This window comes from Macaca nemestrina, chromosome 3, assembly GCF_043159975.1.
Source record: "Macaca nemestrina isolate mMacNem1 chromosome 3, mMacNem.hap1, whole genome shotgun sequence".
Lineage (NCBI taxonomy): Eukaryota > Metazoa > Chordata > Mammalia > Primates > Cercopithecidae > Macaca > Macaca nemestrina.
The window spans coordinates 6,064,576-6,314,560 of NC_092127.1; the positions used below are offsets into that span (position 1 = coordinate 6,064,576).

At 42.8% G+C, this 249,985-nt stretch overlaps 1 protein-coding gene and 2 long non-coding RNA genes across 12 annotated transcripts; 1 reads left to right on the plus strand and 2 right to left on the minus strand.

The window, feature by feature from the left end:
- Nucleotides 1-564: 564 nt before the first annotated feature.
- LOC105466590 (uncharacterized) lies at nt 565-9,576 on the plus strand. The gene is made up of 3 exons (XR_978294.3): nt 565-592; nt 1,869-1,911; nt 9,548-9,576. It is a non-coding gene; the product is annotated as an uncharacterized lncRNA (long non-coding RNA).
- Nucleotides 9,577-11,424: 1,848 nt separating this feature from the next.
- Nucleotides 11,425-129,301, minus strand: LOC105466588 (storkhead box 2). Of its 9 annotated transcripts, XR_011620767.1 has the most exons (6): nt 128,474-129,301; nt 33,197-33,349; nt 23,505-25,770; nt 23,295-23,343; nt 21,560-21,672; nt 17,807-17,896 (listed from the first exon to the last, which is right to left on the minus strand). XR_011620767.1 is itself a non-coding variant. In XM_071092786.1 (5 exons), exons 1-4 carry the CDS (start codon nt 128,637-128,639, stop codon nt 23,337-23,339), a joined length of 2,592 nt encoding a protein of 863 aa, XP_070948887.1. In that variant the 5' UTR covers nt 128,640-129,301; the 3' UTR covers nt 11,425-17,896; nt 23,295-23,336. The 9 variants fall into 9 exon arrangements, 8 of the variants coding, with proteins under 8 accessions (XP_070948887.1, XP_011713955.1, XP_011713952.1 ...); XM_071092786.1 differs by lacking the exon at nt 21,560-21,672 and having other exon boundaries at nt 11,425-17,896; XM_011715653.3 differs by lacking the exons at nt 21,560-21,672; nt 23,295-23,343; nt 128,474-129,301 and adding exons at nt 46,346-46,481; nt 46,827-55,008 and having other exon boundaries at nt 11,425-17,896.
- A 55,233-nt stretch (nt 129,302-184,534) lies between these two features.
- On the minus strand, nt 184,535-197,216 carry LOC105466587 (uncharacterized). Of its 2 annotated transcripts, XR_011620766.1 has the most exons (3): nt 196,712-197,216; nt 187,499-192,977; nt 184,535-185,643 (listed from the first exon to the last, which is right to left on the minus strand). It is a non-coding gene; the product is annotated as an uncharacterized lncRNA (long non-coding RNA). The 2 variants fall into 2 exon arrangements; XR_011620765.1 differs by having other exon boundaries at nt 187,499-197,216.
- Between the last annotated feature and the right edge of the window lie 52,769 nt (nt 197,217-249,985).

Sequence of the window (249,985 nt, forward strand, 5' to 3'; positions counted from 1 at the left end):
AAATCCAAATAGAGGCCCAGGAACAAGAAGAAAAGGAGCCTTAAAATCTTTAAGGAACATTGATCATTCAAGGAGTGGACACAGGGCCTTAGAAGGGAGAGCCAAAATAAATAAGAGAAAAATCAGAAAGGTGTGATTTTGAGGTTCATGTTCTAATGCTGTTATTTAACCATGCCAAAACACATATAAAACACAGTAAGATCATGACATCTTTACACTCACGTCTGTGGTGTAGTGGCTGGGCCCAAAAACTACAAGTATTTCAGAAGTCTTAAAAATACAGTTGGCTTTTTCTCTACCCAAGTGCAGGCACATTATTTTGTGAAGAACACTTTGAAACTCACCAGTATAACTGTAAGTGGGTGGCTGTCAGGGTTAGGGCTGAGTCAACATAAGAAGGAAAGCCAGTTTGTCAGCATCCGACCAGCATACCCACTACAGCCAGCCACTGCCGGCTCTGTGAGGTCACAGGACTGAAAGGCATTCCTGACTTCGGGGACTCTGAAATCCAGCTGGGGACACACAACATGTCCATGGGGAAAAGTAAAGAACACAAGAGTGCTAAAATGACTGAAGGGGCCAGAAAGCTGAGGTGGGAGGATGGCCGCAGCCCAGGAGTTTGAGGCTGCAGTGAGCTGTGACCATGCCAGTGCACTCCTGCCTGGGCCACAGAGCAAGACTCTGCCTCTACAAAAAGAAAGAAAAAGAATGAGGAAGGAAGGAAGGAAGGAAGGAAGGAAGGAAGGAAGGAAGGAAGGAAGGAAGGAAGGAAGGGAGGGAGGGAGGGAGGGAGGGAGGGAGGGAGGGAGGGAGGGAGGAAGAGAGAGAGAGAAAGAGAGAAGGAGAGAAGGAGAGGAGAGAGAAAGAGAGAGAGGGAGGAAGGGAGGAAGGAAGGAAGGAAAGGAGGGAGGGAGGGAGGGAAGAAGAGAGAGAGAAAGAGAGAAAGAGAGGAGAGAAGGAGAGGAGAGAGAGAGAAAGGGAGGGAGGGAGGGAGGAAGGAAGGAAGGAAGGGAGGGAGGGAAGAAGAGAGAGAGAGAAAGAGAGAAGGAGAGAAGGAGAGGAGGAGAAAGAGAGAGAGGGAGGGAGGAAGGAAGGAAGGAAAGGAGGGAGGGAGGGAGGGAAGAAGAGAGAGAGAAAGAGACGAGAGAAGGATAGGAGAGAGAGAAAGAGAGGGAGGGAGGGAGGCAGGAAGGAAGGAAGGAAGGAAGGAAGGAAAGGAGGGAGGGAAGAAGAGAGAGAGAAAGAGAGAAGGAGAGAAGGAGAGGAGAGAGAGAGAGAGAGAGAGAGGGAGGGAGGGAAGGAGGGAGGGAGGAAGGAAAGACAAGACAACACTAGACTAGACTGGAGGGGGAATGAGCCAAGACAGAGGGCTCCTACTGAAGTAGGAATTAGTCATTGAGAGCTGGGGGTGGGAGTAGCGGCTCCATTTGCAGACAAGGCATGAAACAATAACATGTGACAAACTTCTACCATGTCACATTCCAATGCTCATCTTTCATGTTCTATAGCAAAACTGTGTTGGAAAAATTATATTTGTGATGTTAATCCCTTTCCCCCTCATATACACATAGAATATTTATGACGCTAAACATTACTTTGAGAGGAAGATTCATTATAGGTACTCTGTCTTGCAACTGTTATCTTTGTTGCTCGTGAGTTTAAGCCCTTGTTATCCATGCCTGGAATATTCTCCAAATCCCTTTGCCCTTACCAATATCCCACCCTACTTTAAAGGTCCAGCTTAAACTCTAGTAATAAAATATTGCAAAGTGAGCTCTGTCTCCCCCGAACCTGCACAACAGCACAATTGTGGTTTTACACCCTACCTGACATGCATCATTTTCATGGCTCTTGTTTAACCCTCACAGAAATCACCGTGAGGCAGGGAAGGCGGGATCCATCCCTATTAGGGTAAGTCAATAACACCGAGCTTCGGAGGTCAGAGGAGGGTGTTGGCTGCCGAATCCTAGACCTGGTGAGTAGGCGGAATGGCTCTGGAACCCTTCCCCACAGTATCCCCAGCACGTTGCAGCATGGACACATCACTGCTCTTCTGTGTGCAGGGGTGACCTTCCCTTCTGAATCCCCTAGAAGGCAATGATCATGTCTTTTACTTTGTGTCGCTAGAACTTCCGGGATGCTCAGAAGCAAAGAGGAAAGTGCTGAATACTTGCTGCATAAACTATCCACTGTAGCAACATTCATATCCCAACATCAGAATACAGCAACATTCATATCCCAACATCAGAACACAGCAACATTCATATCCAATCAGAACACAGCAACATTCATATCCAATCAGAACACAGCAACATTCATATCCAATCAGAATACAGCAACATTCATATCCAATCAGAATACAGCAACATTCATATCCAATCAGAATACAGCAACATTCATATCCAATTAGAATACAGCAACATTCATATCCCAACATCAGAATACAGCAACATTCATATCCAAACATCAGAATACAGCAACATTCATAACCAAACATCAGAATACAGCAACATTCATATCCAAACATCAGAATACAGCAACATTCATATCCCAACATCAGAATACAGCAACATTCATATCCCAACATCAGAATACAGCAACATTCATATCCAAACATCAGAATACAGCAACATTCATATCCAAACATCAGAATACAGCAACATTCATATCCAAACATCAGAATACAGCAACATTCATATCCAAACATCAGAATACAGCAACATTCATATCCAAACATCAGAATACAGCAACATTCATATCCCAGCATCAGAATACAGCAACATTCATATCCCAGCATCAGAATACAGCAACATTCATATCCAAACATCAGAATACAGCAACATTCATATCCAAACATCAGAATACAGCAACATTCATATCCAAACATCAGAATACAGCAACATTCATATCCAAACATCAGAATACAGCAACATTCATATCCAAACATCAGAATACAGCAACATTCATATCCAAACATCAGAATACAGCAACATTCATATCCAAACATCAGAATACAGCAACATTCATATCCCAGCATCAGAATACAGCAACATTCATATCCCAACATCAGAATACAGCAACATTCATATCCAAACATCAGAATACAACAACATTCATATCCCAACATCAGAATGCATGCAGCACACTTGTGTGTCATCTTTCTATTGATTTGGGTTCCTTCCTCAAACAGTGTATTATTAATTTCTGAATCTGGAAAAGCAGCATTCAAGGCACTATCAAATTTAAACCTCACTTATTCATATACCTTTGCAAAAACCTAGTTTATAACAAGAAGACCCCAAATTTTTAAAAAAGCATTCTCCGAAATGAACTACCTTTTGGGGGTATCTTTTTTTTTTTTTTTTGAGACAGAGTCTTGCTCTGTGGCCCAGGCTGGAGTGCAGTGGCCAGATCTCAGCTCACTGCAAGCTCCACCTCCCAGGTTCATGCCATTCTCCTGCCTCAGCCTCCCGAGTAGCTGGGACTACAGGCGCCCGCCACCTCGCCCGGCTAGTTTTTTGTATTTTTTAGTAGAGACAGGGTTTCACTGTGTTAGCCAGGATGGTCTCGATCTCCTGACCTCGTGATCCACCCATCTCGGCCTCCCAAAGTGCTGGGATTACAGGCTTGAGCCACCACGCCCGGCCGGGGGTATCATTTTTTAAGTCTGTGATTTAGATACATTTTTTTTTTTTTTACAAATTATGATAAAGATTAATTAAGTACAACATTAATTAACAAGCCCTAGATATCTGGACCTATAGGAAGTATCTGAAGATTCTCGCTTGGATATTGAAGGGAAATGAGTTAGTTGTGACAAACCATTTGGGAAGAATGTCTAAATACTCCAGTAAGGATTAAGGAGAATAAGCCAGGCACAGTGGCACATGCCTGTAGTCTCAGCTACTTGGCAGGTCAAATCAGGAGGATTGCTTGAGCCCAGGAGTTCAAGCCCAGCCTGGGCAACATAGCAAGACCTCATCTCTATTTAAAAAAAAAAAAAAGTCAAGCACCAGCTTACACTGACTACAAATAATTCATTTGTCTTTGCTACATGATGGCTTTTACTCTGTGCCTCGAGGAAGAAATGACATTTAATCTTCACTCCTGAAAGTTTTCCTCACTTAATCCTACTTCAGAGTAAGAAATTCTGGGCCGGGCGCAGTGGCTCACACCTGCAATCCCAGCACTTCGGGAGGCTGAGGCAGGGGGATCACCTGAGGTCGGGAGTTCAAAACCAGCCTGACCAAGATCTCTATTAAAAATACAAAATTAGTCAAGCATGGTGGTGCACGCCTGTAATCCCAGCTACTCAGGAGCCTGAGGCGGGAGAATCACTTGAACCGGGGAGGCGGAGCTTGCAGTGAGCTGAGATCATGCCACTGCACTCCAGCCTGGGCGACAGAGCGAGACTCCGTCTCAAAAAAATAAAAATTAAAAAAAAAAAATAAAAAAGAAATAAAAAAGAAATTCTGGATTGCACTTTATTGAGACCAGAACAATATTTTTGCTCTGGCTAGTAGGAAGAACATTGATTTACAGCTCGAAAAAATTAATAAGGCTTTTTATACTCATGAGAAATCTGTAAGCTTCAAAATTCAGCCTCAGTCAGAGTGAAGTGGCCAGAAGATGCTGTGGAGAAAGGAAGCACTCGCCAGCCAGAAGACAGATGAGCTCGAGAGTGTCGAAAGAGGGGAGGCATGGGAGTCACAATTTGTGACTTTCTGTTTATTGTCTTTATTTTATTTTATTTTATTTTATTTTATTTTTTAAAGACAGAGTCTTGCTCTGTTGCCCAGACTGGAGTGCAGTGATGTGATCTTAGTTCACTGCAACCTCTGCCTCTCAGGTTAAAGTGATTCTCCTGCCTCAGCCTCCCAAGTGGCTGGGATTACAGGCATGTGCCACCACACCTGGCTAAATTTTGTATTTTTAGTGAAGACAGGGTTTTACCATGTTGGACAGGTTGGTCTCGAACTCCTGACCTCAAGTGATCTGCCCGCCTTGGCCTCCCAAAGTACTGGGATTACAGGCACGAGGCACCACACCCCAGCCCCTTCTGTTTATTGTATTCTTAAACATTTCAGTTTTCCATAAATAGTTTTCTGAGTTTGGAATAATATGTGCTTACTGTAGAAAAATTGGGACATACAGATGACTAAAATTAAGATGAGTATTTTCATAGAGGCAGGACTTTCAAGAAGTATGGATTTGGAAGCCCCTGTTCAATTTACCTGTAAGGTTACATCTCCCAGTGGGAACTTGACTTTGTAGTCATTCAGTTCACCCTGGGCTGCAACCCAGCCCGAGTTATCTGAACCTTGGTGCAACTTCATTTTAGCAATTCCCCTCAAATACACCAACTCCAAACACCTCAGGTAAACCAGAGGCTTGGGAGATTTCTGGTATTACATCAGTCAACCAGAACAAGACAAGCAGAGTTGCTGGCTTTTTTTTTTTTTTTTAACTAGCTTGAATATTTGGGAGTAATAGCAAGTAGTTTGTTAGTATTATATTATAGTAGACATCCCTAGTGAGGCTTTACAAATAGCCACATTATGACTACAAAATGAGTTAGCAACAGTTGGGGAAACTGCTCTAGGAAGATACGAAAAAATTATCAAGAAATCAAACTCATGGACTTGTTCTCAAAGTGTGCGGGACAGGGGGAGAGAAAAGAGAACATTAAAATGAAAAATTAGCTGCAAGCAAAATCCCACAGATGCAAAGAGAAGGCGCAGGAGGTGGGGGAAGAAATGACAAGCAACCCCAAGGAAGCCATGTGGCTGGGCTGGGCTGGGGGTTGCGGGGGAAGCCATGTGGCTGGGCTGGGGGTTGGGGGGAAGAAAACTTAAATCAGGACAGAGAAAATAAATTTTTTGTTACATTTTTATGGAAAGTTTGCACAAACAACAGTCAGCTGTCTTTAGATTTAAGATATGGTTAAAAGGAAACACATTGTGAGCATGGCCATACCTACTCCAACCACTTTGGGGAAGACCCTCCCCCTTGTCTGCTGCCCCACAGAGCACCTGACCTCAGTCTCGTATTTTCCCCACAAATGAACTGCCCGTTCCGTTCCACTGTGCAAGGTTTGGCTTCTCCTGAGCTGCCTGCTCGGTGGCTTTTCCCACCTCTTTTAACTTCCCGCCCACTTGGCGCTGCACACGCAGATTGAGGGCTGCCATGGAGAAACACAGCGGCTCCGTCACAGCCCGAGAGCAAAGGGCCAGGGTTCTGCAGCACAGGTGCTTGCAACAGGACGGGCTGGAAGCTTCCCGCTCAGCTTCTCATCTTACAACAACTTCTTGACATTCCAAAAGTCAAAGCTCAGTTCCTGCTCCTGGTGTTCTTTGGTTTCGGTTTGTGTTGAGGTTTTTTGGTGATAAGGTAGGTGCATGGAAGCAAAAAGGATGCAGTTGCTGGGAGCACATTCCCAAGAGGTTTCTTAGTGAGAAGCAGCCCTGACCACAGCACACAGCATTTTTGAAATCCTGCTTGAAGCCATCACACCCAGCCCATTTCTTGCTGAAGATTTCAAAGCTCATAAGGGCCACCTAGAAACAATGACCAGCAGAGGCTCCCCCAGCCAGGAAATCAAGGAAATAATATTAAAGTGGTATCAATTGTTTAGCCGAGGGCATGGTCTTGGGCAGAGTCTGTCTATAAGGCAAAACACGAGAACATAGGATTGGAAATGATGAATGCTCTACTGTAAGGGAGGAAAAGAAGCCATCTTCTCAGGGCATGGAAGCAGAGAAGGGTACTCAGAGAAGGCCTTGTGAAAGAGACAGCATTTGATCTGGACCTTGAAATTAAATAAAAATTTAAATCTTCAGAGATTAGAAGTCGGGAGAAGGAAGTAGCGGTTCACCAGACATTCAGTCTGTATACTAAGTCAACATCGCTTCTTTCCAAGTCCTAACAGTGCAGCATAAGGAAGAACACATCTTAAATAAAATTAATAGTGCCCCTCTTCCCTCTGGACCTTACATTCTTTAGAACAATCCTACTCGGGCCAAATAAGCTCACTAACATGTTTATAATCTTCACCGCACTGTCACATGAAGTAAGCCACCTACTAGAGTAAGCCGAGAAACACTTTCACTTGTTTCTGTATTTCCGTATGTATCAAATCAGTTTTAGAAAATGCAGTGGATGACCTACTATATGTATACTGCAATTAAGCAATCCGGCAAAGGGATGGCAGGTGTAAGAGCCGGGTTTCTCACTGTCGGAGTGGGAACTTACAGATAAGCAAGAAAGGAGGCTTGAATGATCCATGTCAATGCATTAGAGTTGGGGACATCAGCATGACACCTAGCTTAATAGAAGTAGAGGTGGTTACATTTAGCAACATCTATTGATATGTGTATGTGGACAGGTGAGCATACACACATATACCTCCTTGCTCTGTCAGCTGAGAAGACGTAGAAGTAATGTCTCCCCAGGAGTAATGCACACCGCCAGCACCCAGATGGTGGTTTCTAATACCATTCTCCAATAAAAGACACCAGTGTTCTTTAGAGAAATGACTCATTCCAAGACTGGGACAGGAAATATACACCATAAGCCTACAGCTTCTTATAGTGCCAGAGAGTTAAGAAGGTGCTCAAAAACATGTGAACAAACCACAATGATGAGGGTACATCAAAGAGGTACAAGAGCCAACTTAAAGAGCTCTCAGTGCAAAAGCTGGAAAAGTTTGAGCAATAAAATCAAGTGGTAATAGACTCTCACCCAAAGTATAACATAAATATCCGAACCTATACTGCTAAGAATGATTGAATAAATAAATAAGTGTCAAAGAAGAGACAAATCTTCTATACAAAAGAATTACAACTTATTTAGATACTCTGCCCTTAAGGAAGTAGAGCTTAACTCTCCACTCCTTAAGTGGCACATGGTGACTTTCTTCCAAACAGAACAGTATGGAAATGGAGGAAAAACAGTAACTTCACAGTGAAGACAGCTGACAACCACTACCTCCAGCCAGATGATCAAGGTTAACATCAACAGTGGTAATAAGTCATAACGAATAGGATGGACCCTTGATATGATATGATGAGAATCGAACTTTATCTCTGTGGTCCTCCTCCCCAAAACACATAACTCTGGCCTACTCATGACAAAAGTATAAGTCATACTCAAACTGAGGACATTGTACAAAACACCAGACACATACTCCTCAAAACTGCCGAGGACATCAAATACAAAGAGAGTTTCAGAAATTGTCACCGACCGAGGAAGACCAAGGAGGCAGGACAACTGATTGTAGTATAGTATCGTGGTTGGGCTCCTGGGACAAGAACAACAAAAAATGACAGTGGGACAAACAGAAAATTTGAATAAAAGGTGAACTTTACTTAACAATAATGTAACAATATTGGTTCATTAATTGTGACTAAGGTACTGTATTAATGTGAAATGATAATAACAAGGGAAATTGGATATAGGGTATCCAAGAACTCTCTGTACTATCTTTGTAATAATTCTAGAAATCTAAAAATGTTATAAAAGGTTTATTTTTAAAATGCACTGGAAGTGCTTTACTCAAAAACTCTCTACAAAAATGCTGACTGCTAAAGTCCCGAGGCAAGAAAGTGCTGGCCCTTCCACCAGCTGGGCTAGAGCAAAAGTCAATTGTGAAAGACACCTTCGACTATGCTCATTTGTCTGGCTTCTTGGGGGCCATCTGGAGCCCCAGTCCACCTAATTAAGTCCCCTTCAAATTAAGAGACGAGACACGGAAGGGAGAGAAGTGTAGAAATGACCATTTCTGCTTCCAAGCTCACTGTTCTATTCCAGAGAATCTTAACACTTTCCCAGACTGAATATTGGTCCTTTGACATTCAACACAGATGTCCTCTCATGAACTGCCTTCAAATAACACATGAAGGAAACAAGAGGGGCAAAAGCTGTCTTCTCCAATGCACTTAAGCTTTGTTAGTTATCTGTCTCATTTATTTTAGCAACAGTAACAAACAATGTGAAGCTGCACTGTGTCAACGGGTCTGCTGATTACTACCCCACTGAGCTGTTACCAACTTTAAAGGGGGTGTTTGGCCGGGCGCGGTGGCTCACGTCTGTAATCCCAGCATTTTGGACGGAGGCCGAGGCAGGTGGATCATCTGAGGTCAGGAGTTCAAGACCAGCCTGGCCAACATGGTGAAACCCCGGCCCTACTAAAAATAATCAGCTGGGCGTGGTGGCAGGTGCCTCTAATCCCAGCTCTCAATGAAAGTTTTTGAACCTGGGAGGCAGAGGCTGCAGTGAGCCAAGATCGTGCCACTGCACTCCAGCCTGGGCAACAGAGCGAGACTCTGTCAAAAAAAAAAAAAAAAAGGAGGTGTTTTTCAGGGGAAAAAAACTTTTCCCACAATAAATCATATATTGTATAGTAAAGAATGGTAGGCACTGGCTTGAAGCATAGATAGAAGAAGGTTACAAAATAATTTCCCAAGATAAGTTCTTAAAAGGGAGTCACATGGACATCACAAAATATCCTTTTGCATGATATGTCCTTTTGTTTCATTGTCATTTTCAGACTATAAGAATACAGGCACCTTTGGTCTAATGCGATATCCATCCATCCATCCATCCATCCATCCATCCATCCATCCATGCATATCTGCAAGTTACCATTTATCAGGCCTCTGATGACTCAGCTGGTGGCAGATATCTACAGAAGTGTTGGAGAACCAAAGGCTCTTAGTGCAAAGGTGAGTGGAAATGAGATTGAGGGATGGTAGTGGTCTGTGGATACAAGGAGGGAAAGACAATATAAATATAAAATTTAAAATACTAGTGATCAATTGTAGTTATCAATAACAGAGAGCAAGAGTGAGTCCAAATATTAATAGCATAACAACAAACAAATGAAAATCACTGCTATTATGCAAAGTGAAGAGTAGTAAAGTAAAATAAACTCAAGGTAATGGAAAATAAAAATAATGCATGGAACTTTACACTAAAGGATGAGAAGCAAGGAAAACGCGAAGGAAAGTGACCTGGGAGGAATTTATTTGATGGAATTCAGGAGCTGCAGTTAAGCAGCCTATTTGGCCTCTCTTGAGCACAGGTGCCTTGGTTTTTCTTGAAATTCCTGTATGGAGCAATGTACTGTGAAAATGTATTAATCACATATGATTAACTATTTGCTTGACAGGAAAGTTCTGGAGCCACTGAGTGTGAAGGTCAGGGGTGGGGTGGGGGACCAAGATCCAAGTTCTAAATCCAAGAACTCCCACAGTAGGGATAAGATTTTACAGTTAAATGAAGTATTAAGGTCAGGTGAATAACTTCTTTTGATTACTCAGTGGTTCTCGATTTCACGGCCAACACCAGGGAAGGAGGCAAGTATTGAGTACTCTGCTTGAATTTTCTCTGAGGGGGAGAAAACCCACCACTCTAAATGCTAAAAATAAGTTAAAACCGTACCATTTCCTTTGGAAAGACAACATGTTTATGAACCGTGACCATTCTCTCCAAGGAATCAGAATCCTGCCTTCCGCCTTCTCCTTAAGTCCCCACGTTTCCTCGGTTCACTAGATAGTTCTGAAAGGAACACACAGTTACCTTTCCTTGACCACAGCTGCTTTTGGTCCTAGAGTAAAACTCACAATATACTCCCAGTATTCCTGCTCTTCCTAACTTCATGCCTGAAAAAGGAAATGTCTGTATTGAGACAGTTTAAAATATATAGACAAACTTACGCAACAAAATACAACTTGTTCTTCAAAGCAGTCACCTTGCGGTCTCCAGACACGTATCCAAAGACACTGTCATTGTTCACAACAATTTTTGGAAGTCTCCTTTGGATATTGCCTTTATAAGAAAATCAGGCTCGACTTTATGGCTCATTGTTTTTGACTGAGAACACTATTTCCTAGCTTCATCATTAATGGGGCAGCAAATCGCTTTGGTTTGAAAAAGCCCATTCTCTGCGGGCAAAGATTTGCTACAGTGAAGAGACGCAGAAGAATGTATGACAGCTGAAGGCAATTAAACACGGGGGATTCCGAACCTGTGCAAGTGACTCACTGGTACATGTGAGCAGCCTCCTCGTGTTTACCGGGAAGAGGATTCCATCCGCTTAGGAACAAAAGCTGAGATATGGGTGCTAATGAAAAAGAAACCCCAGACCTAATCACATCACTTTATCATTTCATATAGAAAATGTAGTTATACGCATCTCTCTCGCTCTGTTTTAAATCCAATTACCTAAAAATGTGATTTTTCCCCCAACTTTCATGGAAAAAGAATTTTGATCAGATATTTTCATTTTTAGTTGTTTTAACTCAGAAGCTCTAATAATATTGTGTAATCAAAAATGTTATAAAATCCTATTAATCGAAGATAAATAAATGAACCTCACCTTAAAATATTTTCTCTCGAGCACCAAAAAAAAATCCACTTAAGACATATAACCAAATGTTATTTAATATCTTAAAAAGTAACACAATCCAAAATGGATATTTCACACAACACTACATAAACAACATGAACACAGTATCACCATAGGGAGGGACTTTCAAATATAGACTTACAAAAATCCCTGTCCTTTTTTTTCTTTTAAGTTATTATACTAAGCATGACAAGTAATCATCATTTACAGTATGGTACACGGACACGATAAAAACCATGTTACAAATGTGCTGTTATAAATCAGTAACATTAGGGAAGACATTTCATGAACTGTAATTATTTCATATGAAATACTATACAATATAAACAGAACATCCATCTTGGATGACCTTTACAGCAACCAGAGACCAAGTAATTTAAAATTTTTTTTCAGTGCAAACACATTTTATTCAAGGCAGTCTTGGCTGCAAAACTCCTTTCTAACATACAGTAAATCCCACTTGCACGTCTTAATTCATTTACCCTAATGCAATAGTCACATTCAGTCACTCAGAGAAAGATACCTGCAGAATTATGATCCCTTTAAACTTGATGTTTAAATTTAATTCTCTTCTAGAACGTAGTATCTGTGTCAACTGCTCTAAGGACTTTAATTTGTAGCTGTCAATACTTGCATGAAGGTGACCCTGGGGCAGCTCTATTCCTCACCCAGCAAGTGTGCACCATACTGCACAGTGCTCTGCCCTTCCAATGTGGAAACCGTGACGGCATGTCAGTATCTAGGTGGGAGAATGGAAAGGAGGACCTCGGAGGAAAGGAAGCGGAGGAGCTGCTGCGTGTGTACTTCATGATTAGTTTCCTGGAACTTCAGAGGACAGATATTGGAGGAGATCTCAGGTCTCACATTTGGTACCTCTTCTTGGTGGGAGCAAGGGAACAGGTTCACTAAGATCAGCCTTGGGACAGGGAGGCAGGTAACTGTACATGGACCAGTCAAGCTTCTAACCTTACATTTCCAGCCTTCCAGAATCATCGCTGCCTGACTTGAAACACCCCCTTTCCTCCTTGGCATGGTGTGTGTGTGTGTGTGTGTGTGTGTGTGTCCACATTTGAAGCCAACAATGATTACAGCCCTATAACCGATCATGTACAATCGTAAGAAAGTTTAGTGCCCCTTGAGTCTTGTAGAATTCTGAATCTTGTGAATCATCAACTGTAAGTCATAGAACTGTAAAATCACAGGATTGTGTGTTAGGGGAGCCATCACTGGGAATCTCCTTGTGGGCTGCTGCTGCAAAAGACGCAGAGTATTAACTCAATAGGAAGGTGCCGATGTCTGTGTGAAACACACAATGGGGATGTAATGATGAATGTTTTCATATATGGAATTTATGAAACATCTCCTGAATAAAAATCTGTGGGAGAATATTGGATGGATCCTTAATACCATAAGACCTTCTGGGAGAGGAATGGGGCGACAGCTGATTCTTTTATCTCACTTGGCAAAGCTCAGACTGATAGTAATCTCTTTCCTGCCCACATTTTACTAACCCAAAGCAAAACAGTGTTTTCCGTGCCTTTTGCATTTCATATTTCCTGTGTTCTAGCTCCCCCAAGCCCTAAACATGTGTAGAAATGTCAATCACTACCAGAAGAGCCCTGGAGGATGTTGACAATGGGCAGGACGGTCCTGGGGGAGACCGGGGAAAGAAGAGATGGCTCCTGCTTGGGCCACTGAGGTCTGGCAGCACGTGGCTAGTTGTGACTGGCCTGTGGTGATGGAGGAGATCCCTGTCAAAGATCATCTATCTCCTAATTTGAGAAAACACTTAGAACTGGAAAAGCTCCCTCAGAAATCCAGCTCCTCCAAAGTAGGGCTCGATAGACTGTACTGAATTTCTATGGTGCTAAGGAGCACTGTGAAGAGTACTTGATAAAGTTTTTAATTAAAGTTTCTGTTTCAGCACCTTCCACTGCCAGGAGCAGTCGTGTTCCTGAATGATTTAGCACGGGAACTGTAGAAACCCAGTATGAAACTGTAAACAAGGGTGTGTGTCCAGATCTGCTTCTGACTGCAATGGCATTTGGGTGGATCTGTCAATCACCGGCTTCATCCATCGATACCAGAAACGTGTGCTGAGGTGGAAAATTCCAAACACCCTGAACTTTTTTTTTTTTTGAATGAAAATGGACAAAAGTGTCAAGTTGTATTTGTTTTCTTTGACTTTATTAGCACACATCAGAAAAATAGCATTGTATTTAGTGATTTCTCATGATGGTCTATCAGACAGATAGAAAACAGATCATTGATAGCTGCCACTGTGTTTCTGGGGAATCTCAAGTCACTCCTTTTGTTTTATTCATTTCAAGTATGGGTATTACAAAGATGACCTGTCTTGTGAATTGTTTGTGAATCTGAATGCCTTGGAAGCACTTTGAGATCCCAAAGTGAATCGTGAAAAGTCATTATGTTGTTGGTTTTTAAATCAAGCTCCAAATACTGCCCATGTTATAAATGGCGAGACTTTCAAAAAATGATCACTATTGTATTGTGAGCAATATGCTTGTAATTTAAGTTAAAAACTTTATTTTCAAGTACACTTGGTGGTGATAAGTGGTTTATCCTGGGTAGAATTTTGCAAAGCTGCGCCAACCTAAAAAAGGAACAATGCTTCTGCTTCCGCTGAACAGGTTTCTTCTCCCCATGGTGACTGCAATGTAATTTAAATTTACATTTTAGAAATGCTGGTTGGGCTATGAAAAAGAGGGACCTGGGAACAGCTGGTGTTCAGATCATTGTTATTCCAGATTAACTGTGAATTGACGCTTCCTGAACCCGACCTTCACAACATCAGAGAAGCAGTAACTTGTTATTTTTATCCAGCTAGTCTCCATTCGCCTCTTCTATTTGCTTTCTCTATTTGATGGCACCCCCCCGTTCATATGTTTATTATGGTCCCCTGAGATGTGCAAAATATATATAATGGAATACAAATTATTTAACAGAAGTTGTGGAATTCACAGCACAGCTCTTTTAATTAAAGTGGAGTTTGGGCTCGACATGGTAGCATGCGAGTGAAGGCAGAGCCCGAAGTGCTTCAAGCTTGGCAGTCCACATTGCTTGTGTGTCTTCTGTTACTGAAAACTTAGACTTCAAATCAGATTTCCAAAGGAGTAAATAGCTCTCTCAATTACGTTCACCCATTGGCTCTTCGCCAGAGAACTTTTAACAGGAATGGGTGGGGGGGCGGGGGTGGGCAAAAGAATTTTTAAACTTCTGTTCATTCCTAACAAAATCGACTGCGCTTTCGTGGGGGAAGAGAGGAGAAGACAGGATTACATCTGAAAGCCAAACAAGGGCGTAAGAGAAAGCCATGGCGATGGAAAGTCATGAGTCCACAGAGGCAATCACTGACACACACAGCACGCCATGCCCTAATGTTGAAGGAAGTGTTCAACTGTGCGCTTCTGAACGATACACTTTAACACACGGCTGCCATTTCATCAAATTTATGGAGGTAGTTATATGTAAAAATAAAAATTACCATAAAGTAATATGTTGTATCATAATAATACATAAGTGTGCAAAATGCCGACAGATGTGTTGACCCTTTCACAGAGATTCAACCAGATTCGGTTTTGTAAACCTTTCAGTTGCTAAACCCTAAGACTGGATAAGCAGTCGTGTAACACAAAGCTATGATTTTACAGGAGGAAAAGGATACTGGCAACGCCTGGCGAGGATCCCACTGTTCTGGGACCGAGCGCCTCACCGTGACCTCGGATGACATTTGCAATGTGCTGCCGGCAGCCACTCCTCCCCTGTTCAAGAATCTCAATCAGATTCAGGCAAGAATATTTTTATATGCAACATCTGCTTACATGGTATCACCTTTAAAGTCCATCATTTCTACACTAATGGCTGCTGGTCTAAGGGAGTTTTTAAAACATTATGTACCCCATAGCATCAGGCAAATAGTGTACATATTTATTTGAATAATGTCTTCTGTAAACCTATATCTCATGAAATATCAATAAATTCCTATGTTAAAGCTTCTCTTAAAGGTAATGCTTTCCTTTCCTGTTCACACAGCATTCGATTATTTCAATGGCTACTTTCAGAGGATCAGCTAGAGGCTGATGTGTTGTTTCAATGGTTATATTATTTATGAACTGAGAGTAGAAGAAAAATTTGAGAGCAGGTTTTTTGGAAAAAATGAATTTAGACAAAAATTTAGTAACCGTATGATATATAACTCCCCAAGGGAACCGACTATGTAGTCTATTAGATACATGATCATTCCTTCTGGACATATTTAAGCAATAAGACAAACAATGCGTCGAGGCATGCCTTGGAGGAAATAAGGCATGAGACTGAAAGCCAACTGGCTTAAGCATTTCAATGGTATGGGAGTTTACTAAGAAACGTGCTGAAGTTTCACTATAGTAAGCACAAAAAAGGAATTTATACCAAACTCAAGGAGTTCAGTTTGACCCAATGCAACTTCCAAATAACTGAAAAACTAGGAGGGAGCATTTAAAGGTTTCAAGAATGAGTCCAACTGAGTATAGGACTGGATTCTTTAAACAGATTGCTAGTGATTAAACCTAATACAAAAACAGATGTGTCTCACAAATCATATGCCAATTACTGAAATCGGAGGTGAAAACATTCTAGATTTATTTTGGGATATATATATATATTTTACGGTGTATGGCTCCCAGCAGCACATGCCACTGAACTAAATAAAACTTTATGTGAGAACACTTACTTGTGTCCTATGTAACCCTTTTGCAAAGAATATTCCATTACTACAGATCTGTTCCACTGTTCTCAGAAAATAAAACATGGGAATGTTGGAATGTCTCTTTGCTATAAGATGAAATTATTGGTCATCCCTTTGCTGCTGGGTCTTCTTTGTGTTCAACATGACATTGGAAACCAAAGCAAAATGTTAGTTAACAAACCATTTTGAAATAAGTTGGGCTAATTAACTACACATCCACCTAAAAACGCCTCCTGAAATTGGTTACAAAGTATCTGTAAACATTACTCTGGCATAGTTCATGTATGCATAATTGTTATTCTGATAAATTTTAGGGGAGTACAAATTAGGATTATACCACACTAGCAGAATGAGCACATTCTGTTGTTTATTACATGGGCACATGTATATTTCTAATCAAAAATTATTTTAAAAGTTTTCTCTATAGATATCTTCCCAGGAATAAAAGGCCTGAAGTTCAACTCTCCCTAAATTTGCTCTTTCCTATAACCACTAAAAATTATCTCCCTCAGCCTAATTTAGGCATTCTATCTAAAACTACATAAAATAGATTTATGTCCTTCCATTAGAAAGAATAACATCCTCAGGCCATACTCTTCATTTGTATCACAAAGAACATTTTGCTTTTAAACAAACTAATTATTGTATCTATTTGAGTAAGATAGGGTCATCCTAAGTATCACGAGGAGGAAATTCTCTTCCTTCAATATTTGAGTAATACCTTTTACAAGTCCACATCACCTCTCCCATCACCTAGTGCTGTGCCCCAGCCAGATTGGAAATTCCTTTCCTTTGTCCACTTCAGATTCAAAGGCCTATATTCCTGTTTGTGATCATGGAAGGTTAAAAAATCAGACAAGCATCTGTTACACTGGAAAACAAAATCCTGAAAACATTCACTCCCAGCGATTTCCATTGCGACCCCTTCTCACACACTTCCACGGGCTCCTGCAAAATAGTGTCACGAAAACTCACAGTGAAAAATGACTGGTGCATAAACAATTCACACACAAAGGGCCAGGGTCCCTTCTAGTTAGTTTGGCATCTATTTCCCTCAGGGTGGACCCTTGCATTTGACATTTCGTGGTGACTTAGTTTTTTTGTTTTTTTTGTTTTTTTGTTTTTTGTTTTTTTGTTTTTTTTGGAAGTGTCAAGGATCAGTTCTGTGGCACCGTTTAACCACAGACTGGGAGCAACACGCATCTGTGGCATTTTAAAATGGAATTGGCAACTGCATGACATTGAAAATGCATATTACACTTACAGTGTCTAGACTTTCCTATGTGTGCTCAGATACAATTAGTGAAGCAAAAGTATACATATCACCCCTACTGTTATTCAGTTGCTACAGAGCCATAAATGTGAAAAGCAATACTCTGAAATATTTTTTTTTGTTTTTTTGCCCTAGCCCTACTTAGCAGCACAGTTTAAGTAAACACAAAAACTGTGGTTGAGATGCTTGTCTTTCCAAAGATGTAAACATCAGTCCCAGTGTCGTAAACTTTGCTGTATCGAATGAGACAGAAGATCTGAGGCAGAAGGACTATCACACACTAGTAACAGAAGCTTGCAAGCAGTTGGAAGGTTTCTGTAGCTTCTCAGCTTCATTTGTCGGCGGGTCCGCGCTCGCTCGGAAGTTGAAGGCTGGACCAGCTCCACCATGCGCCGGGCTCAAAGCAGGGTTCTGACGACGGTTACTTTCAACAATGCTTGATGTGTTGGAAGCCAGGCTCTCCCGAGTACTAAAAGAGTAAAAAGGGTTTGTTTTGTTTTGTTTGGAACATAAATAATTATAAATTGAGCCCCAGAGGAAGAGCAAATGATGTCGTTAATGGATTTCCTCTGTTGGTTCATAATGTCATATCAATATACATTTCGACTGATTATTCACATCTGCCTCTCCACCACAGGCTCCAGAAGCTTCCACAGACATATAATAATCAGCAGCACACTCAGTGAATAAAGGGTTTTTAAACAGCTAAACGCACTTTGAAATGTCTTCTCCTTCTTTTCACACTCAAGGAAACGACTTCAAAATTTGAGGTGATAGCTAGCTCTCGCAGTGGTTTTTAAAATGGATACTCATAAATACACCTAAGTCATGATTTCATTTCAGGCTGGAAATTCACTGGCATAGCCGCTCCTGAACACACTCGATAATTTTACCCTAAAGATTCCATTTTCGTTCTGGATTAGATTTTGACTTTGGGGGACTCTAAGCATGCCCTTTTTGGGGGGACCCTGAGCATTTGCTGCACAGATGAGAATAAAATTCATTTTAAATGTTTTATTCCACTGTTTCAAAATTTAACACGTTAGTTAAAATACATTATATTTTTGATAAAGGACTGTAGATTTTTTTTTCCCATTGATTTGTTAAGTTTCCATTCATTTCTGCCTCACTTCGGCAGGACTGTTTTTGTTTGGATTTTTGGGTTTTTTTGGTTTTTTTTTTTTTTTTTTTTTTTTTGGAGACAAGGTTTTGCTCTGTCCCCCAGGCCGGAGTGCAGAGGTGTGATCTCAGCTCACTGCAACTTCCACCTCCCTGGCTCAAGCAATCCATCTACCTCAGTCGCCCGAATAGCTGGGACCACAGACATGTGCCACCATACCCGGCCAATTTTTGTGTTTTTAGTAGAGACTGGGTTTTGCCATGCTGCCCAGGCTGGTCTCCAACTCCTGAGTGCAAGCAATCCGCCTGCCGTGGCCTCCCAAAATGCTGGGATTATAGGTGAAATATTGTCCTTTAAAATAATTCGTATAGAATAGATGTGATTTAAAAGTTGTATTATTTTGCTCTCTCTTTTACTTTTTCTAAGTTAGAAACATTTGAATCTATTTCATTGCTTTAAGATATTTAGAACATTTAAGATTTCAAATGCACAGGGCAATGGCAGAAATCAGATGACTGGCCCAGATTGGGAAGAACTGAGTAGGTTTCGTGTTCCAGAACCTCAATGTGGCTACAAGAACTCTATCAGCTACAGAGACTGAGGACGCCAGAACATTCTCAAAACATCCACTGCAAGAGGCAGAGTCAACGCTTAGGAAATATTCTCTGAGCGTTGGTCCCTACATCTGACTTAAGCCTGCTAGAGCTAGTTAACAGGTCAAACTACGACAGCGGAGATGTCCTCTCCTCTCTTTCATTCCCGTCCTAGGCCGATAGCAATTTTGTCTGAATCCTGTGCTCTGATAGCGCTTTCCAAGAGGTTATTTAAGCCTAACTCCTTGTGGCTTTGAGTTTGCTTCTCACCAAGAAGCCAAGAGTTAATTGTTTAAAAGGCAGTTTGTTCACCGCCAACCAAAAACAAACAAACAAACAAAAACCCTGGAATTTTCTTGAATGTCAAGGGTGCCTCCAGAAAGGTAATCCACTTATAGAGAGAAGTCAAGTTTTTCATAATGCTTATGGTAAATCTGAGCAAACCTAAAGGACACTCCAAAATGTCATCACTAAAAGGGAAAGCGCTAGACTTGTCTACATGACATGTCCCCCAGGAAAATTCACCAGTGGCTTTGCCAGAGCCACCACTGAGGCATGCAGCAGGCGGAGGAAGGAGGAGGGGCAGGAAAGATGCAAAACCCCGAAGATTTCAAGACACATTCCTTTGGTTTCATTCTTAATCACTAAAGCAACTTTTTACAGTATCTGACTTCCTCATCTCTAAAATAGAGAGTTATGATGGGATTTACCTACTCCTAGGGTGACTGTGAAGAAGAAATAAGCATCGAGGAAAAATCTGTACACTAATAAGGTAGAAAATGTGGATTATTTCTGTTACACACCTAGCATATAATGAAATAAATAGTGACTGTGGGTTTGCTTCAGAATCCATGTATTACAAATGACATATTTTCTATGGGAAAATACATTTTAAGGTTCAAAGGATTCACTCTTAAACCAGGTTTCGAGGGGTGGGCTCAACATTTATTGAGTGCCTGCTGTATACCAGACACCGTAAACACATATTACAATAGATCATCTGAGCTGGGGTCTGTCTCTACGATAAGATCCCTTTGCCCACCTTCAATCATAGCCAACATGTTAATAGTGGTGAATATGTACAGTACTTCATCTTCTCCAAAGAATGTATTTCATTATTGTTGCAATAATGATTACAGTCTGTGACGTTCACACTGAGGGCTCCGGATATGCTGATGAAAAAGTTAAAGGAGATGGAATGTTAGCAGTAAAAATATTCCTCAAATTCCAAAGTTGGGTTTTTTTTTTAAAGAGAGCTAATGGAGTGCAACCTTAAAAATAGGATTTCAGGATTTTATAGGGAGGAGAAATGGACCAAGTGGCTGTGTTGTTCGTCCTTCTGTGCGCATGTGTTCCCCTGGCCCCAGGCGTCTACAGCACACGTTCATGCGATACATTAAGCAGATATACCCCTGGCAGCCTTTGGTCTCTTGATTTTCATATTGTGTTCATCAACCAGCTTTAGGCCTCACATTTGGAATTGCAGGCTTTTCATGTCAAGACTTTTCAGTTTCAATATTAGATCTCATAGCATAGTTCAAGTTTCTACCCTTTTTCCATCCACATCCCCTTTAATTTCCAACGAAAGGGACTAAAGAATTTTGGAAATGTGGCTGAACATGACTTCTGAGCCAGCACTGAAACCCTGGGGTGTGGAGAAAAATCACCTTTTGGGGTCTTTTTGTTTGTTTGTTTGGTTGGTTGGTTGCGGCTTATTTACTGAAAGATTTTAATAAATGGCCTGTCAGGGCCGGGCACGGTGGCTCATGCCTATAATCCTAGCACTTTGGGAGGCCAAGGCAGAAGGATCTACAAAAATTTTTTTTTCAAATGACCAGGCATGGTGTCACACACCTATAGTCCCAGCTACTCAGAAGGCTGAACTAGGAGAACTGCTTGAGCCCAGGAGTTCCAGGAGGCAGAGAGCTACAATCACCACGGCACTCCAGCCTGGGCAACACAGTGAGACCCTGTCTCTAAAAAAAAAGTAATAAAGATTCCCATGTCTCACAGCAAGGGTAAGGTATGAGCATGATAATGCTATCTGTCTAAAACAGTCCCCAGACTGGAAAGTAAAGTCTCTAGAAGTCAAACACTTTCCTTTGCAGAACATACTCCTGGATCAGCGAGACAACTCCGTGACTTCATTATGGTGTGTAGAAAATAGTTTGTCACCTAGCTTCTAATCGAAGGGTAGTAAATACGAAAGGGATAAATTTAGCAATTGTCTGTAGATTCTCTACTAAGTACATAAAATATACAGGTGATACATGTTTTCATGTAGAGAAAATTCTACTTAATATTAGTTGGCAGACGTGGCTATTGTGCGAAGGTTGTCTCTTTAGAACAAGCTTTACCTTCTGTCATGACAAAGCATTTAACTTTAAGTACACAATGAAACAACTGAAAATCAACTTACTTCAAGAAATAATCCCAGTCATAAATTCTATATTCTGCACCCCAAGTTTAGAGATAGTAAAATATTTTCTGTAGAGATACTGGTTCAACCATTTCATGAATATCTCTGTTTACCTTCAAACAAACAAAAAACTTTCAATGTTATGCAATGGAAGGTTTTCTAGCTAGAACCCACTAAACTACTCCCAATGTCTCCTTAGCAACTATCTCCTTAGTATGGCAGCTTCCTGTCTGTGGAAGTCCAGGGGCCCAGAGGGAAAGGAGAAAGGTTTAAAACCAGCGTGTGAAAAGCAGGTAGGAGGCAGAGACTACATAATGAGAAACAGAAGAACAGAAAGACACAAGCAAAGACACCACACCTGCCACCAGCAACTGTTCTGAACTTCTACCACGGATTACAGACCTTCTGTTTTGCTAATCCGGTATCCACTACTAGGAACTCAAGAGGAAAAAGGAGTAGAACAGGAAAATGAAGGAAAAAAGGATAGTTAAAATAAATCGGAAAATTAATATCTGATTTGAGATAAAAAATTATTTAGCAAAAATGATTTCTTAGAAAAGCCATCTAGTAGACTAGTGGTTTTCAGGCTGAGGCCCGTGGCTCCCTGAGGTCTCAGAGGCTCCTCGAGGGATGGGGAGAGGGACTGGGGCCCACAGTCTCCACTATCACCAAGGCCATCTCTCAGCTCTGTGCAGACATTAAACTTCCACACACGTGTTAACTTGGAAGAAAGGCTCCATGACCAAAATAATAGTAATAATAATAATAATAATAATAATGAACCAGCCCTTTAATAAATCACAAAGGCCTAGTATGGGATGAAGGAATTAATGATTCCCAGTTCCAGCTGTGTGATGCTCACTTCCAAAATTATCCAGGGATATAGTGAAATGATCACAACAGAATTAATTTTAATTCTTAATAATTAAAATAAATATATGAAGTACATAATCCTATCTGAATCCGTGTTAAAATTATAAGTATTGCAAAATCTTGGGAATCACAGCTGATGAGAAATGTCAATCTCTCAGTAGTATTTCTGCATCTCAGAGTCACCAATCTGGAGTAGAAGTTAGAAGGAGAATTAGGTCCCATGTTGCTCTTTGAGGAGAAGAAAGAGTTAAGGAGAAAAAAGGAAGTTGCACAGACTCTTGTTTGCTTTCTGAATCCCTGCACAACTCTAGAGCTTTGGCCATGACCACTGGGCACCACTAACTCTCAACTGTCAACCCTTTGCTGAACTAACACCTACTACCAAGAAGGAACTACAATTAGACTGCCCAAAGGGGCTCCGTCAATTCTGCGGAGGAGAAATAAACATGGCACGTGCTTTGATCTAACAGAGCACAGGCCCCTGCCCTCGCTGTGAGGGAAGAAATATTCCATTTCTTGGCGGCGAAAGGAAGATGTGTGAGCCAGAGGGACAGGCTGCACAGAACACTGGGATCCAAATGGTAACAAGCTTCTAGATCCATTGGAGAGGTTTTGAGATCTGCTATTATATTTTCACCAGAGGGATCCCTATCCTAGCATCAACCAATTTACTCCCAACCCCTATCTTCCTCCCCGGCCCCCAGACTATTTATTCGACTCAAAAAGTTACTATTTTTGAAGGACTTAAAAAACATCCTTCTCTTAGCATGGGTGGCAATATGAACGTAGCAGAAAAAGTACTGGAAATGTTGGTTTTAGTTAGATCAGACTGATGCAAGTTTGAGGGGAGGAGCCAACCCACCAGTCCAGATTGGTGATCTCTGCAGGTGCAGAAACATTTTTTTCAATTCCTGAAAAAGAAGTCAGAAACAGATTGTTAACAATACGAACCATACAACTCTTATCCCTCATCCACAGAACTGAGACTATGAAATCAGGAACTTGTCGAGTTACGTGCAGAAAGCCCCAGGCCCCGCTAGGTGCATACGTGCCCAGAGACACCTCTCCCTACCGTGGGGAGTTGAATCCACTGTCCACTGTGATGCTGCTGCTGTCCATGCTGTCCAGCCGGGCTGAATGGGTGGCTCTCTGGTTGCTGCTGCTGTCGGTTTCTTTTGGGGCGAGAAGAGTGAGGTTCTTTTCAAATTTCCTCTGCAAGTCTCTTTCCTTCTCCCTCTCGAGGAGCCACTGCATGGTGCCTACGTCCTCTCTATTTTTCTCCTCCTCCGTGTTCTTGTTTGCCCCTTCCTCAGACTCATCATCATCAGAGACGTTGTAATAGTCAAAAGAGGTTTCCTGGTTCCCTCCTGACTCCTGCTGACGTTGGGAAGCAGGCGTGGCTTGTGCCGCCGAGGTCCCCAAGGACGGTTCCAGTTTCTCACATCGGCCTGGCAATGTGTCAGCAGGTGTCTTCGGGTGAGATTTGAGGAGGGACAGGCTGGATTTGTGATAGCTGTTTACAGACAAGGTGCTGTGAAGAGGTTTGAACAGGGTGTCTTTGCTAAATATCTCTTTCCTCTTGTCCAAGCTGCTGGGCTCGGCACCATGGTGCTGGACGAGGCGTCCGTTGGCGATCCCTTCAGCCACTCCTCCCGAAGCAGCTGGGCCCCCACCCGGCCCTTTTGGTGACTCCTCCTTGTGTCCTACAGGCTCCCTGGAGGAGTGGGGGACCTGCCTATCAGATGGGGAGAGCTTTTTCACCCCCTCTGCCAAAGTCAGAGTGTCATGGTCCTCCTTGTTCTTTCCCAGAGGTGATGGTGCCGTAAGCACTGTCTCACTAGAGGTGTTGCACTGGAAATAGTCATCTGTGGCTGTTTTTGTTGGACAAGAGTTGAGTTCGCCATAGGACGGCAAACTCTCAGGTGGTTTGCCTGGCTCCAAAAGGCTACAAGCGCTGGAGGGTTCCTTGCTGCCACTGACTATCTCTGGAATACACACCTCTTTATAGCTTGTGGACGCCATGTGAGCCCTTTGGTGACCGACAGTCTGTGCAGGCCTCAAAGTACTGTCATCAACGTAGGATTGGCTGGGGGTCTGGTCGTCTTGGCTGCAGCCTTCAGCCAGGTCTTCCGGCGTCCCTAGAGAAGAAGCACCCAGAGGGCCTTTGGAGTTATCCATCGACCTGGATCTCTCCTTGGCTTTGTTGGATCTCTCATTCCTGGACCTCCGGTCCTGGGTATGGCTGTGGCTTCGGTGCACTTTTGAGTGGGAGCTTCCCCTAGAAGGTTCAGGAAAAGGCATCTCAGTTCTCCTTTTGGCCAATTCACCGGACACATCCCATTCTGGTGTCATGGGGAAGTGGGACTCGAGCACGTTGGTGTTGCTGTGCATGATGAAGTTATCTCCTTTGTGTTCAATGATGAAGCAGCCCTCCCTGGGCACCCTGGAAAGAGGGTCACAGAAGTCATACTCTCTTTCACCTGGGATATCCAGATGTGAACCGTCGGAGGGGTCTCCTTTAGACACTCGCGTCTTGCTGTGAGACCGAGACTTTCCATGGGACTTCCGATGAGTCCTACTCTTTTTACTCCGTCCGCTGTGATGGGCAGAGGACCCGGCTTTACTCCTCTGGGCCTTTTCTTCTTCCAGTTTCTTCATGAGGGCGGTGTGCCGCATGACATTTTCCACGGTCAGGTCTGGGTTAATGCGCCTAATGATTTCCATCTCCACTTCCCGGGGGATCGTAGCTGGCGTGTCCTCGTCTCGCAGGGGCCACTCTTCAGGAGGAAACTGGGCAGAAAAATTGGCCAGCTGTTTGGTCTTGTCTTTTTTAAAACTTAGCCGGAATAACTTTAGCCCGAATTTTTTTGACTGCTTTTCACTGTCTTTAGGTTTTGAGAGAGTTTCTGTCTTGTAGGAAAAATTTACAGTACTTTTGCTCTTTTCAGTGGGTGGCACCTGGCACAGAGAAGGGGGGCAGTAAGGGTCTTTGCAGTCCTTGGCAGACTTCCTCTGCAGGGTGGGTGCATGCGTGCTGTGCACGTCTTCTCTGCAGCAGTGGCAAGAGTCGCAGTGGTTTCGGGGCAATGTCCTTTCCCTGACACAGCCTGAGGCAGAGGGCGTGATGGTCCCGGGTTGCGGAGAGGTGCACTGAGACCGGTCAGGTATCCTCTCGTCCAAATGGTACCATTTACTGTTAGTTCTTATGAGGGAAGGAGTTATGAAATAGGTCTGCGGGGTCACGATGAAGTAGCCATCTGGAGTTGGGTAGATTTTCCTCTCCCGTACCAGTGTGTTCAGCGTGTGCCGCAGAATTTCTTGGCTTGGGGTTGGAACACCTGAAACAAAACAAAACAAAACAAAACAACGACAAAAAAATCCACTTGTGAGAATCAAGACAGAACATGTTGATTCCTGATTTCCAGGATTCTATTCATTCTGCCAAGATGCCAAGTACCATGACATGGCTAGGAGGCACTATTCAGACAAAGGTGTTCATTAAGTTCAGTGCAAATCCTCGCCTTCTTGGATAACTCCTAAATTACTACCCACAGAATGAGCAGATATAAAAGCTGTGAAGACAGAGATGGAAGTTAGGTGGAGACAGATTGCTACTGTTGTTACCTGTTGTTTGAAAGACAGAATATTTTAAATGAGAGAAAAATGAAAAATGTTTTCCATAATATGATATAAAAGCAACTAGAGAAGCAGAGTGAAAGTATCTACCTTGACATTAAAAAACACATCTAACATATGTGGAGGCTACCACAGAGGAGTTACTGTATGTGCTCATTGTTAAAGATTTTACTTAATAAACTTAGTTTTGTGAATTATATAAAAGGGCAGCTAGACTTGACTACTGTTTATGATGTACCCTCTAATTTTGGAGTCATCGCCTTCCATTTGGAAGCTGACTGCAGCACGGGTAAAATTCATGTAAGAATGTTCTCCTTTTTGGCATCAGTCAGTAAGATGAAGGTGGTTTTTCTAATTTCTAACCAAAGCGCCCTAATAAATACACGAGTGAAGGCTTTGACACTCTATATCTGTTTGTCCAAAATTGCCATATTGGCTAGAATAGAAACACCAGATAAAAATGATGAAAGCTTCTTTGTATGACTGATCATTGTTTTCAAAGGGTTTTTGTGCATATTTATGCCTCATCTACCTTAAGAGACAGAATTAAGAGTATAAATTCTTTTTTTTTTTTTTTTTGAGACGGAGTCTCGCTCTGTCGCCCAGGCTGGAGTGCAGTGGCGCTATCTCGGCTCACTGCAAGCTCCGCCTCCCGGGTTTACGCCATTCTCCTGCCTCAGCCTCCCGAGTAGCTGGGACTACAGGCGCCCGCCACCTCGCCCGGCTAATTTTTTTTTTTTGTATTTTTAGTAGAGACGGGGTTTCATTGTGTTAGCCAGGATGGTCTCGATCTCCTGACCTCGTGATCCGCCCGGCTCCAGCCCACTTACTTCATTTCTTGGGTATTCTTCATTTCTCAGTGCCAGGCACATAAAGGGTGATAATACTTAGAAGATTGATCTGAAATCGGTCAGGTTGAATCATATGAAACTGCCACTATGTAACCATCTGACTCACAAAAATAGCAGCTTCATGTGGTTCAGCCTAACACGAATAAGGCAGTGGAAGGTGGAGACCAAAAGGCTGGGGCCAGGCTGCTGGACTGAAACCCTTGCCCTGTCATTGCTAGCTGGCGTCACTGGTTGAATTACGCACTCCCCATCCCAATTTGTATGTTGAAATCCTAACCCCTAACACCCTTTTAAAAATGACCTTATTTGAAGAAAGGGTCTTTAGAGTCAAGTTAAAATGAGGTCATTAGAGCGGTCTCTCATCTAATACGACTGATGTCCTTCTTCTGACAAGGGGAAAGCTGGAGACAGAAAGGCACAGAGGGAAGACACTGAGGAGACACAGAGAAGGTGGCCATCCATAAGCGGAGGACAGGGGGCTCACAGCTCTCAGGACAACCACGTCTGCTGAGATCGTGATTCTGGACTTCTGGCCTCCAGAACTGTAGGACAATAAACATTGGTTGTTTGACCCACCTGCACTTTGTGACAGCAGTCCCAGCAAATGAAGACAGCTGGCACCACCTGAGGCAGCTCAGCCTCTCTGAGCCTTCATTTACTGTCATCACAAGGTGGATAGCAATAGTACCTGTAGCCACAGGGCTGAGGTGAAAGGAGTTTAGTGTGTGTGGAGCAGGGCACAGCACACAGGGAGTGCTCAATAAATATCAGCTGGGAGTTAGTCTCCCCTTCGGGTCGGGACGCACGGAAAACCAGATTGCCTTCAAACAACGATGTGCACCAACCTAGAACACCTGGGTGAGCTGAGCTGCTTCAACTCCCCAAGTCCTTCCAAAGTAGGAAATCAAGGTATTAGAAATGGCCTGGAATTCTCAAGGGGAGAAAATCCATGAATGCGAGGTAACATACACACCCATTTGTGTGACCATCTTCAGAAGGCATCCTTAGTGACCAAGGCAGAAAAGGTAGCATTGTTCATAGATAACGTATTAATATCATTATTTAATTTTTGAGTTGCATGGTTTCCTTTTAGTCTAATACTTTACTTCTGGTAAGCTAACATTAGTTTTTATACAAATGATTTTAAGACCAATAATAACAAAATTTGTTTTTGAATTTTATAATACTTTCTGTGCAAAATAGAAATGAATTTTTTTCTTTCTTTTTTTTTTTTTCTTTGAGACAGGGTCTCACCCTTGCGCAGGCTGGAGTGTAGTGAAAAGATCTCAGCTCACTGCAGCCTCAACTTCCCCAGGCTCAGGTGATCCTCCCACCTCAGCCTCTCGAGTAGCTGGGATGACAGACACACACCAAAACACCCAAGTAATTTTTATATTTTTTGTAGAGATGGGGTTTCTCCATGTTGCCCAGGCTGGTCTCGAACTCCTGGGGTCAAGCAATCTTACCGCCTCTGCCTCCCAAAGTGCCTTCCACTGAATAACTTCAGGGGACACCACTGACACAGTATATACCTTCTGAGATGAGGGCACACCTCTGCACCGCAGTCTCACGAATGATGCCCACTGTCATTGTTTGGCACAGTAATCAAGATAGCAAGCCCATGTTTAAAACTGACCACATCTTAAATGGTAGCATACTTTCAGTCAACAATATGACAAACTTCCTCAAACACTCAGAAGTTTCATTTATAAGTATTCATGACTGACCAGTTTACCATGGCTCCTAATAAGGGAAAGCTGAGGTATGTGTGATAAAAATAGCTATTACTATAAAGCAAAGGTTTAATTTTATTATAGAATTTGCTGACTGTAGGTCTTCCAAATGATGATCTTAGGAAACTCTTAAAGCTATTAATATACAGAATCATGACTACAATGCAATCATCTTTACTTACAATTAAAAACAAGTTCTCTGGTGGTTCTCAAATGAAAGAATAAAAAGAAAAATAGAGAAAAAAATAGAGAAACAATTTTCTATTTCCATAGAGTATTTGTGCTTAAATTTTCTTAGGTCTTGGGTTTCCAGGTATATCAATCAAATAATGTTTAATTTGATAATGCACACTAGAAACATTCTTTGCCCCCGTCCAATCCATTTTCCATGCTATGACCTGAGAGTTTTCAGACTTAACTGAAAGTTGCTTATGTTTATGATTATCGTTTTATTATTAAGCCCTAGTATACTGACTGATCATCTATGAAATTCAGGGTTCTACCAGAAATCTGTAGGGTTGACCTGAGAAAGTGATGGTTGTGATGGATATTTAACATTTGCATACTCCACTACTTCCAAATTCGACTCTGAAAGTTTATCATGAATTCAGATGTTGAGGGCTTAAAGAACAAAAATACACTTTACATCCTAACAGGCCTGAACCTGACCTCTTCCACACCTTTACATTTTTCAAAGCAAAAATAACTATTTAAAAACACTGCACGACGCTGTGATCTACTTGGATCTACGTATTGCGCTTTTTTTTTTTTTTTTTGAGATAACATCTCACTCTGTCACCCGAGCTAGAGAGAAGTGGCACAATCTCGGCTCGCTGCAACCTCTGCCTCTCAGGTTCAAGTGATTATTGTACCTCAGCCACCCGAGTAGCTGGGATTACAGGCACGTGCCACCACGCCCGGCTAATTTTTGTATTTTCAGTAGAGATGAGTTTCGCCATGTTGGCCAGGTTGGTCTGGAACTCCTGGCCTCAAGTGATCTGCCCACCTCAGCCTCCCAAAGTGCTGGGATTACAGGTGGGAGCCACCACAATCAGCCTCTGTGTAATGCTTTAGTCCTGTAAATCTGACAAACTGTCAGAACAGAGAGCACGTGGACCTGTTCTGTATGATGAGCACTTTTAAGTGAAACCCTTTAATGAGCCTCGTTAGATTATTCTTGTTTGGGAAGAACACTGGCTGAGGAAGAATTCGATAAGAGCTGACATAAGGAGACGAATGGGAGACAGAACACAGGATATGTAATATTAATATTCTCCAGCAATCTCTAAAGTCAAGTTCAGCTCCATACCTAGCCTTATAGGTCTATCTCTATGTCCCTGAAGACCAGCCTTCCTCCCAGAAAGATTCAGTAGTAACAGCTTAACAGGTACCAGACCAATTTAAAGGATCATTCTGGATGAATGGATGTGTAGTTATTTAGAAATATGAGAAGCAAGTATTATTCTTTATAAACCTTTTAAAAATATTCTTGATTCTGTAATGGAAACTGATAGATAAAAGTTGTTGAGTTGGTTTTCAAGAATTCAGCCAACTTTTTTTCACTTTTATAGAAAAGTGATAAAAAGGTTTAAGTTTTGATGTATCAGAAATTTTTACTAGAAGACTTTTCACTAAACTTTCTTTAGAATATGGATACCCAAAACAAGAAAAGAAGCCAAATTCTAGACTATACTTTTGATTCATAAAATATACATTAAATATGAGATTCAAATATTTTAATAATACTTTGGCTCAAAAACTTTATTTTTCAGTAGTAAGATATAAAAGAACTACTTTATTCTTGTCTTTAAAAAACAAAAAATATAAATACGATCTTTAAATCCCTCCAGAGTTTTAGCACTGTCATGAAAATATGATTTTCAAGTAGAATTTAAAGGGTTGGGTTTTCTAAAATATTTTCTTCTGCTATAGCTTAAGTGATAGCAAAAGACAGACCAAAAAAAAAAAGCAAAGGAAGGAAGGAAAGGAAAGGAGAAAGGGAGCTAAGAAGAAAGGAAACAAGGCAGGCAGGCAGGAAACAAACTTTGATATTTTATGAAATACAGATTAAAATCTGGAGCTATTGTTGAACATAACTTTAAATAGTTACCACCATGCCCTAGCCCAGGGGTCAGCATACTTTTTCTGTAAAGAACCACGTAGAAAATATGTTAGGCTTTTAGCCATACGACCTCCATTGCCACTACTCAACTCTGCCACTATTGCATAAGGAGCCAAAGATCATTCATGAGCAAATGGGCACGGCTGTGTTCCAATAAAACTTTATTTACAAAAACAGGTGGTGGGCCACACTAGGCCTGCAGGTTAGCAAACTCCTGTGCTAGACTCGGGTTTGTATGGTGTCCCTGCAAACTTCTGAGGCTGACAAATGAGTCATCAGTGTCACACAGAAGAAAAGGCTCCTCTGTCTGTCTGAAAACCAGGGCTTTGGGATTTAAGTTCCCTTGCCATAAAAGCTAGCAAAACAGTTATTCTTTCAAGTACAAATGACCTATGGATTACTCCACAAAGCATTCCAAGTTAGTGATATTGTTATCAGCTGCTTGGCAGTGAGGAGCATCTTACTATTACACACTGGCTCTGTGTTCTTTCTATTCTTTATAGCCCAGAAATGGGTGGTATATAAGCAACTTTAGAAACGCCGTGTGATTTCTCATGAAGCTAAATAAAAATACAAGGATTTAAAAAGCTGCTGGGTTGTTCAATGTCAGAAGTGGCTACGCACTCACAGGGCAGAAAGCAGGTCCTTCCTCCAAGACCGTCGTGTTTGCCAACACTATCTGTCCCCACTTAGGTGGCTCTCACCTGGGATTCTGTTTCTCTCACTACTGAAAGGAAAGGGGTTTGCCTAGGACTTCACAAAAAGAGACAGGCAATCAGATAGTGAAGACGATTCAGAGATACTAAAATGCTAGAAAGCTTAAAATAATTTGTATGTTGCAAGGGTGGGTTCATGTTAGAGAATTAACAAAAAGAGATAGGCAATCAGATAGTGAAGACGATTCAGAGATACTAAAATGCTAGAAAGCTTAAAATAATTTGTATGTTGCAAGGGTGGGTTCATGTTAGAGATTTTGAACCATATACATATTATCAAACATAGTAATTAGAATATTGAAAAAGGAGGAAATATCACAAGGAGAGGGAGAAAACGTTTCTCTGGGACACAAGGAAAAGCAGGGAAACCAATGTGGTAGATAAGATCTCTACTTAGCTTAGAACTAGTCCTCCCGTTCTCCTCCCATGTGTGGAGTGCACTTCCCCACACCTTCACTTTCAGTTTAGCAGGTTTGCTTTGGTCACTGCAATGTTAATGGGGCTGCCATGAACAAAGCTTGAAGAGCCTTCATGCAATGGGCTTGTGCTCTGGTGCCTCTGACATCCCACGAGTGAAAGAGATCTCCATTTGCCTCCTTTTCTAAATAGGATGGGTACAGATGGAGCAAAACTACCCTGCTGGACCCCACCTAGATCAGCTGACTCCTGGGGAACCCACAGAGGCATGAGTGAAATTTATGCTTGTTGCCATAGGCCTTTGATGTTCTGTAGTTGTTTGTTACCCAGAATTTTTGTAGCAAAAGCTAACTGATACAATTAACAGCTTATATTTACTAAGATCTCTTCTAAGTTGAATGAAAAATATATCAAACGTTCCCTTTTAATATAATCTCTATTTCAATCTAGAAACAGGCTGAGTCCACACCAAGTTGGTAAACTGGTAGCCTGATAATGTATTTCATTTGACTTGCACGTTGCTGGCACACAAATGTTAAAACGTATACACACATACAATTGTCAATATTTAGGAAATGTAGAGATTTCCCATAAGACCAAATTTCCAGATTCTCTTGAAACATAAGACTGGCAGCTCTGGCAGGATCTCCACTGGGGGTGGGGTGACAATCCACTGGCTCTCTTGAGAGACGGTCCTGCATTCTGCAGCGTGTCACCCTTCCTAACGCCCTCCAGCACCGAAAGCATCCAATGCCACTCACACAACGGCTGGGCTGTTGCCTCCTTTTTATAATATTTAAGAAAAAAGTAAATATTTTATTTTTTAAACATGAAATCCTAATTTATCAAATATTCTTTTCTTAAAACTCATCAAGCCATGACACAAATAGGTAAGATATGTTAATTTTTGACATGACCCTTTCTGCAGTTTAACTCCCCAGGACTAAAGTTTTCAGTTGTTGAACCCTCACATTCATGTATTTAAAGATTAGATTGTAAAGAATGACTGGAGTCCAGGTCATTTTTGCCAGATTCTTCATGAATTCTGAATTAATTTCTTCCTCTTGGTGCCAATTTAAAAAGTATTGCAGCTGAAGCAGTTAAGTTATTTTTTTTATGTCATGCAGGTGCCTGAATTTTTAATGACAGAAGGAAGGAAAGCTTCTGGTCAGTTTTGGGGAAGAGTTTTTTCCTATTATCTTTAAACATGGGAAGAACAGTCCATGTGAAGTCCTAGAGTGACCAGAGCACACCGCCACCTGGCACACGCTCCGCTCCCGCCTCGTTACCTGGGAAACACGTGGTCAGGTGCTCCATCAGTGCTTCTTGGGTGACAGGTTTTCTTGCCGAGTTCATGGCTGAGATGGCCAAGCAGAGGATTTCCCCGAGTGGAATAAACTGAGACTGACTGATGGGAGACATACTGATTGGTGATACATCACCTGCGGAAAGACAGTTTTCAAGTGAGCGGTTCATTAAAAGAGCCGGTCGTCTGTCAGACACACACCTTCACCCGTCCACACCCCTCCCACCTTCATGCACCCACCCAGCCCTGGTCTGATGAACACAGTCAGCTCCAAACACAGAACTGCTTGCCAATTCCACTCTGAACACAGAAGCCACAGCCAATCCCACTCAGGTAGAAAGACTTTCACACGCAGTGGAAGCTCCTACTGCCTCAACAAATAAAACCACCCTTTAACATCTGAGATCTCATTTAAATAGTCCTACTACGGAAAGTCTTGCCACAACAGGCTTTTATTTCCGTTTTTATTAACTTGGAGCTGATTTATTTAATAACTGCCAGTCATATCCCGACAAATTGCATTTGTGTAACTTGATGATTCATTCATTCAAACACTGAACGCCTTTATGCATCTGCTGGGGGCACAGGAGCTACAGAGAGTGAGTGCGTGCCTCTCCCCAAACACCTCTGCCCTCAGTTTCTATTTAAGTGGAGGAGACAGACAAGCAGATCAAAGTTCCCAACGTTGTGTGGCAGGCTCACAAGAGAACAGAACAACACCTGGGCGCTGCGAGAGGGAGGATAATGGCGCACGGGGAGGTGAGGGTGGGGCTCAGAAGCAGGAAGTTCCAAGGTTCCACCAAGGAGGTGTAATCTGAACCCAGTGCTCAAGAGTAGGCGTGTCCCTGCGGGGCTGGGACCTATAAGCACATGTTCTCTGGGGCACAGAAGAGAAGGGGGACAGGTAGGTAGGGACGACCATGAACAAAGAGCTGAGTGTCCAAGCTCTGCATTCTATGAGGGGTGGTGAGCCGTGGAAGGCCAAAGGCAGGTGTGGATTTCAGAAAGATGACTGTGGTGGTCGTGGGGATGATGGCCTGGGAGGGGTGGGAGAAGGCAGATTACAATTCCCTCAGAGACTGTGGCCTGCTGCACGCTAAAAGGGCCTGTGGAGGCAGGAGAGGCTGAAGATCCCTTATCGGAGGGGTGATGGACGGTGACTCTTGAGATGTCAACCTACAATGCAAATATCGGTCTTCATTTCTCGTCTTTATGCCACAGTGCAGTGATTTTCCAGTGATGCTCCAAGGATGCCTAGAATTTCCTGGAATATTTCTAGTACAGAGGTGCCCCCAGCAGAAGCAGAGGCTGGGAGAGTAGGAAAGTCAACTTCTGTCACCTGAGTGCCACCTGTTTTATACCTGGGGTTCTCCAAGGTTGCACTTGAAAAGATGTCCTACACAAAGAGGATGCAAATTATCAACATGGTAGAACAGAGAAGGGCTCACGGGGTCTGTTAAGTTTCTAATCTGATTTCCTAAATGTACGTACATAATCTCTCCTTTTTTGTTTCTGAAGCACGTAATAAGCTACCATGGCTGACGAAAACCGAGACTCGGGTGAGCCTGTGGCATCAAGTAACACCCTCCCCGACAAGGTGTCTGGCTGCTCTGGCGTGGACCAGCCTCCTCACTGTCAGGTACTTAAAGCCGTGCCCAGCCATAGTCCCCAGTTTGCAGGAGGAGTGCAGAGTCCCTGCTGCTCTGATGGGCTAGACGAGAAATGGTTTGCTAGACGAAATCAGGCACCCGGGCCTGGGATGAAGATCAGCATGTGTGGGGAGAGTCCAGCAGGTGCCTCGGACAAAGCAGCAGGACTCCAGAGCCCAAGGCCCAGGCCTCACCCCCTTCCCAAACCCAGCGCAGTTCAATGCCCCCCTTCCCTGGACCACATGGGGCTCCCATCAGCTCTACTGTAGCTCCACTCTCTGCAAGCTGGATATGAGAAGGATAAGATATTGTCCCAGTGGCCAGAGGGAGATAGGAGCACCCACTTCCAGAAAAGAAGGAAGAGAGAAAAATCAGCAGAAGCCAGGAACTGACCTAGCTCAGAAGCCACACATTTCTGGGGCCTATGGGTCACAGGCATCAAAAAGAGACGCCCTCGGAAAAATCCTTGTGATATTTTGTGGGGCAGTAGCAGGCGAGAGTGAGTGTGAACTTGGGCCCATTTTGGGGGATGTGAGTTTCACTCATTGGCTTGTGAACCTCAATTCATATTGGTGACTCAAAAATGACAGAATGATGTGGGCTAGGACCACCTCAGTGGGCAAGTTTGCAACTGCCTAGAACAATGTATTTAAATCTTAAAGAAAAGACTTGTTATATCCTTTTTTACCCCCCAAAAAAGCTGTCTTTGTTTGTTTTGTTTTGTTTTGTTGTTTTGAGACAGGGTCTGGCTCTGTGGCTCGGGCTGGAGTGAAATGGCACAATCATAGCTCACTGCAACCTTGAACTCAAGAGATCCTCCCACCTCAGCCTTCCAAATAGCTAGGACTACAGTCTGGCCACCTCTTAAAGAGCTGGCACTACAGGTGTGAGCCACCATGCCCAGCCCAAACAAAGTCTTATTCTAAAACCTAATGTGGGTTGGGCGTGATGGCTCACACCTATAATCCCAACATTTCTAGCAGTCAAGGCAGGCTGATTGTTTGAGCCCAGGAGTTTGAGACCAGCCTGGGCAACATGACGAGACCCCATCTCTACAAAAAATACAAAAATTAGCTGGGCATGGTGGCACATGCCTGTGGTCCCAGCTGCTTGGGAGGCTAAGGTGGGAAGATCACTTGAGCCCGGGAGGTCGAGGCTACAGTGAACTGAGATTGCGCCACTGCACTCCAGCCTGGCCGACAGAGCAAGACCCCGTCTCCAAATCAGTAAATACATAAGAAATATGTAAAGATTGGCTGAGTGCTGGTGCGAGCTGCAGCGGAGGTGGGAGTTGGAAGTTCACCTGTTTGGCCCCGCCCTCCCCACAGCAGGCCCTACAGCTCAGGCACAGACAGTCTGAGACACTGGCCTGTGGTTCCTTCTCTCTCACTCCACCTCCACTGGATAGGACAGGGGCACTGAGGCCGGCTTTCTTACAGAGGTGATAAGTTAGCCCCTGAAAGTCACCCGGGATGATTTTAAAAGTCAGATGAAAAGGAAGATAGGATCAGCAGGCAAAGAGGGAGAGGATCAATGCAGATTCCAGAACCTCTGGACTTGGGTATCACTTGAGAGGTTAATACCTTCTAATGTGTGCCTATTATATAACTAAGAACATCTCAGAAGATGAAAGATACTAAAATACTAACTATGATCCCCAAAATGCAGGTCGGACTATTGCCAGATTTTTGTATAGGTCATAAGAAGAAACTCGAACTCTCTGTAAAAAAGAAATGACTATTAGCAAAATTAACTGCTTAAGCTTAGGTCATGATTGTCCTTACAGATTTAGTGGAAACAATTTGTTTGGTTTCACTGCCATATTCTCGGTTAATTTCTTTTCATTCATTGCAGCCAACTCCAAGAGGCAGCATGTTTTAAGTGTGTCTGAATGGCATTTGCTTTGGAAAAGCTCAGTTTCACTATAATAATGAATATGGGCAATAACTTTTAACTCAGAATATAGAACAAAATGGAATTTGGATGTTCTAAATAACTGTCGCCACCTCATCTCATTTTTGTGTTGCACTAAGATATATTACTTTCAACTCCTTTCCCATCCCCGAGCCCATCAGCAATGCTGTCTAGACCCTAATGCTGCCTGGTCTGTCCCCTGGATTCTATCCCTGGAGCTCCCTCGAACTGCCATCATCTCTCACCTGGTCCATCATAACTTGATGATGTTCAGCCTTCCCTCCTGCCTCCAACACTCCCCTCTCCACAGAGCAGCCAAGGTCCTCTTAGGAAAACAAAAAGCACACCACTTCCCTGCATAAAATCCTCCAGGGACTGCCTACTGCACTTAGAAGAAAAGCTGAATTCTTTGGTAGGCCTACAAGGGCCCGCATGGTCTGAACCTGTCCACCCAATGCTAGGACCACTCCCCACCTCCATCCTTACTTGCCACTCACAACCTCCTCTATTCTTTGAGCATGTCAGGCATTTCCTCAACTCGAGGTCTTTGTATTTTTTTGTGCCCTTGGCCTGGGATGCTCCTTGGGTTGACCTTTCAAGACTGGCTTTTCATGCTTTAGGTCTCAATTCAAATGGCACCTCATCAGAAAGCCCTAACCTGACTGGTCTACTGCCGTTCCAACACAGCCGAGTTTATTGTCTTCTCTCCCTGCATGTGTGCATGTGGGTTTGGTTCACTGGTTTGCTGTCTCACCCACTCGAATGTAAGCTCTGTGACAGAAGGCAACGTGAATGCCACATTCCCAGCACCTAGAATGATGCGGTGCTTACCCAACAAATATTTGTTGAATGAATGAATATCCATTTTTAACATTATAATCCAAGGAATTTCTTAGCAATCTTAAAAGATTGTAATTTTATTAATATTTTTGCTAAATAATAGCAAACAAAAAGAGAATAAATTTAGCCATGCAATTTCTAAGACTCCCCCAATTAACTGCATGAGCAATAGTCCTCCAAACACAGCAGTTACTATAGAAAAATAACTTTATAATACAACTATTATATAGCAATAAGAAATTAAAAATTAAGAAAAACGAGTACATTTTTTAAAAGAATAATTATATATTAAGTGAAGTTTAGAACATGCATTTAAGATCTGTATTAAAGGAATCACCAGTGTCTCTCAACACAACATAAACATTATTCAAGTTTACCATAATCTTCTGTGGATCTTATATAAACCTGCTTAATGAGCCAACTAGTCATATTTAAGACCAACATGGCACATGTATATATATATAACAAACCTGCACGTTGTGCACATGTACCCTAGAACTTAAAGTATTAAAAAAAAAAAAAAGATATGCTACCAGAAAATTCTTCCAATTACTGGACCACATTTATTTCTTCAAAGAAGAAAAAACAGAATGTAAGTACTGCTAAAATATTGTTGGTCATGATAATCTACATAATCTACAGAAACTACCATATTTTGCATGAAACGTGAATTATAACTTACTTGTCTATAATTTATAGGATGGATTTTTCTGTCTTCAGAATTAGTTCAGAACACATTCATAACAACAACTCATCTTAAAGCACACTGGCACTTTGTCAGCTACAAAATTCTTTCTAAACTGCTATAATTCTGTCCTATTGTTCTAAAAAAGAAGGAGTAGATAGGTTTTAGTTCAGCTTTATTTTCTTACGAACATCCATTTAAGTACAGTCCTCAGAGGACTTTTGTCAAATCTAGGCTATTTCAGATAAAACCAAACTCGGTGTCCTGGACAAAGGAAGCATTCCATAGATTTTTAAGTGAGCTTAAAATGTGAAAAGACATGAAAGGATTACAATTGTAAGTAAACTTCTGTTTTAAGAGCATTTAACATTTAAAATGCATGAGTGAAAACGTGGACACTGCTTTCATGTGAGGTCACCGTCAGCTGACTGGCATGAAGAGAAACAGTAGCCGGGTGGATGATGAGGGGCGTGGAAGATGGACCCCCTCCAGGAGAGGCGGAATAGCCCAGGCAGCGCGGGAGGCAGCATACTGAGCCCAGGCAGCGCGGGAGGCAGCATACTGAGACCAGGCAGCGCGGGAGGCAGCATACTGAGACCAGGCAGCATGCGGAGCTGAGCCTGGGGAGCTGCGGCAGGTTCAGGCTCCCCTGGGGCAGGCTGGTGGTGAGATACAGAGAAAAATAGACCAACCAGATCCTGGTTGACAAGAAGGCTTAGATCTTATTCTTGATGTTGATGGGGCACTGCTCATGTTTTCATACAGACAAAAACACATGATATGCTTGTATGAGAAAATCACTCTTGTGCAACTGAGGAGAAAGAGCTAGTGACTCCTAAAACCACTCGCGCAACGGACAACAGGCAGAGGTCCTGCAGATGCCAACCTGCTCTTTGATTGTCTACAGCTAGTCACCCCTACCTCAGGAAATAGCTTTATCAAGCGCATCCATTTTCACTATTTAAATCCCTCTGTCTACTTTCCCCGTCCAACTTTTGGCCCATTACTTTAGTTGGAGTTATTTCAAAAAAAACTCTCTCTCACATAATTCATTCTTTCAAGAAATATCCGAATTCCTATTATACATCAAATACCTTTAAGCACTCAAGTTCTAAAACTGTTCTTATCTCGGTTCTATTTGTGCAAAAATAATAATAATAATAAAAAAGACTGTAATGAAGCCCTGTCCTTTATAAATGGCATTTTCACTTTTTGCAGTCATTAACTGAGGTTCCAGGAACTCCTCAGCCTGTGCACATGCAGGAGGCCAGCACCGCTCCTGGGATGTGACTTTCACAACAGTTTATACTCTCTCCTTCCTGGGTGACATCCGTAGCTTTCCAAAAGATACCTGCTCCAGAAGCCAACATAAAACTATGTCATCCCATCTTAAAGCACCCATCCTCATACAACTGTGTAAGAAAAGGAAAGCCAGAATTTCCCCAGGTGAACTGCATCACAGCAAACAGCCTGGAAAGTACTAGCCTCCATCCTCTATCTTAGCTTTCTTTAAATAATTTTTTTTTCAAGCACCAACATTCCGTAAGAATTATCTTGTTTTCCTTTTAAGGTGCTATTTTTCATTGCAAATGTGAATGTAATCTATTCTCTGGGTTGAAGAGTTATCTTTGACATTAATGAAGTTCTTGTACCAAAACAACTCACTTACAAATGCGGTTCTGAAACTGTACTAGTTTATAATTGGGAAATTCCCACTATACAAAAAGCATTTGAGAGATATTTTGATAAGTATCCAGTCTCTTAAAACAAAATACAATTATCCGCTCTGTGCCTGTTTCCTCATCTGTAAAATGAGAGTTTGGATGAAATGATTTCAAAGGTTCCTTCAGGCTCCTAAATCCTATGATCCTATATCAATGCAGCAGAATTCTGGCATAAAAGCATCATATAGTACGGGTGTCTAGCTCTGTTTCCATCATGCTGGGGAAACTATTTTAACACTCATCGGATCTGAAAAAGTTAGGCTTTAATTTTCAAAGAAATGGCTCCATATACTGGCTAGTAATTTTTTTTTCCTTACAATAAAGGCTTCATCATTTTCTCTTTCTAAATTCAAAGTCTTGCTCAGCTTTGTTCCTCAGAACTAATGTGTGCCCCTTCTGTTCTCTGTACTGCCAAAATTAACACTCAAGTTAAAATTATAGATGCCAATAAAATCACCACAAGTAGTGGATATTGTGATTCCTCATAAAAATAGTCAAACATGCCTGTAAAATGCACTATGGGCATGGCGACAACACAACTCTATTCCTCTCAACAAACTCTTCAGATTCATTTGCCAGGTGTTATCTTATATGCCCTTGGGTTTGGGGAAATCACCTGCTTTCTGAGGTTACAGTTAAGTGAACAACTTCTCCGTGCAGCGCCTCAGACAAATCTTGTGTTTTACAATTTAATTCAATTTATTAACCCCAATTTTATGTATTAATGCTGTTTGGTTCTTTTAACAGAAGGCCTACTACAATATTTTTTAAAAAGCTCTTCTAAAAAAAAAAAAACACACACACATACTTCTTTTCTATGCGCTCTCTGGAAGACCACAGCACCCATATGGTGGGGCAGAGTAGACGGCTCCCGTTACCTCACATGCTCCTGCGTTTTAAGCAGCTTTCCTTTGAAACCAGATTACTATTCTTGACTTTCCAATGTTTGTATTTAACATTCAGAAGAAAACTGGCAATGAAAAGGCACTTTTACCAGTTTACTGTAGGTTTGTTTCAAATGCCACTGATTTCAAAAGTTGAAGGCTGAGCCTGTTGGCAATAGTCAACGAAGGAAACAGCATAGAAAAGGAATTTTAGAATATTTAGAGATTCTATAACAACTTTTTAAATGTTTCCTAATGCTTTACTTCAACACCTAATGGGTATCTTAAAGCAGGTCCAATTCCTAAGCTATTATTTGAGTAAATCATTTTAATCAAAAGACAGCATAAACAGAAGACACCCATCAATCATACTGAAATACAGGTGTCCATTAGCTATTACTTACTAAGAAACTTCTAATGGGAGTAGAGTTAAACAACAGTAACCATGGTGGCTAAGGGCACCAAAAAGAATGAGTTAACGTCCCCCACATCACCCAAGCCTTTGTGCTGATCAGTCTGTCTAATGCCACTAGGTGAAGTGACGAATTAATTGGCTCATTGGTCTACAGAGGAAACTCATGATCTTCCCAGTCCGCAACCTTTTGTGAGTCATATTAGCTATTGCTCTTGTTACTCAGATTTGACTAGAGGTAAAAAGGTTATCACAGAATAAGCAGAGACAGACAAGGCAGAAAGGGTAGAGAGTCAGGCAGAAAGGGGCCATCCATGGGAAGGGGTGGGTGAGAGCGCCCTGGCCAAGAGCCACCTTCCCCATCGCCAGAGGTGATTCCTGACATCTCTGATAGGAACAACTAAAACTTTTATTGGACCATTTAGCTATTTGCAAGAGATGCGTAGCAGAAAAGGTAGGATAGAAATATGAGCCCTGGGACCAATCAGAGGCTTCCATAATTAATGCCTTTGCTAAGGCTCCCCACTATAACCCATCAACTGCGTCCAGGGTGGTATATGTTAGGCACATGGAATAAACCTAGCCGAATGCTTTTACACGGTAGGTCCTCAAACGCATGTAGAATCAAAAGGTCCTACATACATAGACAAGAAGAGGCAAGGCCCTGCTACCTTACGAGATGTTTTCCAACACCAGCTGCCACTTGTGCTCCAGTCCTTCAACCAGAATGAAGTTAAAGCCATTTAGCAACAGGGATAAAATGATGATGAAGTACCAGTCCTAGATGACAACAATTAGCAAGATCTCCCAGATGTCCTGAAATTCTGCAAAGCACCTGACCAACAAGAGCACCTGAGTAATATGACGTCTTCCTTTTCCTTAAGTGCATCACATAGGACAGAACATGAATTCCTATTTTAAGCCACCCTGTACTTCTCTTCCATGTTCATTCTGCAGCATAACCTGGCCTAACACTAGACATTAGATGCTCCAATTTCCACTGATGATATTTCCCAGCTTCAGCTTATAAATCAGTCTAACAACTCTAGGTCACACATTCACTTTCCCTCCTTTTAAGTGAGAATCACCAGAGCTGTTTCTCAGTCTTTGTATTCTCTGCTTCATCAGTTTAGGGATGACAACAGTAGTGGGACTGATTTCTGTAAAATATAATTGTAATAGGACAGGAAGGCCTAATTAAATAAACTACAAATATGGACAGGTTGACAGTTCCCATATTACAACAAAATTATACTGATTGACTGCCACCAACCCCCCTAAAACTGAACACCCTCCTACCCCTTCCAACTGCGATGGAGGTCATTATGAAAGGCCTATGTAAGAATTCAGAGGCATGAAAGAAAGGATGGAGGATCAGATCAGATACACAGAGGAAACTTCCAAGTCCATGTACAATTAAGTAACTTTTCTCTCTTCAGTTCAGCATTACAAGATGGTGATAAAGGCCATGAGCTTTGTAGTCAAAAGTCTAGGTTCAGAGCCCAGTTCTGCTCCTCATTGGTTGTGTGATTTGGGGCAAATTATTTAATTTTTTGAGTTTCAATTTCTTCTTTTGTAAAGTATACATACTGATGTTTACCTCGTAGACTCACTGAGAGGATTAAATGAGATAATGGATGTTGAGTGCTTACCCTGTCCCCGAGACCTAATACATATTTAATAAATAGTAACTAGTATTAAAAATACCTTCCCTGGTTGGGCACGGTGGCTCACGCTTGTAATCCCAGCACTTTGGGGGGCCGAGGTGGGTGGATCATCTCAGTTCAGGAGTTCAAGACCAGCCTGGCCAACATGGAGAAACCCCATCTCTATTAAAAATACAAAAATTAGCCAGGCGTGGTGGCAGATGCCTGTAATCCCAGCTACTCGGGAGGCTGAGGCAGGAGAATCACTTGAACCCGGGAGGCGGAGGTTGCAGTGAGCCAAGATCATGCCACTGTACTCCAGCCTGGGCGACAAGGAAAGACTCCATCAAAAAAAAAAAAAAAATCTTCCCCAAGCCCATCTAGATTTATCCAGTTTACTCATTTACCATGTTTGATTTTCTACCAAGGGAAAATTTGTTTGGTCCTAAAAATAGCCTTTTTAAAAACACTAAAATGTCTTCGGGAAGGTTAAGAGTGCAGAATTCTTTCTTACACTAGTATGAAGTAGTTTAATCAGATCACTTTAATCAGATATGTAGAATACATAGCATTTGGGATGCATCTCCAGGCTGAGAGTGCAAACATGCATCACACTAGGGACTTTGGAGAGAAAAAGGCACTAGGAGATGGGAAAGAGTGTGGATAGAGAGTTACAAGGATATCAAAGGATGTTGACCTATTTCAAAACTTAGGTTGGGCCAATCCATTACCTAAGAAAGGGAGAGGAAACTCAGCACTTAAATAAGTGCTTTTAGTACTAAAAATCAGTGACACTAGAAGTTGAATAATTTCTGATATGACTTGAATTATTAGTAACCATTCTGGCTCTCTTCTAAGGAAAATGTCCTGTAGGAGTCAAAAAAGTGACTTTCACATGAACTTCCCGAATTTCGCATACTCCTTGTAACTTAAGGATGGCTTGTCCAATACAATTCAAGTAAACCATGATCAGTGTCCATATTTAAGGGCCTCACATGCTCACTTGTCCTTAACGGTAACAGTCCTTTACAAGCAGAGTAAGGCAGCTTTCCCGGCTGTGACACTGCCTCAAGGTAAGAACCATCACAACTTCTAGAGTGGTATGCATGACTCCTGAGGTCCGCCTTAGCCTGAATATACCCTGTGAAGACGAAGATTCTTAAAATTAGCAAAACCAGATCATTCTAACCCTCTATGACTAAAAAAAAAAAAAAAAAAAAAAAAATTCCTGCTTTTTAAACTTTCCCTCTTCCTATTCAACTATTTTTTGAAAGGTTTCCATGTGTAGGGAACTGCTAGGAGATGTAGAGAGCAGAAAAAAGCATAAATCTTGATCTCTGCCTTCAGTGAGATTACAATTTAGGTGGGAATACAAGATATACAATGTGAAATCTATAAACAATCATGAAATATATACACTGCTGTTCAAAACCCTTAGAAGAGCTATAGCAAGAAAACACATGAATGACTAGAAAATTAACTCTATAATGGGAGTTTCGAGGATTTAGAAATGACCTCTTGTTGGGATGATTAGGAGAACTTTCCAGGGGAGAGAGATTTCGAACAGGTCTTTGAGGATGGGTAGAATTGATGGGTGTGAGGACATGATGGAACTGTATTTGCAACATACCGCGCTTGTGTTTTTTCTGACCAAACATCCTTTAAACCTGACTCAGCATCCTCGACGTTGCTCTGAAGATATAAACTGCTATGCAGAAAGAAGAGAGCTCTGACAATGAAGAAAGGAAAGATGCTTTCTTTTCTTCTGTGAGAGGGTGAGCTATGGGATGGATGTGACTGTGAAGAGAAAGATGTTCGAGGGGTCTTGAATATCTGCCTTTAAAAATGTTCTAAAAATTCTTACCAATTACATACAGGATTCACCACTCTCAGAAATATCTTTAACAGTACTGAAACCAACCATGTGATGAGGTGGTAAAGCCATGCTTTCAGATGTGCCAAGTCTCATTTTGGAAATGAAGCATGTAATGTACCTTTGAGGACCAAAATTTACCATTTTGTTGTCATGTTTTTTTAAAAAGCTTTTGTGTGAAAAGTCCATGGATGTTGTAAGAAAACAGCTCTGTCATAATCTGAATCCTGAAGCAGACTATGATGAAATATGCTTACTTCCTTAGTAGTTAATAGCAGCTTCAATATGATGTGAGTCTTGGAAACAGTCCCTGGGTACATAAATCAGGCTTTCTTGGATTTTAGTGCATTGCATGTAGGTTAACAGGCCAAACAGTACACAAAATTTCAGGCACTGTATATTAATTGGTAAGAAAAAATGTCAAGGCCGGGCACAGTGGCTCATGCCTATAATCCCAGCACTTTGGGAGGCCAAGGCAGGCAGATCAACAGAGGTCGGGAGTTCGAGACCAGCCTGACCAACATGGAGAAAACCCATCCCTACTAAAAATACAAAATTAGCCGGGCGTGATGGTGCATGCCTGTAATCCCAGCTACTCAGGAGGCTGAGGCAGGAGAATCGCTTGAACCCGGGAAGCAGAGGTTGCAGTGAGCCGAGATTGCACCATTGCACTCCAGCCTGGCCAACAAGAGCAAAACTCTGTCTCAAAAAATAAAACCAAACCAAACCAAAAAAAAAAAAAAAATCCCCAGAAAAAATGTCAAATACTATTTACTGAATGTCTCCCTCAGAGCAGCAAGCGAGACAGATATATAGCTGAGGGAAATCTGGAGCAGTCTGATTATTTCCTATTGGCAAATCCTGCTGCTGTGGACTTCTCGTCCCCGTGAGCAGCTCTGGGATGACCCGTGCTGGTGAGGTCATGTGTGGTGAGCAGCCCACAGTGGGAGGACCTGGACTGCCTAAGATTGAGGCTGGGGGAAGAGTGCAACAGCAAGACTTTTCAGAGGACCGTGCACCCTCTTCACAGGTGGTGCCAACATTTCACCATATTCCTTTGCACACAACAACTCTTGAAATAAAAGCAGGGGAAACCTACCTGACCCTTTCTGGACTGGCTCCATCCCCCAGGTAGCGTTGACGCTAAAGCCTGGTGCATGCTAGGGGGTTGCATCCAAGCACAAGAAGGAGCCAGTAACAGAAACGGACGTCCTAGAATCTGGAATAAGAAGAAAGAGTAAACTTTCAAGTCATAGTATCCTAAATGAGCATTTCAGATTGGCTACTGAGGGCCTGTGGAACACGACAGGAATCTGGTACTTTACCTTCGTAGATCTACTTTTTAAAAACGAGTTCCAGAACTCTCAGCTCTTCTTACAATTCAGGGCTTGAGGTACTGGTACAAGTTCAGTTCAAAAGCTGGCAAAAGGCACCTTAAAAAGGCTTTGTGAATGTACTTTGCTGGTAACGTTTTGAGGAGGGGAAAAAAAAGGAATCCTCTTTACCATTCTTTTATCTTATTTGCACGGAACAGCTGGAATCCTGTTCCATGCCTATCCCATACATCACAGCCACTTGCTGAGCCAACATCCCACTGCAATGCCTCGGAATCTGCAGTGTCACTCCTCTTCCGCTTGTTCTCTGCAAAGTGAAGTCACAGGGATGGATCAGCCAACCTGACTTCTCACTGCCCTGCCCAGAATCCTTTGTGAACTGAAATGAGTCATCGCTCCAAGAAAAGCTACAGCCTCTGTTTGTCTGTGCAGGCTCCTTTGTCTGTGCAGTGCGGAGACGCGAGGTCGGAATGTACCCCAGGCGAGGGGTGGCGAGGGGCACATTCTCCTCTCTAGGGGCCCAGGTCCCCTCCCATGCATTAGCACCAACTCATATTTTTTAATCATGAAAAAGGTAAAAAGGGCACATACCTCCAGATGCTTGAAGAGAGCACACACACACATTAAAATTGATCTGGCGTCATATACTCACCAGTCCGTAATCAGAGACCTGCCACATTTTCCTATTTTTGTGTTAAGGCTGGCTTTGCATTGTGACGAAGGACGCATCTCCCTTCTGTGTGTAACAGGCGGTTCTACTGCACACTGTATCAAAGTTTAGCTGCAGTGAGCTATTTGTCATAAATTCCAGTCGCCGTGCAAGTCTTTGCAAGCCTGGGTCTCTTTATTCCCGACACACAGCCGTCAGGCTCGCGGTCCGGGCAGCGGCAGAGCTCGCCCAGCACCAGCCAGCGCGGCTTCTGCCGCTGCGAGGAGGGCGGCGTTGGGAATGAGGTCACTATGTCAGGAACTCGCTCTCAGCAGGAGCCTCTCCTGCGCTTACAACACAACTCCAATCGCACCGAGAAGCAGGATTCATGGGATTTGGGGGGTGGCTGTGTCCTCCGTCTTTTCTTAAAAATGCCTACCGCTAAGATCAGCAAGGTGAAAATGAACCATGTATCTGCATAAAAATGTCGTTTTCATTGCACTATGGGTGCCACGCTCACCTGTGGACATGCATTTACACACCGACACACACACACAGGGGAACTTATGCCAGCAGAGAAAACATTGTCTTTATTTAGAGTGCGAGAAGCAACACGTAAACATCTCAGGAGGAAAACGGGGGCGGCACTTGAGAGAGAGGACAGAATGGAAGGAGTAGAGCAGCCACATAAAAGCCAGAGAAAAATGGAGTCAGAGAGGCTAAGGAAACGAATCCCACGGCAGTGGAAGTGCTACTGCCAAACTCTCCCAAACGCAGTAACATCAAAACAGGCACATCTTGCTGCCTCCACTCAGGATCCAGGTAACCAAAAAATTATCCCATTCTCAGAAGCCCACAGAGGTGCGTGGCAGATGACTGTGCAGCAAATTCTCCCACATCCTCATGAATCCAGCAGGTCAGCTACCAGGGGCACAAAATGTAGGGTGCCAGCAAAGACGGGAAATGCACTGAAGCTCTTGGTAAGGCACCCCTGAAACTCAGAGTTACAGGGGTCCCCATGTGGGTCTCCAGGCTAAAATCCTGGAAGCATCCTATTCTCTCCTGACTCCGGTGATTCAGCCTGTCCTCCAAAACCTACACCCACAGAGCTCAGGCTCTGGCAAAGGCCCCGCTGCGAGTTGAGTCCAAATCAGCGTCTCTTCTCACCCCGGCACAGTGACACCCATTCTGTCCTTGGTAGGCTACAAAATGTGTAACCCTCTTGTGCGCCATCACCCATCTGACAGCTACAAACACTAACCAGGTCCCCGTGCCCAGATCAGCTCTTCTCTAGTTGCCTAGAGTCTGGGACATTTGGCAGGCACGCAGACTATATATTCATCTACTGATCCACTGAGATGCTTGCTTTGAATGTTATTAAATAAAACGTCTTCCATGCCCTCAACCGCCTGACGCTTTTCACATCCTCTGCCCTCCTGGGGTCCCCCCTTTGCTCTGGTCTGGTGTATCAATTTCCCTCTGATGATGTGGCATCCTCCTGCTGAGTTCTCCCTGTGGCACTATGTCCTCCCTGTCCTGGACTATCTGTCACCCTGTGACCCCCTTGAGAATGTGTTCCACACCAACTGCTACTGCTGCACTTTTTAACAGCCTCATCAATTTTACCTTGTATGCTTGATCAGAAGCATATAAGGACATAATAGGCCATATATAGATGAAAACATACATGTTTGGATATTAGAAATTATGACTACATTTTTATTATATGTTCTCATCCGTTTTCTTCAAGTATTTGTTTTTTTTTCTCTCCACTTATTTAACCAAATACGGTCTTGATTTTCCTTTCTAGTGTATGATTTTCTCTCCTCTTTGATAAGCCAGTAGCTCCTCATCCATGCCACAGACAGAGCCTAGGGCCCAGCACCAGGGCCTCCAACCAAAGTCACTCACCTTTTGTCAAACTTCTTTAAGGGTGGCTGTGTTGTTGTTCATAAATCCACCCAAATGCACTTAATCCAGCCTATTCCTGTGGGGCTTGGTCTGATCACTGTGAGGTCAGACAGCGTGCCTAATAAGCACACGCACTTTAAGAATGCGATGATGGACGCGCAGAACAAATGTATTACAAAATTCAGATCTAAATAGACATATCTGTAGTCCTAGCAATGTAAGAGCCTCCTGGGAAGCCCTGGGTCACTGCACCACTTCCTGACAGTTAAAGACACAAGTTTCTTCTATAATCTACGAAAGGTTAAATATGTGGAGAAAGAAAAAAAAATCCAAATACTCGAAGAAAAGGGATGAGAATGCACAAATAAAAATGTAGTCATAATTTCTAATATCCAAGCATGCATGTTTTCATCTATATATGGGCCTAGTATGTCTGTATTTAGAAACTCACATAATCTTCAGAAGGACTCTGGAAGTTAAGTACTGGGGTGATCCCCACCTAAAGAGGGGAACTGTCTTCCTGAAGCTTGTAGAGCTGGTAAACAGCAGAGACAGGATTTGAACCCAAGGCAGCTGGCTCTCGAGTCTGTTCTTTCAGCCACTGAAAGTCAATTTTACCTTCTACCCTTTTATGTATGCTGTTCTACAGACTTTCTACATCATCTTCAACAACCATTGCTGTTGAAAGTCTGTTCTTTCAACAACACGTGCTACCTCTTGATTATTAGAATAAAAAAGCCACTGTAAACAAAAAATGTTAAAACCTATATCGCAATTTTTAAATTTAAACTGAAGCCAATCTGCTTACTTGGCACATGGACCAATGAGGTAAGTTCACAGGTGGGATCTCCCGTAGGAATTGCCTCTGCTGGGATCTATGACCCCTGACGACTGCCCCCCCAGCAGACTTTTATTGAAGGACCATGGGGAAAAGTATACACGGTCAGGCAAAACCACCACAAGCTCATCTTGCTGCCCTACGGAGAGTACGATGGGTTTCATAATGGGCACCATTGGCCTCCACTGAGAAATAAAGACAAGAAAGGTCTGCTGATGCTTTAGATCTTGGTGTCTGACGGCAAGATGAGCTCAAGAATCACACGCAGCCATCATTAGCAGTCCTCCTCCTTGCCCCGTGCCTCTTGCATCTTTGAGTAACAGCTTCGGTGTTACAGTAAAGATTTACAAACATCACACAGAGAACCGCAGAGGTGATTTGCTCAGTTGATGAGGTGTGGGCAGAGGTTGTGCTTGGCACTTGCCTGCGTCCTTGGCAGTAGATTAAATAGTAGCGCCACATAGTGACACACGGAGGATCTTAATAAATGCTTGATGACTAATGGTCTCACATGCTCTTAGAGCTGCTCCACTTGAAAAAGCAGAGAGCAATAAATATCATTAAAACAATTAAAAATATTTATCAGGTGACTAATTGCAAAGTCCTATGGTCAGTTTGGGAATTTAAATCTTTAAGGTCTTGTACATATGCAGTATAGGAACCTTGGTGCACACTCTCTCATGGACAAATGACATGGTGTCTGCCCTCAAGAAGCTTAAGATATACTTGAGGAGGTAAGATACTCACATATAAAAACTGCAAAAATACAAGGCAGTGTATTTCAAAGGGGAGGAACAAGTAACCAGTGCCCCCAAGAATTCTGAAGAAAAGAACCAGGGTCAAAACAGTCAGCAATGGCTTCCAGGGAAAGGCAAACTTGTTCTAGAATCTGGACAGGTGAAAGAAAAGAGAAAGCGCAGCCCATATGTCATAACATAAGCTCCGTGAGCAGGGATGTTTTTTGCATGTTTTGCGTTTGCAGCTATATCCCTGAAAGTGCCTAGCCAACAGCAGACCCTAAATCTATGCTGAAGGAAGGAGAGGACTGACCTGCAGACAGGAAGCATGGACAAGGTGTGGAGGTGTGGATGCAGGGGAGGTGGGGTTCATAAGGCAGGCGGGCCTGCCTGGGGCTGAGGGTTCATTACTGGGAAGCAGAGGAAGAGGAGGTAAGAGAGGTGGTCCAAGGTCAGATTCAGAATGTGGCACACGGTGGCTCCTGCCTGTAATCCCAGCACTTTGGGAGGCAGGAAGATCACTTGAGGGCAGGAGTTCAAGGCTGCAGTGAGCTATGATTGCACCACTGCACTTCAGGCCTGGGAAAGACAGCAAGATCCTGTCTCTAAAAATTAATTAATCAAAAAAAAATTTAAAGAACAGTCTTTAATGGATAGGAAAATGGCCCATTTTATATTTGCAATGAATTTCACTTGGCATTTGCTAGATGGCCCTTAGTAAGTTTCCTCCCAAAGAAGCATGACACCTTCATTCTCCAAAAACATTTATAAGTTCATGGCGGCTCCCAGGAGGGAAGCGATGCTGACAATATGGTCACACGCGGCTTCCCCCAGGGACTTCTTGGCCTCCTATCACAGCTCAGAAGTCTGTGGTGTCAAGATTCTCTCCCCTTTTCAAGACTGCACCAATCAGGGAGAAAACAATCCTAGTCTGTGACAATATTCCACTAAACCTCCTTTTGAGTCAAAACACACTTATAAAATACAGCACGTGAGATCCTAGCGTATGGCTGAGGTCAGAGTAACGATGAATGGGTACCACTCCTATATTCATTGTTCAACATCAGCATCTGTGTCATTCAAGGCAAAGAGGGAAAGAGGGCCAGGAGAATAAAGAAAGATGGTTATTTCTGATATGAGAAAAGCACCATCAAGGAAGCATGGAGGGAACTGAGAGGTGCTTCAGGAAGGAAGAGGCACTGAGGCGGCCCCGCAGGATGGGCGAGTAAAGGGGTGAGAAGAGGAAAGATGAGAGTGGCTTTCCAGGCAGCAAGGCAGGATGAACAGAGATGATGTGGTTAGACAGTCTAAGATGTTTTGGAGAGTGGCTGGTGGTAGAATCAGCATGGCTAGGTTGAAGGGATTCTATGAAGGAGATTGGTAGCAACGAGGCCAAAGAGTCAGTCAGGCAGGGATAAAGATAACATTAAATACATGGAGAATGGCATTAAAGGTTTCTACAAGGGAGATGTTCCTCATGCTGAATGTTTAGGTTATGCAGGCAACAGGGTATAGGATTCATGCAAAGGAAAAGATAATTACTGAGGCAAGGTAAAAGCCTACTGTGAGAGAGTGGACAAGATGGAGAGTGCTCAACCAGGGAACGGAGAGGAGCAGAGAGAGGTGCTTATAAAAATTATAGATAACTTCCCTGTTTCACAAAAGTACTATCCGACATTTCCAACATGAAATCCTGGAATTCTATCAGAAATGCATTTCTAGGAGTTTTACAACGCACCTAACACTACCTCCTCAGCATCTATCGAAAAGACTATCTGTGCTCTAGCAGTAGCCTGACATTTGGAATAGTGCCCAGGGTAGAATATTAGCGCAAACTGAGAAATAAAGGGAAGAGGAGAAATTCTCTAAACAAAAACCCCTGGGCACCAATAACAGATTAGACTTTCTTAGTTGCATAAAATTGATTTAAAAAAAAAGACACAAATTAAAAACTCAACAAAAGCAGTTTGGAAAACAGAAAGTTCCTACATTTTCAGGGCCTTTATAGTCCAGGATTGACTACGTTTAAGTGCATATTTGTAATGGTGGAAGAAACCATTTCAATTAAATTGGGTAAGATTTCCTTGCACTGCATATGCAAGAAAACTAAATATTTAAAAAAATACACTTGGTGTTCTTACAAGTATTAGGGAGCATCACTATGAACATGAAGTGAAGAACATTGCTATTCTGTTACTTAAATTCTCAAAAGTCTTTGGATCAGTCAATTCTCATAGGATTGGGAACACTGAATGAGTGCAGGTGAGAGCTGGAGGAGACACGGAAAGACATCTAGTACACCATTACTTGATCGAATATAATCCTAGAGCCCAAAGTGGGAAGGTGACTTGCCCAGGTTGCAAAGATTTACTGGCAAAACCAGAACCAGCACTGAGGTCCCCTGATTCTCAGTGCTGGTGTCCCTCCGTTACTCCACAACACCTCCTTGTAAAATATAGTAAAAGAAAAGTCGACTCTAAGGCTTTTCCAGATGCACTTTGTGTTGTGTTGTGTTTTGTTTGAGACGGAGTCTCGCTCTGTTGCCCAAGCTGGGGTGCAGTGGCACAATCTCAGCTCACTGCAACCTCTCTACCTCCTGGGTTCAAGTGATTCTCCTGCCTCAGACTCCCAAAGTGCTGGGATTACAGACGTGAGCCACTGCGCCCGGCCCCAGGTGCACTTTGGATAAAAAATTATACATTAAGTGTGCAGATATCCAATGTTTTCCATACCACATTATGGTATAAACTATTTTTCTGCCCTAAGTTTGTCTAATCAATATCCAGAGAAGACACGTAAGGAAAAGATGAAAGTAAAATGAGGGAAAACTGAGGAGCTTATGATTTTTCAGTTAAAAAGCCAGACTCTAAATTGCTGTTTTAACATTAAACAATAAGAAAACGATGAGACAGCACAGAAAAATGAAATGTTGCCCTTCTCCATTACAATATGATTACATAGCATTTGGATTTATGGTCTATTTCTTTCCAACCTACTGGGTTAAAACACGCCTGAGTATATCTCAGACGTTTCTATCTAGTATCTGTATTTACACTGCAGAGGATAATGGTGGAGGCCCACAGAAGCCCCCAATATGCAGAGGAAGAACAGTTAGATTCTACTGTGAAGACGCCCTGAAATTCACACAGTATATGCATTCTACTCTGATAGACCCCTGATTGTCCTAATAACAAAAGTTTAAAACTTTGTTTACAATGAACACCATTCAATATTACTTTCCAAAATGTACAAGTGAACTGACCCCTTAGGGAGACCATCCACATTTATCTGGAGGTTGTATAAACCTGCCAGAGTATGGCCCCAATCCCTTGGGACAAATATGCCCCCAATTTGAGAAACAACAACTACATCTAAAAATACACCCTAAAAATGGCATTTTCCAATTAGTTTTCAAAACTATCATCAGTATTTCTGTTGCTTTAAACATACACCACCAAGGAGTCCTAGAGCTCTTTTAGCTGGAATTAGTTAGAAGGTCAAAGAGCTGAGAAACTGAGTTACTTTGTCACTGGGTTATTTAATTAGAACTAAGTTATCCTCTCTGTGGGTTGCATTCCTTCTCTGCAAGATGGAATCAGGAAAGAAATATGAAGGTTGCAAAGACTGCCATAATTTTGCAAAGCAGACATAGCAACAGAATCAACCTCTGACCTCAAGGTGCTTCCAATTAAGTGAGGAATGAAAAGTAAACATACATGAAAAGAAAGTATCACAATACTTCTAAAAAAAAAAAACTATGAATAAGAGGGAAAAAAATCACTCCAAACTAAGTCCAGACAGAGTGTAAAGTAAAGAAATACCGGCCAAACATCCTCATCACAAAGCTGAACTCGGCACGACCAGGCTGAATTTGTACTTCTCACAGTCCCCAATGGAACCAGCTGGAAGGGGCAAGCCACAATGGAACACCAGTTCAGGGGGGTTTGCAGGGGCCTTCCCAGGGCTGCTTTCCTGACGCCTCCGCATCCGGGGACAGGCTCCTAATGTCCACCTCTGTCCCTACTGACAAGGATGACAACAGGATCCGGACTGTTGTGTTCACCTGGTGAAAGTATAGTTACTTTCAGCACCCAAAAACAACCCAATATTCGCTGGCTTAAAAATAAATGTTATTTGGGCTTTGGTCTCCCCTATACCTTTCATATCACAATCACAAACTTCTACACTCCCACTAACATCTTTAATGTACATGAGCCTCATCCTCAGTATCACCTCCCTATATCACCTCATGGAAGCTGGATCATGCATTTTTGTTTATAAAGCTAGAAAATGTCATAAAATCCTGATGTCAAAAAGTAAAAACTCATCATAATTTATCTCTCTGAATGAATAAAAATAACATAATTTGTTTTCTAAGATCACAGTGATTATAGAGTCATCAATATTTGTGCTGTCAAATCGAGTAGCTACTAGGTGTGTGTGGCTCTTTAATTATAAGTTAACTTAAATTAAATAAAATTAAAATATTAGTTCCTCAGGAATAACACTGGCCAAACATTCTCATCACAAAGGTGAACTCGGCATGACCAGGTCTAAAATATTAGTTCCCGAGGAACTAACATAAGACCTGAAATATAAGACCTAATAATACATTTAGAATCTGGATTTTTAACTAAAAAATCATAAGCTCTCAGTTTTTCTCCTATTACTTTCATCTTTTCCTTCCTTGTCTTCTTAGAACATTGATTATAAGAACTTAGGGCAGAAAAAGTTTATGCCACAGTGTGGTATCGAACTTTCTGAGGAACTCATATTTAATTTTATTTAAATTAACCGAAAATTAGGAACTAATATTGTTAGCTCCTAATATTTAAAATAATAATAAAATATTATTACAAGTGCTCAATAGCTACATGTAACTAGTATTTACGATGCTGGACGGAGCAGATAGACAACATTTTCATCATCTCAGAAAGTTATACTGGACAGTACTGATCTGGTTAATCAATAGGCAATCAGAAGAATATCGGTGATATGGTTTGGATTGGTGTCCCTGCACAAATCTCATGTCAAATTGTAATTAATTCCCAATGTTGGAGGTGGGGCCTGGTGGGAGGTGACTGGAGCATAGGCGCGGAGTTCTCATGAATGAGTTAACACCATCTCTTCGGAACTGTTCTTGTGATAGTGTGTGAGTGAGTTATTGTGAGATCTGGTTGTTTAACAGTGTGTAGCACCTACCCCCTGCACCCCCAACCTTTTTGTTTCTCCTGCTCTGGCCATGGAGACACGGCGACATGCTGGCTCCCCCTTCGCCTTCTGCCGTGACTGTAAGTTCCCTGAGGCCTCACCAGAACCAGATCCTGCCGTGCTTCCTCTACAGCCCGCAGAGTCACAAGCCAATTAAATCTCTCTTCTTTATAAATTACCCAGTCTCAGGTATTTCTTTACAGCAATGCGAGAACAGAATAATAAAATTGGGTACCATTCACTTTTGCCAAGAAAATTCATATTTTTAATATAATTTTAAAAATTAACATATACAAAATTGAGGCCTCTTTTGATGTACAAATTCTGTAAGTTTTAACACATGTGTAGATTTGCCTCCTTGCCATTGCTCGGGATAGAATCAGATATGGAATTGCTCTATCACCCCAAAGAACTCCTTTGTGTTGTGCCTTACACACTTCCAATCCCTGGAAACCACCGTTATATTATTTTTCCTTATCATTTTGCCATTTCTAGAGTGTCATATAAATGGAATCATATAGCAGGTAACTTTTGGAGACTGGCTTCTTTCACTGAGCCTAATGTTAAAATGTATCCACTCTGTTGCATGTACTAGAAATGGGATTGCTGGATCATATGGTAAGGATATGTTTAACTTCATCAGAAACTACTGAAGTAGGATTGCTTTGGCTATTCAGGCTCTTTTTTAGTTCCTGGAGGCATCACATTACCTGACTGCAAATTATACTACAAGGCTATAGTAACCAAAATAGCATGGTACTAGTACAAAAATAGACACATAAATCAAAGGAACAGAATAGAGAACCAAGGAATAAAGCCATATAACTACAACCAACTAATCTTTGACAACATTGACAAAAATATACAACACTGGGGAAAGGACACCCTATTCAGTCAATGGTGCTGGGAAAATTGGAAAGCCAATATGTAGAAGAATAGAACTGGACTCCTATCTCACTCCATATACAAAAATTAAATCAAGATGAATTAAAGATTTAAATAGAAGACCTGAAACTATTAAAATCCTAGAAGAAAACCTAGGAAAAACTCTTCTGGACATTGGTCAAAGCAAAGAATTTATGACTAAGTCCTCAAAAGGAAATGCAACAAAAAACAAAAACAGACCAATGGGACTTAACTAAAAAGCTTTTGCACAGCAAAAGAAATAATCAACAGGGTAAACAGACATCCTACACAATGGGAGAAAATATTTGCAAACTATGCATCCAATGGAGGGCTAACAGCCAGAACCTACAAGGAACTCAAATAACTCAACAAGAAAGAAACAAGTAACCCCATTAAAAAATGGACAAAGGACATGAACAGACATTTTTCAAAAAAACAGGCAAGAGACCAACAAACATATGAAAAACATCACTGATCAACAGATGTTGTGAGGATGTGGTGAAAAGGAAATGCTTATACACTGTCTGTGGGAATGTAAATTAGTACAACCTCTATGGAAAAGAGTATGGCAATTTCTCAAAGAACTAAATATAGAACTACCTTTGATCCAGCAATCCCACTACTGGGTGTCTACCCAAAGGAAAAGAAATTATTTTACCAAAAAGACACCTGCACTTGGATGTTTACTGCAGCACTACTCATAAGAGGAAAGATATGGAATCAACCTAAGTGTTCATTAACAGATAACTGGACTAAAAATGTGATACACACACACACACACACACACCACACAAACACACACACCACACACACACACACACACCCACACACACACGAAATGGAATGCTACTCAGCCATAAAAAAGAATTAAATCATGTCTTTTGCAGCAACATGGATAGAACTGGAGGCCATTATCCTAAGTGAACTTACTCAGAAAGTCAAAAACTGTACTTACAGTACAGTTATAAGTGGGAGCTAAACAACAAGTGCATAGGGACATGTGGAGTGGAACAACAGACATTAAAGACTCTGAAAGGTAGGAGGGTAGGAGGGGAGTGAGGGATCAAATATTACCTGTTATACTGCCTATTGGATACAATGTACACTGTTTGGGTGATGGTTACACTAAAAGCCCAGACTTTACCACTACACAATATATCCATTTAATATAACTACATTGATATCCCCAAATCTATAAAAATAAAAATAAATTTTAAGAAACTACTGAACTATTTTCCAGACTGGCTATACAATCTTGCATCTAGCTGGCAACGCCATTCTAGGAACTTTTTCTGTAAGTTTCTTGGGATTATCTATATGGTCAATCAAGTTGTTTGCAAATAGGCAGTTTTATTGCAGCTTGTAGGCCTTTCATTTCTTTTTCTTACCTTATTCCAATGGATAAAAACTTCAGTATTGTGTTCAACACGAATGGTAAATGTGAACATCCTTGCCCTGTTTCCAGTCTTAAAGGGAGGGTATTAGGTCTTTCACCACCAAGCATGATGTTAGCTACAGGTTTCTTTTTCTTCAACTTTTATTTTAGATACGGGGGTATATGTGCAAGTTTGTTACATGAGTATATTGTATGACGCTGAGGTTTGGGGTATGAGTGATCCTGTCATCCAAGTAGTGAGCATAGTACTCCATAGGTAGTTTTCAATCCATGTCTTCTTCCCTCCCTCCCCATCTAGTAGTCTGCAGTGTCTATTGTTATCATAGCTGCAGATTTTTGTGGACGTTCTTTATCAGGTCAAGGAAGTTTCCTTTTAATCCTACATAGATTGTTGAGAGTTTTTATCATGAATGTATGTTGAATTTTGTCAACTGCTTTTTCTGAATCTGTTAATATTATCATGTGATTTTTTTTCTTCCTTAGTATGTTAATATGGTACATTACATTGACTTTTTTTTTTTCTGAGACATAGTCTCACTCAACTGCCTAGGCTGGAGTGCAGTGGCGCAACCTAGGCTTGCTACAACCTCCACCTCCCGAGTTCAAACAATTCTCCTGCCTCAGCCTCCTGTGTAGCTGGCACTACAGGCGCATGCCACCATGCTAAGCTAATTTTTGTATTTTTTAGTAGAGATGGAGTTTCACCATGTTGGCCAGGATGTTCTTGATCTCTTGACCTTGTGATCTGCCTGCCTTGGCCTCCCAAAGTGCTGGGATTACAGGTGTGAGCCACTGTGCCCAGCCCTACATTGACTGATTTTCAAATGCTGAATTAGCCTTACATTCCAAGGCTAAATCCACTTGGTCATGATTTGTTATTCTTTTTATATATTGTCTAATTCTATGTACTAATATTAATATTTCGTGAAGGATTTCTGCATCTATGTTCCTAAGAGACATTGGTCTGTAGTTTTCTTTTACTGCACTAACTTTCTTTGGTTTGGTAACCAGGATAATGCTGGCTTCACAAAACAAGTTGGGAAGTGTTGCCTCCTCTTTGATTTTTTGAAAAAGATCTTATAGAATTGATATCATTTCTTCCATAAAGGTTTGGTAGAGAATTCTACCAGTGAAACCATTCAGACCTGGAATTTTTTAGGTTTTGATTTTTGAGCTTTTGGTAAAGATTTAATTATAAATTGAATGTATTGAGATATCACCCCAAATGTATTGAGATTTTGGGGTGAGTTTTGGTAACCTCTTCTTTCTAGGATTTGGTCCATTTCATCTATATTGTTGAATTTATGTGCACAGAGCTGTTGATGGTATTTACTTATTATATTTTTGTGGGGACTATAGTGATATGCCCTCTTTCATGCCTTACATTGGTAATTTATGTCATATTTCCTTGTCAATCCGGCTAGAGGTTTATCAGCTCTCGATATACTTAAAAAACCAGATGTTTAATTTTATTGGTTTTCTCCACTATTGTTGTTTTCAAATTCATTGATATCTACTCTTTATAAAATTTCCTTCTTTCTGCTTGCTTTAGACTTGTTTTGCTCTCTTCTTTTTCTAGTTTCTTTAGGTGGAAGCTTAGATTGCTCACTGCAGTTCTTTTTTTCTTTTCTAATACGAGGGTTTAATCCTCCATATTTCCCTCTAAGTCCTGCTTTAGCCACTTCATATGAATTACGATATATTGCATTTTCAATTTTGTTCACTTCAAAATATTTTCTGCTTTCTCTGAGACTTTGATTCACAGATCACTTAGAAGTATGTTGTTTAATTTCCTAGCATTTAGAGATTTATCAATTATCTTTCTTTTGTTGATTTCTAGTTAAATCTCCTTATGATAAGATAACTACTTTTGATTATTTCAATTCTTTTAATAATTTTTAGGTTTGTTTTATGTCTCTGGCTATCATCTATTTTTGTGAATGCTCTCTGAGGATTTTAAAGGGATGTATATTCTGCTATTTGAGGGAGGAACACTTTGTAAATGTCAATTAGCAAGTCTGATGGTATTGTTCAATTTTTCCATATCCTTACTGCTATTCTATCTACTTGTTCTTGCAATTATTGGGGGAGCTGTGTTGAAGCCCCTAACTATAATTATCCATTTTTCCTTTCAGTTCTATTCTGTTCCATGTACTTTGAAACTTTGTTATTAGGTACATATACTTTTTTAATGCTTTCTATGTCATCATGGTGAACTTACCCATTTTTCTTTATGTAATGTTCTTCTTTATCCCTGGTAATTTTTCTTGCTCTACAGTCTACTATTTCTGATATTAATATGGCCCCTCCAGCTTCCTTATGATTAGTGTATATCTCTTTACTTTTTACTTTTAAGACATTCATTATATTTAAAAGGTATTACCTGTAGATAGCATATCCATTCTGACAATCTCTGTCATTTAATTTGTATGTTTAGACCATTTATATTTAATGTAATTATACATTGGAATTTAAGTCTACCCTTTATTATTTATTTTAGGTTTCTTCCTTCATTTTGTTCCTGTTTTTCCTTTCCTACTTTTATTTGAATTATTTGAATATTTTCAGTGCTCTATTTTTATTTATCTATTGAGTTTTTACTATATTCTTTTGTATGGTGTCTTTAGCTGTTGCTCTACACATTTCAATATATATACTTACCTTTTCACAGTCTACTTAGAATTAATATTTTACTACTTCAAGTGGTAAATCTTACCACCATTTTAGTCCCTTTAACCTCTTCTCTTTACGTTACAATTGTCATATGTGTTACATCTATATACAATGAAACTCTACCCATGCTATAATATTTGCTTTCCATTATTATACTTTAATTTATTTATTTATTTATTTTGAGACGGAGTTTCACTCTGTTGCCAGGCTGGCGTGCAGTGGCACGATCTCAGCTCACTGCCACCTCTGCCTCCTGGGTTCAAGCAATTCTGCTGCGTCAGCCTCCTGAGTAGCTGGGACTACAGGCACATGCCACCGTGTCCAGCTAATTTTTGTATTTTTAGTAGAGACGGGGTTTCCCCATGTTGGCCAGGATGGTCTTGATCTCTTCACCTCATGATCTGCCCACCTCAGCCTCCCAAAGTGCTGGGATTACAGGCATGAGCCACCGCACCCAGCCTATTATACATATTTTAAAGAAGTGAAGAGAATAATTATATTTACTCAGATATTACTACTGTTGCTTTTCTTTTTCTCTTGGTGTTTCAAGTTTTCCTCTAGTATAATTTTCTGTCTATCAGCATTTCTTTTAGAGCAAGTCTTCTGGCAGTGAATTACTGCTTTCTTTTATTTGAGAATATCTTTTTTTTAACCTTTGTATATAAAGAATATGTTCACTGGTTATTTTAAAAATAGTATTCCACTTTATTTTGGCCTTTGTGGTTTCTAACAGAAAATCTTCAGTCATTCAACTCGTTCTATTATATGTTATGTATCATTGGTATGTCTAAACATACCAATTAAATCTGCAGTAATTCAACTTGTTCTATTATATGTCATGTAGCATTTTTCCCTATTTGCTTTCAATATTTTTCTCTCTTTAGTTTTCAACAGTTTATGATGTGTCAGGGTATGCATTTCTTTGATTTTAGCCTGTTTAGGTTTGTTCAACTTCTTAAATTTAAAAGCTTACATCTTTGACCAAATTTAGTTGCCAACCATTATTTCTTCAAATCACACCCTTTTAGGAACTTTGATTACACAAATGTTGGACATTTTTAGTATGGTCTCACACATCCCTGAAGCTCTGTTTACTTTTTTTTTTTCAATTTTTTTTCTCTGTTGTTGAGATTGAATAATTTCTATTGATTTATCTTCAAGTCCACTGCCTCTTCTCTATTATCTTTATTGTTATTGAGCCCACCCATGAATTTTTATTTTTGATTATTATGTATTTCAAATATATTCTAAAATTACCACTCGGTTCTGCATTATATAATCTATTCCTGCACTTCTGGGGCCATGATTAGAATAATTGATTTAAATCTTTGATAATTCCAACATCTGTGACACCTCAGTATTTGCAACCGTTAATTGTTCTTTCACATACAAATTGAGATTATCCTAGTTCTTCATATGCTGGCTAATTTTCAGTAATGTTGATTATTATATTATGAGAGTCCGAGTCTTTAAATCCTAAGGAAAATGTTGAATTTTTTTTTAAGCACATGATCAACATTGTTAAGTTCAGGCTGCAATTTCCAAACTACCTTCTGTCAGCTGAATGTCACTTCAGTGCAGAAAGCCTTTGCAATGCTATTTGGATCTGTCTTACATGTATACCATGCAGTGGTCACCCTGGGACCTGTATGATCTAGTTCATATTTCAGCTCTCATAGCATTTGTAGTGCTGCTTAGAGTCAGATCCAAACATGCACAGCTCAGAAGAGAGTACAGGAGTACACACAATATTTTATGCAATAGCTCTCTTGATCCTCTCTGTGATCTCCCCCGTACCTTCCAGTACCCTAGGGCCCCTTTTCATGGTCCTTCTGCTAGAACGCTGGGGTTTAGTTGCCTTGCTCAGCCACATACTTCTAGCACAACTGCATTTCAGTGTGGTGTCAAATGGCAGAAGGACAGAGAGGGAAGAAAAGCAATGGGAATTCGCCCCATGCTCTTAGGACCATGGTTCCCTTCATCAGAAAGAAGGATATCCTCCTCTCCCAGCATGCACAGTTTTGGATGTCTGCCCAGCCCTACGCTGCTGTGCAGAACTGGCCATGGGCTGGGAAGGGAGAGAATGAAGACGGTGGCTTCTTCCACTCACTCTGAAGTTAGCACTCCCCTTTCTTGCTTCTCAGGTCAGGAAGCAAGGGCTTCCCTTGAAGATCTTTCTGTCCATACCAGTGTGACCTACCGGATTTTGGGCTACCTCGGAGTCTATGTCATGTGATACAGTTTAGTGGAACTTCAAATTCTGATCTCTTCCCCACCGTGCCTGCTGTGCCATGCATTCTGTCCATGGTCTCAGCTACATGCTGACTCTTGCTCAGAAGCAGAATCCATAACTACTTTTTATTCTTTGAAATAGCACTGTTAGCAGGAGAAGCAAATATGTTCACTTTGGACTTTGTTTTCATTTTATAAAGACTTACTTTTATTTTAGGACTGTTGCCATTGAGTTTTTTTTAAGTTTTATTTTAGCCTCAGAAAATATCATTTCACTTCATCCACTCTCACATACCAGACACTTAGCCTTTTCCCACCTCTGTGATAATGGTGGACAGATATGGGTAACTCAAAGTTAGCTTCCTTTTTGTGGTTCTGGCCTCTTTGGCCAACTATATTCTTTAGAGTTACTAATGAGAAGCCAAACTGATTGACATGAGTGCCATCCTCTCTTTCCCCAAGTCCACCCTCTGGCCAGAGGTACTAATGAGCTTTGTCATCAGTGTTAGGTGGATCAGGAGACAGGAGGCACCCACATGGCCCACAGACCAGATCATTAGCGTCAAATGTAATTACTGAGTTCATTGTTTCCCTTTCTGACCCTCTCCTATCCACGTCACACACACCAATAGTGATGGGTTCTTTCAAAAATTCACCTTAGCCCTGGCTGAGGGCACTACAACAGAGAAGAGAAACAGGTATGGCCTGAGACTTTGCCTCAATAATGCTCAGTCCTCCTACTTTTACTTCAAACTGTTGGTATTTGTGGTCCTTAGAAGAGTATCACTCAAGTTTGTATACTAGATGAACATGATTGGCTTCTACACTCAACACAAAAGTTCTACCAAAAAACTCCTCAAACGTTACATCTTGACAGTTACACTACCATGCACAAATAACCTGACCCCAAAATTCTAATGGCCTTCTCACTGGGGGATATGACCCCAGCGGTTATACTAAAAAGAGCTCCAAGAAGGCAATGTTCATATCATATATATTAGTATGTCATAGTGAGGGCAGTTTACTGATAATAGGACAGCCTGTTGAACAGAAATATTGAGTATTTGGCAGGATGAATGGACAAGGTATATTTATAATTCTACTCAATTAGAGAGTGAAGTCTGAAAGTCAATATGTGCAGTATGAGCAGATTTGCAAGAAAAGGTTTATGGGTAATGGATAAACTTTCTTACTCAACCCAAACGAGGATTTTAATTTCTGGCAGCAGCACTTTGACGAGGGAGCCAGTGGGGACAGGGACGAAGGTAGCTCAGCCCAAAGTGCTCCATGGAGATGCCTCCTGCTGACAGCGGGAGCCACCCGAACATTCTCCTTGTGTGTATGTGGTGGCTGCCCTTCCTCCTGTGTGATTCCTTGTGACACTTAACAGTTCATCCAGGCAAGGGTCCAGTCGGGGGCAGTGATGTGGCCTGGGCCACAGAACGGGGCCCCAGGGGCTCCTCCTCAGTGAGTGGCAAACCGTGCAAACCATGCTTCATCTGATTGGCACAGTGGCACTCCCTCTGGGGCACCCAACCCAACTGAGAAAACAATGCTCACCGTCCAGCTTGTGGCTGGGCCATCACTTAGACTGAATTATCAGCATGGACATGGCTGATAGACTTCAGAGAACGAAGGCTACCACAGATGTCAATGATACCACATTTGACACCACTGTTTGACTGAAGCCATGAGAAATTGTAAAGCAAACAAAAGCTGATTTCTAACTCAACCTAGGAACAGAAAATTCAGTTGGAACTACACACACGTACATACACACAGACACATACACACACACACACACACGTACATGTAGTTATAGACTGAGATTGAGAAACCTAGCAAGACAGTATAAAGCATTTTCTCGTGTCTGGCCCAAGGGCAACGCAGCACAGTCTCTATGGAGAGGGGAATGGCTGATGGATCAGCTCCTTTATGCTTTGTTCAGATCTGTGGCCCTAAAGCAATAGTTTCCCCAACACAAGATATGTAAATTTAACACCTAAAACCTGCAACTATGGCCGGGTGTGGTGGCTCACACCTGGAATCTCAGCACTTTGGGAGATTGAGGTGAGAGGATCTCTTGAGTCCAGGAATTCAAGGCCAGCCCGAGCAACATAATGAGATCCCATCTCTACAGAAAACTCTTAAAAATGAGCCAGGCATGGTGGTGCATGTCTGGAGTTCCAGCTACTCAGGAGGCTGAGGTGGAAGGATGACTTGAGCCCAGGAGTTGAAGGTTGCAGTCGGCTATGATTGCGCCAGTGCACTCCAGCTTGGGTGACACAGTAAGATCCTGTCTCAATAAAAACCCTGCAACCCTGAAAATGGTAAGTTCAAAGTTAGCAGGTTATGAATAAGCAGAAATCTAGCGGGGTATGGTAGCTCACACCTATAATCTCAGGGCTTTGGGAAGCTGAGGTGGGAGGGTGGCTTGAGCCTGGGAGTTCAAGACCAGCTTGGGCAACAAAGCAAACCCTGTTGCTGTATTTTAAAAAATAATTTTAAATACAAAACAGGCTAATTTTTAAAAGTGTTTCCAAATATGTGGCTGGGCAATTATTTAGATGGAATTATCAGCATGGACATTGCTGATAGACTTCAGAGAACGAAGGCTACCACAGATGTCAATGATACCGCATTTGACACCACTGTTTGAAGCCAAACATATTCTATATTTAGAATTAATTAATAATTATTTAATAATTTAGAATTAATAATTCTATATTTAGAATTAATATAAATTCATTCTAAATTTACAAAAGCTATCAATAAAAGTTGTCTGTAAGCTCTTTTATAATAAAAACCCATGGTGCATTTTCTTCCTTCCACATTTTACTTTTATCCCATCCCTGCTGGTAAGTCACTGCCGTAACAAGCTCTTACTGTCTGTTCACGTAACACGTACGCTGATGAAGCGGACTACATTCTTAATCATCTGTTCAGATTAGCAGATTTTTCTGTTAACTTTCAAAAATCCACATGCCTGCCACATTCATATTTTGCGATAAAGGAGTCAATTCTCATAGGAACAGCAAAACTGGCCTCTTTAAAATTCCACACCTCATAAAAGGCTTGTTTTAAGAACAATTGATGAAGAAAGACAGCATTCCCAATGTGATACCATATCCTATTACTTTACACTAGAATCTGAAATATTCTTGCCTATACAGCTTAAAGTCACATGTACTTTTCAGGCAGTGCCAGGGCAAAAAAGAAAAAGGAAGTCATATGTACTTAATTATTGAAAGTCTTTAAAATATCCTTCTTGTGTTATACCATTTACTTTCTATCCTTTCTATCCACCCTCCCTTCCTCCCGCCAAACCCCTGCCATCCACTCCCCTGCAACCCAACCTACCCTCAGAAAAGAAAAAAACATCCCCTGGCAACAAAGATCCTTTTGATAACTTGGCTTGGGCCACAAAGTGGTCCGGAAAAAGGGTTGGTCTTTTCAGCCCTGCGTTTGTAGCAGCGAAGGTGGCAGGATTTCTGTCTCCCAAGCTGTCCTGGGCTGGTCACCTGGGAGCAGGTAGACAACAGCTGGACCAGTACTTTGTAATTCTGGCCAGATTCTGTAGGTCTGTGCTTGTGCTTGTGTGGACAATTATTTTAACAGTCTACAATGAAAATAAAGAAAGATAAGACCACAAAGAAAGTTTCTCATAAAGATAACTAAACTTGATCAAAAATTGTCTTTAATTATGCTCTTCTTCGTGTGTGTGTGTATGTAGATACATGTATGTGTGCATGTTAAATGTCTTCTTTTTTAATGCAGTAATGGTGATAAGAGATGACAGATTTTTTTTTTAAAAGCACTTGCTTGCCAGAACTAAAAGCTGGCGACCTATAGTGATCCACACAAATTTTATTGACGTGTTCTTTGAACGTGAAGTCCAAAAGTGTGAGAACCCTTGGATTAGATTTCAGACAGATGGGAGGGAAAAGGGCACAGGGATTTATCATCCTAACACACATCCTGAGGCCATTCCCCAACTCCATTTGTGATGTTCAGAGTTTGGGAAGCAAAGTGCTACCCACCCTGATATCTTTTGCTTAATAAAAAGCATTAACACTTGCATCTGAACTCATGTCAGTTTCAGTTATTTTCTTAGTGTGTACCAATCCAGAGTTCAGCTGGATCCCCTCATGGGTTTTCCTTAAGTTTTGTCTTCCTCATTTTGTCTTATGCTCCGAAAAAAATAGTAGACTGTCATAATTCATTCCCCAAGCTTTGCATTCATAAACTGTTATTTTATGTTTCTCAGTTTTAATATTTTCATATTCTTGCGGCACTACATTTTTCACAACCCAAAGTTGATGATCTTTTTCATCCAATACAGGATTATCACTACTTCCCTTCCTACTATCACCATTTTCATGACATCCTACAATCCAACTATGTCTGATTGCAGGAAACTCAAAACAACCAGAGCATAGAGCATGCAACAAGTTACCTAAGTTAGGTACATCTCAGGTCCCAAACATCCAACTGTCAGGTGTGAGCACTACACTTGGGTGGCCCGTGTATGCTGCCGTGCCTTCCTACCCTTCCTTCACTCTTCCTTAAAGACACCAAACACCATCATGTTCCCCTTTCTTCCTCTTGTACCACTCACTTTCTTGATAATAAACATTCTCACTTGTATGCACACCCCATCATCTTTAACTGCTTTCCTCTCACTTCTTTTTTTTTCTTTCTTGAGACGGAATTTCGCTCTTGTTGCCCGGGCTGGAGTGCAATGGCACCATCTCGGCTCACTGCAACCTCTGCCTGCTGGTTCCAGGCAATTCTCCTGCCTCACTCAGCCTCCGGAGCAGCTGGGATTACAGGCACACGCCATCACACCCGGCTAATTTTGTATTTTTAGTAGAGATGGGGTTTCTCCATGTTGGTCAGGCTGGTCTCGAACTCCCAACATCAGGTGATCCGCCTGCCTCAGCCTCCCAAAGTGCTGGGATTACAGGCTTGAGCCACTGTGCCCAGTCCCTCTCACTTCTAATGCCTACCCCTCCCACCTCCTACTAATAACAACTACACCTTACTGTCAATATGTACGAAGGGGCTTTCTACATGTCATGACACTTTGTTCTCATAAGAACCTTACGAAACAAATACTATTATCTCCATTTGATGAATGAAATCAGGGAGAGCTAGGTAACTTGCCCACGGTCACAGTTTTAATGACAGATTATATAATAGCTAAGACATTGATTGAGTTCTATCAAGGAAAAAAAAAAAGCAAAATTTGACAAAGTAAAGAACACTTTTCTGCTCCCAAAAATACTTAAAATATTAAGTCACACTTTCCACACAGGTCCTAGGTCATCCCTTCTAATTACAACCATTTAAGTGCTCATACTAAAGACGAGTGAAAACGACTTTAAATTGCGCGCCTCCTCGTTGAGTGCTCAGTACCTCCTACTTCCCACAGTCACCTGCCGCATTTTGGTCTCATGAAGGTTACGGTGAATGTGTGGCGTGGCCTGAGTCATCGCCACCACTGGGAACGGCTCCTGGGGGAGGCGCCACCGGGAGGGTGACTGTGATGAAATGGAAATTCAGTGGACTCAAGAGACCCATCTGTCCATTAAATGCAAAACTGACTTAGGGCACCGTGGTTCTTTCCAGCTTTGGTTTTTTGGTTCCAAACAGTTGCCGTATCCATCTTTTTGGGAAACTGTGTGTAAATTATTAAAACCAAATCCAGATTCTAAATTCACATCTAGGGTCTGAGTTTCCTCTTCTTATAACTGTTTCCTCTGCTGGCCTCTAAAAGAGAGCTCTCGAAGGCTCCATCCTCACCCACCTCCTCTCTTCTCCCGCTACGTGGCCCACAGGGGCAGGCCCACCCCGTCTCAGGTGTAACCACTCTCAGCCATGCAGAGCTGAAGGGGTCAAAACTCCCTCCCTGGTCCCAAAACTCTCCCTGACTGCCTGACCCACCTGTCTTTCTCAATCTGTCTCTCCCTCCCTCCCTGCCACCTTCTCTCTTTACCTATCAGATGATTCCACCTAGATACCTCTGGTGCTTCAAACTCAACACACCCAAAACTGAACGTGTACTCTATCCCGTAAATCCTGCCCCTTCTTGTATCTCCTGGTTTGGACCGTAGCACCACCACCGGGGCAGCCGCGTGACACATGAGTGTGAGATACCTGTCCTTTCTTCCCTAACCACCCCCTTCCCTCATAACGGAAGCAGTCAGCAGAGCCACTCTACTCACTGTCTGGATGTCTCTAAATCCATTTCTTCCTTTCACTTTAGGTTTTCACCGGCACTACTGGAAACCACCCTCCTCACCCCTGCCACTGGTTTCCTCTGTCACCCTAAGCATAAGTCCCAGAATGAGCTTCCCGTCTAATGCTCCTCTCTTACTCCTTTTCCAATGATAAACTCCTAATGATCTCAATATGTTGATATCAATTACATCCCTATTTTTGAGCTGATAAAACTAAGGACATTACATAAGGACAGATGATGAAATTGTCTAATCGTATCATAAAGATATTCTTCTAGAATCACTTATCAGAGTTGAAGAACAAACCATTTTATCTTATCCCTTCAGGAAAGATATCCCATTAAGGCAAACAGAATTTGGTCATTTTAGCAATTAAATGCAAGCAGGAGGCAAAGAATGCTAACATTTATCGCACACCTACTGCACGGCCAGTACTCCAAGTTAGACACTTCATATAGGTTCACAATTAATATAACCTGTGATGTGGGTGTAATCCTCATCTAAAGGATTAAAGCTAATTTGTTCTATGTCTCCCAGCAAGGAAATGGTACCTCCAGGATACAAATGTGGTTCCAATATCCCGAACCTACACACTTGTCACCATTCCACATGCCCTGTCACCAAGAAAATGCCGGACTTGCTGGTGCCATGAGTGGCTAAAAGATTCGTAAACACGGCATAACTGCTCTTATTTAAATTCAACCACAATATTTCCTTTTTATTCAAATTTCAGATTTTAAGACTATAAGATTTTTATGCTGATTGAAAGAAGAAACGGGTAAATACGAGAAGCACTATTTGGTGATAAGAAAATTCAACAGATAATATGTCTAAGATTTCATAAAACCCTTTCATTTCCTGTTTCTGAGGTCAAGGGTAACTTTTCATAACGTTCCAACATAAAAACTCACCAATTTGGCTGGGTGCAGTGGCTCATGCCTGTAATCCCAGCATTTTGGGAGGCCAAGGTGGGCGAATCACCTAGGGTCGGGAGTTCAAGACCAGCCTGGTCAATATGGTGAAACCCCATCTCTACTAAAAATACAAAAAATTAGCTAGGCATGGTGGCATGCACCTGTAATCCCAGCTACTTGGGAGACTGAGGTGGGAGAATTGCTTGAACCTGGGAGGCGGGGGTTGCAGTAAGCCAAGATTGCACCACTGCTGGGTGTGACAGAGCAATACTTTGTCTCAAAAAACAAAACAAAACAAAACAAAAACAACTCACCAATTTTTTACACCTATTTTATACTTAGCCCCAGTACGGGTACTCTGGGGACAAAAGGAAGACCAAGACACAGTACAATCAGAGTATAATCCATCTACAAGTAACACTTTCAACTCAAGATAAACAGGTACTGAGATAAAGACAGCATTTCTCTCCCAGTGCTGTTGGCATCATGCATTACATACAACCTCACCATGGACTCAATCTAAATAACATGAGCTCCAAATAAAAAAGGATTTGACATATTACAATCACACAATGTGTAAAATGCACCATTGGGGAAGTGATTCTAGGTCATAAAGATCTGAAAATCAGTCCTTTCTCAACACAACATTTGAATATTAATTAGCACACCATCAGAAGAACTGAAGTGGCTTGCAAAGTTTATTCTCTGAAGCACATAATCTCCCTTGTGCCGTTAATTCATTTAGGAAACCCTTTTCACATAAATGGAACAGAAGTACATTTTAGGCTAGTCTCGATTTCAATTATCAGCATTCAGCTTTGTAAAGAAAGCTGGTTTGGTTTCATTTTTGTCATATTAGAAATAATATAACATTTTTAGGCCGGGTGTGGTGGCTTACGCCTGTAATCCCAGCACTGTGGGAGGCCGAGGCGGGCGGATTACCTGAGGTCAGGAGTTTGAAAGCAGCCTGGCCAACATGGTGAAACCACGTCTCTACTAAAATACAAAAATTAGCCGGGTGTGGTGGCAGGCACCTTTATAATCCCAGTTACTCAGGAGACTGAGGCATGAGAATCGTTTGAACCCGGGAGGCAGAGGTCACAGTGAGCAGAGATTGCACCAGTCTGGGTGATAGTGCAAGACTCCATCTCAAAAAAAAAAAAAAAGAAAAGAAAAAATATAACATTTTTAAGTAGATGAAAGCAACATTCAACATGTTGTTTCCTACTATAATTTGTGTCATTTAAAAATTATTTTAATGGCACTTTATTAATGAAGTTAAGTATTATACAAATACGACTTTTTGACGTCATAATAAAACCCGTAACAATAGAGACTACATGTTTCTTAGTTGGGGGTAACAAATACTCTCTCCTTCTCATGTTTCCATGTGACGGAACCACCTGATCAGTAAAGAGCCAGGTGTATCCACTGGTCCATCCCACTCATCTACACCTGGGGGACACTGACTTTTGTGACTGGTAAGTGTGGGAGAAGGATCAATGTAGAGAGATTAAGTGACCAAAAGTTTCCCCAATGAGTGTAGAAGAATTAAGATTTTGTCTGATTTTGAAGCCTTAATACTCTTGATATTCTACCTTCCAGAGACCCTGATTTTATTCTTCTAAAGTTTGCCTATCTTCAAAAGAACTTTTGCTTCTACTGCTTAATAACCCCCCTTTTATAAATGTAGTGAGCTTGATATTTGTTTGTAAACAGTGAATTTCTAAAGAAAAGTATTTTTAAATTTCTTGAACCCACGAAATTATCTAAAAGCACACTGTTTTTCTCTAGACTTCCCTAACGGCCATATTTTTTAAAACTTCACAGACCATCAGTATTACCAATCCCAATTATTTCTAAGCAAAGTCTTGCTAAGCTACTAGCTGCACTGGATGATATCAGTGATGAAAGAGAAATGCTACAATACTGCATCTGCCATTAATCTCTAAGCATCAGGCTTCACATCAATCACAAGTCATTTATTGTGGAACCTGTCACAGGATATAATGATTCACACTAGTTTGAACTTGCCATTGCTCCTCTTCAAGGGGGCTTTCAAAAAAGGAAAAAGCTCATGAAACAGTAAATTAAACAGAATATCTCTTTACCTTTCAATTCTACTTAATCTTTAACATATTAATTTTGCATTTGTTAGACGCTCTAAAATGACTTAATGGAGATTTTGCCGTATCATAATCTGACCACAGAGACATACTAAATCACCTAAATATAAAAGATTAGAATTTTGCCACTTAAGAACAACAATTACTATATAGTTATACAAAATAAAGGTGTCTTCCTATGACGATTAATAAATATGGTTTCTATGTTTTAAAGTAAGGGAAGCTTTATAGCCTGCAAGTGAACAAAGGTGACAAATCCTGCTTATAACAATGGAACTGCATTACAGAGGGTCCAATCTTATGCAAACCGAGTCATTAATGAACCTAAACACGGTTTAAATTAGAAAAGCATGCTTGAGATTTGAAACCACACAATTAACCCATCCCCCAGAGAAATGAAGGTAACAGAACAATCAAATGTTTATAGAGAAAAAGTGCCTGTTTTATCAACAGGTGGATTTCTCTTCATGGGGTCACTGCACCCTGCTTTGTTTTAGACAAAGGACTCCAGCCCACTTCAAAGGCCTCTCCAATTGTGGTCTCAGCACAATCTGAGCTTTGGCATTTGTGCCATGAGATAGATTCAACATCTTGGTAAAAGTCACACCCAAGATCCTTTTTGTGCTCCAAATATTTTGAACCAATTATTTAAAAACCTAGCTATACTATCGCATTTATTTATCTTTGGTAAAGTCTTTCTTTACAAAGCCATACAAACAGAAACCATATAGAGGAGTAGAAATAAGCCAAGCATACTACCTACTATCAGTGTACACTATCAGGGTGATAGGCACACTAAAAGCCCAGACTTCACCACTGTGCAATATAGGCATGTAACACAAAGTAGATTTAGGGGTACTGCACTTGTACCTCTAAATCTAAAAAATTTTAAAATGAATATATAAAAGAATAAAGCAAGTGTGATGCGCTGCAAAGCTGGCTACAGATTCTTGCTAGCTGGCCTTGTATTTGGTGAATGGAGGTAGCTGGGCTGACGATCATCCAGCTTCCTCACATGCCGGTGGCCTGACCTCACATAAAGCAAGGTGGCTGGCAGAGTTCACCGTTCTGTGCAGCAGCAGCAGCAGCAGCAGCAGCAGCAGCAGCAGCAGCAGCAACCATCACTTGTCGTTCGAGGTGTTTTTATTCTTTGTTTATCCATTTAAAGGCTTATAAATTTTTATGAACTGTTTGCGAGGTAAATACATTGGGGTGGCAATATGACAGCTCGATGAGCTCTGTCCAAAAGCTCGCTCACATGCTTCCCATTTGTGACACGATGAACCAGACAGCCCAACTCAACTACGGTATGTGTACCCCCTAGCAACACATACCTTAGTTGGAGACACTGCCCTAACCTTTCCAGGGCATTGGGTTACTATTTATGAATGTGATAAAACATTCTCTAACCAACCGACAAAACCCTGGAGAGCATCCAAGTCGCTGTGTCAGGGGTAGGGCTGAGGGGTGTAGCTCATGTGTCTCTGTCACATCAGCACCTTGATGTATTTGTTTCACAAACCACCATAAACATTTCCAGATCTTTACATCTGTAAACACAGCTTCCCTTTACAGCTTTAAGTTGAAACTGTCAGAGCATTATTCAGCAGATAATTCTGGAGCAGTCAGATATTATGTTCAATTAATGAAAGACTATAATATCAATATTAGGATATAAACCAGCCAATTTCAAGGAATCTAAAAATGAACTAAACCTCCTAACCAAGCAAATCCGACACTCTTTACAACCCCCTATATGCCCCTTACGACTCATCATAGATAAAAGACTTTAAAAAGTAATCAATGCCAAAATATTCTCTAGAAATGAACAAGTTTGCTTACCCAATGTAAATGCACTTTAATATATCATTTATCCACCAATAGGTATTGTCACTGATGCCAGCAATCAAATGAAATGTTGACTCTGAGCAGAATGACTAATATGGAGGGTTATCTCTTTTTTTAGAATACGCTTGAGATTCTATATGCAGCATACACACGTGTTATCTATAATATACACATGCACATATCAAAGATTGAATAAAGGCAGCTGTAAAACTTCCTAACATGTTACAGTCGGTAATTAACGCAAATCGGAATGAAAACACTCTAGACTGCAGTCTTTTGGAGGCAGGAGCTCATGATCCCCAAAGATTCAGAAGCATTACCTCATTGCAGCCTTGAGACAAGCTGAGCATTCACTCTAGGTCTTACCCAGCATGCACCGGTTCACACAAAGACAACAGAGGCGTGACCAATCACATTGTGGCTAGCAGGCACTGTTTCAAAGCCCTCTCCCAATATTACCCATTGACATGCTTGCTGGCAGCCTGCTGAACTTGTCGTCATGACAACACATCCCAGCTGCTCGCGGAGGCTTGTTATATTACTTTTCCTTTTCACCACTCACTTAGCTAATTAAAAATTTAGAACTATGTTTTGCATGTTGGATGCAAACGGAAACAATGCAGGTTCCTTTTTTCTTTTCTAGTCTCTATTTTTTTTTTTCAATGGAGCTTTTAAAAATGCTGGGAAAAGCAAATTGAAGGACACTCCCATGAAGTCCCAATATAACCAATCAATAGAGAGACTGCATGTAGCTCCAGCCAGATGGAATTTGTCACTAAACCTAATCTGCAGCAAAGCAAAACCAAATCATGAATGTTCTTCCTGTTCTGAAATCCAGAAGCCAATTCAGCATAGATATTTATGTTGAAATATTCACGTTATTCTTGGTGAAAATGTTCTTTCGATATTTTTATTTAACAGGATGCTGATGTAAAGCAGCCCTACCCATAATTCCACAATGCAAGCAGAGTAAATAAATAAATAAAGCACAGAGAGAAGATCCTGTAAAAACTGCCAATATGGCAAGTGTTAAAGGAGGTTCCTGGTAAAAAGCATGCCTACGAACCTGACACATGTTTTAGATTTCATCACCAAAATGCACCACTGCGGGGGAAGGGCAGGAACGGCAGCCTTGCAGTTGAAAAACCATGGACGAAAATGCCAGCTTTTGTTTACCAAAGCATGAGAAATAAATTAAACCTCTCAAACTGTTTCGAAGGTGATGGCTGCCTCATGTATATCACCTTTTTGAAAACCCCCTTCCACCCTGAGTTCGACCTTCATAACTAGAGTTGACACCAAAGGCATTCTTAGAATTCTAAGGTAAAAATTTCTCTTCAGATTTCAGATTTCCACGTAACACATTTAACAGAGTAGAAAGAAAATGAAAATTTGAAGTTATGTTCATTGTAAACAAGCAGAGATAGGAGACATCAAAGTGACATAGAAAATCCAAGTGTTACAGCTAAGGGGAGAGGTCTGCACTAATTTCAATGAAATGAGAACACCGAGACATCAAAAACATGCTGAGAGAGCTGGCGTGCCTTCTGCCTCTTCCCAGGTTAGTCTTCTAATTTTTTTCAGTCTGAAAGAATCCAGGACTATCTGATTTGTAGCATTCAGTCCTCAAGCACAGTGCAAATGCATCCACAGAGAGCCTGGCCTATTCTCTCCAGAACTGCCCACATCCCTGAATTTTCAGGTCTATCGTCAATACCACCGAAAAGAAGTCCCACCCACTGAGAGAGTTAGGAAGAGAAACTTCAAGTAAACCACGCAGAGTTCTAATTGCCAGTGAGAGATACGGGAGGAATGCAGGCCTGGGACACTGAGGCAGACATCATGAGCAAAGCTACTTGGGGTGTTAAAGGTAAATATTGTTTATTCCCTGTCACCTTACCTCAAGTAACCAACAGATGGAAGATCTAAGATGGGGTTTCCAGTTAAACATGGTAGACTGCAAACAGTGCCTCCCAACTCTCACCAAAATGACAGTAGGCGGAATAAAAAAGAAGAGAATGAGAGGGAACATGAAAGCAGAGGAAGCCATCAAATAATTCTGGAAGCTGGAAAAGCAGATGGATGAGAAGTAGCTGAATTACGAGAGTGAAGAAAGTGTAAATGTATATATAAGAGGAAAAGCCAACCACAGACGGTGGGATGGGTATGGTACTTCTAAAATGATTGTGTATATATGGTGTGACTGAGAAAATTAACCACGAGGGGAGACGAAGAGCCCAGCGCTATCTTTGTGAACTCCTGCTTTTATATGTGTATTTCTCCTAGCTCTGTCCCCTGAAAAGCTCGGGAAGCAACGCCACCCCAGTGGCAAAGAGCTCCCACAGCATTCACAATCTGGGGGTTCTAAATACCAATCTACCATTCACCCCTGAAAGAAAACAGGGTGTCTTATTCACGATCTGGGGTTCTAAATACCAATCTACCATTCACCCCTGAAAGAAAACAGGGTGTCTTATTCACGATCTGGGGTTCTAAATGCCATTCAACCATTCACCCCCGAAAGAAACCAGGGTGTCTTATTCATGATCTGGGGTTCTAAATACCATTCAACCATTCACCCCTGAAAGAAACCAGGGTGTCTTATTCACGATCTGGGGTTCTAAATGCCATTCAACCATTCACCCCTGAAAGAAACCAGGGTGTCTTATTCACGATCTGGGGTTCTAAATGCCGTTCAACCATTCACCCCTGAAAGAAACCCGGTGCCTTATTCACAATCTGGGGTTCTAAATACCAATCTACCATCCTCCCTGAAAGAAATCAGGGTGCCTTAGAGAAATAATTGATCATCACGAATAGGTCCAAGGCAGGAAAAACATAGGTGAACATGCAACATCATTTAGTTTCAGAAAAGGCTTCAAAACTGATAAGGACACCTCAAAAGACACAGGGACAAGATTGAAAGGATTTCTGTGGTCAAATCGGGAACCAGTTCAGCATAAAATAGCATGCCTGCAAAAGATTATAACCCACTGAATCAAAAGAAATCCGTGAGTCCATTACGGCACAAAAACAAACAAAAAATTATACAGTGCTTAGAAAAGTACAGTGCTTATTTTCATTCAACAAATGAACATCAATTCATAACTTTAGAAGAAACTATCGAATTCAAATATCACATTTGTAACCACCACTGCAATAAGTGATTAAAGCAAGAATTACTGATGCATGATAAAACTACAGGGTCAAAGGCTGTTGGAAAACAAGCTATTCATACTGTCTCAAAATATCAACAGATTATTTTTCATTACAAAAAGAAAAAGACAATTGAGAAATCAGGCTGCCACCACCATAACCAAATGATAAAACTTAGTATCATCAATGAGATAAAAAGCCACCATGTGCCTCCCAATGTTATGTACTGAAAAGAACACTACACAACTTATAGTATTCTTAAAAAAAAAAAGCTTAATCTAAATCTAACCATGGAGAGATAACTGGACTTCAAACTGAGGAATAGTCTGCAAAACAATTGGCTTGTAATGCTAGAAAAAGTCAGTTTCATAAAATGCAAAAGGAGCCTGGAAAACTCTGACATTAAAAGAAACTGAAGAAATGCAACTCAGTATAACATGTGATCCTTAGAGTTTGGAATTTAAATAAAAGAATTTTAAAAAACTGTTATAGAGGATATTATTAGGACAACTGAAAAAAATTGAATGTTAACTGCACACTAGAAATAGTATCATATCAATGATCAGCTTTCTGAAGTCGGTAATTCTAGTCTCATTATCTATAAGAGAATGTCCTTGCTCTTGGGAAATGTACCCCTGAAACATTTAGGAAATGCAACTCTAAAACATTGGTGCCACGATGCTTGCAACTACTCTCGAAAGTACAGAAAATACATATTAGAGAGAGAGAGAGAGAGATCGATCGATCGATCAAATGTGGCAAAATGTTAACAATTAGTAAATGTAAGAGAATAGTAGACTAGTGTTCCTTTCATGTACTTTGTAACTTTTGTGTCAAAAGAAATAAATTAAAAGCTGGTGGGAGGAAAGAAGGCTGCAAAGTCTCTAAAATTCAGGTATTGTTAAAGGCGAGGTGTAAAACACCACTGAAAGCAGAACTACTGTTTGCAAAACTTTATAAGGAGCATTTAGACACTCAGCCCTATTCCTTTATCTAATACAGTTACCTCTCAACCTAGGCAGACGACAGCAATTTATATACTGGAGAGGTTAAACCACAGGTTGTTAACTAGGGACACCAAGCACAGCTGAGAGGAGAAATCAGCTACTGAACGAAACAGGGTTATGTGAAAAATCATACACTTTACTCTCCCTCTAGACTGCTGTCACAGTCTAGAGGCTGGTAGACTCTTCTAGGGAAACGGGTGCAAGAGAAAAGCCCAACCATTGCCCTCTACAGATCACTCCGCAGGCAGGTCCACGGGGGATAAGCCCACTTCCCACAGAACTTCCAAGCAACACTTTAGTGCCTGCAGAGATCAAAACAAAGCAAAAACTAGAAAAGAAACTTTAAAGAAGTGGATACAAAGCACAGAACAGAAAAATCCTCTCCCAAACTCCTAAAATTAATATTCCCAGGAAGCCACTAGAGATGTGGCCCAGCAAAATAGGGAAATAAACCCAGGAACAGGAAGAACTGGGGCCTAGAAGACAGAGGATCCAACACAGGAGTGGTGAAAAGAAAACCCCCAGATATCAGCTGTCAGCCAGCCTTAAAAGTTAGCAGTCCCGATCAGAGGAGGAGGACACAGCCCTCTCAAAGCGAAGTCTCCAAGAACAGGGAAGAATAGCTAGATTGCCTGAGATACCAAAGTACTTGGAAAAAAAAAAAAATTACCGGTGAGAATCTGGCACATCTGATGGAGCACTGGGGAAAAAGTTAAAGACATACTTTTTTAAATCTATGCAATTTTTAAAACAGGCAATCATTAACTGCAGACAAAATGAATGGCTGCGTAAGGGAAGTAAGTGTATCCATAGCACAATACTTGGCCCTTCAAAGAATAGAAGTTACATAGTCATCATAATACCAACACTGATTATTGATTTACCTGTAAGTTCTTGTATAACTACGTGGGGGAGATAAAGGGAGGCGAGGTGAGTATATAAGGAAGCTAAATTTCACTCAGTCTACCAGGAAGATAAAAGATAAAATCCAAAGTAATAAACCAAGATAAAGCATTACAAGCACATTTAGAAATTAGATACATGCCAAGGAAACAACTAGAAGAGTCTGAAGAGATAACCTCTGGGAATCAGAATCAAGGACTGCTTGGGGGGGCCAGGCGTGGTAGTTCAAGCCTGTAATCCCAGCCTTTTGGGAGACCAGTCTGGCCCACATGGTGAAACTCTGTCTCTACTAAACAAAAATCAGCTGGGTATGGTGATGCACGCCTGTAATCCCAGCTACTTGGGAGGCTGAGGCAGAAGAATCACTTGAACCAGGCAGGCAGAGGTTGCACTGAGCCGAGATCATGCCACTGCACTCCCGCCTGGCAACAGAGCGAGACTTCATCTCTAAATAAATAAATAAAGATTGGTGGGGAAGGGATCAGGTGGTTGTTATTTTTCATTATACTAGCCAGTAGTGTGGGTGATGTGTGTGTGCATTTTTGACTTCTTAAATTACGTAATTACCTTTGTAAAAGCAAAAATTAATTATAAAAACAAAACTGGGCTGGGCGTGGTGGCTCACGCCTGTAATCCCAGCACTTTGGGAGGTCGAGGTGGGTGGATCAGTAGGTCATGAGTTGGAGACTAGCCTGGCCAACGTGGTGAAACCCCATCTCTACTAAAAATACAAAAAATTAGCCAGGCGTGGTGGTGGGCGCCCAGCTACTCAGGAGGCTGAGGCAAGAGAATCGCTTGAACCTGGAAAGTGGAGATTGCAGTGAGCCGAGATCATTCCACTGCACTCCAGCCTGGGCGGCAGAGCGAGACTGTGTCTCAAAAAACAAAACAAAAACAAACAAACAAAAAACTAATGAACAGCACAGGCTTGGTAGGGCAGAAATCAACCCGCCAGTGAGACCTTTTTGAGTACCTCCCACGGGCTCTGCAACATGACAAGAAGCGCTCCACAGTGCTGTGGATATTCTTTTAGTTTCTTTTTCCATGTTATTTTTAAAGAAGCATTAATTACAAAAATTAGTTTTTATCAAGGACTAATAAGAAATTCACCGGAATGATGACAGAAGGGGTGTTATCAACATGAAACCACCTTCAGTGAGAATTAGAGGCCCACAATCTTAGCTCTGCAAGAGTAAAGCAAATTTCACTCACTCATTTAGCAAACATCTATTAAGAACCACTTTCCGGCTCCCTCACACACCAGCTGTGGGATTCTGGGCAAGTTTTGAACTGCCTACTGTCTATAAAATAGGTGTAAGGTCGGGTGTGGTGGCTCATGCTTGTAATCCCAGCACTTTGGGAGGCTGAGGCAGGTGGATCACTTGAGGTCAGGAGTTCAAGACCAGTCTGGGCAACATGGTGAAATCCCATCTCTACTAAAAATACAAAAATTAGCTGGGCATGGTGGTGCACGCCTATAATCCTAGCTACTCGGAGGCAGGAGAATTGTTTGAACTTGGGAGGTGGAGGTTGCAGTGAGCCCAGATCCTGCCACTGTACTCCAGGCTGGGCGATACAGCCAGACTCAGTCTCAAAAAAAAAAAAAAAAAAAAATCAGTGAGAATAATCATGTATACCTCATCAACAGTGTGTGGCACAGAAAAAATGCTCAAGCAAGTTAACTGTTACCTACTATGAAGGGCCCAATCTTGCCACTGGGTACAACAGGAACAAGGGGCACCCCTGCCTGCAGAACCTCTAGTGGGAGGGGAAGGTGGCGATAAATAGGCCATGACAATGCAAAATGGTAAAGGGGCAACAGGGTGTGGGGTTAGGAGGTATGCTCCCAATATCATCCTTGCCTTCACGACCCATGTACCACCCCCGTGTGAAAAATCTGCCTTTCCCAAGGAAATCCCATAAAACGCTAGTCCCAGAACACACTTCTTTTAAAAAACAGTTTCATGGTAAAATCCATCTGGGAAACACCACACGTTTCTTTTTTTTTAACTGTACTTTAAGTTCTGGGATACATGTGCAGAACGTGCAGGTTTGTTATACAGGTATACATGTACCATGGTGGTTTGCTGCACCCATCAACTCATCATCTACATTAGGTATTTCTCCTAATGCTATCCCTCCCCCAGCCTCCAACCCCCTGACAGGCCCTGGTGTGTGACGTTCCCCTCCCTGTGTCCATGTGTTCTCATTGTCCAACTCCCACTTATGAATGAGAACATGTGGTGTTTGGTTTTCTGTTCCTGTGTTAGTTTGCTGAGAAAGATGGTTTCCAGCTTCATCCATGTCCCTGCAAAGGAAATGAACTCATCCATTTTTATGGCTGCATAGTATTCCATGGGGAAACACTACACTTTATACCTACATTGGGATAGTCACTACTCATATGAGCATATGTAGGACCCTAAGCAGTCCTACAGTAAAGAAAATGGTGCAACTTTGTTTAATCCAGCATTTCCCAAACTAATGTAACATGCACCTCCTTTTTTACTCAAGAGGCCCAAGTATCACAAAATTGGTGCTCCACAATCACGTCCTGGGGGTCACTGCCATTGATTTTAAGGCTGTCAAGATGGAGAAACTTTTATTCCGTTCTTCCTACTTCATAGCTTTTCAAATTCCTTTTTGATTTACCCCCGATTATTTGGACAATTTTTAAAGCCTCAAATGTTTACAGTGAAAGTATTATTCAGGCCGGGCGTGGTGGCTCATGCCTGTAATCCCAGCACTTTGGGAGGCCGAGGCGGGCGGATCACAAGGTCGAGACCATCCTGGCTAACATGGTGAAACCCCATTTCTACTAAAAATACAAAAAATTTGCCGGGCATGGTGGTGGGCGCCTGTAGTCCCAGCTACCGAGAGGTTGAGGCAGGAGAATGGTGTGAACCCCAGAGGCGGAGGTTGCAGTGAGCAGAGATCGCGCCACTGCACTCCAGCCTGGGTGACAGAGCGAGATTCCGTCTCAAAAAAAAAAAAGAAAGTACTATTCAATAGGAAACTCCCCTAACTAAACTACTCTTGTGAAAAGGAATCTAATATATATTTGTGAGATCTGTATATTCTTTTGACAGTAATCACATAGTTGAGTTCAAATAATTCAGAATGAAGAAAAGGCTTCAATAACATTTTTAGAACAAAAGTAAAATCAGTGATGGATTCTTTTATTTTTTTCTTTAGAAGAATACTATGTGAATCCTGGATAATTTGTGAAATGAGATGTGTTATGGTTTTTAAAGTACGTAGAACAAACCAACACCATAAAAAAGTAGCATGTGCGTTCTGCAACAGTTTCCCTGTTTTGAAATATGCGTGATGGGGATTATTTTACATTCACTTGCTTCTCTTGCCTTTTGAGAAAACTCACAAATACATTCTTTCTGTGCCAAAGTTTTCTGAGAAAGAGAGTCTGGAAGTCCAATGTTGTTTATCTCACTTCAAACAAAACTGCTTTAATGTGGGGAAACTACAAAGGGCTAGAGGGAGAGCATCGGAGGGTGAAGAGTCGCTCATCCACTTTTATTTATTTATTTGTTTATTTATTTATTTATTTATTTATTTCGAGACAGAGTCTCTCTCTGTCGCCCAGGCCAGAATGCAGTGGTGCAATCTTGGCTCACTGCAACCTTCTGTCTCCTGGGTTCAAGAGATTCTCCTGCCTTAGCCTCCCGAGTAGTTGGAACTACAGGCATGCGCCACCACACCCGGCTAATTTTCTTGTATTTTTTTAGTAGAGATGGGGTTTCACCATGTTGCCCAGGCTAGTCTCGAACTCCTGACCTTGTGATCTGCCTGCCTTGGCCTCCCAAAGTGCTGGGATTACAGGCATAAGCCACCGCACCCAACCACTCATCTACTTTCAGAAAACTGGATAAGAGACTGTCTTCCTTGCTGAGAGCGGTGGCCCACGCCTGTAATCCCAACACTTTGGGAGGCTGAGGCGGGTGGATCACCTGAGGTCGGAAGTTCAAGACCATCCTAACCAACATGGTGAAACCCCGTCTCTACGGAAAACACAAAAATAGCCTGGCATGGTGGCGCACGCCTGTAATCCCAGCTGCTTGAGAGGCTGAACCCTCAAGGGTTGAACCCAGGAGGTGGAGGTTCCAGTGAGCCGAGATTGTGCCATTGTACTCCAGCCTGGGCAACAAGAACAAAACTCCATCCCAAAAAAGAAAAAAAAAAAAAAAGAGAGAGAGAGAGAGACTGTCGTTCTCTAAATCATGGATGAAAATATCTATGAATAGGCAGCAACATGGACTTCCCTTCCTCTCTCTAGTCTTGCTCCTCTTCCCACCTCTGTCACCCCAAATCCTTTCCCCACACTGCAGGAAGAATGAGCTTCTAAAGTGCCTCCAGGTGATGGTGTCACTCCCAAGCAAAGCCTTTGCGCTACTCTCCTTCTTCTACAAACTAGGGACTTCATGACGCAGGTTGTGAGTGCTTTCTGCTCTGACCCCAGTGAACATCCCTAACTCCATCTCTTAGCAGCTGCTCCCTCCTACCAGTCTATGCTCCCACAAAACTGTGAGCTCCCGAGACCTCCCCCTGCAGGCTCTCTGCAGGCTGTTCTCTGGCTGCAGTGAGGCTGCCCCTTTCCTTGTCTGGAGTCCCCAGCACGCTGTGAGTTCCGTGGGCTCCCTGGCCTCACGCCCTATTGCATGCCCAACCATCCTGCTCCATGTCATTCCAGCTCCTCTGTACGGTGATCTTTGACAAACTCGGCCTGCTCATGCCACTTCCCCCATGAAGGCCTTCCAGTGGCTTCCTGGGGCACTGTCTCTTCTTTCCATCCTGCCTCCCCCGATCCCTCCAGGAGCTCCAGCCACACTGGCTCCCCACTACTTTCTGCTGCCCTTCGCCTTCACACTCCCTGCCCCAGGAGCATCCTGCCCAGGCCAGGTCCCCTTTTTCTGAACCTCCTAGCAGCCTGTTTTATTTCCTTCTTGTCTGAGTCTGAGTCTGTCTCTCTCTCTCTCCCACTAAACTATAGGTCCATGAAGGCGGAGACCGTTTCAACTTTGCTCACTAGCTAACATCCTTGAATAATCCCCCACACCTAGACCACAGCCAGGCACACAATAAGCCTCTGTGAACATGTGCTGAACATATGAACGAATGAATGAATGACCAAAGTGTCTTAATCTATCCAGAGAAATAAAAACTAAAGAATTTCAGCTTTAGCTGTCCCTTCTCTGAAATAGCAACGTAATTTAATAAAAGTGTAATGCAGTTAGCAGATTAATCAAATGCAGTTAGCAAATTAATAAAAATGGTGTACAATGGTGAGAAGAACATGCCTAAAATGAAAACTTTATGACTTTTAATTCACGGTATTAACTGTCAGTAGGAGCCCTCAAACCTCAGGGGGACACGGTGAGGAAAGTGGGGAAGAGATGACATGGCTAGAGAAGGGATACAAATGCAGACTGAATGGAGCACCCACACATCTAAGCACAAAATGGGACGCAGGACTTGGCTAAATGTCTAAATGGATAAAACCACCAGCCTGAAACAACAAGCACTCAAAAAAATATGACTTAAAAATATAAAAATATCTTGCAAAAATCTAAAGTGTATCGGCATGGAAATTAAGAAAGTTTTGGTTTGTTTGTTTTTGATATGGAGTCTTGCCCTGTCACCCAGGCTGGAGTACAATGGCACGATCTGGGCTCACTGCAACCTCCACCTCCCACATTCAAGCGATTCTCCTGCCTCAGCCTCCCGAGTAGCTGGGATTACAGGCACCCGCCACCAAGCCCAGCTAATTTTTGTATTTTTAGGAGAGATGGGGTTTCACCATGTTGGCCAGGCTGGTCTCAAACTCCTGACCTTGTGATCCGCCCACTTCAGTCTCCCTAAGTGCTGGGATTACAGGCGTGAGCCATCACGCCCGGCCTAAATTAAGAAAGTAGAGCGAATTACAAATCCAAACTATTATGATTTTAAGGGCAGTTTCTTAAAATTAAAGACAAAGAAAAAGAGAAAAAATGCTACCTTTGAATTTCCATGTTTAAAGAATTAATAAGGTGATTGATTGAAAATTAGCCAGTGTATTTGTTTTGTAATTTGGTTCCTGAGTGTTTACGATGTGAGATCATTTCTGAGATCTCTTCTCCTATTGTTTCTTCCTCTTCCTTTTGTGCCTAATCTTGGTTTGACTGGTGGTTGTGAACACTGCTTTCCCCACCTATTATACCAATAGCTTCGATTTCTCCATGAGAAGACTCAAAAAAAATACGAAAACTGTTAATGCCCCTACTGTGTAGACCTCTGCTTAGTGGATATCACTTATTATTTTTCTTATGGTCCTCTAGGAATTAGCATCCTTGTTTCAGCAATGGATAGATTAGAGCCAAGAGAAGGAAAGATGTAAGATTTGCCGAGCACGCTCTAAGTATCAGAGACAGTATTTTACATGTTCTCTCATTTAATAATAATAGCAACCTGGTAAGTTAGGTCTCATTATTGCGATTTTAAGAATAAAGCAGCCCGGTGCAGTGACTCACGACTGTAATCCCAGCACTTTGGGAGGCTGAGGCGGGCGAATCACCTGAGGTCAGGAGTTTGAGACCAGCCTGACCAACATGCTGAAACCCCGTCTCTACTAAAAGTACAAAAATTAGCCAGGCATGGTGGTGGGCGCCTGTAATCCCAGCTACTCGGGAGGTTGAGGCAGGAGAATCGCTTGAACCCGGGAGACAGAGGTTGCAGTGAGCCAAGATCGCGGCTCTGCACTACAGCCTAAACTCCGTCTCAAAAAAAAAAAAAAAAAAAAAAAGAATACGGCATTAACAAGTTAACAGCCTGTCCAAAGACTGCATAGTCATTAGAGAAAGAGCCCCAGGAACATCTGTATCCCTGCCTGGTGATTATTCCCCAAACTAGGTGTCGAATTGACTAATAGAAATATGGAGCTATTGGAAAACACTCCACCTGCCAATTTTAAGATGCTATGTATCAGTTTAAGGACAAATAATAAATGCGCAACCTAAAAATGATTTCTCTATTGGCTTCTACTTTTTGAAAGGAAATAAGCCTCCACATACTTGTCAAACATCTCTACTTACTCTTTTTTTTTTTTTTTTTTTTTTTGAGAAAGAGTTTTGCTCTTGTTGACCAGACTGGAATACAATGGCATGATCTCGGCTCACTGCAACCTCCGACTGCCAGGTTCAAGTGATTTACCTCCCTCAGCCTCCCGACTAGCTGGGATTACAGGTGTATGCCACCACGCCCGGCTAATTTTTGTATTTTTAGTAGAGACAGGGTTTCACCATGTTGGCCAGGCTAGTCTTGAACTCCTGACCTCAGGTGATCTGCCCAACTCAGCTTCCCAAAGTGCTAGGATTACAGGCGTGAGCCACTGCACCTAGCCTCTACTTACTCTTAAATGTAAGTTTGCTACCATGGAGCCTTGTTGTAATCACTTAGGATAGCACAGAATCAAGCAAAAAGCCAACTGGTTCTAATAACACGTGCTAACTGCAGTAATATTAGTCTGTACAAAATTGTATTGAGACACAGAGGAGGCGCCGCTCCACTCTGCTTGGAGGAACCCTGACGAACACAACAGAGAAGATGGCAAGGAAGGAGTCTTCAGGAAGGAGGAAGGGGAGATGTGTTCCCAGCAGAGAAAACAGCCTCTGGAACACAAAACAGAGTGAACGTTTATTTAGGACGGAGCAATAAGGCAATCATTACTTTATCTAATCTTCCCAGCAAGCCAATGATGTAGTGCTACTATTGTTTGCTTTTTACAGATAGGGAAACAGAAGCACAAAGAAATTAAATAAGGTATATAGCTAGTGGAAAAGTGAAGTTCTGTGTGGAACCAAAAGGCCAACACAACAAGTCATATTTTGAGATGTGGATTGCATGAGAAGCAAAAGACAGCCCCACCCCACAAACTAGACAGCTAATAAAGCAGCGAATGCCACGGCCAACAATTAAATACTACACTTAGCCCTCTGCGAGCTCCTATCCAACCAACCAATGATCAAAACTATGCAGAAAAAAAAAAATCACAACTAACAAAAATAATACAAATTTTTAAAATACAGTATAATGACTACTTACAGAGCATTTACATTGTATGAGGTATTATAAGCACAGCTAGAAGTAATTTAAAGTATACAGGAGGATGTGCATGAGTTCACTGAAAATACAGTTGTTTCTTGCTGTCCTACGGAGCTGGTTCCAGGACCCTTCCAGGATACCAAATCCATGCATGATCAAATCTCTGATATAAAATGGTGTGGTGTTTGCATAGAACTTACCCACATCCTACATATATTTTAAATCATCTTTAGATTATTTACCACACATAATACAATGTAAATACTATGTAAATAGTTGTAGGCAGGGCACGGTGGCTCATGCCTGTAATCCCAGTACTTTGGGAGGCCGAGGCGGGTGGATCACAAGGTCAGGAGTTTGAGACCAGCCTTACCAACATGGTGAATCCCCGTCTCTACTAAAAATACAAAAATTAGATGGGCGTGATGGCACACACCTGTAGTCCCAGCTAGTCAGGAGGGTGAAGGAGAAGAATTGCTTGAACCTGGGAGGCAGAGGTTGCAGTGAGTTAAGATCGCACCACTGCAGTCTAGCCTGGGTGACAGAGCAAGATTCCATCACAAAACAAACAAACAAACAAAAACCTATGTAAATAGTTGTTATATTATTTAGGGAATAATGACAAGGAAAAAAGTCTGTACGTCTTCAGCACAAATGCCTTTTTTTCCAAATATTTTTGATCTACAGTTGGCTGAGTCCAAGGATGCAGGACCCATAGATATGGAGGACATTTTACACTAGGGATTTGAGCATCCTCGGATTTTAGTATCCATGGGGGCATAGCCCAACCCCCCTCATGGACACTGAGGCATGACTGTACTTATTATTAAGTTCTTGCTATGTGCTTGGCTCTTGTCACAGGCATAAGCTCATTTAATCCTCCTGACAACAGTCACTTTGCAAGTGAGGAAACTAAGAAAAGGCATGTAATTTGCCTGAAGTCGCACAGCAAATAAACGCTTGAAATGAAGTCAGTCTTCCTAGAAAGCCCATCATTTTAACCATTATGCTATCCTGCTATTTTATTAAACCCTGAGAGGTCATCTGAATTAAAAAGTGTGACGTTGAATTCAGCCAACGCGTTGTATTTATGCGTTTTAGAGCAAGACCTGTTAGACCTAGGAAACATTATTGCTTTCTTTCCAAAATCATTTACCCTGAGTGCCTATTGACATAGAAAGTATTTTAAATTGTTCCCTTTAGAAACTGTAGTCCTAAGGGAGCTATGTACTACATTCACAATGGTTTTATTCAGATTTAGAACATTAAGCATTTCATGACTAAAGTTTTCTAAAGAGCTTAAAGAAATATATTCTAAAGGAGGATACGATGGCTACAGCTCTTTGCAAGGAGAGAGGAAATGATGCGTCCCAGCAAAACAAACGGAAGGTAAAGAACACATGGACTAGGACAAGAGAGCATTCCCAGCGTCTTAGACCCTGAATCGCAAGGGTCCTTCAGTCTTCTTTCGTGGCGTGCTCAGCGATGGGAAACGACTTCGCTGTACCCATGGTAAACGGATTTCCTCAGCCCTTTGCAACATCGTAATCCCTCAACAAAAGGAACTTTCTTTGTTTTCACACAACTTTTTCCTTTTCTCCATAGAATTGCTATGGGTTCCGTTTTTAAATGCAGGCTTACAGGCATTCATAGTAACTGGTACCCAGCAAAACCGTCTTGAGCACAACTATCTTTTGCTCAAAATACAGATGTAACCTAGAAATGATCTAGAAAATCTAAAGACAAAATGACTTATGGCTATAAAGCTCATTAAGCCATTCTAATCAATAAATAATCAATTAAGTCACTTTGTTTTTGCTCTCTCACCAAGGAATGGGTATGCTGTCACGACCCTCTCCCCCGTGTACCCTCATGTTAAAATCAGATTTTTCTTGTGTCTCCTCCACTTCCACCCCCAAATTCTGCAACTGAAATTCTCCTACGTTCCCTTTTTGAAGAAATTTTTAAAATACCAAAGAGCTCAGAGATGTATAAAATACACACCTGCCTTGCCACCACCTAAAACTGACAATTGATGAAATTTTGTCATAATCTTTTCTACAGAAAAAAATGAAACCTTGAAGGTAAGGTGATACACTCACAGACTCCATACCCAGAGGCACTCTTGTGAACCTCACCATCAATCCCCCCAGCACATTTAAACACTTTTATATATGTAAATGAATGCACAACAATATTTGGTATTTTTAGATGCATAATAAAAGACTTTAAAAAATGGTATTATATTGTGTATCATTCTGTAAACTGTGTCTTTTTTGTTGATGTGCCCTAGACATGGTAGACACTAGATAAAATTTGTCGAATGAATAAAAGATAAGCTTATAATAGGCAAGGCCCATATTTCCCAAATAAATACATTCTCCAAACATTCTTTTAGTTGTCATATTGAGGTGCTCAAATGCAAACAGAGAATATATACTTAAATAACTTTCTCACCATTTTATTTCATTTTATTTTACTTTATTTTATTTTATTTTATTTTATTTTATTTTATTTTGAGACGGAGTCTTTGTCACCTAGGCTGGGGTGCAGTGGCGCGATCTCGGCTCACTGCAACCTCCGCCTCTTGGGTTCCAACAATTCTCCTGGCTCAGCCTCCCAAGTAGCTGGGATTACAGGCACATGCCACCACGCTTGGCTAACTTTCATAGTTTTAGTAAAGATGGTGTTTCAGCACGTTGGCCAGGCAGGTTCGAACTCTTGACCTCATGATCCACCCATCTTGGCCTCCCAAAGTGCTGGGATTACAGGCATGAGCCACCATGCCCGGCTCTCACCCGTATATTTTAAATGCATGCTCAGTAAACATCTGATGAGTAATGACAGGGTCTTAATGTAGTGTATTATGCACTTGAGTTTGGAAGACTCACATGTCAGCACCACGTGAACTATTGCAGTTAAGCAGTGGTGCTCAAAGTAAGACATGTTTCCCAGGACATGGAGGAGGAGGGCAGCCCTGGCTTTAATTAAGCCCAGCAGGGCCAAGACACTCGCTGAGCAAAAGGGATGAAAGGATAGTAACTACTATTTTACCCTGACTTATATTGTCAGCTACTCTGTAAAGTGTCCCCAACTTCCTAGAAAGAATGCGTTCTCTTCTCTCTATCTATACTCAGAACATTGATGCAACCGGAATGTATTCTCTTTCATTTGTACGCCTGTCTTCTGCACTGAGTCATGGGTTTTGCCAGAGCAGGACTGACTTTGAGACATCTTTGAATCCACAGCGCCTCGCACAGTGCTGAGTGGTGGCCACAGCAGAGTGGCATCCCCTGGGGAGATTTCTTTTTTTGTTTTTTGGATTGTTTTTGTTTTTGTTTTTGTTTTTTTGAGACAAAGTCTCGCACTGTCGCCCAGGCTGGAGTGCAGTGGCACGATCTCAGCTCATTGCAACCTCCGCCTCCCGAATTCAAGTGATCCTTCTGCCTCAGCCTCCCGAGTAGCTGGGACTACAGGTGCACACAACCATGCCCGGTTAATTTTTGTATTTTTAGTAGAGACGGGGTTTCACTGTATTGGCCAGGCTGGTCTCGATCTCCTGACCTCATGATTTGCCCGCCTCGGCCTGAGATTTCTTTTTTTTTTTTTAATATCTTTTTTTAAAAATTTATTTATTATTATTATCATACTTTAAGTTCTAGGGTACATGTGCATAACGTGCAGGTTTGTTACATATGTATACTTGTGCCATGTTGCTGTGCTGCACCCATCAACTTGTCAGCACCCATCAACTCGTCATTTACATCAGGTATAACTCCCAATGCAATCCCTCCCCCCTCCCCCCTCCCCCCTCCCCATGATAGGCCCCAGTGTGTGATGTTCCTCTTCCCGAGTCCAAGTGATCTCATTGTTCAGTTCCCACCTATGAGTGAGAACATGCGGTGTTTGGTATTCTGTTCTTGTGATAGTTTGCTAAGATTGATGGTTTCCAGCTGCATCCATGTCCCTACAAAGGACACAAACTCATCCTTTTTTATGGCTGCATAGTATTCCATGGTGTATGTGTGCCACGTTTTCTTAATCCAGTCTGTCACTGATGGACATTTGGGTTGATTCCAAGTCTTTGCTATTGTGAATAGTGCTGCAATAAACATATGTGTGCATGTGTCTTTATAGCAGCATGATTTATAATCCTTTGGGTATAAACCCAGTAATGGGATGGCTGGGTCATATGGTACATCTAGTTCTAGATCCTTGAGGAATTGTCATACTGTTTTCCATAATGGTTGAACTAGTTTACAATCCCACCAACAGTGTAAAAGTGTTCATATTTCTCCACATCCTCTCCAGCACCTGTTGTTTCCTGACTTTTTAATGATCGCCATTCTAACTGGTGTGAGATGACAAACAACCCCATCAAAAAGTGGGCAAAGGATATGAACACACATTTCTCAAAAGAAGACATTCATACAGCCAACAGACACATGAAAAAATGCTCATCATCACTGGCCATCAGAGAAATGCAAATCAAAACCACAATGAGATTTCTTTTTTTAATCATAAAACTCAAGAACGATTATGCATTTCTATTTCTCCTCGTATGTTTGAAATTCTTGATCACTTTATTTCTCTATATTTTATTTTAAAAACATTTTAAAATGGAAAGTTCCAAATACATTCAAAAGTTAGCAGAACAGTATCCTAAAACCTCCATGTACCTATCACTCAGCTTCAAGAATTAACTCATTTTGTTTCCCTGTGGAAAATGAAACTGGAAATCATAGATGATACATAATAGGTATGATTTATTCTAGAAAAACTATGCAAACTCATAGTCCTTGCCTCTACATGAAAAAGGTGTTTTCAGTTAAAATAAAATATTTTAGATTTTTAACAGATAATTTCCTGCTAAGTTCCCTGCTAATAATTCCCTGTTAAGTTTATTCACTGGACAACCAGCTGCCAGAAGAGAGTATTCCCGGATTGCCAAGTTGCAAACACAGGGTCACTGTCCCATAATAGCCTATCCCCAAAATTAATGATAGTTAAATGACTAAATATATTTAATTATGAAAGGTCAGTGTTCTCTTCCAGCCTAAACTTTTATCTGAATTAATAAATCTTGTAAAATCTGTAATCTCAAGGTTTCTTTTCTATCCCCATTCTGAACGCTGACTGCATCCCAGATTCAGTCTTCTAGAAAAGTTGAAACTCACCACTGCCAGAGTTGGAATTCAAAGCCCCAGCAATTAGATGAACTGATAAGAAATTATTATGTCGCAATACAAAAACAAAGGCCATTTACTTCACAAAATGAAAACATCCGACAAGACAGTAATAAAGACTTCTTATCTCAGGGCTGTAAGAATTGGTTTCAAACCATTAAAAAAGACTTTTTTTAAAGCACATTACATAGAAAATCTTTATAAACATGGCCTGTCTCCATTCTCCTAGGACCCTATACCAGCTTTGCAGTTCCTGTCTGCCATTTGTTTTCTCAGGCTGAAACAGTCGTTAGCCCATATTTTAAAAACAAGAGCTCTTCTCTCTCTTTTTGTAGTGCCTAAAAAGTTTAAGGCCGGGCGCGGTGGCTCAGCCTGTAATCCCAGCACTTTGGGAGGCCAAGGCGGGCGGATCACAAGGTCAGGAGATCAAGACCATCCTGGCTAACGCGGTGAAACCCTGTCTCTACTAAAAATACAAAAAAACTAGCCGGGCGTGGTGGCGGCACCTGTAGTCCCAGCTACTCGGGAGGCTGAGGCAGGAGAATGGCGTGAACCCAGGGGGTGGAGCTTGCAGTGAGCCAAGATCGCGCCCCTGCACTCCAGCCTCGGCGAAAGAGCGAGACTCCGTCTCAAAAAAAAAAAAAAAAAAATCAGTTTACAAATGTAAATTATGCAATATGGAATGACTTTTTTTTTTTTTTTAAGAAAAGAAGAGCTGGAGGACTACAGGATTTTGTATACAGATTATGAAAATGAAATGCGGATGAGCTTAGGACAATCAGAAGCCTCTTAGTGATCCCTCAGTACCAGATGAAACCCAGATCCAACAACCAGCAGTCTGGTCCCATGCGGTGAGGCATGAGTGTTCGTCCAACTTTTGTTTTTGTTTTTTTAACCTCGGTTTTGTCTAAAAAAAAAAAACAAAAAAAAAAACCCTAGAAGCCTGGCGCATACACACACACACACACACATATAAATACAAATGTGTAAGATAATTTATAAATGTCTAAACTCAGAGGAAACAAGCTGGTTGGTCAATCAACAGTAAATTGGATTGTACCTTTGTTGAAATGTCTGCTCTCAGTGTCAGTTTATTTAACTGTTGGCTGCTGATCTCAGAGCTGTTAACATTAAAATTACATTGATTGAGCCAAAACCAAAGATGCCTTTGCTGTTTACACATCAGGCATGAAGGCTAATTACTTACTAATCCTTGAGAGTTTTAAATGCTTCTGAGGTACTAAATACCCCTGAGGACCATCCATATTTTTTAATGGGTTGAGGACAGGCCCTTCAACACATGTGCCCTCTAATAGCTGAAGAGGAGTTGTAGGGTGCCAGGCATGACGAAGTGATAAATGTCAACAAGAGTGTCAGTGTTGTCTGTCGTCCTGGAGAATCTCAGATTCTCTCTAACCAAAGTGTACACTAAAATATTCACAACATATTGATTTATATTTCATCTCTGTGTTTCTTCCAGTGGAGCTTTCTAATGCACAACACATAAACTTAACAATACCAACATTAGCTCCATCTACCAATTGCTAATGACTAACTTTGTGCCAGGCACTGTGCTAAGTACTTTAAGCACATAATATGGTATCCCCGTTGTTTATCATCATACGGCCCGTATACTTATTAGGTATATACCCCCATATCGTGCATGAATATTGGGGTGCTCAAGAAAAGAATTTTCTTGAGATGGAGTCTTGTTCTGTTGCCCAGGCTGGAGTGCAGTGGCACAATCTCAGCTCACTGCAGCCTCTGCCTCCCAGGTTCAAGTGATTCTCCTGCCTCAGCCTCCCGAGTAGCTGGGATTACAGGCACCCACCACTGCACCTGGCTAATTTTTGTATTTTTAGTAAAGACAGAGTTTTGCCATGTTTCCCAGGCTGGTCTCAAACTCCTGACCTCAGGCGATCCGCCTGCCTTGGCCCCCCAAAGTGCTAGGATTATAGGTGTGAGCCACGATGCCTGGCCACAAAATATTTTTTGAATGAATGAAAGAACTGAAGAGTAGGAGAACCAAAAGGATGAGTAAGAATGAATATTATGAACAAATACATATGACTCAAAGACTCCATCAGCACATGGAATCCATAATTCAGTCCACTCATCTTACGAGTAACTGATTTGGTTCTTGCAAAGATAAACTAAAGATGACCTAATGTGTTTTTACTAACTTCATCATCCTTATCTCTGGTGCACACAAAAGCAGCTAGATCTGAGCTTGTTTCATTAAAAGTGGTTGGTTGGCCACACCACAGATCCAAAGCATACGTTACAGCAAGCTTTGTCTCTCCTGAATGTTTCATTTTCGTGTCAGCCTGAATGAAAAGTGGTTTATTTGACATGGCATTCATCAACAAATATTTATTGGACAATTATTTTATGAAGGAATTGTAAAATAAAACTTTAAAATAGTAAAATAAAGAGGTTGCAAATTTAGAAGAAACAGTAGATTTAGAAAAAACGATCACACATAAAATATTTAGTACGATTAGGACCACGAAGTTTTTAAAGAAAAAGGAAGTCAGGCTTTCAAATCTTGCTGATTAGGGGGTCAATTTTGTACAACCAAATTAGAAAATAAAACTTGACCTCTGTCAAACATCATGTGATCAATCAACCTGGGTTATCTTTGAGTTTCAAATTAGAACATGCTGTGTTCCCTTTGATGACAACATCCTTGTGAAGCTGGTTTTTTGGTGGCTGCCAAGATAAAAAGCAGTACTGTGCAAAAATCAGCGTGGAGCAGGAAGAGGAGTGGCCATGCCCCAGTCATTCCCAGGTTTGAGAAGTCCTGCAGTTTGCAGCATGTACCTATATCCCCGGAGTAACGGGACTTATTTAAGAATAAAATACCACTTTTCATATTGCTATGAAGTTGCTAGGACATAAATACCTGCTTAGTCGTTTGGGTCTCACTAATGAGTAACCAGAACAACTAGGTGCTTCTTTTGCCCCAGCAGTTTTGTGGAAAAATTCGTGAGGTACGAAAGATACCATGAACCAATGTCAGGGAACCTGGGTGTCTTGATTTCAGAAATAATAAAAATGCTGGATGGGTGCAGGGGCTCACGCCTGTAATCCCAGCACTTTGGGAGGTCGAGGCAGGCAAATCACCTGAGGTCAGGAGTTTGAGGCTGGCCTGTCCAGCATGGCGAAACCCCATCTCTACTAAAAATACAAAACTTAGCTGGGTGTGGTGGTGGGCGCCTGTAATCCCAACTACTCAGGAGGCTGAGGCAGGAGAATCGCTTGAACCCGCGAGGTGGAGGCTGCAGTGAGCCGAGATCGCGCCATTGCACTCTAGCCTGGGTGACAGAGCGAGACTCCATTAAAAAAAAAAAAAATGCTATCTTTAAATAAGAAAACACCATAATTATGATCACTCCTGATGTACCTATCACACTGGTCAGAATTTTTAGGAACTTTATATAACTTCACCATTATGTCATCTTGCAGATGAGGAAACTGAGCCGCAGAGAAGTTAAGAAACACATCCCAGCTCACAGAGTCGGGAGAATGCTAGAGCCTGAAATCAAGCCTGGGACTGTCCAACCCAAAGGTGTCACTCTTCATTTTACCACAGTCCCTCTCCCTCCAGCAACCACTGGAGCACATTATAAACAACACTCAATAAATAGTGATTCTGAAACAAACAAACAAAAAAAAAAATCTGTTACCATCTGTAGTAGCTGAGTGGTGGCCCCTGAAAGGGTACATCTAAGTCCTAAACCCCAGAACCTGTGAATCGGGCTTGACTTAAGAAAGGGTCTTTGCAGATATGATTAAGTTAAGGAGCTCGAGATGAGAAGATCATCCTGGATTTCTCAGGTGGGCCCTAAATCCAACAACAGGTGTTTTCATAGAGAAGAAGACAGGAGGACACGGAGAAGACGAAAAAGCTTTGTGAGGACAGAGGCAGACACTGGAGAGATGCAGCCGCAGACTAAGGAGGACTTGGAGGCACTAGAGGCTGGAAGGGACAGGGAAGGAATCTCCCCTAGATCCAACACGTTGATTTCAGCCTTCAGGCTCCAGAACTGTGAGAGAATACACTTCTGGGATTGTAAGCCACCCACTGCGTGCTGCTCTGCTATGGCAGCCCCAGGAAATAATATGCCATCCTTGGTTCCAAGTCACCAAATGATTAAGATTGTTACAAATCACTTAAACATCCAAATTATCTGGTTAGTTACCAATAGCTTTTACAAGTCCAAAATCTGAAAACAGTCTTCTATTCCCTACGAACCAAGGAGCTGACTCTTTTGATAGATCTTATTAACGGCCTGCATTTTTAAAATCATTCATTTAATAAAATATTTTTTATTTTACTTTATAAAGTTTTTGAGTTCATTAGCAGGCTATTAAAAGATGAGCATTCTTAATCAGAGCTGATGAAATGAAGCAACTGACACTACAAGTACAAGGCTGGAAAAAATTCAAAAATGCATCTCAAAACAATCATCCTGAAATTAGGCAGAACGTTGTCTCCAAGGTAATGGTGAGCTTTGAAAATCAAAGTTGTCACACAGGAGCACTGGCATTTGAAAGAGTAAACTTTGGGAATAAAACAGATTTTTTTTTTTTTTTTTGGAAACAGAGTCTTGCTCTGTTGCCCAGGTTGGAGTGCAATGGCACCATCTTGGCTCACTGCAACCTCCACCTCCTGGGTTTGAGTAATTCTCCTGCCTCAGCCTCCTGAGTAGCTGGGATTACAGGCGTGCACCACCATGCCCAGCTAATTTTTGTATTTTTAGTAGAGACGGGGTTTCATCATGTTGGCCAGGCTGGTCTCGAACTCCTGACTTGAGGTAATCTGCCCCCTTTGGCCTCCCAAAGTGCTGGGATTACAAGTGTGAGCCACCACACTCAGCCATCAATAAAGTTTTTTAAAGTGACAAATGAGCTTGCTTCTTGCATGTTAATTTACTAACACAAACTGGATGATGGCAACGCTACTCACAAGGAATAATGTGTATCTAAAATGCTTTCATGTTTTGTTTTAATAACAGTTATGTAGAGGAACCAGTCTCACAAAAGGTATGTTAATGAGAATGGAAGAAGATTTTAAAGTAATTTCAGCAAGTTCAGAATTATTTTGTTTTGTTTCTTGAGACAGGGTCTCATTCTGCTGCCCAGGATGGAGTGCAGTGCCGCAATCATAGCTCACTGCAGCCTCCACCATCTAGGCTCAAGCGATCCTCCCACCTCAGCCTCCCAAGTAGCTGGGACCTCAGGCACACACCCCCACATCCAGCTAATTTTCTGATTTTTTTGTAGAGAAGGGGTTTTGCCATGTTGCCCAGGATGGTCTTGAACTCCTGGGCTCAAGCCATCTGCCTACCTTGGCCTCCAAAAGCACTGGGATTTATAAGCATGAGCACCCAGCCAGCTCAGGATTTTTTAACTTTTACTCAAAATAAAGTCAGAGATACTATATTTTCAAAATTCATCTTTAATCAATTCCAATTTTTTTTTCGGTCAAGTTAGTTAATTGTACATCATCTACTGATGAAATCAATGGTTTCCATACTTCTGGATCATAGAAGCTAACCTTAAAATGCCACACATTGTGAACAAGGTCCTGAGCGTGACTGTTCTGCAGCTCACACCACACCTGAATGACGTCAATGAGACGAGTTCACCGATCATGAGTTTGGATGTTGGTGAAATATCAAACTGCTATTAGTGTTTCAATGCCTACTCTCAATGTCTAAATATATGTCCTTGTGGACCTGTCTGCCAACCCCACTCTGAGTAGCTCTAAAACAAACGCTGACCTCCCTAAGCAAGTGCCAAGGCCAAAGAGAGGGTCCTGCGGCTTCCTGAGCGTCGGAAATAAAGGAAGGAGACACGTCTTCTTTCCACTGGAAATTCTCTCCTTCGGGATAGATGAAGAATTGATTACAGCCTTTCAGGAAAGCTGTGTCTAAACAGGAAATTGCCATGAACCAAGAGAATTCTGGATAATAAATTTTTTAAATGACAGGTTATCTCAGCTGAAGTATCACGTACATTAAAGAGCCTCAATGTGTTTTGAATTTTGCTTGCATGTTACTAAGCTTTCTCTTAGGTAGGCCGTGACTCACAGGAAAGGAAAGGTACAATGAATGTACCTCACCAAAGGGTGCTTTATCTGTACATCAAAGACATGCACACACTGCCCTGAGTGCATACAACTATATGCACGTGTGAATTCAAGATACCGTCATTATTATTTCCCTCCTTATTTACGACGCCCATTTCAAAGTTTACTAAAATGAGTAAGATAATGTCTCTATAATGAAAACTCATAATGTGCAAAAGTCTCCATGCTCTGGCCACCAAATTAGATCTCCAAATATTTTAAGAACTGTTTATTCCTACAAATCCCTTGTTTCATTAATCAGAATGAAAGTGAGGCGACATATCATTTGCAAGACATAGACGTGGTTACAACAGATAGGACTGATGAAGTTTTGAAATAAGACAAACTGTCACTCAGCACACAGTTGTTCATGGAATACCTCTAAGAACACAGGCAGGCTAATAGTTCTAAATATTCAACAGTTCCACGCACCAATACCTCTCCTTTAAGTAAACTTCTTTGTGATTAAATTCTCAGTGTCTTTAAAAGTTCTTAGTTTCTTAAAATCTAGGTTTTTCATTTCTTCAGACACTGTTCTGCCTACAGACTACTCATGTATAACCACAATTCAGTGCTTTGGTCAATATTTTCCAATTTTGAGCAACTTTGGTATACCAAAAAAAAAAAAAAAAGACACTATTAGGCCTTACAATAAAGTAAAAGATACTGTCGTCAATAAACTCAAGATCCACTGTGAAAAAAAAAAGAAGAAAATATGCAAAAACCTTACAGGAGAAATAAAAATTGATATCCATCAATCACAGCCCTACAAACAAAGACAAGCCGTGCTGAAGCAATTACCCTGAGTAGATTCAGGTGGGCCAGGCTGGGCTACGCGCGGCTACAGCTTCCTCAGCACAGATGAGAGCGAAGGTTTCACACGGACGGCAAAGAAACTCCAGATGGAAGGAACAGCGTTTGCCAAGGCTTGGAGGAAGACTGCAGAAGTACTCACATTTAAATTCTATTAGTAGTTAGTTACTCTTAGGAAGTTGGATTAGGGGTGGTGAAGATTTCGTGTTGAAATTTATTTATATGTCCCTTGTTTGAAGTTCCTGCAGGAAAGCATTTCTTTTGCCATTTAAAGAAGTAACCCTTTTTCTCCCAGGAATGTTGTGAAATACAAAATCTAAATCTGAAATGCATACGGTTCATTTCAACAGAAAAATTAAGGATGCTTCAGGGTATATAAAGTACTGTGTATCAGGTTTTTCACCTTAAAAATTAAGAACTAAACATTTCACTTTGTTATCACTCTTACATCCCCCCTCTTGAAATGCAAACACCATCACTAGAAAGCTCTGCATGAGAAGAGGGAGCAGAGGAAACTAGCAGTTTCTGAGTACTCTTTAGTCCCAGGCACAATGTCAGTTACTTTAATGCACTACCGTCCCATTAATATTAATTCTCATAACAACCCTATAAATTAGGAGTAAGTACTTGTTTCTACAGGTGAAGAAAGACTCAGAGTTTAGAAGCATTTTTCCAAGATCATACAGCTACGTGGGGGCTACATTTCATACAGCACTAGGACTCAAAGTTCAGTTCAATTTCCCCGCACTCCCAAACTGCTGGGCCCCTGGGCCTTGCCTCTGGTCTTCAGCCCTGGCCTGCTGTCCCTCTCACTTCAGTTTCCCTCCGACTCTTTCTGGAATAAGCAGATAGACTTATTCACCCTCACAATTCTCCAGGGCGTTAGCCCCAAAATGCTGCCTTCCAGGCCTAAGGGAAAGACAAACCTAAACGCGAACTTCCAGTTGTTGCTGTTTCTTTTCCACCTTCCCCCTTTTCTGGTCAACAGGGTGATACCCGCTGAGGAGCTTTTAGGGATGTATGAGGCAGTTTTGCTTGAGAGGGTACCTCTGGTATTTACCAGATGAGGTTCCAGGGCACGTGTGGGGTGGAGCCCAGAATGCACGCTCCTGAGCGGCCTTCCCACTGCCCTGCGGGACCTCCATGCTGGGGAGCATCTGTGTGTAATTACCTGCACTTAGAACATCACTCCATTCTACATAAAAACACCAAACTCTTTCCCCAGCTTTAATAAAAGCTGAGTTTTCCAGGATTACAACTGGAGATGGAACAAACTAAACTTTGTTTTGTTTGAAATATTGCCCTGAGTTGATTCTTGTTTCAGAAAATTGTGTCGCCAGTGGCAATGGTGATGACTGTGTCTGAGGCACCCACGCAACCCCAGGTGTCAGACTGCTTGTGCGCTCACAGCGATTCCCCTAAGAGGCAAAGAAGCCGGCAGCTTCCTGCATTTTCTAGTGAAGACCTATCCAAGCATGTACATATGAAAATATACCTAATTTTACTATACGTTACATTCTTCTTATTTCTCATTTATTTTACAATTAAGAAGCATATTGATTTTTTGAAATTATGTGTGTAGATAAATTATATTTCAGGATAAGAAAAGAAGCATTACCAAAGTATTTGTTGTTGCTGTTTTAAAAGGAGGCTCGTTGAGGCTAACAAGGCCAAGAACTGCTGCTCTAAATCAAGCAATTGTTGAGTGAAAGATTTTGGATATTTGTTTTAATTAACTCTGTCACTAATTGCTGTACAACTGAATAAGTCAGTAAAGGAGACAAGAATTAAAGACAGGCTATATAGAAATAAAGATAAAATAAACTTAGGCTATCTAAAATTTCTGAAGGCCTTTATATACTTAGACCCAAGTGCTTGAGTAATTCTCCATTTCCCGATTTAAGACAAAGGGCTTGGGCCAAGGCATTCAGGAGAGACAGATATTTTTCAATTAAACACAACATTTACATCTTTATTTTATTTTTATTTATTTTTTAGTTTTTCGAGAGGGAGTCTTGCTCTATTGCCCAGGCAGTAGTGCAGGGGTGCGATCTCAGCTCATTGCAATCTCTGCCTCCTGGGTTCAAGCGATTCTCCTGCCTCAGCCTCCCAGGTAGCTGGGACTACAGGTGCCACCACCACGCCCAGCTAATTTTTGTATTTTTAGTAGAGATGGAGTTTCGCCATGTTGGCCAGGCTGGTCTCAAACTCCTGACCTCAGGTGATCCACCCGTCTCAGCCTCCCAAAGTGCTAGGATTACAAGCATAACCCACTGCGCCTGGCCAATATTTACATTTTTAAATAGATAGAATCAAGTTTGAATTTCTTAATTCTGCCAGCACATCTTAATTCTTAAACACCCCACCTTCTGCTTACTTTCCTATTTTTATTTTCTATGTCCATTTTTCCACTATTTAATTTTTTTAATCACATGATAGCTATGTATCTCCCTAACACATCTTAAATACTTTTGCAGGGAGGCAGGATGAAGCTGAGTATAAATAATAAAATGCTCTTTCAAACAGGAGATACTACAATTCTAATTATCACATAAATGTAATTATTAGCAATACCCAAGTTAGGCACAATGTACCATGTCTTAATACTTCTGGGTTTTGGCCAGGTGCAGTGGCTCACACCTGTAATCCTAGTACTTTGGGAGGATGAGGCGGGTGGATCACCTGAGGTCAGGAGTTTGAAGCCAGCCCAGCCAACATGGTGAAACCCTGTCTCTACTAAAAATACGAAAGTTAGCCGGGTGTGGTGGCGGGCACCTGTAATCCTAGCTACTCAGGAGGCTAAGGCTGGAGAATCCCTTGAACCCAGGAGGTGGAGGCTGCAGTGAGCTGAGATCATGCCATTGCACTCCAGCCTGGGCAACAAGAGTGAAACTCTGCCTCAAAACAACAACAATAATAACAACAATTGGGATTTTTGTATAGCTTTTTATGCAAATGCTTTAATTTCAATAAGAATTAGACAGGCTTAGGAAAAGCCATTCCCAATTATGTCTTTGGCTAAATTTATAGTATTAAAGTAAATCGCTATCACTTAAAATACATTGGGGAAAGGCATAGTATTTGTGTCTGTCCACAAACTCCAATAAATGTTGTATGTGAGCCAGATAATCTGCTTCAGAAATTATCCAGGAGCTTAAGGAGAAATTTCGCTATTGACGCACATTAAAAATGTAAACATTGGCTAATACAAATATTAACTAATAAACTATTCAGAAAGCAATGTCATATTTATATATTTTTCTTTGTCATTTAGCATGTGAATCTGCCTCTCAACAACTCCGTATGTATTCTAAGGAAAAATGGAAAAATACAGGCAAGCTCTGGAGAATAAGTGCCTTATAAATACTAGGTATTTTTGAAGTAGTATTCTGCAAAAGGCTATAAATATTGTTCAAATGAGGAGCTGTCATGTAGGACATTTCTTTAGTTCTAAAGCTGCAGAAACACCCACATCTTCCACAGTTCTGACAGGGAGTTGGGAAACAATGTTGTTGTAGGAAGCCGGGTTCCCCATTTCCTAGCCAAATTTAAGCTGCTTCAACAAGAGCAGCCATGCTACTTTTCACTAGGCTCAAAACAGTAACTAATTATTCAAGACTGGCATGAGCCCTTAAGTGAATCACAGCAAATCTAGGCGCTCAAGATCTTCACAGGGATTAAAAGCCCTCAGTAACATAACAACATTGGTATGTTCAGGCTGATGTTGAGGTTAACACAGAAAGGAAAAAAATGCCTACCAAACATTTCTGCTGTATAATTAATATATTGTATCAATACATTAATATATATACTGATACATTAATGTATATACTGATACATGCATATACTGTATGTATATACTGATATAATTAATATATTATATCAATATATCGCATCGATACCTCAAACTCAATATATCTAAAATGGAACTCATCAATGTCCCCAACCCCATACCTGCTCCTCCTCATGCATTTCCATCCAAGCAAATGGCACCTCTCCCTTACTCAGCAACTGGGTATCGCCTTGACTCCTCCTTCCTGCTCATCTGCTACATCCTCACAGTCACGGACACCTGTCAGTCAGCTGAGTCTCCAAAGCACGTCTCAGCTCTGCCCACGACTCAGCTTCTCCACCATCATCACCTGCTCCACGCTGTCTCCTTCCCAGGTCTGGATCCCTGAAACGGCCCTTCCCTGGTCTCCACGCCTCCCTTCTTGCCCGCTCCAATCCTTCTCTGCCTTCCACAATGCAAGTTGTTATTCTATTGCTCGCTAGATTAAACACTCTCTACAGTTTCTCGTTTATTGCCTCTTAAGAGCATGCAAATTCCTCACCCCCATGAGTAGGGTAACCATACATTCCCATTTGCCTGGGATGGTTGCAGCTTATGCCTGCTCTTCTTGTGCAATTATTAATAGTGCCCTCTTTCACTGGCCCAAGCGTTGCAGTTTATAAGGTCATCCAACCTACAAGGCACCTCCTGACTCGCCTTACCCTACAGACTCACATTCAGCTTGCACCACACTACCTTTACGGTACAGCGAACTCCTTTCAGTCCCTTTCTTTCACAATAGTCTGTATAATCTAAGTGAACAGGAGACTTGTGTCTTTCACTGTTCCTAGACACTTCGCAACTAATATATTGATTGCATATAGACACTAGATAACTCTGAATAAATCAATAGAAGAGAGTACCAGGAATATGGTAGCTCCATAATTTTTTTTTTGGTGGGGGGAGGCAGGGGGAAGGAATCTTACTCTGTCGCCCAGGCTGGAGTACAGTGGCACGATCTTGGCTCACTGCAACCTCCACCTCCTGGGTTCAAGCTATTCTCCTGCCTCAGCCACCCAAGTAGCTGAGACTACAGGCATGTGCCACCATACCCAGCTAATTTTTGTATTTTTAGTAAAGACGGGGTTTCACCATGTTGGCCATCCTGGTCTTGAACTCCTGACCTCAGGTGATCTGCCTGCCTCGGCCTCCCAAAGTGCTGGGATTACAGGTGTGAGCCACCATGCCCAACCAGTAGCTCCATAATTAATATATTATAGTAGATGATAAATAAAGATCTTTTGAGAAATTAAAAGGAAAAATTACTCAACAAGCTAGGATTTGGGTTTAACACAATCATCTCAACAAGAACAAACACGACAGTTTCTAGATGAATATTTTTAAGAATTATTTTGATACTAACAAAGACACTTTCGTTGTCCCCCAATAGAAATTTCTATTTTAACCAGTATGGCTTATGTTCAGCCTCTTTGATTTGAAGATATCTGCGGAAACCACATATGATCCTGGGACTATCATACAAGAAAAAAAGAAAATTTGTAGATCTAGATCAGTATTTGAACTGATATTGAAGTTATTCATAAATAGACTTAAAACATCCAAAAAATATGACCTCTTCCTCCAAAACAGAGGGAAATAAATATAGCTTCATATTATTCTTTAAGCTTTAGAGCAGAATATTGAAGACTAACTTCCTTCTTGAAAACAAAAGTTATGGCTGGAGCAGTGGCTCACACCTGTAATCCCAACACTTTGGGAGGCTAAGGCAGGAGGATGGCTTGAACAAAAGAGTTGGAGATGAGCCTGGGCAACATAATGAGACTCTGTCTCTAGGAAAAATACAAAAAAAAAAAAAAAAAGGCATGGTGGCACACACCTGTAGTCCCCACTACTTGGGAGGCTGAGGCGGGAGTATCACTTGAGCCCAGGAGTGAGCCATGATCATGCCACTGCACTCCAGACTGGGTGGCAGAGTAAGATCCTGTCTCAATAAAAAATAATAACTAAAAATAAAAATCTTAGCTGGGCTTGGTGGCACATGTCTGCAGCTCCAGCTCCTCTGGAGGCTGAGCTGGGGGGATCACTTGAGCCCAAGAGTTTGAGACTGTAGGAAGCCATGACTGTACCAGTGCACTCCAGCCTGGATGACAGAGTAAGACCCTGTCTTAAAAAAAAAAAAAAAAAAAGGCCGGGCACGGTGGCTCACGCCTGTAATCCCAGCACTTTGGGAGGCCGAGGCGGGCGGATCACGAGGTCAGGAGATCAAGACCATCCTGGCTAACACGGTGAAACCCCGTCTCTACTAAAAATACAAAAAAAAATTAGCCGGGTGTGGTGGCGGCGCCTGTGGTCCCAGCTACTCGGGAGGCTGAGGCAGGAGAATGGCGTGGACCCGGGAGGCGGAGCTTACAGTAAGCCGAGATGGTGCCACTGCACTCCAGCCTGGGCGACAGAGCGAGACTCCATCTCAAAGAAACAAAACAAAACAAAAAAAGTTGTATAGCTAGGATAATTGGTTGTAATATTTTCTTGCTGTACAAAATTATTCACAGAGCAGTGAACATAACACCAACAAAACAGTAGTTGTAGCTCAGAAATACATTTGACTGGAAGCTTGTCGGTGTTGTGGCCTTTCAACATTCAATGCTGCTAAATGGTCCTTTTTTTTTTTTTTTTTTTTTTTTTTTTTGGTTTTATGTGGGAATGGCAGTGAGAAGTGAGTTATGAATCCCCGGCAAGGGCCTCTTTGTTCATCTGGTTTTAATGTTTGCAGAAGGCTCAGAAGAACCGGTGTGATCCATGGCCAGAGATTCCATCACTTTCTCAGTCTCACTTAAGGTATCTGAAATATACCCAATAATCAATTGATTATTGTTATAAATTATGTCCCCAAACTACACTCAGGTATGGCGATGACCCAACATAGTACACATAATGTCATAGAAAGAGAAAATGCATACTACTTCCAAACCACCAGACCTAGACCATTCTTTTCCTTGGATTCCTAATGCATTTACCTAAATCTTCACTGGATTATTCAAAGGAAGGCCAATATCACCACACAATCAAAAACAGCATAAAATATCTGATTTAATGATAGCTGTGTACTTGATATTCGGGGCACAGCTCTGAACACTTTTGGTCTCATCCTGTATACGCTGCAGCAAAGAAACCAGCCGTGAGTAATGGAGAGGCCCCAAGACTTCAGCAAATCTCCATGTTTTTTTTATCATGACTAGATCCCATGTAATTTTCCCAATAACTAGAAATTTTAAGTTACTGCCTTATATCTTTAAATATTGTGTGTATAAAAATTAAGATGGCAAGTGAAACATACTCATCTGAGGAATTCTCCAGATGCTTCCAGGAGTTACGTTTTCGGGGCTTGGGTTATATCACAGATCTGAACCATTACCAAGTTTTGCATTTCATACTTTATCCAAAGCTTCTTTTCCTTTGAGTAAGAGCTATGACTTCCTCAGACATCGTCATTTTCTCTTAATTCTTATCACCAGCAGCTGTGGTTGGTTGGTGTTCTTCTCAGGACTATTTCCAAAAAGAAACCAAGTTTTTTTGTTGTTTTTTGTTTGTTTGTTTTTGTTTTTGTTTTTTCCTGAGATGGAGTCTCGCTCTGTCACCAGGCTGGAGAGTGCAGTGGTGTGATCTCGGCTCACTGCAACCTCCGCCTCCCAAGATACCAGGTTTTTAATCCCCTCTCCTGTCTCAGAACTTTGAGAACAGGCCCATGGAGCCACACTGGGTTGGCAAGAGTGCCAGGCTCGGCCAGCTCACTGGGTTAACGATTCAGGTCCACGCTCACAGGACACGGGATTAAAATCTGTGCCTCAGCAAAACCACAAGCTTGTCCTAGACCTCCATCCTGATCGCCCATTAATAATTGAAATATCTGATAAATCCTTGAACCCCAAAGCTCTCCTCTGTTATTCTCTTCACCGTATTCTCCAGCTGAAAGATAAATTTCTCAAGAATCTTGAAGGGGGCAGAACCCAAGCTCCTGCAGACACTGATGTAGGCTTTCGTGTTTGTGTGGGTTTTTTTGTTATTTCATTTTGCTTTAAACCCAACAGTTTATCTTCTGCATAGAAAGGAGGCCACTGGGGCTGTAAGCATTCCGTGGGCAGCTCTGGGAAGGTGCAGAGATGAACAGGAGGGTACACCAGATACAAAATGTCCCCCATGAGGGCTCCTTATCCTCACCGATGTGAAAGACACAAATGCACTTAAAACAGATGACCTAAACTGAACACCAGTCTGTTGGGGAAAAACGCTGCCACAAAGCCAATAAACAAACACTGCAAAACGGAACCACTGAAATAATACGCCAGGGATCCTTAGCACCCCTGTTCTCTTCCGGAAAGATTCTGCAGTTGTATGCTCTCTGTTGAGTAGCCTGACCATCATGCTGGTCCTATCACAGCCTCTGCAAGACCATCCGACCACAGCAAGGAGGGGCGCAGAGCCAGGTTTGTTTCCGGGCCACTTGGTGGGATGCCTGTGTGCCCTGCTGATGCCTGTGTGCCCTGCTCACTTACCTGCAAGTGGAAAAACAGGGTAAGTCTGTTCTCCTAAGCAAGAAGAGAGAGCAGACTGATAGTGGCTCCTTACAGATGTACAGCCCTGGGTAAGACCCGGAAAGGGCAAAACAAGGCAATTATTAGAATGTCACACCAGCACTCACACACCCTCCTACCTCGTATCAAAAACATCAGTTGGCAACCTCCTAACCATTAAGTCCTAATGGGTCCTTCTAGCTCAGTAACATGTGCACTGAAAAAGGACCATGTCTATCCTGCAAAGCCCATCTATTTCAAACACACTATTTAAAACAGCTCCTATAGGTCAGGAGAGATCGTAATTACCAGCAGTTAAGTCTCTCCTACCTCAAAAAAAAAAAAAAAAAAGACCCAGAAAGTTCTCAGAAATAAATGACCCCTTTTTAGAGGTCCAGAGCTGCTTCTTGCTAAACTGACAACAAGCTTATTAATAACAATAACTGTTAACTGTTCCTGAGCACATAACATTAAACTAAAGATTGCTATCCTCAAGGTTTTACACTGATGAAGGCATCTGATCCTCAAACAATCCCATGAAGCAGGTGCTGCTATTGTCCCATTTCACACATAAGACACAGAGGCCAGGCATGGGGGCCAGGCTACACAGCTGCTTCTGTGCAGAGCCTGTGCCCAAACTCGGCCAGCCTTCTCCCACATCCGGGCCTCAAGCCACTATCTGGCATTGGCTCCGCTTCCAGAAAACCAACTCAAAAGTCTACATGTGTGCAAAGAATCAATAACTGACTAGAAAAGCAATCAGAGTCAATGAGGAAATAATACTCATCATGATGTGTTGTTTTGATCCTCCCAAACGCTGCCATTTTTGCACCAATAGCACTTTTTTCCTTCTGTTAAGAGTAGCAGTTGACACTTTACTCTTTGCCCAGTTTCCATCTCCTCACTTTTTTACAGATCTGGTTAAAAAACACTATTTATGGCCAGGCCTGGTGGCTCACACCTGTAATCCCAGCACTTTGGGAGGCCAAGGCGGGCAAATCACCTGAGGTCAGGAGTTCGAGACCAGCCTGGCCAATGTGGCAAAACCCCATCTCTACTAAAAATACAAAAATTAGCCAGGCGTGGTGGCGCATGCCTGTAGTCCCAGCTACTTGGGAGGCTGAGCCAGGAGGATTGCTTGAACCCGGGAGGCGGAGGTTTCAGTGAGCCGATATTGTACCACTGCACTCCTGCCTGGGTGACAGAGCAAGACTCTGTCTCAAAAGGAAAACAAACAAACAAATAAAAAAAAAACACTTTTTGCTTCACTCTAATTATACATTGGAGGGTGAAGTACTAAAGGTTCGTCCTAAGAAAAGTTAGCAGATCCAGATTTGAATCCTTGCGCTGCCATTAATTAGCTAGTAATGTTCAACCACAAATTCCTTATCAGTAAATTGATATAATAATAATACCAACCTCAGAGAATTGGTTGTTGTATTAAATGAAAGAATATCACTGACTACTATTAGGGCCTCAATAAGTGGAAAACATTATCAGGAATTCTAAAATATTCTTTAGGGAAAACAACATGTTTCTTATTTATTTCTTCTTGGATATTTACTTATTTATCATTTTGAGTGTTTATCTTGAATGTTTTATATTTTTTATTTTTATTATTCCCTTATTTTCTTAATTTTTAAAATCTGTACTTTTTAATTTATCGTCAATGTTTTATTTCTTTATCTTGAATATTTATTTGTGTATTTTTCCTCTTGAATTTTAACACATCTGTTCTCATATAGGTGGTGGAAATACAGATTTCTTTTATAAAAAGAAAAAGACTCACATGTCATTAAGGATGCAGAATTACTTGGTTCTGCCATGTAATAAAATTTCATTTTGATTTAAAATCTACCATTTTGGAGTTTGGAGATGATGGGATAGGGCCAGGTTAAAGGTTACCTTTCCTTTAGCTAGGAGAAATAACTGGCATCAATAAAATTTCAGGGCACCATATCAACGATTCAAGAAGAAAAAAAAAAAACCCTGTTTTCAAATACTAAAAGGAGCAATCTCTTAGTAGAACCAATGATATGCTAATTATAAATAATTTATCCATTCATTAGATAGCCTAAGGACATGAAAGTAATAAGACTGCATTCCATTAAACATTCTATAAAATTTAAATCTTTCACTTATTTAGACAGGTCTTCCTCCCAATTATCCCAAATTAGTGCAATTCTAGTCCTAGTTATATATATTACATTGTCCTGTGGAACATTATATACACAGCAAGTCACATCTGACAAAAGCTTAATTAGGTGATCAATTTTTCTTGACTAGAGCTTAAGAAGAGCTCAAGTATCCTTCAGAAATAATTCTTCATGATAATAGACTTCACTTGGAATTATTCTTCAAGCAACTTTGCAAGTGTGTTTGGGGCCGGGGAAGGTGGCTCATGCCTGTAATCCCAGCACTTTAGGAGGCCAGGTGGGAGGATCGCTTGAGCCCAGGAGTTCAAGACCAGCCTAGGCAACAGAGCAAGACCCCAACTCTACCAAAAAATAAGTGAGTTTGAAATGACAGTTTGTGATCAAGATTCAAATTTTCACCCATTGTACTTCTTTCAATTTGGATTCCTTTTTTGAGTATTGAGACTACCATCATTAGAGAAGCATTCAGAAGATTAAGAAGTATCATACACCAAACCTGTGCTTCCACCTTCTCATATACCAACCTGTGCTTTCACTAGGAACAAACCCCCAAAGGAGACATCCCATCAGCACTGACTTCATTCGAAGGTTACAGCATGGGGAGAAAAAGAAACTTCAACTTCCTCATTACTCTAGATCCTTCTACTTGGCAAAGTGATAAACCTAGAAAAATCCAAATGTTTGATATTCCTACTTTTGCACTCAGATTATAGAGCACTACATATAAAAATCACTGCGTCATACAAATTAAGGCCACCACAAATTCATGGTATCCAGTCTCAGCAGGCCTGCCTAAGACTCTCTAAGGGAGGTCTACGCATGTACCTTCTGATGCCAGCACAGCTATCTTAACTCTGGTATCTTGCCCATGACCTCCTCTAACTCTTGCAGCCAACTTCCTGCTTCAAGGTGGAGACAGGCACCACCAGGCATGGAATTCCTCAACATTCTGGCCCTGACACCCTTGAGAGCCTATCTCTATCCACTGCCTGCCTATCAGTTTCTTCCTCTAGGCCCTACAATCCATTTTCCACCCTGAGACAGGGCAATCTCTCTCTCTCATGCAAATCCCAACATGTCACTCCCCTACTTCAAGTCTGTCTGGGACTCATTAAGCTCAGAATAACCTGACAGCTCCTCAGCTTGAAATATAAGGTCCTCCTGGGTCCCAGCCTCTCCTCTCTCTCGCCTTGTCTCTATCATCTGCTGGCCTCTAGAAGGAGAGCACTGCCTGGGAGACTCCTCCTGTCTCCAGCCTCTCTTGTCCTTTCCTGCTGGGCTGCCTGCCCCTCCAAGGGCAGACAGGGGCTCCTGTGCCTCCTCAGAAGTCCTTTCCCATCTCCTAGTCTCTGTGGGATCCAGCGCCCCTTCCTCAGGCCCCCATCATCACCCTCATCCCACTGTCACGCAGTGGTTTCCTGTGTATCTCCAGCCAACTGTGTGGGCCTTCGAGGCAAACATGGATCCTGACTCTCTAATAAAACAAGCACACATGTCAAGGCCCTGACACGAACAGGCAACGCTGGTTTGCTGAAGGTGTGAGGAAGCAGTGAGGATCTGAAGGAAGGAGCTGAGAGGCTCCCTGTCCTGGACAGGCAATTCCAAATCAGTGGCTACCAAACCTAACTGTACATCAGAATCACCTCAAGAGCTTTTAAAACATAAAGTTCTGGGCCCCATCCCAAGCTACAAATACTTGGGGAATGAGGCCAAGATGTGTATCTGCTTAACAAGCTCCCCAGATGATTCTGCAGAAGGAACCAACTCAATGCTCCTCCACAGATGGTGTCTAGGAACCACAGTCTACAGAGTGTTCCTACCTTCCGGAGGGTACATCTAGAATACAAGACAGAGTCAACTCAATGCTGCCCCTGCTGAATGCAGCCTGACAACTCCATGCCACACCCCTCACAGCCCCGGGTAAGGACTCATCCGACACCTCACTTTCTGCAGCTCACCCCCAAGGATATTCTAAGCTCTTCACTACATTTTAAGCAACTTGGGAAGGGCCCATATGGTTACATCCCACAGCACTACCTCATAACACACACTGCAAACAGGGATAAAACTTGAAGAATTACAAGTTGACTTTGCCTGTATTTAAATATTTCCCTCACTTGGAAAAAAAAAAAATAAGAAAACAGTATTCAAATAAAAGCACAGTAAACTAGAAGCAGTTTTGTTGATCAGCTCTGCCTTTGTCTTCCATGTTGGTTACTAATCAGGTGACAGCGGCCTTCTAAGAAAGACTCCAGCCGATCCTGTTTCTCTGTGCAGCAGACCACACAGAGATTACTCCAGCTTTCTTCTAACTTCTCAGAGAAGACAGATCATGCACAGCACGGAGCTATGAGTATACTTCGTAACATACATGACTAAGAACACACATCCATTAGGATGGCTACTATCAAGGAAAAAAAAAAACAGAAAATAACAAGTGTTGTCAGGGATGTGGAGAAATTAGAACCTTTGTACACTGTTGGTGGGTATGCAAAATGGTGCAACCACTGTGAAAAATGGTTTGGTGGTTCCTCAAACTAACTTAAACAGAATTACCACGTGAGCCAGCAATGCTGCTTCTGGGTATGTACATAAAGGAACTGAAGGCAGGGACTTGCCAGTTCTTTGCACACCTGTGTGCACAGCAGCATTCTTCACAAGAGCAAAAGAGTGGGAACTCAAATGTCCATCAACAGATGAATGAATAAACAAAACATGGTACATGTGGGCAATGGAATACAATTCTGCTTTAACAAGAAGATTCTAACACACGCTACAACATGGATGAACCTTGGTGATATGCTAAGTGAAATAAACCAGTCACAAAAGGACAGATATTTTATGATTCTACTTAGATGAGGTGGGGTAATCAATTTCACAGAGACAGACAGTAGAATGGTAGTTGCAGGGGATCGGGGTAGGGAGGACTGGGAGTTAGTGTGTAATAGGTACACAGTTTCAGTTCTGCAAGATGAAAACAGTTCCCAGGATACACCCTGATGTTGGCCTCACAATAATGTGAACGTACTTAATACCACTGCGTTCACTAATGTGAACGTACTTAATACCACTGAAGTTAAGTTGGTAACTTTTGTGCCGGGTGTGGTGGCTCACACCTGTAATCCCAGCACTTTGGGAGGCCGAGGTGGGTGGATCACAAGGTCAGGAGTTCAAGATCAGCCTGGCCAACATAGTGAAACCCCGCCTCTACTAAAAATACAAAAATTAGCCAGTCATGGTGGCAGGCACCTGTCATCCCAGCTACTCGGAGGCTGAGGCAGAGAATTGCTTGAACCCGAGAGGTGGAGGCTGCAGTGAGCCGAGATCATGCCACTGCACTCTAGCCTGGGCGACAGAGAGAGACTTTGTCTCAAAAAAAAAAAAAAAAAGATGGTATGTGTTTTTTTACCACAATTTGAAAAAGTAAGTTTAAAAAAATGCATGACTAAAAATGAATCTAAACAGTTAAAATAATATTTGCACCTTAGGAACAAACCGTTCATCTTCTCAAAGCACCAGGGAATAGCGAATTTGTGGAAAGTCATCTAGCTCAGATCAATGCAATTTCTGTACATTTAATGTGCTGTATATCATTAACCCTTTGCTTTAAAGAGGTAGTTTACTAGTCAGATCTCTCCCAGCATATCATTAGAAGGAGGAAGACAATAAGAAGTAGACATGCAGATAATTAAGAAATTCTTATCTTAGGAAACTGAATACAAGTGAATTTGACCTTTTTCATATTATGAGTTTATCTTTTGGTATCTTGATTCTAAATTTAAAAATACAGAGAAACTATAAATCATATTTTTAGTTAAAAGCTTACAACTTTGTGTTACATTTCTTCAGTATAGTATACACAGAATTTAAGTGTTAGCTAGTTAGCTAGCCATGAAACAGGGGTAAGTGTTAATAAAAGATATAATTTTTAACTATTATATACTGTTTAAAAGTAATTTTGGTCTTTTAAAAATATGTACCGTAAGTCATAAAGCTTTGTGGCTGCTCTTAAATGTTCTAAAGATCTGGGGTTTCCTTTATCTGTATTATTTTAAATCTTATACATTCCAAGGATTATGTAGGTGCTAGATTTTGAAAGTCCTCCTACTAACAGAACTGAACGAAGCTTATGTTTTCATATTACCCACATTCACTGTGTTGCCATGGGTTACCGAACCCATCCTCCTGGACCACTGAAATGCTGGAGGAAATTGTTAACAGATTTTCTCAGAGTGACCCTCCTACAGGGAGTCACAAGGACGCCTTTTTTTGTTTTCCCCAAAATTGAAGATTTTTTAATATACATCTAATGTATTCTAAACCAGTTCACTGATTCTTATCAAAGATACAGTTGGTTCACCCAAATTTTAACCATCTATCCTTTTTAATCATATTCAACATTTCTAGTTTATTAATTTGTTTCTTGATTACCTTGAACTGAATTGTATCTTACACCATGCAAACCCATGGAACTTCCTCTTTGCCCCCAGTTCCGTCACTTTAAATTATTGTGCCAGGTACTGTCAAATTGTTCCATTATTTGGATCCTAGCCTACTGCTATCCTCAGAATAATGTTCAGTCAAACTCTTACAACAACAGATGGCAGAAATTAGACTGTGCTAAACCAAATGCTTCTTCAGCAATTTTTCATAACTAAAAAAGTCAAGAAAAATACAAGAGAAAATGAGTGAGCAAAAGAAAATGATTTGCAAATGAATGAAATTATGTTTATGTTTGAGACTTCTTTTCATTTGAAGTTTCAAATTTTGTTGTGAGGTACCTTTGCACTAAATGAGTTACGACCTAGGAGTTGTTCGATCCCAACTATCTCATCTTCTCCAAGACTCAGGGATGTTCACTGCATGATTGACAGCTCATGATAACACTAAGCCAATTAAGATGACTAAGGAGCTCACGAGCGCATTACAATGGCATTTGAAACCCACTATAAGGTGCTAAAAAGAGGAAGAGGAAGAAATAGCAGCAGGGAAACACTCAGCAAATGCCCCAGCCCGCCCCTTGCCAGATCTTAGGAGGCTTTATTGTTCTTTGGGTAAGGCAAGATAATTCTCAGAAGAAACTCGGCTGGCTGAGAAGAGATTATTTTTAAATAACATACACAAATATTTAGGGTTAGACTTGTTAGAATATGCAAGGAGCCCTAAAATCTGCTCTCTCATTATGCACAGGCTTCTACAGTGGGGTCCACTTAGAGGAAGTGCAAAATGAACCACTGGGGGGAATGAAATAATATTAAATACTTTATTTAAAAATAAGTAGGCTGGGTGTGGTGACTCACACCTGTAATCCCAGCACTTTGGGAGACCAAGGCAGGCAGATCACTTGAGGTCAGGAGTTCAAGACCAGCCTGGCCAACATGGTGAAACTCCGTCTCTACTAAAAATACAAAAATTAGCCGGGTGTGGTGGCGGGCACCTTTAATCCCAGCTATTCAGGAGGCTGAGGCAGGAGAATTGCTTGAACCCAGGAGGTGGAGGTTGCAGTGAGCCGAGATGGCGCCACTGCACTCCAGCCTGCGTGACAGAGCAAGACCCTGTCTCAAACTAAAAATAAAAATAAATAAAAATAAGAAGTTATTTTACTAACATTGAACACGATTAAAAGTATACATATGAGAGTATGTGTGTGTGTGTGTGTGTGAGAAATCTGTTTTCTCAGATTTTTTACATTTGTGTTGCTAAAATAGTAATCGGTGGCATCCTTGCAGGAATGCTGTGAGGACTAAATAAGGTAACACACAGGTACCAACGTACCAAGTACATGCTCAATAAACAATGGTTTCTGCCCAGGTCCAGTGGCTCATGTCTATAATCTGAGCACGTTGGGAGGCCAAGGCAGGAGGACTCCTTGACCCCAGGAGTTTGAAACCAGCCTGGGTAACATGGCAAGACCCAGTCTACAAAAAATTTAAAAATAGCCAGGTATGGTGGTACACAACTGTAGTCCCAGCTACCTGGGAGGCCGAGGTGGGAGGATTGCTTGATCCCAGGAGGTAGAGGTTGCAGTGAGCTACGATAGTACCACTGCACTCCAGCCTGGGTGACAAAGTGAGACCATCTTAAAAAACAATCCCAACAACAACAATGATTTCCTTTGTTAGGGGAAAGGGAATTGAGGGTATAGAGGCTCCTTTTTCATACTGACATTTCAGGAGCACACCAGAACTCCACTATCTTTGAGGAAGCATGCTGTCAGACTGTGCTTATGTCCCAGGCCTGAGCCACTGCCGAGCTTCACACACACCTCCCGGGGGGCCTGACTCCACGACCGCAGAACCTTAAACCCCACCTCTAACAGGCCCACAGCACCAATCCCAGCCCGAGCACACTCCACCACGCTGCCTTGCAGAGGAAGCCTTGCACGCATATGGCTGCATCTCACAATGGAAACCTCCATTTCTGGCCCTTAGGCCAGGATGGTACACTACTATTTACTATGCCTCTGGCATCCCAAACAAACATTCTGTGTAATTCTCCAAGTGCTTAAATCACCCACATCAAGCAGGGTACACCATATGGAAAAACAAGATCTGCATGCTCCAGAAGCTATGCTTTGACTAAAGAAAGCCAATACTTGTGGAATGTTAAGTAGAAGAGGCTTTCCAAGTTCAATTAGTTGGGCATAACCAGAGAAAACAAGTTACTTAGTACCGTTTCCGTTCTTTAGTTATTTTTCCCTTGATTTGAAGGAAGGGAAAGGATGTGTTGCAAATGAATAAGTAACATGGAAACTCAGGGCTACATGCAGCAAAAGTGGACAGCTTTGAGCTCCCAGATCCTGGCTGGTGCAGAGGTTCACAGGAGGTGGGTGCAGAGGGAAAACCCACTCCGCTCCTCCAGCTCAGGCTGTCATCCCGGAGCCCCGGGCCTGGCTGCCAAACCATCTGCTTGTAGCAGATGAAAAATTCACACATGTGAAAAGTGGACCTCCAATTCTAGCACCCTCCTTTTATTTCCTATGCAACCCAGAGGCCATGCTGACCTGAGATTCCACTGGGCCCATCACTACTTTTATAAACTCACCAAAGGAGGAACATGCACTTGGTTGGCAGGAGAGAGCCTACTGGCTTTACTTTCAAAATTGGCCTTGAAACATGTCCCTTCATTTCACAGCTTTCCTGTCTCAGTTGTGCTCTGTGAGACTGGTTTTTATCGCATATGCAAACACATCAACACGCAGCTGAACTCGCAGCTCAGAACGGGAGTTTTCTCCTTTACCTTCAACTGAAAAGTCTAAATAAGAATCTCAGAGTAAGCTATGTCTGATTATATGGGACACAATTTCCCTGATTTTAAGTAGAGCCAAGTTCTCTTAGAGTTATATTCCACGGGAACATTGACTGCCGACTGCGCGGTGATTCTCTGCCATTTTCCCTTAGTTGGAAGTTCAAGGACAAATGAGCCCACTTAGATAAATGAATAATTCTGTAGATTTCCTTAGCAGAGCACATACCAAAATCAGTAAGAAACGGAATATTTGATTTCTGATAAATGAGTACCAAATATTAGGCGAAGAATCCCATTTAAAGCTGCTTTTAACTCTGCGCGGCACTACACAAGTTGCCCGCTAGTTCTCTTCTTCTGCATCCTCAGGTGTAAAACACTTAGAAACCAGTCAATCCTGTATAGTTATGTTCCAAAAGAAATAATCATATAGTAGCAAAGATGTACTAGGTTCTTATGGTGCGTCAGGCACTATGTTAATTATTTTGATTGCATTTGCACATTTAATCCACATAACAACTATAAATTAGATACTATTTTATCCTCATCTTAAAGATAAGAAAACAGAGGATAGACTGATAACATAGATTGTTAGGATTCCACAGCCAGCAAGTGGGTGCCAGCACCAGTGTACGAATGTCTGATTTCAAAGCCCTAAATCACAGTGCTGCCTTACTGAATAAAGGCATTTGATGAACACAGACAGAAGCCACTCTCACAAATAAGGAAAAATCCACTTGACACTATTGCCATCTTCACTGTTCTGCTCTTTGGGACTTGTTCACTCTCTGGCTAAACAGTCTTTTTAAAAGCACTGTTAAAAAGTTATCCACATCTGCCCATTGTCTGCATTATAAACCGCCAGTTTGCAAATATGGGGAAAATATGTCCAAATACTTCTTTCAGTTATTTGAAAACTAATGGAAATGAAAATCTCAATGAGTTCACTAGGTTAACAGAATGCCCCGTTCTAATCACAAGCTCTAGCACGTAATCTAAATGGAAGTTTTCTCTTAGACGTTTGGTGAGTTCAGAAGACGTTGTTTTATAATTTCACCAAAGATCCATGCCGGAATTCTTAAAAATCCTATGACCGAAGCTCATATCTCTACAACCCGGTGGTTATAGCTAAACTACCCCAGTTTCCTTTAGTTTGCTCCTCTGGGCCCCTGTGAGTGGGTCAAGATTACTGATCCACCACAATCACCCCGGTGGCTTCTTCGCATCAACCCCTGGGGCACCAAGCATGCATATGGTTAGAGAAAGACGCGAAATATAGAGTCCACTGAAGCCACTGGGAATGCCAGCAAGACCATGTGTCGCCGTATCTATACATTTAAACTGCTGTGTACCTGCTACCCATCTGGCACTCGCTAGACACTGGGAGCACAAAACCAAGTCAGACCCAAGCCACGGCCTGAAAGCGTTTCCAGTCTAGATGGAGGGTGAGGCAAGAAAATGGCAGATGTATCGGTTATTCAGAGGTGTGTGCAAGAAGTGCTGCCGGAGCACGGAGAAGGAGCAGCTCAGTCACACCCCATCAGGTTTCCTCAAGGAACTAAGTTCTAAACACTAGGAGGAAGCAAATAGGAAGTAGAGGGAAGAGGGTGTTATTGGAAAGGGGAAAACAAAAGGGCTCTGGAAAGGTCACCATAGGAAGACGACATGGTTGCAAAGTAAAACTCAACTGTACTTTTTTGTGTAGCTTATGTGCAAGCCACTCTTTATATCAATATTTTGAAGTGACAACGATTGAGATCCCGTTGTGATTCTATATAGGTGTCTGATGCAATTCTCAGTTTTATACTGCAGAAACCAATGCTGGCTCTTTTAATATTAGGTTGGTGGAAAAGTCATTGCAGTTTTGGCCATTACTTTTAATGGCAAAATCAGTCATAGGGATATCATGCTTCCATTGTACCAAGCTTAGTTCTAAGTGCTTTACACGTATTAATTCACCCAAAGCCCAATGAGTAGGTACCATTATTATTCCCATGTTGCAGGTAAGGAAGCTGAGGTCCTCAGAAAATCAGTAGTTTCTCCAAGTTTACCTGGCTAGTGATGGTAACATTGAACTATGAAGCCAAGCCACGTGGTCCACATCTCTGCTCTAAATCACCAGCTACACAGCCTCTCAGGAAAGAGAACACAGTAAAATACACTGAGTAACTTAAGGATCCCAGGGAGAGCTGGAGACCCAGGCTTGAAGCATGCAGCCAGAGCCGCTTCAATAAGGACACCTCTGCAGCCACCACCAAGCACGAACCTGCAGCTGGCACCGCTAGCAAGGTCCCATGGGGCACCGCCTGCCGGCTGCCACCTCTGGCCTCCGAATGCCATCATGCTACACCACCACATCCAGGGACTCTGTCTCACAGTCCCCATCATCTTACCTTACTAGCACCAGATTAGAAGTCATAAGAAGGGAATATCCAATGGGTGAAACCCAGGTCTCTGGCCCCTGCCCTCCACGTAAGGAAGGCCAGGAAAGTAACTACACAGCAATTTCAGCATCTTCACAGAGAATGCGGGCGCTGCCTTCCACCAAGGCTCAGGTGGCGGACTAGTGTCGTGCGGCTGCTGGAACTAGCACCGCACAGTGGGCGGATTAAAGCAACAGAAATATGTGCCCTCCCAGCTCTGATGCTAGAAGCGGAAACCCCAGGTGTCAGTAGGATTGTTTCCTTCCCGGACCCTGAGGGTGAAGCAATCCCATGCCTCTCTCCCAGCCTCTGGTGGTGGCTGGCGGTCCCGGGCCTTCCCTCATTTGTAGACACATCACTCCCACCTCTGCCGCTCTCGTCACATGGTATTCTCCCTGTGTCTGTGTCTCTTTTCTTCTTCTTACAAGAACACCAGTCATATGGATTTAGGGCTCACCTATTCCAGTACTGCTGCATCTTAACTCGGTTACAGCCACAGTGACCTGATTTCCAAATAAGGGCACATTCACAGGTACCAGGGGTTAGGACTTGAACATATCTTTTGGGCAGACACATTTGACGTGTAACAATGGGGAGTGACACAGACACTGAAAAGAGGTTCAGATACTGGGCAGCCAAAAAGAAAAAAAAAAGGACAAATACCCCATGCACCTCAGTCACTATGGCGGCCTTCAATTTCTCTAATAACGAGACAATTTCAAAGCAAAAGTTGGATATGCCAAAAAGCAATAAATGGCATATTAGCTCTCTTAGGGGAACCGACCAGACAGGAATCTGTAGGGGTGAGAAGGCAGTGTTAATTGCAGAGGATGGCTCCTCCCTCTGAAACTACGGCCATCAGACGGATAAGGCCAGGCAATAGTCCTGCTACCCCTACTGCCCACAGGCATCTGCCAAATCTCTCTCTTTTATCTTCAAAAAGAGAAAACTTGGCCTGGAGGGGCCATCACGGATTAAAGTAGAAAGATAAATGGAGACTTTGACTGTGTGTATGAGTTACCTAAGCCATAATTTTTCAGCGGGATATGTATATGACAGATGTTTGAAATATACATTATTTACATAGCTGGCCTAGTCTTTTGTGCTGCTACTTGCAGAGTTCTCTTTTCAGATCTGACTATAGATATCAAAAACATATCCCTTCTATCAACAATGCAGTGGCTTCTGAATAAATGAGAACACTAATAAAACAAATCCAAGAATTCAAGGGCACTTTACTTTTAGGAATAGGAAAGCAGACAATCTCCAAGCAATCCTAGCCTCGAGTTTCCAGGCTTCAGAAACCCAAGGAGAACTCTGAGTTAACAGAATCCAACTGAACCTCCTTCTGCTGGAAATAAAAATCGGTCATCTGCTCCCCTCCAAGAAGGGGAACAGAAAGCACAGACAGCCAAGCTATTCTCATGTTCACAACGAACACTGCCGCACACATGACCTCCAACCTATATGCCTTTATTGTTCACCTGTATACCTGAAAGCCCTCTGTGGTTGGAGTATCAAACCACTAGCCCAAAATGGAACTCATTCTCCACTCACTGTCTGCAGGTTCCTGGTCGTTTACTGTATTCTTCCAACAACAACAAAATCTGTTGCACCTTTTTTATTTTTATTTTTATTTTTGAGACAGGGTCTCCTTCTGTCACCCAGGCTGGAGTGTAGTGGCACAATCTCGGCTCACTGTGGCCTCAACCTCCCCAGGCTCAGGTGATCCTCCCGCTCAGCCTCTCGAGTAGCTGGGACTACAGGCACATGCCATCAAGTGTGGCTAATTTTTGTATCTTTTGTAGACGGGGTTTCGCCATGTTCACCTTTATTTTTCTTTCACCTCTTAAACCCAACCACGTACAAAGAACAGCCAGTTCCTTTGTTCTCCCAGATTCTCCCTTTCCTCTTCGTAACCCTTTCCACCTTCTGCCATCCCTCCTCCCTTGGCCTACTCAGGTTTTCCACTATATGGTGTGAGTACCACTCGGGCACATGGGTTCATTTCGGGTAGTATCTAGTTGAATATTTTTTACTGAAATAATTAAACGTCCATTTTAATAGGGATTAGGAAAAAATATAATTATCAAGGGAAACCCATAATTTCATAGGAAATGCAAAATTTTATCTTTAATTCACTTAAATACAAAAGTAGATCAAGTTAAAGAGAAGTATTAAATAGGTAGCAATGTAGGTGGTATGCAGACATATTTTTAACATCTTGAGGGTGGTGTGCTAATAATGCCTAGCAGTGCTGGGACACACAGTTTTTTTGTTTGTTTGTTTTGCTTCCCCCACCCCACTGACAAAGTCTTGCTCTGTCACCCAGGCTGGAGTACAGTGATGCGATCTCGGCTTACTGCAACCTCCACCTCCAGGGTTCAAGGGATTATCCTGCCTCAGCCTCCCGAGTAGCTGGGATTACAGGCGCACACCACCACCACACCCAGCTAATTTTTGTATTCTTAGTACAGACGGGGTTTCACTGTGTTAGCCAGGCTGGTCTCGAACTCATGACCCTATGATCCGCCTGCCTTGGCCTCCCAAAGTGCTGGGATTATAGGCGCGCGTGAACCACTGCGCCTGGCCCAGGACACACTGTTCTGTGGTCGTTGGCTTACTGCTTGATCACCACATCAACCCCCAAACACCTCCCCTCTGGTCTCCCCGGCTGCAAACATTCAAAACATGCATCTACCCAGGAAGCCACTATCTGACACCTCTTTAAAAAGGTTCCTTTCGTCATTTCTCTCCCCAAATCACAAATGTGTTACCTACCCCACAAACTCTGAATCCACCCAAATTTCAAGATCCCACACATTATTTCTAGTAACATCCCAGAGTTACAGTAAGACAAATTTCACACATCCATTTTCATTTCCAGCTTCATGCCTTAGTTTGTATTGCTTCCTCAACCTCCCCCAAATCCTTCTCCTTCTCCATCTCTTCAAATCAACCCACTTCTTCAAGACCCAAGTAAGTCCTCCCTCCAGGCAGCCTTTTCTAAGCAACGTCCTTCTGTTCTCGGAACTCCAGTTCCACTTGTAGCAACCACATCAACCAACTCAACTTGACTCTTGATTGTATCCTATTATTTAGTACTTTCTAATCATCCACTCATAGCTTGCTGGTCCTGGTTCTACCAATCACAATGGAAGATCTTTTCAAAAGTAGGATCTTAGAATACATACTTGTAACTTCTGCAGTTACAAGAAGGTGACTCATATTAGGACTTCAAGACTTCATTCAACTTTCTAAGAAGTCATATTTTAGTCACTCATCCCATACACATTTTCTGTGTGCCTGATACATGCCAAGCTCTGTGGTTGCTGGCAAAATAGAGATGTGAATAAGGCAGGTACTATCAGTGAGGATTTCACCACCCAGACTGGAGACGCACATGGATTGTAAACTCGTGGTGTGGCACAATGTGACCGTGTTGCTGTAACACAAGTACAAAACAAACATCATGGGAGCAATTCACTCTGGAAAGGATCTGAGAGACGATGCAAGAGAAGGGGGCATAGGAGCTGGTTCTGGAAGGCTAAAGAGGATTCTATCAGAACTGTAAGGATGGAGGACGCCTTCTGGGCAAAGTCACATAAACTACAACAGGTACACAAGGTGACAGGCACTGCCGCAGGTAAAGAGTTCCCAGAGCCCAGAGCGCAGGGTGAGATGAACAGGGGGGAAAGAGAAGAAGAGGTGGAAAAAGTGAGGGAGGTTATACTGTGATGTGCCCTGGTCTACGATTTCATCCACAGGCGTGATGGATGGGAACACTGGGAAGGGAAGCAACACGAGCAATTTTGCTTTAGGAGAGATTTTAAAATAACAAAACCAAAACAAAACCATCAAAGCCCTCGGGGGACATCAGGAGGATGGAAGGAACTGGAAGAGAGGTATGTTTGGAAGATAGTATAATAGAACAGAAAAAGAGTTCAGCAAGAGAGATGGAAGAGGAAGAGACAGGTTTTAGAAATATTTAAGTGGAAGAACAAATAGAATTTTCTGATTGACTGGTTGTGCATTATGATGTTAAAAAAGACCAGCCCTTTCCTACTTCAGGAAAAGTTTACTCCCTACTTAAAAAATCACCCATGTCCTTTCTTTCTTGTGTTACTGTGGATAAGGTCAATTTGGAGTAGACTGTATCTATACTCTCACCAACTAGAAGAACCTCTACTTTATACCTTATAGATTAGGCATCACACACTATAACTGATTTACAAAAGCATGTCCTAAATTCAAAAGTTAGCACAGTACCCACTGGCAAGGGTCCAAGCAGATTGTGCTTTTAGTTATAACCTGCATTCAGCCTAAGCAATCGTGTACCAAAGAGTATACCATTGTCTGAATTGTCCTAAGTCTCCGGGGGGTAGGGAATTTAAGGCCAGAATTGCTCTGGAGGTGCAGAAGTGCTAAGGTTTTTATACAATATACTCATATTCCTTTCTTTCAAATAAAAACATTGGAAAGAATGTAAAAGATATTGAAATACCAAGAGAGGTGACCTTTTGTAAGCCCACTCACGTTCTCCTGGGAAATAAAGAATAAAGTCATTCACCACCAAGTGTAATATTCCTCACTTCCACTCGCCTGATGAAAGGAGTCAACATAGGTAGTTTCAAATTAAAACACAGTTGGAGCGACTAGGCTGAAAATGGATCTCCGCAAAGAGGGAAAGGGACGTGACGGGATGCTGTTTATTAAAACTTGCATATGATTACAACTTACCAGGTCTTAATTTACTTCCTCCTCCCTCATTACTCTGGTCACCAGGGCGAGTCCTAAAATGCATACATTTCATGTAACATTTCAGGATGATGGGAAATAGGATTGTACGGCAAAATGAGCACTATTCCCACATGCGGGAGGCACCTGACTCCAAAAAGTGGAAGAGGGCCGAGCTTTTGTGTAACGATTCATGTGTAAGTGCTCAGAAGTCTTGCACTTGCTCATTACAGAGCCACTGCGGAGCCGAATTCTGTAATGGCAGCACGGAAGTGGAGGACTCCTACAGATGGAGGGAGGGGATGGAGGGAGGTCATATTACTCGCCAGGGACACAGCTGGTTTGTGGCAGGCCCAGATTAGAACCTCCAGTGTCCATCCTCCACTCCCAGAAAACCCTCATGTCTCTTAAAATAACAGAACATAAGGAACTGGAACACACAGTCAAATGTGCCCCAGAATTAGTTTCTATAAACCAAAAACTAATAAACTAATGAAGGTGATGAGCTGGCCATTCTTCCCCAGCAGACAGAACTGCTTTCCAATTTCTTGCAATGTCAGTTTAGGGCTTTTGTTTTGTCTTTCTTTTCAAAGCCTTTAAAATCACAGTATTCAAAACGCACACTTTACTCCTTAAAGATGTTATCAAAACGATAAGCATCAGACTAAAATGGGTCAGGACTTCACTTTCTCATTCATAAACAAAGCTTTTAAGGATCGTGTGCTGTAGAACCTGTATAGTGAAAAAATTACTTTCCATGCTTGATCAATAAGAATGTCCCCCAAAGCTTTGATGGTATTATATATGGAATATAAAGAGGTGCCCATCCCCAGGGCTGGGGGAAGGGGTAGTGAAGGAAACGAAAAGTTAGCAGCATCATTCTTGTGAAGAGATTACAGTTCACATAATTCTAACAGAGAAAGCTCTAACAACTTCATCAACCACAGGTTTGGGGCCTTGAAAATCATTTCACAGAGACAAATGAGCATGTTTTCATATATAAAGTACTAAGTGTTCGTCATACAGATTTGCTCCTCTGTGAGGAGTTTCACTTTTATCTCTAGTTCATGAATATCGTAACTTCTAGTTTTAGAAAACGCACAAGAATCATCCCACATCCATTTGGTCCAACCCCTTTTCTTCTTAAGATAATGCCATGCACTTTTTATTATTCATCTTGATTTGAACAAAAGACAAGATCTTCCCCTTTCTGCCCAGAAACCACCACTGGGAAATTAATATTCAAGATGAACAATGAAGTCATCTCATGGCCTGTGAACTTACTGGTTGCTAGGAAGCTCATGAATTCTTAGGATTTCTTCAGATTTGGTAGCATGAGTTGGGAGCTTAAACAGTCCCATAAGGCATAGTCTTCGAGACTTAAAGTTTCAGAATTCCCTAACTGTCCTTTTGCAAGACCTCTCTAGTTTATAGGTGCCCGCTCTAACCTCTTGAGCTTAAGTGTAGTTTTTCCTGAAGGTATTGGAAAGGCCAAGGCTAAATGTCAAGCCTATTGCTATAAATCACATTTCACACTGGTAATTACTTATTCGTGGAGCAAAGACTGTTTGAAATGGTGCTGTCTCATTAGAAAGCTATTACAGAAGCCTACAATTTTGCTTGAAGCACCTACTGCGTGATATGGGACGCTAGACCAAAAGGAAAATTATTAATATCTATTTCTTGAAATTCCCAAGGCTCTCTCATGTCCTGAAGCTTAAAACTAAGTGATTGTTTCCCACAATTTTCAGGAATATTTGTTGAGGGAGGGGGTCTAAAAATAGTCTCTTAACTGAAGTTATTTTAAGTCATTTAGTACATTTCTGAAAGGCTTATCTTGTCCTTAGAACCCAAGTAATTTCCCCACAACAAAAACCTTTTTACTAAAAATCAAGTATGAGGATACCAGTAGTAATTAAACCAAATGGCTGGACAAACAGAAAGTAGAAATATGAAAGGCCTCATGTGTTTCTAAGAGGTTTCATTTTCTATTCAGTATTTTATGTGACAAAGGTTCCGTTTGTATCCAAAGTCACTAACTTGATAAAAGTGGATCTCCTTTACATTTCCTAAAAGGACGAGAATGTCTTATAAATCATTTCCAAGTGTTTCAATATATCATCTATTTCTATCAACACCCACATTTTGAAAGGAGCCATATTTGTAAAGGAAATACATGAAGATACACATCCTTCCCAACCCAACCCCCAAAAGAGTTGCACATGAGAAAGACTCCACCTCCTCTCCCAGTGTTCATTGTAGGTGTTTGTCTTCATGTTTACTATTTCCTCCCATAGCAGCAACACCTGCTTCTTATTCCATGTATCAACTAATATTTAAAATAAAGAATAAACGACAAGCCTCCCTCCCTGGGCAAGAACCATATTATATCCAACCGTACAACCCCATGAGAATCCAGCAAGGCACTGTGCTCTTCGGGGGCACTCTAGAAAAACGCTGAATGAATGATGGAACTTTTCTTCCATCTTTTGGTCTTCAGATTTCTCAGCAGTAACCTAACATTGAATCTGAACAGAAAACTGCCAACCTGAAACAGGTTATCCTTCATTATCACCATAGGACCATCTTACCATTTGCGGATCAAGAAATGAAATAAGGGAATCAAATACAATTAAAAGCTTCTTCCTCAAGCCCTCAAAAATGCCTCACAGCACCTGCAATAGCAGACAAGTTCTTTTGCAAAGAATGAAAATGTGATAATGAGGTAATGCCAAGATAGATTAAAAAAAAAGAAAAAAAAAAACTGGCTCCCTGGAAATGTGCCTGAATCATGAAACACAGTGTTGCAGGTTTGTTGAAGAAATGATGGCCACCAGCCCTCCTATAGCTTCACACTTGGTGTCAGGACAGGTTCCTTAGGAGGCATAAGGGGAACTGTGAAGTGTGGAATGAAGACATTCAAACCCTAAGTACATGAAACCCAGGATTATCTGAACACTCAGGGCAGACATGGGTTTATGTACATACGTGTTTTGAGGTTAGGTTTGGATTTAGGTGTGTTTCAAAATTTACTGCCACAAGTCTGAGGAATATAGCAACCACAGCAGCGACTGAAATGACTGAAGCAGAAACTGTAGTTGTCACTTTCTTTACGAATTTGGCTTTTCACGAAAGGGAAAATCAAGGAGCTTTATTGCCAAAATAGTACAACATCCTTATGTCGCCTGATTTTGCAATAAAAAAGATGGTTCTTTTATTTAGGCTTTACGTTCGTGGAAATGCGGTCACAAGGCATTTTTGAAGCATGAGATGCTGACCCCAGTTAAAAAGGACTTGCTGTTTTAGGAGAAAGAGAGTAAAGCTAGACTCTAAGTACCAACCACAAGCTTAAAATGATCTTCCCAGTTAAGACAGGGCTCAGAGTGATTTGGTACAGTATGCGGTTTGAAAGAAAATCTCGGTTCTTCCATTACAGTGTGCTCAGAAGAAAATCAAAATTTTTCTCTGAATGAAAAATAAATAAAAACCGATGCCTTACACATCATTACATACAAGTGGTTAACGAGAAGTAAGGAGAAGGCAACGGAAGCTTTCCAGGCTTTTCCTCCTTCAGCACTTCCCTCAAGAATTTCATCCCTGGGTTCCCAAATCAAACCAAAGCCATTCCGTTGTATTTCCAAAAAAAGAACTGGCTCCTTCAGGAAGGCTTTTCACAGCACTGCATTTTAAGCGGAAATCTTTTCTGAAGCCTCCCTTTTCCATTTACCGTTTTGTTTGTCCTTCCTGTCTGACACGCAAATACATGATACAGCCTCCATTCTTTCCATACAGCCTAATTCAAAGCAATGTATGTTAAATCCACACAGAATCATGTGAGCATTCAATCCGCATCCACACCATTACCCCCACAGAACGCATTCAGTGAGCTCCAACACAGTTCTCTGCGTGCAAATCAGACGAGCCTGGGATGTCTGCAGGACTCTCCCCTGACTCAGCCCATCCAGAGCTGCGCATGGAACCTGTTCCTTTTGGAGAACAGGGGGCTGCTGGAAATACCCACTCAGATAACCGGCCACCACGCAGGAGCCAGCAAGCCTGGCACTGCAGGCAACCCTGGGCGCAGGATCCTCCACAAAGCTCGAGGAGGCTGCAGCGCGGGGGCTTGCAGTCATTTATCTCCCTGCAGCCAAAACGCCCGGCTCGTCCCCCCTCCCTCGTTTTACCTAACTAATAGCTCTCCAACCCCATATTGAGAGGGCCTGCTGTGGATCTTGCGGAGGTACAAAATGGTGGATGGGAGCTAATTTTTTCCTGCTTTCCCCATAACTTATCGCATCCATCACTGCCCGTCCTCTCCTCCAAGCACCCGGGCCGCGGGATACCGAGCACATCCCGCGGCCCCGGCGCGGGGGCAGAAACGCGGTCACCAACCAACCTGATGTCATGTAGCCCCGCGAAGCCTGGGGCGCGAAGGCCGCGGGGAAGCGCTTGTGCAGGCGGTAGTCCTTCTCGCTGCGGGACCTCATGCGGTCCGAGGCCCGGTCCGAGAAATCCGAGCTAGGCCAGGCTCGCCGCAAGGTTGTGCTCCGGGTCTTCTTCATGGTGGGGAGGGCGACCTGCCGCCCCGATCCTCGGGGCCTCAGCGCCGGGGCGCACCGCGCTCCTTCATCCGTCTACGGCGGGCACGACCCGGGCGGACTCTGCGCACATTTTCCCAGCCCCTCCTCGTCGGCGTCTACACCGCCAGCGGCGGGTCCGGCCCTCCCCACGCCCCCCCACACCCCCACGGCGAAGGCTCCGATTTTACACACGTCCCACAATGCATTACACTTCATTTGCAATCCGCCCGGCTTATAGCTTCCAGATTCCTGGGGGGAAAGGCACGTTAGGAGGCTCCCCGGCCTGGAGGAGGCGGGGAGGGGGCGGGCGGGGTGGGGGCGCCGAGACTTGCAGCGTGAAGGCAATGGGAGCGCAGACAATGGCCCGATTCAGCGCAGGAGTGCTTGGCCAACTGGGAGCCACGGCACAAAAGACCCAAACAAATGAGGCAGCCGAGGCCTCCGGGGCTGACCCGGGATCGGGCGTGCGGGAGTCCGGAGGGGCGGCGGCAGACCCTCCGCGCCGGGCGGCTCAGCGCGAGGCGTGGGGATGACAGTGTCCGAGTCGTGTCCCCGCGGGCCTATCAGCCGCACGGCCCGCAGTCCCTGGCGCTGGCTGGCTCTGCCTCCGCTGCAGTCCCCGGGAGACAGTCTTCATCACAGAGGCTCGAGCCGGGGGCGCGTGTGCACAGGATCCGAGCAGGCTCTGCAGACAGCAGCTGCGGCGGGCGGGCTCCTGCGGAATCCAGGAAGAGCCCGCGTCGTCCCCGCGACTGCAGCGCCTCGTCAATCTTCCCCTTGCCGAGGTTCCGGGCGCTGTGCGTGCGTGCGCGCGGGTGGGTGGCTGGGTGGGTGCGCCGACACGCATGTGCCCCCTACACATGCATGCTCGTACTTACTGGCCGAGGCGGCGCGGAGCCATGGCTGCCAAGGACGCCGAGCCTGCGATCGACCCCCGCGCGGTGGCAGAGCTGCTCCGGCGCGAGCGCGCGGAACGGCTATTGAAGGGCAGGAAGCAGGACAGCCGCCCAGTCTCATGCTAATCACCAGGCTGCCTTAAGTTAGAGCGTGGTTCCCATCAGGCTTCTCATTTTCATGTAAAACACCCGGCGGCGGCGCAGGGACCTTGGCTGCTGCCCCAGGCTGGAGCCAGCGCTTGGATATTTACATATTTTTAGGATGGTCCCCCCCCCTCGGAGAGAGACAGCGAGCCAGCCTTCGTGGGAACGGGGAGATCTGCGGTGCCCTGCCTGGCCCACCTGCGCCAACCCCAACGGAAGCTAAAGCCAGAGGGAGGGGGCGCCACGGCGAGCTCCCCCACAACCGCACTCGCCGGGGCGCCAGGTCCACGCAGCCTGGAAGACGCAATGCAAGTGGCCTGCAGCGTTTCCTTTCTCCCTCTGGAGTCCCGGTGTAAGTCACCGCCAGCCGGCTACACTGCATTCAGGTCCACAGCTCTTTAGATGGCACGGCTCTGCACAGCTGTTTCTGGTCCAACAACCAATCGCTAAAGGACAACAACGCGCGCGGCGCGCGAGGGGAGGAGCGGCCAATGCGCCGCCCGGGCCGGGGCGATGGGCCCGGGACGCGGGCCCGGGACCCGGAGGTCACGCCGAGTTAAAGGCGCCCAGCCACGTTGCTGCTAACCCCGACCATGCTCTGCCACTGCCGTTCATTCAAAAACGGTTATCTCCTCGAATTGGGTTTCCAAAAATGCTTTGGTACAGTAAACAACGACAAAAATAAGCCTGATTTCCTTTTTCAGTGCTGCATTTTATTTGACTTGTTGATGCATTTTTTCATCTGTGACAATGCAACGTTCAAAATCATATTTATGCTGTTGTTTCATATTCACAGGTGCCAAGACGCAGAGACAGGGATGTTAAATCTTTATGGGGATATGCTTTTAACAGGCTGATATCGCAAAAACAAGCCAGTGGATTCTAGCTGCTTAGGATTCAGGAACTTCTAACACAATCCGTGCTATTCCAAGGCTTGAATTCTTTGAGGTGGGTAGCAAGGATCTTGAAGAACCAGGCAGAGCAGGATGGCGTTAAGCCACAGGCATTATAAAATCTAGAATTAGAGCTCCCCTCATTCAGATCTCAAGACCGCCTTCTATAACCTGTGGCCACTGTACTACCTCTTGGGATACCCAGGATAAATAAAGAAGTAATCAGTAAGTAGCCTACGGAATTTATATTTACAAAATCAAAATGTATTACTAGGCGGGGCGCAGTGGCTCACGCCTGTAATCCCAGCACTTTGGGAGGCCGAGGCGGGTGGATCACGAGGTCAGAAGATCGAGACCATCCTGGCTAACACGGTGAAACCCCGTCTCTACTAAACATACAAAAAATTAGCCGGGCGTAGTGGCGGGCCCCTGTAGTCCCAGCTACTCGGGAGGCTGAGGCAGGAGAATGGCGGGAACCCGGGAGGCGGAGCTTGCAGTGAGCCGAGATCGCGCCACTGCACTCCAGCCTGGGCGACAGAGCAAGACTCTGTCCCCCCCCCAAAAAAAATAAATGGATTACTGTCAACCAATTCACTAATGTTCTGTGTTTTTTTGTTTTTAATTAGGAAAGGATAGTCCCCCAAAAGGCATTTTTAGTTCAATGTCTTCCTGTAAGAGAACTGCTAAGAACAGAAAGATTACAGATTTAGAAATTATAGAAAGCTAGCTGTATAAAGCAGGGATCCCCAATTCCCAGGCCATGGGCTGCTTGGATATTTACCTACCCCACGGATATTTATGGACCCCATGCAGCTTCTAGTCCCTGGCCCCTTAGGAACCAGGCAGCACAGCAGGAGGTGGGCAGTGAAGCTTCATCTGTATTTACAACAGTTCTCCATTGCTTGCTGGCATTACCTCCTGAGCTCAGCCTCCTGTCAGATCAGCAGCCACATTAGATTCTCATAGGAGCGCGAACCCTATTGTGAACCACGCTTGGAGGGATCTGGGTTGCATGCTCCTCATGAGAATCTAATGCCTGATGATCTGTCACTGTCTCCCATCACCTCCAGATGGGACTGCCTAGTTGCAGAAAAACAAGCTCAGGGCTCCCACTGATTCCACATGATGGTGAATTGTATACTTATTTCATTATATATTACAATCTAATAATAAAAGAAATAAAGTGCATAGTAAATGTAATACACTCGAATCATCCCAAAACCTTCTACCCTCCAACCCTACCCCCACCCCGGTCCAAGGAACAACTGTCTTCCACGAAACTGGTGCCCAATGTGAAAAAGGTTGGGGACCGCTGGTGTAAAGGATCATAAAGGTAATAATAAATTGTAGTAATGAATGTAGGATAACTGACATTGAGATATCTCAATTCAACAATTACTCAGTACCTCCCAAGAGCCAAAAGCGGTTATATGAATGATTATAATAGCTATGACTTAAGGCTAATGGTGACTGCTGTGGCAACTGTGATAGTCATTCATTCAGCAAACAATGACTGACTGTCTAGAATATGTGAGCCCTGGGATGGGTGCTAGGCAAACAGAGCACCACACATGACCCTGCAGCAAACCATCTAGTAGGGAAGAGAAACAGTAGGCAAATAAACGCAGAAATTGTGCTAAGTTCTATGAAGAACAATAACCTCTCTAAGAAATGACAGTTGAGCTGAGACCTACAGTATGAGGAGCCACTCAAGCAGAGTGGGGGAGATGGGGTTACAGAAAGGGGGAGCAGTCTGTGTAAAGGCCCTGGGGTAGAAGGGATCTTGACTTCTGTTGGAGGAAGTGGAAAAAGGCCACTGTGGCTGAAATTGGAGCATAGTAAGAGGGAGGTTTGTGATGAGGTCATGGAAGGATGCAGAGCCAGATCATGCCGGGACTTGCAGCCCATGGTAAAGGTTTTATATTCTATTCCAAGTGCAGTGTGAACCGCTGAAGGGTTTGGATAAAAGAAGCAATGATATTTTTAGAATTTCTATACAGAAGAATAGGGAATCTGTTTGAAGGGAGAGATTGGCTAAGAATTTTCTGGAAGTAAGTTTGAATTGCACTTGATTAAACTGAGAAAATATTAATTGTTCATATAAAAGAAGGGAGGTGAGTTGATGGACATTTGGGGAGAAGAGCTACAGCTCCACTCAGCCACCTCCAAATGCAGACCTTGCAGAGGGGTGACATGATCCAGTGTTTGTGGCCAACTAGCCTGATGTAGAAGAATTAGGGGGTACATAGGCTGAGTTAGCTGAATCGGATCAGATGGCAAAGTAGGTATAGGTGGTGAAGTAATTTATCCATCCAAATTGGGGACAATGCTGAATAATGCTATGAAGGGAAGGCTTAAATCTAGCAAACAGCGTATTGTGAAACCAGTCCAATCTGAAGAAAATGGAGGTCCCTGTTACTATAGCCACTATTAAAATCAGACTCAGTCTGTCCATCTGTGTTATGGAAAGAGTCACTCTGGTCAGTTTCAGATCTCTAAACCGACCTCAGACAATCATGGATCTGGGTCATGAGTTGTCCATCAAGCAAGCTCAGTTTTGTAACCCAGTATTCAATATTAGGAAAGTTAGAATTAAATGATAAAGCAAATTGATTTTATAGCATTAGTATTCTTTAATCAGGCTTTTAAAATGTGTATATTTGGTATTTTCATATCAGACAGATTAGAGACACTAATTAGACAGATTTGCTTTGTGACTCTAATTCAAATGTATAATTGATTTTAGACTTGTAATCTTAAATTGAAAGGTATACAAATTTTGACTTGAAATCCTTTTCATTTAAAACTTTAGTTTATTAGCTTTGCTATAGTTGAATGAAATGAGAGTTAGAAGAATGTAAACTCCACGAGGATGAGCGACATTTTCTGTCTTATTCATTGTTGCTCATTGTTCTGTTTTGTTCAGAACTATATCCCCAATGGCTAGCAATGGTTGGCACATATTTGATGACTACTGAAGACCCAGTAGAGTACTGGGGAAAATTTGGGTTGAAGCCTTCCTAGTCAGATATATTAAGCACTTTTTAAAAATCAAGTATACCAAGTGTATGACATCAGAGACACAAGCCACAAAAGAAAAAAAAACAGAAAAATTGACTTAATGAAATTTTTAAAATGTGTGCATCCGAAGACAGTCAACAGAGAAAAGACAATCCACAGAATGGGAGAAAATATTTACAAATCATATATCTGATAAGGGACTGATATCCAGAGTATGTAGAGAACTCCTAAATCTCAACAACAAAAAAACAAACAACTAGATTCAAAAATGGACAAAGGACTTGAATAGAGATTTCTGTGAAGAACATATCCAAATGAGCAGTAAGCATATGAAAAGATAATCAGTATCAGTAATCATTAGAGAAACGCAAATCAAAACTACAATGAGATACCAACTCACACCCATTAGCATGGCTACTATCAAAAAAAAAAAATAAAAACCCCAAAAACCAGAAAATAACAAACGTTGGCAATTATGTGGAGAAACTGGAACCCTTGTGCACTGTTGGTAGGCAAGCAAAACGGTACAGCCACTGTGGAAAACAGTATGGCAACTCCTCAAAAACTTAAAAATAGAATTACCATATGATCCAGCAATTCCACTTCTAGATACACCTGCAAATTGAAAGCAGGGACTCGAAGAGATATCTGGACCCTCCCTATATTCATAGCAACATTATTCACAATAGTTAAAACATGGGTGCAACCCAAGTACCCAATGAGGGATGAGTGGATAAGCAAAATGCAATATATACATATAATGGAATCTATTCAGCATTCTAAAGAAAGGAAATCCTGTCCAATGCTACAACAGGATGAACCTTGAAAACAGAATGCTAAGTGAAAGAAGTCAGTCACAGAAAGAAAAATACTGCATAATTCCACTTACATAAAGTACTTAGAATAGTCAAAATCATAATGACACAAAGGAGAATGGTGGTTGCCAGGGGCTGGAGGAAAGGTGAAAAGAGGGGTCGTTGTTTGAGTTGTTGTTTAATTGGTAGAGAGTTTCCATTTTACAAAAGGAAAAGAATTATGGAGATAGATGGTAGTAATGGATGCATAACGTTATGTACATATTTAACTTAACTGGACTATACACTTAAAAATGATTAAGATGGTAAATTTCATGTTATGTGTATTTTAACTCAACAAAAATAGTAATACATTTTAAAAATTAAATAAACCAAATTTATAGATGCAATTTAAATGTTTAAGGGAATGTATTTAAAGATGTTTCTAAGTAGGGCTAATTGTTAAGAAAAGGGGATTTAGTGTTCCATTCGAGTTGATCAAATGTTTTTCAGAGGCCCCAAGAGTTACGGTTTTTATTTTTTACTTAAAAATGCAAAATTTACAAATAGAATAAATTGAATCTGAAACCTTAAGGAAATTTTGATTTTTCAATTTGCATCTCTAGTAAAGGAAAACTTGAAGTTTGAATTTTTAAACTTGTATCTCCAGTATATGGAACATTCATTAAAAACCTAAGCATCTGAACACAATCTTTCCTGTGGGTTGGAATCAACTTCTTCCAAACTCCTGTTAATGTTGATATTCTGACCTCCTCCCATGGATCACAAATGTTCTTAATGGCATCTAGAATGGTGAATCCTTTCCAGAAAGTTTCCAATTTATTGTACCGAGATCCATCAGAGGAATCATGATCTATGGCAGCTACAGCCACATGAAAAGTATTTATTTCTTAAATAATAAGACTTGAAAATCAAAATTACTCCTTAATCCATGGGCTACTGCAAAATGAACATTGTGTTATCAGGCATGAAAACAGCATTAATCTCCCTTAACATCTCCATCAGAGCTCTTCAGTGACCATTGTCACTGAAGTATATTGTCAATAAGCAGTAATACTTTAAAAGAAATCTTTTTTTCTGAGCAGCAGGTCTCAACAGTGGGCTTAAAATATTCAGTAAACCATGTTGTAACCAGACGTGCTGTCATCCAGGCTTTGTTGTTCCATTTATAGAGCACAAGCAGAGCAGATTTAGCATTGTTCTTAAAGGTCTTCAGTTTTTTGGTATAGTAAATGAGCATCGGCTTCAACTTAAAGTCACCAGCTCCATGACCCCTAGTAAGAGAGTTAGCCTGTCCTTTGAAGGTCGTATCATTGAAGGCAGACATTGACATCTCCTCTCGAAGTCTAAGATGGCCAATCTCTCCAAAAGAAGACTGTCTGTCTACATTGAAAATACATCGTTTAGTGTGGTCACCTTCGCCAATGATCTGTGCTAGATCTTCTAGATAACTTACTGCAACTTCTCCATCAGCACTTCACCTTGCACTTCTATGTTATGGAGACAGCTCTTTTCCTTAAACCTCATGAGCCAACCTCTGCTAGCTTCAAACTTTCCTTCTGCAGTTTCCTCATTTCTCTCAGCCTTCAGAAAATTGAAGCTAGTTAGGGTCTTGCCCTGGATTAGACTTTGGCTAACCTAGGGAATGTTGTAGCTGGCTTGGTCTTCTGTCCAGACCACTCAAATTTTCTCCCTACCAGCAATAAGTCTGTTTTGCTTTCTTATCATTCATGTGTTCATTGGAGTAGCATTTCTAATTTCCTACAACTTTTCGTGGCATTCATAACTTGGCTGACTTTGGCGCAAGAGACCTAGCTTTTGGCCTGTCTCAGCTTTGGACATGCCTTCCTCATGAAGCCTAATCATTTCTAGCTTTTGGTTTAAAGCAAGAGACATGCAACTCTTCTTTCACTTGAACATGTAGAGGCCATTGCAGGGTTATTAACTGGCCTAGTTTCAATACTGTTGTGTCTCAGGAAATAGGGGAGCCAGAGCAGAGGGAGAGAGAGGGGGGAATGGCCAGTCATTGAAACAGTCAGATCGCACACAACGTTTATGGATCAAGTTTGCCATCTTATATGGGCACACTTTGTGGAGCCCCAAAAGAATTACAATAATACCATCAAAGATCAATGATTACAAATGACCATAACACATATAACACAAATGAACAAGTTTGAAATATTAAGAGAACTGCCACAATGTGACACAGAGACGTAATGTGAGTAAATGCTGTTGCAAAAATGGTGCCCGTAGACTTACTCACCACCAGATTGACATAAAACTTCAGTTTGTAAAAAATGCAACATCTGCAAAGTGGAATGAAGCAAAGAGCAATGAAACAAGGTGTGCCCATAAACACATTTTTCTTCTTGCTAATGTAGCTAACGATCTCACCACTGCCAAATCCACTCAGGACGTTGGTCCTTATTTGGTTTCATGCTTGCCACTGTTGCCCACTCTCTCCCCTTAAAACTCTTCCCTCCCTGTCATTTTCATTGTCACTGTCTACAGGCTCTCCTTATCCATGGCACCTCTGCCCATTCAGTACTGGGTGTTCTCTGGATTCCACCCAATCACCCTTCTTGGCATTCAGAATTTCATCAGCTGAGTTCCTTCCAAAACATTCACTGCTTTATTTCAGCACTTGCAAGTGAATGATTTCCAGATACCTCTCACCAACCCAGGCCTCTCTCCTGGATCTCCAAATTCTTACTTCCTACTGTTAACTGAATCTCCTTTCTGAATGCTCCATGGACAATCAAACTCAAGCTGTTCATTACACAAAATGTATCATCCTTATGCCCAGTCTCCCAACCTCGTGGTCTTAGCATACATTTCCAGTCATGGCAAATGGGAGTCCCACTGTCCAGTCTCCCAGGGCAAGAACCTGGGAGTCATTCCCAACCACCTCCTCTCGCTGCTCTCCCCAGTTCAGCCCACACACATCGCTACACACCGTCCACTGCTATACTGTGTTTCCACGGCCTTCCCATCTCCTGAAGGCCCGAGCCAAGGCACCGGGGAAGGAGAGGGAGGGCAGAAACAGAGAATCAGTGTCATCTGCAAAAGATACAGAAAATGTGACATTAAAAAATCCAATGAAATGAGACTATGCTACAAATTTAAATATTAAAAATCAAAATAAGATATATGACAAAATATATGAAATCCTATGCCTAATATATTTGTTAAAATGCTTACTTCAAAATAAGCTTTTCAATTAAAAAATGGAACATGATAATCAGCAATTTGTTTCAATATTAAATAGTTTAAGGCAAAAATCAGACTGCATAATAATAAGATTGTATGTTTCACTTTTTATGTTAACTAGCATGGAGAAGCCCCAATGTGAATGCAGTTGGAAATCATGAAAAATATTTAAGGATCTTTTCTGATAAGGTTGGACACTGACACTGAGCCAGCTGACTTCTGTTCAATAAACCGTATTACTTGAAACGAACCTCAGGATCTGTTTTTATTCTGCATATGCTGTGTATTTAGTAATACATCTAAATGTATTACTGCCATCTTCTTTGGGAAAACACTTATGAGGCTCTTTTATCAAGCTTTCAAACCTAAGCCTCTCCTCAAAACGGCTAAAATATTTTCAGCAAAATCAAAAAGAGTTCAGAATAAAGTTGCTCATTTAACTAAAAGAAACTAGCTCACCATGACCTCAGTGTCCAGCTCCTTAGCCCCGATTTGCAGTTCCCTTTTTAAAGCTATCTCATACTGAAACACTGTCTTTGCAAATTAGCATGCACAACAGCTACCTCTGCTCATCTAAAGAACCTAAGGTTATACCCACAAGACTTCAAGTAAGCAAAGCTAGTTGAGTAGGAATTTAGTTGCCTGATTGACATGACTGACAACGTTAACAGTTCATGAAGTGAGTCTTTAGATTTTCCCTGTACATCTCAGGCTTGCCCCAGGGAAACCGCAGTGGGTAACACATGCTTCCACTGCCAAGCTTCGAGAGGCAGGGCAAGTCCTCTCCTGGACCACCCAAGACTCCCCACAATGTCTTCGGGAACTTTATGCAGCTCATATTTGACTAACCCCCAAATCACAATATTGGTCGGTTCCTTGGATTACAGTGACTAGTACTAACATCACTGTATTCAAAAAAGGTCAGCAAAAGTGTAACTCTGGACATTTATACAGTAAAATGCATAGTTTATCTTTATGTTGAACACCGCCTTAAAGTATTTTGTCACAATTAATCAGTGTATTTTTTGTGAAGTAGAAAAACTTTTCAAGGTTACTCCCCAACTCGTTACAAAATTGTGAAGATCAGATGAGCTGTAAATCCGCTTAATAAGCACAGGTAAACTGCAGTAGGAAGAAATATACTAAACGGAAAAGATGGGGCTGGGTGATGGCTCACGCCGGCACTTTAGGAGGCCAAGGTGGGAGGATCACTTGAGCCCAGAAGTTTGAGAACAGCCTGAGCAACATAACAAGATCCCGTCTCTATGAAAAATAAAAAAATCATCTGGGTATGGTGGGGTGCACCTGTAGTCTCAGCTACTTGGGAGTCTGCACAGGAGGACTGCTTGAGCCTGGAAGATGGAGGCTGCAGTGAGCTATGATTGCGCCACTACGCTCCAATCCCAGCAACAGAGTGACACCTTATTTCTATAAAAAGATAAACAAGGAAAAGACGACACGGAGCCACACAGAATGCCCTGTGCCTGATGATACTCCCACACATCCTCCTGTAACTCGCTGCCTCCAGACACATTCACCCAGCGCTGGCCCTGGCATCAGTTTTTAAGACTTCATTTATTTTGTACTTTCTACCTAAAAGATCACTATAAACACCCAAGTTCTCGCATTTTCTCCTGCTGCCCCAGTGAATCATCAAGGGCCCTTGTTGCAATGTGCACCACACATGAAAGTATGCCCGGTCGTCAGCAAGGTCATTTCTCACTGCAGGCCTTAGGAGCTGCCCTGTTGCTGTAAGCTGGCTAGTACCTCCTTTGCCTCCTGGAAACTCTCATGTATCCCGCTTGCAGGATTCAAACCCAGGTCAGTTCTCTGAAAGACTTTCTATCTTCTCCTTGTCTTTGCCCTCGAATATCCCTGCAGATTTAGAGGCCCTTGTCCTGTTTATATAACAACAGGTGCCCTTCCTATTACCCTGCTGACCTCATTGTATTAATAATACAACATAATACCCTACAAAAATGTCTGTCCGCTTCCCTGGCTGTGCACAACTGAAGAGCATGGCTGCCTTGTTCATCCAACAAATGTTTATTGAGCACTTGCTAATGTGCTAATAATGATTCCAGGTACTGGACACAAAAATTCCAAAATAAAACAATAACATAGCGACAAAAACAAAATATTCTGTCATTAAGGAATCTGTCTCCTGAGGGCAGGAGACAACAGTAAACACATCAGTTAGTGAATTATGTTGCATATAAAATAGTGATGAATGGAAGAAAATAATGCAGGAGAGGAAGATTGAGACTGAGCGTTAGCAATGTAAAATGGGGTGGCTAGGGCAGATTTCACTTTACAATCATTTTATGCCTAGTGCCTTTCAAAAAATAGGCCCTCAACAAAGTGTGCCACAATGTGCTCATTTTAGGCCCTCTTCAGTGCTATGGTTCCCAGCAGAGGGGCATCAAATGGCTGTGGACTCCGGATCATAAAGAAACAAATATTGTATCTACTTCATGTCCCTCATATCCATTTGTAGATAAGAATTCTATCTGAGGAAAAATAACGCCTTAAGTTCGCATAGGACTTGACAAAATAATGAGCCTTATGCATAACGCAGGCAAGGCAGGGGTTGCTATCATAAGAAAGGACGAAAAACTAAGGCTCAGAGATAGTCCGCGATTTGCCCACACAGCTTGAGGAACCAGCATTCCATTCTTGACATCCTAGTCCACGACTGTACTCTCCTGCCTCACTCCACTGCCTCCGTAATGCCTGGTGTGAGCAGTTACTGGATGTAGTGTTTTCTTATTGTTGTTTGTGTCATCCAAACGAAGTCCATATAAATCTTTGCATTGCTAGAATACCCCCACATTTTTAGGATGTCTTACTACATGGTTTTTATGAATATACGTGCATGTAAAATAGAGTACAAATGTATTCAGATGACTCAAATGACTTTGCCACAGTTCATTTATACAGATGGTGCAAGAGACTGAGAGAGTTAAATCCACAAACCTCCTTCACACTAATCAATCTTGAAAGTTTTCTTTTCTCAATTCTGTCTGCAGGTCACCACAGAGCTGCTTCCCAAGCCAATGAAAAACCACACTATAACACAGATGGAGTTTAAAGGATGGATCCTTTTTCCAACATGTGGCTTCCTGTAATTTAAGGGAATGTTATACAGGAATAATTAAAATCATATATCAAAAAGGGAAGCAAAGCTCAAATAGTTTCCTGCTTTATCAAATTTCAATAATTGTAAAAAAAAATAAACAAATAAAAAGGCTCCGTATATTTAAATCCCAGACTCTATTAAGAATAACTTTTTAACTCCAGCAAATTACAGGACTTTTATGTGATATCATTTAATAATTGCTAATAACATTTCTAATGCTAACATAGAATAAAAATACAGAGATGCTATTATTTAATAATTTCTTTAAGTTCATCTGAAAGATTTTTTAAATTTTTGCTTCAATATTTAGCAGTTTAAGTAGCTAGGCTTACGGGTAATAATCTTAAATCTTTCTATTATTTTTCATATGATATGTTTCAAGCATAGAGGATTAGCTATAATATAACTGTAGTTCACAGTAACTTCCATCAGAGTTACCATGTTAGTTATTATTCAATTAGGATATTTTTAATGTTTTTAATTTTTTAATTTTTTATTTTTTAGAGACAGAGTCTCACTCTGTTGACCAGGCTGGAGTGCAGTGGCATAATCATGGCTCACTGCAGCATTGACCTCTGGGCTCAAGCGATCCTCTTGCTTCAGCCTCCTGAGTAGCTGGGAATACAGATGCACACCAGCAGGCCTGGCTAATTTTTGTATTTTTAGTAGTGATGGGGTTTCACCATGTTGCCCAAGCTGGTCTCAAATTCCTGGGCTCAAGGGATCTGCCTGACTCGGCCTCCCAGAGCCAACTACGATGTTTTTTAAAGTAAGAAGGATGCTACTAATTACACTAGAACAAAATGCTTACACTTGTACCCTCCTGGACAAACAGGGACACAGGGTCACCCTACTTTTTAGGGAAAGAAGGCTAGTTTTTCTTTTTAAGTTACAGTTTTGCTTTATAAGAGGAACAAATAAATTTAAGTGGGGAGACAAGAAAAATCACCTGCAGGATCAGACACTTTTATATGTAAAATAATAGTCTTCTTAGGTATCTCCATCTGCTCTTCTCTCACCTCGACTAGAAGGGCGAAGACTCAAGATCTGTTGCAAGTGTTTCCAGTAACAAAAACATGAAGTCCAGCATCACTTGCATCACCCAGACTTTTCCTCCCACAGGTTTCTGAAGAGACCACCGGCTTTGCCCATTCCACCAAGCTAAGATGCTGGCTGCGAAGGGAAGGGACAAGTGCCAGCACTGCACGTGGAGCATGTTGCAGAACACAGACGAGGCTGTTAGGTCGGCTCACAGGCCACACTAGTCCCAGCCTACTGCAGGTTTCCACGTGATCACTTCTGTACCGCCGGGGAACTGCCACTTACCTGTGGCTGTGACGTCTCAGTAGAAACAAGGGGATGATATCCTAGAAATGGGATAAGGCCTGACCAGAATTAGAAACCATGAGAAAGAACCAGAAGGCAATAAAGTAAAGACAGTGAGGGAGAGGGAAAAAAAAGAGAAAGCTGGACCCAGAGATATGGTGGGACACATTTTGTTCCAAAATCTCAGAGACTGGTTTCCAAAGAGTATCTGATCTGGCTTTCCAGCCCTAGCTACTCTGTGCTGACACACCACGACGTCCCTGGAGACAAGCTTCCTACAGACTTTTCCAGAGCCACGATACATTTTTAAACCCAAACTACTTAAGTTTTAGGTGTCAGGGAATCCATTCATGTTTGGCTTGACAAAGCAATGTCTTCACGAAGTCACAACCTGTATGCCAATGAGCAGATAACAGTTGCTCGTGTGGTATCTTAAACTCAGATTCTGGAACAAGTGAAAAAAAAACTGCCTTGGAGGAGAGGTTAAGTATATCCTAAGTATGTATCGATTACGAGAAGAGTGTCCAGTTTGCTTTTCCATGTCACTACAGGCTGTTGTCCCACACCGCCACAACCTCCGCAACTAAGATATGCAGTTCAGCAGAAAGTGCTTTGATGCCCTTGTCAGCGTGCTCGCAAGAAGAGTGTGAATCGGCCGGGCGCGGTGGCTCACGCCTGTAATCCCAGCACTTTGGGAGGCCGAGGCGGGCGGATCACGAGGTCAGGAGATCGAGACCATCTTGGCTAACACGGTGAAACCCCGTCTCTACTAAAATTACAAAAAATGAGCCGGGCGTGGTGGCGGCGCCTGTAGTCCCAGCTACTCGGGAGGCTGAGGCAGGCGAATGGCGGGAACCCGGGAGGCGGAGCTTGCAGTGAGCCGAGATCCCACCATTGCAGTCTGGCCTGGGCGACAGAGCGAGACTCTGGAAAAAGAAAAAGAGGAAGAAGAAGAGGAAGAAGAAGGAGAAGGAGGAGGAGAAGGAGAAGGAGGAGAAGGAGGGGAAGAAGAAGAAGAGGAAGAAGGAGGAGAAGGAGAAGGAGAAGGAGAAGGAGAAGAAGAAGAAGAAGAAGAAGAAGAAGAAGAAGAAGAAGAAGAAGAAGAAGAAGAAGAAGAAGAAGAAGAAGAAGAGGAGGAGGAAGAGGAGGAGGAGGAGGAGGAAGAAGAAGAAGAGGAGGAAGAAGAAGAGGAGGAAGAAGAAGATGAAGAGGAAGAAGAAGAAGAGGAAGAGGAAGAAGAGGAAGAAGAGGAAGAAGAAGAGGAAGAAGAGGAAGAAGAAGAAGAAGAGTGTGAATTACACCTGTGGAAGCAGGGCAAGGCTCCGGACGGTGCTGTGTGCAGCCACAGGGTTTCCCGAGGTGGCTCACAGGCCCAGCATGGGACACAAGGGGAGGGTGGCCCTGAGCCATCTCGGAGGGACACAGTTCTCTTGACTACCTTTTCAGAATTTTGCTAAGGATTTGCTAAGACGAAACAAAGGTTTCACTAAAGCAGTATAGCTCAGGAGTTAAATATGAACGTTCTGGAATATCCTGGATAGTGTGTGAGTCCCAGCACCTCTACTCCCAGTGTGGAGACCGCGGGCCTGTCCCACTGACGCTCTTCTCAGTTCTTCCTCTGAAACACGGGGAAAACAAAAGCAAACGTCTCTTCAAACACCTTAGACTAGTGCCTGGCAATTCATTAATGCTCAGTAAATATAGCTATTTCTAAACTAATAACACTGGTTCAGGGCTGAGCACACAGACAAATTCTTTTTTTTAAATTTTCACTTTATGGCCGGGCGCGGTGGCTCACGCCTGTAATCCCAGCACTTTGGGAGGCCAAGGTGGGTGGATGACGAGGTCAGGAGATCGAGACCATCCTGACTAACACAGTGAAACCCCGTCTCTACTAAAAATACAAAAACTAATCGGGCAAGGTGGCGGCGCCTGTAGTCCCAGCTACTCAGGAGGCTGAGGCAGGAGAATGGCGTGAACCCGGGAGGCGGAGCTTGCAGTGAGCTGAGATGGCGCCACTGCACTCCAGCCTGGGCTACAGAGCGAGACTCCCTCTCAAAAAAAAAATTTCACCTTATTTATTGACTATTTTTTTAAATGATGAATTCATCTGTTTTTCCATAGGCTTTTCAGGAACAGGTGGTCTGTGGCTACATAAGTAAGTTCTTTAGTGGTGATTTGTGAGATTTTGGTGCATCTGTCACCTGGGCAGTATACATTGAACCCAATTTTTGGCCTTTTATCCCTCACCCCCTTCCCACCCTTTCCCCCCAAGTCCCCAAAGTCCAATGTATCATTCTTATACCTTTACATCCTCCTGGCTTAGCTCCTATTTATGAGCGAGAACATACAACATTTGGTTTTCCATTCCTGAGTTACTTCACTTAGAATAATAGTCTCCAATCTTAACCAGGTTGCTGCAAATGCCATTAATTCATTCCTTTTTATGGATGAGTAGTATTCCATCATACACACACACACACCAGTTTCTTTATCCACTCATTGATTGATGGGCATTTGGGCTGGTTCCATATTTTTGCAATTGCAAACTGTGAGCACACAGAGAAATTCTGACAGGGGGTTAACCCCCAGACAGCTCAAAAAGTTGTGCCACATTGGATTATTATTATTTTTTTTATTTTCAGAGACAGGGCCTTGCTCTGTTGCCCAGGCTAGAATGCAGTGGTGGGCTCATGGCTTACTGCAGCTTTGACTACCTGGGCTCAAGCAATCCTCCCACCTAGCTAGGACTACAGGTGTACACCACAATGCCCAGCTAATTTTTAAAACTTTTTGTAGAGATGGGGTCTCCCTATATTACCCAGGCTGATCTCAAACTCCTGGCCTTGAGTGATCCTCCCACCTAGGCCTCCCAAAGTGCTGGGATTGCTGGGATTACAGGTGTGAGCCACTGTAACCGGCCTTATTGAATAACAAGCTCTCTCTTTTTCTCTAATTCCATCTCTGCCTCTCTTCCTACTCTTTCCATGATTACCCTTCCAAGCATTCTTAGCTTTTATAAAATCTAAAATTGATCACTATCTCCACCATCCTCCCAAACACCATGAAGACCTCAGACTGATTCAACTCTGTGCACAGACATTGGCTCACAGGTTTGAGTTGCTCAGTATTTTATTTGCTTCCCTCCCTTCTGTTCTCCATCATCTCTCCCTCCCTTCTTTCCTTCCTCCCTCCCTCCCTTCCTCCCCCTCTCATTCCCTCCCTCCCTCCTTTTCCTGTCCCTCTTTCTTCTGTTGTTCTTTTTTTGTTTTTTTTGTTTTTTTTTTTTTTTGAGACAGAGTCTCACTCTGTCGTCCAGGCTGGAGTGCAGTGGTGCAACCTCGGCTCACTGCAGCCTCTACCTCCTGGCTTCAAGCAATTCTCCTGCCTCAGCCTCCCAGGTAGCTGGGACTACAGGTGCACGCTGCCACACCTGGCTAATTTTTGTATTTTTAGTAGAGATAGGATTTCACCATGTTGGCCAGGATGGTCTGGATCTCCTGACCTCGTGATCTGCCTGCCTCGGCCTCCCAAAGGGCTGGGATTACAGGCATGAGCCACTGTACCCGGCCCTATTGCTGTTTTAAATAGTCAGACCTTGTTGAGTTTACCTGAGTTACAGGTTTCCTTGTTCAGTATGAGCTGGCCAGTTCCCTCAGGTCTGAGTTGCTAGCTTAATGGTATGGGAAGGTGGAAGGAGCTAGATCTGTATTTTATGAGACTGAAGAGCCAAGAAATACTATGTAATATTTCAGCTGGAAATTAATTTTTTCAAACGTAGAAGCTTCTCAGTCTGTACAGTCTGCCATATTGTGGGAAACAGAAGCACGTAGCTCGCTTTTTCTTGTGTTGTCTCTAAACAGCAGTAATCCCTTAACAATCAATTATGAAATCTATCTTTTCATCAAAAGAAGAAAAAACACAAAGTATTACCACAGAGAGAACAAAGGTTTCCAGCCATCCTTGAATATTGTCTCTCTCTCTCTCCATATATATATGGAAAGGAGGCAGGCATAGAAAGAGGGGAGGTGGCCTGCTGTGCCTGGCCTCAGACTCAGGCCTGCCGTGCCCCAGCAGACCCCACTCAAGTCCCTGGCCAGGACCTTTCAGGGCTGGCCCCTCTGACTCTAAGTTGCTGCAGAAGGGAAGGCCTCCTTCACCGAGGCTCAGGTCCATCAAACTTCGCTAACTTCATGCTTCTGTTTTGACTGTCTGTTTGTTGAAGGTGATTGTACAGGTTTGCAAGGGCTGCCGTAACAAAACACCACACGCTGGCAGCTTACACAGCAGAAACTGTCTTACAGTTCTGGGGACCAGAAGTCTGTGATCACGGTTAACAGCAGGACTGTTTCCTCCGGGGGTGCTGTGGGAAAAGCCTGCCCGGTGCCCTGCCCCTGGCTTCTGGGGCACGCTGGTGACCTCTGGCGTTCCTTGGTCCCTGCATGATCGTCCCTGTCTGTGCATTCTCCCCGTGTGCCTGCGTGTGTCCCAGTTTCCCCTTTTCATAAGGACACCAGTCATGTTGGATGAGGGCCCACCCTACTCCAGTACAACCTCCTCTTAACTAATTACATCGCCAACTACCCTATTTCCAAATAAGGTCCTATTTGGAGCTATTGCTGGTTAGGACTTCAACATATGAATCTGTGAGAGATGCAATTCAACCCTGATCAGTGTTCTTGAGGACAATCCTTTAACTCCCTCGGGCTCATAAACCAAAGCTGAATTCATTAAGGAAAAAAAAATAAACCGAGCAAAAGACGGTCCAATAATGCATCGAGAACATCTTTGGCAGTTCATCAAAGCAAAACTTCCCTTTTGGGTAACTGTTTTCCTGACACAGGAAGAAGCCAGCCTGTTTTCTGTGCTCCAGAGAAAGGCAGCATGTACCCCTTCCCCAGCACAGAGCCAAATCAGCCCAGGGAACAAGCGGTAAGTCAGCGTCATTGCGGGTTTGAGCACCATCCAGAAGCATGAAGTGGGGGAAAGGGGTGGGGAAAAGGTAGCACTTGAGATGTTTAATGCTCATTAACAGGAGCAAGAGTCTGTCTCATTCCTGTGCAGACTGTGCAAACCTCTGGCTTCTGCTTTGCCAAGCCCCAGGGCCCAGAAATAAGCAAGTCAGAATAAGAAGTAACCATGGGATTGGCAAGCAGCAGGCAAGAGAATTAATCCAGGTCCCAATTAGGCGGTGCTGCCTCAGTACCAGCCTCGAGCCCTCACTTGCAAAGGCCTCCTCCTCCAGCTCCTTCAAGGTCAGGAGGAAATAGGACATGGGCTCAGGTACCTGGGATCCAGGAGGCAAGCCAGAGAGGTAGAGAGTACAGAATGCAGAGCCAGCCTGCCTAGGTAAAATGCACTGGCCACTGGCTAGCTGTGTGATCATCCCTGGGCCTCAGTTTCCCCAGCTGTAAAATGGGAAAAATAATAGAACTCTCAAGGCTGCTGTGAGGCTTGAATAAGTGAATCCATGTGAACTGCTTGGAACAATGTCTGGTGAACAGTAAGCATTATAAATGTTAGCTACTGTTAGTAATGCTTAGGGGAAGGGTCTAAGTAAGGGGTTCTTGCTCAGAGCTTTGAACCTTCATCCTTTGAAAAATGAAGTTGTCTTGGGGGAATGAAAGACAACTGAAGGTCTCCAACACTACTTTTTCCTCCTGGTAGGGTAGAAAGATACACACGGGCCTAAGACATTTGCCTACCATTCTACAGTATTAAAAAGAGCATCAGGGCCAGGCGCAGTGGCTCACGCCTATAATTCCAACACTTTGGGAGGCCAAGGCAGGAGGATCGCTTGAAGCTAAGAGCCTGAGACCAACCTAGGCAATAAAGTTGATACCCTGTCTCTACCAAAAAAAAAAAAAAAAGAAAGAAAAATTAACAAACAAACAAAATTAGCTGGGCATGGTGGTGTACACTTATAGTCCCAGCTACTCAGGGGGCTGAAGCATGAGGATAGCTTGAGCCCAGGAGTTCAAGGCTACAGTGAGGTATGATTGCACCACTGCACTCCAACCTGAGAACAAAGCAAGACTGTCTCAAAATGAAACAAAATAATACACTTTTTGACAGCATCAGCTTTGGAGCATGGATGTAAGTCCTGGATCTAGCACTTATTAGATGCATAACCTTGAGCAAAGTCCAAAATCTCTGCTAAGGCTTTATTCCCTCCAAGGCAAAATGGGAAAAATAGCTCTCTCCTAATGTTGTGTGAAGAGTAAATAAGAGCGTGCACGCAGGGTGCTCAGCAGGGTGTCTGCTAACGATGTGTAAGTGTCCCTCATTAGTAGGAATACGTCTGATCCTAAAGGGGAAAGGCCTCCAGTAGCTCACACAGCACCTTTCGGACAATTAGGGGAAATAGGGAGTTTCCTTTCTAAGGAAACATTACTCCATCTCTCCAAATACTATAATCTCTCCAAATACTAAATCACTAAATTTATAACGGCCTAAATTGATGGTGTCTCTGACAAATGGTTGTCCTCTTAGCTATGACATCCCTGTGCAAGGAAGAAGTACATAACTATTTTCTTTTTTCTTTTTTTTTTTGAGGCGAAGTCTCACTCTTGTTGCCCAGGCTGGAGTGCAATGGTACAATCTTGGCTCACTGCAACCTCCATCTCCCAGGTTCAAGTGATTCTCCTGCCTCAGCCTCCCCAGTAGCTGGGACTACAGGCATGTGTTACTACACCAGGCTAATTTTATTTATTATTATTATTATTATTTTTTATTTTTAGGAGAGACAGGGTTTCACCCTTTTAGCCAGGTTGGTCTCAAACTCCTGACCTCAGGTAATCCTCCTGCTTCAGCCTCCCAAAGCGCTGGGATTACAGGCATGAGCCACGGTGCCCAGCCGGAAGTACGTAACTTTATGCAGTAGCACTGAGTTGATCCACCATGAGAAAGAATCTCAAGATGGATAGGAACACAGCCTTCAAGAATCTGGCATTATTCTTTGTGTGTAGAAGGTATTGAATGCACATCTGTGGGAGGGAGGATGAGAAAAAAGATGGTGGAGTGGGGTTATCTTTAAGGATTGCTTGCTCTATGTTCAACTAATGAGACGTCTGTGCTTGGGGAACGGCTGTTCAAAAAGAAAAGTGGTACTGCAGAGAAAGATGCTTAAAAGAAAAAGACTTGGTCTTTTTCTTACCACACTACTTACCCCACTACTGCTTGCATCTTACCCCACTACTACTTGCTTAATTCCAGTCCAGCTGCCTTTCATTCTGCACCTGGGCAGTGCTGGAACAGAGTGCCAAGAGCTGCAGACACATGGTTACTGCTCAAACAGTAGCTTTTTTCCCCTTTCTCTTGTGTCCCTAAGTGTCCTCAATGGACTCACAGACATGTAGGCAGAATTTCTTCTCAGTCTGTATTACTGAAAAATCCAGGTAGTCCCCTGCTTAGAAACATTCGATTGTCAAATCATCTCTTAGGCAGAAGGCCCATCTCCAAGGAGGCCTTTCCTTATTCCCACCCTTTCAGTTGTGCAACCCTAGTGACCCTGATCTTGCATCTGCCTACACCGTCCAACAACCGTCTGAACCTTCACCCTCTGGAGGACCCTTCTCAGAGGCCTGTGTCCACTGTGTTATGTGGGCCTCCATCTCTGCAGACTCATGGGCTGGGGCCAGGAAAGGGTTCCCTCCCTCAACCAACAGTTTCAGATAATGGGGCGATGAGATGCATGTTGACATTGGAACTCTTATTTTTCCATGCCAACAATGTTATAAAGGGGACTAAGGTCCTCCACTGGTTTTGGGAATTTGGTTATTGGTCAATTGTCATCAACGAACTTTAAAAAAAAAAAAAAAAATCAAAGAGGAGGTCCTGCAAAGCCCATAGTCAGAGCATTAAACACCAATGTTTTTAAGGAGCAGGACCTTGGATGAATGGACTATCGGTGAGGGGAGATACAGAAACTCTACTCATCCATCAGGCTAGACGTCCACATTGTTTAGCTTCCAGAAGCTGAAGCGTTTCCTCTTTCTTCCTCAGCACCACTAACAAAGCGAATACGAGGCAGCCGGCGGCCGGCACAGCCTCCACCGATGGAGGGGCCTCATTTGTCTCGCTGCACAGAACCAGAATCATCATCACTCAAATATGGCAAGGAGGCCACAGGCAGGAGGCAGTGACCATGAAACGCAGGCCTCTGGACATCTGGGTGTTCAGCCCTACAAAACAGCTGTTCCCACTCTCACACTGCTCAGGGACATAAGTCCTCTGTCTCTCTGTTGCTCTCTCTATATTTGTTCTGAAACACTTGTCCTTCTTGGACCAGCCAAAGCCAATGGCAGAGAGAAAGGGTAAAACAAATACACACCAACAACAAACAGTATGAAAGGTGAAGAAAAAAGGAGTTTCTCCAAATTCTGAAAGGTGGTTGGGAAGTGGCGGGCGACTATGACTTGGATGGGGGAGTAGGAGGAAACATTTTAAGCAAGTCACAAGGTGCGTCTGCAGCCCGAATTACCAGAGGACATGGGTTTTTATTACGCCCTGGAAGTCAGTCTGACCTAGATAGAGCAAGCCTTAAACTAGTTTCAGCTCACACGTCTCTGCACCGTTAGGTTTGGGATGTGTGACGACAGGGACGCGACGCCCAGGCACACAGCTGTACTTGGCCGGTTTGTTTCCTTCCTTTCTCCCAGCTGGCTCGTTCACCAGGGTTTACTTTCATGACCGCTGCTCTCAGGAAAATCCTGCTTCTGGATTCTCACTGCCAGGACCCCACTCTCCCTAATGTTTCTCTAAGGCAGACAATCTGGTTTCGGCCAGCTTGACAAACTTGTAGCTTTCTCATCACAACAGACAAGCAATGAGGACATTTCTGTTTTGTACCCTATATTCTGCAACACAAAATGTCATGCCAACCTAAACGTATGAATGGGATGGGATATTCATTCAATGTCATGCCAACGTAAACGTATGAATGGGAGGGGATATTCATTCAACAACTGCTTGTGACTTCTATCACTAAAGAACTATAAAAGGAGAAGTCAAAGAAATGAGAAATGCCTTCACAAAAGGATCCCACAAAAGGATAAACCTGTCTCCCCTAAAATGCTTCCCTGGAATATAGTTAGTAGTGAATAGGACATATATCTAACCATAAATTATTTTATTTTTTCTTCTTTTTAAAATAGAGACAGGGTCTCACCATATTGCCCAAGCTGGTCACGAACTCCTGAGCTCAAGTGATCCACCCGCCTCAGCCTCCCAAACCAATAAAATATTTTCTATCTCGTGCTACTAAATTGGACCCTAGGAGCTCAAGGTATTCACATCTGCTCTCTCTCTCACACACACACACACACAAAAGAGAGACAACCAACAAAGACGACCCAGTCTTTCTCCTTTTCTGTGGTAAAAAGTTTCTTTAATACACTAATACTCAAATGACTTAAAGGGATATAAAAAGAACAGCTGCAGTGCCTTGGAAAAGCATCATGTTAAAATTGACTAGTTTTGGGCCAGGTGCAGTGGCTCGCGCCTGTAATCCCAACACTTTGGGAGGCCGAGGGGGGCGGGTCACCTGAGGTCAGAAGTTCAAGACCAGCCTGGCCAACATGGTGAAACCACATCTCTACTAAAAATATAAAAAAATTAGCCGGGCGTGGTGGCAGATGCCTGTAATCCCAGCTACTCAGAAGGCTGAGGGAGGGAGAATCGCTTGAACCCGGGAGGCGGAGGTTGCAGTGAGATGAGATCGCACCACTGCACTCTAGCCTGGGTGATAGAGCAAGACTCGATCTCAAAAAAAATGAAATAAAATAAAATTTACGAGTTTGGGTGGAAAAGAGAAAACACTCCAAAATTAAATGACTGTCTAGTAAATTCCTCATTAATTGTAAAGTCATGTCACATTTCATCAGTGATACTGAAGAAGTTCTTTATGGCACATCTCCTCATTCCGTTCACCTAAAACACCCACCATTCTTAACAGTTTGTTTCCTCTTCGAAAGGGAAAACATATTTGAAAATATAATGACTATATAATATTTATAACAGGTCAAACAGAACAACTATGGGGTATTTAATAACACTACGGAATTACTGCTAATTTGCTTAGGTTAGTAATAGTATTGTAGCTATTTTTCAAGGGTCTTTATCTTTTAGAGATGCATACTGAAATATTTATGGATGAATTAATATGATGTCTAGGTTTGCTTCAAAATAATTGGGGGGAGGAGGGAGTAGATGGGGATATAAATGAAACATGATGGCATTGCTGAAGCCGGATATTGGGTTTGTTTTTGTATTCTCTCTACTTTTGTGTATTTTAGAAATTGTACGTGATAAAAAGGAAAAAAAAAAAAGCAACAGTTATATAAAATGGTCTAAATTTTAAATCTCCAACAATAACATTTAGCATTTCTTGGAAATTTTTCCACTGAGAGTCTGGACAGAGGTAAAGAATATCATTAAATCCTGTTCAGAAGTAAGCTACCATAAACACTGGTACAAGAAGTGGGAAATTGCAGTTCTAGCCCCGGCTTTGCCACTGTCTAGCTTTGTGACCTTAAGCCTGTCTCTTAACCTCTGTGGGCTTCATTACTTCATTTATATAAAACCAGTGCGTCAGACCAGAAGTATTCTAAGGTCTCTTCCAGCTATAAGAGTCAATGAAATATGAAGCCCACTTAAAAGGAAGCAGCAAAAGTGTAGCCCAGGCATAGTAAATCCTAACAGCTGCTACAATTCTACAGCATTTGGTCAACTACAGAAACCGATCATTCAAACTACATGTTGGGAGAAAGATATTCATCTGACATTGACCAAAAGCTTGGCTTTGTTCCACTTTATGCAGCCAAAGGTAGACTCAAAATTGGGATAGAATGAAGTGATAGAAGTTAATTTAATTAGGTTTCACTGAACTCTTGCAATATTCCAGATTAACCGACCCATTGGGAAATGAGAAGGAGTTTTATGTCTGGGAAATGCCCTGTTTTTTCTTTTCTAATTGCTTTAAAAAGTGGGAACCTAGCACTCAGGAACCCATAAAGATCAATGTGTATTCAGAGTAAAGGGCCAATTAACAGAAAATTCCACATATAGAAAAACAGGGAAGGGTCTAACTGGGATCAAGGGAATGGCATTTTAACTCAGGGATTCAGTTTCCCAAATTCCATTTGGGGAGTCCTTGTAAAAAGAGAACACGCTGGAATCTGTTTTCGGACAAACATTTCTGCTGTGATTTTCCAGAACAGTGAGCTGGGTATCAATGTACAGTAGACCTGAAGTCCTGGTATCTGTCACTTACTCATACTTCTCACATAGCCAGGCTGGCCACAGCGCATATTTCAGAGTGGTGCCTTGGCTGGGGTCCTCATTACATATAATTAATTCAGTTCTAGTTCAGCTCAAGTTCAAACCAGTTGAAATAAGTTACTTTTAAAGTTGTTGGTTCAAATTAAGTTCCACTTCTAAAATGGAGAATACCCAAAGATGTCTCGATCTATAATAATTCTGTTCACTATCTGTCAGCCTTCCAAAGCTACATAGATGACAGCACGTGTGCCACAAAGAGAATGAAATCAGATGAAAAGTCTATTCCATGCTATGACATTGGCTTGAGTGAGGATGAGAATAACACAATTAAACATAGAAAAATTACTCTTTCTGTGCATTTCTGCCTAAATATCATCTTAAACAGAGATTTCAATATTTTTATGAGGTTTTTCTATGCCCCACTGCGTAATAATTCATGTTGAATCCTAGTTCTCAGAAGAAATTCCATTTAGTTATTTAACAAATATATAAGAGCTTAAAACGTGAGGCAGTGATGTCCTTTCAATTCACTGACAAAGCGTTTTCTTTTTTTTTTTTTTTTTTTTGAGACTGAGTTTCGCATTGTCGCCAGGCTGAAGTGCAGTGGTGGTGCGATCTCGGCTCACTGCAACCTCCGCCTCCCAGGTTCAAGCGATTCTCCTGCCTCAGCCTCTGGAGTAGCTGGGACTACAGGCATGCCACCACATTCGACTAATTTTTTTGGTATTTTTAGTAGAGATGGAGTTTCACCATGTTGGCCCGGATGGTCTGGAACTCCTGACCTCGGGATCTGCCTGCCTCGGCCTCCCAAAGTGCTGGAATTACAGGCGTGAGCCACTGTGCCCGGCCAGCCTTTTATTGTTCTCCACGACTGGGCCTCAGGTTTCCTCACCTCTTGATGGCGAGGCTGTCCCTCTTTCCTGGACAATCTATGAGCTTGTGGGTAACTTCAGTCTCCCTTGAGGAACTCAGAAAAGGCAATTTACTTCAGTCTCATTGAAGGCAGAAAGGTTCTTGAAGAGACCTGTACCACCCCACAGCTCTGCTGATTATATTTAGAGAATGTTTTCACTCTTCTTTCCACAGCCAATGAGACAGACGTTAACAGCTACACACAATGGTCTAAATTTTAACTCTCCAAAAATCATGTGTATTTCTTGAAAAAATTCCTCTGTAGGGTCTGTACACAGGTGAAAAAAAATCCAATTCAGAAATAAGTTATCAAACAGGCAAAATTATTACCCCACAATGTTCTTTTTCTGTCCAAGGTAAAATGCTAAAATTTCACGTTGGTCGTTCGAATTTTTTAAACGAGAGGAAAACATCTAACAGAGATATTGTCAAGGCTTTCTGCTGTCTCTTTCACAAACTTTTCTGGCTCCATCCTTTTCTCTTCATCTCTCATTTTATCGGACAAAGGCCCCAAGTTAATTCTAACCTAAACATTTTAGTGCCATCTTTTCTGTTCTCCTAGTCTCCAAACATACTTTTTCTGGACATACTGAATGTAGATGACAAAATTATCTTTATCTCCGATCTGGCTGTGACATTCTCTTCTTAAAATCCTAACGGTAGCTCTCAATCAATTGCTCTGCAAAATTAGCACCATGTTTTTCTCCTCCACGAAAAGACTTTTAGCTTGTTGGATCAGGTGGTTGGTTTGTTGACTGGTTTATGCCTGGATACTTTAGAATCAAATTGTCTGATAACTAAAAAAGAAGACTTTTAAATCTGAAGATTTTTAAATCCATCTGCTCCTGCACTCACAGCATATGGATAAAGGAATTCAGCAGGGCACAGTGGCTCATGCCTGTAATCCCAGCACTTTGGGGGGCCAAGGCGGGTGGATCACCTGAGGTCAGGAGTTTGAGACCAGCCTGGCCAACATATAGTGAAACCCCATCTCTACTTAAAAAATACAAAAATTAGGTGGGTGTGGTGGTACATGCCTGTAGTCCCAGCTACCTGGGAGGCTGAGGCAGGAGAATCTCTTGAACCCGGGAGGCAGAGGCTTCAGTGAGCCAAGATCACACAACTGCACTTCAGCCTGGGCGACAGAGCAAGATTCCATCTCTAAAGAAAAAAGAAAAGAAACTGAGGCACCAAATTCCTTTCCTAAGGCTGTGGCTAGTTAGCAGCACCCTAGGTCTCTGACTCCCCATGAGGTGCTATTTGCACCATGTCGTACTATCGCCTCTCACTGCCCTGCGCTATCCCCCCCAGTTCTTCTCAAGTATGCCTCACCCCTCTTCCCTGTATTTGGCATCCTGCTCCCATCCCCCAAGCCTCGTCTGAAGTTGGCCATAGACACAATAGATTCCCACTAACTCTTCCTTCCACTCATCAGCAGCAAATCAGCTATGCCACTTGAGCCCCCTAAATCTGGGCTCCAGATTTCTCCAAGAAATTAATAGATGGGGTTGTCCATGGAGAAATGGTGAAAGGTGCCACACCAACGCGAGGCATCTGACATTGCCAGTGACAGATGAGATCAGGGAGATGCGGCTCAGTTAACTTACAGCTCACAAGCCTACCTGATGTTAGGGCCCAGGAGAAGAGAAAGTCACTATGTCCCACCGCCCAGCAGCACTGTGAACTCACGCGATGCACAAGGACCCGACCACCCAGCCGCACTGTGAACTCATGCGATGCACAAGCACCCGAGAAACTGTTCACTGGAGGAGCTCTGTGGTTTCCTCCAGAGTGATGCCAGCATAGAGCCACTGTATGCCTCTGTTTTTGCTCCATGAGGACACTGCACAAATACTTCCGTGCATGATGTAGGGGTCAAGAGCAGAAAGGGGTACGAGGGATGTGTGTAGGGCCCATGAAGGTGAAGGAGGATAAGATGGTGAGAGAGAGGGTGGCAGTGAGCCTGGGGACATGCCTTGACAGAGGCTGGCCTGAGGCTGCTTGGGGTCCCTACACATAATTTTCACCAACTCCTTCACCCCATACACACGTCTAATTTTCAAACACTAAAATAATAACAAACATAATTTGGGAGAGATTTATGGCTCTTGATCTTTTACAGAAACAGGCTGTGGGCACACGAAATTGATCTGTAAGTGCCAAGTCCTTTCATTACTGCGGCTATTTTTTTTAAATAACAGACACCATTGTGCAGATTTCAACATAGTTTAGACCAAAAAAAAAAAAAATTCTATCCATGAGTAAAGAACAATTCTAGAGAGCAGAGCTTTCACTGTAAATCTTTAGGGAAAAGAAAAATAAAACAAAATAGAAAAACTCAGCTCACCCCTTGCAGGCCATCCTTTGTGCTCCTAATCTCAATACAAAGGTTAGGATTAAAAGCATTGGCATTAAAATAGCCTGCAGTTTCTGCTTTGAAGTCTAATGATGACAATAGCTAAAATCTTTGGCAACTTTTGAGAAGGCAGAGTCCTTCAAAATCCTTTGAAATGTTAAATACTAAATTGAAGAGGTCGTTATACAGAAAATTTTTTCATTAAAGGTGCACAATGAACATGCTTTTTAAATTCACACTCATTTGGTTTTCTTTCAACACTAAGATTGCATGTATGTTCTCAATTTGCTATTGTCTGTAATTCTAATTCCAAATCAAAATCAGGACCCAACTTGCTGGATTAAACCCAGAAAACGACTGTTAAAACAGAATAATTGGTCCTTATGAAGTGACAAATATTTCTTATTTTGTAGCTGCTCTCACTTTTCCATGGCCAAAACCACCAATGAAACCTTAAGTAATAGCTGTTTCAAAAAACAACCAGAAAACAAAACATAATGAATAAACTTGGAGCAGCATTATAAGGCCTGCATTTTAGTTTTTCTTATTCCTAGGAATTCTACAAATGGCACCTTTACCAGGCAGGTTCACTGAGTCTAAAAATGTCTCCAGCAAGGGCAGGCCATGGCAGAGTTGTATAAATGAAGCTTGCACTGGACAAGCTCTTCTTAGATCTCCTGGGTGCAAATCACAGCTCTTTCCTCTCGTAGCAAGCAAGCGGCCTTGGATGGTTCCTCAAGCTTTCTGTAACTCAGCTTCTGGATCTAAAAACTTCAAGGGATAATTCTTACCTCAGGATACTGTTGTCAGGGCTTAATAGGATAAATTATGTGAAAGTATGGCATAAGCCAGGCACTGTGGCTCATGCCTATAATCCCAGCACTTTGGGAGGCTGAGGCAGGCAGATTACCTGGGGTCAAGAGTTCAAGACCAGCCTGGCCAACATGGTGAGACCCTGTCTCTACTAAAAGAAAAAAAAAAAAAAATTAGCCAGGTGTGGTGGCGGGCACCTGTAGTCCCAGCTACTTGGGAGGCTGAGGCATGAGAATCACTTGAGCTCAGGAGGTGGAGGTTGCAGTAAGCCAAGATCGCACCACTGCACTCCAGCCTGGGAGACAGAGCGAGACTCCATCTCAAAAACACAACAGCAGCAGCAGCAGCGGAAGTGTGGCATGAGGCAGGTGCTTAAAATTCTTAATAAAGATAATAACCCTTTATGCTCAACCAGAAACTCAAAGCTTGCATGCCTCCCAATCCACTGTGCAGAGCACGCATACAGGGCATGCAAAGTGGCACTGCAACAAAATCATAGACCCTATTTTCTCCCTTTGTCAAAAGTAATCTTCATATGTGCTGATCCATTGATTCTTTCGGTCAGTGGATTAACCTGAAAACCAGATTCATGCTAACATACTGGCTGGTGTGCATGTTTCCCCTACTCCAACACATTTTAGCACCATATTTCTGGAAACGTTTGGGATCTGGTTAAAATGCAGATCCTGTAGGTCTGCGTGGGGACCCGAGATTCTTCATTTCTCTTGAGCTCAAAGGAGATGCTGACGTGCTGGTCCCCAAACCACACGCTTTGAGTAGCAGGACTTTACTTCAGGGGATAGCAAGAAACAGAGACTCACAGAACTTAGAGCTAAAAGAGATTGTTTTTATTCCAAAGATGGAAAACGCAGCAAATCCTGCCCACATATAATTTTTTAGTTTTGGTCCTCATCGTGTTTTGTGAAATTTGGTAAGTTTTGCAGATTTACAGCATCAAAAAAAAAAAAAAAAGAAAAAAAGAAAACCCAAAAAAACACAGTATCACAGTGTGGGCCTTTTTTCCCTGAAGTCAAGTGGTGGCCCTATAGAGGGGCCACACATTCTTCAAGACCCTCCCCAACACAAAGACGGAACGGCACGGCCATGTTCCGGGGTGCAGGAACTACTGTCAGCCGTTCTCACTCTAGAAAACGCTTCTCCATTCGCACTCACAATGGAACTCACAGGGCTTCGTGCACGTTTCAAGGAACATCAGAACAGAATGCCCGCTTGGCCCACTTCACTGGTGTACATGACCTTCCTGGCAACCCCACTTGCTCTGCGGACAAGAAAGTGGGAGGCACAGCCATGAATGACTTGGCTCAGGCCACAAGGCTGGGCAGCAGAGAGGAGGGGAGGTGCTAGGTCCCCCACGGAACAATGAGAACTACTGACAGCTCAGCAGGCACCCCGAGGGGCTGCCTCCATACAGGTGGGGCCTCGGGACCTTTCAAACCACTAGCGCTGGCACCCTCTCCTCGCCATCCCGGCTCCACACAACTTAACTACTTTTACTTCTAAAAACCTCCTCTCTGGTGCAGTTCCATGTCTGGTTATTAATAATATAAACAAGGAATACCAAGAAGCCTATCCGTCATCCACTGACGTCATCCACTCATCTGACCTCCTGGTCAGAGCCAACCAGGAGGCTGGGCTAAAGCTGGCATCCTCCCCAAAGGAAACAAGCCCAGGTCTCCCGAGCCCGCTGCGCACTCTCTGGAAAGCCATTACACACAGCCTTTGCAATCTGGGAGGCTGCCAAGAGCTTGGGACCTGGCCAAGTTGGGGGTAATGCATCGGACCGCCTGGGAGTCGCCCCTTGAAGTTCAAATTGTAGACAACAGTCTCTGTCAGAGAACTGTGTGTGCCAGAGACAGGGTTCAGGTGTCTGTAAGATGCAGGGCTTGGGTCATCAAGAGATCTGCACCTCTTGGAGAACTCATGGGGTTCAAGGTGAGCACAGGCAAAATGCTCCTGGAAAAATTCTAGCAGATGTGTGGTCTCTGGTCAACAGTATCTAAAGTATTCATGTGGCCAGGCGCAGTGGCTCACACCTATAATCCCAGCACTTTGGGAGGCTGAGGTGGGAGGATCACTCCTCCTGGACCTGAGCAACATTGTAAGACCCCGTCTTTACAAATAAATGTTTAAAAAATTAGCCCAGCGTGGTGGCATGTATCTGTGGTCATAGCTGCTCAGGAAGCTGAGATGGGAGGATCGCTCGAGCCTGGGTGGTCAAGGCTGCAGTGAGCCACCATCATGGCACTTTACTCCTGCCTGTCTCCAATAATAACAACAACAACAACAATACTCCTGCCTGTCTCCAATAACAACAACAACAATACTCCTGCTTGTCTCCAATAACAACAACAACACTCCTGCCTGTCTCCAATAACAACAACACTCCTGCCTGTCTCCAATAACAACAACAACAATACTCCTGCCTGTCTCCAATAACAACAACAACAATACTCCTGCCTGTCTCCAATAACAACAACAACAACAATACTCCTGTCTCCAATAACAACAACAACAATACTCCTGCCTGTCTCCAATAACAATACTCCTGCCTGTCTCCAATAACAACAACAACAACACTCCTGCCTTCTCCAATAACAACAACAACAACAATACTCCTGCCTGTCTCCAATAACAACAACAACAACAATACTCCTGCCTGTCTCCAATAACAACAACAACAATACTCCTGTCTCCAATAACAACAACAACAACAATACTCCTGCCTGTCTCCAATAACAACAACAACAATACTCCTGCCTGTCTCCAATAACAACAACAACAACAATACTCCTGCCTGTCTCCAATAACAACAATACTCCTGCCTGTCTCCAATAACAACAACAATACTCCTGCCTGTCTCCAATAACAACAACAACAACACTACTCCTGCCTGTCTCCAATAACAACAACAACACTCCTGCCTGTCTCCAATAACAACAACAACAACACTACTCCTGCCTGTCTCCAATAACAACAACAACACTCCTGCCTGTCTCCAATAACAACAACAACAACAACACTCCTGCCTGTCTCCAATAACAACAACAACAACAACAACAATACTCCTGCCTGTCTCCAATAACAACAACAACAACAACAATACAAGTACTCATGTAAGACTAAAACGAGCAGAATTCATCCTCTAAAGACCCAGGTTTTAGGCCGGGTGCGGTGGCTCAAGCCTGTAATCCCAGCACTTTGGGAGGCCGAGACGGGTGGATCACGACGTCAGGAGATCGAGACCATCCTGGCTAACACGGTGAAACCCCGTCTCTACTAAAAAATACAAAAAACTAGCCGGGCGAGGTGGCGGGGGCCTGTAGTCCCAGCTACTTGGGAGGCTGAGGCAGGAGAATGGCGTGAACCCGGGAGGCGGAGCTTGCAGTGAGCTGAGATCCGGCCACTGCACTGCAGCCTGGGCGACAGAGCGAGACTCCGTCTCAAAAAAAAATAAATAAATAAATAAAAAAAAAAATAAAGACCCAGGTTTTAAGTGTACTCTCCTCTTCCATCCTTCTCTGACAAAACACAGGCTGCCACTAAATTTTCTTCGAGGGCTTTGCAAAGGAGACACCAGCTGCAGCATGAAAGAAGGAGGCTGCAAAGCCCACTCCACCAGGCCTGGGGCTCCCACACAGTGAGAGGGAGCTCTCCAGGCAACACAGTCCCGACCATCACAGGCTCCTCCACAAAATGGGAGGCTTCGCCTGGGGCAAACACAGATTCTCCCTAGAAGAGCCACTGGCCTCTGGGGAAGTGCTATCAATAAGGAGCAGAAAACAAAACCACAATCGTTTCCTCCCCTGCCCCATCTTCTAAAACCCCAGCCAAGGGATTCACCACCAGTAAGATGAAAGCCTTGAAGAAGTGAAGGGAAGTGAGAGAAAGAAGGACTTTCCTTATTTTAAGAGAATAAAGTCAAGAAGAGAAATTTAGAACTCAGTTTCTCCACAATCCCCATCACCCTGTAATAACAGGGGCATTGCTGGTGACTACTTGAGACAAATGTTGGCCACAGCCAAGGGCCACTAAGGCTGCAGACGGCGGAAGGTCAGGAGCTCTTCAGATGTATGTGACTCTATTCTTGAGAAATCACAGAAACCAAAGCTACCCCACAACATGCAAAATTAATTCAAACTGTAAAATTCTAAGATACATATATATATATATATATATATATATATATAGTCGCTGCATATATAAGTGCCCTGTTCTACAGCTCAAGAACACAAATGCTATTAGAAAGAGTTCTGTATAATTTCCTAGAATAGTAAGTACATTTTAAAATACACAACAAAGGTAAAAGCTCATTAATAATCTTCAGTCCTCCTGAGACTCTGAGCTTTCCAGGAGTCAACCAAAGATTGCAGCTGCTTAAAGAGAACTCTGTAAACCTAAGGACTGTCCTCCTTCTCTAAGAGGCAGCAAATATAAAGAGACTTTCTTATTCCGTTATGACTGCAGGGAGGCTGGGGTTGAAGAAAATAATAAAATTCCCTGCACAACCAAAGAAAAATGACACGTAGAAGAGTCACTTTTACCAAGGGACGAAGCCTTTCGTCCAGTGTCACTGATAAAAAAAATATCCCAAATGGGGCTGCAGCTCCAAAAGGGGGTTGGACACATCTGTGACATTTTTTTTTCTCCAAGTCTCTGCAATCTGTTTCTTGCCATCTGCTAGGACATTCATACAACCACATGTGAGTCAGAATGCCCACCTCTTGGAAAAGCAGCAGGATTGTCCGATCACCACTTACTTATGGGAGCCACAGGCCAAACTGTCTCAGATATCCGGCCCATGGAGGGAAAAGGAAGGGCTCTCATGGTATAGAAGGCAAGTACCCGGACCTCAGCTGAGCGGACCACAAGTCTGGAGCAAGCTCATCCACGCTCTCCAATTGGAGAAGGTGTCGTTTCAGCGTCATGACAGAGCATTGGAGTTACAGTCCCGGGGAAACCACCATTTCCACGGCACACCGCCCTGGCAGCCCTGGCAGCTTTGTGTTTGCACAACTACAGCCCTGCCTTACTGTGGAGCTTCCCTAGGCAATTTTCAGGAGAAGCACACACATAATGGTGATGAAACTAATTACATGCCTGATTTAAGTAGCTTTTCTTCCAAAGAACTCAAAGCATGTTCATGTGCATTGTCTCACTTCCTGGTTTCAACACACCCTAGAGACAGTGAAGGGAGGCGTTACTAGCACACAATATCTATGGAAACACCCCCGACACAGTGCTCCAGGACGAAGCTTGCATGCTGTGTGTGTTACTAGCACAGTCGCCGTTTAGTGCTTGTCAAGGCAGGCTTCAACACCTTCTGGAAACCTAGAACACAATACCCAAAGAAATCAACCAATCCTCCCTTTTATTTTTTTTATTTTATTTTATTTTTTTTTAGACAGAGTTTTGCTCTTGTTGCCCAGGCTAGAGTGCAACGGTGCGATCTTGGCTCACCGCAACCTCCGCCTCCAGGATTCAAGCGATTCTCCTGCCTCAGTCTCCCGAGTAGCTGGGATTACAGGCATGTGCCAACACACCCGGCTAATTTTGTATTTTTAGTAGAGACAGGGTTTCTCCATGTTGGTCAGGCTGGTCTCGAACTCCTGACCTCAGGTGATCTGCCCACCTCGGCCTCCTAAAGTGCTGGGATTACAGGTGTGAGCCACTGCGCCCCGCCCAATCCTCCCAATTTTTATATGTGCCCAACACAAAAATGCTTATAGACAGATCTGAACATACCAACAGGACATAACATGCAGGGAAAACACTTAGACTCTCTTTGTATTAAAAACAAAGAGCCAGCTTCCAAAAAGTAAGTAACACTTTAAAAATCTGAGAAGTAATATTCACAGCTTATAGACAAGTTTCAGAACGTGACTTTCTGAAATGTTCTGTCTTATCATTGATTCCATGGCCTTCATGGTTTTTCAAACTGTCACTGAAAAGCAAACAGCAGAACCACAAAGATGACGGACTTATCTCATAGAGCAGATCTGAATTCCAAAGTGTCAAATACATGGACATTGTAGGGTGAGAAAACCCAGGATTAAAAAAAAAATAATAAGCAGATGGCCAATGAGTTAGGAGAACCAGAGCCATCCATTTCTGTGGGTTTATCTTGTTTATTTACTCAGCTATTGGCACAAAGCAGCATGCTTACCCTAGCAACAGCTATGTCATATGCTTCTGAGCTTGCCACACACCCGGCTTCTAATTTTAAAAACCACCACTTCGCAATCTGCAAGAGGCCCCTTTTATCATCGATGTTAAATATGCTATTTCAAGTCTCTGACACATAGCGTTGATACTTCTCCCTTTATTTACATTTTTAAACACACTTGTGATTTTTTTTAATACATACAAAGTTTGTACATATTCTGGAATCTGGCTATAATTCTTCCTTTAGAGTCTATGCAGCAATATAATCCTAAACTGAAGGTGTTTCGAATTAGCCAGTCATCTTGAACAAGGTTCAACTGGTTCCACTTGGCTGGGCGTGGTGGCTCACATCTGTAATCCCAGCACTGTGGGAGGCCGAGGCAGGCAGATCACCTGAGGTCAGGAGTTTGAGACCAGCCTGGCCAACATGGTGAAACCCCATCTCTACTAAAAAAAATACAAAAATTGTCTGGGCATGGTTGCAGGCGCCTGTAATCCCAGCTACTTGGGAGGCTGAGGCAGGAGAATCGCTTGAACCCAGAGGCAGAGGTTGCAGTGAGCCGAGATTGCGCCACTGCACTCCAGCCTGGGCAACAGAGCGAGACTCCGTTTCGGAAACAAAACAAAACAAACAAACAAACAAACAAAAAACCAAATGATTCCACTCGATGCCATGCTGTCTTGGTACAACTTACAGTTTATCCAGATGAAAGGGTTTTTTTTAATACCTGTAGCACTTCATATTAAGTTATTAAATTAATATATGAGGCACAAATTTTCATCCTTACAAAAGTTACTCAGTTGGATACACAAGATCCTCTTTCTATTACAAACCCATACTTCTGTAGTGAATTATAGCTTCATATTTTTTTTTTTGGTATTGAATGTTTCATAAGAAGAGCTCACGGTCTGTCAGAGAAATTTTCCAAACGATCACTTATTACATAAGGAATTCATTTTTTCCCCTAAAAAGAACTGGGCCTGAGGTGATAGTTACAAGGCAGAATAATCACAAGCAGATGTAAAAATACTTACACAAAGTAAAAAAATAATAATAAAATAAACTTCATATGTTTTGCTCCTTTAAAAAAATGTCAGATACGGTGAGCAGTGAGTTGGTCGCTGATTGTCATTAATTGCCATTATTACGTGCCGCCTAGGGCTCCTAATGGCACTCTTTTTCTGAGCAATGGTTTTATATTATTTTTCTGGCACAAAAGCCTGTTCACAAATACCAGAATGTTCTCATACCAAAATTAAAGTGACTAGGAGATTAAAAGCAATTAGTGTAATTTTATCACTGGCATTAGTACTGAAAGCAGATCAGGATAACTGCTTTTCAAGGTTCAAAAACTTTTTCAAGTTGAGCAAGACTTGAAAACAGAGCAGGAAATGCCTACCAAAGGCACCGAAAGAAGAAAGACATTGCTTCTGAAGGGCGGCCAAGGAGAGGACGAAGAATTCTTATTCCCTGAAGACAGTCCACAGTAATTAGAGGAAGACAGTTGATGAGGCCTGGGCACACCTGGAGCAGCAGGTCTCACCTGCAAGGTGTGGTGTCTCCCTGTTAGACCCAGCCAGGAATGGCACCCACACACCAGAGTAACAGTCCTCACTGCAGTCCCGTATTAGTTAAAGCAAATAGGGCCATCTAAGAATAAAACGTTCATAAATAGTGTTAGGCAACCATCCAGTAAGCCACATATAACCAGTATCTTCATGATTTCTAGGCTTCTTAAGTTTTAACTTTCAGGATAGAACCATGTAAGATTTCAAGCAAGAACATTTTTACATTCAGTAGACTCTATGAATGTGGGTTCGTTACTCTGAGAAAGAAGGAATCCTCTCGGAAAGTACACTTTTATATTTTTAAGAACATAGTTCTATCAACAAATGGGGTTCTGATACAGCATTTCCACATTCAATATAGTAATTACTGCAATTCTTCTCCCCCATCAGTGCAACAACTGAAATTCAGAACTATGACTTTGAAAGACCATATAAAGACAAAGCTGCTATGAAAATCATCCAAAGAACATGTTTTAAATTCGAAGATTTGTATTACTAAGTATATTGTACTCTCATTCTTATAATAAATATTTTTATAAATTTTAAGTGAAAAAGCACACAGGTGCCCTTGACTAAAAATTTATAAACCACCATCATCTGTAGAATGCATTGTCCCAGTAAACAATATCATAAAGGGTCATTCGTGGTGTAGTTCAGAGTACCCAAAACCAACATAATCTCTCATGTAGGTGAAATCACTAAAAGTGCAAGGCTCTTAATATACTACTGGTAGTTAAAATAGCTAAAAACCATAGTCATCTAAACTGTATTTGATGACCTAGAAAGAAATGGTTTTAGGGTTGAACAACGCTTTTCGTTACTACAAGCAGTAATTTACTCACAAATGAACTCTTAGAACACAAACACTTTTATACAAAACAAATTCACATGTAGTGTTAAAAATGTCACGCAAGTTCCCAAAGCCATTTTCATCATACTATGGCTCTGGTGCTTTAGTACTAGTAGAGTATATAACAGCATTACAGTTTGGAGATAGATACTAGTATGAGAATATCACAGCTGCATATGGAATAAAATGGGCTTCTTTTCATCATAAGTACTGAAATGTATTCACTATTACTTACAATGATTGTTTTGCCCATGGAAGTATGAGTTCTGAGATATCCCAAATCAGTCAGGCCATAAACAAATTTTGGGAAAGATACCTGGGCAGCTTTACGGACTGCTTGTCAATCAGAAGCCCATTCCTTAGTCCCGCCCATTCCTTGGTCCCACCATAATTAAGCCCAGAATACAGCACAAAAAAGCAGCAAGAAAAACCAAACCATCTCTGGGATTCCACTGATGACTGGCAAGGATGGTTTTTAAATAGCTTATCAATGGTTCCAAGTATATGGGAACTTCCAAAGAATAGTCTCGTAAATAGCTTTAAATAGTCACTGATTGTTCCTACTTACACAGTTATAGAATCTCACAAAAGTAATTTTAGTCCAACTTTTGTCCAAATAATCACAAAATTTAGAATTAGTGAAGCCAAAATTAATAAAGGTGAATTCTGAGATGCCAAGCTAATCGTGTGATAAATGACTAAGTATTCTGAGAATTGGGCCTAATTTCACCTTTATTGATTTAATCTAAGGAATGAAAACATTTTCTATTTTCAAGGCTGTGTAATCATGTGTTATACAGATATATTAATACAAATCACCTCAGATAATAAAAATATAACTTAGCAAGTTGAAAAGGTGATACATTATAGCTTTTAACCTTTCACAGGATTCCCATGCTTACAGTAAAAAAAAGAGCTTTTACAAAGCTGCCTCTACCCACCAATTGATATGCACCGCTGATCCGGACATGGATTCTCAACAGCTTTCAATGACAGTCAGTTTCTAGGCCCATCGAACAATCCTGACAGCTTTATTAAGTGGTGGTTTGTATTTTCTTTATTGTCCTTTTTCTTTCCTTTTGGTGGAAAACTGTGTTATAAAGATAGCACAGCTTGCTTTCTTTTGTTTGTCATGTATACTAAAAACAGTCTACATCATACCATACTGGGAAGTTTTAATTTCACTATCCAGAACTTTCACATAGCAAATAAATATATAATCAGTGTTTTATTTGGTTATTTAAAGTTTCAGAAAATAATCTGAATCTCCCAAAGCTTCATTCTCATGTCTTACCATAAGGATTAATATCAAAGTCAAAAGAATCTAGGGAAATCCTCAAAACACCAAATAAACCAAAAAGGTTTGAGGATATACTCACTATATTGTATTAAAGACATATTTTTATCAAAAGAAAATTGGGGAGGGACTTACTCTTTCTCTTTTTTAATAAAAGGGCTTACTCTTAACAGAAGGGTTTACTTTTAATAAACTAGAAAATTCAGTTAAGCCAGACATCTTATTTCCACCCATTTGAGGTTTTGCTACGAGCAGCTATACACAGCTTGCTGCATTCCATGAAGTCTTGAATTCGAGTAAGAGATGAGCATTGTTGCACTCAGGAGAAAAACCGAGCATCTGAATTTTTCCAGCTGTCAGGCTCACAGTGCTGCTATATCATGCCTCCTCCGGCTTAATTAGCTGTTCCTGGTTTCCCCAGACTTTTCAAGTTCACCTGAGCAACCTTCACTCAAGTTGGGACATTCGTCTTTCGGGTAGGTTCTGCCACCTCACCAGCATGCCCAGATGACCTGAGGAAGATCCAGGTCACTTCCATTATCCAACTCATACGTAGAGAAACAATTGTTTTTCTTTTTTAAAGAAACTGAGTCTCCATCTGTTGCCCAGGCTGGAGTGCAATGGCACAGTCATAGCTCACTGCACCCTTGACCTCCTGAGCTCAAGCAATCCTCCCTCCTCGGCCTCCCACAGTGCTGGATTACAGGTGTGAGCCACAGTGCTGGCCCTAGAAACAATATAAAGAAATGATTGTCCATGGCTATCTGGGATTCTGGCCTCTTTTCTAAAAATGTCACTAAACTGTATTAGCAAAATAGTTTCTATGATTCACTGAGCTGCCATCTAAATGTTTTCCTAACATTTCTCCTCAGATGCCACTGAGAGGCTTCAGTCATGGCTTTAGAAAATGCTTCAGAAAGGCTTTCAGGGCAATTACAGACTTGCTGAGCAAGTGGCCAAACCCCAGATCCAGAACAGACTCTAATGTTCGAAAGGCGTAGGTTGACACAAAGTGTTACTTTATTAGCAAATTTCACACTACAGGAATAAAAAAGCAGAGGGAAAATTCCGACTGCCCCCCCACCCCCAATCAGTTCTTCCTTCTTCTGCATCCCTGAGCCATGTGGGTGCTCTGTTCTAGCTCTTGGCGCTTGTGAGCTGCACCCCTGTCTGCTTCCCCCTTGGAGCTGTGGGGTGCCTTTCAGGAGAAGCTGCTCACCTTTGTGTCTCGAACCCAGCACAGAGCCTGGAGCAGCAACGGGGCTTGATGAATACTAATAGACTAAAAGTGATTGCACACGCCAAGAATTAACTACATGGGAGAAGAGCTAGGAAAGGAAATATACCTTGAGTTATTAAAGGAAACCCCTTCTCAGGATGACAAAGGATGGGTAACCTCAGATCTCTGGTCCCATGTCCCACTGTAAAGCAGGATCACGGTGGGGTGGGCCACTGCTCCGAGTGACTGTGACATTTGGATATGCTTTTAATGATGAAGTGACCAAGAACAAATGAAACACAGCATTTGCTGAAAGCTCGTCTGGCAACGTTCCCTCGGCAGCTCTGTCCGGGAAGCAATACCTGCTGCATCCCGATCTTGGCCTTTCTCCTCGGGCTCGCGGCTTAAGAAGTGCTAGCCTTTTACCCTCTCTTCCATGTCGTATTTTTGAAATCTCTGTTTATCCTCTGGAGAACCAGTCTCCGTAAGTTTTAAAGGTGATCTGGGAGTTTCAAATCCATCTGAATTTTAGTAAAATTTCCTAAAGTGACAGCGGCAAACGGAGATTTAGAGAAAAACTATTTTTTAAACACTGGGTGTCCCCACATGGATAATAGAGAGGGTGAACATGTCCCCACCTTGACTCACTCTAAACTCTGCACAGTTGTTTACAGGCAGCTATGGAGCTGAAACATGGTGATTGAAAGTTTGGACACAGATCCTTCCACATGTAAATAGTGCTCACTCATAGCAGAAAAAAAAAAAAAAGAACTATAAACAAGAGATAACCTTTTTCTAATTTGTATCACAGAGTATCAAATGTGAGGGTAAACTGCTTCAACTTCTATTCATGTCGACTGACAAAATAAAATACATTATTCTTTTGTTTGTTTGTTTTGAGACAGGGTCTCCTTCTGTCACTCAGGCTGGAGTACAGTGACCCAATCGCCACTCACTGCAGCCTCCAACTCCTGAGCTCAAGTGATCCCCCGATCTTGGCCTCCCAACATGCTGGGACTATAGGCATGAGCCACTGCGCCCGGCCCATTGTTTGCTTCTTATATTTTAGAGCTATATTCCCTTTTCCACTTCTTGCATGACCTAATACTTTATAGTCTCTAAAGTGCTTCAGTCTATCAAATTAGCAATGGAAAAAAACTTGAATTTACAACCAAACTGGCAGTTCAAATATACTAGTTATAGGAAAACACTTCAGGCTGAGCATGATGACTCACGCCTGTAATCCCAGCACTTTGGGAGGCCAGGGCGTGAGGATCACTTGAGCTCAGGAGTTCGAAACCAGCCTGGGCAACATGGTGAAACCCCATCACTACTAAAAATACAAAACATTAGCCAGACATGTTGGTGTGCACCTGTAGTCCCAGCTACTCGGGAGGCTGAGGTGGGAGGACCGCTTGAGCCTGGAAGGCAGAGGTTGCAGTGAGCTGAGATTGCACACCATTGTACTCTAGCCTGGGCGACAGAGTGAGACCCTAAAAAAAAGAAGAGAAAGAAGAGAAGAGAGAAGAGATGAGAGAGAAGAAGAGAGGAGAGAGGAAAGAGGAGAGAGGAGAGGAGAGGAGAGAGGAGGGGAGGGGAGGGGAGTGGACGGGAGGGGAGGGGAGAGGAGAGAGGAGAGGAGAGAAGGAAAACAAACTTCAAAGCTTTTTATTACAGACAACTAAAAGGCCCAGGTGATTAAATGTTTCACAGATGCCTAAATTTTACTCTATTCCAAGGCTTTTAAAGGACTGTTAGAGAAAAGTACAACAATAAGAAGGTGCAAAATAGCATACAACAAAACATGCCTTTTTCCAAGAAAATGCTGTTTTAGAGTCTCATACCCTTCTTGTGCAGTAGCATGTTTCAATCAACCAGGAAACACCAAAAACAAACCTTACAGATCAAATTTAGATTAGAATGGGAGTAACAATCTTAGAAGTCAAAGGTCCTCTAACGCTGCCTGGGAGCACGGTGGTCAGTGGTTAAGCCTGAGGTGCTGTCAAGGTATTGGGCTTCAACTAAATCAGAATCATAAGCAAAACTAACACCTGAAGAAAATACAAACTCCTGTAACCTTTGTTCCTTCTGTTAGGGAGGATTATGCTTTTGGTAACAGGAAATGGTGACAAAATTCCAAATGGGAGTAATTTATATTCTGGAAAAAAAAACCGAATTCTATGAAAATGGTAAGCCAGAAGGCAAGCCAGAAAAAAAAAAATCACACAATAATCCAGGCTGAATCTTCTCTGAAGGGGATGTTCTTTGGGAGACCCTCTGTCCCTGCTCTCCTTAGCTCTACACCTTCCAGCAAGTGCTAGGAGGCCCGACCATCCTGAAAGGAACTAGCCCTAATCCGCACCTCTCCCAGAGGCAGCCCAAACCGTTTCTCTGCATTGTTTTGTCTTATGGCTTTGTGGAACTCTTAAAGCTGAAATCATTTCACACATGAGGAACTGACACAGAACATTTAAGTAACTGGTGACAGGCCACGCAGCTCATCTGAGTAAATGCTAAAACTGAAACTCACTTCTTTTGACTTTCTAGTCTCTCCATTTACACTACCGCCGCCTAAAAATCAAGTCTGCTTTGCAACTTTTAATGTCATTTATATTTTCCACAAGAATTTCTGGAAAGGAAAGAGATAAACAGAAGGAAATTGCAATTCCTATCTGGAACATTAAAGTATAGATTTTGCTTTCTTTTAGAAAAAAAAAAAAATGGCACTAGCAGCATCTTTCTAGGCTGCAGCAAATGTAAAAATTATCTGAGGAAAGGAATCCCAAACGAGTGTTAGCTAGGCTGCCTCGGTTCAAATCTCAGAGGCGCCACTTCTGTTTTTGTGTGTTTTTTTGAGACAGAGTCTCGCTCTGTTGCCCAGGCTGGAGTGCAGTGGCACGATCTCGGCTCACTGCAAGCTCCACCTCCCAGGTTCAAATGACTCTCCCACCTCAGCCTCCCGAGTAGCTGGGATTACAGGCACCTGCCATCATGCCCGGCAAATTTTTGTGAAGACGGGGTTTCACCATGTTGGCCAGGCTGGTCTTGAACTCTTGACCTCAGGAGATCCACCCACCTCGGCCTCCCAAGGTGCTGGGATTACAGGCATGAGCCACTGCTCTCAGCCTCAGAAGTACCACTTCTAGGACTAGTACCTTTCTCTATCTCAGTTTCCTGATCTATACTGGTGACGATAGTAACAGGACCAACTTCAATGGGTTACTTGGAGAATCAGATGAGTTTTTTGGGGAGGCCAAGGCAGGCGGATCACTTGAGGTCAGGAGTTCGAGACCAGCTTGGCCAACATAGTGAAACCCCGTCTCCACTAAAAATACAAAAATTAGCCAGGCATGGTGGCATGCGCCTGTAATCCCAACTATCTGGGAGGCTGAGGCAGAAGAATCTCTTGAACCTGGGAGGCGGAGGCTGCAGTGAGCCGAGATCATGCCACTGCACTCCAGCCTGGGTGACAGAGCAAGACTCCATCTCAAAAAAAAAAAAAAAAAAAAAAAGTCTAGGAGTTCCAAAAACACAAAGTGTTGGAGTTTTAGAAACACTAACAAGAGGCTCTGAAACTTTAAGGTAAAGAACAATAAAAGGAAAAGCAATGACATTCGATAATGCAAACACATCATTGTCCAGATCTGGCGCTTGCACAGTAATTCTCAGTAATTCTCATCTAACTAGGAGAATGTAGTATATCCCAGCCCCTCCCCCTCCAGCATCCTCTTCATAAATCAGGCAAAATGCCTGATTAAAACAGATGGCTGTTAAATCAGATGCCCTGCAGCTCTGAAGGCTGAAGCATCCTACTCAGAACACCAGGGGAAACAGGATCTTAAGAATATGCCAGAACAGGTTCTCCATGGAGAACATTCTCTCCTCACTCATTATAATATGATATCTTCAGGCTGCCAGTGAGAGAAACTCGGAGAGAAAGACCACTAGGAAAATAGCGATCAGATTTTTTGGCAAGGAAAGAACGGGCTGTGGGCTTATCTTCTTGAAATAAGCTAAGCACAGGATATAAGAGAAGGGGCAGAGGGGTGGCCACTTGAAGGGGGACAACAAGAGCTTACGGCCCCTATATTATTCCTTCACCGCAAAGAATTAAAATTAACTTTGAAAATAATTGTTCATTGGCATGTGCATCTTTCTCCCCTTCATCTATGCCGTGGGTTTTCTCTACTCCTCATACCCAGGTCTGCTGGGAATAACCAAGCTCACTAGACCCATGGCAGTCTCAGTGGAGCCCTCATTTTATTCACCTGTGTCAACTCCCTCTTCCATTTTTTTCTAAAGCATAATCTTTATCACATCATTCAACAGCTTAAACTTTGTTTTAATGGCCTCAAAATGCCTAAGTGGTTAAAAAGAAAAAAGCCTTCCACAAAATGACCCCCAAATCAAATTCTATCTTTGTCTCCACAAGGCTTCTCCATGCAACCTACACACCAGGGTTTCTTGCCTTCTAGTCTGCGTTCATGCCATTTCATTCCCCTGCCTGCAACCTCCGTAACCTCCTCTCCCCCATCCAAACTCCTAATTCTGTCTTATTCTTTTAGCCTAAATCACTATCTCCTCTTCAATGAATTTTTTTCTTTACATCCCATAAATTCTTTCTATCTACGGTCCCGCAGACTCACCTGAAATTAGCCATCCTCATTCCTGTATTCCTATAATGCTTTTTGATACTACTTACAGGGTCTTTTATTAAATTGTATTATAATACTTATCTCCCCAAACAGACCGTAAGCTCATTTAGGGAAAATATGGGCTTTTTATTCATAGATGCCGACACCCTCTACTTGCTTAATATGTTTGTGGCAATTTCTATGGTAATCGTTCATGCCTTTTCTATAGTCTCTGCCTAACTCATGAACCAAAAGACAGGTAAAACCGCAATCCCACCCACCCCAGTCACTTTAAAACCGACTATCTAAGAAGAGAGATAATAAATAATCAGATTTCAAAACAAAATATAAACCTTTTTTTCATTCAATGGAGTTTCTGCTGTGTACAAAGCCTAACAAGGATTAAACACACGTGCACACAAATGCACATATAGGTGTGAGCCTCAAGTAGCAGGGACAGCACGTATGTGATAAACCATAAGGCAGCAAATGTGGATAATACGGGCTAAGCAGGGGTACAGATGATAACAGCTCTGGGATTCTTTGTGGATTGTGATGGTCAGGAAGGTCTTCCCAGGGAAACTAGGATTTGGAGAACTGTGACCTTTCAAACCGGGGCAAAAGAAAGAAAAGCATTTCAGATTTGCTAGGTAAGAATGGAGGAGAGAAAGAAAATATCATGAGAAGAGACTTAAAAGTCAAGAAATGCAAAGTGGTTTTGGGAAGATTATAAAACAACTGGTTTTGCTGGGATGGGTAAGTTAAGTGGTAATGGGACATATTGCTAGAGGAGTGGTTAAGGAAAATCCAAGCTGAGAGGTTTGGGTTTGATCTTACTTTAGGATCAGTCCTCCTTGGATTTGGATCGTTATCTACAAGGACATATATTTACATAAAAAGAGTCCATTTGACTGGGCTCAGTGGCTCATGTCTGTAATCCCAGCACTTCGGGAGGCAGAGGTGCATGGATCACTTGAGGTCAGGAGTTTGAGACCAGTCTGGCCAACATGGTGAAACCCCATCTCTACTAAAAATACAAAAATTAGCCAGGCGTGGTGGTGGACGCCTGTAATCCCAGCTACTCAGGAGGCTGAGGCAGGAGAATCACTTGAATCCAGGAGGTGGAGGTTGCAGTGAGCCGAGACTGTGCCACTGCACTCCAGCCTGTGTGACAGAGTAAGACCCCATTTCATAAATAAATAAAAAAATAAATAGTCCATTTATAGATCACTTGTCATAATCTGTACCTGTTTTCATACTGATTACTCTTCTTTTAGTTTTTTTAATCCAAAGTAGGATTTGTAGAATAACATTCCTACAGATTGCTCCGAAAGGGGTTGAGGTAGGCATTCAGGAGTTAAATAAGTCTGGAAAATGATAACTCTTTTATCTCCCTTCTGGAGAATAACAGTGCATATTAGGATAGTGAAGGCACTGAGAAGTCCTGCAGTAAAGAGCCTCATTTACCTCTGTAGTTCCTCATATTTCAAAACTTTTTTTTGAGAACCTAGTTTGGGAAATGCAGAACTCTAGGCAATACAGACTATTTAAAAAACATAACATTCACATATTTTAAAGTGTGGACCACAGAGTTAAAATGAAGGCGGTAACACAGATGGAGCTGGAGCTGGAAAATGAAGAGAAATGAAGGTGCTAAAAGGTCTGAACGTTCTGTTTCGAATTAAAGTCAACCAGACACTCTTCCACAAACTGCCACAGCTCGGTGGTTCTGTGAACACCTATCAAAAACATTTCCTCCAAGTTCAGATACGGTTGTGTAAATCCCTGGGTAAGAGCAAACAAAAAAATTAAAAGAAGAATCTGTATGAAAACAGGTAGAGATGATTACAAGCAATCTAGAAATGGACTCTTTTCTATGTAACTATGTATCCTTGTAGATAATAATCCAAAATCAAAGCCATGTGTGGTTTAGAACATTTATCTTTTAAACCAGGTAAGACTGGTTCCTGCTTTGAGATCCCAGAATCCCGAAGAACCAGCCAATCGTCACACAATACTAATGGAAACGCTGTGAGTTCAAAGGGCAAAGTAATTAACATTAGTGTACAAAACAGGAGTGGATTTATGATTTTCAACACTTTGAATCTCCATTCATCCACAGTCTTCATTCTACGCATATGGAAGCGCTTTACAAATGTTGTTTCTAATCCTTTCACACAGAGAAGACTTTCAGGCTCAGAAAATCCTGGAACTCTTTCAAGAGCCCATTTAGTAAATACTCTATAGCGGCTCTCTCAGCTGGCGTTTTCCAAGTAGCACCTCCAGAACTTGCATTCCTTGAGATGTCCATGGACGCGGCATACAAAAGAGCTCCTATGGCCTGGTGCGGGGGGCACGGTTCATAGGTTTCCTTACTGCAGAGCTTCTCAGGGGTTTTACGGCCTTCCACACTGGGACTCTCCGGGGCTGGGAGGCACTGTGCTCCGAGTCCACGTCACTCACCTGGGACCCCTTCTTTCCTGAGTCCTGTACGCCACACTGTTCTCAGATGACCTTGTGGCAGACACAAGGCTACCTGCTTCCTACAGGAGTTGGCTTGTTTCTTAGCCCGGAAGATCCTGAGCTATGACGACATGAGCAACCTAAACATCCCCAGTGAGATGAGTGGGCTCCCTGGTGTGGAAAAAGGAGTTCCACGACAAGCCTTAGGCCCTCCCAGTGTCTGTCACCTCCTCTCTGACCGGAAGTAACCACGCCTTCCTTGTAGGCCTCACGGGGTGGTAGCGATGGTCCAGGGAGGCCCTGTGTTTACAAGGAAACCGCACTGTCCAAGTCCTACAGGGCACTGTGAGAGAGGGGGTGGGGGGCGATCCCTGCTTCTTCTGAGTTTCCTTGTTTTTTCTCAGAACACTAATTACCGTCCATCTTAAAACCCAATTTGCCCCCAAAGCCTGTATCGGGCCCTCAGGGTGTAAACCCTGCCGACTCTTGCAAGGCTTCCTCCTGCCACTCAAATGTGTCCCAGCCTCTCCCGCTCAGGGGCCTCCCACTGCTCCCTCCCGTGGGCAGCTCCTCCCTGGGTCTTCCCAATGTCACTTCTTCAGAAGGGCCTTCCCTGGCCACCCTTGTGGAGGCACCCTCTGAGGGCTGTTCTCTGGCCCATTCGTGTGTTTTATTTTCCTCATAACACTTAACATTGGCCGGATGCAGTAGCTCATGCCTGTAATCGTAGCACTTTGGGAGGCCAAGGCAGGCGAATCATGAAGTCAGGAGTTCAAGATCAGCCTGGCCAACATGGTGAAATCCCATCTTTACTCAAAATTAGCCAGGCGTAGTGGAGGCGGCTGTAATCCCAGCTATTTGGGAGGCTGAGGCAGGAGAATCCTTGAACCAGGGAGGCGGAGGTTGCAGTGAGCCAAGATCACGCCACTGCACTCCAGCCTGGATGACAGAGCAAGACTCTGTCTCAAAAAAAAAAAAACAAAAAAAAAACCACGTAACATTATCTGAAATCACCTCATTCTCATATGATTTTGTTGTCTGGCTCCTGCCTCTGAAACGTAAGCTCCCTGGGCACAAGAACTCTGTGGTCTAGTGCCTGGAACCTAGGAAACCCTCACGAAGTATCTGTTGAGTGTTGGAAGTTTAGGAAAATGGCTAAATTTGGTAAGAAGGGAAGGGGAAATAATGTGGAAGGGGAGGCATGAGGCTCCTGTGATCCTATAATGTTCTAGTTTTTACCAGGATGGTGGTTACATGGGGCTTTGCACTTTGCAGTCATCCACTGAGCCATAAATTAATATTTGGTTGTTGGTATATTAGTGTTTAGATAATCATAAATATAGGAAAAAGGATAACTGCTACTATTTTTGAGGACCCACAATGAGCCCTGCGCTCTGCGAGGCACTTTACATATGTTGTCACATTGTGTCCTCCAAACATCCCTATCAGTAATCACCACAACCCATTTCACAGAGAAAGAAGCTGTGGCACCCAGGGACCAAGGGACTTGTTCATGGTCACACAGCTAAGATGCAAAACTGCGATCCCAAGCCAGTGGGTTCCAACTCCAAAATCCCCACGCTCTACTAAACCCTGCCTGAAAGTCACTTCTCACGTCAGAACTGGTATTTTAAGGGGCCCTTCTCTCTCCCCTAGAGGCTATCACAGGCTAAGAGAGGCTGAAAGCACTCCGGCTCTGCCTCTTCTTGGGTGCCCATGAACACTACAGCAGAACAAACGTCACCATGGCGGCAAACACACCAGCAATGGTCAAACACAGACAGGGGCAGACAGAGCCGCATCTGTCCCACTGCAGCAGGGTGAGGACCCCCCAAGGTAACGAGACAGTCCACTCCCACCTGGGGGTTTGGTTGAACCTCAGTGGTGGGGGCAGCTCCTTCCGAGATCTAAGGAGTCCTGTCTGCTCCTGAATTTGAAATCTGACCAGGTTCTGGTGTTTTTCTCCCTGTCAATTTGAACTTCTTTGGAAGAAACAGCACTTTTAGTTAGGAGAGATCTGCAGAGAAAGAAGTAGTGGGGAGAAAATGCATTTTGATAACTTTTTCCCCAACAACTACTTGCATGGTTGGATTAGTGTACTGTGACAACAACTGAAAAGGATTTGTTTCTCCAAATAAAGGGTCACCTTGGAGTGATTAGCATGGCTGCCAAAGCATAATCCCTTTGCAAACAACTAATGGTGGCACTGACAAGTTTCTACAGGAAGATGCTTGGCAGGCGAGCACTGTGGGAAAGGCCCTGTCTTCCACCTACGGAAACTCGGATGGAAATGGAATCGTTTGCTTTTCCTTCCGTGTGTCTGAGAGATTCCTCCAGTGTCTACGGGGTTTTTCATAAAGGTGTCAGGCCCTATCAGAAATTTGATGACAGCCACACGTTATCAAATAAATAAAAAGAACGCCCTTTTGTCTTACCTTTGAAGTTTCCTTAAGTTACTCTGAATAGCACCTCCCTCTGCCACGTTTCCTGTTTCTCGCATAATGAGCTACCTTCTAATTAGCATATCACAAATATTCCTGATTTTCTTTACAAGTCCTGATACACTTTTAAATGTTTCTTTTAAAGCACATCAGGATTTTTCACACTCTATAAAGAGGCAGGGGAATTCAAGCAACGCGTCAACTCAATTCTCCAATTTTTTCTTCTTTTTCTTCTTTTTTTTGTTTGTTTGTTTTGTTTTGTTTTGAGCCAGCTGGCAGCATGGAGTAGTGGGAAGGTCACAGCACTGAAAGCCAGAAGTCCTGGATTTGGGTTTTGGCTGGGTCGCTAATTAGCTATGTCATTTTAAGCAAATTGCTTCACCTTTGAGGGCCCCTGTTTCCTTTTCTGTGTAATGATGAGGCTGGCCCCAGTAGAAAGTCCCTCACAGCTTAAAGCACCGTGTTCTATTTGTGAAGCTGAAATAATTCCTCGTCTCCCTTTTCAAAAACTGGAACAAGTTATTTTCTTTGATTTAAAAATTCACAGTGAACTACATCCTAAATAGGTAGACATCAGTAAAAAAAAGAATATGATTTTAAAGGGATACAGATATTTAACTGCAGAATTATATATTATCTTTAAATAGCAAAGAGACTTTTTGACTAGTTTTAATATATTGACAAATACATACACACGCACACATTCCAATCTGCCAGTAAATTCTGTCAGTAAATATCTAATCTAATCTAATCTGTCAGTAAACATAACTGACATGAACAAATCCTAATATAAAGAATATTGTGACAAGGAAAATAAAGTCCTAGGTATCAAAAGTCTTTCCAGTCTTTGGTATAATAGAAAAAAAAGATCCATTCAGTTCAGTAAGATCATTTCACCCCACTGACGTGTGGGTTTCAGGATTTGACTTGTGGTATCAAAATCATAAAAATACAGAAATTTATCGTGGTTTCAGTGACGAGTTCCCTGCATGCAAGTGCCATGCTGGCCTTCTGTGCGTCACCATTTACTTTGTCTCACCAAAACTGTCCAGTGGGTGAGTGCAGATGGTTCTGTAAGCCTGTTCATGCCCTGGCCCCACTGCCTCTGTCATGCCAAGCCACACCAACACCCACCAGCTGGCCCCTGCCCTTCCCAGGCTGCCCACCGCCCCCAGTCCCCCCGCCACCCCTGAAATGCCCGCTGTCATCCTCTTCGATCACTGCCAACTGAGCTCCGTAAGTGCCTGTCACAGGGCAAGACCAGCTCCAATGTCACCTGGATGGACACCCTTTCTTGACCTCGCCCTATTGCATTTGTCTGTTTACATGGCTGTATCCACCCTACCGCCGGAGGAGCTGGAGTTCAGAGGCACTTTGGCCACCTCTTCAGTCCCAAGACCTGGCAGCACATGACACCCTGAAACATTGGGGAGAGGGAGAGAGAGAATGGGCCACAGCAGGAGTGCGGCAATGAATAAGGCACCCTGGGATCCCAGGAACTGCCCCTCCTAATCCCAATGTGTAGCCTATGACAGCTACCAAGCTTGGACCAAATAACAGATCTTATTCAGAGGAGAGAAAGCATCCTGAAGACTGAGACAGGCACAAAACCATTCCCATAGAAGAATGTGGGGCGGGGTGGCAGAGGGACAGAGGAGCTGCCTATGCTTTTCAGCAGAAGAGCAGCAAGAACAATCAAGTGTGAGGATGACTTGGGGCGGTGTGTACAATACACTGAAATGACATAGAGATTAAGGGGCAAATTGCTTCCAAAAATTATGCAGCCATGAAAAAAATTATCATATTTCTAGATATGGAAAAGCAATCATAGAAGCTAAGTATAAAGAAGTCAACTACAAAACAATACAGATAACATAATCATTATTTGTAAGACATTTTTCACATTTGTATAGATGAGGATATTTCAATAGATACATGGGAAAAAGTCTAGAGGGATAACTATCAAAGCATCAATAGGGACATTATCTGAATGGTGAAATGTGTGGCTTTCCCATCCCTCCCTTCCTTCCTTCCTTCCTTCTTTCTCTTTCTCTATATTTTCTAATTATTTTCCAACATGAACATGAACCACTTGGGTAATTTTTAAAAATCTCTGAGGAAGTAAATACCCCATCTATAAATATGAAACAGCGTGGGAATGAGGCAGGGAGGCTCTGGCCGCAGGCAGAGGCAACAGGAAAGGAAAGTTGGAAGCAGAGCTGAGTGCAACGACAGCAGAAGAGCTGCCGGGTGGGTGGCTGAAGCGGTAAGGATCTGAAGGAAACTAGAGCTGTAGTGGGACTCCCAGGCTTGCAGCCAGCATAAGGTGGGAGACGCGGGTCACAGTGTCAGGAACGGGCCAGCAGCAGGGCACTTAGCTTAGAGGAACAGATTGTGGGTTTCCCTGTGGACCTGCTTTGTCTGAAGTGTGGACAGGTCATCCGGGGGCTGAGGGGAAGTGAGGGCTTAGGGATAGGGCTGTGCACTGAGGTCAGCCATGGCACCCCCCTGAGGTCCCCCAGGGAGCCTGCACTTCCCCAGGGGCTGTCCTTCCGGCTGTGCTGGGGAGGCCTGTTTACTGCCCCCTTCCTTGTTGCGGACTCCAGGAGGCAGGGACCCAGTTTTTGGCCTCATCCTTCTACTCCAATGCCTGGATCAGTTCCTGGGGTATAAAAGGTACTTGACAAATGTTTGAGAAGTGAATGACTGACTCCTGTAGGGAGACAAGAGTGGATGAATTATCATTATCCCAGGGAGAGAGCAGGAGGATGGGCAGGACTGAATCCTGGGGATATCAGGATTCTCCCTCAGAGGCATGGGAAGGAGCTGTGCCACCAACAGCGTCGATGCAAACAAGGACAGAGCAGCTTTCCAGAAACCAAGGCAGGGGACTGCAGAGCAGACAAGGACACCAGCAGCACTGGGGCCAAGCCGAAGGAGGAGGCAGGGCTGGGGGAAGCTTCCTCCATTCCCCAGCTGCCCGGGATTCAGGAGGTGGGAAGGACGCCAGAGGTAAGGGGTAAGAAGATAAAAGGAATGGAAGCAGAACATCTTTTAAGTTACGTGGTGAAGAGGTAAAACAAGTAGACTAAGAAGCTGAATCGGGCAGAACCTCAAATTTGGAGATGACCCGCACATGTCCGCATGTGGGAGGCTGGGAATCCAGGCAGCGGTGGCACCGCCTTCAATGGGATAACCAGTCCTGCGGGATGACCAGTCCTGTGGGACAACCAGTCCTACGAGGCAACCAGTCCTGCTGGATGACCAGTCCTGCGGGATGACCAGTCCTGAGGGATGACCAGTCCTACGAGGCAACCAGTCCTGTGGGTTAACCAGTCCTGTGGGATAACCAGTCCTGTGGGATAACCAGTCCTGCAGGATAACCAGTCCTGTGGGATAACCAGTCCTGCGGAATGACCAGTCCTGTGGGATGACCAGTCCTACGAGGCAACCAGTCCTGTGAGATAACCAGTCCTGCGGAATGACCAGTCCTATGGGACGACCAGTCCTACGAGGCAACCAGTCCTGTGGGTTAACCAGACCTGCAGGATAATCAGTCCTGCAGGATAACCAGTTCTGCGGGATGACCGGTCCTGTGGGATAACCAGTCCTGTGGGATAACCAGTCCTACGGGGCAACCAATCCTACCAGGCAGAAGGATTACCCTAGAGAAGGGAGAGGAAGGCTCATTTGATCTTCCTGTCCTCCAAACCCCTCCAGACCCCCTCCCAGCCTCTACCACACGATTTAGCTCTAATTATCCACTCATCTCCCTCCCTGCTGCTTCACAAGTCCTCTCTCCTCAGTCAGATGCCACAGACCAAATCTCCAAGACTTTCCAAAGTAAATTCTCAATAACACTTGGTAGCTGACTGTTTTGATCCCATAGGGTAAGTGTCAAAAAAAAAATAAAGCTATATACATTAATATATATGCACTATTAAACAGACACTACTGAAAAAAAAAAACCAATTTTTATCAACTAGCACTTTCACATCTCCCTTCCCTTCTTCCATAACAACAAAACACCCCATTATTCTTGGGCGAGGGAGCTGTCATCCCCCGGGGTCCGAGACAGCTAACTGCAAAGTGATGTTCACATGAACCACCCTACCATTAGCTGCAGTCAGCCGGGGGCAGGTGGCTGAGAGCAGGGACAGCTTTTAGACAAGGCTTTGGAGGCAGATCCCTGACATGCCCTTCAGTTTGGATGGAGACTGATGAGGGAAGGTGGAAATAACAGAATTAATTCCTACACCTGTCGAATACAAGGTTAGCAAGTAAGTTGAATCATACACCTTACTTTAAGCGTTTAATGCTGAAAACTACTCATCCAAGTGTTCACTTTGCAATTAATTGTGCGTATTTGCATCTCTTCTCCCAAAGGTGCTCTTCTGTTAGCGTAGCCCACACCATTTCTTTAATTAATGGTGAAGATTCTTTTAGTTCATAGGCTAATCTTGGGGGAGTAACGTCGGCATGTGTGAAAGGGGCCATGGGCCTTTCTGGACACTTGAGTCTTATTTGATAAATTATTGCTTCGATACACTAAATGGGCCCTAGTGTCCTAGAATCCTGTGACCAGCCTGTTTGAGACCCCAGGGTACGCACTTAGGATGTTTCTGAGGGGTCCATCCCTGCAGCAAGATGCTACCACCAGGCCGGAGTGAGACCTAGGCTGGAAGCAAACCCAGAGGAGGCTGGCCAGGGCAGCTGCCAGCTTCAGCAAAGCCTGCCCTACTCCTGACCCAAACCAGAGCAGCTGCGCCCAGAGCATCCTCCGAATGTGCACCACAGGCAGAAGATTCCTATCAAAGTAGCATCACAAGGCAGCCAAAATGCCACATGTCACTTCAAAAGGAAGCCAGGATGGAAGTGAAGGGCCTGCACTTGCCCCACATTTGCACGCTTCCAGACAAATCATTAACATTCCTCAACACATCATTCCAACCATACCTTCCGCTGCATCAAATCTTCTTGCTTGCTCACGTGTGTTGTTGCAATAGAAGAAATCAACTATGCCTACTAAGCACTTTCTTAAGTCTTAAGATGCTTAAATATACATTTTTAAAAGTATACTATAAACATGTTCATAATAAACTTCACAAAAGATTTTCCCACACTGAGGATATTTTCAAAACGTATGCCAAATAGACGACCATTCATTTTTCTTCCATAACAAGCTTGGATTTCCAAGCTACCCTTGTCGTAAGTTACACTTTCCAGGAAAAATAAGTGAACATGTGGAAATGATGTGAATGTTTCTAGGACACTGGGGTCCATTTAGTGTACTGAAGCAATAATTTATCAAACAGGACCCAAGTGTCCAGAAAGGCCCACGGCCCCTTTCACACATGCCAACATTACTCCCCCAAGACGAGCCTATGAACTAAAAGAATCTGCACCATTAGTTTAAAAAAACGGCATGGGATGCCCTAACAGAAGAGCACCCTTCAGGAGAAGAGACACAAATACGCACAATTAAATTTCAAAGTGAACACTTGGATGAGTAGCTTTCAGAATTAAGCACTCAACGTAATGCATGTGATTTAACTTACTTGCTAACCTCATATTCGACAGGTGTGGGAATTAATTCTGTTATTTGCACCTTCCCTGATTTTAATTTGGCCAAATACTCTGTGTTATATCATTCTGTGAATCTTAGGTTACCAGAGAAAAATATCGGGGTGAAGAGTTTCTTGTTTAAACATTAAGATTCAGGGGTTGCAGAGAATGAACAAATCTATCTATGGAACGTTTCATATTCAAGAGACTAGTCTAAGTATCAAAGATCTAAGATTTTAATGTTGCCAAACTAGCTAAGAATTGACAAATATTATACTAAATTCATATGCATGTTAAAAAAACATTCCCTGTTTATAAGCAATCTTCCATATGTGTTGGATAGAAAAGCACTAAGTGATAATTGGCTGACTTCTCCAATCTGTCATTAATTGTCATTTTTAAGTTGAAATGATTCCATTAAATTTTATTTTCAGTGCTCTATATCAAAACCATTTATGAGAAAGTTTCTATTTCTCCACGAGATGTCAAATAATTTACCTAACAGTCCCATTTACATAGGATGTGACTCTATTTTTATGTAAACATTTTAGATAAATGGGCCTCTCTTATTCATCACTTGTTATTTTAAAACACTTTTACTTTTTATAAAAAATAATAAACTCACCATCCCCCCTCCCCGCTACCATGAATCTAGTTTTTCAAGGGCTAGAGTTTAGGAGTTCAGGTCTAATATCTCTGAACAAATATAAGCCCTGATTAAAACACACAGACACACACTAAGACATGATGTGAAACTTGCATGTTTTATGTTTAGTCTCTATCTATGAGTCTCAGCTGTAGGGAATCTAACCATTGGCCCAAGTTACAATGTCAAATAAACACTGGGCGAAAACTTCTACTGATATTTAATGCAGGTTCATCAAAAATACCTTCTCAAGAATAATAGAAAAGTCCAAGCTAAGTGATCTATGGCAGTGATGAACCAATTCATTATTCAAGACACTTATATGTGTTTCGTGATGACCTTTCCACAAGTTTCAGGAAAGAACACAAAACCCACCACAAAAAAACAATCTGGAATCAGAGAGCAATTTACAGAGAATTCTACATTTACAGAGAAATCACGGAAGTATGAAGGCTTGGTATAGTAAAGGTTTGAAACAATGGGATATCCCACATGAGACATACAAGTAATCCCTCCAAATAAATCTGATGTTTCAGATTATAGACAAATTCTAACATCGCCAGAACAGAATAGTCAGGTTTTATGAAGTATTGTATTTAAAAATTCAGACCAATTTCTGAGTTTCCTCCATCTAACAACACACCCCAGAGTTCAATATACTTACACTCCAGTCTGGGTCCTGGGTTTCTGGTTTTTGCAAGAGGTCTGTAAAATGTACAGATGGTAATAATCTGTGGCTTACTTCAAATCCTGACGACTGCTGCTTTTATTCTCTTGATTTCCTTTGGTGCCAAAGACGTCGTTCTAGTCCAGAGTTACCGCATGTTAAGTGAAACTGCTGTCAACATTTTATTACATTCACTATTCCAAGTTTCCTGATAGCTAACTCAAACATTAAAGATAGCTGTACTCTGTATATTTTTCAATCCTCTTTTTCTTTTTCCCTCCAAGGAAAGGTGTGGGATCTCCTTAAGCAGCCCAGAGATTTAAAGTTGTGTGTTTCCAGGCTGCATTAAAATAAATCCTAATGCAATTCATTTCTACCTTCAGACATTTCTTCCCTTCCCTGGTTGCTCTGGCAGTGTTAATTTTCCCACACTCTCCTGTAGTGGTGAACGACTTGTCTGGGCAAGTAAGATAACACTTGGGCAGGAGATTAAAAGCCCACATTGAAGTCATTAAGGACCGACGGGGCCGGGCCCTGAATCCGCTCAGTGCAGTCTCCAAACGCCGTCACCTGACTTGAAATGCAAGGGGAAGGCCTGACAATGAAGACAATCTCCTTCCGGTATTTCCAGGACCTTGAACCACCTGTATTTTATAGAAGAGAACAGTCCTTCAACTTAGATGCCAGAACAAGAAATAAATGCCTCACTGTGATTTCGTTTCACCTTGAAATATGGGATCTGGGAACCAGTGCTGAGGTCTAGAACTAGGGTGACCGTAAGTCCCACTCTGCCCAGAAATGTCCTGTGTGCGATCATTCCTGACTGCCTTTTTCCCTCTCCAAAGTGTCCCGGGTTCATCAGTAAATGACTTGCTCACCTTATCTGCAGCTTCGACCTCAGTTCTGGGAAGTACTTTACATTTGTCATATATGTTTGAAAAAGTAGTTGACAGCCATACCCTAAAATCACAAGTCTGAATAACAACTTGACCATTTTGACCATCAAGAACTTATAGCTTTCTACTCTCTACTACTTATGCTGACGCACCCTTATACCAACTTACAAAACCATTCATTTTATTAAATAGGTTTCAATTAATTTCATCTTCCTTATTAACATAAATCTTAAAAGTTCCACCTCTAACTAAATACAGAAAAAAAGAACCTTCCATGGCTGAAGAGAATGCTGCTTCCAAGGTGCAGGGTGTGGTCAGATCGTTCAACCTAGAATTAACCTTGATGTGAGTATGATAAGACAGCGTCATCCTTTGTCTCAACCTTTCTCCCATTTGCCACATGATGAAAGAATGGAGGAGAAGGTGGCAACATGTTCTTCTTCTTTTTTTTTTTGAGATGGAGTCTCACTCTGTCACCCAGGCTGGAGTGCAGTGGTGCGATATCGGCTCACTGCAACCTCCGCCTCCCGGGTTCAAGCAATTCTCCTGCCTCAGCCTCCCAAGTAGCTGGGATTACAGCCACCAAGCTGGCTAATTTTTGTATTTTTAGTAGAGACGGGGTTTCACCATGTTGGACAGGTTGGTCTTAAACTCCTGACCTCAAGTGATCCACCTGCCTCGGCCTCCCAAAGTGCTGGGACTACAAGTGTGAGCCACCACACCTGGCCCTTTTGACTTTTTTAAAAAAGAAATCTCATAAGTATCAATTACTATAAATGATCATCATAAAGAATAATAAGCACACATCCTTGTCTTAAGGATGGAAAAGATGGCATTCTCCAAAAAAAATTTTTTTTCTCCTTGAAGAATCTAAATAAGCTTTTTAAGCATTTAAGAAAACACAGGCTGGGTGTGATGGCTCACGCCTGTAATCCCAACACTTTGGGAGGCCAAGGTGGGCAGATCACCTGAGGACAGGAGTTCAAGACCAGCCTGGCCAACACGGTGAAACCTCGTCTCTACTAAAAATATAAAAATACAAAAAATTAGCCGGGCGTGGTGGTGGAAGCCTGTAATCCCAGCTACTTGTGAGGCTGAGGCAGGAAGATTGCTTGAACCCAGGAGCTGGAGGTTGCAGTGAGCCAAGATCATGCCACTGCACTCCAGCCTGGGCAACAACAGTGAAACTCTGTCAAAAAAGAAAGAGAGAGAGAGAGAAAGAGAGAGAGAGGAAGGAAGGAAGGAAGGAAGGAAGGAAGGAAGGAAGGAAGGAAGGAAGGAAGGAAGGAGGGAAGGAGGGAAGGAGGGAAGGAGGGAAGGAGGGAAGGAGGGAAGGAGGGAAGGAGGGAAGGAGGGAAGGAAGGAAGGAGGGAGGGAGGGAGGGAGGGAGGGAGGGAGGGAGGGAGAGAGGGAGGGAGGGAGGGAGGGAGGAAAGGAAGGAAGGAAGGAAGGAAGGAAGGAAGGAAGGAAGGAAGGAAGGAAGGAAGGAAGGAGCTATTTTGGAGAAACTGGTTATAGATGAAAAACACTAGGAAAGAAGAATCAACCAGAAATCTGAGGAATCTGGGAAAAAGCAATAAAATAAAATGGAAATAAATATCACCCTTGGAGCGGCTTCTCCTTCGTGGCGCATACACAGAAACAATGTGCCGAACTCCCAACGCCCTCTCCTTCGCAATCTCACTCCATCCTGATCCCGATGTGGATGGCTCCAGTCTTTATTTCTGGCTGTAGAGATCTCCCACGTCCTAGTCGCATATAATCAATCACTAACATCTCCTCCTAGATGACCTATGTACTCACAGGCTCAGACCCAAGGCGTTGTAGCGTCAACAATTCTTACTCTTTCTGTATTCCATATTTTAGATAAAGCCAGCCAGCTAGGCTCACCCTTCAGCATTGTCTTCCTTCCAAGCCCTGTAAATGCCATCTCCAAAAGAGCTCTTGTATGTATCTCCTATGAAGCTACATCCTTTCTTCTCCTGCCCCAACAGGAAACCCCTGATCCATATGGAGTAGGTTCAGGCTAATTTCCAATCCTCAGGATCAAGCCCATACTGAGGCAGGAGGCCTTTGACTTCAGCCCACTCTGGGGTCTTGCACCAAGTAGCAGTGGCTGATAGTTCCACCCTAAAGTCTCAATTTTAGTCAAAGAGCTCCTAATTCCCCAATTCCAGGCTGCCTCCAACCCTAAATAACAGGGTTTCACCTCTTAAGCCTTGTTCCCAAGCTCCGATTTTGGTAACTGCCCAGGAAATCGGGCTCCTCCTGGGCCTGGGACTCTTGCCAATTTCCCTGCTTGGCCCTAAATTGTCCCTCTCCCGTCTCTAGTTTGATGCTTGGAATCTGCTAGCCCCTGCAAGACTGTGTTCATGCCCAGAGTTAACTAGCTATCTAAGGGCCTGGAGATTGCCACACCTGCTGTAAACTGCTTGCCAGCTCTAAATGTAACCTAAACTCCCATGAGGCAGGAGCCACAGCCAGAAACCAGGCACTCAGCAGAATTCTATTCCCTCCACCTGGGCCCCAACATGGACTTCGGGCTCCTGTTCCAGCATCTGACACACCACAGGCTTTAGCTTACTTTGGCTCAGAGTTGACACTTCTGGTTTTAACCCTATTACATGACTGTCTGTATGTTTTGTATTTCTAATCTTCACTTCTAACTCCTCAGTTCTCTAATAAAGATGACAGCTTGCTCGAATTCTGACATGGTTAGGACAAAGCAGGTACCTGGTACCCTTCCAAGCAGCTACCTCACACCCTTATCGGCCATCCCTCTTAGCTTCTATCTAGCCATCGTCCACTGCCCACCTAACAGGTATTCTTTCTTCCTGGCTTACAGAACCCTGCTCCTTTAATCTCTCGCAGGCCCTTCCCCAGCCCTGACAGAAGAATCACAGACTTGTCACGGTAATCTCTTCTTTTGGCCACTGATGGATATAAGAGTGAGCATGTGACTTATTGATGGCCAATGAAATATAAGAAGTCTTCTGACGGGGGCTTTCTGTTCCAAATTTTTTAAAAAGTTGCCAGGAAAAGACTTTTGTATATTATGTGCCTTGGATGCAGAGATGCTATCTGGAGCTACAGCAACCATCTTGAGATCAAGAGGCAATGACGGAGAATACAGAAGCCAATATTCTAATGACAGTGAAAGAGAACGATCAATAAGACCTGAGTTCTTAACAGCATCATTAGGCCACTACTCTGGCTCTTACCTGTTCATCCCCAGGTTTCCTGTTATGCGAGTCAAATAAATTCTTATTTGTGTGGGCCAGTATCAATCAATTTTCTGTTACAGGCAACCACACACTGTCCCCGAATAGAACAGATACCTGAACTGCATAACTTTCTAGGAAGACTGTATTATGTTTTGGTGCCTGAAGCTGGGCCAGTCAATATTCCTCCATTTCCTACTCCTTTCTTCTCCTTCAATCTCTCTCCTCTCCAATTCTCTTTATACCAAAGGTAATAAGGTAGCATTCTGCACTTAGCTCACACATATGTTTTCTTTTATATACACACTATTTGTAAGGCACACGTGCACACAGTGACATCAGTGAAAATCGTGGAGTAGGGAATTCCACGGGCCTGTTCCTCCACAGAAACAGCTAATAAATGGACAAAAACTATCAAAATCAACTTAATCTGAACTCTGGAACCGGTCAAAGGTTTACAGCGGCCAGCTGAACACAAAAGAAAAAGGCAGCTGAATTTCAGTAGGAGAGATTTATGGCATTTTAACCTACCCTGGCCCCATGCTCCTCCTATCCAGTTCAATTGTGGTCTTGAAGACAGCAACCCACTTTCCTGGTGACAGTTCCTAGTGCTGGAAGGAGACAAGACCTTGCTTTCAAATAATTGTGTTTCTTTTAACCTGTCTGGTGTCTCTGAAGGACTGATATAAAGGGCTATAAGTTCTGAATTATTTTTGCAAATTCAGAACTTTCCCTGGGTGGTGAAGTGACTCCCAACAAACATTTGTCATTCATTAAAAGCACCTGACTTAGTTGCTAACACCTGGGGCAAAGAAATACAAATTGGGGCAAACAACAGATAGCAAAAAAACCTAAAAGGAAAGCTTAGGGAGTGACATACTTTTCCAAATAAGGACTTTGAAAAGTTCCCATGTATTCCTGGGATTCTAAAAGCCCATACACATGCTAAAGGTAGGGCACATGCTCAGAATAGACCTGAGATGGCCCTAAGCTCTCACTTCTGCCTGACTTTCAGGCTCTGCACAAGTAGGAAGTGAAGGCTAAGGCAGAGTTGGGAATTGTATGACTGAGTGTTGAAGGCATAACCTAATACACACAGCACACTGGCTTTCTGATTTTTTTTTTTCTTTTTTTGTTCCAGATGTTTGAGGGAATCTTTGTCAAATTGCTAAGCTAATCAAACATATGCTTCCGTGGACATACATGACAAAGAATGCAGAACTTAACAAAATTAGTTTCTAAAAGTCACTAAACAAAGAAATAGCAACCACAATAAGCAGGTGCTACAAGTCCTGGGAATCAGAAAGAATCTGACTACCTGAGCTGTCACATGACAATATTCAAAACCCAGTTTCAAAAAAAAAATTACAAGGCATGCAAGAAAGTATGACCCATACACTGGAAAAAAAGAAAAGATATGAACAGAAACTGTCTCTGAGGAAGCTACTGAACTTACTAGGCAAAGATTTTAAATTGACTATTTTAAATACGTTGAAATGCTTTAAGAAAAAAATATACAAGCAACTAAAGAAAATCATGAGAATGATGTCTCACAAAATAGAGAATATCAATAAGCAGGAAGAAATTACAAAAAGAAACCATAAAGAAATTCTGGACTTGAAAAGTACAATAAGCAAACTTCACTGTATAATAGGAGATTTGAAAAGACAGAAGAAAGAATCAGCAAACTTGAAGACAGGTCAATTGAGATTACCCAATCTGAAGAACAAAAACTAAAACATGAAGAAAAATGAACAGAACCAAAGAGACCTGTGGGACACCACCAAGCACACCAACATGTGCATAAAGGAGTTTCAAAAAGGGAGGAGAGAGAAAAAGGGGCAAAACAATATTTGAAGCAATAATGGCCAAGCATGAATTTACACATTCAACAAACTCAACAAACTCCAAGCATGATAAATTCACACAAGTCCCCAACAAGATACATTATAATCTAACTGTCAAAATATAAAAAGAGAATCCTGGAAGCAGCAGGAGAAAACAGCCTTGTCACAAGGTATACACAGTAAGATTAACAGTTAATTTCTCATCAGAAATCATGGAGGCCAGAAGGCAACAGGATGACATGAAAAGTGCTGAAAGAAAACAAACTGTCAATTAAGAATTCTATATTCAGCAAACTATCCTTCAAAAATGAAGGAGAAATTAAGGCATTCCAAGATAAACAAAAACTCAAGAGGGTTTGTCACCAGTAGACCTGCCCTACAAAAAATGCTTCAGGTTGAAATGAAAAAATACTAGACAATAATTCAATATACATGAAGAAATAACACTGTTAAGTACATATAAGTACACTACATAAGTACATACAAAAATCAGTATTCAAGTATATTTGACTACTAACTCCTTTTTCTGTAAGATTTAAAAGATAACCACATAATAGTTACAAATCTATGTCAATGGGAACATATTGTATAAAGATGTAATTTATATCAATAGAGCACATATGCAGAGAACGGTAAATCTGCAGCAGAATAACAGATCGCATTCCCAAAGCATTGAATGGTGGATGGTCCCCTAGAGGAAACTTCTCTTTTTGCTGCATCCTCCACATATCACTTCTCTATTATCTTCTTGGCCTTTACAGGTATGTGAGTTTGCAACTCCCTTGTTCAAAACTGCTGCCAGATTAGCACACTTCTGCTTAGAAGCCTCAAATGGCTCTCCACTTCCAGCAAAAAAAATTCAAGCTTTATGGCCTGGCATCAAAGACCTGGAAGATGTGTTTCTTTTCCATCTTTTTGGCCTCATCTCTAATAATTCCATGCGGTATATTCTATCTTCAAGGTAAACTGAACCACTGACCGTTCCTATTTCCATTCTTCCCATGCCATATCCCGTTTGGCTTAAGCTTTTCTGAAGCTTTTCCAGCTCTGGATGGAATGATCTTCCCCTGCCCTGAAAGTGCACAGTCCATCCATCCCTATCCCTAGTCCTTATTCCCTTTATCCATCCCCTACCCAGAACCATCTCTCCCCCTCTTCTGGACTCCTCTACCACTTCAGCTAAACTTCTGTGATCGTACGTATTACTGCCTATTTTGTACTTACCTATGGTGGACATTTCTTATCTCTCCTTTGTAAACTATTATAGAGCCATCTCCATGGTTTGGAAAGGTCACCTGATTGTGAATCTAAGGAACTGTGCTGCAGGCAGCCTTGGGGAGACTATTACGTTTTCTATGTTTTAGTTTCATCGTGAATAAAATGGAACAAACATCTGCTTCATGAGATTCTTATGAGAACATAATGATGTTATTTGTAATCTGTAAAGCACTGGGCACATGTGAAATAACGTTTTAGCCTTGGGGTCAGAGTCCATGTTTTAGTCAACTTTGTATGTCTAACAAAATACTCAAGACACAGTAGGTGAGGTGCTCAATACATTTTTGTAAAATGAATGAACATGCTAACTCCTTGGTGAGATGAAGCTGAATCATTTAAACCAATCTACAGGCATTTTCATTAATAGAGTCCCATCTACAGTCTCTCCCAGAGGTAAATAATGAAAGAATTTTTAAAATAATTGCAATTAAATGACTCACCTTGAGTTTTAACCCAATCAATGGCTTATTTTACTACTAACATGACTTTTTTGATATCCCTGAGGTAAAAATTTTCTGAACTCAGGGCTATTTTTTCACAATTCACACAATGACAACCAAATTGTCAAAAGTAAGAGAAAAAGAGGTGACTCCATTTAGTAAAGCAAAACGATACCCTGTTTTTATTTTTTTAAATATTTTTAATATAAAAGGACTAAGTGAGTAAAACTGATAATGTTATAGTAAAATAAATCAATGCTCACCATGGTTTCACTCAGCTACAAATGTCAGGCAACCTAAAGAGAGAAATGAGCTCTCAGGTTTGTTTTTCTAGGAAAACAATTGTTGCTTTCCTGAAGACATTTCTCAGTACCAAAATATTCAACTGCACCATGGGAATTCTCCAAGACAGTGTTAAGGACTGGAGGAAAAACATGGCTGCCACCCTCACATTCTACTTGCGATGGGGTGCCCGTTTTCCAGAGATTTACATTCCAGAATACCAACAAATACAAACTCATCAAATTGAAAAATAATTTTGGTTTTTTGAAAAACAGTTATTAGATTGTTTTTTAAAAGATCAGAAATTCAGATTGGGTAGAAGAACCCTGGGTATAGATGCAATTAAAGAAGTAAACATTAAAAAAAAAGTAAACATAATTTCTTCTGAGAATTTTACACCTACACTACATAAACTATGATTTATGTATAAAAAATTAAGTAAGTAAAAGCAAAAGTACAGAACTCTGGGTCAACTATAATCACAATTATTATAAGATACAGTGACGTATGAAGAAAAGAGTATGGATTATGGAATTAAAGACGGGTTTCTCATCCTTTTGAAATGTTCTTTCATGTTATTACCTTTATAATAACTAAAACTCAGAAGAAGAAAAAAGCCGAGAGTTATTTTTTTGCTAAAATCAGAAAAAATCAAAACAATATTTCATCATATGTGCAAATTATATGGAATTCAAATTTTGGCATGCACAGAGCTTTACTGGAACACAGCCACGCTCATGCGATTTCCATAATGTCCCTGGCTGCTTTCGTGCCACAGCAGCAGAGCTGAGTAGTGGTGACAGAGACCATATGGTCACAGAGCCGAAAGTATACACTATCTAGCCCTCTGTGGAAAAAGTTTGCCAACTCCTGATCTAAAGTTCAGTGCCCATGAAGGTACACAATGTTTCTGTCTACATATGTGGCTGAACAAGTCTAAAAATTGAGTGGAAATATATAGTACGTAAGTACAAAAATGATTTCATCTTCTATTTCGGTGTTTTTCACACTGAGTTCTGAGGCGTCCTACGGGTCAGGGTAACGTCTCTTTGTGAGCTGTGTGGCCAAGGTTCTGAGATTCTTCTCCTTCCCCCCAAAAAGAGTCATTCTGCTTTTATCCTTATAGATTGGGATACCACGTGCAAGTTTATTTTAAAAACATTTTTTCTTTTTTTTTTTTTTTTTTTGAGATAGAGTCTCGCTCTGTCTCCCAGGCTGGAGTGCAGTGGTGCCATCCTTGGCTCACTGCAACCTCTGCCTCCCAGGTTCAAGCAATTCTCCACCTCAGCCTCCCGAGTCGCTGGGATTACAGGCACCTGCCACTATGCTCGGCTAATTTTTGTATTTTTTAGTAGAGACGGGGTTTCACCATCTTGGCCAGGCTGGTCTTGAACTCCTGACCTCGTGATCCACCTGCCTCGGCCTCCCAAAGTGCTGGGATTACAGGCGTGAGCCACCGCACCCGGACTGAATAACATTTTTATTTCAAAAAACAAAAGAGTTTAAAACCCACTGTGACCTATTTTATCTATGAGAGATGACTGCAGTGTCAAGCAAGTTTCAAAGGCCGTGTATGAAAAGGAACCATTATGAACCTAAAACCACACAAAACCGGACTGAAAACCAATCAGCGCTATTTGCCGAGCACTATGTCGTGAAATGAAACACAGGCAGCCACCATGGTGTATGAGGACCTGAGTGTTCTCACAGAGCACTTTCCTCCACCACAGCTTAACCCCGTGTGCACACAGCCCTGCTGTACACTTCATTAAATATATAAAATTACAGAGCAATTTGATTCACATTCCTGTATTATTGCCACACACCCATTTTCCTGGAGTTAGCGAAATCAAAAACTAAAGAAACTACAAACAGGGTGGTAGAGTACCTATAATTTATTTTTATAACTAATGAGCCATTAACAGGTACTTCAGGAGGTAATTAAAGGGAAATTGATAGGAGCTGACTGTGAGGCTTGAAGTTTTCATGTTTGCTTTTTTAGTAAAGCAATCGTCTTCTATACTCCATTCAAAGCATCTGAAACATTAGTTTAGCCACGTTGTATGGAACTAGTAAACTGATACAGACTAGGTTCCATCTAGAAAAGCAGCTCTAAGACATTCCTGCAAACACTGAGTTTTGCTGAATGCCTGGGCAGCCAGTAAGAAGACTGGCCTCTTCAACACTCAGATCAGGAAAGGTGGTAAGAGCTACTAGGGAAATGGGGGATTACCTGTGTGTTATATTTTAATGAATATATGTTGTAATGAGCATGAAAGGATCAAGTGGCTTCATTATCCATCTAACTTTTCTTACAGAGATTATATGAGGAAATTCATGACTTAAGCCACACACTGGCAAGAACACAGCCCTTGCTGAAAGTAATGCCAATATTCAGAATTCCACAGTCAAGTTTTTCTTCCCCCATATAAATGACTCTTTGAAATTGTATGACTCTATGAGAAAATTAAATTCCCACCATAAGTATTTACCTTACCCACTATCTTCCAATATCTTGATTATGCAAAGCCAACTTTGTATTTGTTTCCATCGTTCATCCAATGAGAAATTCCTAAAACAAGAGTTGCTCTGTATAATCATCTGGTATATATTTTGGAATGCCTTAATTAGTTGTGTATTTTTTTCTGCCTCTGTTTTCTCAACTTCTTACCTATTCTAAAAAGTTGTTTTAAATGTTCAAAAATAGTGAGCAAGGCAACTTACAAATGAACCTCATTTTAAAATAAGAAGCAGGCTGGGCACAAGAGATTAAGGAAGAAATCGCATGCTACCAAGGGTTCTGATTATTTCATAATACTAAGGCACAGCACAGTGGCTCAAGCCTGTAATCCCAGAACTTTGGGAGGCTGAGGAGGGAGGATCTTTTGAGGTCAAGACCAGTCTAGGTAACCTTGCAAGCTCCTATCTCTCTAAAAATAAAAAAATAATAATAATTAGCCTGGTATGGTGGCATGCACCTGTAGTACTAGCTACTCAGGAAGCTAAGGCTCCAGTAGGCTATGATCGCACCTCATACTCAAGCCTAAGCAACACAGCTAGCACCTGTCTCTTAAAAAGTAAATACATACATACATACATACATACATACAAACTATGATGAAAACTGAGCCGGGTGTGGTAACTCATGCCTGTAATCCCAGCACTTTGGGAGGTCGAGGTGGGCGGATCATTTGAGCCCAGGAATTTGAGACCAGCCTGGGCAACATGGTGAAACCCTCTCTCTACTAAAAACACAAAAAATCAGCCAGATGTGGTGGTGTGCACCTGTAATCCCAGCTACTCAGGAGGCTGAGGTGGGAGGATTGCTTGAGCCCAGGATGCGGAGACTGCAGTGAGCTGAGATCCCGCCACAGCACTCCAGCCTGGGCAATAGAGACCCCGTCTCAAAAAAAAATAACAGAGTACAATGGTTGAAACTCTCTCCCACAGATTCAGTGTGCAGTGTCTCTAAGAACATACTAACCACACCACTGAACTTGTTTTGCAGTCAGATAAATAGATTAAGACCAAGTCTCAAGCCACTGAAGAGGGGCTCTGGCAAGTCTGAAATATGCAAATGAGCTAAGCTTCGGAGTATGAGAATTATGAGAATTTCCATTAAAACTGTTACTTGTGTTATAATCATCCTAAAAGGATTTCCAGGAGGCCAAGGGGAAAACATGGCAATTGTATGCAGTCAAAATACAGCAAATGGCCACTGCCATACACACTCAGCCCACACACTTACATACAAACACAAACGGACAGAAAATCTCTGGGCGCCGTTAAGTGCGGCAGGAAAGCGTCACCAGTTTATCTGCAGTGATGAAGGGCTACGTCAGACGGCTTCTACTGCTCTTCGCTTGCCCCCTGGTGGCCAACCACCTAAAGAAGGGGGCAGAAATTACCGAGAGAATTCCTCCTTCAGAGAACAGGAACTGACTGCAAAAGTGCATGGCCAAAGAAAAGACATTTGAAGCAGAACCCACAACTGTACAAATGGGTTAAGAATCATGATTTTGAATAATCCATCCACTCTCAAAATTTCAGCCTTTCAGACACATTGTGTATCTGTAACGATGAAGTATTAGATCATTCCAATCTAAATACAAAAGACTTGATTCCAAAAGTTACATTATCAATTTTGTTTTTACAACAAAGCAGACAAAAACTACATGCTTACATATTTTGGCATCCCCTTTTCCCCTAGTTCTTGCCCCCACAACCAACACACACACACACACACACACACACACACACACACACACTCCATGAAAAACAAAGAAATCCTTGCACACTGAGTCTTCACAGGCCACAGGCCTTTGTGTTACTTGAAGGCAACATTTTACAAAAGGAAAAACTAACAAAACCCTTAAAGTGTTGGCCAAAACTCACTACAGACTCAGTATCACCAATATTTGGAAATCCGAAAATTTATCATTTCATAATTCATGTTTAAAAGTTATATGATTCTTTACTCATGCAATCTGCGTAACACTACGTGCCACGTCACCATATGTAACTTATGGGAACCAAAACAACTCACATATATTTCAAATTCTTTCCATTATTAATTAATAGAAATTATCAGAATGCTCGAAAAAGAACATGAAATGCAAAGTCAAGAGGACACGGTTCGCGTTCTGGCCTCATTTACTCACTCTGTTACCTTGCCCTGTAGACTTGCACAGTCACTGTAACTTTCTCAACTGCAAAATTAGGGACCTGCATGGAGAAATCCCCTCAGATTTCCTGTAGTGCTAATGTCGGTTGTTCTAAAAGGAACAGCAGACGAGCCACAACTTTCCATTTCCCTCGTTCATGGTGCCCTCAAGTGGTTCAGAGTAAAAATAAACTTTTGTTGTGTGTGTGTTTTAATTCTTGCCTATATGTAGGAGAACGTTAAAGTCAGTGGTACCTGAGCTTTTTGGATCAGTGTGATGGTTAATTTTATGTGCCAACTCGGCTAGGTCACGGTACCCACATATTTGATCTGACAGCTAGATGTCTAGAGGTCTCTGTGACTGTCTTTCAGATGACAATAACACTTAGCCAGTAGACTGTGAATAAAGCAAATTACCTTCTATGATATGGGCGACCCTCATCCAATCAAAGGCCTTAAGAGAAAAAGACTGGCCGGACGCGGTGGCTCACGCCTGTAATCCCCAGCACTTTGGGAGGCCGAGGCGGGTGGATCACCTGAGGTCAGAAGTTCAAGACCGGCCTGGCCAACATGGCAAGACCCTGTCTCTATGAAAAACACAAAAATTAGCTGAGCGTGGTGGTAGGCGCCTGTAATCCCAGCTACTCGGGAGGCTGAGGCAGGAGAATCACTTGAACCAGGGAGGCGGAGGTTGCGGTGGGCCAAGATCGTGCCATCGCACTCCAGCCTGGCAACAAGAGCAAAACTCCATTTCAAAAAAAAAAGACTGACTTCCTCAAGGAAGAGGGAACTCTGCTAGCCGATTGCCTTTGGACTGGATCTTCAGCACCGACTCTTCCCTGGGTCTCCAGCCTGGCCAGCTGTGTGTGTGTGTGTGCATGTGTGTGTGTGTGTGTGTGCGTACACACATCTTACTACATCTTATTGGTTCTCTTTCTCTGGCTAGTACAATCAGTGATTCTCAAATGCTTACCAGAAACTGCTCATACATACCTCTCTCCAAAGTGAAGACTTCTGCAAGAAATGAGACTCACTGGCGATGAGTGTGTAACCACACGGAGAAGGTGGAGGCAGAACAAAGGCTTCAGAGTCACTCTTGTATATAACTAAACAAGGCACACTCTCCCCAACAGTCAGTCTCCACCCATCCACAGTGGGTGCCCCAAAGGTGGGGGCTGCAGAGAGAGGCCAAAGCTCCGGAATGGGAAGCACAGTTCTGAGCAAGAGCGTTACTGTGCTGCTTTAAGGACATGGGGGCCGACACCCTGGCAGGGCGGTGGCAAAACTCTCACAAAGTAATCTGGCCATTTGTGATAAGCACCTTGATTTGCTCATATCTTTGATGTAGTAGTTTCATTTTTATGTAAATAACAGATTTATCAACGAAGATTTATATAAATATGTTCATCTCAATTTAATTTATAATAAATCTCAAAATGATCTAAAAGTAATGAAATAAAGCGAGATATACCCATCAATGTATTGTTTATGGTCATTAAAAATATTTGAAATATTTTATGTATTTATTTATGTAATAAATTTCATTTAATTATTTAAATATTTCAATATATTGAATATATTTAAATATATCAATAAATTAATAAAAATAATAAATTAAATACTAAAAATCTATTTAGTCAATATATTTATTGAAATATTTAAAGAGAAAAAAGGAGATAAATGTAACATATTTTTACTGTAAAAATTATGAGTAAATGTAAAAGTGATGATTTTCTGTTTTAATTTTAAGTATTTTTCTACCTGAACCACAATGAATATGTGCTGTTTCAGAACTCAAAGTAAAATTTTTCTAAAAACATGAGTGCCACTGGAACAGACACCCACAGCTGCACACCCACGTCCATAGCAACATCATAGCCAAAAGGTGGAAACAACTCAAGGGTCCATCAACAGATGGACAGATAAACAAAATTTTGCATACACATAAGATGAAGTATTTATTATTCATCCTTGAAACGGAATGAAATTTTAATATGTGCTACAACATGAATGGAGGCCGGGTGCGGTGGCTCACGTGTATAATCCCAGCACTTTGGGAGGCTGAGGCAGGGGGATCACTTGAGGCCAGGAGTTCGAGACCAGCCTGGCCAACATGGTGAAACCTTGTCTCTACCAAAAATACAAAAATTAGCCAGGCGTGGTGGTGGACGCCTATAATCCCAGCTACTCGGGAGGCTGAGGCAGGAAAATCGCTTGCACCCGGGAGGCAGAAGTTGCAGTGAGCCAAGATTGTGCCACTGCACTTCAGCCTGAGTGACAGAGAGAGAGACTCTATCTCAAAGAAAAAAAAAAAAAAAAGAGCAAGGACTTTGAAAACAGTGTGCTTAGTGAGATAAGCCAGATACAGAAGGCCAAATACTGTAAGATTCCACTTATAGGAAGAACCTAGAATAGGAGAGTCCATAGGCAGCAAGCAGAATAAGGGTGCCAGGGGATGGGCGTTCTTATTTAATAGGTATAGACAGTGGTGATGGTTACAGGACATTGTGAACGTATTTAATGTTACTGAATTGTGCACTTGTGAATGATTTAAATGATCTGTACTAAGGGTTATGTATATTTTACCACAATTAAAGGGAATGGCCTGGGATGCTCTTCCCACTCCCCGAGAAAGCTCCAAGGATCCCCCTTTCTGCTCCCAGAAGTCTTTCCTCCTGCTAATAATCTCAACAGCCCAGATGTCAGTCTATGTGTTTATCCCCACTCTTGTACAGTGCTACCTGGATGAGCCCTAAGAAGCAGGGATGTGCTCTGATTAATCCTGTATAAGCAGCACACAGCACAATACTGGCACACAGTAGGTACTCAAAACACCGTTTTCCTGGAATTACTATATAAAAGACAGAAAAGACAATCCATTCCAAGGTGTACCAAACCTGTTTAGTTGAATTAGAAGCAAATATTCCAGATGAATCTTAAGTGTCCCTAAGTGAAGTTTTGTAGTTCCACTGAGCCACAATGAGATTTCCAGGAAATATCAGAGTGTCTAATAGCATCCCCACTTTTTCACCTTCATTAGGCTGTCACGAGAAGTCACTGACCCCGCCATGAAATGGGAGCTGGTGACTGCGATGGGCACTGCTGATGCTCACTAATACCAGGTCACCCCTTCCCAGGACATGGAAGACTCACTTCCCAGGTCCCTTCCCATTGTATGGGGCCATGTGATGGGGACAATGGCTAAAGCATCAAAAAGCCTCTGAGTCCCCTCAACATTGTTGACATTCATGGAAAGCAGAGTTGTGCCCTAAGATTGCAGCAGCCTGGACCACAGACTGTGCATGAAGAAGAAATGGGGCTTAATGTGTTAAGCCACTGAGATGTGACTTCGGCATAAAACAGCCTATGCTGCTAACGTAGTGACACTCCTTACATTTATTTTTAGTGGTCCTCAGGCCGCTGTTACTGCTGAGACCCGCTATACCACAACCAGATCCATCAACTTGCAGGAGAGGATCTGTGGTGTAACCTCAGAGGATAAAGCAATCCTCACAAGCTAGGAGAAGAAGAGTCTAAACAACAAATAGCAAAGTCAATGACTCTCACAATGGGCAAAGGATTTGAACAGACATTTCTCCAAAGGCTATGATAAATAGCCAAAAAGCAAAAAAAAAGATGTTCAGCATCATTAGTCGCCAGGAGATTGCAAATCAAAACTGCAATGGGATTCCATTTTCCACCCACTAGGATGGCTCAGATTTTTTTTTTAAAATGGCAGTAACAAGTGTTGGTGAGGATGTAGAGGAATCAGAACCCTTATGCAATGCTGGTGAGATTGTAAAATGGTACAGCCATGTGAGAACAGCCTGGAAGTCCTTCAAAAAGTTAAACAAGGAGTTACCACATGACCCAGCAATTCCGCTCCTAGGTGTATACCCAAGAGAAATGAAAACATACGTCACACAAAGACTTGTATGGGAATGTTTGTAGCTGCATTACTCTTAATAGCCAAACACCGGAAACAAGTCAACCCAGATCTTTCCCCTCACAGACCCCACAGGAGGTCTACAGGGAGGTGTGACTAGCTCTGCATTCCTGTAGTCACACAGTAGGCTGGTGGCAGAGCCAATTCCAGTGTTCTTTCCATTACAAAAATTTGCCTCCAGTAACAATGTGAGGAACAGTAAGAGGAAGAGATTGAAAACAGGTGGACATTAATTAATTAACATATTTTAAACCTATGACTGGACATTAATTAATTAAGGTAAAATCTATTGGTTGCCAGGCACTATGCTGAAGTTTTAGGACATTATTATCTTCTTTGCCTATTCTCAGATGAAAAAGCTGAAGTTCAAAAAAAAAATAGGTAACTTGCGTGAGGGTCATGTAATTGTTAAGAAGAACTGGAATTCAATCTCAGTTATGCTCTGCTTCAAGACACTATGTTTCCTCTCCACGACACTGTATTGCATCAAACTCTAAAGATCTTCTACTCTGTGCATCCTTCCTATCCACCCCAGCCTCAACATTGGAAGATTCTTGGTTCATCCACGGGCTCCCCAGAGCACGTGGCCCACATCTCACTGCCTCAGTAACCCTGGATCACAAAGATTACCTGTCTCTTCCACCATAAACTTGAAGCTTCTTGAGGTAGGAATCTCAGTTCCTAGCACAGTGCCTGACAGAGTAAGTGCTAAGTATTGCTTGTTGAATGAATAAATGGAATGAACGAGTGCGTCACACTGAAATTCAAGGCAAGCAGCCAATGTTTAAGAGACTTTGTGTTATCTTTGCCTAATATGACTATCATTGTAAGACCAAAAGAACGTGGAATACCCACAGATCTTCATGACTTCTGAGAGACAACTGGGAAATATAAAGAATTTACGGCCACCAGCCTTCCTTCCCTTATATAAATGCACAGAACCTGGGTGTTCCATGCCACTGACTCACACGAGCCAAGACGGCAGCCTGGGAGCCATTCCAACTCCGCACCTCTCCCACCTCCACTCCGCCTCCTGCTTGTGCAGACTGTAGGAAGCGTGTTAACCTCTCACAACAAAGATTGCTTGGTTGCCAGCAGATCCAGGCTGCTCTGGCTGGGAAAATAAGCCACAAACAAGGTAGCCACAGGTTGATCAACTGCCTAACAGGCTGTGTGGTGCAAAACTTCAGAGATCCAAAATGGTCTGTGTGAAGCATGGGGAGTATTCAGAAACCTATTAAGTCAAAACACATTGATTACTACAATATTTTGGGACCACGCCAGGCTGTGACAGAGAAACAAAAGGAAGATCAGTGAACACTTTACTGCTGATGGAATGCTCCTCTCCTGGGAAGCAAGTAACACTGCTGTAGCCATTCTACAGATGGAGAGGCTGAGGCTTGAAGAGATCCAGTGGCTTGCCAGAAGAGGCTGGTTCTAAGAAGGAGAAATACACTCATGCCTGGATCTTGTGATAACACCTTCTCACATTCTTTCTACCTGCTTTGGTGAAACTCTGCTATGCTTGGAGTGAAAAAAAAAAAAAAAAAAACTCCTGCAGAAATATAAAAACCTGTATCATTATCATCAGCCCTGATCCGGCCTTGCCAATGCTATTTCTCTGTAGCAAGCACTTGAAACCATTTCTTCTGACATACTACCGTTTGTATTTGGATTTCTTCAGAATGTTTCCTCTCTAACCTGAAGGTCTCAAAGGGGTGGGATATAGAGAAGAGATTAAGGAATGTTTGATCTTTTATGCGGGAAAATATCCACGCTATGAGCTTACCTGGGGAAACAAGTTTTTAAGAGTAATTCAAAAACCCCCACCAGTTTCATCATTACCAAGCAGAGTTAGACCTTCTTTGATGATGCTAGACCTAAGCGCTCTGCTCAGTAACCACAAAGGGAATCCTGACAGGTCACAGCATAATCACGGGGCAGGTTGCAAAGCACAAAAGCTCCTACAAAATCAGGAAGAGTCTGGACTTGACTTCTTGCAAGTGGTTATTAGGTAATGAAAAAAGAACTGTCGCTGAATTTAGAAAGACGATCAAAGTTCATCTTTGATGAACTTACAGAACCATGTCCATTTCACAGGGGAAATTTTAGGGAGACTATTGCCAAGGATAATCCATATTTGATAACAGATTAGCAAAATATTCTTAATAGCTAACTAATATTCCCATTGGAGATTGAAAAACATCAGCATGCCGTAACAGGTTTTGATGGAATCTGTAGTGTTTGGTCTGCAGAGGTGAAGTTAAAAGGAGACATCACTGTTCCTTAAATATATATGAAGGGATTGTGTATAAAGTCAACCTCATCTTCATTTTAATTGAGCAGAGAGTCAGAGGAAAAGCCTAACAACAGTAAGAGTAAGAGCCAGTTATAGGCCAGGTGCAGTGGCTCATGCCCTCCCAGCACTTTGGTAGGCAGAGGCGGGCAGATCACTTGAGGTCAGGAGTTCGAGACCAGTCTGGCCAACATGGTAAAACCCTGTCTCTACTAAAAATACAAAAATTAGCCAGGCATGGTGGCAGGCTCCTGTATTCCCAGCTACTTGGGAGGCTGAGGCAGGAGAATTGCTTGAACCCAGGAGGCAGAGGTTGCAGTGAGCCCAGATATTGTCACTGCACTCCAGCCTGGGTGACAGAGCAAGACTCCGTTTCAAAAAAAAAAAAAGAATCAGTTATAGGCTACTAAGAAGCTGCTGAATCTAGCTTTCCAGAGTTTTAAAAACTGGATGAAGTATTATATTCCTTAGATAATTTCAATAGTATTCTCTAACAGTGATAAGCATATAACTAGGTGCCAAAATGGGGTTAGTAATGTTTAGTCACTGCTTTCAGAAACAAATAGAAATGAATGAGTTTCAGGGACGGGTGTGGTGGCTCCTGCCTGTAATCTCAGCACTTTGGGAGGCCACAGTGGGTGGATCACCTGAGATCAGGAGTTCGAGACCAGCCTGGCCAACATGGCGAAACCCTGTCTCTACCAAAAATACAAAAATTAGCCGGGCATGGTGGCGGGCACCTGTAATCTCAGCTACTCGGGAGGCTGAGGCAGGAGAATCACTTGAACCCAGGAGACGGAGGTTGTGGTGAGCCAAGATCACTCCACTGCACTCCAGCCCGGGCGACAAGAGTGAAACTCCGTCTCAAAAACGAATAAAAAAATAAAAAAAGAAGAAGAAGAAATGAATGAACTGCAGAATTCACCAGAGGAAGCTTCGGGGAGGGGGCGAGGAAGGGACTAAAGGCTGGAAACAGGAAAAATTGGGGCAGAGCTGTCCCAGGAGAGAAAAGAGGAAGCACAAAGCCTTGGAAATGAGGCCAGGGGGTGTTTAGAGCCACCCAGACAGAAACTAACGCAGACAAGCTTAACAAAATGTATTTATCTATGTATATACTTTTAGTGTTTTTTTGTCTATATCCACGGGGTACAAGTGCAGTTTTGCTACCTGATCTATTGCATGGTGAAGTCAGAGCCCTCAGCGCATCCATCACTGACAAAATTTACTTTTAAGAATTATACAGCACAGGCCGGGCGCGGTGGCTCAAGCCTGTAATCCCAGCACTTTGGGAGGCCGAGACGGGCGGATCACTAGGTCAGGAGATTGAGACCATCCTGGCTAACACAGTGAAACCCCGTCTCTACTAAAAACACAAAAAATTAGCCGGGCGAGGTGGCGGCGCCTGTGGTCCCAGCTACTCGGGAGGCTGAGGCAGGAGAATGGCGGGAACCCGGGAGGCGGAGCTTGCAGTGAGCTGAGATCTGGCCACTGCACTCCAGCCTGGGTGACAGAGCGAGACTCCGTCTCAAAAAAAAAAAAAAAAAAAAAAAAGAATTATACAGCACAGCAGATTTTTTATAAACTAGAAGTTGATTAATTATTTACTGTACTACAAAATTCCAATACCTAGCAAAATATTTCTAGACCGTCCTTTTCCCCATTATTTAAGTCTGATATTCACCCCCCCCCCCAAAAAAAAGGTACATAGTTCTAAACTTTCCATCAGGGTTTCCTAATGTTCATGGTCCACACAATTATTTGTGCTTTCTGGTACTGCCTAACCATCTGTTTCCTGATTGGAGTTGCAATTTGGCAACGTCTATAACGTAGGATTCCAAGTTCAAGGCAAAATTGGGGGCAGAAATGAGGAAAGGCAAAAGAGCCACGCTTCTTTCCTGCCACAATTTTCCTTACACGTGTGCAATTTCTGTGGGTGTGTTTCGTACAGGACAACCTTTTTAACCTACTGTATCCTGCCTTTCAAATCGTCTTCTCTCCTGTAGACCTTTAGCAATAAACAACTCTCACTGAAATCTTCCATCCCCCACCGCCCCCTCACCTCTCCACGCCCACCAGGAAGGAGAAAAGCCAACACCCTCCAAGGCAGCTGCTCAGGCCCAGAGTTCAGCCCCATGTAGTGCTTGGCCTAACCCAGAATCCCAGGACTCTCCTATGGCCAGCCTAGGAAGGATCTAAACACCAAAGGGTGCAACTTTGAAACGGAAAACTGTTCAACCGTATACAGCTAGCCAAAAAAAAAAAAACATTCTCAAAACGCAGACATGCCTGTTACAACCTTTGAAAACATTTTGCACAGCATCCTTACCCGGTCTTCCCCTCTTGGTGTGGATTAGGTGACCCTGAGACCGGAACAAATGTCCTATTGTTGGCGGAGAGCCCTTAATGACTGCTTTTCAGCTGAGAGTAAAGTTCATGACTAATTTCTTTTCAATGAGCCATTGGCCGATGATGAAAGATATGTTTTCCACCTCAAGCTAATTTCAACCAACAGATATACCCTATATCACCGTCAAATATACCCTCAGCTAACCCCCACACAAGGAGCGGCTACCAGCCAGGCCAGACCAGCCTTGTGCAGATCAAAAGGGCAGGGTCAACGGTAAAGCCAGTCTGGGGTCATGGCCAAGGTCAAAGGATAAGAACCCTCACAACCATCTCTCCCGGTCCTGGCACAGAGGACTTCACTGGACACCCTCCTTCACCCCACAGAAGGACACAGCTGTAGCTGCATTTTATCACCCAGTAGAATTCAGAAAACAAGAATTAACACCCATAGTAGCAATCTCTCATTGCAGCTAGAATGTAATTCAGTCAACTGAGGGTATAAAAACCCCAGGTGCTTGCATTTGACCAATGAGGGGGAATTCTTTTAATTATAGTTAGAACACTATGTTACTCTTAGCCCAATTTTCTACTGTGTGCAAGGAAAGTAGGTTAGCAGAAAAGCAAATAACAATGCACCAGGTGACCCTAAATACCTTGTTAGCCGGGAAAGTGAGATTCGTTCTGCTCAGACACCGGAAACAGCCCCACCTCCCTGAGACACTGTGCTCAGGGCCATGTAAAAATCCATTGACAGCCCAGAAATCGTCACAATCAGCGTAACTTCAGCAACCATGCAGTAAAGATCTAAAGGATGCACCAATTCTACCCTATCACTCATACCCACAAGAAGAGGGAGCAGGCCCAATAATGGCCATCTTCAGCATTCCATGAGGAAACGTCTCTGAAACACCCAGCACACAGAGCCGATGCTCAGTCAGTGTTCACTTTTCTTCATGTCTCTTTGGGAGTATAAGTTCCTTGGCCAGGAGAGGAGAATTATTCTGTTTCATTTCCAACACAAAACAGAAGATCTAATTATAAAGTTCATTACAATCAGGATCCGTTAGGTGCATTTGGTTGCAAGAAACCTCAAGTCAAGCTGGCTTAAAATTACAGGGAACAATGTATTGATTCCTCTATCTGTGAACTCCTGAGGAGGGGCGGGAATTGAAGGCCCTGGCCCGTGGCTAAGACAATGTGACCAAGGGCTGATTTCCATAAGAAATTTAAAGTGTACTGTGTTACCTAAACTGGTGACCTATAGTTTAATACAAAGACATAAGGGAGACGTGTAGCCAAATGCAAAGAGAATGAGGAGCATTAAATAATCTTGCGCACAGAAGTTTTCTAGTTATGTATAACAGTACCCTAGATTCTGGAGGTTGGAAAGGCCTGCAAGTGTGACAAAGACAATCAAATGACAATGGATTAGAAGTTTCAACAAAAAGGGAAAGGAAATGGCTTTTTCCACATTCTCTCTTATGTTCTTTATGCTACTACTGCAACTCACATCCCACCACAGTCTTAAAGAATGTTGAATGTAAAGATAAATGTTTTTAATTTTTCAGAAATAAGAATGTGTATGTTTCTAAGCATAGTAGATTAACTAAATGCCTCCCAAAAAATCTTGTAGTTTCATTGTTCAGTTTCAAAAATAACTTACAATGAGCATTAAAAATAATTCAGATATAAGTCAAATATAATTTCTCTCATCAAAGAAAAAGATGATAGATTTTTAAAAACAGAAGACCACTTTCTTTGGATAGGAAAAGAGCAAAAGTTTATTTCTAAATTCTCTTGTTTCTTAACGCTAATTGGCAAAATATCTGTGGAGAAAATTAGTCAACTTTATAAATGCTGCCATAAAACAGCTGAAATCAGCAAATTGCTAATCTCCTGGTTGGCACCAAAGCCAAACTGCTTTCCTTCTTCTGCCTGTTACAACTTAAATCTACCAGACGAAAGGCATGCGTCTGCAGCAGCAGGTCTGGTGTCCGTGGTAGAGTTTTTGCAAGACACCCATGATTCCCTGTCTAGTTTTAAAGTATGATCTTGGTTAAATACAGAAAAAAACTCCATCAGGCTCAAGGTAAATCACAATACTCTACTTTCAATTTGGCGAGGTTCCCCCCAAACAAAGTGATGAATAATTTCAAAGCAAACAGACATATTTCACAGAAGTTCATTTTCCCAGTTCTCTGAATGTTGGCTCGTTTGTCAAGACATTTTCAGTACCAAGAGCCAGCCTGAATAATAAAAGCACGTACCTAAAAACTTAAATCTGTCGCCTCTGGGATTACGCCCTAAAAGCATGGATTTACCCCACCGCATTCATTTACTTGACTCAAACACACTGTCATCACTCAGTACACCTCCCCAAGTCTCTGACCTTTTTTAATAAAGGGGTGAAAAGTCAACATAACAACTGCTAAGAAAAATCAAGTGGAAGGGTAGAGACGAAGAATGAAATGCAGGAAATAGACATGTTGGACTGAATATGACTGAAGAATCTAAACACATACCCCAAGCCACACCCATCCTCTTTTCCTGGGGCTGTTTCTTCCTCCCACCTTCCCCAGTCCTGTCAAGACTCTACCGCTGTGTCACTCACCCAAACTTACGACTTCAGAGGCAAAATGCACCAACACCCTCTGCCAATTTCTGAGTCTACCCGGTCATCACAGCCAGCTGGCAGTTCCTTGGAAATCTCTTTCTCTAGCCTCAAAACGTGCCTTGCAAAACGTGGGCACAATAAACATGTGCTGAATAAAGTGCAACAAGTACACAACATTTTCAGGTACTTTGCTTTAAAAATTCATTCTCAAGCATAGGCTGTCTTTTGTTGGGATCCCAATTTGAACAAATGAACTGCAAAAAAATGTTTATGCAAACATCAGAGAAATTTAAACACAAACAGGAGAGCTGGTATTAAGGATTACCAATAATATATTTTTAAGTCTGACAATGGCATTGAGGTTATATACTGAGGGAACAAACTTTGTTTGTTTGGGGGGTTTTTTTGGGTTTTTTGGTTTGTTTTTGTTTTTGGCAGGATTTCATTCTGTCACCCAGACTGGAGTACAGTGGTGTGCATAGCTCGCTGCAGCTTTGAACTGGGTTCAAGCAATCCTCCTGCCTCAGCCTCTCGAGCAGCTGGGACTACAGACATATGACACCACTCCTGGCCCATCTTTTTGAAATATATTTACAAAATATCTACAAGTTCATTGTAAATACAATTGCTAATGTGTTGTATTTACAATGGTGTGATGTCAGATTTGTTTCAAAATAACCCAAAATGAAGACAGAGGTGGCAGCACCCATGAAACAAGATGGGCCATGTGTTGATTACCATTAAAGCTGAGTAAAGAGGAACTCATTCTATCATTCCCTCCAGTTCTTTGTTTTTTGAACTTTTTCTTTTTTTTTTTTTTAGAGATAGGGTCTCATTATGTCACCCAGCCTGGAGTGCAGTGGTATGATCCCAGCTCGCCACAGCTTCAAACTCCTGGGTTCAAGCAATCCTCGCGCCTCAACCTCCCTAGTAGACTACAGGTGCGTGTCACCACACGTGGCTAGTTTTCTCATTTTTTGTAGACTAGGGTCTTGCTATGTTGCCCAGGCTAGTCTTGAACTCCTGGCTCAAGTGATGCTCCCTCCTTGGCCTCCCAAAGAGCTAGGATTACAGATGTGAGCCGCCGCACCCACACTACTCCATTTATATAAATGACGGACATTTTTCATAACAATAAAACAGGGTTATTTTTATTTCAGTGCTATAAGAATACAGTGGTTGCAGCCCAGACTTTCTGAGTTCAAATACTAACTATACTACATAGCAGCTAGGTGACCTTGGGCACCTAACCACTCTGTGCCTCAGTTTCCTCAGATGGTGTTAACGACAGACCCAACCTCAAAGCTCTGTTGAGAAGATTAAATAAGTCATGTTATATGTAATGCCTGGCATATTGTAAATACTTATAAATTTGCTATTACTATTATTACTATTACCACTACTATTTTCACCACCTTTTGCATTATGATTACCTGTTGAGCAGCAAGCTCAATGCTGAGATCAGAGAGGAACATAAAACACAGCCTTTCTCTTTTGAGGGTCTTTGGTCCAGCTGGGGATTCCAGACACACGGAAAAGAAAGAGAAATAGCATTTGTCCAAACACATTCTATGTAGTGGGCACTGCGTATTCTCTCACTTAAGCCTCCCCAAACCCTGCGGGACGGATTCTACAGTCGGGAAAACTGAAGTTGAGGGCGACGATGTGACCTGCCAGGGCCACATTGCTAGCAGGCAGCCGTCCCAGGGCTGTGTGATGCCAAGCTCCTGCTCTTTCGACAAGCTAATGGCTCTTATTTGAAAGAAGTGAGGTGGTGTAGAGAAGACAGGCCATGGAAATGGAAAGCAGAGAGGTTACCACTTACTCAGCAGGGAGGTGAGAGTGGCAGGTTTCACAGGGAAGATGAACTGTGCCTCGAAGGCCAGTGATGGGGTCAGGGAGTCGCTGGAACCAGGGGCTGCCTGGGTATCCCCTGAGATAGATGAGCAAGCCATTCTCAGGGGAACAGGTTCACTGATGAGGACAGCGAGGAGCGAGGCTCAGGGAAACCATGGAAGGGTCAGGACTACCAGTGGCGATGAGAACAGAAAGAAGTGCCCCAACAGAAAGGAAAAAAGACCAACACCGGATGGAACTTGGCAGCTGAGTCTGTTTTCTCAAACGTGGTCCTCGAATCTGCACTGGAATCATCTGGGGAGCAAAATGAAAGTGAAATGCAGGTTCCCAGCCCCACTCCTGGTCTGCTGAGCTGGAGTCCCTGGGAGTGGGGCCCCGGAGCCTGTGTTTTAACATGTTCCCCTGATGAGTCCGTTGTGCACTAAAAACTGAGAACGTCTAGATTAGACAAACAGGAAAGAGCAAACGAGGTGACAGATTACCCAAAGGTTTCAGCGACTGCAAATGGTGTCGATTTTCAGCTCACAGCCAACAACCCTTCTCTCGCCTTCTCCCCACCATTTGCCAAACTGACTGCCATGCACTTCCCCAAACACTGCTTTTATCACGCCCCGCCTGTGCTCGGGAGCCTAGAGCAGCTTTCCACTGCTCGAAGCATTAAATCTGAACCCCTCCCCAGCACAGTTCAGCCCCAACCGCCTCGAGCTGCCGACCCTGCCTCCTGCTCCACTAGGTCTAGGGTGCCCGCGCCCTGTCAAGCTATCCTCAGAAAATAACAATGGAAGCCCGTGCTCAGGGCTTCACCACGAGTCCTGGGACACAGGGGACAGAGAGGGAGGGGTTGGGTGCTGCACCCACGTTGGCAGGACAGAGGCACGGACACACGCACACCTACAGTGAGGGTGGCTGCCTGCACTCAGGCCTGGGGAAGCCCCTCTCCACCCTCTGAAGGTTGCCTGCCACCCAGTGCAAGCCTGTTTTGCGGTCCAGGGATGCTAGGAGATGGCACGAGCTGCCTGCTGCCATCCCCACCACGTGCTGCACACAGGTCAAGGCATGGCCCAGTTGCGTGAAAGCTGACCACCCCGACCCACCTTCCTCCCACCCTACCGCTTGGGAGGCCTCATCAGCGGCGTCTCCCTTCTAAGAACACGTCCTTCCTTCCTCTCCCACAGCCTCTCCTCCTCCTTGTGCATAATTAGCTCAAGATCCTCAAAGCAAAATAAGCTGGAAGAATGTCCCAGCTGTCCTCATGGTGGACCTCAGACTGTCCACCACGACCTCCTGACACCACGGGGTGACCCTGGACACTCAGTCCTAGCTCTGCCTCTTTTCAGCAAGTGTCTTTGATGAGCAGCCTCCTTGATCCTTAAGAGCCAAGGATTATCCACCATGTTCCTCCCCGATCCCCAAGCCCAAGATTGTGTGAGGAGATAGGGGACACGGGGACATTCCAATTGTGCAGGCCAAGAAAAGAACACACTTGTGATTGCACCCTTAGCCGTCCAGGGCAAGGGTCACGACTGAGCTCTATCGGTCCCCTCCCTTCACAAGCTCACAGCACTTGCCTGGCAGCCCCCATCTGGACGCTTAACCACCCGCCGCAGTCTGCTGCCCTGCGTGTCTGGGGAAGCCCTGAGTCCTGAGCAGCCGGAACTAAACGCCTGATGTCTCCTGCCTCTCCCGTGACGCCCAGTGTGGGCGCATCACATAATACGTACTAAGTAAATGCCCTCTTGGTTCAGATTCTGTCATTTTCACAAAATGCACATTTTACTCTGTGCTTCCCTCAAAAGTTTATCCCATGTCAAATAAATATAATTTCTGCTTACCAGTTTACAGCGAATTAAGAAACTTTTCTACACTCACACAATAATATCTTTGTGGCTGTGTATTTGAGAAGCCTTCAGAGTTCATCCAGATGGCTGGCCGCTCCATTCCCCTCTCTCCAGCACGCCTTTTCAAAGCAGATGTAATTGAAATTTACCTATGGAAATTACCCAAGGCCCACGGCCTAGGAAAGTAAAATAGGCTTAAATGAAAATAGAATGTCAGCAAGAAATAATTTATAATAAAATATGAGGAACATTAGAAGGTGGTAAGAATATTTTATTAGCTTTATGACCCAGAAAAAAAAGTTGCTATGAGGGTCTCCCTGCTTAAATTATCCTATTCTGGCCAGTATGAATTTATTATCACATTGTTTTAATCCCAAAATTATTTTAAAGTAGGTGACAGTTTATGAGCTGAAGCTCAAAAAAACCCTTGTATGTATAAAACTGCTGAATTGTTCTAACATCTGATGCCTTCCCAAGTTTGCAATAACACCGCAAAATGGATCTCATAAAAGCCACTTTTCACAGAAAGTTCAGTAGCCGATTTTACAAGATGCATGACTACACATGTCTGCGTATCTGGGAGAAAGATCGAGACCTGAAGCCACATTTGAAGGACAAGATTGCCTTGTTGTTGCACTGTTTTTAACATACGCTGTACATTATGGTTGACAATAGCTGAAATGTGCCAAAGAACAAAATCCCTGCCCTAGAGGATTTACAGTCTAGAGGCACAGATGTTAAGAGCCAAGGAAAACGCCAGGGAAGTTGTGGAAGTCTCTGGAATTGAAAGGCCTCTGCTCATCAGGTAAGTTTTCAAACCCGCGGCAGCCTCCGCCAGATGGGCTGGGGAGCGTGACAGCCCTTGGGCGCTGCTGTCTCTCAGGCCCAGAGCTATGAGAACATGCTCCGCTGGAACTTCTTGTGGGCACATCTGGTGACTCACCAGAGCCACTACGATTAGGGAGGAAAGGGCAGAGAGACAGCTCCACATTCCCTCACCTTTCAGGTCTACAAGCCTAAGGAATATGATGGGCTAGTGGGAAGGAAAGCCTTTTATTGTATAATACAGTTTGCGTTTCAACAGTCTACTTCTGGACAGCCAGTCATTGCCTCCAGATGACAGTTGGGGTTTTTTTGTTTGTTTGCGTTTTGTTTTGTTTTGTTTTGTTTTAGACAGAGTTTTGCTCTTTTTGCCCAGGCTGAAATGCAGCGGCGCAATCTTGACTCACTGCAACCTCTGCTTCCCGGGTTCAAGTGATTCTCCTGCCTCAGCCTCCCGAGCATCTGGGACTACAGGCATCCACCAACACACCCAGCTGATTTTTGTATTTTTAGTAGAGATGGGGTTTCACCACATTGGCCAGGCTGGTCTCGAACTCCAGACCTCAGGTAATCCGCCCACCTCGGCCTCCCAAAGTGCTGGGATTACAGGTGTGAGCCACCACACTCAGCCCAGGTGATAGTTTTAAAAAGAAAGAGAATCATCACTAGATCATTGTGGTTACATTTATATTGAAAGAAAAGCATAGATCACACAAGCTTTGAAGAGCACCCGGAGGTTCTCAGGAGGTGCACAGCAGAAGTGTGGGACACAGGAAGGCTAGGAGAGTCATGTCCAGGCTCAGCCGTGGAGTCGGGCCAACCTGGGCTGAGGTCTCAGCACTTCACAGCTGGACCTCCAGCAAGATACTTAACCTCTCTGAGTATCAGCCTCTTAGAATATAGAGATAAGAAGAGCCTCACTGAGTTTCTGTGAAGATTAAATATAATCATGTATATCACAGGGGTCCCCAACCCCCAGGCCACAGACCGGTACTGTGGCCTATTGGGAACTGGGCTGCACAGCAGGAGAAGAGCGACAGGCAAGCCAGCGAAGCTTCATTGCAGCCGCTCCCCATGGCTCCGCCAGGTGGTCCAGATGACCACCTGAGCTCCGCCTCCTGTCAGATCAGTGGCACATGAGATTCTCACAGGAGCGTGAACTCTTTTATGAACTGCACATGTGCGGGCTCTCGGTTATGTGCTCCTTATGAGAATCTAATGATTCTGAATCTGATGATCTGTCACTGTCTCCCATCACCCAGATAGGACCGTCTAGTTGCAGGAGAACAAGCTCAGGGCTCCCACTGATTCTACATTATGGTGACTGTATAATTATTTCATTATACACAACAGTGTAATCATAATAGAAATAAAGTGCACATCAAATGTGATGCACTTGAATCATCTGCAAACCACCCCCCACCCCCCTCCATGGAAAAACTGTCTTCCACGAAACCGGTCCCTGGTGCCAAAAAGGTTGGAGACCATGATATACACAAATGGGTTACTTCTCAATCTAAGCTACGGTCAGTGTTCCATTAGCAGTAGCTTTTTGAAAGCTCACTCTCCGGCACCGATGGGATCTGCCCTCTCTGGAGGGCACAGGAATCCCATCTAGGCTTGTAGCTTATGGGGTTTGATGCTCCCTAGCACGTGGGTGGCAGAGACACCAGAATCCAGAGCCTGAAAGGCTGATCAGGACAGGAAGTTTGCAGAGCACCCCGCCCAGGAGGGCAAATCCCAGAGGCCTAGGCACCCCTAGCCAGCCTGGCTGCAAGACCCAACACAAACCGTATCACCTTTTCTACACACAAGTGTCCTTTTTAGGGAAGGGCAGGGTGAGGGACGTAGACTTCTAAGTCCCATGCATTTCCATTAGATCCTAAGCTCCAACTCTTAACTAGAACCCCACCCTACAGACTCACAGACCTGGGGCAGGGGTCAGAACGCAGCCCAGCAGGAACAGGGACAGGGACAGGTGCTCCACAGGGATGCAGAGGTGGAGGCTGCCTGAGCAGCAGGGACCCCTCCCCTCCCCTCTAAGCAGGGCCCAAACGGGAGGTGGTGGGGTGTGACAGTGGGGACAGCACCCTGTAGTTCCGGAAGAGGACACACTGCCAACCCTCACCTTCCCAGCCTACCTGCCTGCCAGCCTCCTGAAGAGGCCCCAGGCCCAACCCCAGTGACATCAGAACAAAGGACGCAGCAAGGTGGGGAGCTGTGAGCAATGACCTTCGCAGCAGGGCTGGATCAGCAGCATTCTCTTAAGGGTCATGGGTGAAAATATCCAGCAGGTGGAAGAAAGGGAATTACAATTTTCTGAGCAGCTATAACAGTTGCTGTGCTCTGGCATGAATAATACCAGCGCAATGCTTTTGTTTATTCTTTATAAACGATCTTCTACCTGCTAGCACAGGCTTCCACCTATTAAGACAGAGAGGAAAATAAAGCCATTATCTGCATTCCGTGAAGCACCATATGGTTACACACAGGCCTCCAGCCAAGGGAGGGTTCTCACCAAGCCTCTGTGCACAATTCAAGAGCAAAATTAAGTCGTTACACTCTATTGGATTAGCATCAGAAAAGGAGGGCCGGGAAGTCAACAGAACCGTGAACAGAAAAATCCCTTTTTTCTTTTTTTTTTTGAGAGGGTCTCACTCTGTTGCCAGAGGCTGGAGTACAGTGGCACAATCACAGCTCACTGTACCCTTGACCTCCCGGACTCAACCCTGCCACCTCAGCCTCCTGAGTAGCTGGGACTACAGGTGTTCACCACCACACTAGGCTAATTTTTGTATTTTCTGTAGAGATGAGGCCTCACTATGTTGTGTTTGAACTCCTGGGCTCAAGCGATCCTTCCACCTCAGCCTACCAAAGTGCTGGGACTACAGGCATGAGCCACCGTGCTCTGCCAAAAAACTCCTTAGCTTCACTCTTTTTTTAATCTCCTGGTTTCTGAGTTACCTTGAGTGTCTCAAAAACCACAATGGGGATCAACCAGATTTTTCTTTTTTTTTTTAGATGGAGTCTCGTTCTGCTGCCAAGGCTGGAGTGCAGTGGCGCGATCTCGGCTCACTGCAAGCTCCGCCTCCCAGGTTCACGCCATTCTCCTGCCTCAGCCTCCAGAGTAGCTGGGAGTACAGGCGCCGCCACCACGCCTGGCTGATTTTTTTGTATTTTTACTAGAAACGGGGTTTCACCGTGTCAGCCAGGATGGTCTCAATCTCCTGACCTCATGATCCACCCGCCTTGGCCTCCCAAAGTGCTGGGATTACAGGCGTGGGATCAGCCAGATTTGACTGCACAGACAGCTTCTGTTATTCGATCTGCACACTTTGAAACTAAGTATGACAATTTCAGTCCTTTGCAAGATACATAGCCTAATAATTCTAATAACCATATACTGTTATGTCTACATAAGCAGACAGACCAAAATAAATTTACTCAAAACTCAAAGCTTTCAAACGGTAAAGAATAAATTGATACATTTATGGTTTTAATCTCATTGAATCCTCCAATAGGAGAGTCACTTGTCTAAGACCTCGCAGCTTTTAATGAGTAGAGCAGGGATGAGGGCCCACATTCATATCCAGAGCTCCCAGCAGGGCACCCAGGTTTATCACCTGAGAATGGCATCGATGAGAGAAGCGGCCATAGGAGAGGGAAGGGACATGGAGTGGCCCACCTCCTCACAAGATAAGACCCTAATAATAGGGGCAAGATGTGAAAACCAGAGACGCACATGCACAAACAGGTTATCAGTCTCATGAACACAGAACATCATTTGGTAATGAAACAAAAATAGTCTAGCCAGGCACAGTGGCTCATGCTTACAATCCCAGCACTTTGGGAGGCCGAGGCGGGAGGATCACTTGAGGCTAGGAGTTGGAGACCAGGGGTTTTTAGAAATCCCATCTCTAAAAAAAAAAAAAAAAAAGTCAGGAGTTTTTCAGATCATTTTAAAGGTGTGACTAGCGCATACCACAAAAAGAAACTAAAAGAAGAACTATGAACTAATATTCATTGGGATTTTAGTTTAACTCTGATACTTACACCATAATGCACATTCTCTAAGCACTCCAAATCTCAACTTCCTGTAAAACTATTTTCCAGAACATTTGCTTACCCTATTTAAGAGCATAACCTTACCACCTTCTCCTCCACAGGCAAGGGCAGTTTGTATGGAAAAGAGCATGGCCCTAAAGCCAGCAAGGCAAAAGGAGAAAAAACCTTATTCTCTTCCTCGTGATTTAGTGTGGTGATGCTGTTCAAGCCTTTTTCACCCATGCTTCCTTTTGATAAACATAAAATATCTCACGCCCTCCTTTCATTTTACCTGAAGTAAAATTAAGCACACCAATGAAAAATACCAAAGCAATGATATTTTAAAAGAAAAATATTTATAGGTGCCTTGAAACACACATATTTTTTCTTGTCATGTAATTTTTTTTAATGCTAAGGGGGCTTGCTCACCAAAAGTACAGTGATAGTGACTTCATACCCCAGTGTTCTGCTGCAGGAGGCGGGAAGAACAGTGCAGCAAATGTCTGTAAGTGAAAGAAATAAGATAATACCTGAAGAGGCACGTTTGCTTGTTTTAATGTAAGTAAGATAACCACAGTGATCTGTAAAGTATATCTGGCACCTGAATCAAATTCTTCTTCTCAAACCTCCCTTGGAGTTCTCTTTCCAATAACATCAGTGAGAAAAGGACTCTCCTCACAAGTCACAAATGCAAATCTCTACTCATGTCAAGAGTAGGTGACGTGAATCCACCCAGACAAACTGGATGAGATGTAACTTCTTAAAAGTCACTTCTACGCAGTCTTGAGCGTGTCATCAAATTGGTGGCTTATAATTATTTTAAAAACTGTTCATAAATGCATGCTAAAATGTTTGTTTTTATCCCTTGAAATTTCCGTTTCTGTGTATCTGGAGTTTCCAGTCTTTCTACCAAATACGCAATGCTCCACTGAGGACTTTTCTGAAGTACAAACAATTTGATGTTTTCCCTGGAGTTCCAAAAATAGGGCTACTATGTCTTTCATCTCATCATCTGGCAACCATACTTCCCACTGATCACCCAGCAAAGGACGGACCCGGCACCCAGAATTCAAAGGGCTACAAAGCAAGGCAAGCCTCCGGGTGCGTGGCATGCTCTTTTGAACACAGTGAACCATCTTGTTAGTAAGGACTGAGGATTTCCCCTAGATTACAAAACAGTTTTAGAAGGCATTTTTTATTAATGACACAGATCAGGCCCCAAAATAGTTGGAGGGTTCTTTTCCTCTTTGATTCACCTCACCAGCTTCCAAGAATGCGGACACCATTCCAAGGCTTTCGTGGTGCCTACCTGCAGAAAACAGTAGTCCTTTTCCATCTCTCACGACCTGAGGTATGTGCCGCACTCACCAGGAGTTGAACACAATTGCAATTACCAGAGCTAACGGCAAAAATGATGATGTGATCTGAGGCAACACTAGAAATTCAACAGCTTCAGCTAAGTCATCCATTCAGCCAACGCAGCCCTTGTCTGTAGAGTTAGACAAAGACATCAGCTGGAATTTCTTCCCCATTCTCTCTCCGAAGAAGTTTTGGCAGACACAAAAAATGCTAATTTTCATGAGACTGTCTTTAATGAGAATTTTTAAAAATCTTTTCAAGTTACAGGATTGTTTAATATAAAATTTGCAGAGTTTTTGTGGGTTTCAATAATGTGTTCCAGTTCCATTCCATCTCACGTGTGGAAGAAAAGTGATGTTTCCAAAATAAATAAATAAACTTCACCATTTAAATTTTTTTGAATTTTTGTTAAATTTTAGCTTCAGAGGATGCATGTGCAGATTTGTTACACAGATATATTGTGGAATGCTGAAGTTTCGGCTTCTAGTGAACCCATCACCCAGTGAACACAGTACTCAATAGGTGGTTTTTCTACCCTTCCCTCTCCCCCTCCCTCCTTTTAGGGTATCCAATGTCTACTGTTCCCATTTTTTTGTTGTTGTTGTTTTTTGAGCGGCGTCTCACTCTGTTGCCCAGGCTGGAGGGCTGCGGCATGATCTCGGCTAACTGCAACCTTTGCCTCCGGGTTCAAGCAGTTCCCCTGCCTCAGCCTCCTGAGTAGCTGGGATTACAGGCACGCACCACCACACCCGGCTAATTTTTTGTACTTTTAGTAGAGATGGGGTTTCACCATGTTGGTCAGGCTGGTTTCGAACTCCTGATCTTGTGATTCACCCGCCTCGGCCTCCCAAAGTGCTGGAATTACAGGCGTGAGCAACTGCCCCCAGCCTACTCCTCCCATTTTTTATGTGCATGTGTACCCATTGTTTTGCTCGCAGTTATAAATGAGAACATATGGTACTGACTTTCTGTTTCTGCATTAATTTACTTAGGATAATGGCCTCTAGCTGCATCCAAGTTGCTGCAAAGGACATGGTTTCATTCTTGTTTATGGCTGCATAGTATTCCATGCTGTATACAAACATTTTCTTTATCTAACCACTGTTGATGGACGCTTGTGTTGATTCCATGACTTTGCTGTTGACTTCACCATTTTCAAAATAAGACTTTTATGACTAGGGCTAACTGGCACCACTGCTCAGCTTTTAAAAATATATCCAATATTCCTCTTACTCTTCATTATATACATTCATGTCCACATGAATCACTCATGAAATCACTGGTTATTCCTTATGAATCAATTTGGTTTTCTTCCAAATTGACCCAGGAATTCTGAAATTTGGCCAGGCCTGCAAAGTGAGGAAGATGTTACTATTGGACATTGGATGCTAAGGTTACTCCAGGTGTCCAACCACGTATGCAAGATTTTTTATCATTTCATGTAAATAGTATCAATAATATAAAAATAAGCTGTTGATTTTTTAAAAATACACATACAAGTTACCTAAAGTTTGACATCTTCCTCTGCCTTCCTGAAAACAGAAACTTTTCAACATCATTTATATCTTATCTAAGGTATCGCATTGTTGCCCATGCAGTGTTCCAGGGACCTCATTCAAAAGATCCCGTGTTTGCCTCCCCACGCTGAGGACCACAAGGTTGAACATTAACAATAAAGGCCACTGTGTCCTGTAATTAATATCTCACTTCACGCTTTTTTTTCTCAACTCTGATTAGAAGAATTTTATTCCTCTTCCTTCACAACAAAAATGCTCTGCGATCATAGTTTCCTCTCTTGCTTGTCAAAGAGCTAAATGGGCCAAGCTCTCTGGCTTTTTGTAATTGTCCAAATTATTTTATTTTATTTTTAAATTGAGATATAATGAATATAACATTTTTAAAAATCTATAGTTCATCTTAATTTCTAAAGCAATGTAGTAACGCAAATAAATTTAATATAAGCTATTAAGTGTAATCATCATTAGACTGATACATTTTTTAGTATTTTTGCTAAGATTAAGCCTCTTTTGATTACAATTCCATTTTCCCCACTTATGCACCTTCACAATGGGTTTTTTAAAGCAACAACACAGGCTAAGCACAGTGGCCCACACCTATAATCCCAGCACATTGGGAGGCCGAGGCGGGAGGACTACTTGAGTTTGAGATCTGCCTGGGCAACATAGCAAGACTCCTTCTCTACAAAAATTAAAAAAAAAAAAAAATTAGCTGGGCATTGTGGTGGACACCTACAGTCCCAGCCACTCGAGAGGCTGAGACCAGAGGATCACCTGAGCCAGGAAGCCACAGCAAGCTATGGTCACGTCACTGCACTCCAGCCTGGACAACGGAGTGAGACCTTGACTTGAAAAAATAAATAAATAAATAAATAAATAAATAAATAAATAAATATAAAATATTCCCCCAAAAAAGGACTCTAAATAAAATCTTTTATTCAGTTTTCTCTTTACTAAATCTTTATACTCAAAGTAACATCATTTCTAGCTAAAGAAAATCTGAAAATGAAGAAAAAAGACTAAAATCACTCAGTCTTCTAACCCAAATCCAACCACTATTAATATTCACAGTATTAATATTTGTGTATTTTTGTATTTTAATATTTGTGTATTTTTGTATGTGTTTTAATATTTGTGTATTTTTGTATGTGTTTTAATATTTGTGTTGTATACAACAAACAGAATGTGCAGAGGGTCCTAAATGCTGGTCACAGGCTGGCACCAGACCCTGGCTTGGTGTAAACCGTGTGGGGCTCTGGTTGTCTGCCAGGTGACTCTAATTCAGGAGGTGGGAGCCACAGGGCATGGGTTTGTTTCCTCACTCATTTATCTATTGAAAGTTCTCAGATCATTCTGACACACAGAAAAATTAGCAAATTACCAGTTTCAAGCGTGGACTTTGGATCCCACAGGCAGACCTGCTCCCGCTGCAGTCCCATCACTTAACGTGGCTGAACAAGAGTACACAACCTCTCTAAGCTCACTGTCTTTACCCACAAAATGAACAAACCAAGAGCTATTTATAAAAATTAAGTGAGAAAATTTCTCAGCAAAGTCTCTAACACATAATAATTACTCAATATACAGGAATTATTGTTATTCTTTCCCATTTTTCCCTCGCATCTGGTTTAAGATTTTGTTCTAATTTGTATTGCTGTGAAATATTACATATGTTTCTAAGTGACATTATGTATCATAAGCACTTTTCTATGTTGCTTCATAACCTTCATAGATATTTTTAACAGCTATATACTATTCCATCCAATATAAAGAACCATAATTTACCTAATATTTTCCATTCGTGGCATTTAGACCATATGCAATTTTTCTTTCTTAAAAACTGTGTAATGAACAGCTTCCTACCTATAGCTCTCTACAAAAAGTAAGATGCAGTAATTCTATTTCTGGGGCTATCTCTAAGATAATATTCCAAAATTTTGTAATATTATCTTAGAGATAGTCCCAGAAATAGAATTACCACATCAAACTATATGAACATTTAGATGGCTTTCTCATACAGACTGCCAAGATACTTTCCAAAGAAGGGTTTTTTCAATTTATTATATCATTGGTGGTACATGAAGGTATCAGATTTATTTTACCCTTGCCAGTACTGAGTGTTTTTCCCCCAGTGTTAAAATGGTAGTTTAGAAATTACTAGCAGCAGCCAATTAGCATTAACTCTACCAGTGAGGATATTTATGCAATACCTATAGATCGGCATGACATAGAAAACTGAGCTAGAAAATATAAACTGAAGTTTATAGTCTCCACCCTCAAAGGAATTACAACCTAATGGGAAAGACACATTCAAAGTGACCTGCTAACATAAGCAATTAGAACACACAGGCCTCCCTCGGTACGGAGGAGCAGATACTAAGAATATGAAAATCCACGAATGCTCAAGTCCCTGACATAAAATGGCAGAGTATTCACAAATAACCTACTCACATCCTTCCAGATTCTTTAAATCATCTCTAGCTTACCCATAATACCTAAAGCAATGTAAACAGTTGTTAGACTATATTGTGTTGTGTTTTTTGTTTTTTGGTTTTTTTTTTTTGAGACAGAGTCTTACTCTGTCGCCCAAGCTGGAGTGCAGTGGCGTGATCTCAGCTCACTGCAACCTCCACCTCCCGGGTTCAAGCAATTCTCCTGCCTCAGCCTCCCAAGTAGCTGGGATTACAGGTGCCCGCCACCACGCCCAGCTAATTTTTGTATTTTTAGTAGAGATGGGTTTCACCATGTTGGCCAGGCTGGCCTCGAACTCCTGACCTCAAGTGATCTGCCCGCCTCGGCTTTCCAAAGTGCTGGGATTACAGGCGTGAGCCACCGCGCCCAGCCTGTATTGGTTTTTTATTCATATTTTTTCTGAATATTTTCCATCTGCTATTGGCTGAATCTGTGGACCCAGAACCCAGATACAGAGGGCTGACTGTAAATGCAAATTATTTTTTTAAATAATTGATCATACAAATGGTAATCATTTTCAACTTTTATGACTTGAGAAGGCAGTATATTAAATATATTAATTGAAATGCTTGGACAATCTTTTTGGTATGAGGACAAAATCAGCACAATGGCCTACATACTTGGAAAATTAAATATGTTAGCAATGTTACAAAGGGCTACATTCATTCATCAGAGTCCAGAACTTTTGAGTACATGGGGTCAGGGCTTAGAGAAAATCATTCACATTCTCTCTACACAAGTGCACATACTCTAAATCCCTCCTTGAAAGTAAAAGCCTTTTTTTAATTAGATCACACTCTCGATCCTTAGACTGGCCAGTACAGACTTATATTCTGAAAAGTCAATCTCACAAGTAGTCATAGAAATTATGTGAACTCACCAATTCAGGTCGAGCTGCTCTTTAGAAACAACTGTAACGCATGTTCTATCAGCATGTAACTGATTTTCTACCAATAAACTTTTAGAAATTTTAATGGGGGAAGAAAAAGATCATTAAAAAATGTAATACTGATTTTAGCACTTTTTTAAACAAATCTAAAATCCCTTAAATTGCAGAGACATTTTAAAGGTATTATGCACAATGCAACTTTATCAATTAATTATCAGTTTGAGTACATTTAAAGTAAATTTAAAGTTATAGTTTATTCAAATTACATGCAAATGTGCTGGCTAAATATGGTTTCACATTTTAACTGCAAATATAGCTACAAACTGCTGGACTTTAAGAAAATCACAGATGGCTGGGCATGGTGGCTCACACCTGTAATCCCAGTGCTTTGGGAGGCTAAGACAAAAGGGTTGCTTGAGCTCAGGAGTTTGAGACCTGCCTGGGCAACAGAGTGAGACCCATCTCTACAAAAATAAAAATAAAGTAGTTGGGTGTGGTGACATACTCCTGTAGTCCCAACTTCTGAGGATGCTGATATGGGAGGATCACTTGATCCCGGAAGGTAGAGGCTGCAGTGAGCCACGATCACACCACTGCACCCCAGCCTGGGTGACAGAGTGAGACCCTGTCTCAAAAAAAAATTCCAGGCTTTATCACTAGGTCATTTTATGAGAAATAGGCTCACACTTGAGAATAAAAGAAACTGATATTATTTTAAGAAAACAAAGAAATTTTGGAGCTTTCTGAGCCTTATCTCTTCCATAGTGTTAAAGGAGTATCTAAAGTATTCATTTTTAAAAGAAGAAAGAGAGGAGAGGAAAAACTATTCATGAATTAAACTTTTTTCACAGGAAACATTTTCTAATTAGTTACTTATCACTGAATTAACGCCATCAACAATTTCCATGTGAATCTGCCTTCATGGACTTCTTCAAACTAAAGATTCGCTGCTATAAGTCGCTTCTATTCTCCTTCCTGCATTTACTTCTTGATTCGGCATAAGCAGTTTTAAACATGAACAATCTCTTCCACATGAAGGAGATGGAAGATTTAAAACAGGAGAAGCATGTGACAAGAACTGAAACTTGTCACCCAAAGGAACAGCATGACGCTGCATACTTTAGGCCTGGATCAAATACCTGGTGCTTGTAACATCTGAAAATCTGTTCCTAGGGTTGCCTGAGGGAGCTGCTTGTTCTGCGAGCTAGTTTAACTCCACAGCAATGCCCACATCTCTCACCTTTCTGCTTTTGAATTCTGGATGTAACATAGCCTTAACACAATATAAACTGGAAACTAACAAAAATAATTCCAATTTCCAAACCAACTGATGTAGTCTCCTAAGAATAAATGGGTGTCAGTCTCCATGTACCATCTATCACCCCTCCCTGTCCTTTGAAACCTGGTCAGTGACAAAGATTCTCTGCTTGGCCAAACTGTAGTCAGCCTCCTGAAGCTTCTATTAGGCCCATCTGTGCATGTCCTTGTAAAATCGTTTTAGCAAAAGAACCCTGCACTAAATCAGTTTAACAACAACCCCAATCCTTGATATCTGATCAGGTTTCTCATCCCCCACCATCCCCTAGGTGCTGTCTGATCACCCTGGCCTGTCTTCAGCAAGAATTCTATTAGGTAGGTTTAGCCAGAAACCCCCTCATGCCTTGTCTTAGTCCACCTTGTGCTGCTATAGCAGAACACCACAGATCGGCTAATTTATGAACAACAGAAATATACTTGGCTTATGGTTCTGGAGGCTGGGAAGTCCACAATCAAGGTGCTGAATTTCGTGAGGGCCCCCTGCTGTGCCATAACATGGGAAAAGCCATTGCATGGGGTGGGGATGGGGGTGGGGGCCAATTCGTCCGTTCATCCAGAACCCACGTCGAAGGTAACAGCATTAATCCATCGATGAGGGCAAAGGACTCATCGCCTAATCACCTCCTCAAGTTCCCACCTCTCAACGCTGTTGCACTGGGGATTAGATTCCAAGATACGAACTTTGGGGAACACATTTAAACCATAGCACCCCTGATGTTTCTTCATAGTAATTTTCCAGCCACTGACTTCCACCTGGCTCTTTCTTTGGCAATGAATTGCCACTTGCCCATGCTGTGTTTGGAGTTGAGCCTAATTCCTCTCCCCCACTGCAAGACCTTGTTGCACTGGTTCCTGTACCTACCATGGTGGTCCTGATAAAGTCTTCCTCACAGTACTTCAAAAGTAACATTAAATAATATTTTCTTTAACCTAGGGCAGAAGCATCCTCAACAGTCCCTGGTCCAGATACACAACAAAGGGGGTTTCTGGGCCAGAAAGTGAGCATTTTACCAACTCACACCTACACCAGTTCCTCCCTGCAACTGCAAGGTGGCAGCTACAGTGACCTCTGTCCCCACTATACCTCCTTAGGGTCAAGGGTAGAGAATCTGGGTTTATTTATCCGTGCAGACCAGTACTGTAGTTACAAGGTCAAAAGGAAGGTAATTCTTCATAGGTAAAAATGGCAGTGAACATTCAAGAGTTATGCTCTACGAATTCAGTTTACTGTTAGTGATTTACAAAAAGCTGACATTTCACAGTCTTCCATAGAAAAACCTATCTATAATTTTTTGGAGAATAAAAGATGCTCATAATTCAACTTTTAAAAAGTATTTCAGAGGAAAACAGCAGTTAAAACATTTTATCAAAAATAGCTAGTGCAAAATAAGTGTACTAAAGGAAAAGATACAACAGTAATGTTGAAAGTCTATGTTTTTCTGTTTTGGCTTCTGGAAAGTCGAGTATATACTCAAAACACAAATCTCTGTATTTCTCCAAAAGTGGAGGGTTGACTTAAAAATAAAAGTCAGGGCTGAGAGAGGTAGCTAACACCTGTAATTTCAACACTTTGGGAGGGCGAGGTGGGCAGATCACGAGGTCAGGAGATGGAGAACATCCTGGTTAACATGGTGAAACTCCATCTCTACTAAAAGTACAAAAATTAGCTGGGTGTGGTGGCACACGTCTGGAATCCCAGCTACTCAGGAGGCTGAAGCAGAAGAATCACTTGAACAAGGGAGTCAGAGGTTATAGTGAGCCGAGATCGAGCCACTGCACTCCAGCCTGGTGACAGAGCAAGACTCCATCTCAATAAATAAACATAAAAATAAAAATCAGATCAGGCCGGGCACAGTGGCTCATGCCTGTAATCCCAGCACTTTGGGAGGCCGAGATGAGAGGATCACTTGAGGCAGAGTTGCAGACCAGCCTGAGCAACATAGTCACATGTTACCTCCACTAAAAAAACTTTTTTAAAGTTAGCTGGGCGTGGTAGCTCATGCCTGTAGTCCCAGTTGCTTAGGAGGCTGAAGGGGGAGGAACTCTTGAGTCTGAGAGCTCAAGGTTGCAGTAAGCCATGATCACACCACTGCACTCCAGCCTGGGAGACACGACAAGACTCATTCTGTCTCAAAAATAAATAAATAAATAAACAAACAGCTCTAATGAGTATCCAAATTCCACAACACTCAAGTCTGTCCTATTGTTTACAATGTGTACAGATGAAAACTTTAGTACAAATTCATTACTACCACTAGAAAAACAATTCAAAGCAATCAAGACCCCTGGCATCATGAGGTCATCCCGGTATACAGAACTACTTTTTTAGATCCTGAATATCAGATTAGAAAATAGATCGAGACCATCCTGGCTAACACAGTGAAACCCCGTCTCTACTAAAAATACAAAAAGAAATCAACCGGGCGAGGTGGCGGGCGCCTGTAATCCCAGCTACTCCGGAGGCTGAGGCAGGAGAATGGCGTGAACCAGGGAGGCAGAGCTTGCAGTGAGATTGTGCCACTGCACTCCAGCCTGGGCAACAAAGCAAGACTCCGTCTCAAAAAAAAAAAAAAAAGAAAAAGAAAAAGGCACCTTTTTTACATTTCTCAGTAGTTTTGGGTGTTTCATTTTTTGAACTCATTTTAATGTTTCTAAAGAGTCATCTTCCCCTTCTTTTTCCAGGAGGAGCTGCTGCCACATTCTACAGCACTGTCTATTGGTGGGACATTCTCCAAACGACACATCTACCTTTTATGTAACTAAATGTACATAAATGAGAAAAATATATATATTTAAGTAACATCCGAATATAGTTAAATTATCTACCTTACTTTTTTTTTTTTGTGGAGACGGAATCTCCCTCTATTCCCCAAGCTGGAGTGCAGCGGCCAGTCTTAGCTCACTGCAACCTCCGCCTCCCAGGTTCAAGCGCTTCTCCTGCCTCAGACTCCCAAGTAGCTGGGATTACAGGCACCCGCCAGCAAGTCCGGCTAATTTTTTGTATTTTTAGCAGAGATGGGGTTTCACCATATTGGCCAGGCTGGTCTCAAACTCTTGACCTCAGATGATCCGCCCACCTCAGCCTCTCAAAGCGCTGGGATTACAGGCGTGAGCCACCGCGCCCGGCCTATCTGCATTACTATTAAGTGTAACATGCAAATGCAGAAAATTGAACCGAAAGCTGGAGAAGTAGTACCTGTCCTGGGTCACAGGGCTTCCACCTCAGCAGGTCCCTGAGCACCGGGCGGGGTAGGTGGGGTGAGTAGGAAAGTCCTGACTGCCGGAGAGGACAGGCAGCAAGTCCATCCTCAGTCCCCCAGCATTCCAGCACGGACCCCACTTTCCATGGGGCCTTCCTGCAACAGACTAGCAGGGTGGGGCCAAGGCAGAGGGTGCTGGCCCACACTAGAGTTTAAAGATTTGTAAATTACCTCCATCCATCATACCTGCCTTCCTTACCTCTTGAAACACCAACAACTAACTTGTTTTCTCGTCCCCCATACACTTGCCTGGCTCCCAGGACTAGATCCCAAAGTTCTTAAGGACCAGGCTCGGTGGCATCCATTTTTGCTTCTTTTGTAACGTCCAGCAACAGGACTTGCCACAGTGCACCTTGGACGTTTTGAATGAATGAATGATGTTCTCCAAAGCTTCTGCACTCACTGCACTGGATTCTCAGACAGAAACTCTTATTACTGAAAGTAAAGAGTTTTTCATTGCAGTTCTCAGGCAGAACTCTCTGGGTTGGAGTTACCGTGCACAGGAAGTCCCGCTGCTCAGTTTTGTAAAAAACTTATTTTAGGCCGGGCACAGTAGCTCATGCCTGTAATCCCAGCACTTTGGGAGGCCGAGGCGGGCGGATCACGAGGTCAGGAGATCGAGACCGTCCTGGCTAACACGGTGAAACCCCGTCTCTACTAAAAATACACAAAATTCAGCCGGGCAAGGTGGCGGGCACCTGTAGTCCCAGCTACTCGGGAGGCTGAGGCAGGAGAATGGCGTGAACCCGGGAGGCGGAGCTTGCAGTGAGCCGAGATCGCGCCACTGCACTCCAGCCTGGGCGACAGAGCGAGACTCCGTCTCAAAAAAAAAATACTAATTTTATAAACCTTGTTTATAAACGCTGCAAAACAAAGGAAATACAAGGGAAACTAACAAAGAGAATACTTAAAATAAGTTTTAAACTAGAACAAATGTCTCAGTTATTATAATACATTTAATGGCTCAAATCCCTAAAAAGACAAAGATTCATGATACTGAATTAAATTTCAAAATTTAACTATATCCTGCTTATAAAACACACACTACAAAAAAGGATACCACGGATTAAAAATAAAAAAGTGGTAGTCCTGAGATCAGAAGTTCGAGATCAACCTGGCCAACATGGAGAAAACCCATCTCTACCAAAAATACAAAAATTAGCCAGGCATGGTGATGTGAGCCTGCAGTCCCAGCTACTCAGGAGGCTGATACAGGAGAATTGCTTGAACCGGGGAGATGGAGGTTGCAGTGAGCCGAGATTGCGCAACTGCACTCCAGCCTCAGCAACAGAGCGAGACTCCATCTCAAAAAGAAAAAAAAATAAAAAATAGAAAAAGGTGGTAATGACATACCAAGCACAAAGCAGAAGTGGCAATGCTAAGTTTGGAAAACTTAGCATTTGAAATTTTTTTGGAAAAATTTCAAGGTAAAAAGGATTGAAGAGGATTTTATGCTAACTGTATATTTAAATGTCTAGAAGTATGTATATATAAATATGTATATGTACAATATGTATAAATATACAATTGTAGACATGTTTATACGTGTATAAAAGGTAAACTCAACAACAAAGACACATGTTAGATTTCAAAACGTCAAAATAAATAAAGCTAAAACTATTAGTAATATGATGCAAAAAATTATACGATTTTTGGAAGATGACTTTACACACATCACACACGGTCTTTGATAAATAAAAACTACGAACAATAAAAACACAGAATAGTTGACCAATATAATAAATTTAACATATGTAAATGTATTAACAAAAGTTAACACACACACTTCCTATTTTTAAAATTCCTTTTTCCAAGTTTCTATGAAACATAGAAATTGATTACTATTAGGCAACAAAAATGTCAGTAAATTTGAAAAAAAAAAAAACAGGTATCATACAGTTGAGACTGACTGCCATAAGAAATCAGATGACAACAGTTTTTTTAAAACTCACAATTTCTAGGAGAAAAAGGAAGAAAAAAGTAATTCAAGATAGTGGGTCAAAGAGGAAATCAAAATGCTGATTTATAGACAACTGAAATAACTAAAACAATAAAATATTACATATCAAAGCTACACTCAAAAGCAATTTCATAGCTCTAAAGACTTTGTATTTTATATTTATGTAATTCACATGTACTATATAAATCATATAACCCAACATACTTCATTCACAAAAACTATATCTTATGTTATTAATTTTGAAAACTGAAAAACTTATCTGGCATCATAACCAAAAGTAGTTGAAATACACTTTACCATAACAAATTATTATTATTATTATTATTTTTTCGAGACAGAGTTTCACTCTGTCACCCAGGCTGGAGTGCAGTGGTACAATCTTGGCTCACTGCAACCTCCACCTCCCGGGTTCAAGTGATTCTCCTGCCTCAGCCTCCCCAGCAACTAGGATTACAGGCGCCCGCCACCACACCCAGCTAAATTTTTGTATTTTTAGTAGAGACAGCGTTTCACCATGTTGGCTAGATTGGTCTCAAACTCCTGACCTCAAGTGATCCTCCTGCCTCGACCTCCCAAAGTGCTAGTTATAGGTGTGAGCCACCTCGCCTGGCCCAAATTAATCTTTTTAATGTGGAAAAACTCAAAACAAATAATTATTTCACATCTAAGATTCTTAGTATAATCTTTTACACAGAAAATAAAAATAACTAGGAGAAGCAATGTCTTTAGATTAAGTAAAATACTGTTCACAATTTGCTTACTCATTGAATCTAAAACCACCCACCACCATGTAATTCTTGATCCTCAAAGAAGAAAAATAAAACACAGTGAAGAACAATGAGATGAAGTTTCCTTCTAGCACTATATCCCATCTTGTCATTAAAAAGATTTTCTCAGTACCCATTCCATTGCCCTTTTTCCTAAAATGAACTATTTCTAGCTGGTTGCCAAATTGTTCTTGTCATTAATTACCTTCCAACATTCCTGTGTTGAGCATCCTTTGAATGTACATCTGGCACTGGCACTGTCCTACAGTCCTTACCAGCCACTCAAATGTTCATGTCCCGCCCGAGAGATGTTCTAAGCAGCACTGCTTTTCTGGCTTAAAATATCGAGGCCACAGTATTATCTTTAGTACTCAGCTTAATTTATTTGGTGAGATATATTTGTGTGTCTTAGTCAAGGGTCAGAAATCGTAATACAAATGAGTCTACTATATTTTACATTCAGAAGAAAAAGTGAAAGAGAAAATATATATATATGTGTATATATGTATAGTATTTATGTGTAGATATGTGTGTATATATATGTGTATGTGTGTGTGTGTGTGTGTGTATATGTGTGCATATATATCTCAATACTGGTGAACAGAGCCAAACTTTGTCCAGGAGAAATGACATGCAGTTTTAAAAAGGTTAACAGCTCAGACTCTAGAGCCAGACTGCTGGGTTGAAATATGAGATCAACCCAGGCTACTCCTTGAACCTCAGTCTCCTCTTCTATAAAATGGAATATCAGCACTACCTTTGTAAGTATTAAATGAGACAATGCAAAAAAAGTGCTTAGAGCAATCCCTGACCCACAGTAAACATGAATAAGTTTTTTCCGCTTGTCCTTACTCCTTCCCTCCCAACTCTGAAGTAGGGTTAGCAAACATCTAATCTAGTTTGTCCAACCCATGGCTCAAGGGCTGCATGTGGCCCAGGACAGTTCTGAATGCAGCCTAACACAAATTTGTAAACTTTCTTAAAACATTATGAGATTTTTTTTTTGCGATTTTCTTTTTTTAGCTCATCAGCTATCATTAGTGTCAGTGTATGTCATGTGTAGCCCAAGATAATTCTTCTTCCTATGTGGCCCAGGGGAGCCAAAAGATCGGACACACCTGATCTAACAGAATCAAGAAGTATATAGCATAAAGACTGTCTTCTAGAATGTTCTTTTTTCAATGTAGGAGGAAATGCTAAAGATACAGGTAAAAATGAAACAAAGATGCTAGAGTAACCACTATTATCTGGGAGTAGACACAGTGTCTAAAGTACCGCTTTTGTTTTTCTACATTACTCATTTTCTACATTAAAAAAGTACTGCTTTCTACATTCTCTGCATTACTTCACAGTCTACTAACGATTAAAGACTTTCCTTGGACAAACATTTTCTTAACAAATTAATAACCAGGCTCTGATGAAAGGAAAGTGATCAACCCAGACAAATTACGCTGGTCAGAAAGTCCCCCAAAACAACACCACAAAAAGGATGCTTCCCGTCTCTGCGGTTCTGTATTAACTCCAAAGTCAGCAGGCCTTCCAAGGCTTTCCCAGCCTATCAGACCAACCCAGGACAAAGGGGAAGTGATCAGTCAGGAGAACCCGGAGCCCAGAGGCACTGCTGGAGGGAGTTAAGCGAGGATCGGAATGAATGGCTGCGATGCTGTAACAAGATTACAGGAGAGATGTAACCACAACGGATGAGACGGAGAACTGGATTTCTTTCCAGAAGCGCCGCAGAGTTCACTGAGCTGCATCCTCCTTTCACTTCCTCAGGAAGAGTCCAGAAGAATCTGCTTTATTGACCAGGGAACAGAGATTTAAAAAAAAAAAAAAAGCCAAAGTGATTTGTCCAGACTGGACAATTCTTTTCACCCAGCAGGTGTAACGTGGGGTCCATCTGCTACAGGAACCCACTCTGATCCCTTAGTCCTCCTCCTGGCCTTGGCGAAATTGGCTGGGGAGCTCAGCCAGCCCCGCAGGCCTGTTGGGTAGATAAATCCACAATGAAAGCGGCCTGATTCCCAGCAAGACCTTTCCACTGCAGCCTCAGGGACACTAGGCAGCTACTCCCCTCACACCTCCTCTTCCTCTATCTTCTCCCTTGCCATTTTTCAGTTCCCAGTCATGGATCTGTGCCGTCTCCCATGCTCCCGTCTCCCCACTCACAGCCCACTGCTTCAAGAGCACCTTGGGCCCTCACCGTAGACCCCACCTCCCCCAGCTCAGCCTCTTCCAGCTCCATCCACCCACCAGGGCTGTCAAACAAGCAGGCAGGATTAAGACGCTGAGCCGGGAGTGGGGTGGGTGTGGGGTGTGGGGCTGTGAAGGCCACAGGGGTAAAGTGCAAGTGTTCCCTAGAGAAGGTGTCACCCAAAGCCAAATGACAAAGAGGGAAGGCGATGAGACACAGTGGCCAGAGAGGCTACACACCCTGGCAGCTCGGGCAGGCTCCCTGGCGCCTTAGGCTGACAGAAGGTTTGCAAGGACTGCAGGACTCTCCCAAGAGTGGAAAGCATCCCAAAGGGGTCACACCAGAAGGCCTGGGGACTTCTCTCCATAATAAAATTTTGTTTTGGAAATCATATCCACTGTGGTGTCCCCTCTAAATATGGAGAAATTCTCCTCCTTTTTTCAGCATGAAAGTGTCAGAAAGCATCTAGGACTCACAAAGGCCCCCTCCAGGCATGAGGGCTTCGAGTTTTGGGGCAGTGGGGACAGGGCATGAGGGGGAGTCTGGAATCTCTGAAGACGACTTTCCTTGCAAGGGCATGTGCTAGGCCCTACCGTCCTGAACATGAACACATAAATGTTTGTTTCCTCAAAATTTGGATGGCAGGGGACTTTATTTAGAAGTAGAAAGGCAGAGGTGTCATCATAACCTTTTGTTGCAATGGTTTGAAAAGAAAAATAGTCCACATCCTGGAGGGAAAGTGGGGGTCGGGGGGGAGAAGGGAGGTACCTGACACAGCGCTGGAGGAGGCAGGCCAAGACAGAAGGAAATGCTGTCACACACAGAGCTCCCAGGACACGTGCCACAGTGGGTCACTGCTCTGGGAAGCCGCGGTATCCTGGGGTTCACGGTGAAGATAGAAGGCTGCAGCAACCTCAGGCGGCTGGAAGATGGGGTGCCCCAGACTGGATTCCACCCCTTCAAGACACCAGGAAGCCCTCCATGAGCGCCAGGGACTCCTGGATTCATGAGAAGGAGGTGATTTTGGACTAACCATGCATCCCCGGCTTCCACGCCAGAGAGCTAGGCTAAGGGACATCATGTGCTCCCCAAACGTACGTTACCGGGGAGCGGGGAGGTGACATCCTGCTTACAGAGACAAGTCATTTTACACGGACAGACGGGCTCTCACTGTAGAAAATTATTATAGGGCTTTCACAATAAAGTGGGAAAACGGAGGCATATATCCTGTTTATTTTCATCTTCAGAGTGAAATCTACAGCACAGAGGTATGCTTGCAAAGTGTTACTGTCATAAGAACATCTTCAGAGGTAGATCTGCTCAGTGTGGGGTCTCCCACCGTCCCAAGCACTTTCTCAACTCACCCGCTTCTTCAAGCCCCAAAGACTCAGATGAATCCTTTCTACCTCTTTATCTACATCATTTATCCATTTATCAAATTCTCAAAGATACACTGCCAGCTCTGGCCCTTGGCAGCGTCCAACTTGACTGGTCTGCATCAAGACAGACTGAGGCCAAGATATCAACAGCTGTTTAAGCCAGTTCCTCCCACGCCAGGGTGATTTTTATTTTTATATTTATTGAGATAGGGTCTCACTCTGTCACCCAGGCTAGAGTGCGGTGGCACAATCTTGGCTCACTGTAGCTTCAATATCCCAGGCTCAGAGGATCCTCCCACCTCAGCCTCAAAGCAGCTGGGACCACAGGCACACAGCACCACGCTCAGCTAATTCTTTTTAAACTTTTTTGTAGAAATGGGATCTTGCTATGTCGCCCCAGGCTGGTCCAGAACTCCTGGGCTCAAGTGATCACCCGACTTAGACCTCCCAAAGTGCTGGGATTATAGGCGTGAGCCACCGTACTTGGCCTAGTATGATTCAAGTGGATTAAAATCTCTTGACGTAAGACCTTCTTAAAAATCCAGATCTAGCTATTATTATAGTATACTATATATTAAAAAATTAGATCCAAAGCTTGTACCTTGGCAATACATCTATTTATTCCTCATTGAGATAAACTATAGACCATATCATTCGTTTCCCCCAAATTAAGAAATGTTGGAAATTATATCATGTCTACAGCTATGCAACAAGGGTTTAAAACTTATTTCACAAATATATAAACTAAGTAGGAGGATACAAGTACAGTCTCCAAACTTCAAGTAACTAATGTTAAAGCCCACCTCATACACTGAAAATTCTATTTTTAAGGTGACCATATCATCACTGTGTGATATTTTAGGCAGACTAAAGAAATTTTAAATTCCTCGCAGCAGATAGTTTGTATATAATGAACTTTCCCGGGTTTTTATCCCAAAATATGTGATCGACCTCAGGAACAGAAAGCATCTAAATACTTTCAACCCATCACAAGATACAGATACCATTTCAGTTTGATGAGCCCTTTTAAAAGAACTTGGCAATAACCGGCAAATTTACCTCTTGATGCAATTTATTTTCCAAATTCAAAATAAACCCACAAGGAAACAAATGTGCTCAATATCATAATTAATCTACAAGCAGTAAAATTTATAAATCTTTGCAAAGCCAGATTTATTACAGCAAAACCTGAAATCTCAGAAGTTCATTCTAAATGCTTTATTACAATAAAACTGACATGCCTTTGCTGAAAACACCTTTGAGCCAAAGTGAGGTAATTCATAAAATGGTTTTTTATGGGCTGGGCCTGGTGGCTCACGCCTGTAATCCCAGCACTTTGGGAGGCCAAGGTGGGTGGATCACAAGGTCAGGAGATCGAGACCATCCTGGCTAACACGGTGAAACCCCGTCTCTACTAAAAAATACAAAAAACTAGCCAGGCGAGGTGGCGGCGCCTGTAGTCCCAGCTACTCGGGAGCCTGAGGCAGGAGAATGGTGTGAACCCAGGCAGTGGAGCTTGCAGGGAGCAGAGATCACGCCACTGCACTCCAGCCTGGGCAACAGAGCGAGACTCTGTCTCAAAAAAAAAAAAAAAATTTATCACTACCTAGAAGTCACTACAGTTTTAAATGCATCCGTGTTCACTGTTTAGACTTAATCCTGTGATTTTCACATGAGAGGTAAGCTTCCTTAGGAGCCAGGCCCGCGTCTTAAACTTCTCTAAATCTTCTGCAGACTGCAACCCAGCACACATCTCTGGAGACTCACGCCTTCTCTCTGCAGAACACCAGCCCACACGGCCCCACAGGACCTGGCCTGGGCCTGCCTCTGACCTCAGCTGCAGTTACACCTTCTGCTCCTTTCCTGGCTCAACAAACCCAGCCCCATGGGCCACCATCTCCATTTCTCCAGCACAGCAAGCTGATTTCCACCTGCTCCTGTGTCATTGCTGGTTGGTGGATACCTGCCTCACTGGTCAAGTGTCACCCCAAATGAGGTACTGTTGAGTAGTCATACAGGAAACTGCTTCTAGCATCCCGGGGCCTGGGTCCAGATCCCAGCTCTATCACTTACTAACTAGGCATCCCTGGAGAACATTTATCTTTCTGTTCCTTAAGGTTCTTGTTTGTATATGGATAAAATAATGATACCTAAATGATATAGATGTCTTAAAGATTAGATTAGATCATTAAAAAAAAAAAAAGCATTTAGGGCCGGGCACGGTGGCTCATGCCTGTAATCCCAGCACTTTGGGAAGCCGGGGCAGGCGGATGACCTGAGGTCAGGAGTTCGAGACCAGCCTGATCAATATGGAGAAACCCCGTCTCTACTAAAAATACAAAATTAGCCAGGCGTGGTGGCACATGCCTGTAATCCCAGCTACCACGGAGGCTGAGGCAGGAGAATCACTTGAACCTGGGAGGCGGAGGTTATGGTGAGCTGAGATCACGCTACTGCACTCCAGTCTGGGCAACAAGAGTGAAACTTCGTCTCAAAAAAATTAAACAAATAAATAAATAAAACATTTAGAAAATAGTTGGTGATCAATAAATGTTAATGTTAGCTATTCTGTCATTTCTCCCCAGCGCTCTCTATTATTCTACCAAGTGCTTAATTTTTATAGCACTTAAAACTATTTGAACTTTTTATTTCTTTAATTTTTCTTTTTTTTTTGAGACAGAGTCTCATTGTCACCCAAGTTGGAGTGCAGTGGCATGATCTCGGCTCACTACAACTTCTGCCTCCTGGGTTCAAGCGATTCTCCTGCCTCAGCCTCCCAAGTAGCTAGGATTACAGGTGTCCGCCACCACGCCTGGCTAATTTTTGTGTTTTTAGTAGAGACAGGGTTTCACCCTGTTGGCCAGGCTGGTCTCAAACTCCTGACCTCAAGTGACCCAACCGCCATGGCCTCACAAAGTGCTGGGATTACAGGTGTGAGCCACCGCGCCTGGACCATTTCTTCAATTTTTCAAATGTCTGTTGTCCCACTAGAATGGAACCTCCAAAAGTAACAGGAACTTTATCTGACTTGTTCTCCACTTCAGTGCCTAGAACACATCCCAGGAACTGGTGGCTGCTCCAGTCACTGAATGAATCAATATCTACAATTTAAAAGGCTTTAAAACAATTGTTAAGCAATTCAAGCTATTCGTCTAGGAATATTATTCAATGTTAAGTCGACTTAAGTAAGTTCCTGAACTATAACTTCTTTTGAGTATACAAATGTCTGCGGAGTATACATTTTTAAAAATAATTCTAGGCTGGGCTTGGGTGCTAACATCTGTAATCTCAGCACTTTAGGAGGCTGAGACGGGAGGATTGCTTGAGGCCAGGAGTTCAAAACCAGTGATTTGGTTTGGAGCTGTGTCCCCATCCAAATCTCATCTTATAGCTCCCATAATTCCCACATGTTATGGGAGGGACCCTGTGGGAAGTGACTGAATTATGAGGGTAGATCTTTCCCATGCTGTTCTCATGATAGTGAATGGGTCTCATGAGATCTGATGGTTTTAAAAAAGGGAGTTTCCTTGCACAACTCTCTCTTTGCCTGCTGCCATCCACGTAAGATGTGACTTGCTCCTCCTTGCCTTCCGCCATAATTGTGAGGCTTCTCCAGCCATGTGAAACTGTGAGTTCTCTATTAAACTTCTTTCCTTTGTAAATTGCCCAGTCTTGGGTATGTCTTTATCAGCGGCATAAAAATGGACTATTACAACCAGCCTTGGCAACATAGGGAGACCCTGTCTCTACAAAAAAAAAATTAAAAATTAGCCGGGCATAGTGGTGCATGCCTACAGCCCAGCTACTAAGGAGGTTGAGGCAGAAGGACCGCTTGAGCTCAGGAGTTGGAGGCTGCAGTGAGCCATGATGGTGCCACTGCACTCCAGCCTCGGCAAGAGAATGAAACCTTGTCTCAAAAAAAAAAATCTGTCTTAAAAATCTACTATTTGGGGAAACCACTTTAAGAAAGCAACTCTTTTCAAGAAAACCAATAAAAATTTTGGAAAAGAATAAAATCTTGATGCCCATGTGTTCTAAACAATTTCATAATGCAAAATACAAGTTCTGATATAAAGTCTAAAAAAGCGTATTTGGTCTGAACTATTTAAACATGTGAGGATCAAATGGGAAAGTGTAAAGTGCCACTTTCCCATTTGGGCACAGAGATGCACCCGTGCTCCCTGAGGTCTGGAGGGGGAGCACATGGCTCCACACAAAGGCTAAGGGCTTGTAGCTGAGGCTAGAAGGCCCTCCAGCCTCAACCAGACTAATGGTTTCTTTCTTCAGGTGCTAACCGTGGTCTGTGCAAGTGTCCCGAAGGAGAGCAAACACTCTAAAGAAGCACTTGGCATTTCTCCCTCTGTTTCAATAGGCCCAGCTGGTGCTTCTATTTCTAATTCCCTCCCAGTCCCACCCTTCGCCCTCACTGGCACGGAATTCTCACTGTAACACAGATCAAATCATGTCATTCCCGCCCCTGCTTAGAAGCCCCCAGTGGTTTCTAGATCTTCACATCTGGCCCTCTCCCACCTTTCCATTGTCTTATCGCCCCAGCCAGTTTCCAAACACATCTCCAACCCCAAGCCTTCACTCAAGCTCCGGTCACCTCCTTCCCCAGCAGGGAGAGTTCTTCTGCTCTGCAGGAACGCCCGCCCCACCCCCATCTCCATCTGCACAAGCTCAAGTGAAAGCCTCATACCTGGGAAACCTCCCCTACCAGTTCACAAGACAGAAGCAACTGCTTCTCCTTCACTCAAAACAAAGAGTGCTCAAAGCATTTAGCACACTCTCCATTTCTTACGTCAGAATACCCCAAAAGATGGCATGTCCCATCAGTCTTCCTATTTGCAGGAGTGACACAGAGGCTGGCGCTAGAAAGCACTCAATAAACATGCATGGGTTTTCATTTACTGTGATTTACTCAAAATATACAGCACAATTTTAAAACATTACCAGCATCCTGTATACCCTTTGAAGGGTTCTGAAAATCAAAAGTCCAAACTTTTTCTCTACATGCCCACCGTAGGTTATTTCTAAGAATGGACTTGCATATTCTAGTAGGTTATTTCTAAATAGTGGGTTGGAAGATGCCAAGTCAAAACCACTTTTCCTTTGAGTAGCTTAACACCCTGCTTCTTGTTGAATCCAGTAATCATCTCCTTGTTGTCCAACCCTCACCTGAAATTTTACAGTTGGTTAGAACCATATACTTTTGGAATTACTGGCACCAAAATGCTCACGATCTCAACACGGGTGTTTCAAGTTACAGAATAAAATATTAACTCCTGGCAAATCCTGCTGTGAAAGTGTAGGTTTGCCTCAACTGTACCACAGCACAGTCAGAAAAAAGCACCTGGGCTTGCCTGTCTCTGCTCACCTGCAAGCCTCTCTGCTCTGGGTTGTGGGAAATCATGCACCCCGGCCAACCCAAGTCAAGAGATGGGGCAAAACCGTTCCTCTCCGTTCTTCACTGGCAGAATCTAATGGAACACTCATTACCACTCTCTATGGTGGGATCTAAGAGATCATCTGAAACACAACCAAATTTTATAAATAATCCTTATCCCCCACAAGAATGATAAAATTTGAACAAGGTTTTAGCTACCAGCTATTTCAGAGAACTATTGGTAACTGATGAGCTTAATTCGAGTTCAACAAGTGGGAATGTAATGTGCCTCCTGTAAAGCTCATCTATGTGTCTGGCTCTATGGCTGTTTCATATGCATGAATTAATGAGCTAAAATCCCAAAACAACGTAAAAGTGCCCAACAATATATGTACTACAGATGGGGGTCAATTGAAAGGGATGCTGCAAGAAATCTATTACTGAGTATCAAAGATAGCATTTGGTTTCCGGTTTTGTACATATAACAATAGATAGATTCCAGGCTATTCCTATGATAACATGACTCTTTTCAGAGTACAGTTTCAGCCAGGATTCCCCACATCACCCCCTCCTCCTGCCCCGGCCAGCATTTGAACTTGTCATCACGTGTATTGTGACTCAGAATAAAAGGTTGTGAGCCAGTCCTCATCAGCTTCCAGACTGGAATTTCAAAGCCCAATAAAAGACCTGGCAACAAAAAAATGAGGAAGCATGCAGCAGATACTGAGAATTTTTACAGTAGATAAAAATTTTTCAAACAATTCAGCATTTTACCGTCATTACTGAAGCAAAATTGGAATTGCAGTGGAGATTTTAACCCACCCCACACCCCCACAGGCAGTTCAAAAGAAAGTTACCACTTGGATCCCAGCAGGTATCACCCCTGCTCTTTTATCTGATGCTTGGGCTTTAAGAGGGGGTCCCACTGCTTCCTCTGAGGGTGCAGAGGTAGGGCGAGGAGCTCAGTACTGCAGAGGCTGGCAGGCCCCATCAGCTGCCAGTCAGCAGGGACAGCTCAGGTCAGGTCACCTACCCAGGTCAGGGCAACAGTCAACCAATTACAGCAATTTGGAACCTTTAAAAATTGCCAAAATATTTCTCTTTGGTTAATATGACAGATCACCAATTCCTATGAATTTATAAATTCTGCTGAAATAAAAAAAAATACATGAGCATACTGAAATATTTACAAATGAAATTAAGTTGGTATAATGTCTGGGATTTCAAAATAGAACTGGTAGGGGGTAGATGGGGGTATAAATGCAGTAAGATCGGCCATGCCATTGATACTTTTTGGAGCTGGATGATGAGTACACGGTTGAGGTTCAATATAATATTTTTGAGTTATACTACTTTTGTATACATTTGAAATTATGCAAAATAAAACATTAAAAAGTGTGAAATCGAGTTTCAAAGAAAATTATTAAAAGCCTGTAGAGCAATCTATACGGTGCATATAAATGACTACATATATCCTTACGTACTAATGTGTCACTGTCCTACAGTGCAAAAGCAAGTTAAGTCTCAGAGGCGTTCATCTTGGCCCTGTACGGAGGCTGCTTAATTTCAGGGACTGAGGTTTCTGCTAAAGTCAAGAGAATTGAGAAAATTAAGGCACCTTTTAAAATTCAGTGCAGGTTACAAAATACACAAGATGCAAGCTTTACTAGCTTTTTGTCTACTCAAGTCAAAGAAAGCTTTGTAAAGATCTCTTCTATGCCAAAATAGACAAAACACAACAAAATAAAAATGCTATAAACTTGTCACACGCATAGATGGAGTCACATCAGCAGGTAACAGCTAATCCTTCAGAGGAAGGCGGCAGAGCAACAGCGAGTAACGAAAAAGGCGACTTCACAGTGTTTCAGCGTTTGAACTTTTGACCTCCCCAAATGTCAAGAAAGAATTTCTAAACCGCGGAACTAGAAAGAATGCTTTCTTCCTTAAAATTGTTTCCTAAAGCTTTACTATTTACTATCTACGCTTTTAGCCACCGGACCCAAAGTACAAAACTCAAAAGTGTATTCTAAAGGCGATGCAAACTGGATGAAGGAGGGGAAATTAAGTAGTGCAATAAAAACCAGCAAGTCAAAGCAGCACTGAAGTGCGGCGGCGACCTTCACCTCTGGGCGACTCTGCCCCTCTTCACATTTTGCTCTCTTTTGTGGAAAATCAGATTTTTTTTCCTCCGGCATCTTTGTGTCTCTTCCTTCCCTCAAACACACAAAACGACTTGAGAGATGTACTGCAGGTGAGACTTTTAACACGAACTCCGCAGCCTTGTCTCGTTCAGAAATGAGTGCGCGCAACACTCAGCCCCTACCCGAGCTTCCTGGCGCGTCCCCCGCAGTCGCCGCCTAGGGAAGGGCGTCCCAGGCGCACCTGAGCCGCTGCTCCGGCTGGGAGCCCCGCGCAACCCGAGCCCCGGAGTCCTCCCCGCCCACCTCCGCCCGGCCCGCGTACTCCAGCCGCGTAGCAGTGCCGGGAGGGGGACACTCACACGCCCCGAGCGCCGCGCCCTCAGAGCCGCCCGCCGAGCCGCGGCGCCCACCTGGCGGCCCCAGGCACCGCCCGCCACCGGGGAGGCTCCCGCAGGCAGGCGGGGGCGGCGCACGGGGAATGGGACGGCTGCCTCCTTTCGGTGCCAGGAAGTTCCCCAATCCCACGCTCGCAGAGGGCCCCCGGCTCCTCCCCCGGCAGGGACGCGGGCACCCAGGGGAGCCTCGGCTGTGCCCGCGGCGGGCTGGGGCAGGGCGGGGCTCCCGCGGCCGCACGGCACGGACGCAACCCGGCGGGAAGGGACGGGACGGGCGCCCGGCGGCCGCACTCACCCAGGCAGCGGATGTGGAAGCCCGAGGGCGGCCGCAGGGCCCGGCGCGTCCAGCCTTCGCGCAGCGCCTCCAGATGCTCCTCCTTGCCCTGGATCAGCAGGACCTGCTCGTCGATCCAGCCCAGGAAGAAGGTCTCGGCCACCGCGGCCGTGACTTTCTTGTTCCAGAAGTGCTGCATGTTCTCGGCTTTGAAGTCGGCGAAGATCTCGTAGCCGATGTGGTGCCGGGCGAGCTGGCGGGGCTGGGCCGGGGGCGCGGGCCGGGCTGCCCCGGGCCTTTCCCCCGCCGGCGCCTCGGCCGGGCCCAGGACGATGGCCAGGGAGTGAGGCGCGATCTGCAGAAACTTCTCCATCTTCCCAGGCATCTGCCGCGCCGACCTGGCTCACCGAGGCCGCCTCCCGCCGCTCCCGGGAACAGCCGCCGGGATGTGACTGCAAGACCAGCGGGGAGCGCGACCGTCCCCCGGGGCAGGGCTGGCCGCGCGTCCCCCAGGGCAGGGCTGGCCGCGCCTCCCCCGCGCCCCGCGTCCCTGCAGCCCCGGCGCCCGGCGCAGTCCCTGGGCGCAGCCCACGGGTCTCCGCGGGGAAGGGACGGTGTGCGGGGCCCGCTCCGGCCCGAGCTCTGGAGCGCGTTACCTGCAGCTCCGGGCCACCCTTCGGGCAGCGCTCATTTTCCGGCGGCGGCACCCTCGCCTCCCCGGGCGCCCAGCGGCCCGCGGGGGCGGAGACGCGGGAGGAGGCGGTGAGGGGGCGGGCAGTGTGAACGCGGCCCGGGAACCCCCTCGGCTGGACGCGGCCCGAGGAATCCCAAGGAGTCCGATGACGGAGGTGTTCGGGGAGCGCGAATGGCCAAGGGGTGAGCGTTGGGGTGTTGGGCCTCGAGGGAGACCCGAAGGCGGGGGGTGGGGGGGACGCAACGGCGACACTTGGAAGGCACCGATTCCGGAGCGGTGAGTGTCGCTCCTCCCCACGCTCCACCCCTGCCCCCACCTCCCACCTCCCGCTGGAACAAGTGGATTCGCTGACTGGTTAATGAATGTACCCTTGGAAGTGGCTTTTTAAAAAACTTAGTCAACCACGAAAAATTGTCATCAGTCCCTCCTCCCAAACTCTTGTGGAATTCTACGCTCTTGTCTTCAGTATATAGTTTGGCCTACCCTAGAGGAAACCCAGTCAACCATTCCTAGTATTATCTAGATAACCCTCGGTTTATGAAGAGGTTACAGAAATTTACCAGGAAAGGTAACGATGATGCTTTTAAGAAAATTCCTTACGTTTGTTTCTATGCAAAATTCTGTTTGACTTATTTTTTAATCGAGAGTCACTAGTAGTCATATATGAAAAGAGATGATTGTCATAAGCAGCATTAAGGGGTTATGCTACATTTACCCAGAGCGGTACTTAAATTTCGATGTGCATCACCATCACCTGGAACAGTTATTAAAACACAGGTATCTGGGCCCCATTCCCAGAGCTTCTGATTCAGTAGGTCTAGAGGAACCTGGTTTTTAAAATTTCTAACAAATTCCCAGATGCTGCTGCTGCTGCTGCTGGTGGTCTCGGACCACACGGTGAAAAACACAGAATGCCCAGCCTAGTTTTGGGGACTGGAAATAATAACTGAACTGTTTTCTGCTGGTGTCCTGTGATTTTATTATCATGAAAAAGTCACTAAACCTGTGTCTAAAGACTTGTGGGGCTTTTTTGCTTGTTTTGTTTTGTTTTCTTGAGACAAAGTCTCATTGTCGCCCAGGTTGGAGTGCAGTGGCACGATCTTGGCTCACTGCAACCTCCACTTCCGGGGTTCAAGTGATTCTCCTGCCTCAGCCTTCCGAGAAGCTATGATTACAGGCAGGCACCACCACACCCGGCTAATTTTTGTATTTTTAGTAGAGACGGGGTTTCACCACGTTGACCAGGCTGGTCTCGAACTCCTGACCTCAGGTGATCCATTCACCTCAGCCTCCCAAAATGCTGGGATTACAGGCATGAGCCACTGCGCCTGGCCAAGACCTGAGTTTTTAATCTTACTGCAGGATGCCCAAACAGGGCACAGAAACTCAGTTTCTCCATCTGCAAAATGGGAGCTGTTAGGTCCTGCTCAGTCCCTGTCACTGGACTGGTGAAGGAATCAAGCAAAGAAATGGATAGGAAGTAACCTCTGATGATAAAGTGTTCAGTCAGCATGAGGGTGTCACAGACACCAGGTGCTTTTCAGACCTCAAAAAGCCAAGAACTGGATTTAGCACGGGTGGCTGGAGCAGGGCATCCTGACCTCAGAATTTCCCAGGCACCCACCATGTGGGGAGACCTGTGATTTTCCTGCCTGGCTTTGGTGCTTTCACACTAAGTCTCCTCAATTTGGCCGCATTGAAATGCCGCGTTCCTCACCCTCCTTGCTTAGTGCCTGGGCCTCAGGAAGAAGGGAAGTGATGGTGAATGGAAAAATGGAAGAAGGGACAAATTTACACTTCTGACTTTTTTTAGTTTGCATTTATCTCTTTAACTTTTTGTTTTATTTTGACATAGCTTCAGACAGAGAAAAGTACAAGAATTGTACAAAGAATACCCACATATCTTCACTTGGGTTCCTTAATTAACATTTTATTCTGTCTCTACACATGCACAAACTCTTTTTCTAAATGATGTAACAATCTCCCTACTATAAATTATTACTTTACTCTTTCAATTAATAAATATCTTTCTGAGAAGTATTTTGAGTTTATATAAATACCATCCTGTTACTTCTCCAGTGTTTGCTCATTATATGGGTCTTTGATTCTTGTTTTCTTGATATTATAATGATTTCTAAATTCTGGTATTCCAATTTCATCATGCCTTCTACATGTATTCATTGTCATTCTACTGTAAAAATGAGATTTCCTTTATTATTTAATAACAGTGTGGGCTATACCTTCTTGCTTTATTCAATAGGTTATAATTCTTAAGTATTATCATTATTTTGATGTTCATATTACCCCAAATTTGGCCAGTGGGAGCCTCTAAAAGCTGGCTCTTATGTCCTTTTGAATTGGTCCCATCATTCTCTGAGCACTTCCTTACTTTTTGGCACATCAAGATGTTCCAGAATCATTTTGCTCCACCCCTACAATCAGCCATTTTTCCAAGGAACTCTGATTCTTTTTAGTGAATGGTATTTAGAAACCAGCATGTGGCCACTAGGTGTGCTCATTGCTACTGAGGTGACATTGGGTTTTGATTAGTCCATCTATTCATGAGCAGCATCCACAAGATACTATAGTTCTTCTCTTTACAATATGTCTTCAATCATCTATATAGGAAATATGAGGCAGTGTAGCTTAGTACAAATAGGTTGGATGCAGGGTTGGACAATGTGTGTTCAGTCTACTTATCAGATAGATGAAGAACCTTAGGCAAGTGACCTGTTTAACCCTCTGGTTTCTCATTTCTAAAATGGACAGTTGTCATGAGAAGCAAGATATCATGTGTAAAGTGTCCAGTACCTAGTAGGCACTCAAGAAAACACTAATTTCTTCCATTTCTACTCATTGACTCATACATGTACATCTTTTTCTTTAGTGTGGCTCTCCCCACAACCTCCAGATTTCTGCTTCTCTCAGAGCCCAGAATACAACTGCATTGCCATGTTTAGGCTTTTCCCTCCATGGAATAAAAGAAATGCTGCTCTGATCAGAGGTGGGGATTTTGTTGCTTCTATTACAGGTTCTACCACAGTTTGCTCTTTAAAAGAGTATATTATCAGAAGAATGGCCTGTAACCCCACCACTCTGGGAGGCTGAAGCAAGAGAATCACTTGAGCCTAGGAGTTCAAGACCAGCCTGGACAACATAGTGAGACCCTGAGTCATAACATTTGTGTAAAAGATTAGCCAGGTGTGGTGGCATATGCCTGTGATCCCAGCTACTCAGGAGGCTGAGGTGGGATGACTGCTTGAGCCCAGGAGCTTGAGGCTGCAGTGAGCTGTGACTGTGACACTGCACTCCAGTCTAAGTGACAGAGCAAGGCTCTGTCTCAAAAAAAAAAAAAAAAAAAATGAATTAACTTAAAGTTCATCTTGGCAAGCTATCCCTTTGGTGACCGAATGCCTTCCAGAAGTCTTCCAAATGACCGCTGTTTATGCAAGACTATCTCCCGATCAGGCCCTTTCCCAAACTTGTGTGCTTCCAAACTAATGTGCTAGCCCCAGAAACCATGCTGCAGCAGCTGTGTTTGGGGTCTCCCGCTCCGCCTCTCTTTACCCTGTTCCCTGCTCATGAAGACCCTCAAAACCTCCTTGTCATCATCCAGATAGCCAGAACAATCTCCCAATCTTTCCCAAACCATGGTGCTTCAAGGTACTGGGGCAAAGCATGCTCCATGATGTGGGCCTTCCCCCCAACTCAGGATACTCCCAGTCACTTGACCCTAAGGTAACTCTGTCTGTGCCCAGAAAATCACCAAAAATAGCTCCTTCATTTTCCATGAGCAACTGCTGAGCAAAAACATACAAAATACTGCAAGAACAAGCAACCATCTGAAATAGTTATAAAACGTTTTCCCTAGGAAATTAAATGCAAAACGGCCTTCAATATAGACAGCCTTTGACATTCTCAGCAAGACATGTTTCCCTCTTGAACGGCATCACAAACATCTGCTGTCCAATCGGCTCTGCTTTCTATTTGCATAACTAAATGGCCTATTTTATTTTCTCAGAACAAAGAATATTTTTCTGGAATACTCAAAGGAACAGTGTTTTCAAATAGCTACTTCTTGAAAGATTACTCAACTCTGAAAAAAAAAAAAAAATAGGTTTTCCATCTTCCACTACAGCTACCTAGGCTCAACAGCCTTAGAGCCAAGTGTTAGTAAAAATTAAGACTCAAACGTTCTCTCTCCTATCCCTGAATCGGCAAAAAGAAAGCATCTTTTTCCAAACACATGGCTAAGAGCTCAGCCCTAAGATGTCTGGACAAGTCCTATCTGCATACTCTCCGCATCTTGATACAGAGGTCTTTGTCTTCTTTAGGCAACAATTTCCCCTGATAATAAAAAAGAGTAAAATTTAGTTAAGCACCCAGGGTATGGAAAGGTCTTTAATTCTTACAACAGCCCACTAAGGCAGCTATTATACCATCTCTATTATTTTGTGGATGAGGAAATTAAGGCGCAAAGAATGTAGGAAATTTGTCTAGGATTCCCCAGCAATGAAATGCCTAGGTTTAGAATTAGAATCTAAACCTAAGCAGTTTATCCGACAGCTCAAACCCCATGTTATCCCATCTGTCCCACTTCCCTAACCAATTACTGGTAGGTAGAATATCCCATGAAGGTCCTTCAACAGTGCCTCTTGCGTAAATGGTACTTGACGTTTGTACTAGTCATCTATTGCAGCATCTATTCCGAAACTTAGCAGCTTCAAACAACAAACATTTTTAATCTCACAGTTTCTGCAGGTCAGTAATCCAGGCACAACCCCACTGAGTGCCTGAATGGTTTGGATCTGTGTCCCCACCAAAATTTCATGTTCAGTTGTATTCCCCAGTGGTGGAGGTAGGGCCTGTTGGGAGGTGATTGCATCATGGGAGTGGATCCCTCATGAATGGTTTAGCACCATCCTTTTCACACTGTTCTTGTGAGTGAGTTCTCATAGGATCTGGTTGTTTAAAAGTGTACAGCACTTCCTCCATCTCTTTCTTGGTCCTGCTATTGCCATGTAAGATGCCTGTACCCACTTTGCTTTCTGCCATAATTGTAAGTTCCCTGAGGCCACCTCTGAAGCTGATGACACCATGATCCTGTGCAGCCTGCAGAATCATGAGCCAATTAAATCTCTTTTCTTTATAAACCACCCAGTCTCAGATATTTCTTTATAGCAGTGTAAGAACCAACTAATACAGTGTCTGTGGCTCAAGGCATCTCAGGGAGCTGCAGTCAAGTTGGGACTGCCATCTCATCTGAAGGTTCAACTGGGTGTGGACCTATTTCCAAGCTCAGTCAGATGATTATTGTCAGGATTCAGTTCCTCGAAGGTGCTGGACTGAGGGTCTTATTCCTCACTTCGTAGAAGCCCACTGTTTTTCTTGCAGCTTGAACCTCTCCACAGGGTAGCTCACAACGTGCCAGATGGCTTCCCTTAGATCACCCAAGACAGAAATAACATCCCATCACCTCTGCTGCATTCTGTTTTCTAGAAGTGAGTCACTAAAGCCAAACTCACACTCAAGGGGAGGGATTTATACAAACGTATGAATTCCAGGACATAGAGATCACTAGAGGTCATCTTAGAAGCTCCAGGCACAACATTATAATGAACCATGAAAATGTTTAATTATTAAGACAATTACAGTAAAGTGACAAATAAAAAGAGCAACTTCTAATAGAAATGATCTCCCTCACATAGAGATAGCAAGCTCTTGGCACACATGCAATCAGAAAAACTATTGATCTTCCCAACAGGAGGGACTATCTTAGAGGATATACCACCAGAACTCAATGGGACTAAGATAAGAAGATTCTTTATTGGTTCTTTTTTTTTTTTTTTTTTTTTTTTTGAGACGGAGTCTAGCTCTGTTGCCCAGGCTGGAGTGCAATGGCCGGATCTCAGCTCACTGCAAGCCCCGCCTCCCGGGTTTACGCCATTCTCCTGCCTCAGCCTCCCGAGTAGCTGGGAGTACAGGCGCCCGCCACCTCGCCCGGCTAATTTTTTTTGTATTTTAATAGAGACGGGGTTTCACCGTGTTAGCCAGGATGGTCTCGATCTCCTGAACTCGTGATCCGCCCGTCTCGGCCTCCCAAAGTGCTGGGATTACAGGCTTGAGCCACCGCGCCCGGCCTCTTTATTGGTTCTTATTGCTGTCCTCATTTGCATTACTATCAACCTCATTAACATCATCATTGCCAATTAATGATTACTTACTATATGGCAAGCAATATGCCAGATGTGCTAAGAACTTTTCATGTGTGGTCATATTATTGTGGTTTTTCTTCAGAAGATGGTCTTAATGGCAATCATATTTTTCAGATAAGTAACCCAGTGAATTTTCATTTTCTCTTTTTTTTTTTTTTTTTTTTTGAGATGGAGTCTTGCTCTGTCACCCAGGCTGGAGTGCAGTGGCATGATCGTGGCTCGCTGCAACTCCCCCTCCTGGGTTCAAGTGATCCTTATGCCTCAGCCTCCTGAGTAGCTGGGATTACTACAGGCAAGTGCCACCATGCCCAGCTAATTTTTGTATTTTTAGTAGAGGCGGGGTTTCACCATATTGGCCAGACTGGTCACGATCTCCT

Coding starts and splice junctions, on each gene's coding strand:
- LOC105466588 (XM_011715647.2), bottom strand. CDS start 128,639: ATGAAGAAGACCCGGAGCACAACCTTGCGGCGAGCCTGGCCTAGCTCG. Junction 25,771..33,196: donor CCTGACCACGTGTTTCCCAG/GTAACGAGGCGG, acceptor GTTTTGTTTCAG/GTGTTCCAACCCCAAGCCAA. Junction 17,897..23,504: donor AGTGGATTCAACTCCCCACG/GTAGGGAGAGGT, acceptor TTACTCTTTTAG/TACTCGGGAGAGCCTGGCTT.